This window comes from Mobula birostris, chromosome 7 (genome assembly GCF_030028105.1).
Source record: "Mobula birostris isolate sMobBir1 chromosome 7, sMobBir1.hap1, whole genome shotgun sequence".
Classification (NCBI taxonomy): Eukaryota; Metazoa; Chordata; class Chondrichthyes; order Myliobatiformes; family Myliobatidae; genus Mobula; species Mobula birostris.
In genome coordinates, this window is record NC_092376.1 from 93,553,912 (window position 1) to 93,842,269 (window position 288,358).

General features: G+C 42.9%; 1 protein-coding gene across 4 annotated transcripts; it reads left to right on the forward strand.

The window, feature by feature from the left end:
• Positions 1-49,339: 49,339 nt before the first annotated feature.
• nectin3b (nectin cell adhesion molecule 3b) lies at positions 49,340-233,576 on the forward strand. Of its 4 annotated transcripts, XR_011886601.1 has the most exons (8): positions 49,343-49,677; positions 133,595-133,936; positions 168,801-169,100; positions 184,853-184,970; positions 193,793-193,944; positions 214,183-214,762; positions 230,194-232,191; positions 233,063-233,145. XR_011886601.1 is itself a non-coding variant. In XM_072263517.1 (7 exons), exons 1-7 carry the CDS (start codon positions 49,620-49,622, stop codon positions 233,211-233,213), a joined length of 1,701 nt encoding a protein of 566 aa, XP_072119618.1. In that variant the 5' UTR covers positions 49,341-49,619; the 3' UTR covers positions 233,214-233,576. The 4 variants fall into 4 exon arrangements, 3 of the variants coding, with proteins under 3 accessions (XP_072119620.1, XP_072119618.1, XP_072119619.1); XM_072263517.1 differs by lacking the exon at positions 230,194-232,191 and having other exon boundaries at positions 49,341-49,677; positions 233,063-233,576; XM_072263518.1 differs by lacking the exons at positions 230,194-232,191; positions 233,063-233,145 and adding an exon at positions 216,133-216,431 and having other exon boundaries at positions 49,341-49,677.
• The last annotated feature ends 54,782 nt before the right edge of the window (positions 233,577-288,358 follow it).

The window sequence follows — 288,358 nt, forward strand, 5'->3', positions numbered from 1 at the left end:
TGCACATACCATCCACTCTGTAAAAATATTACCCTTTAGGTTTCTATTAGATCTTTCCCCCTCTCACTTTAAGCCGAGACCTTTTAGTTCTTGATTTGACTCTGAACTTGTATTGTGTATATGCCATCCTTATTAGAATTTCCAAAATTCATCACTTTGAACTTAATAGGATTAAGTTCCATCTGCCATTGTTTTGTCAAAGTTACAAGCTGATCAGTATTTTCAGTACCTTTACACTACCTTCAACATTAACTACTTTGATGCCATCTGCACATTTATTAATCATATCACCCACATTAACATCGAAGTTATTAATGTATACATAACAGAGTGAACATCATGTATTTCTGGTCACAGGTTTCCAATCACAAAAGCAATCCTCCACTGTTACCTTCAGTCTCCTTTCACCATTTTGGATTCAAATTGCAAATATGCCTTGGATCCTATGGACTCTCACCTTGTAGACCATGTAGTGTCTTGTCAAATATCTTACTGAAGTCCATGTAGAGTACATCAATCATACTGCCCTCATCTATATACTTCAGTACATCTTTGAAAAACAATGAAATTAATCAGACAGGTTCTCTCATCAGAAAGCCATGCTGACTATACTGTACTTGATCAACTTTACCTTTCTTCATAAGAATAATTTGTGTACTGAAGCAACAGATCTACAGCAGATGCTATCTCTGGCTCTTCATATAACCCTGGAGCATCTGGGTAGCAAAGATGTATACATCAGTGTGTTCTTTATCGATTACAGATAAGCATTTAATACCATCAACCCCTCAAAACTAATCACTAAACTCTAAGTACTGGGTCTCAATATCCCCTTGTGCAATTAGATCCTGGATTCTTCACTTGCAGATCCCAGTCAGTTCAGATTGGCAAAAACGTTTCCTCCACAATCTCCATCAGCACAGGAGCACTGCGGGGATGCATGCTTAGCCCCCTGCTCTACTCGCTTTATAGCTATGACTGTGTGGCTAAGTACAGTTCCAACACTATATTCAAGTTTGCTGATGACACCACAGTTGTGGGCCATATCAAAGATGGTAATGAATCAGCATACAGGAGGGAGATTGAAAATCTGGCTGAGTGGTGTCATAACAACAATCTCTCACTCAATGTCAGCAAGACTAAGGAACTGACTGTGGACATCCTGAGAGCGAAAACTGAGGTCCATGAGCCAGTAATCATCAGAAGATCAGGGGTGGAGAGGGTCACTATCTCAGAGGACCTGTTCTGGACCCATCATATAAATATAATTGTAAAGAAAACACAACAGCGCCTCAACTTCCTCAGGAGTCTGCAGAGATTCAACATATCATAGAACATAGAATATAGAATAGTACAGCACAGTACAGGCCCTTCGGCCCACAATGTTGTGCCGACCCACAAACCCTGCCTCCCATATAAGACCTCACCTTAAATTCCTCCATATACCTGTCTAGTAGTCTCTTAAACTTCACTAGTGTATCTGCCTCCACCACTGACTCAGGCAGTGCATTTCACGCACCAACCACTCTCTGAGTAAAAAACCTTCCTCTAATATCCTCCTTGAACTTCCCACCCCTTACCTTAAAGCCATGTCCTCTTGTATTGAGCAGTGGTGCCCTGGGGAAGAGGCGCTGGCTAGCCACTCTATCTATTCCTCTTATTATCTTGTACACCTCTATCATGTCTCCTCTCATCCTCCTTCTCTCCAAAGAGTAAAGCCCTAGCTCCCTTAAACTCTGATCATAATGCATACTTTCTAAACCAGACAGCATCCTGGTATATCTCCCCTGTACCCTTTCCAATGCTTCCACATCCTTCCTATAGTGAGGTGACCAGAAATGGACACAGTACTCCAAGTGTGGCCTAACCAGAGTTTTATAGAGCTGCATCATTACATCGCGACTCTTAAACGCTGTCCCTCGTCCCTCGACTTATGAAAGCTAACATCCCATAAGCTTTCTTAGCAGAATTGCATATGCTCACATGGAGTGCTGAATCCTGTTTTTGTTGATGGAAATATATGCTTAGAAGTTTTATCTGACTGTTGTGTAGATATTTAATATCTGTTATTCCTCTTCCTCCTTCCGTCCTCGGCAGTATGAATCTAAGCACATTTGAGTGTACATAATGTTTTCTGAAATTTGTCATTTCAGTTCTTATTTTTCTTAGTAAAATTTCCAGATTGGTTTTGAACCAAGATATTATGTCACAAGAATACGCTAATACGGATATAGCAAAAGTGTTTATGGCCTTTGTTATATTTTACTGTTGGGCTTTGTATGACAAATTTTCTTCAGCCTTGAAGTAAATTCTGTCAAAAGTTTTTCCTTTATCACACTATGATCTATTTTCTTTCCTTGTTGAAATCCCAGATACTTGTGTTTCATATTCATCTATCGGTCATATTGTATCATGATGCTATTTTGTATTCTATTAGCTCTATTGCAGCTTTCTTTCCCTTTAATGTCCTGCATTTATCCAGTTCAAAGTTCATGTTTATATCTTTCGAAAATAGTTCTACAATTCAAATTAATTGCTTTAGCTTAATTGATAAAGGAGCATGTATAGAAGGTCTACTAAAGTATAGCTCATTTCAGTGTTTCTGATTTGATACACAATTTTCATCTGATTCAGTAAATTAGAGAGTGGGTTTAAAGCTAGACAGAACTGTAGTGGACTTATTGAGTCACTTTGGAAAATGCCTTGGTTTATTTTGATAATGGTGATGTACTTCTCTGGTTGTTAATAGATAGGGCGATTATAGTACGCCAATGCTTCATCAGATGTTGCAGGAATTTCACAAGTATTGGGTGTAGTATATATATATATTAAGAACTTCCCTTACCCATGAGTGTGGGACAGAGTCAAATGCTGTTTGGTAATCAATAGAGCAACATGAAAGATTTGTTCTTTTCCGCGGGGCTTGATTTAGAATTACGGAATCTATTATCGGTTGTTGTTTACATCCTTCCATGCCCTTACGGCATCCTTTCAGTATATCGCTGTTACCTAACTGAGTGGTGATTAGATAAATCCAAGATACGTTACAATTTTATATATAACTGATAAACAAGTAACAGGACGTTACAAATCTCCTACAAAATCCTACTTTGGCACCTCACCGTGGCGTAGGAGTGACACTGGCCAAACATCAGCGAAGTACAGCGGAGATTCGTTCTCTGGCAGGTCTAACCGAGCCGTGAAGGTGATGTTTCATCGGTATACTACTAGACTAGATCTAGTAGTAGGATCGCGGCTAGCTAAGTCAAGGAGGTAAGCATGCCTTTGCTACTTTGTAGGTTATGCCTCTTCAGGCAAAGGCTGCACCCAACGAAGACGCTGGCAGCAGGGCGTCTGATGGTGACACTCACAACATGCTGGAGGAACTCAGCAGGTCGGGCAGCAACCGTGGAAACGTCGACTTATCATTTCCACAGATGCTGCCCGACCTGCTGAGTTCCTCCAGCATGTTGTGGGTGTTGCTTTGACCCCAGCATCTGCAGATTATTTTGTGTTTGCGTCTGATGGTGTCTGTGGCAGATGAATCCAAAAGGGTCATGGTACAACCACCTTGGTGGCATGTGGAGGAACCAGATTGCTGGTCAATGGACGACATCACTAGACTAGTTAGTTGTCACTGTGGGGCAGCTTTCTTATCCGCTAAGTCTGTTACTCTCCTGTGTACCACTTAGCATCAGATTTGGAAGCCCAGAGAGACTGTATGGTGGGGGCACGACACAGTCTGTCTTATTACTGTGCAAGGTGTGAGAAGAAGAACAGGATGATATTTTTGATGGATCTTTTGTGATTTCCCCTTTAGGTAAAAGATACGTTTTACTTTCTGTAAAAAATTTAGGCACTTTTTCTGGATTTTTAAGAAAATTGTTGATATGCATTAATAGGTACAGATGGAGGAGAGTAAATTTTTCATACCTATAAATGTAAATTTTATCACTGCCAGTACTTTTCCAGTTTTGGGTATTGTTATAACCTCTTTCAGAATATCCATTGTTGTAATATTCAGTCAGGTTCATTGGTCTGGCAGGTGATACAGAGAGCACTCTCTGCGAATAGGTATATTAATCATTTATTTACAAACAGTAAAATTTCAACCAAACATTCATGTTCCCCCAAGTTACGGACACCACAAAGCTAAATACTCATCAAATGTATATACATTCAACATAGATACTTAGTTAAAGGTGAGCACAGAGCATAACTTCCCAATGGTCATGTCTTAAACAAAGGAAGAAGACAGCAAGCCCCTTCCATGAGCTAGTTTATATACACAGGATATTAGAAACTGGACACCAGGCAGTTACCCTATGGGAAAAGCTTCTAAACTAACCAATCACAACGGAAGCAACTTTCGACAATCAGAATAAGGCACACCCCACAGGACAATTGTAACTTCAGGTATTTGCTTTTCCTCAGTTGTGTGTGTGCATTCTTTTTCCCCCCTGATCCAGCTTGCTTCTTGATTGTGCATCACCCTGCTTGACCAGATATTAGACCAGAAGTTCATTATCTCTGTGTTTGCTAGTAATTCTGTGCAAGGGCTGGTGACCTTTTGGTGCATCAAATTTAGTTTCAATATCCTGTATAAACATTTTTCATTAGTCCTAAACTTATAATTCCATTTCCTTTGCCTGGTGCATTTCATGTATCTACGTAGTCTGATTTTGTACACACCAAGCTGTTGTTTTAGTGTATCTATAATCTCTACGATGCTTTTGCTAGGTTGATTGTATCTTGTATGGCCTTATATTTCCTTGGCTTTTCTCTTAACTTTCTTGCTCAGGTTATCCATTTTATACTCCATTAGGTGGGCTATTTCTGCTCTTAACGTTTCAATGTTGTGTTTTAATTTCTTCTGTCATTTTGGTGTTCTGCTTTCGTGACTCATTTTGGAGTTTCTATTAATGAGTGCCTCTATTTTGGAGCCATCACACTGACTGCCATTAATGCTGCACAGTCTTGTTATTGTGTGTAGTTCTTCAAATGTTTCAAGATTTCCTAAATGATGCGGTAATTATAGAGTGTATTAATAATTTTTGAAAATTTTGATGATGTATTTTGTTCTGGTATGTTGGATTTTGGGGGGGGGGTCAATGCCCATATATTCTGTTGGTGTGGTGTTAAATATTTGGATAATTTTGTCTGCAAGCTCAGCTTCATCATCAGCATTCTGCAGAGGCTCTAGATCTATGTTGTTGCTGTTAACGTCTGATTGTGAAGCAGTTGAAATAATTGTATTTTCATCAGTGCTTCGGTGGGTGGCATCTTCATTATTTTCTTACTTAGTATCGTTGTGATCTTTAGGTTGGTTTCTTTCCAGCTCTTGTGCAACTTCATGTTTTATTTGGTTTAACGTGTCTATAGGGATTAAGATATTTTTTATTATCACCCTACATTGATCTATTCATTGTGCATTTACCTGCATGGAGGGATATTACGCTATAAACAGTTGATGAAGTTTGTCCCTGTATCCTGTCATATCAGCCTCAAGTTCCGTTACTGGATTATATACATGCATTATGAATGTGTTTACCCCTAATGACCATTTCATGCGTGTCTTTCTTCTCTAAACTGCTTGTGTGGTTTCAGTTGGAAATGGACCGCTCCCCTGAGAAACACGCTTCAGTCACAGCCTGTGGTGTCGGTGGGCTACTTTGAGCACTGGCGGTATCTTTTTGTGATTTCTCGGTACCCATCTGCCTATTCAGCAGTGCACCATCTGCGGTTAGCTTACTGTCACGTCCAGCGATAGCTTCAGGCATGAACTGGCAATTCCCAGACAGCGGCCGTATCACCCGATTCCATAGTCATCTCTCTGTTTCCCGCACCTTATGTCCCAGAATCGCAAACATTCATGCAGATCCTGAAAGCAAGCCCCGGCTCCTCACCTGTCCTCCAAGTGTATGCGGCTGAGCGGCACATCGTGCGACGAGTTCGCCAAACTCTGCCTCCTGTTGCCAGAGGCCGGTGCTGTCATCTCTTCCTGTCTGAGGTGCTGCTGCTAAATGGCCACCGCTGGTTCCGGTGGCTGCTCTTATTATTTTTTTCTCTCTCAGCTCCAGCTGGTAAAACATGAGCTACAGGCATAGCCAAGCACACTCATTCCTCAATTGCTAGGAACTTTCAGACTATTCTAGTGGTGTTTATTATTGTGGCTTTCTGAACATTTACATAAATATTGCTGTGTAATTTTTTAATGCTATTGTATCGTGACTTTGGGATGATATCCGTTGTCGATATTACTGTTGGGACAATGTATACCCTGTTCATGTTCCATAGTATTTCTATTTCCTCTCTAAATTCAGCATACTTCAAGTGTTTTTCACTTTCTCTGTATGTTATGTGTGTTCAGAATGGCTATATATATTAAATAAGTTGTTCTTGCTTATTTATTCTGTATTATTATATTGGGATGCTTATTATAGATTGCCCTATCTGTGATAACTGATCATTATATAATTTGTGGTATTCTGACTCAAAAACTTAACCAGGCTTGTATTTATAGAAAGGTATGATTGCTTTTTTGAGTTTCGATTTTAAAGCAAGATTTTGATAAATGATGTTTGCCACTTGACTGTGCCTGTGTAAGTAATCAGATTAGAAACATAGAAAAACCTACAGCACAGTACAGGCTCTTCGGCCCATAAAGTTGTGCCGAACATGTCCCTACCTTAGAAATTACTAGGCTTACCCATAGCCCTCCATTTTTCTAAGCTCCATGTACCTATCCAAAAGTCTTTTAAAAGACCTATCATATCCACCTCCACCACCGTCACCGGCAGCCCATTCCACGCACTCACCACTCTCTGCGTAAAAAAACTTACGCCTGACATCTCCTCTGTACCTACTTTCCAGCACCTTAAACCTGTGTCCTCTTGTGGCAACCATTTCAGCCCTGGGAAAAAGCTTCTGACTATCCACATAATCAATGTCTCTCATCATCTTATACACTTCTATCAGGTCACCTCTCATCCTCCATCGCTCCAAGGAGAAAAGGCCAAGTTCACTCAAACTGTCTTCATAAGGCACGTTCCCCAATCCAGGCAACACCCTTGTAAATCTCCTCTGCACCACATCCTTCCTGTAGTGAGGTGAACAGAACCGAGCACAGTACTCCAAGTGGGGTCTGACCAGGGCCCTATATAGCTGCAACATTATCTCTTGGCTTCTAAATTCAATTCCACTATTGACGAAGGCCAATACACCATATGCCTTCTTAACCACAGAGTCAACCTGCGCAGCTGCTTTGAACATCCTATGGACTCAGACCCCAAGATCCCTCTGATCCTCCACACTGCCAAGAGTCTTACCATAAGTACTATATTCTGAATCATACTTGACCTACCAAAATGAACCACTTCACACTTATATGGGTTGAACTCCATCTGCCACTTCTTATCCCAGTTTTGCATCCTATCAATGTCCCGCTAGAACCTCTGACAGCCCTCCACACTATCCACAAAACCCCCAACCTTTGTGTCATCAGCAAACTTACTAACCCATCCCTCCACTTCCTCAGCCAGGTCATTTATAAAAATTATGAGGAGTAAGGGTCCCAGAAAAGGCACACCACTGGTCACCGAACCTCCATGCAGAATATGACCCATCTAGAACCACTCTTTGCCTTCTGTGGGCAAGCCAGTTTTGGATCCACAAAGCAATGTCCCCTTGGATCCCGTGCCTCCTCACTTTCTCAATAAGCCTTGCATGGGGTACCTTATCAAATGCCTTGCTGAAATCCTTATACACTACATCTACTGCTCTTCCTTCATCAATGTGTTTAGTCACATCCTCAAAAAATTCAATCAGGCTCGTAAGGCACGAATTGCCCTTGACGAAGCCATACTGACTATTCCTAATCATATTATACCTCTCCAAATGTTCATAAATCCTGCCTCTCAGGATCTTCTCTATCAACTTACCAACCGCTGAAGAAATACTCACTGGTCTATAATTTCCTGGGCTATCTCTACTCCCTTTCTTGAATAAAGGAACTTCCACAACCCTCCAATCCTCCAGAACCTCCCCCATCCCCATTGATGATGTAAGGATCATTGCCAGAGGCCCAGCAATCTCCTCCCTTGCCTCCCACAGTAGCGTACATCTCATCCAGTCCCGGTGACTTATCCAACTTGATGCTTTCCAAAAGCTCCAGCACATCCTCTTTCTTAATATCTACATGCTCAAGCTTTTCAGTCTGCTGCAAGTGATCACTACACTCACTAAGATCCCTTTCAATAGTGAATACTGAAGTAAAGTATTCATTAAGTACCTCTGCTATTTCCTCTGGTCCCATACACACTTTCCCACTGCCACACTTGATGGGTCCTATTCTTTCACGTCTTATCCTCTTGCTTTTCATATACTTGTAGAATGCCTTGGGGTTTTCCTTAATCCTGCCCGCCAAGGCCTTCTCATGGCCTCTTCTGGCTCTCCTAACTTCCTTCTTAAGCTCCTTCCTGTTGGCCTTATAATCTTCTAGATCTCTAACATTACCTTGCTCTCTGAACCTTTTGTAAGCTTTTCTTTTCTTGACTAGATTTAATACAGCCTTTGTACACCCCAGTTCCTGTACCCTACCATAACTTCCCTGACTCATTGGAACGTACCTATGCAGAACTCCACACAGATATCCCCTGAACATTTGCCACATTTCTTCTGTACTTTTCCCTGAGAACATCTGTTCCCAATTTAAGCTTCCAATTTCCTGCCTGATAGCCTCATAATTCCCCTTACTCCAATTAAATGCTTTTCTCACTTGTCTGTTCCTATCTCTCTCCAATGCTATTGTAAAGGAGATAGAATTATGATCACTATCTCCAAAATGTTCTCCCACTGGGAGATCTTACACCTGACCAGGTTCATTTCCCAATACCAAATCAAGTACAGTCTCTTCTCTTGAAGGCTTATCTACATATTGTGTCAAAAAACCTTCCTGAATACACCTAACAAACTCCACCCCATCTAAACCCCTTGCTCTCAGGAGATGCCAATTGATATTTGGGAAATTAAAATCTCCCATCACAACAACTCTGTTGTTATTATTATGCCTTTCCAGGATCTGTTTCCCTGTCTGCTCCTCGATATCCCTGTTACTATTGGGCAGCCTATAAAAAACACCCAGTAAAGTTATTGACCCCTTCCTGTTCCTAACCTCCACCCACAGAGATTACGTAGACAATCCTTCCATGACGTCCACCTTTTCCGTAGCTGTAACACTATCTCTGATCAACAGTGCCAAGCCCCCACCTCTTTTGCCTTCCTCTCTGTCCTTTCTGAAACATCTAAAACCCAGCACTTAAAATAACCATTCCTGTCCCTGAGCCATCCAAGTCTCTGTAATGGCCACTACATCATAGCTCCAAGTACTGATCCATGCTCTAAGCTCATCTGTTTTGTTCATAATACTCCTTGCGTTAAAAACCATTGGTCTGAGCGTGTCCCTTCTCTATCTCCTGCCTATCCTCCCTCACACACTGTCTCCAAGCTTTCTCTATTTGTGAGCCAACCGCCTCTTCCCCAGTCTCTTCAGTTCAGTTCTCACTCCCCAGCAATTCTAGTTTAAACCCTCCCCAGTAACCTTTGCAAACCTCCCCGCCAGGATATTGGTCCCTCTGGGATTCAAATGCAACCCGTCCTTTTTGCACAGGTCACTCCTTCCCCAAAAGAGGTCCTAATGATCCAGAAATTTGAATCCCTGCCCCCTGCTCCAATCCCTCAGCCATGCATTTATCCTCCACCTCATTCTATTCCTATACTCACTGTCACATGGCACAGACAGTAATCCCGACATTACTACCTTTGTGGTCCTGCTTCTCAACTTCCTTCCTAACTCCCTGTAGTCTGTTTTAAAGACATCTTCCCTTTTCCTACCAATGTGATTGGTACCAATATGTACCATGATCTCTGGCTGTTCTCCCTCCCACTGCAGGATATCGTGGGCACGGTCTGAACTATCCCAGACCCTGGCACCTGAGAGGCAAACTACCATCCGAGTTTCTTTCCTGCATCCACAGAATCACCTGTCTGACCCCCTAACTATAGAGCCCCCTATCACTACTGCCTTCCTCTTCCTTTCCCTACCCTTCTGAGCCACAGGGCCAGACTCTGTGCCAGAGGCACGGTTACTGTTGCTTCCCCCAGGTAGGCTGTCCCCGCCAACAGTACTCAAACAGGAGTACCTATTGTCAAGGAGGACCGCCACAGGGGTACTTTCTAGTACCTGACTCTTCCCCTTCCCTCACCTGACTGTTACCCACTTGTGTGTCTCCTGTGGCCCTGGATGACCACCTGCCTGTAACTCCCTTCTATCATCTCCTCGCTCTCCCTGACCATATGAAGGTCATCGAGCTGCATCTCCAGTTCCCTAACGCGGCCCCTTAGGAGCTGCAGCTCGACACATCAGGTGCAGATATGGCTGTCCAAGAAGCTGGGAGTCTACAGGATCTCTCACATCTGACACCGAGCACAGAAAACCGGCCTCACACACATATTTCCATTCCGCAATTAACACAGGTTACTCGCCTCGCCTCGTTACTGCCTAGGCCCATGGAGCCAAAGCCATGACTACCATAACATTGCCCTTCTGACATGCCTGTTCTATTTCCTGTTGTAATCTGTGGTCCACATCCCAGCTGCTACTGGGAGGTCGTATACAATACCAACAGGGTCCTTTTACCCCTGCAGTTTCTTAACTCAACCCACGAGGATTCAACTCTTTCCACTGATTTGATGCTATTATTTTCCAGCAGAGCCACACCACCCCCTCTGCCTACCTTCCTATCCCTCTGATACAACGTGTAACCTGACAAATTGTAAAAGTGCAACAAGATCATCCATCGCATTTCCTATACTCTGTGCATTAAGGTATAACACTTTGAGTACTGTACTTGATACCCTTTTTGATTCTGCACCCCTAGTGCACTAATACTCACCCTGCTGGCTGCAATTTTGTCCTATCATCTACCTGCCCTTCCTGACAGTCTGACTACATGCTATCTTTGCTTTTATACAATCAGTCCTATCCTGAGTTCCTGCACTCCAGTTCCCACCCCCTGTTAAATTAGCTTAAACCCCAACAGCTCTAACAAACCTGCCCGTGAGAATATTGGCTCCCCTCGGGTTCAGGTGCAACCAGTCACTTTTGAACAGGTGATATCACCCCCAGAGTAGAACCTGAAGCCCTGCCCTCTGCACCAGCTTCTCAGCCACGCATTAATCCGCCAAATCATCCTTTTTCTACCCTCACTAGCACATGAAGTAGGCAGTGATCCAGAAATCGCCACTCGGGAAGTCCTGCTTCTCAGCTTTCTACCTAGCTCTCTATTTTCTCTTTCCAGGACCTCTTTGCTTTTCCTTCCTATGTCATTGGTATCAATATGTACCAAGTCATCTGGCTGCTCTCCCTCCCTCTCCAAAATGTGGACATGATCTGAGACATCCCTGACGCTGGCACCTGGGAGGCAACATACCATCTGGGTGTCCCGTTCATGTCCAGAGAAACTCCTGTCTGTTCCTTGATTATTAAGTTCCCTATCACTACTGCTCCCCTCATCTCCCTCTTGCCTTTCTGCACCACTAACCTATGCTCAGTGCCAATAACCTTTCTCTGTGACATTCCCCTGGGATGTCATCCCCTACAATAATTTCCAAAACTATATATTTATTATTGAGGGGAATGGCCACAAGGGTGCCCTGTGCTAACAGCCTATTCACATCTCTATTTCTCCTAACAGTCACCCAGCTACTTGCCTCTTGCAACTTTGTGGTGACTACTTCCCTGTAACTCTGATCTCTTTTCTCCTCGCTCTTCCGTACAAACCAAAGGTCATCCAGCTGCTGCTCCAGATCCCTAACACAGTCTTCAGTGAGTTGCAGCTGAGTGCACTTCATACTGATATAGTTCCCTCGAAGACTCTGGGTCTCCCAAGACTCTAATATCCGCCATGAAGAACACACAACAGCCATTTACTACTCTTGGTAGGGTAAGAGAAAACAAACAGAGGATTACCCAGAGCCAATGCCTCTTCCAGGCTAAATTCTCCTTGGAGCCAAAGCCTGACACTCTGACTCTTACCACCAGGCAACTCCCAACAATGACCATCCCGCATGTTGCTCCTTTACTTTGAAACAAGTGTCACCAATTTCCGATAAACCTCATCGCTGTGGCCTGCTTCTGCTGCTGACTGGGCTGTCAGATCCTGATCTTGATCATTTAGTGAAGTGGCCTGAGGATTGCCAAATGATTTCAACATAGATAAGTGTGAGGTGATGGATTTTGGAAAGTCAAACCAATGTAGGAATTTCACTCTAAGGTCGGGTACTCAGAAGTGTAATAGAACAGAGGGACTTGGGAGTTCAGTGCATGGTTCATTGAAAGGTTTGCTACAGACAGGGTAGCAAAATGTGTAGCATGTTGGCCTTCATCACTCAGGCCATTGAGTAGAGGAGTTGAGACATGATGTTGTACTTGTATTTGGTGAGTACTACATGCAGTTTTGGTCACCCTGTTACAGGTAAGATATGATTCAATTGGAAAAAACAGTGAGGACTTACAAGAATGTTGAGAACTAGAGGGCCTGAGTAATTGGCAGAGCTTGTCCAGCTTGGGTCTTTATTCATTGGAATGCAGAAGAATGTGGGCTGACCTCCTAGAGGTGTTTAAAATTATGACAGCATCAACACAGTGACAGTAGTAGTCTTTTCCCTGGGGTAATGAGTCCAAAACTAGGGGGCATAGGCTTAGAGAAGGAAAAGATTTAAAAAGGACTTGAGGGGTAACGTTTTCATGCAAAGGGCAGTGAGTGTATGAAATGAACTGCCAGAGGAAATGGTGGAGGCAGGCTTAATAATATCATTTAGGAGACAGGTTTAATAATATCATTTAGGAAACACTTGGACAGGTACATTGGACAGGTATATGCTTCGAGGGGCGTATACCTAGAAGTGGCTGGGTGAGCATTGGGGTCATCATGGACCGATTGTGCCAAAGGACCAATATCTATGTTGTATTGCTCTGATTCTTCTTCTATTACTCTTGGTGTGTCCTTCTCTATTTTGCAAGATTAAACGTAGACAAAAACAGCATCTTAAACAACTCTACACTGTCCACAATGTCCTTGCCTCCCAGTAGCATGCCATTTCAACTTCCCTTCCCATTCACACATTGACTTATCATTCTGTGGGCTCCACCACTCTAGAGTGTGACCAAACACAAACAAGAGTAGATCTCTATTCTGCCTAGGTAGTCTACAATGAGCTTCGAAAATTTCCAATTTCAAATAACTCACACTCCTAGCACTTATCTTTCCTTCTACCCCTCACTATCATGAACACTTATAACACGTTGCCAATCAGCACTCAGTCTTGTTCTCCTTCTCCACCTGGTTCCATTTGCCAATCACCCACACTAATCCTCCTACTTGTTCCCCTTTTGGTTCCAACTGACTTATCCCTCACTTATCTAGCTCCACTTGTCAACTTCCTTTCCCATCAGATTGTAGCCCCTGCAGTCTTTTGTGTTTCCACTTATCACTTTTGAGCTTCGGTCTCTCCTTCACCTCCCCCTCCTATTTAGATCTATTGCCCTCTTTTTTTTTATCTGCCTTTACTCATCACCCTCCAGCCATTGTCTCCCAACTCCATCGTTTTTTCCCCACCTGGCTCATCATTTCCTTCCTCACCTGGTTCGGCTAGTCATCTATCAAACCTTGTTCACCTCTCCCTCTCACCTCTTTGTACTGGCTAACTCCCTTCTACACTCAATCCTGATACAAGGTTTCAACTCAGAACATTGGTCATCCCTTTGATTCCACCGCTGCTGCTTGTCCCGTTGTGATAGCACTCACATCGACAGTGATGAACTGCTTTGAGAGGTTGGTCATGACTAGACTGAACTCCTGCCTCAGCAAGGACCTGGACCCATTGCAATTTGCCTATCGCCATAATATGTCAATGGCAGACGCCATCTCAATGGCTCTCCACACTGTTTTAGACCGCCTAGACAACACAAACATCAGGATGCTGTTCATCGACTATAGCTCAGCATTTAATACCATCATTCCCACAATCCTGATTGGGAAGTTGCAGAACCTGGGCCTCTGTACCTCCCTCTGCAATTGGATCCTCAACTTCCTAACCGGAAGACCACAATCTGGTGGATTGGTGATAACATCTCTTCCTCACTGACGATCAACACTGGTGCACCTCAGGGGTGTGTGCTTAGCCCACTGCTCTACTCTCTATGTACACATGACTGTGTGGCTCGGCATAGCTCAAATACCATCTATAAATTTGCTGGAAGGGTAAGACGAAGGAACACATACCAATCCTCATAGGGGGATCAGAAGTGGAGAGAGTGAGCAGCTTCAAGTTCCTGGGTGTCAAGATCTCTGAGGATCTAACCTGGTCCCAACATTTAGATGTAGTCATAATGAAGGCAAGACAGCAGCTATATTTTATTAGGTGTTTGAAAGGATTTGGCATGTCAACAAATACACTCAAAAACTTCTATAGTTGTACTGTGGAGAGCATTCTAACAGCTGCATCACTGTTTGGTATGGAGGGGCTACTGCACAGGACTGAAAGAAGCTGCAGAAGGTTGTAAATCTAGTCAGCTCCATCTTGGGCACTAGCCTACAAAGTACTCAGGGCATCTTCAGAGAGTGGTGTCTCAGAAGGGCAGCGGCCATTATTAAGGACGTCCAGCACCCAGGGCATGCCCTTTTCTCACTGTTACCATCAGGTAGGAGATACAGAAGCCTGAAGGCACACACTCAGCGATTCAGGAACAGCTTCTTCCCCTCTGCCCTCCGATTCCTAAATGGACATTGAAGCTTTGGACACTACCTCACTTTTTTTTAATATACAGTATTTCTATTTTTTGCATTTTTAAAAAATCTATTCAATACACATAATTGATTTACTTGTTAACAAATTTCATGTCATATGCCGGTGATAATAAATCTGATTCTGATTCTCCAGCTGTTTTGTTCCAGATTTCAGCACCTTTAGTTTCTAGTCTCTATTCTATTCTATTCTATTTTATTAATTCCTCCATGACTACAAATTGTTAACTATTACTGTTGTATTATACAATGAATATGTACATGCAATGAATAAATCAATTCAGAACTGTATTCACTTTTTAGATTTACGGCCCTTCTAGCCCAATGAGCCTGCGCTGCCCAATTACACCCATGTGACCGGTGGCAGGGTGGAGATACATCTCTACCAAATGAGGTGTAAGGTGCTCTTTCCCTCCACTAGCCTGCAGGTCACCCTTGGGCAAGGTGTACCACCTGCTTAGCTCCCCCACCCGCACCGATCAGGGTCATGTGAAACCATGGGACCAGGTGGTGGATGGTCGTACGAGCAGCTGGTGCATATCACGTCCAGGTTATGTGACCACTGATGCCAGGCAGACAATCTCTGGAGAGTATTAATAGTGGCTGGGGTCACCTGTCTTGTAAAGACACTGCCCAGAAGAAGGTAATGGCAAACCACTTATGGAGAAAAATTTGCCAAGAACAATCATGGTGATGGATAGAGAAAATAATAAGAACAATGGTGTGAAGGGTGTCTTCCCCAGTGGCAACAATCAGATTAAAGTGAGATAGAAGGCCACGATCATCTATGCCATACAACATGGCACATGATGATGATGATAACCAATTAACCTACCAACCCATCTGTACATCTTTGGAATGTGGGAGGAAACTGGAGCACCCAGAGGAAACCCACAAGGTCAAACTCCTTCCAGTCAGCAGTAGGAATTGAACCCTGGTCATGGCGCTGTGTAGAATAATCCACAGTCTAACTTTCAATATATTTATGACCTTGTACCTGAAACTACGCATTTGCTGATCATGCCTTCCTACAGATTCATGTGCCATTCAATTCTGTCACTAAAGTTACAAGCAAAGAACAATTTGTCTTCTTTTTGCACCATGGCCAACAAATTATTCAAAACATGCTTACTATAATAAATCAAAATCTAATTTTAAAAAATATGACTTTTGAAATTTGATTTTAAATTAGTAAATTCACAACCTTTGTGGAAATATAGATTTGTTTCTTTGTTCCTTTTGAATCATCATTGAAATGCTTCCATGTCCTACAACATTTATTTGAATGACAGGTGATCTGTTCTTAGGCTTCATCTATTAAATGTATTCCAATTAAATTAGAATCATAAAATGGTTACAAGTGAGTCATTGTGTGCATTGGCTCTCTATCAGGATAATTTAAAACTCCAACCCAAACCCATTTCTCTTCTCACACATTTTTCTCCATGTTCACTCTTTAAAGTCCACAATGGAACCTGCCTTCCCCATATTTACAAGAAATGCATTTCCAATTCCAACTGCACACTGTGTAGAAAAGTTTTTCCTTGTAGCATACCTAACTGTCTTTATTTTATACCAGTGACCTCTAATCCTCAACTCCTCCATCAGAGGGAACAGCATTTAATTATCCACGCTGCTCACTATCATTTAAGAGCATAAAACATAGGAGCAGAAATATGCCATTCAGCCCATCGAGTCTGTTCCACCATTCCAATTAAATGGCCAATCTATTATCCCTCTCAATCCCATTCTCCTACCTTCTCCCTGTAACTTTCAATGCCCTTACTAATCAAGGACCTTTCAAGCCCCACTTTAAACATATCCAATGACTTGGCTTTCACAGCTGTCTGTGGCAAAGAATTCCACAGATTCACCACTCTCTGGGTAAAGAAATTCCTCCTCATCTCTGTTCGAGATGGGTGTCCTTCAATCTTGATGCTACGCCCTCTGGTCCTACACCACCCATTCTTTCAAGTTCATTCTGTCTAGGCCTCTGAATATCTGATATGTTTCAACGACATCCCCCTCATTCTTTTAAACTCCAAGCACCGACCCAGAGCCATCAAACACACTTCATACGTTAACCAGGATGCTGCCTGGCCTGCTGCGTTCACCAGCAACTTTGATGTATGTTGCTTGAATTTCCAGCATCTGCAGAATTCCTGTTGTTTGTCATACGTTAACCCTTTCATTCTCAGAATCATTCTCATGAACCTTCTTGGGACCCTCTCCAATGCCAGCAGTTTTCTTAGATAAGGGGCCGCAACTGCTCTCAATACTGTGGTCTGACCAATGCATTATAGAGGCTCAGCATTACATCTTTGTTTTCATATCTTAGACCTCTCAAAATGAATACAATCATTGTAATTGCCTTCACTCTGTTACAGGAATCATACTGGACACACGAGAGGCTGTGGTAGAACAAAGGACCCAACAGAAAATCCTGGCAATTCTGGACAATGGTTCTCACCCTCTGCATGCCACTTGGCTGAACAGAGGAGTACTTTTAATAATAGGCTAAGACAACTGAACTGCGTTGCTCCAAAGAGCGCAATATGAAGTCATTCTTACCCTCGGCCATTAGGCTCTATAATGAGTCAACCTATAGCTAGGGAAGTGATGACCCCTCCTGTTAGACTGTTTGAGTTAACTTATTTTTTATTCTTTCTTATTTGTGTATCTGTTCACTTGTAATACTACTGTGACACTGTAATTTCCTTTGGGATCAATAAGTATCCCAAAGGAATAATGGCTAACACGAGAGGGCACAGTTTTAAGGTGCTTGGAAGCAGGTACAGAGGAGATGTCAGGGGTAAGTTTTTTATGCAGAGTGCGTGGAATGGGCTACCGGCGATGGTGGTGGAGGCGGATATGTTAGGGTATATTAAGAGACTCTTGGATAGCTACATGAAGCATAGAAAAATAGAGGACCATGGGTGTCCTTAGGTAATTTCTAAGTAAGTACATGTCTGGCACAGCATTGTGGGCCCAAGGGCCTGTATTGTGCTGTAGGTTTTCTATGTTTCTATGTTTCTAATTAAGTACCTATCTATCCTACCACCAACTCAGTCTCCAATTTCACATTTAGAGAAATCTGCACAAGGATTCTCAAGTCCATTTGCACCTCTGAATTCTGAATTTGCTCTCCACTTAGAAAATAGTCTTTCTACCAAAGTGCATGACCATAGACATCCCTATATAGTATTCCATCTTCCATTTTGCCCATTCTCCTAAACTATCTGTCCTTCTGGAGACTTTCTGCTTCCTCAACACTACCTATCCCTTTACCTGTCTTTGTATCATCTGCAGACTTGGCCACAAAGCTGTCAATTCAGTCATCCAAATCATTGACTTCGAACGTGAAAAGCAGCAGTCCCTACACTGACCCTTGCAGAAGTGCCTTTGTCACCAGAAGCAAACTGAAAGTTCCCCTTTATTTCCACTCTTTGTCTATTGTCAGACAGTGTATTCTATCCATGCTAGTATTTTGCCTCTAATACCATGGACTCACTGTTTGTTTAGCAGCACCTTGTCAAGGACCTTCTGAAAATCCAAATAAACAACATCTACTGACTCTCCTTGTCTATCCTGTCTGTTATTTCCACAAAGAACTGCATGCAAGATTTTGCGTGAAGGAAACCATGGTGAACTTGGCCTATTTTATCATATGCCTCCAAGTACCCCAAATCCTCATCCTCAATAATGGACTTCAACATCTTCCCAAACATTGAAGTCAGGCTAACTGGCCTAAAGTTTCCTGTCTTTTGCCGCCCTCCCTTCTTAGAAAGTAGAGTGACATTTGCAATTTTCTAGTCTTTCAGAACCATTCTAGAATCTAGTGACTCCTGGAAAGATTACTACTAAAGTCTCAAAAAACTTCTTCAACTGCCTCTTTCAGAACCCTGACATACTTCATCTGGGCCAGATGGCTTATCTACCTTCAGAGTTTTCAGCTTCCCAAGCATTGTCTCCTTAGTAAAACCACTCATTTCTGCCCCCCCCGACACCCTCAAATATCCTCAGTCACCTATTTAGCAATACAGCCACGCCTTTTGAGCCACACTGCCTCAGCAACCCCACAACCTCAATTAACACAAAGCTAATCATGGGACAATTTTCAATGACCAATTACTTGGCCAGTATGTCTTTGGACTGTGGGAGTACCAGAGAAAACTCATGCATTCCACGGGGAAGACATACAGAGACTCCTCACAGAACTGCGCTGCAATTGAACACTGTAATGCCTGAGCTGTAATAGTCACACTAACTACTGTGCTACCATGGTGCCCACCAAAGAAGTATTCTAGACTCTTTAATCTATTCCTGTAATAGTTTATTACACGTCTGTTCTCGTAAATCTTTTATGGGCATTTTCAAATAACCTTACCTGATTTCTAAAATGTGACCAAATCAGTGTTTAACAAAACTTCAACATACATCTCTACATTTACAAATACTCTAAATGTTTCTATCGATAGTGTTTTATCCCTTATTCCTCCTTTCATCACATCATATCCTTCTGCATTAAAATTCCATATATCCTAAACTTTCCATAAATAATATGGATCACAAAACTCATTAGACCAGTTGCCAACTGCTGGGAAATGCCACTTGCCACTCATCTGAAAAACAATCTTCACCACAACCCTGATTTTTGTTTAACTTCACCAACTTCATATTCATGCCATCAATTCCCATTCTATGGCACGTGCTTCAGGTTTTCTGAGTAGGACACTGAATTGCACCTGATCAAAACCCTTCTGGAAATCCATGCAAACCAAATTGATTGCATTCCCCTCTTTCACTCTTCCCTCAGCAATCAATCCAATCAGATAAATGACCTGAGTGGAGAAGGAGCTGGGCATGAGTGATGTATCAGTGCAGAAGCACCTTGGGACTAGTGATCATATTTTTATTAGTTTCAAGATAATCATGAAAAAGATAGTTTTGGTCCTCAAGTTAGTGCTGAATTGTAGGAAGGTAATTTCAATGACACCAGACAGGAACTATCAAAATTTGATTGAGAGAGGCTGTTTGTAGGTAAAGGGGTATCTGGCAATTGGGAAGCTTTTAAAAGTGAAATAGAAAGAGTCTGGAGCAATCAATTCTTCTTGGAGTGAGGGGGTGAGGGAATTTTGGTTAACAAAGGATATTGAGGTTTGTGTGAATAGCAGAGGCTTTCTTCCCAAGGCTGAAAAAGCTAACACAAGGGGGAATAGTTTTAAGTTGCTTGGAAGGGATGTCAGAGGTAGGTTTTTCACTCACACTGAGAGATGGGTGCATGGAATGCACAACCGGTGACAGTGGTGGAGGTGAATACAATAGAGTCTTTTAAGAGACTCTTAGATAGGTACATGGAACTTAGAAAAATAGAAGGCTAAGTGGTAGGGAAATTCAAGGCTTTTTCTAGAGTAGGTTACATAGTCGGTGTGATATTGTGGGCCAAAGGGCCTGTAATGTTCTGTAGATTTCTATGTTCTATGTTTCATGTCTGGTCAGGAAAGGAGAAGTTTAAATTGGGTATAAGGAGCAGGGATCAAATGAATCTCTTAAAGTATACAATGGATGTAGGGTACACTTAAGAAAGAAATTAGGAGGGTAAATAGGGGCCACATATATCTCAGGCAGATAAAGAAAAGTCCTAAACACAGATTGTTTTCTCTGGAGCATGAACCTGAGGGGGAGACATGACCTTAGTTTATAAAATGAGGGAGTCAGCCAGATTCATTTTCCAAGGGCTGAAATGTTGCATACTAGAATGCACAGGGGTCAGTGAATGGGGAAAGTTAAAGGGGTGTTACGTACTAGAATACATAGGGGTAAGTGAGTGGGGAAAGTTTAAAGGGGTGTTACATACTAGAATGCATAGGAGTAAGTGAGTGGGGAGAGTTTAAAGGGGTGTTACATACTGGAATGCATAGGGGTAAGTGAGTGGGGAGAGTTTAAAGGGGTGTTACATAGTAGAATGCACAGGGGTCAGTGAGTGGGGAAAGTTTAAAGGGGTGTTACATACTGGAATGCATAGGGGTAAGTGAGTGGGGAGAGTTTAAAGGGGTGTTACATACTAGAATGCATAAGGGTAAGTGAGTGGGGAGAGTTTAAAGGGGTGTTACATAGTAGAATGCACAGGGGTCAGTGAGTGGGGAAAGTTTAAAGGGGTGTTACATACTGGAATGCATAGGGGTAAGTGAGTGGGGAGAGTTTAAAGGGGTGTTACATACTAGAATGCACAGGGGTCAGTGAGTGGGGAAAGTTAAAGGGGTGTTACATACTGGAATACATAGAGGTAAGTGAGTGGGGAAAGTTTAAACAGGTGTTACATACTGGAATGCATAGGGGTAAGTGAGTGGGGAAAGTTTAAAGGGGTGTTACATACTGGAATGCATAGGGGTAAGTGAGTGGGGAGAGTTTAAAGGGGTGTGCTGGATTCGTTTGTTTTTACACTAAGGTTGGTGTCTGGAACATGCTGTCAGGTTTCTCGTGAAATGATACTGGTGTTCAAGAGGCTTTCACACAGACACATCAACATGCAGGCAACAGAGGTGTGTCAAATAGTAAACACAAGAAAGTGCAGATGCTGGAAATCCAAAGCAACAGACACAAAATCTTGGAGGAACTCAGCAGGTTAGGCAACGTCTGTGGAAACGAATAGATAGATGACATTTTGGGCTGGGACCCTTCTTCAGGATTCAGAAGGAAGAGAGAAGGTGCCTGTATAAAAAGGTCGGGGGAGGGGAAGTTGGCCAGCTGGCTGATAGGTGAAGCCAGTTGTGTGGGAAAAGTTAAAGGCTGGAGAAAAGTTAAGGGTAGGAAAGGAGAGTGGACCATAGGAGAAAAGGAAGGAGCGAAGCGATCCATGGGGAAATAATAGGCAGACGAGGAGGAGGAGGTGAGGGGGAAATCTGTTTACCAGAAAGAGAAATCAATATTCATGCCATCAGGTTGAAGGCTACCCAGACAGAATATAAAGTGTTGTTCCTCCACCCTGAGGGAGGCCTTATCTTGGCACAAGGGAATTGGAAATAAAATGTTTGGCCACCGTGAAGTCTTGCTTGTTGTGGATGGTGCGGAGTTGCTTGACACAGCGGTCTCCCAGTTTATTATGGGTCTCACCAATGTAGAGGAGGCCGCATCAGGAGCACTGGATTCTAGTGGAGGGCTACACCTCGTACATAGGTAGAGATAGATAGTTTAATTTGACAGCGTAGTTGACATAGGCATCATGGGCCAAAAGGTCGTTTCCTCAGCTGTACTGTTGTCTAAGAGGGTAGCCAGGGAGAAATTGGGTCTCCGTAAAGATCAATTTGTTTGTCCAAGTGGGACCATGAAAATGAGCAAGTTCATAAATGAATACTCTGACAGGATGTGGACAATAAAGTTCAAGAGAACAAGAGAGGCATGAGAGAGGGGCTTGCCACAGTTGACTGGAAGGGGCACTACCACAGATGATGGTAGAGTAGTAATGGCAGGTGTTTCTGTGAGTAACTTGCAAGGCACAGTATTGGTTCATCCCAAAAAAAGGAGCATTCCAAATGAGTATGTGGTAACCGTAGATGACAAAGGAAGTCATAAACAGGATAAAAGGAAAAGAGGGGTCATACAATGTAGCACAAGTTAGTGGAAAGCTAGAGGATTGAGAAGCATTTAAAAGAAGAAAAACAACAGAAGGCAACTAGAAAAAGCAATAAGGAGAGAAAAGATGAAATATGAAAGTAAGATAGGCAATAATGTAAGATGATATCAGAAGTTTTTGAAGAAATATAAAGAGAAAGAGAGAGGCAAGAATAGATATTGAATCATTGGAAAATGATGTTGGAGAGGTAGTATTGGGGAACAAAAAATGGCAGACAAACTGAAAATGTATTTTGCATCACATCAATGTAGAAACTATAAGTTTCAGAGTGTCGGAGCAGAAGAGTGTGCAGTTGCAGTTAATAAGGAGAAGGTTCTTGGGAAGCTGAAAGTAGACAAGCAACCAAGACCAGATAGACTACACCAAGAGGTAGCTGAAGAGATTGTGGATGCAGTAGTACAGATCATTCAAGTATCACTAGATCTTGGAATAGTTCTGGTGGAAAGGAAAATTTAAAAAAGACAGGAATTTATAGGCTAGAGAGGTTTGGGTAGCTGGAGCCACATGGTAAAATAGGCCAAAGTCAGCATGATTTTCTTAATAGGAAATCTTGCCAGCCAAATCTGTCGGAATTCTTTGAGGAAATAACAGGCCAGATAGACCAAGGAGAGTCAGGAAATGTAGTTTACTTGGATTTTCAGAAGTCCTGTGACAAGCTGCCACACATTAGGCTCCTAAACAAGATAAGAGCCTATGGTATTATAGGAAAGATACAAGCACAGACAGAAGATTGGGTGACTGCCAGGAGACAAAGAATGGAAATAAAAAGGGTCTTTTCTGGTTGGCTGCTAATGAATAATAGTGTTCCACAGGGGTTGATATTGGGTCGGCTATTTTTCGTGTTAGATGTTAATGATCTAGATAACAAGTTGATGGCCTTGTGGCAAAATTTGCGGATGATACTAAGATAGGTGGAAGGTCACATAGTTCTGAGGAAGTAGGGAGTCTTCAGAAGGGCGTCACGGATTAGGAGACAAGGAAAAGGAGTGGCAAATGTCACGCAGTCTGGGGAAGTGTGGTCATGCACTTCGGAAAGGAATACAGGCATAGTGTATTTTCTAAACAGGAAGCAAATCAGATATCAGACATTGGAGTCTTCCTGCAGGATTCCCTAAATGTTAACATGCAGGTTGAGTCAGTAGTGAGGAAGGCAAATGCAATGCTAGCATTCATTTTGAGAGGACTAAAATATGAAAGTAAGGATATCATGCTGAGGCTTTATAAAGCATTGATCAGACCATATTTAGAGTACCGTGAGCAGTTTTGGGCCCCTTATCTAAGAAAGGTTGTGCTGCCAATGGAAAGGTTCCAGAAGAAGCTTACCAGAATGATCCCAGGAATGAAAAGGTCATTATATAAGAAGCATTTGGGGCTGTACTCACTGGAGTTTAGAAGAATGACAGAGGATCTCATTGAAACCTGCTGAATAATAAAAGGGCTAGATAGAGTGGATGTGAAAAAGATATTTCCATTGTTAGCAGTCTAGTCTCAGAGTAGAGGAACATCTATTTAGAAAAGATGAGGAGGAATTTCTTTAGCCAGAAGGTGGCGAATCTGTGGAATTCATTGCTACAGATGGCTGTGGAGACCAAGTCATTGGCCAAGTCAGGCCAAGTCAGATGGCTGTGGAGGCCAAGTCATTTAAAGCAGAGGTTGATAGGTTCTTGATTAGTAAGGGTATTGAAGGCTACAGGAAGAAGGCAGGAGAATGGGGTTGAGAGGGATAATAATTTGGCCATGATGGAATGGTGGAACAAACTTGATGGGCTGAATGACATATTTCTGCAAGGGTTATGGGCAGTAGGCAGGAGAATGGGGTTGAGAGGAAAAATAATTATGCCATGATTGAATAGCAGAGAACACTCAATGGGCCTAATGACCGAATTCTACTCCTTTGTCTTGTGGTTTAATGGTCTTGCAGAATAAAAAGCGATATCTTGGTGCACATTAACCATCTGGAGATTTTGAAACATGTTAACTGTGGGTAAACACCCACATGACTAAGTGTAACCTGGATAGTTGTGGGAGGTGATTGCTAGTGCCCTGGGTAAGATTCTTGTAATCTTTTTAGCCACAGCCAAGTTAGTGAAAATTGGAGGATAGCTCATCTGCTTTTATAAGCCAACCAGTCATATACTGTAAAAGAAGATAACAAAAGTAATTTTTCAGATACATAAAGAGTAAAAGAGAGACAAAAGTGGATATTAGACCACTGCAAAGTGATGTTGAAGAAGTAGTAATGGGGCCAAAAATGCTGGACAAAATCGCTAAGTATTTTACGTCAGCCTTCACTATTGAAGACACTATCAGTATGCCAGAAATTCAAGAGTGCCAAGGGACAGAAGTGAATGTAGTTGCTATTACTAAGGAGTAGCTGAAAAGTTTGAAGTTGGATAAGTTACTTGGACCAGATGAACCACACCCCAGGGTTCTGAAAGAGGTAGCTGAAGAGATTATAGAGGCCTTAGGAATGAACTTCCAAGAATCACTAGATTCCGGAATGGCTCAGAGAGCTGGAAAATTGTAAGTGTCACTCCACTCTTTGAGAAAGGAGGAAGGGGAAAACTAATATGTAAACTACTGTATAGGCCAGTTTGGCATGATGTCAGTTGTTTGAAAGATATTAGATTCTATTACTAAGGATCAAGTTTTGGGGTACTTGGAGACGTATGATAATATAGGCCAAAATCATCATGGCTTCCATAGGAGTATAAGACATGGTAGCAGAATTAGGCCATTTGGCCCATTAAGTCTGCTCCACCATTCAGTTAAGTCTGATTTATTATCCCTCTCAATTCCATTCTCCTGCCTAACCCCCATAACCTTTGACATCCTGATTAATTAAGAACCTATCAAGCTCTGCTTTAACTATACTCAATGATTTGGCCTCCACAACTATTCGTGGTAATGAATTCCACAGATTCACTATCTCTGACTAATGAAATTCCGCCTCATCTATGTTCTAAATGGATGACCTTCAAATCTGAGACTGTATCCTCAGGTCCTAGACTCATTCCTCATTCTCCTAAACTCCATCGAGTACGGGCCCAAAGCCATCAAACGCTCCTTTCATTTGCATTAACCTTTAGGTTAACCTTTTCATTTGTGGAATCATTCTCATGATACTCACCCGGACCCTCTTCAATGCCAGCACATCACTTCTTAAATAAGGGGCCCAAAACTGCTCACAATACCCAAGTGCAGTCTGACCAAAACCTTCTAAAGCCTCAACATTGCATCCTAGGATTATTCTAGTTCTCTTAAAATGAATGATAAGGTTGAATTTGCCTTCGTTAGCACCAACTCAACATGTAATTTATCTTTTAAGGGCTACCAATTTTCTAAATTATTGCCCATTCAGGAAATAGTCTAAATCTTTATTCCTTCTAACAAAGTGCATGACAATACATTTCCTGCACTGAATTCCATGTGCCATTTTGCCCATTATCCTAATCTTTCTGCAGACTACCTGCTTCCTCAACACTACCTGCCCCTCCACCTACCTTCGTGTCATCCGCAAACAGCCACAAAACCATCAACTCCGTCAACCAAATCATTGACATATAATGTGAAAAGAAGCTGTTTCAACACCAACCCCTACAGAATACTGTTAGTCACTGGCAGCCAACTAGAAAAGCCCACCTTTATTCCCATTCTTTGCCTCCTACCAGTCATAGAGTTGTAGAGAAGCACAATTGAGCAGCATAGTGTCCCAAATAAACAATTGCTTTCTTGAATGGTTTTTCTTCCTTAAGAGTTGTCCAAATAAATGTACAGTCAAAAATAAGGAAGACACACAAAGTACTGGAGGAACTCAGCAGGCCAGGCAGCATCTATGGAAAAGATTAAACAGTTGATATTTCAGGCCGAGACCCTTCATAGGACTGGGAAAAAAAGATGAAAAGTTAGAGCAAGAAGGTGCAGGGGGCGGGAGTGGAAGAAGAAATACAAGGTGGTAAGTGATAGGTGAAACCAGGAAAGGAAGAGGGGTGAAGTAAAGAGCTGAGAAACTGATAGGTAAAAGAGATAAAGGGCTGGAGAAGGAATCTGATAGGAGAGAGTAGAAGATCATGGGAAGGGGGAGGAGCACCAGAGGGAGGTGATGGCCTGGTAGGGAGATAAGGTGAAAGAGGGAAATGAATAGTATAATTATAAATAAAATAAGGTGCTGAAGAAAACTAAAAGTGAGACTACATACTTAGAGTCAAAGAGAAGTACAGCACAGAAACAGACCCCTTGACCCATCTACTTCATACCAAAACCATTTAAACTGCCTCCTCCCATTGACATGAACTGGGACCATAGCACTCCATATGTCTACTATCCATGTACCTATCCAAACTTCTAAAAGTTGAAATCAAGCTCACGTGCACTACTTGTGCTGGCAGTTCATTCCACACTCTCACAACCCTCTGTGTGAAGAAGCTTCCCTCATGTTCTCCTTAAACTTCTCACCTTTCACCCTTAACCCATGAACTCTGGTTGTAGTCCCACCCAACCTCAGTAGAAATTTACTCAGTAGCATTTACCCTATCTATACCCCTCATAATTTTGTATACCTCTGTCAAATCTCTCCTTGATCTTCTATGTTCTAAAGAATACAGTCCTAACCTGTTAAATCTTTCCTTATAACTCAGGTCCTCAAATACAGCAATGTCATTTTAAATTTTCCCTGTGCTCTTTCAATCTTGACATCTTTCCTGTAGGTAGGTGACCAGTACTTCACATAATAATCCAGATTAGGCCTCACCAACATCTTATACAACTTCATAACAACATAACATCCCACTTTCTCTACTCAATAATTGCTTTTTGATATATTGGCCTCCATAAATCAATCTTCTATCCATGCTAGTATCTTTCTTGTAATATCACGGGCTCTTATCTTGTTAAGCAGCCTTATCAAAGGCCTTCAGAAAATCCAAGTAAAAAACATCCTTTGGCTCTCCTTTGTCTATGTTATCCATTATTTTCTCAAAGAATTCCAACAGATTTTTCAGACAAATTTTCTCTTAAGAAAACCCTGCTGACTATGGCTTATTTTATCATGTGCCTCCAAGTGCCCCATAACGTCATCTTTAATAATGAACCCCAACATCTGCTCAATCTCTGAAGTCATGCTAACAGGCCTATAATTTCCTTTCTTCTGCCTCCCTCCCTTCTTAAAGAGTGAAGTGACATTTGCAATTTTCCAGTCCTCTGGAACCATTCCAGAATCTAGTGTTACTTGAAAGATCTTTACTAGTGCCTCCACAATCTCCTCAGCTATGTACCTCTTTCAGAACCCTGGGGTGTAGTCCATCTAGTTCAGGTGACTTATCCACCTTTGGACCTTTCAGCTTCCCAATCACTTTCTCCTTAGTAATAGCAATTTCTGCCCCCTAACAAAGTCAAATTTTTTTACTACTAATGTCTTCCACAGTGAAGACAGAAAACACAAAATAATCTGCGGATGCTGGGGTCAAAGCAACACTCACAACATGCTGGAGGAACTCAGCAGGTCGGGCAGCATCAGTGGAAAAGATCGATCAACGTTTCAGGCCGGAACCTGCAGAAGGAGCCAGACAGATTGGGAGAATGAGAACAGTGAATGCACTTTGGTAGAAGGAATAAAGGCATAGAATATTTTCTCAATGGGGAAAAATTCAGAAATTAGAGATACAAATGGACTTGGGAATCCTCGTGTAAGATTTCAGAAGGTTAACTTGTAGGTTGAGTCGGTGGGAAGGAAGGCAAATGCAATGTTAGCATTCATTTCAAGAGGACTAAAATATAAAAGTAAGGATGGAATGCTGAAGCTTTATAAGACCATAAGACCATAAGACAAAGGAGCAGAAGTCGGCCACTCGGCCTATCGAGTCTGCTCCGCCATTTTATCATGAGCTGATCCATTCTCCCATTTAGTCCCACTCCCCCGCCTTCTCACCATAACCTTTGATGCCCTGGCTACTCAGATACCTATCAATCCCTGCCTTAAATACACCCAATGGCTTGGCCTCCACTGCTGCCCATGGCAACAAATTCCATAGATTCATCACCTTCTGACTAAAAAAGTTTCTTCGCATTTCTGTTCTGAATGGGCGCCCTTCAGTCCTTAAGTCATGCCCTCTCGTACTAGACTCCCCCATCATGGGAAACAACTTTGCCACATCCACTCTGTCCGTGCCTTTCAACATGCGAAATGTTTCTATGAGGTCTCCCCTCATTCTTCTGAACTCCAAGGAATACAGTCCAAGAGCGGACAAATGTTCCTTATATGTTAACCCTCTCATTCCCGGAATCATTCTAGTGAATCTTCTCTGTACCCTCTCCAACATCAGCACATCCTTTCTTAAATAAGGACACCAAAACTGCCCACAGTACTCCAAGTGAGGTCTCACCAGCGCCTTATAGAGCCTCAACATCACATCCTTGCTCCTATACTCTATTCCTCTAGAAATGAATGCCAACATTGCATTCGTCTTCTTCACTACCGACTCAACCTGGAGGTTAACCTTAAGGGTATCCTGTACGAGGACTTCCATATCCCGTTGCACCTCAGAACTTTGAATTCTTTCCCCATTTAAATAATAGTCTGCCCGTTTATTACTTCTGCCAAAGTGCATAACCATACACTTTCCAACATTGTACTTCATTTGCCACTTCTTTGCCCATTCTTCCAATCTATCCAAGTCTCTCTGCAGACTCTCCGTTTCCTCAGCACTACCGGCCCCTCCAACTATCTTCGTATCATCAGAAAACTTAGCCATTGGTCAGACTGCTCTGGGCCTGTACTGACTGAAATTTAAATGAATAAGGGGGGGATCTCATTGAAACATATTGAATATTGAAGGACCTAGATAGAGTGGATGTGGAGAGGATGTTTCCTATAGTGGGTGTGTCTAGGACCAGAGAGCACAGTCTCAGAATAGAGGGACATCAATTTAGAATAGAGATGAGAAGGAATAGCTTTAGCCAGAACATGGTGAGTCTGTGGAATTCATTGCCACAGGTTGCTATGGAGGCCAAGTCATTGGCTATATTTAAAGCAAAGGTTGATAGGTTCTTGATTAATAAGAAAGTCAAAAGTTATGGGGAGAAGGCAAGAGAATGGGGTAAAGAGGGAGAATAAATCAGCCGTGATGGAAAGGCAGAGCAGACTTGATGACTCGAATGGCCTAATTCTGTACCAATATTTGGTGATATTATGGTCTTGATGATTTTTTTTCAAAATTGAAATTATATGTATTGTCCTAATCAAGAGTATGTCTACTGCCTTGCAGTGCATTGCGTACAAAGCTAAGCAGAGGGTTAAACACTTCCTCAAAAATCACACAAGCTGGAAGTTTTCAGCAGGGTTTTTAATGAGAAAACTTTGTGAAACTGCAGAAAGTTATGTTAGATTCAATACAGAGTTGTCACACACCCGAATATGCAAATATTACCAATTATTCTCAGGATCAGTGTTAAACAAGATAATACACACGCAACATTCTGTAGCTATCCCATGGACTGAAGTGAACTTGTGGCACAACGATAGCTTAATAACAATGATTGATAAACATAATACTTCCTTCAAAGTACATCTACTGTATGTTTACCAATATTAACAAAGCTTAACAGTCACAGATATTGCGGTTTTAAAGGCAAAACAGTGGATGGAGTTGGATGTCCTGCTAGGATGTACTTCAAGGGTAGGAAATAATGTAAAAAGAGGCTTATGAACAGGAAGTGATGTTTATGAAAAATGAACAGCACTTCTTGATGTAGACACTCCCTTTCGATCGAGTTCACTTTGAAATTTGAGAAGAAGAAACTAAATTCCAATGTGTCGGTACTTCAGTGGAATAAAGGAAATTGCAATGGCATGAGAGAGGAACTGGCCAAGGTTGACTGGAAAGGGACACTAGCAGGAAGGACAGCAGAGTAGCAATGGCTGGAGCTTCTGCGAAAAATGAGGGAAGTGCAAGAGAGATATATTCCAAATAAGAAGAAATTTTCGAATGGAAGAAGGACACTACCGTGGCTGACACATGAAGTCAGAACCAAAGTAAAAGCAAAAGACAGGGCATACAAGGAAACCAAAGTTAAAGGGAAACATAGAAAACCTACAGCACAATACAGGCCCTTTGGCCCACAAAGCTGTGCTGAACTTGTCCTTACCTTAGAACTACATAAGGTTACCCATAGCCCTCTATTTTTCTAAGCTCCATGTACCTATCCAGGAATCTCTTAAAAGACCCTATCGTATCCACCTCCACCACTGTCGCCGGCAGCCCATTCCACGCACTCACCACTCTCTGCGTAAAAAAAAGTTACCCCTGACATCTCCTCTGTACCTACTTCCAAACACTTTAAGACTATGCCCTCTCGTAGTTGCCCTTTCAGCCCTGGGAAAAAGCCCCTGACTATCTGATGTTGTTGGGATAACAGAGACATGGCTGCAGGGGGATCAGACCTGGGAATTGAATGTACAAGGGTATACATGCTATCGAAGGGGCAGAAAGGTGGGCAGAGGGGTTGAGGTGGCCCTGTTGGTGAGGAATGAGATTCAATCCCTTGCAAGGGGGGACGTAGAATCAGGAGAAGTAGAGTCAGTGTGGATAGAACTAAGGAACAGTAAGGGCAAAAAGACCCTAATAGGTGTTATCTACAGGCCCCCAAACAGTAGCATGGATATTGGGTGCAAGTTGAATAGGGAGTTAACAATGGCATGTGGCAAAGGAAATGTCGCAGTAGTTATGGGGGATTTCAACATGCAGGTGAACTGGGAAAATCAGGTTGGTACTGGACCCCAGGATAGGGAGTTTGTAGAGTGCCTATAGGATGCATTTTTGGAGCAGCTTGTACGACAGCCGACCAGGGATAAGGCTATTCTGGATTTAGTGTTGTGCAATGAACAGGATTTGATAAGTGATCTTGAAGTAAAGGAGCCATTAGGAGGTAGTGACCATATTATGATAAGTTTTTATCTGCAAGTTGAGAGGGATAAGGGCAGATCAGAAGTGTCAGTATTGAAGTTGAACAAAGGAGACTATGGAGCCATGAGGGAGGAGCTGGCCAAAGTTGACTGGTCAGATATCCTAGCAGAAAAGCCAGTGGAACAGCAATGGCAGATATTCTTGGGAATAATGCACAAGGTGCAAAATCAGTTCATCCCCCGGAGAAGGAAGGACTCAAGGGGGGAAAGCGGCCACAGTGGTTGACAAAGGAAGTCAGAGATAGCATAGCATTAAAAAAGAAGTATAACAGAGCTAAGGTGAGTGGGAAGACGGATGATTGGGAAATTTTTAAGGAGCAACAGAACTTAACTAAAAAGGCAATACGGGGAGAAAAAAATGAGGTATGAACACAAGCTAGCTAGGAATATAAAGGAGGATAGCAAAAGTTTTTTTAGGTATGTGAAGAGAAGGAAAATAGTTAAGAACAATGTTGGGCCCTTGAAGAATGAATTGGGAGAAATTGTTATGGGAAACAGAGAAATGGCAGATGAATTTAATAAGTACTTTGGATTTGTCTTCACTAGGGAAGACACAAGCAATCTCCCAGATGTGCCAAGGACATAGGGTAACAGAGGAACTGAAACAGATTGACATTAGGAAGGAAACAGTGATGAGTAGACTGATGGGACTGAAGGCTAACAAATCCCCAGGTCCAGATGGTCTGCATCCCAGGGTACTAAAGGAGGTGGTTCTGGAAATTGCAGATGCATTGGTGATCATTTTCCGATGTTCCTTAGATTCAGAATCAGCTCCTGAGGATTGGAGAATGGCTAATGTTATCCCACTTTTTAAGAAAGGAGGGAGGGAGAAAACAGAGAACTATCGCCCTGTTAGCCTAACATCAGTAGTGGGGAAGATGCTAGAGTCCATTATTAAAGATGAAATAGCGGCATATCTTGATAGCAGTGATAAGATTGGGCCGAGCCAGCATAGATTTACCAAGGGCAAATCATGCTGTATTGGAGTTTTTCGGGATGTAACCAGGAAGATAGACACGGGATATCCAGTGGATGTGGTGTACCTTGACTTTCGGAAGGCACTTGATAAGGTACCACATAGGAGATTGGTGGGTAAAATCAGATCTCATGGCATTGTGGGGAGGATATTGACATGGATAGAAAACTGGTTGGCAGATAGAAAGCAAAGGGTAGCAGTGAATGGGTGTTTCTCGGAATGGCAGGTGGTGACTAGTGGGGTGCCACAGGGCTCGGTATTGGGACCACAACTGTTTACAATTTACGTCAATGATTTAGAGGAAGGCATTGTGAATAACATCAGCAAGTTTGCTGATGATACTAAGCTCGGTGGCAGTGTGACATGTGATGAGGATGTTAGGAGAATTCAAGGTGACTTGGATAGGCTGGGTGAGTGGGCAGAAACTTGGCAGATGGCGTTTAATGTGAATAAGTGTGAGCACTTTGGGAGCAAGAACAGGAAGGCAGATTATTATCTGAACGGTGTGGAGTTAGGTAAGGGAGAAATACAAAGAGATCTAGGAGTACTTGTTCATCAGAATCTGAAGGTGAATGAGCAAGTGCAGCAGGCAGTGAAGAAGGCTAATGGAATGTTGGCCTTTATTACAAAGGGAATTGAGTACAAGAGCGAGGAAATCCTTTTGCATTTGTACAGGGCCCTGGTGAGACCACACCTGAAGTATTGTGTGCAGTTTTGGTCTCCAAGGTTAAGGAAGGACATCCTGGCTGTGGAGGAGGTGCAGCGTTGGTTCACTAGGTTAATTCCTGGGATGTCCGGACTGTCTTACGCAGAGAGGTTAGAGAGACTGGGCTTGTACACACTGGAATTAAGGAGATTGATGGGGGATCTGATTGAGACATATAAGATTATTAAGGGATTGGACAAGATAGAGGCAGGAAATATGTTCCAGATGCTGGGGCAGTCCAGTACCAGAGGGCATGGTTTAAGAATAAGGGGTAGGTCATTTAGGACAGAGTTGAGGAGGAACTTCTTCTCCCAAGGAGTTGTGGAGTTGTGGAACGCACTGCCTCAGAAGGCAGTGGAGGCCATTTCTCTGGATGCTTTCAAGAAAGAGCTAGATAGGTATCTTATGGATAGGGGAATCAAGGGTTATGGGGACAAGGCAGGAACCAGGTATTGATAGTAGATGATCAGCCATGATCTCAGAATGGCGGTGCAGGCTCGAAGGGCCGAATGGTCTACTTCTGCACCTATTATCTATTGTCTATTGTCTATCCACACAATCAATGCCTCTCATTATCATGGACACCTCTATCAGGGCATCTCTCATCCTCCGTTGCTCCAAGGAGAAAAGGCTGAGTTCACTCAACCTATTCTCATAAGGTATGCTCCCCAATCCAGGCAACATTTTTGTAAATCTCCTCTGCACCCTTTCTATGCTTTCCACATCCTTCCTGTAGTGAGGCGACCAGAATTGAGCACAGTACTCCAAGTGGAGTCTGACCAGGGTCCTATATAGCTGCAACATTACCTCTCGGCTCTTAAACTCAATCCCATGGTTGATGAAGGCCAATGCACTGTATGCCTTCTTAACCACAGAGTCAACCTGTGTAGCAGCTTTGAGTGTCCTATGGACTCAGACCCCAAGATCCCTCTGATCCTCCACACTGCCAAGAGTTTTGCATTTAGTGCTATATTCTGCCATCATATTTGACCTACCAAAATGAACCACCTCACATTTACCTGGGTTGAACTCCATCTGCTGCTTCTCAGCCCAGTTTTGCATCCTATCAATGTCCCACTACAACTTCTGACAGCCCTCCACACTATCCACAACACCCCCAACCTTTGTGTCATCAGCAAATTTACTAACCCATCCCTCCACTTCCTCATCCAGGTCATTTATAAAAATCATGAAGAGTAAGGGTCCCAGAACAGATCCCTGAGGCACACCACTGGTCACCGACCTCCATGCAGAATATGACCCATCTACAACCACTCTTTGCCTTCTGTGGGCAAACCAGTTCTGGATATACAAAGCAAAGTTCCCTTGGATCCCATGCCTCCTTACTTTCTCAATAAGCCTTGCATGGGGTACCTTATCAAATGGAAGATAAAGGATTGGGAAGCTTTTAAAAACTCAGAAGGGAACTAAGAAGGAAAAGATGAATTATGAAAGGAAGCTGACGACGAATATCAAGAAGATACTAAAAGTTTTTTTAAATATATAAAGGGTAAAAGAGAGTGGAGGGTAGATATAGGACCAATAGAAAATGACACTGGAGATATTGTAATAAGACATGCAGAGATGGCAGAGGAACCGAATGTGTATTTTGCATCAGTCTTCACAGTGGAAGACATCTGCAGTATACCAGATATTCAAGAGTGTGAGGGAAGTGAAGTTTGTGCAGTGAAAATTACGACTGAGAAGATGCTCAGAAAGCTTACTAGACTGAGGGTGGATAAATCTCCTGGACCTGATGGAATGCAGTCTTGGGTTCTGAAGGAAGTAGCTGGCGAGACTGTGGAGGTACTAACAATGATCTTTCAAGAATCAATAGATTCAGGCATTGTACTGGATGACTGGAAAATTGCAAATGTTACTCCACTATTTAAGAAGGATGGGAGGCAGCAGAAAGGAAACTATAGACCTGTTAGCCTGACATCAGTGGTTGGGAAGTTGTTGGAATCGATTGTTAGGGATCAGATTACAGAGTACCTGGTTCACATGACAAGATAGTCCAAAGCCAGCATGGTTTCCTGAAAGGAAAATCCTGTCTGACTAACCTACCGCTATTTTTTGAAGAAATTACAAGCAGGGTAGACAAAGGAGATGCAGTAGATGTGGTGTACTTGGATTTTCAGAATGCATTTGACAAGGTGCCACACATGAGTTAATGAGTTAATAGTGTTAATTTACCAGCTTGTTTCCTGCGTGTTTGCTCGATTCGGCTATGCGAACTACACTTGCAGCAAACAGTCACTTTTGGACATTAACTAACGATACACCAACACATTCAACTTCGACCAACTACCTCCGGAGTTAGTAAGGACACCACGGACCTGCATTCAATTTGCTCTGACCGGAAGGGCCTGGCGCCGGCGCCTAGACCGTAAACAAAGACGGGAGAAGCGTGGAGGTTTGCGTGCTAGGTTAAGGCTAAATCCACACTGGCCAGCGCTACCTAGCATCTTCCTCGCCAATGTTCGGTCTCTGACGAACAAGCTGGACGAACTAAGGACTTGGGCCCTCACACAAAGAAGGCTTATGGATTGCAACGTCATGTTTTTCACGGAGATGTGGCTAAACAGTGATGTTCCAAACAACGTGGTGGGACTGGAAGGGCGCACGGTCTACAAGGCTGACAGAGCTGCAACAGTGACAGGTAAAAGTAGAGGAGGTGTTTATGCATCTACGTGAATCGATCATGGTGCACTAACTCTACCATTGCTAACACTTATTACTCTGCTGATCCGGAATACCTGATTACTAAGTGCAGACCCGTTTATCAACCACAAGAGTTTACATGCATCATTGCTGTTGCAGTTTATGTTCCACCCGATGCTGATGCTAAAGTAGCCATGAAAGACCTCAGTGCCACTATTAGCAAGCTGCAGACATTGCATCCAGACGGAGCCTTTATTGTCGCTGGGGACTTTAATCATTGTAACCTACATACTGTGCTTCCAAGATTTTACCAAAAATGCACCACAAGGGGTAATAAAACCTTAGATCATGTCTACACAAATGTGGCTGATGCTTACGAAGCCACTACCCTCCCCCACCTGGGACAGTCCGACCATCTTTCATTGTTTCTACTTCCCAAGTATAGCCCGGTCATTAAACATGTGAAACCCACAATGAAGACTATTAAGATCTGGCTGGAGGGTGTTGACTCTGCTCTTCAGCACCAATTCCAGCACACAGACTGGAGTGCGCTTGCTGCCCATGCCACCACAGACTCTCAGATTAACATTGATTTATATACCAACTCTGCCCTTGAGCACATCAACAAGTGTGTAGACAGAGTGACATCACAAAAACCATCCCAATCAGAAACCATGGATGAACAGAGAAGTTCGCCTCCTGCTCAAAGCCAGAGATTCAGCCTTCAGGTCTGGAGACCGGGAGGCTTACAGCTCAGCCAGGGCCAACCTGAGGAGGGGAATCTCTCAGGCTAAACACATATACAAACAGATAATTGAGGAGCATTTCAACTCCTCGGACTCCCGGCACATGTGGCATGGCATACAGGTCATTACAGACTTCAAACCACCTAGTACTGTACCCCATTCCAGCTCTGCTTCCCTCCCTGATGAGCTCAATTACTGCTACACTCGCTTTGACCGAGAGAACAAGGAGGTCACCCTCAAAGCGGATCTCCCACCTGGTGAACTGCCTCTCTCACTTTCCACCTCCGATGTTTACGCCACCCTGAGCAGGGTGAATGTACGGAAGGCAGCTGGTCCGGATGGAATACCTGGCCGTGTGCTCAGCGTCTGTGCAGGGCAGTTGGCCGGGGTCTTTACGGACATTTTTGATTTTTCCCTGGCCCAGGCAGTTGTCACCACAAGTTTCATGATTGCCATCATCGTGCCAGTACCGAAGCATTCCACTGCCACGGACCTGAATGACTTCCGTCCAGTTGCACTCACCCCCATCATTTCAAAGTGCTTTGAGAGACTGGTTCTATCACATCTGAAATCCTGTCTACCCACTACCCTGGACCCCCATCAATTTGCCTAACAGGTCAACAGAGGATGCCATCTCCACGGCACTTCACCTGCCCTGACCCACCTGGACAGCCCCAACTCTTACGTCAGAATGCTGTTCATTGATTTTAGTTCGGCATTCAATTCTGTGATCCCCCTCCAAGCTGATCACCAAACTTCGCCAGTTTGGTATCAGCATATCTCTCTGCAATTGGACCTTAGGCTTTCTGACTAACAGACCCCAATCAGTTAAGTTAGACAACCTCTCCTCCTCCACTCTCACCCTGAATACCGGCGTGCCTCAAGGCTGTGTGCTGAGCCTTCTTCTGTACTCCCTTTTCACCTATGACTGCGTTCCTGTACATGGTTCTAACTCCATAATCAAGTTCGCAGACGACACCATGGTGGTTGGCCTGATCAGCGGGGATGATGAGACGGCCTACAGGGACGAGGTCCAGCACCTGGCCGTGTGGTGTGCCGACAACAACCTGGCCCTTAACACCCAGAAGACCAAGGAGATCATTGTGGACTTCAGGCATGCTAGGAGCCACACTCACGTCCCCATCTACATCAACGGAGCTGTAGTAGAACATGTATCAAGCTTCAAATTCCTTGGTGTCTACATTTCCGAGGATCTCACCTGGTCCCTGAACTCCTCCATCCTGATCAAAAAGGTGCAACAGTGCCTTTATTTCTTGCGGAGCATCAAGAAAGCTCACCTCTGTCCCAGGATACTGACAGACTTTTACCCTGTACCATTGAGAGCATACTCACCAACTGCATCTCAGTGTGGTATGGCAATTGTTCCGTATCGGACCGCAAAGCACTCCAGCGTGTGGTGAAAACTGCCCAGCGGATTATCGGCACCCAATTGCCCACCATTGAGAACATCTACCATAAACACTGCCTGGGTAGGGCAAAAAGCATTATCAAGGATGCATCTCACCCTAACCATGGACTTTTTACTCTCCTCCCATCCGGTAGGTGCTACAGGAGCCTCCGCTCCCGCACCAGCAGGCACAGGAAGAGCTTCTTCCCTGAGGCTGTGACCCTGCTGAATCTCACATCACAGAGCTAAGCAGTATTGCACTCATATTGTACTGTCTCAGTACTTTTATATTTGTGTGCTGTAGCACTTACTTTTTATTCGCAGTTATTTTGTAAATAATACTATTCTTTGCATTTCTGGTTAGATGCTAACTGTATTTCATTGGCTTAGTATCTGTACTCGGCACAATGACAATAAAGTTGAATCTAATCTAAAGAGGTTGCTTCGCAAGATAAGAGCCCATGGAATTATAAGGGAGTTACCAGCATGGGTGGAGCATTGGCTGATTGGCAGAAAACAGAGAGTGAGAATAAAAGAATCCTCTTCTGGCTGGCTGCTGGTTACCAGTGGAGTTCCACAGGCGTCAGTGTTGAGACCGCTGCTTTTTACGGTGTATGTCAATATTTGGACTATGGGATTAATGGATTTGTGGCTGAATTTGCCAGTGATACAAAGATAGGTGGAGGAGCAGGTAGTGTTGAGGAAACAGAGAGCCTGCAGAGAGACTTAGATAGTTTAGGGGAATGGGCAAAGAAGTGGCAAATGAAATACAATGTTGGAAAGTGCATGGTCATGCATTTTGGTGGAAGAAATAAATGGGCAGACTATTATTTAGATGGGGAGAGAATTCAAAATGCAGAGATGCAAAGGGACTTGGGAATCCTTGTGCAGGATACCCTAAAGGTTAACCTCCAGGTGGAGTCGGTAGTCAAGAAGGTGAATGCAATGTTGGCATTCATATCTAGAAGTATAGAATATAAAAGTAAGGATGTGGTGTTGAGGCTCTATAAAGCACTCGTGAGACCCCACTTGGAGTATTGTGTGCAGTTCTGGGGTCTTTATTTTAGAAAGGATATACTGACATTGCAGAGGGGGGGTTCAGAGAAGATTCATGAGAATGATTCCAGGAATGAAAGGGTTACCATATGAGGAACGTCTGGCAGCTGTATTCCTTGGAGTACAGGAGAATGAGGGCGGGATCTCATAGAAACATTTTGAATGTTGAAATCCCTGAACAGATTAGATATGGCAAAGTTATTTCTCATGATAGGGGAGTCTAAGACAAGAGGGCACGACTTCAGGATTGAAGGACGTTCATTTAGAACAGAGAAATTACTTTAGTCAGACGGTGGTAAATCTGTGGAATTTGTTGCCACAAGCTGCTGTGGAGGCCAAGTCATTGTGTGTATTTAAGGCAGAGATAGATAGATTCGTGATTAGCCAGGGCTTCAAAGGGTATGGGGAGAAGACAGGGGATTGGGGATGACTGGAAGAATTGGATCAGCCCATGATTGAATGGTAGAGCAGACTCGATGGGCCAAATGGCCTACTTCTGCTCCTATATCTTAGGGTCTTACGGTCTTTCTGACAACCATGATGTCAATCTTAACTAACTGAAACTAAGAGATAAATGACCACTGCATTGCATCTTTGGCAAAAGAAAGGACAGTCTCAGAGATTAGTCTTGAAGCAGTTTTGCTATGCAGGCTTTAACTGTTCTTGCTTTGAAAATGTTAGTCTTGATGACATACTTGCTCGTGGGAATGCCTGATGAGTTGACCAGTGACACAGTGCTCACCTAGAATGACAATTGGGTGAGGTATCTGTGAAGTGAGTTGTGCTCTCTTAACATGTTCACTAACTTGCTGTAACCTCTTAAGAGTCAAAAAAGGGATAGAGATCATTGGAGAGTTTCCTGTTTCGTGATGCACTGCAAATCCTCTGCATGTTCCTGTGTTTGAACAAGAAAGATTCGAACCTTTGCCCGATTCTGTTGCTTTGCACTGAGAGGTTGCTCACAAATATGCCGGCCACTACGAAAGCTGACTTTGGCTACTCCCATAAAGGAATGAGTGATATGTGAAAGCCAGGCAATTGGTCTGGTAAGCAAATTCCAGCTTAAAGAACACTGCCAACTTGGAGTGGTGGTAAGTGAATGATGTTAGTCAAGACTTGAGGACATATATCTACATCTGCTTCTGGGCTAAGTTGAAAGTTTCTTGCTGAGTACATTCTTGTTGGGGATCAGCCAGGAATACAGGGCCAGTTAACCATGAGGAGAGGGTGACCTGATTAGCTTGGACCCCTCTTGTTATGATCGGCTGGGTGAGGACATAGTTCCACAGGCTCCTCTGGGTTGATCACCTGATGCTTTGGACTGTATTATGTATATAAACTTAGAATCTCCTTGTTTCTTTGAATATGTAACCGAGCACCACGTGGCTGTTGGTAAAAAAACTTTGTATCATCCTGCTGTTTGTACAGCTCTTCAGTTTCATCTCTGCCATCTCAATGGCTAAAGCAGCAGCACTGAGTCCTAGCCTTGCAATGGTGAGATCAGGTTTGGGAGTGAGCTTTGCCTTGTCCTGGATGCATCCAACTTTACTGTATCCAGTAGTGTCTGTGGCTTTCAGGTGCACGACAACAGCAATAGTTTAGTTGATCCATTACAGAAGATGCAGGCTTCTTTCTTTTGAGCTGTAGACAGTGGAATTGTGGAGTAGGTTCTTGGAATCTTTAAACCTTTCAGCTCCTGAAGGGACGAACACCACTGCTGCCGCTGCTCATGCTTCTCTTTAGGGAGTGGGGACATCCCATCCACAAGTGTCTGAGATCAACTCTCAAAATGAAGCATCCTGGATACGAACGAGAGCAGCAAATCCAAAAGAGCCAAATAGGCTGACAGTCAATAGCACATCATAAGACATAAAGGGTCTTTCAGTATCAGCTACCCAGGTGTCGGTAACGTGATCCCATCCAAGGCCCAGATTGTGCTGCATAGGAGGAAGGTCCTGTCCAAAATCAAGATTCTGCAGGCCTTTCGCCAGATATTCAGGTGGGAAACTTTGCATGATCTCAGTGCTGTTGGATATGATTTTATGCAGTCTGAAAATAGACTGTGCCAACATGTCTTGCGTTGCTTTCAACACACTGACTGCTTCTGCGCTAGAAAATGATTTGAGACCATCAGCAACATAGAAATGCCTTCCTACTTACCTCTGTGCTTCAGTTCCGAATTCCTTCTTAATACGCGTAGGAAATTATGTTAAAAAAAAACGGCTTATGAACAGGAAGTAATGTTTGTGAAAAGCAGGCTGCATTCAAAACAAACAGCGCCTCTGGAGGCAGAACAGTGTGACTTCTTAACAGTGAATTCTAACAGCTGGAATGTCATGCCAAGATTGCATCAATGTTTCAATATTTTTGACCATGATAGAATGGCAAAGCGGATTCAATGGCCTAAATCTGCTCCTATGTCTTATGATCTTCTAGTTTACTGTCTACAAGAGCTATCGTTACAGGAAAAAATATGGGATGCAGCCTTTTCAAAAGTCTTGTACTTAAGCTTATTATATTGGTCCAGCTTCCTGAGAGACACAAACGATGTCCCTCCTTTTGATAAAAGGAACTAGGTATGAATCAACACACACAACACATACAATAACTCTTCAAATGATTGAATTCTATGAGATTCCAGAGTCATAATTATGGCAAGGTTTCTGGATATAATTACCAGCAGATCTACATAAGAGTCACCTTGGCATCTTTCACACATTGGCTGTCATGTGGGATTAACTACAATTGCCAGAACTGAATGAGACATACAGAACTTTGTGAGTCAATGTGAGTTCAAAGCCAATCTGCTCTGTACCTTTGGACTTAAGACCATAAGATAGAGGAATAGAATTAGGCCATTTGGCCCATCGAGTCTGCGCTGCCATTTGACTATGGCTGATCCATTTCCCTCTCAGTCCCAAACTCCTGCCTCCTCCCCGTAATCCTTTATGCCCTGGCTAATCAAAAATCTATCAGCCTCTGCCTTAAATATACTCAATGCCTTGGCCTCCACAGCCACCTCTGGCAATGAATTCCACAGATTTACCAATCTCTGGCTAAAGAAATTCCTCATCAACTCTGTTCTTAATGGACATCCCTCTATTCTGAGGCTGTTCCCTCTGGTCTTAGACTCCCTCACCATAGGACACATCTCTCCACATCTAATCCATCAAGTCCTTTCAACATTTGATAGGTTTAAATGAGATTCCCCACCCCCCCCATTGATTCTTCTGAACACCAGTGAGTACAAGCTCAGAGCTATCAATTGGTCCTCACTTGGTAACCCTTTCATTCCCAGAATCATTCTCATGAACCTCTTTTGAACCTTCTCAAATGTCTGTATAGCCTTTCTTTGATAAGGGGTCAAAATTGCTCACAATCCACCAATAGAGGCCTTAGTCTTCTCAAAATGAATGCTAACATTGCATTTGCCTTCCCCACCACAGACTCAACCTGCAAATTAACCTTTAGTGAACCCTACATGAGGAATCCCAAGTCCCTTTGCACCTTGGATTTTTGAATTTTCTCTTCATTTAGCCAACAGTCTCTGCTATTATTTCTTCTACTGAAATATATGGCTAAATGTTTCCCAATTCATATTCACTGCTACTTCACCCATTCTCCTAATCTGCCAAGTCCTTCTGCAGCCTCCCTGCTTCCTCAATACTACCTGCCCCTCCACCTATCTTCGTATCGTCTGCTAACTTGGGCACAAAACCATCAATTCCGACATCAAATTATTGACATATAACATAAAATAAGAAGTTTCAACACCACTAGTCACTGGCAGAAAACCAGAAAAGGCTCCCTTTTTCCCATTTCGTATGGAAGTGGAATCATATGGATTACATATGATTATTATGGAAGGCATTTTGTGGTTATGACTGATATCCACTCAAAATCTCTGACAATTCCTCCTATACAAATGACCACTACTGATTGGAATGTGAATTCTCTGAAACACCCCTTTGCATATGATGTATCACCAAGAAAACTTGTGTTAGATAATCATTCCCAGATTGTTGTATACAAATTTGACCTCTTCCTTAAAATTGGGGGATAACTTTAACAAGCACCTCTGCTCCATCCACAAAAGCAGAATTTCCATTTTCATTTTAGTTCCTATCTCCTTTCCCATCAGGAATCCACCAGAAAGGCTCAAAGTTCTCTATTTCTTTCTGGACACCAAACACAACCAGTTCCCCTCCACCACCACTTTCCTCTGCCTAGTGGAACTTGTCCTCACTCTTAATTTCTCCTTTGGCTCCTCCCACTTCTTTCAAACAAACGGTGTAGCCATGGGCACGTGCATGGGTCCCAGCTATGCCTGCTTGTTTGTCAGCTATGTGGAACTGCCCATGTTCCAAGCCTATACTGGTGGCCGTACCGCACTTTTCCTATGCTACATTGATGACTGCAATGGTGCTGCTTCCTACACCCGTGCTGAACTTGTCAACTTCATCCACTTTGCCTCCATCTTCCACCCTGCCCTCAAATTTACCTGGTCCATTTCTGACACCTTCGTCCCCTTTCTCGATCTTTCTGTCTCTATCTTTGGAGACTGTTTATCTACTGATGTCTTATAAACCTATTGGCTCTCACATCTACCTGGACTATACCTCTTCTCACCTTGTTACTTGCAAAAATGCCATCCCCTTCTCTTAATTCCTCCATCTCCACTGCATCCGTTCTCAGGATGAGGCTTTTCATTCTAGAAAGAAGGAGATATCCTCCTTCTTCAAAGAAAGGGGCTTTCCTTCTTCCACCACCAATGCCATCCTCAATCGCATCTTTTCTATTTCATACATGTGCATGTCTGCTCTTACCCCATCCTCCTGCCACCCTATCAGGAATAGGATCCCTCTTGTCCTCACCCACCACCCACCAGTCTCCACATTCAGCACATAATTCTCCGCAACTTCTGCCATCTCCAATGGGATCCCACCACCAAGTATATCTTTCCCTCCTCCCCACTTTCTGCTTTCTACAGGGATCACTCCCTATGCGACTCCCTTATCTATTTGTCCCTCTCCAATGATCTCCCATCTGGCACTTATCCTCGCAAGTGGAACAAGTGCTACACCTGCCCCTACACCTCCTCCCTCACTACCATTCAGTCCTTCCAAGTGAGGTGACACTTCACCTGTGAGTCTGTTGGGGTCACGTACTGTGTCCAGTGGTCTCGGTGTGGCCTCCTGTATATCGGTGAAACCAGATATAGATTGGGAAAATACTTTGCTGAACACCTACACTCCGTCTACCGGAACAAGTAGGATCTCCCAGTGGCCGCCCATTTTAATTCCACTTCTCATTACTATTCCGATATGTCTATTCATGGCTTCCTCCACTGGAGGAACAAGACCTTGTATTCTGTCTGGGTAGCCTCTAAGCTGATGGCATGAACATCGATTTCTCAAACTTCTGGTAATGCACCCCGCCCCCGGCCCTTTCACCAGTCTCCATCCCCTTGTATATATTTTGCACATTTGTTTGTCCTTCTCTATTGCGCGAGGTTTTTCATTGATTCTATTGTGTTTGTTTCTATTTACTGTGAATGCCCGTCAGAAAATGAATCCCAGGGTAAGGTCAGGGTATATAGGCAAATACAAAAATAAAAATAATAACAAATAAACAATAAATATTGAAACCACGAGTTGTAAAGTCCTTAAAAGTGAGTCCATTGATTGTGGAATGAGTTCAGTGTTGGAGTGAGTGAAGTTTTCTCCTGAACCTGGTGGTGTGGGAATTGAGGGTCCTGTATCTCCCTCCTGATGGCAACAGTGATAAGCGAGCATGGCCTGGGTGGTGGAGGTCCTTGATGATGGATGCAGTTTTCCTGAGACAGCACTCCTTGTAAATGTGCTCAGTGGTGGGTGGGTTTTACCTGTGATGCAATGGGCTGTGTCCACTACTTCTAGAAAATTTTTCTCTTCTCAAGCACACTGGCATTCCCGTACCAGGCCACGAAGGAACCAGCCAGTATAGTCTCCCCTGTCAAAGTTATAGATGACATGTCGAATCTGCACAAATTTCTGAGAAAGTAGAGACGCTACTGTGCCTTCTTTGTAATGGTATTTACATGCTGGACACAGGACAGATCCTCTGAAATGATAATACCAAGTAATTTAAAGTTGCTGTCTCTCCCCATCTCCAAACCCGATGGGAAATGGCCCATTGACTTCCGGTTTCCTCCTCCTGTATTCAATAATCAAAAACCCAAGTTTACAGTGCAAGTCCTCTAATCCAGGCATCATGCCGGTTGAGATGAGCATTAATACCTTGATACCATTGTTAAGGGAAATTTAATCGAAGGAGGAGGAGAGTTGTATGTTGGGTTGTGTAATTCATTGTGTTCATAAGGAACAGGAAAACAAAGACACTCTCAGTATCAGTTACAACAATGGTTATTAAATACCAATTAAAATAACCACCCTCCACTCCCCACTCCCGCCCCCACAAACACATACATACAAGCACAAACACACACACACTTCCATAATCATTAAAGTTTCCTCACACTCAGAAACACCTCAATTTGCCAGTATCTTCATATTATTAACAAACAATGCTATTAACTGAGAAAATGTGACATTTCAATTGGGTGAATTCTAGTAAAATGCTTTGACAAAATTATTATTATGCTTTTCTTGCTCCAAACCATCGTGCTATGCTTTTCTAGGTTTTACTTCTATTCTCTGCTAATTATGAAGGCCCTAAGTTAAGTAAATAGAATAAAAAATGAAATAACCTGGTCTATAGGTTTGAAATACTTGATAGAAGTGGTAGAAAATAAATCACCTTAGGAGTATATAGTCCTGAGCATAAGAGCTAAGATCAGTGGTAAGCCACTCAATAATTCTGGCCTGCTCTGCCAATTGGTAAGATTGTGACTAATTGTTTCAATGACAGAGTCTTTTGAAAAATAGTGATCACAACTCCATAATTCTTAAGAGCGTTATGGGTAACAGTAACCATGGGCCTCAGGGGAAAGTACAGATGAAGTATGTCCACTCCTCTCCATCGATGCTGTCTGAACTGCTCTGTTCCTCCAGCATTTTGGGTGTCGCTCCTGACTCCAGCATTTGCAGTCTGTTATGTCTCCCTGATCAAAATGCAGGGCTGGCATCTTCCAGTAAGAAAAATAGACAAGGTTGGGAAGCTGAGACGCGGAAAGATGTTGTAAATTGAACGGGGAAGGAAGCATATGTAAGGTTTAGGAAGTTGAAATCAGACAAGACCCTTTGGGAATATGAAGAAAGCAGGAAAGAACTCAGAGTGAGGGCTTCCATTGGTCAGAGTTGACCATAGATATTGTGTCCTAGCTGTCTAGATATGCAAGCCTGGGCAGTATGATATGGAGGGCAAGCTGATGCCCATGTAGCGGCTCTCCATCTCCATGCAACTGATGAATCCAAAGGAACAGCAGAGACCGATACAGTTTGGTACCAGCAGCATTGAACTCAACGTAAGACTGCCTTAGGGACTCCAGCTCTGGATTTTTCCCTCGGGGTTTACTCCCGAAGCCTTCCCCATGAGTGGTGCTAGCCGCAAGGCAGCGGAGGTTTGAGATCAGAATTTTCCTTCTCCTAGATGAGGTGCCAACCATGGCTGACGAACCCCATCTGCCCAAAGTGACTGGTTTTAAGGCAGCAGTAACCCACCTTTGCCCCTTCTCCTGTCAGTAGAAACATTTCCACCGGGCTTAGTAGCTAAGCCACACATGAAGGCCAGGAGCTGGACTTGGTTGTCAGAGGCTACTTGAGGTGTATGCTATTGGGAGCATTTAATAGGTAGTGAAGCTTGTCCCCATATCCACCACCGACTGTAACAACCTAATAACAAACAGAGTAACAGGAGGATAAAAAACGGCCAAAAAATATCTTCAGCAAGTGAGATTAAGGAAAATCCCAAGGTATTTTATACATAATTTAAAAACAAGGCAGTAGCTAGGGAGAGGTTAGGACTGCTCAAAGGCAAAGGAAGACATTGATGCCTGGACACAGTGGAAGCTGCATGGAACTAAATGAGTACTTTGTACTGGTATTCACCAAGGAGAGGGTTTTGGAGATCAGTGTGGGCTATGCTAATATTTCTGTGCATCTTGATATTAAGAATGAGAAGGTACAAGAAATTCTACAAATGCTGGATACCTTGAGTAACAAGCACAAAATGCTGGAGGATCTCAGCAAGTCAGGCAGGATTTATGACAAAAACCCTTATCAGGAACTGAGATACAAGATTAGGGACCATTTGGAGTATTGAGGGTGGAAGCTGCCTGGAGTGTGCTACCAGTAGAATTGGTGGAAACAGCTATAATAGTGGCATTTAAGAGGTATAGGTAAGCACCTGAATAGGTAGGGAAGGGAGTGATATGGATCATTTGCAGGCAAACAAACAGATTTAGTTTAGTTTCTCGCTATCACAGCCATGTATCCTTTCTTTAGTTTAGTTTGGCTGGCCCAAGCATTTGAGGCCAAACAGCCTGTTCCTGCGTTTTTTTTTTGATGTTCTATGAATTGGTCTACCATAATTTTTCTTTCACAATGGCACACTGATCTTGCCCAACTGCCATGGATACTTCTAAATATTCTTCTATAACAGCTTTAAAAATATTTTTAGCATTTTTCCTGATTTATGTTAAGCCGGATAGTCTGTAGATTCTAGCTTTCTGTCTCTCTATTGGATTCTACGGTCAGGTCACTCGTCTGAGTGCTACTGGTACCATGTAACCCAGTACTACCTGTCACGTGGTCAGGTGGTCGGCAACTAAACCGGCTCCCCCACCAGGCTTGCCTGGTGAGGAGGGTGGCTAGACACCCTGCAGGACAAAAAACAAGACCTGTCAAAGGGCAGATGAACCCTCTTGTAGGGTCAACTGCCATCTAGCAAACATGTGCCGTGAAGCACGGAAAGGGCATCCCTTGCATCGAAGCTTGGTCTGGCCATTCACTGCAACAGAACTTCCCCCAGCCGTCTTAGACCCCACCATGCCACTTGATCCGGGAGGGGATGTCAAGAGGGTGGGTCTGGACCTGTGCAACCCCTTACTCACCTAAAATCCATTCAAGCACACGCTGTTCCTTTCTGAGGAGTGGGGTACCATCCCACTAACTGACTGAAAGGAACCATCATCATCCTATGGGATGGATAGCCAGAGAGAGATATTGGATCCTATTAAACAGTTATTCAAAAACCATGTTATTTTCCAATATTGTGGTTCTTTCCCTGAAACTTGGTGATTTTGCAAAATTAACACCTATATATCTACAATCTGGTAACCAATCTTAAGTACTCGCGGTGAAGTTCAGCAAAACTTGGATATTTGTCAGTCCATTGCTCCACAAATTCACTCAGTCCTATTTCCTTGGTTTTATTATTTTCCTGAATATTCCCTAATTCCCTAACTATAATTATTTCTGGAAAGTCATTTGTATCCTCTACAGTAAAGAAAGCTACCAAATAGTTGACCTCCTTTGTTTCACATTATCAATTTCCCTTGTTTACTTTTTATAGAACCAGCTTCCTTTTTAAATAAAAATCGGTTTTCATTTTTTCCAAAACAATGGGGTTAAGATTACCCCAAGCCCTTTCTTGGGAAGCGTCTGTGAGTGCTGGAAGTTTGGATTTCCATTAGGTAGCCCACTATCTGCAAGCATGGATTTCAGGGCTTCCTGCTGTGTCCAGTGTAACAACAGTGGATGGTCAGAATCTGCAGCAACTCAAATTGAATTGTAATTATGTTAAATATTTACAGTTTTAAAAATGTATTATATGCAGAAAATCTTTAAATCTTCTAATACTTAAAGTAGATTTGAAATGTGTAACCAACTTTCATAAATCACAATAACTTATGTAAATGGTGAATTTTTGAATAGCGGAATTGAGATAATGTTGATATAAACCATTTGCAATTATAAGAACTATTACAAGTCTTAATAACTTATCTCTAAGTTTTGACCATAATTACAGATTTGAACAATACACGATTTTGACGGACATTCTGCTTCCTGTTTGCAGTTGTTGATCGCGACACCTGTGCGACGTCCCTGTTAAGGTTGCTAATATTTTTCTAAATGAAGTAAAAGTAAACGGTATATAAGATATTCACAAGATGTTACTTTGACATACGCGATATGCATTGAAAAGCGTGAATGCGATTGCTGAAAAAATCACCAATCCTTTTAAAATGGTGTACTTTTAAGGTTGACTTTAATTTTCTCATTCCGAATAAGGGCATCTTTTGTTGATGACCTCGCAGAACTGTTCCTTTAATCAACGCGTACGGGGAGCGGATATGGGAGGAACAATTTGTATCTTTATCGCAACTTTACACACATCTACAAAAAGAACATCAGATGCACACGAATTAACAGCATGTACTGAAAATGACCTGGAGAGAATGAACCCGGCGTTCCTAAGACTGCGGCGTGGGTGGGTGTGTCCGTCTGTCCGTGTTGTTGCTAGCACCTCCCCTCGACGCCCTGTTGCCGCAAGCTCGGAGGCAGTGGCGCCGGATCCCGGTCTAGTGAAGTCCAGTCCGATTCCCGACTCCGGCTCCTGCTCTCGCGCTGCCTCGTTGCTCGGCGAGGCGAGCTCACTGGTCAAAGATGGCGGGGAGTGAGGCTCCGGCACCGTTATTGCTGTGGATGCTAGTCTTAGTGTCGGGTAAGGACACATTGGGGTTGTTATGCTTTAAAAATAATTATTTGTACGCTTCCTTGTTTCATTTATCGATTGCTTTGTTTGCTTGTATTCTCTGTCTGTCGAACTCGTAAGTAGAAGTTTGTCGGAGATTTCTCCCAAGCGTTGAAAGTCTGTGTTTCCAGAATCAAGTAAAATAAATCCTTCAACTTTTACCTCCGACGCAATTTGGTTCACAGTTAATTGAAAGCTGTTCACACAGGAATGCCGGTTGTAGTTGTTGAATTTCAAACAACTAACTTTTAAAGATGTGCGTGAAGAAAGACTTGAGGGGTTTTGAGACGTTGATGTTTTATCTATTTTAGGGGTTGTTGTGTCCGTGGGGGTTGGGGGAAACAGGTAACTGAACCCGGCCTGGCCCAGCCCAGTGTCATGTGACCACTTTTCCATGTTAAAGAAAGGTAACCGCTTGTCAATTACTAGGCAACTAATTCTGGAATGAAGCACGCCCCTGGAAACTCTTGCAAACAATCCCTTTATATATAATATACAATTTTAGCATAAATTAAATCTACCTAATCGCAGTAGAGATGAGTGTCTGACAACACTGACCATAAAAATGAGTAGGTATGTATGTATAGCTGAATATGTAACTATTTAGCAGAATATTCTTTTAGCACAAATATATAAATGTAACATCCGAAGTAATTTGAGTTTCTTTGCCATTAGCAAGAAAGTTTTTCATTACATTGTATGTGAAGTTTCAATTTTATGAGCTATGCAATGTGACAATGAACAGATTTGTACAAAGTTCAGGATGGAGACTTCCTTTTAATGAGCAAAAATAAAGATAAGATTCAGTATTAGGACAATGGGTATATGTTGAAATCAAATTTACTTGTTTACTCTGTATATAGTCCTGTTTGATCTTTTATATTTGATTAAAGTGCACAAGTGAGCAACTGCCTGTATTACAACATGAACTGGATTGGTGTAAGTTTATTTTTACTAGATCTTGTGGAATAGGCTTTACTATATTTTTCAGTTATCAGTTGCTGGACATTTGAAAAGGCACTTGTATTTCTCTATTTGTGTTTAATATGTAATTAGTGCATGAAAGTATTCATATCCTTTCTAAATCTGTTTGGAAATGTGGTGGCTGATTTTTAATAAAGAAACACCATATCTTGTATATGAGGATGAAAAGCACTGTTGGTGACTTTTATTCAGCTAACCATCCATGAACAGAGGGTTAAATAAAAACTAAGACATGATTTGTCATATTTTATACATTGGATTCCGGTTAATTGGGACACTTCAGGACCAGTACATTTTGGCCTAATTAAATGGCTGCCCCAATTATTCTGAAGTTTTATGGAAATAAGTTAAAAGTATAAAAGGAACAAACTACTGTTTAAATGAGTAACAAATTATGTATTTAATTAAAGATAGACTAAATTAAAATACTACCAACAGTACCATAAAACTGTATAAATTCCTAATGACAAAGGAATTCATTCAGTATGTGCTGCCGTGTGCTTTTAATTGACTGTAGATGAACAAAATCACTGCAGACACCTAGCGCAGCTGATGGACTGCTTTTCCCCATAACTTCTGCAGGCTCTAATGGGACTCCACCACCAATACAATGCTTTTCACATTTGCACCCACCACATCGTCATTGTAACATTGAAGACCATTGTTAGTACCTTCAAATTGTTTGTAGTTTTTAATTTGCTGCAAGGAGGAATGGATGAATCGTGCTCCTTCATGTTGTGCAAAGCTAATAGAGACTTATCCAAAAATACTGTAATAGCTGCAAGAAGCCATTCAACTAAGTACTGAGCAAAAAGGGATGAATACTTCTGAAATACTGACATTTCAGTTTTTGAATTTTTAGATTTTCATCCTTTACAATTTTCCTTTTTGAGGGCTCTGCTGTTGGGGGGGCGGAATGAGCATGTAATTCATAAATAGAAAGTCTTAGTTAAATTGATCAAAAATCACAGGTTGTAATACTCATTGATGTGAACAAAGGGCTGGGGGCTGAATAGTTTTTCACGGCACTGGATATAACGGTACATAATTTTTTTTGTATGGTGTGTAGTTGTGAATGTTGCTGTTCTGCCACGTTACTGTAGTCCATTTGACAGGTTGGTGGTGATTTTTTTCATACGCCTGTTGATTTTTGGATTGATTGTTACTGACAGATTGTTTGGACAGTTGTTCTGAATGAACAGCTGTAAGGATTGCTTGCATGCAGAAGACTTAAAATATTTGAGCTATGCATGCTATCCTATTGTGATGCGTCAACTGAGGATTTTATTGATCTAGTTATAATTCAAGTTCGCAGTTTAAATGTTTTTTCTCATGATCAAGGCAGTGCTGACAAGGTCAAAATTTAATTTCCTTATTTTCTTATGAGAAGCTTTAATTGCAGTTTTTATGCTGGCATTTTTTTAAAGTTCCATGGTCTTAACTGAGTAATTACAAAAGAACAACAAAGCAGTTCAAGTAGAGATGATGTATGTGCGATTGGAACTCAGTCAGTGCTGTTACCTTATGCTAGCTTTAAATAGTAGAGCTTGCTGGAGGGATAGCAAACAAATCTTGGTGAGTTGCTGAGAAGCATTTTATTGATGTGACCGGATGGATCATGTGGCAATAAAGTAGGTTGCTTTGTTTTATAGAGCTGCTTGATTTGAGTTTATTTGTCCAGTGGAGAACAATTTCTGCTATGGAGATAGTGGAAATACTTTGGAAGGCAGGAGCAAGATGCTTAGCTGTGATGGCTTATCCATAGAATATCGTCGTTAAGATAGAGCTGTGAACCATCAGAGTTTACATAGTTCTGGGAGTAAGGAGGGCTTTGAGGCCTTTCTGGTGGGGTATGGAAGTGTATAGAGTCTGGAAATCCATGGTGAAAATGAGATGACCAGGGCCAGGGAACTTGAAGTCATTGAAAAGATCAAAAGCATTTCACGGATGTAGGTAGGAAGGGGCAAAATCAGGGGAGATAAAACAAAGTAGAGGTATCCATATACAAGTTCGGTGGAGCAGAAACAATGGGTCTATGTGGACAGGTAGGTTTATAGATCTTGGGGGGGGGGGTAGAAACACACGGTGTGGGGTAAGGGAACTTTTAACCCTGAGGAGGTTGGTGGCAGATGGAAGATCCCCAGAGTTCATAAGATGCGGGTGACAATGGCTTGGTGCTCCTTAGCAGGGTCCTGTTCAAGAGGTAAGTAAAAGGAGGTGTCTTGAGAGTTGTCGCCTGGCCTTATCAAGCCTCAAGGGTAGCGATATTTGATTACTTCTGGTGTCATGTGCTCGTGACATCAGAAATTGAAAGATAGGCTAGATGAATATGTGGCTGAAGAGCTGGTTTAGGGTACAGGTATTTAGGTTCTGGATTATTGGGATCTCTGGGGGTAGAGGTGACCTGTACGAGGATGGCTTACACTTGAGCTGGAGAGGGACCAATTACCTTGTAGGAAAATTTGCTAATGCTCCATGGGGGATTTTAAACTACAATCAGAATCTGGTTTAATATCACCGGCACATGTAATGACATTTGTTAACTTTGCAGCAGCAGTACAATGCAATATGTGATCATTATATTAAAAAAAAATCTGAATTACAGCAAGTATATGTATGTTAAATAGTTAAGTTAAAATAGGTAGTGCAAAACCAGAAATAAATTTCAAAAAAGTAGTGAGGTAGTGTTCATGGGTTCAATGTCCATTTAGAAATCAGATGGCAGAGAGAAAGAAACTGTTCCTGAATTAATAAGCGTGTGCCTTCAGGATTCTGTATCTCCTTCCTGATGGTAACAATGAGAAGAGGATTACTAAATGACAATAAGAGAGGACTATGTGTCTTCATAGTCTAATCTAAGAGGGACTGTCCTGGGTGGTGAGAGCTCTTGATGGATGCTGCCTTCCCATGATAGAGCTGACTCATTTTACAACTTTCTGTAACTTACTTCGGTCTGCAGGGTTTGGGACTCTTAGCAGGAGTAAGTCATGGGATTAAAGAATTAGCCAGTGAGAGCAAGTTAGTAATCAGGATAGTTGGGAGGGAAAGGAATACTCAGTTGAACTGCGTTTATCTGAATGCACAATGTTCAACAGGTAAGGTAGACAAGTTCTGGACGTGGAGTGGCCCTGGGGATTCGGATTTGTATTTGTAACAGAAACATGGTTGTGAGAAAGGCAGGACTGGTAAGTCGGGTACAGATGCTATAGTGGTGCTAGAAGGTTTGTGAAACCCTGTAGAATTTTCTCTATTTCTGCGTAAATATGACCTAAATGTGATCAGATCTTCACCCAAGTCCTAAAACTAGATAAAGAGAATCCAATTAAATAAATAGCACAAAAATATTATTCTTCATTTATTTGTTGAGATAAATTGTCCAATATTACATGTATTTGTTGGAAAAAGTATGTGAATCTTTGTTTTCAGTAACTGGTGTGACCCCTTTGTATGGCAATAACTTCAACCAAACATTTCTGATAACTGTTGGTCAGTCCTGCACATCAGCTTGGAGGAACTTTAGGCCATTTCTCCTTACAAAACTGCTTCAACTCTGGGTTGTTGGTGGCTTCCTTGCATGAACTGCTTCCATAACATTTCTACAGGATTAAGGTCAGGACCTTGACTCAGCCATTCCAAAACACACATTTTCTTCTTTTTGAACCATTCTGTGTTGATTTACTCTTGTCTTTCAGATCATTGTCTTGTTGCATTATCCAATTTCTAATAAGCTTCAGGTGATAGACTGCTACCCTGACATTCTCCTGTAAAATGTCTTGATACAGTTTTGAATTCATTGTTCCCTCAATGATTGCAAGCTGCCCAGGCCCTGAGGCAGCAAAGCAGCCCCAAACCATGATGTGCTTTCCACTATGCTTCACAGTTGGGATGAGATTTTGGTGTTGGTGTGCAGTGCCCTTTTCCTTAAACGTAGTGTGAATTTCTGCCAAAAAGTTCAACTTTTGTCTCATCTGTCCACAGAACATGGTCTCAGAAGCGTTGTAGAACATCAAGGCAGTCTTATGCAAACTTGAGACATGCAGCAATGTTTTGTTTTTGAGAGCAGTGGTGTCCTTCCATGAATGCTATTCTTGTAAAGTGTTTTTCTGATAGTGGACACATGAAAAGAGACTTTGGCAAGTTCTAGAGATTTCTACATGTTGCTGTTACCCTTGAGTTCTTTTTCACCTCCTTCGGCCTTGCATTTTGTGCGCTTGGTGTGATCTTTGCAGGATGCCCACTCCTAGGGAGGGTACTAACAGTACTGAATTTCCTCCATTTGAAGGCAATTTCTGTTACTGTGGACTGATGAACTCAGGCCAAGCAATGCTCTTGTAGCCTTTTCCAGCTTCATGCAGTTCTACAGTTCTTCTAAGGTCCTCTGAAAGTTGTTTTGATTGAGGCATGGTGCACATAAATAGGTCTTTCTTGAGAATATCAGGCTCTGTCAGTAACCTGACTTTGTGCCTTTTTTTATAGATTAGGGCATCTCTGACCCACACCTCCAATCTCATCTCTTTGATTGGAACACCTGACTCCAAATAGCTTTTGTAGAAGCCATTACGCCAGAGGTTCACATACTTTTTCCAACAAATACGTGTAATATTGGACCATTTTCTCAATAAATAAATGAACTAGTATCATGTTTTTGTGTTACTTATTTAATTAGGTTCTCTTTATCCAGTTTTAGGACTTGGGTGGTCTGATCGCATTTAAGGCCATGTTTATGTCGAAATAGAGAAAATTCTACAGGGTTCACAAACTTTCTAGCATGTCTAGTATGTTATACTTAGTGACAACATTCTTTGAGGATTGTCCACTGAATTAGTAAGTTGTTTAATTATCGTCATGCACTGAGATATAGTGGTAGAAGGGAAAACGATAACAAAATGCAGAATGGAGTGTAACAGTTACCGAGAAAGAACAGTTCGGGCTGACAATAAGGTGCAAAGCCATTGAGGTCAGGAGTCCATCTTATGTTTAGGTACCATTTAGTAGTCACATATCAATGGGATAAGTGCGTGGTGGTAAGTGCGTTAAGGTATCTTTCTGCAGTATGTAATGAGCTAGAAGAGAAAATGTTGTGGGTGGGAGGTGTATTTGATTATTTTCTTTTACAGGGTCAGTGAGGTCATGTGTCAACTTAGAAACAGGATCATTCTAGTGGGGCTGTATTATACATCAGCTGTTAGTACTCAGTGTTGGGAGAATAATGTGTGTTTTAGTGGGAGATTTTAATTTCCCTAGTATTGCCTAAGCTACACAATGTCTTCAGGACTGGGCAGGGTGAAATGTATCCTGGTAAGTTTCCTGAATCATGAGTCCTATAATACTGGAAGTGCAATACTGAACTTCTTGGGGAATGAAGCAGGGCACGTGTCTGAAGTGGCAGTTAGAGAGTTCTTTGGCTCTAGGGATAGTTTTAAGACAGTGATGTAAATAGACAGGAGAGGCCAACAGATTAGGGACCTAAACTAGAAGCAGGGCTAATTTTGGGGGTGTTGGGTAAAATTTAGCAGAGCCTCTTTTAAAGGAAAGGTTTGAATGGGAAGTTGCAGGCTTTTAAGCGTGTAATACAGGTTTCCCCCGCTATCCGAAGGTAGAGCATTCCTATGAAACGGTTCGTAAGCTGGAATATCGTAAAGTGAATAAGCAATTACCATTTATTAATATGGGAAAAATTTTTGAGTGCTCCCAGACCCAAAAAATAACCTACAAAATCATGCCAAATAACACACAAAACCTAAAATAACAGTAACATATAGTAAAAGCAGTAATGATATGATAAATACACAGCCTATATAAAGTAGAAATACTTTTCTGCAGCACTGTCTACCGCAGCGAAAATCTCATGGAAGCACTCTCGGCAGAAACACTCTCTCCAATAACCTTCTCTCCCCTTTCTCGATCTCGGGGTCTCCATCTCTGGAGACACTGTCCACTGACATCTTCTACAAGCCCACTGACTCTCATAACTACCTGGACTATACCTCTTCCCACCCTGCCACATGCAAAAATGCTATTCCCAGTTCCTCCGTCTCCGCCGCACCTGCTCCCAGGATGAGGCTTTCCATTCCAGGTCATCTCAAATGTCCTCCTCCTTTAAGGATCGTGGTTTCCCTTCTGCCGTCATCAATGATGCCCTCACCCGCATCTCCTCCATCTCCTGCACTTTGGCCCTCACCCCATCCTCCCACCACCACAACAGGGACAGAGTTCCCTTTGTTCTCACCTACCACCCCACCAGCCTCCGGATCCAGCACATTACCCTCCGCAACTTCCGCCACCTGCAACAGGGCCCCATCACTAAGCACATCTTTCCCTCTCCACCCCTCTCCGCTTTCTGCAGGGATCGGTCCCTCCGCAACTCCTTGATCCACACGTCCCTCCCCACGGATCTCCCACCCAGCACTTATCCCTGTAAGCGCAAGTGCTACACCTCCTCTCTTACCACCATTCAGGGCCCCAAACAGTCCTTCCAGGTGAGGCAACACTTGTGAGTCTGTTGGGGTCATCTATTGCATCCGGTGCTCCCGGTGTGGCCTCCTCTACATTGGTGAAACCAGATGCAGATTGGGGGAACCGCTTCGTCGAGCACCTCTGTTCTGTCCGCCACAACAGGCAGGATTTCCCGGTGGCCACCCACTTCAACTCTGCTTTCCATTACCATTCGGATATGTCCATACATGGCTTCCTCTATTGCCGTGATGAGGCTAAACTCAGGTTGGAGGAGCAACACCTCATATACTGTCTGGGTAGTCTCCAGCCCCTTGATATGAACGTAGAATTCTCCAACTTCTGGTCATTCTCTCCCCCTCCCTTCCCCTATCCCTATTTCACTCTGCCCCCTCCCCCAGCTGCCTATCACCTCCCTCATGGTTCCGCCTCCTCCTACTACCCATTGTGTTTCCCCTATTCTTCCTTCACCATTCCTGCCTATCACCTCCTTGCTTCCCCTCCCCCACCCCTTTATCTTTCCCCTTACTGGTTTTTCACCTGGAACCTATCAGCCTTCTCCTTCCCACCCTCCCCCCACCTTCTTTATAGGGCCTCTGCCCCTTCCCTCTTCAGTCCTGATGAAGGGTTCTGGCCCGAAACATTGACTGATCTTTTCCACAGATGCTGCCTGACCTGCTGAGTTCCTCCAGTGTGTAGTGAGTGTAACCTTTAAGCTATGAAGCTGCCAAATCATACCAAATAACACATAAAAATACACAGCCTATATAAAGTAGAAATAATGTATGTACAGCGTAGTATCACTTACCGGAATCAGGAAGACTCCAGTAAATTGCAGTTTCGTCACAGTTAAACCCTTGCTTATAGGAATAACCACCTGACGCAATCGGCAATCGCCTCTGATCTGGGCCAACGTTTACGTGCTGGGTGGCACCTAATTAATTAGCTTGTTTATTTCGGCTCTTTTCTTAAAGATGTCCTGGATGCGTTCCGACTACTGCTGCACCCGCTGCTTTCTTTGCAGCAATGTATTGGTCCGCAGCCCGGAGGTTGGGGATCACTGCTTAAACTATGAAGCTGCCCTCGCCTCAGAAAGCGATCAAACCACCCATGACTACCTTTAAATTCCTCTTTTGCAACACTTTCATCACCATCGTCCAGTGCTTTCTGTTTCAGCTTATTAAAAAGACTGACTGATTTCTTCTTAAGTATAAGAAAACTTAATGGAACACCACGCTTTGTACACCCATCAGTCCACTCAAGCAATAGACTTTCCATTTTATCCATTATTGGATGCCGACTAAGAGAGACCCCTTTGCTACGAGCAGAACCAACAGTAACATGGGCAGCTTTCAAAGTTCTTTCTCTCTGCATATAAATAGTGCGAATGGTGGACGCAGGCAAGTTCAACACTCGGACCATGTCCTCACTTCGTTCACCACGATTGAAACACTTAATTATGTCTAGTTTTACGCTAACTGTAACACCCTTACAGCCTTTTAGGCTTTTCCGATACCTTAGAACTCACCTTGCTAACGGATGCACAAAATAAATCGAGATAAAGCACGTGTTTAAGCAATGCCGGCTAGAATGCAGTTCCTGGGGGGGGGGGATGGGGTGGAGTCATGGTTAATAAGAGATGAGGGAAACAAGTGGAGATGTTTTGGAGAGCATTCATACTACTGGGAAAGAGGTAATTGCAACTGTATATCACACATAATGAAATACTTTGAGAGGTTGGTTATGTTGTGAATCAACTCTTGCCTCCGAGATGATCAGGATACATTCCACTTTGACTACTGCCTCAACAGATGTGAGCCAAAGCTTCAGTTTCTCCAGTCTAATGGCCACTCAGCTTAAACGTCAGAGTACAAATGTGCCAGTCTGCATTGGGGGTGAACTGTGGAGAGAGTCAGCAAGTTTAAATTCCAGAGCCCAGCACTTAGTTGCAATCATAGGGAAAGTGTGCCAAAGTTTTTACTTGGGCAGCTTGGCTAGTCACTGAATATTCTAAGAAACTTCAACAGATGTACCTGATTTGTTGCATTATGATTTGGTATGGCAATTCAAATGCACAGGAACCTCTGAAGCTACAGAAAGTAGTGTACTTTGTCTAACACATCATGGGCTCATACTGTATCTTCCCACCAGCATTATAATCTACAGGGTGCTGCTGCAAGAAGGCACCATCCATTATCAAAGATCCCCAACATCCAGGCCATGCCATTCTTTAGAGTTACCAGTAGGTAGGCAGTACGGAAGTCTAAATACTCACACCACCAGGTTCAAGAACAGTTGCTTCCCTTTTACCATTTAATTGTAGAACCAGCAGGCAGTGGCCTAATCACTGCTGCTCAGCAACACTATGCACAAAAAAAACTTTTTTTTTTGTTCTAGTTGTATCATTTCTTGTGAAAGTTGGGAATAATTTATGATCAATTTGTTTTTCCTCGTGAATGCTTTGTCCCTGAAATTCTGTGATGTTTTTCTTGCACTTGTGTATACATCTATCTATACGTATGTCAGTAAACTTGACTTTGACATTTAGGTGGCTAAATCCGCAGACCTTGCCTTAGTGCATCTTTGAACTATTGTAGCCCCCTGGTAAGCCTCAGGCTCGCTCAGCTTGCTTCCGTCTAGGAGGAGCAGCCTTCGGCCCCGCCAAACTGGGTAATCAAGTTTGTGTAGATGCTTTGTGATGTACACCACCACACTAAATAACAGACAATACGCCATATGCGATTAAATGATTACACTTTATATATTTTACTGGAACTATGTAATTAATAGAGTTACAATATAAAAGGAAAGTAAAAGGTGCTAAACTTATCAAAATTCAACCACTTCGTGCGCAACTGTTGGAGCTCAATTAATGAAGTCGTCTTTCCACCACTTGATCCCCTCTGATCTCCTTGAACCGCCACCTGGGACCAACCACGCAAGTCTGTCCTCGTCTCCTTGCCTCGCCAAAGACCCTGGGCCTTGGACTCCCGCTCGTGATCCGTTCCGTCCCCCAGCTTACAGCATCGCGTCTCCTCTCTGTCCCCATCGCGCCTTCTCCCCCAAAGCCTGCGAAAACAATAGCTTACAGACCCACAAGAAAGAATGACATTTATCCCAGTTGGTTAGAAAATGAATACAATTCTCATTATCAGTAATATAACCCAAACAAGCTGCTGGAGAGAGCAACACACACACAAAAAAAATGCTGGTAGAACACAGCAGGCCAGGCAGCATCTATAGGAAGAGGTACAGTTGACGTTTCGGGCTGGGACCCTTCATCAGGATTAACTGAAAGAGGAGATAGTAAGAGATTTGAGAGGGGGAGTGGGAGATCTGAAATGATAAGAGAAGACAGGAGGGGAGGGGTGGATCTAAGAGCTAGAATTTGATTGGCAAAAGGGATACCAGGCTGAAGAAGGGAGAGGATCATGGGAGAGAGAAGGGGGGAGGGGAGCCCGGAGGGTGGAGAGCAGGCAAAGAGTTATAGTGAGAGGGTCAGAGGGAGAAAAAAGAGAGAGATTAGATTAGATTATGAGGACACGCAGTCCTCTTATATTGTCATTTAGTAATGCATGCATTAAGAAATGATACAATATTCCTCTGGTTTGATATCACAGAAACACACGACAGACCAAGATTGAAAAACTAACAAAACCACATAATTATAACATATAGTTACAACAGTGCATCAATACCATAACTTGATGAAGAACAGGCCATGGGCACAGTAAAAAAAAAAGTTCAAAGTCTCTCAAAAGTCCCACATCTCACGCAGACGGGAGAAGGAAGAAAACTCTCCTGCCATGCCCAACCACAGTCTGCTTTGAGTTGTCCGAAAACTTTGAGCCTCTGACCAGTCCTCCAACACTGAGTACCGAGCACCACCTCCGCCTCGGTCGCCAGCAGCAGGCAAAGCCAGGGATTTTGGGGCCTTCCCTCCGGAGATTCTCGATCGCACAGTAGCAGCGGCAGCGAACCGGGCATTTCAGAAGTTTCTCCAGATGTTCCTCTGTGCTTCTCACGTCTGTCTCCATCAAATCAGAATTGTGCACGGCATCCTACTTACAAATACGATATCATTTCACCAGAGAGCTGCGTGCGCTGCGTGAGGGGGAAAAAAGAGGAAAAATATATTAAATAAATAAGGGATGGGGTGTGAAGGGGAGGAGGGGCATTAGCGGAAGTTTGAGAAGTCAATGGACGATATGGCCTTCTATATATTGGCGAGACTGGACGCAGACTGGGAGATCATTTCGCTGAACACCTACACTCTGTCCGCCAGAGAAAGCAGGATCTCCCAGTGGCCACACATTTTAATTCCACGTCCCATTCCCATTCTGATATGTCTAACCATGGCCTCCTCTGCTGTAAAGATGAAGCCACACTCAGGTTGGAGGAACAACACCTTATATTCTGTCTGGGTAGCCTCCAACCTGATGGCATGAACATTGACTTCTCAAACTTCCGCTCATGCCCCACCTCCCCCTCGTACCCCATCCGCTATTTATTTATATACACATATTCTTTTTCTCTCTCTCCTTTTTCTCCCTCTGTCCCCCTCACTATACCCCTTGCCCATCCTCTGTTTTCCCCCCTTCACCCTTTCTTTCTCCCTAGGCCTCCTGTCCCATGATCCTGTCATATCCCTTTTGCCAATCAGCTGTCCAGCTCTTGGCTCCATCCCTCCCCCTCCTGTCTTCTCCTATAATTTCGGATCTCCCCTTCCCACTTTCAAATCTCTTACTAGCTCTTCTTTCAGTTAGTCCTGACGAAGGGTCTCGGCCTGAAACGTCGACTGTACCTCTTCCTAGAGATGCTGCCTGGCCTGCTGCGTTCACCAGCAACTTTTATCTGTGTTGTCCTTGCTGTGTCGGTTTTGCATTTGTTCTATTGTATCTTTGTATTTGTTTTGAATTCCTGAAAGAAAATGGACCTCTGGGTAATTTATAATGACATGTATGTACTTTGATAATAAACTTTGAATGTTGTATGGCAGAATGGATTAGTTCAGTTAGACATCATTAGCTTGATTAGTTTGGCACAGACCAAAGGGCCTGTACCTGTGGTGTGCTGTCCCTTGTTCTAGTTTCTCATTTGTAATATTTCTATAGTAGAAATTATTTTTATTCAAACAAGAGGAGTTTTGTGATATTAATATAGACCTAGAGTAAAGGAAAGGTCTCTGATCCACCATGTCCTTGGAGGTTTAAGTGCTTATTAAGATACTTAAAAGTTGTTACACACCTTCCCGAGTTCTTGAGCAATATGTTTCAGCTTGCATTTGTCTTTTGGTGATGGTGGGTATGGGTGAACCCTCTACATCTCTTATTACCTTTTCACTATAAAGAGCATGAATTTAAGGTAAAGTTTCTCAATGTGCACTTTTTAATGCTGCTCATAACTTTACAAGTCTCTATCATGCCCCACCCACACCTCAGACACTGCTGCGACAACCAAGGGAAGCAAACCCACCTACCCCATCTGTCCTTGTGACTGGAGCATTCTGTCCCAAGCAATAACATTGTAACTCTCATTGTCACCCTCTCCAGTGATATTACAACCTTCCTATAGCATAGTGACCAAAAATTCACACAGTGATCTAACCAAAATTTTATAAAGTTGTATTTGTTTTCTTTTCCCTGGCTGATGAAGGCCAGCATCTCGTTTGCTTTCTTCATCACCTTATTTATTACTGCTGTCTCTTTAGAGACCCATAGATTTATACACCATATTCCTACTGTTCGTCAATACTTCCTAAAGGCCTACCATGCATAATACATGTCAATTCTTAATAAACCTATGAAACTGCATTACCAGTGTAAACGTAAATATGCTGGATCAAATAACGACAGTACAAAAGGATCGTTACTTATCTTTCCACCCGTTTATTGCTTCAAGCTCAACTGGTGAGTGAATTTGGACCTGACATTAGGGAGAGAATCGTTCTCATCTCCCCGGTGATTCAGCAAGTTCACTGCCTGATGTCAGAATTGTCAGAAGTTATAAGGCCACCTTTACAAAGGAACAATCAGTTTGATAACCATTCCGGCCAAGTCAATGGACTATTGATACAAAAGTACAATCAATTTGTTAGACACTCCAGCCACCTTAATTAAAAAAAGGAATGTCTTACCTGGTTTGCTGGAGCCACAACTTAATTATAATGATAAGAACATACATCAAATATATGCTTTAATTAAGAAAGGAATGTTCTGCCTGATTTCCATCAGGTACTGCCTTTTGTCAAAATCAAAAGGTGTGAAAAGCCCAGAGACATCTTATGTGGATCAGGGCAAACTTTAACCCTTATCTTCCTCCAGAGTAAGCAGCTGTGAGACATTATTCAAACACACTGCAGTCACAGACATAGTACTTAATCCATTGTTTACAGGAATCTGAGAATCCCCCATTCCCTTCAACTTTATCACCAGTTATCTGGACTAAATTACACCTGATGTTGTAGCACTCGACTTAAAAGCTAGTTTGGACTGTAAGGGGTTTCTTTTTTATATGTCACTGCGTAGTCTAATTAAAATGGCTTCCTTGTTATGTTATAATTGAAGGGGCTTCTTTGATATGTTAACTGCTGAGAAAGTCCTTCCGGCTAGCAGTTTGTTTGAATCACGTTACTGATAAGAAGATGTTATGAACCAACTGCGATAGTTATGTTTTTGGTGTATCTGTAAGATATTGTACGCGCGGGGTTTTGGGGCAGAAGGCGGGGCAGGGAGAGAAAGAGACAAGAGGATGGACCAGGTGCTGTGAGTCCGCTAACGGGGTCGGACCCCGAGCGGGGTGTTTGGTGAGGAGACGGACTCGTGTGGAGCGACTGGTCGACCACTGTTGTTGGTCCCGGGCGGCCGGTCGAGGTGGTCTGAGTGGTCGCAGTGTGAAGAAGAAGGGTCCTGAGCTCCAACTGTTTGTGCACGAAGAGATTGAATTTTGATAAGTGTGGCGCCTTTTATTTTCCTTTTATATTTTCTGTTAATTATATAGTTCCAGTAATATCTATAAACTGTAACTCATTTAATCGTATCTGGTGTATTGTCTGTTATTTGGGCGGGGTGGGGTACATCACACAGCATCCACACAAACTTATTATCCAGTTTGGCAGGGCCGAAGGCTGTTTCCCTAGACGACAGTGAGCCGAGCGACCCTGAGGCTGGCCGGGGGGGGGGGGCTACAGGACCAACATGCAACCTAAGATTATCCTGCTCAATGTCAATACCATCACTTTCGTGTCATTTGCAAACAAATCTAACTTTTGTTTGTATAGTGAACGCAGCAGGCCAGGCAGCATCTCTAGGAAGAGGTACAGTTGACGTTTCGGGCCGAGACCCTTCGTCAGGACTAACTGAAGGAATAGCTAGTAAGAGATTTGAAAGTGGGAGGGGGAAGCTGTACATACAGTTTTAAAAACACTGAAGATGTTTTTTAACTGGTGATCACAAAAGCAGCTCTATACCATTATTTCTGTCTCCAATTAACATGCCAGCTTTAGATCCAACTTTGCTTGGTATGCCGTGCACTGTTCCTGCTAAACTGTATAGCCATGCAGTAACTGAAATGCTCTCACATAAAGCCATTGTTGCCACATAGCTGGAGTTTTCTTTTATATAATGCTAATATAATTTTGAAATCTGTGCTAATATAATTGTGAAATGCTCTGTAATTGTATAATGTAATCCATACATCTTCTAAATAATGTACCACAATCTTAACTTTGAAACATTTTAGAGCCTCATCATATTTACATTGTCAGTGTTTCAAGCTACAACACTTACAAATTGTAACAATAAACACAGAATGGACGTTAGTAACTCATTGTTAATAGACTGCCAGCCCACTAATTGTCAAAAATGTCTAGTCAAAATATTTACTTTTGCCTTTTTGCCTGTCAGTTGTTTTGACTGCTGGATATTGTTTACTTGTGTTGTGAGTTGTGATTTGTGTTTGGCGTGCTAATTACAAAAAAATACATTTAAGTGCTGTGAAGTGTTCAGTCCTATAAAAATTCCTGCTGAGAGCAATGGTTGGTCCATGCAGCTGTTTTTTTTAAAAAAAGAGATTGGAGAGAACGTTGAACCCATGAGTCTAAATGTTGGGCCAACCTTTCATGTTGATCCTTGTCAATTCCATGTGGAGTATATCAACTGCACAACCCTAATCATTACTTTTATTCAACCAAATTAGTTAGAAAATGATCTCCCACCAACAAAGGCATGCTGATTAACTTTAATCAGCCCTTTCCCTTTCAGGTACAGATTAATCCTATCCCTCAATTTTTTTCTCCAATAATTTCCCTATCACTGACATTAGGCCTTTTGGCCTGTGATTATCTCTGCTGCTATTTTTGAATGAAAACTGCATATTTGCTGTCCTCTAGTCACCCAGTAGTGAGGTTTAGAGGTTTAAAGATTTACAACTTTAAAGGGAGATTACAAACTCTTGCAAGAAACATAATGTTGCTATATTAAAGTGATTTTAACTTTCCACATATTGACTGGGACTCCAGTAAGATAAAAGGAATAGATGAGATGGTTTGTCAAATGTGTTCAGGAAAATTTACGTAATCAGTACATAAAAGTCCCAATGAGAGAGTGTGTGTGATACTTGATCTGTTATCAGGGAATGAGACAGGACAGGTGACAGAAGTTTCTGTAGAGGAACACTTTGTATCCAGTGATCATAATGCCATTAGTTCCAAGATAATTATGGAAAAAGATGGGTCTGGTTCACAGGTTGGGATTCTAAATTGGAGAAAGACCAATTTTGATGGCATTAGAAAGGATCTGGCAAGTAGATGCTCCCACTTACCAATTTCAAAAGTGAAATTTTAAAGTGCAAAGCTTGTTTGTGCCTCTCAGGATAAAAGGTACACCTTGGTTTTCGAGAGATATTGAGGCCCTGGTTTAAAAAAAAGGTGCATAGCAGGTATAGGCAGGTAGGAACAAATTAGGTACTTGTGGAGTTTAAGAAATGCAAGAGAACACCTAAGAAAGAAGTCAGGAGGGCTAAAAGAAGGCATACAGTTGCCCTAGCAGAGAAGGTGAATGAAAATCCTAAGGGTTTCTACAGATATGTTAAGGTATTACAAGAGATAAAAGTGGTCCTCTGGAAGATCAGAATGGTAATCTATGTGTGGAGCCAAAAGAGATGTGGAGAGATTTTAAATGGACTTTTTACCCCTGTATTTATGGGCAGAGTCTGTAGAGGTGAGGCAAAGCAACAGCGAGGTCAAGGACCCTATGCGGATTACAGAGGAGGAGGTGTTTACTGTCTTGATGTGAATTTGGGTGGATAAATCGCTAGGGCCTGACAAAGTGTTCTCTCCAATCCTTTGAAAGGCAAGTGCAAAAGTTGCAGAGGCCCTAGTAGAGATATTTAAATCATACTTTGTGACAGGTGAGGTACAGGAGGACTGGAGGGTAGCTAATGTTGTTCTGAAGTTATAGGCTGACATCAGTAGTAGGTGGTGAATCTATGGAATTTGTTGCCACGGGCAGCAGTGGAGGCCAAGTCATTGGGTGTATTTAAGGCAGAGATTGATAGGTATCTGAGTAGCCAGGGCATCAAAGGTTATGGTGAGAAGGCGGGGGAGTGGGACTAAATAGGAGAATGGATCAGCTCATGATAAAATGGCGGAGCAGACTCGATGGGCCGAAAGGCCTACTTCTGCTCCTTTGTCTTATGGTTTTATGGAAAGTGATTGGAAGGTATTCTAAGACACCAGATATGAGTATTTGGATGAGCATGGTCTAATTGAGAACAGTCAGCATGACTCTGTGTGTGGTAGGTTGTGTCTAACCAATCTTGTGCAGTTTTTCAAGGAAGTTACCTGGAAAGTTGATGTTGGCAAGGTAGTGGATATTGTTCATGTGGACTTCAGGACATTTGACAAGGTTCCACGTGGGAGGTTGGTCACAAGTGTTCAGTCACTTGGCATTCAAGATGAGGTAGTAAATTGGATTAGACATTAGCTTTGAGGGAGAAGCCAGAGAGTCGTAATAGATTGTTGCCTCTCTGACTGGAGGCATGTGAATAGTGGGGTGCTGCAGCGATTGGTGCTGTGTCCATTGTTTGTCAGCTGTATCAATGATCTGGATGGTAATGTGGTAACTGGATCAGCAAATGGGCTGAAAACTGGCAATGGAATTTAATGCAGATAAGTAGGGTAGGTCTCTCACAGTGATTGATAGGGCACTGAAATATAGTAGAACAAAGGGATCTGAAATACAGGTTCATAATTCATTGAAAGTGGTGTCACTGGCAGACAGGGTTGTAAAGAAAGCAGTTGGCACGTTGGCCTTCATAAATTAATGAATTGAGTGCAGGAGATGGGCTGTTATGTTGAAGTTGAGGCCTAATTTGGAGTATTGTGTGCAGTTTTGGTTACCTACCTACAGGAAAGATGTAAATAAGGTTGAAACAGTACAAAAGAAAAATTACAAGGATGTTGTCGGGACTGGAGGACTTGAATTATAAGGAAAGATTGAATAGATTAGGACTGTATTCTTTAAAACATTGAAGATTGAGGAAAGATTTGATAGAAATATACAAAACTATGAGGAGTATAGATAGGATAAATGCAAGCAGGCTTTTTCCATTGAGTTTGGGTGGGACTACAAGTAGAGCTCGGATGAAGGGTGAATGGTGAATTGTTTAAGGAGAACATGAGGGCACACTTCACTCGGGTCGTGAGAGTGTGGAACAAGCTGTCAGCGTAAGTCGTGCTTACAATTTTGATTTCAATGTTTAAGAGAAATCTGGATAGGTACTTGGATGGGAGAGCTATGGAAGGCTAAGGTCTGGGTGCAGGTCAATGGGACTAGACAGTTTAAATGTTTCAGCATGGCCTAGATGGGCCAAAAGGCCTGTTTTTGTGCTGTACTTTCTTTATGACTCCATCAGGATCTTGGCCCAAAACATCGACTGTTTACTCTTTTTTTTATAGATGCTCCCTGGCCTGCTGAGTTCCTCCAGCATTTGTGTATTAAGACCATAAGATATAGGAGCAGAAGTAGGCCATTCGGCCCATCGAGTCTGCTCCGCCATTCAATTATGGGCTGATCCAATTCTTCCAGTCATCCCCACTCCCCTGACTTCTCCCCATACCCTTTGATGCCCTGGCTAATCAAGAACCTGAGCAATCACTTGTATTGAGGAAAACAATTCTGAATTGTCTTACTGCTTATTTTCTGCCAACCATCAGTGATAACAATGACTGCATTTTGAAGCACTTGCAACTGATGCTATTTAAAAACTTCCCTCGAAGCACGGTGTGTCTGGCAACCACACAAGTTCACGTGTCTGATGCTATTTAGAAATCGTTTGGCAACAGCCTCCTGCCCCAATTCAGTGGCATTGTGTCCTAAATAAATGAAGGGAATCCTGGCTATTTTCTTCATTAATTTTTGTTCTTTAAGAGTTGTTCCAAATAGCTGGCTGCCCTGATTTATCAATGGCCCAATTAACTGAAATCCACTGTACTTGCCTCCCCAAATCCTGGTTGTGCGCATCTGGCCTGAGATTTAATTGAAAAGCCATGGTACCACATGGTACTCAGCAGCACTGAGGAGATGGAACATCATATATATACACACACACACACACACACACACACACAACCCCCGCCAGCCAGGCAGCATCTATAGGAAGAAGTACGGACGTTTCAGGCCAAGACCCTTAGTCAGGACTAACTGAAAGAAGAGATAGTAAGAGATTTGGGAGGGGGAGATCCAAAATGATAGGAGAAGATAGGAGGGGGAGGGAAGAAGTTGAGAGCTGGAAAATTGATTGGCAAAAGGGATACAGAGTTGGAGAAGGGGGAAAGATCATGGGATGGGAGGCCTAGGGAGAAAGAAAGGGGAAGGGGAGCCCAGAGGAAGATGGAGAGCAGGCAAGGAGTGATTGTGAGAGGGACAGAGAGAGAAGAAAAAAAAAGGGGGAATAAAAATAAATAAGGGATGGGGTAAGAAGTGGAGGTAGGGCATTTCTCTTCCATTAATGCCTCTCCTCCCTTTCTTACCCCATCCCTTATTTTTATATCCCCCCCCTCCTTTTTTCCTTCTATCTCTGTCCCTCTCACAATCACTCCTTGCCTGCTCTCCATCTTCCTCTGGCTCCCCTCCCCCTTTCTTTATACTCTGTTCATTAATCATAATTTTAAGTAATGACTAGGCAATGGGGTGACCCGTTGAGGCACCCTTTGAGAGAAGGGTAGTGCAGTCTGATGTGACCAGAATGAACATTAAATTTTCCTGAATGCTATTGGTATCGCTTTGCTTTGGAAACTGAAGTAGTAAACCTCAGTTTGTTAAAGAAGAACGATGCGTAGCAAAGCAAATATAGCTCCTCCTCGTTTAACGAAGGGCACTTTTGATGGCATCATTTCTGGCTTATCTGCCATCCAGGACATCTCAAATGTCTTCTTTCTTTAAGGATCATGGTTTCCCTTCTGCCGTCATCAATGATGCCCGCACATGCATCATCTCCATTTACCGCACTCCGGCCCTCACCCCATCCTCCTGTCACCACAACAGGGACAGGGTTCCTCTTGTCCTCACCTACCACCCCACCAGCCTCCGGATCCAACACGTTATCCTCCGCAACTTGCGCCACCTTCAAAAGGACCCCACCACTAAGCACATCTTTCCTTCTCCACCCCTCACCGCTTTCCGCAGGGATTGTTCCCTATGCGACTCCCTGGTCCACATCTCCCTCCCCACGGATCTCCCACCCGGCACTTATCCCTGTAAGCGTAAGTGCTACACCTGTCCCTACACCTCCTCTCTTGCCACCATTCAGGGCCCCAAACAGTCCTTCCAGGTGAGGCAACATTTCACTTGTGAGTCTGTTGGGGTCATCTATTGACAATAAGACAAAGGAGCAGAAGTTGGCCATTCGGCCCATCGAGTCTGCTTCGCCATTTTATCATGAGCTGATCCATTCTCCCATTTAGTCCCACTCCCCTGCCTTGTCACCATAACCTTTGCTGCCTTGGTACTCAGATACCTATCAGTCTCTGCCTTAAATACAACCAATGACTTGGCCTTCACTGCTGCCCATGGCAACAAATTCCATAGATTCACCACCCTCTGGCTAAAAAAATTTCTTCGCATTTCTGTTCTGAATGGGCGCCCTTCAGTCCTTAAGTCATGCCCTCTTGTACTAGACTCCACCATCATGGGAGACAACTTTGCCACATCCACTCTGTCCATGCCTTTCAACATTCGAAAGGTTTTTATGAGGTCTCCCCTCATTCTTCTAAACTCCAAGGAATACAGTCCAAGAGCGGACAAACATTCCTCATGTGTTAACCCTCTCATTCCCGGAATCATTCTAGTGAATCTTCTCTGTACTCTCTCCAATGTCAGCACATCCTTTCGTAAACAAGGAGACCAAAACTGCCCACAGTACTTCAAGTGGGGTCTCACCAGCACTTTAACATCACATCCCAGCTCCTATACTCTGTTCCTCCAGAAATGAATGCCAACATTGCACTCCCCTTCTTCACCACTGACTCAACCTGGAGGTTAACCTTAAGGGTATCCTGTACGAGGACCCCCAAGTTCTGTTGCATCTCAGAACTTTGAGTTCTCTCCCCATTTAATAGTCTGCCCGATTATTTCTTCTGCCAAAGTACATAACCATACACTTTCCAACATTGTATTTCATTTGCCACTTCTTTGCCCATTCTTCCAATCTATCCAAGTCTCTTTGCAGACTCTCTGTTTCCTCAGCACTACCAGCCCCTTGGTATCGTCAGCAAAGTCAGCCACAAAGACATCTATTCCATAATCCAAATCGTTGATGTACAATGTAAAAAGAAGCGGCCCCAACACGGACCCCTGTGGAACACCACTGGTAACCGGCAGCCAACCAGAATAGGATCCCTTTATTCCCACTCTCTGTTTCCTGCCAATCAGCCAACACTCTATCCACGTATGTAACCTTCCCGTAATTCCTTGTTAAGCAGCCTCATGTGTGGCACCTTGTCAAAGACCTTCTGAAAATCCAAATATATAACATCCACTGCATCTCCCTTGTCTAGCCTACTTGTAATTTCCTCAAAAAATTGTAATAGGTTTGTCAGGCAGGATTTTCGTTTAAGGAAACCATGCTGAGTTCTGCCTATCTTGTCATATGCCTCCAGGTACTCTGTAACCTCATCCTCGACAATCGACTCCAACAACTTCCCAACCACCGATGTCAAGCTAACAGGTCTATAATTTCCTTTTTGCTTCCTTGCCCCCTTCTTAAATAACGGAGTAACCTTTGCAATTTTTCAGTCCTCCGGAACCATGCCAGAATCTATTGACTTTTGAAGGATCATCGCTAATGCCTCCGCAGTCTCCACAGCTACTTCCTTCAGAACATGAGGGTGCATTCCATCTGGTCCGGGAGATTTATCTACCTTTAGACTATTCAGCTTCCTGAGTACTTTCTCTGTTGTAATTGTGACTGCACACACTTCTCTTCCCTGCCACCCTTGAGTGTCCGGTATACTGCTCATGTCTTCCTCAGTGAAGACTGATGCAAAATACTTGTTCAGTTCCTCTGCCATCTCCTTATCTTCCATTACAATTTCTCCAGCATCATTTTCTGTTGGTCCTATATCTACTCTCAGCTGTCTTTTACTCTTTAAAAAGCTTTTAGTATCCTCTTTGATATTATTTGCTAGCTTCCTTTCATAGTTCATCTTTTCCCTCTTAATGACTTTCTTAGTTTCCTTTTGTAAGCTTTTAAAAACTTCCCAATCCTCTGTCTTCCTACAAGTTTTTGCTTCCCAATCCTCTGTCTTCCTACTAGTTTTTGCTTTGGAATATACCTGTCTTGCACCTTCCTCACTTGTTGCATAAACTCCAGCCACTGCTGCTCTGAACCATAGAACCATAGAAACTACAGCAGAGAAACAGGCCTTTTGGCCCTTCTTGGCTGTGCCGAACCATTTTCTGCCTCGTCCCACTGACCTGCACACGGACCATATCCCTCCATACAACTCCCATCCATGTATCTGTCCAATTTATTCTTAAATGTTAAAAAAGAATCCGCATTTACCACCTCGTCTGGCAGCTCATTCTATACTCCCACCACTTTCTGTGTGAAGAAGCCCCCCCTAATGTTCCCTTTAAACTTTTCCCCCCTCACCCTTAACCCATGTCCTCTGGTTTTTTTTCTCCCCTTGCCTCAGTGGAAAAAGCCTGCTTGCATTCACTCTATCTATACCCATCATAATTTTATATACCTCTATCAAATCTCCCCTCATTCTTCTATGCTCCAGGGAATAAAGTCCTAACCTATTCAACCTTTCTCTGTAACTGAGTTTCTCAAGTCCCGGCAACATCCTTGTAAACCTTCTCTGCACTCTTTCAACCTTATTTATATCCTTCCTGTAATTTGGTGACCAAAACTGAACACAATACTCCAGATTCGGCCTCGCCAATGCCTTATACAACCTCCTCATAACATTCCAGCTCTTATACTCAATACTTCGATTAATAAAGGCCAATGTACCAAAAGCTCTCTCTATGACCCTATCTACCTGTGACGACACTTTTAGGGAATTTTGTATCTGTATTCCCAGATCCCTGTGTTCCACTGCACTCCTCAGTGCCTTACCATTAACCCTGTATGTTCTACATTGGTTTGTCCTTCCAACGTGCAATACCTCACACTTGTCAGTATTAAACTCCATCTGCCATTTTTCAGCCCATTTTTCCAGATGGTCCAAGACCCTCTGCAGGCTCTGAAAACCTTCCTCACTGTCTACTACACCTCCAGTCTTTGTATCATCAGCAAACTTGCTGATCCAATTTACCACATTATCATCCAGATCATTGATATAGATGACAAATAACAATGGACCCAGCACTGCTCCCTGTGGCACACCACTAGTCACAGGCCTCCACTCAGAGAAGTAATTCTCTACCACCACTCTCTGGCTTCTTCCATCGAGCCAATGTCTAATCCAATTTACCACCTCTCCATGTATACCTAGCGACTGAATTTTCCTAACTAACCTCCCATGCAGGACCTTGTCAAAGGCCTTACTGAAGTCCATGTAGACAATATCCACTGCCTTCCCTTCATCCACTTTCCTGGTAACCTCCTCGAAAAACTCCAACAGATTGGTCAAACATGACCTACCACGCACAAAGCCATGTTGACTCTCCCTAATAGGCCCCTGTCTATCCAAATGCTTGTAGATTCTGTCTCTTAGTACTCCCTCCAATAACTTAACTACTACTGACGTTAAACTCACCGGCCTATAATTTCCCGGATTACTTTTCGATCCTTTTTTAAACAACGGAACAACATGAGCCACTCTCCAATCCTTCGGCACTTCACCCGTAGACAGCGACATTTTAAATATTTCTGCCAGGGCCCCCGCAATTTCAACACTAGTCTCCTTCAAGGTCCGAGGGAACACTCTGTCAGGTCCCGGGGATTTATCCACTTTAATTTTCCTCAAGACAGCAAGCACCTCCTCCTTTTCAATCTGTACAGTTTCCATGGTCTCACTACTTGATTCCCTCAATTCCATAGATTTCATGCCAGCTTCCTTAGTAAATACAGACGCAAAAAACCTATTTAAGATCTCCCCCATTTCCTTTGGTTCCGCACAAAGCCTACCACCCTGATCATCAAGAGGACCAATTTTATCCCTTACAATCCTTTTGCTGTTAATATACTTGTAAAAGCTCTTTGGATTATCCTTCACTTTGACTGCCAAGGCAACCTCATGTCTTCTTTTAGCCTTCCTGATTTCTTTCTTAAGTATTTTCTTGCACTTCTTATACTCCTCAAGCACCTGATTTACCCCCTGTTTCCTATACATTTCATACAACTCCCTCTTCTTCTTTATCAGAGTTGCAATATCCCTTGAGAACCAAGGTTCCTTATTCCTATTCAATTTGCCTTTAATCCTGACAGGAACATACAAACTCTGCACTCTCAAAATTTCCTTTTGAAGGCTTCCCACCTACCAATCACATCTCTGCCGTCCTTCCCGCCAGTGTCCCTTTCCAGTCAACTTTGGCCAGTTCCTCTTTCATGCCACTTTAATTTCCTTTACTCCACTGAAATACCGACACATCAGATTTCGGCTTCTCTTTTTCAAATTTCACAGTGAACTCAATCATGTTATGATCATTGCCTCCTAAGGGTTCCTTCACCTCAATCTCTAATCACCTCCGGTTCATCAAACAATACCCAGTCCAGTACAGCTGATCCCCTAGAGTGGGCTCAACTACAAGCTGTTCTAAAAAGCCATCTCGCAGACATTCTACAAATTCTGTCTCTTGAGATCCAGTGCCGACCTGACTTTCCCAATCCGCTCGCAAGTTAAAATCCCCCACAATTATCATAACACTGCCCTTCTGACCAGCCTTTTCTATTTCCTGTTGTAATTTGTAGTCCACATCACGGCAGCTGTTTGGAGGCCTATAACTAACTGCCATCAGGGTCCTTTTACCCCTGCGATTTCTTAGCTCAACCCTTAAAGACTCTGCACCTTCCGATCCTATATCACCTCTTTCTAATGATTTAGTATCATTTCTTACTAATAAAGCCACGCCTCCCCCCTGCCTTCCTTCGTATCCTTCTGATACACAGTATCCTTGGACGTTCAGCTCCCAGAGACGTGCATCCTTTAGCCATGTCTTAGTGATGGCCACAATATCATACCTGCCAATCTGTTGCTGTACGACAAGATCATCCACCTTATTCCTTATGCTGCGTGCATTTAAGTATTACACCTTAAGACCAGTATTTGGTACTTTTCGCTTTGATTTCACTGCAACTTTATTGTATTGCAACATCCCAATGGCTACAAATTTGCCCTATCTCCTGCCTGTCTTTCCTGACATCTTTACTGCTCACTATCTTAGATTTATTACTGTTTTCCCCTTCCTCCGCTCTATCATTCCGGTTCCCATCCCCCTGCCAAATTAGTTTAAACCCTCCCTAACAGCTCTATTAAACCTTCCTGCCAGGATATTGGTCCCCTTCGGGTTCAGGTGTAACCTGTCCATTTTGAACAGGTCATACTTCCCCCAGAAAAGATCCCAATGATCCAAGAACCTGAAGCCCTGCCCCCTGCACGAGTCTCTCAGCCACACATTCATCTGCCTGATCCTACTATTCTTGCCCTCGCTAGCACCGAGAGGAGTTCCCGGTGCGGCCTTCTCTACATCGGTGAAACCCGATGCAGGTTGGGGGACTGCTTTGTCGAGCACCTCCGCTCTGTCTGCCACAACAGACAGGATTTCCCGGTTGCCACCCTCTTCAACTCCGCTTCCCATTCCCATTCAGATACGTCCATACATGGCCTCCTCTACTGCCATGATGAGGCTAAACTCAGGTTGGAAGAGCAACATCTCGTATATCGTTTGGGTAGTCTCCAGCCCCTGGGCATGAACATGAAATTCTCCAACTTCCGGTAATTCCCTTCCCCTATCCCTATGTCACTCTGCCCCCTCCCCCAGCTGCCTATCACCTCCCTCATGGTTCCACCTCCTTCTACTACCCATTGTGGTTTCCTCTATTCCCCCTTCACCTTTCCTGCCTATCACCTCCCTGCTTCCGCTTCCCCACCCCTTTGTCTTTCCCCTTACTGGTTTTTCACCTGGCACCTTCACAACCTCCTCCACCTTCTTTATAGGGCCTCTGCCTCCTCCCTCTTCAGTCCTGATGAAGGGTTCCAGCCCGAAACGTTGACTGATCATTTCCACGGATGCTGCCCGACCTACTGAGTTCCTCTAGAGTGTTGTGAGTGTTGCTCTGCCACCCCTGTGCCTCTCGTTGTCATTCTGGAGACATTCAGCCCTTTCATCTCCCGCCCCTTAATCTCTTCTGCTGTTTGTTGTTTGTCACTGATCCTGGAGACGTGCATGCCCCTCCTCTTCTGTCTCTTCTTCTCTCATCTTTTCTTTATCCTGACTCTTTGATCATGGAGTCTTGTGGCCCTGGCCTCATCTGATTCTTGTTCTTGTTCTCTCCCTCTCCTGGCCACTTCCCGACGACATTTGGCGTCATCTGTTGACTATAATATCCCCTTTCCCTTTCCATGCGGCATAATCAGGCTGACCATTTTTTTTACCCTAATCCTGGATAGAAGATAGGAAGCAGTAGCACCAAAGGATGCTGATTATTCGTGATGATGTGGTTGGTGCTCTCCTAAACGGACGTGATAGTCCTGCCCTTTTGCTGTGGTTGGTGTGGCTGCTGTGAGCATCATGAGGCGCTGCTGAGGCTGGCTGTGCGCATGTGTTGGGCTGTGGCATCGCGGTCTCCATGGAAGGTGGAAGCGGCTCTGTGAGCATCTTGAGGTGCCACTGAGGCTGGCTGTGCGCATGCGTCGGGCTGTGGCGTCCCAATTTCCATGATGGCCGATCAGGTCTTGGGTGAAAGGCAGCCTGTTGATTTTTGGCGAATGAGCAATTGTATACAAATATATAACCCTGAACTTTGGCTGCATTCTGTAAGTTAGCGCATTTTAATTCGATTTAGGCAAAAAAAGTGCCGCTGTAATGCAGCATTTGCGTTAATTGGAGGTGACAGACAGACAGAGCATGAGAGTTTCAGTAGTATATAGATTGAGTTCAAAATGCTAGTGCTTGTGAATTCAAGGTGTTATTTTAATCTTGTGCTGCTATTGAGCATTCAAGGGAGTTGTTTTTGGAGTGTATCTTGGTTGCATAAGTACCTCTTGTCTCATTACCAAATATGCAGATAAACCACCTCGACCACAAGATACATATGTAATCTTATGGAGTACTGACTTTTGTTAGCATTTTATTTCAATGATGGTAGACTGCTGCAATATATATATTTCCATAACACTGGAAAAAAGATAGTTATGGGTATAAGATTAAGTGAAGTTTGTAGAATCGGTTCTGCTGGGCTTAGTTAACTAAGCCACACACGAAGACCAACAGTTGGACTTGGTTGTCAGAGGCTATTCGAGACTCTCACCATTGGGAGCATTTAATAGGTAGTAGGAGCTTATCCCTACTCCTCCCCTCCACCCCCCCCCCCAATGGTTATGACAACCTTAGGAACCAAACCAGGAGAAGGGTAAAGGCGGTTTACTGGAACCTCAAAACTAGTAGCTTCGGGCAGATGGGGCTCTTCAGCTGTCATTGGCAGCTCATTTCGGAGAAGAAGAACTCATGTCAAACCTCCTCTGCCTTGTGCTTATACCCACTCACAGGGAAGGCTTCGGGAGTAAACCCTGAGGAAAATCTGGATCTGGAGCTCCTAAGGCAGTCCCACTTTTGAGTTCAACCCTGACTGGCAACTTCTGCAATGCCACTGGTGCCAAAAACTGTATACGTCTCTGCAGTTCCTTTAGATTCATCAGCTGCATGGAGATGGGAGCCTGCTGCATTGGCAATTGCTCGCACTCCATATTGTATTAACCTGTCTTGCATACTGGCTTGTATATCACGTGGGCAGAACGATGGAGGGCCTCGTATTAGGATAAGTAAAAACCTTGTGGGTAGTGCAAATTACAACAGTATTAGGCAGGAACTAGGGAGTTAATTAAGAACAGCTGTTTTTGGACAAGTCCCCATCTGACCTGTGGAGGCTATTTAAAGACCAACTGCACAGAGTATAGGACCATGTGGGTTTCCTGCAACTGTTCTGGTTTCCTTCCACAGTCTAAAGATGTACTGGTTGGTCATTGTAAATTGTCATTAGGCTGGGATTAAATTTGGAGATGGCTGGGCTGCAGGGCTGGAAGGGTCAGAGGGACCTATTCCATGCTATTGATTGAAAGACAGAAATATAAGATCAGATTAGTTCGGCACAACATGTGGGTCAAGCACCCTGTTACTATGCTGTACTGTTCCATGTTCTACAAATTTTAATTTTGGTCTTGACTGTTTGGATTGTCCATAAATCATGTGGAGTAATAAATTGCTCAAAGAGAGATCCAACTATTCCAATTATTTTAGATAATGGTAAAACATAGTATTTAGGTCATTTAAGTAATTTATGTCATTTTTTCCCTTTCTTCCCAAAACCTAAAGCCTTAAATTTTGTGATTTATTTTTGTGTATGGAATAGAGGTCCTCCAGAGGTTGCAAAATACTCGACATTAAACTCATTCATGCAAAGGAGGGTTTGGGAGACAGTGGGATGAATTAGTTGACTGCTGTGGTGTTGCAGGCAGTTTCTGTTAAGTTAGAATAGAGCCTGATGGTTGAGGGGTAATAACTGTTCCTGAACCTGTTGGGGTGAGTTCTCAAGCTCCTCTTGATGGCAGGGGTGAGAAGAGACCATGGCCTGGGTGGTGGGGGTCCCTGATGATAATGCTGCTTTCCTGCGACAGTGTTTCATGCCTTCAGTGGTGGGGAGGGTTTTATCCATGATGGACTGGGCTGTATCAGCTATTTCTGTAGGATTTTTCATTCAAGGACACTGGTGTTTTCATACTAGGCTTTGCTGCAGCCAGTCAATATACTCTCTGCTACACATCCACAGAAGTTTGTTAAAGTTTTAGATGTCATACTGAATCTCCACAAACTCCTAAGGACGTAGAGTTGCTGCCAAGCTTTCTTTGTAATTGTACTTGCATGCTGGGCCCAGGAAAAGTCCTTTGAAATAATAATGCCTAGGAATTTAACCCTCTTCACTTCTGATCCTCTGAGGACTGGCTCATGGACCACTGGTTTCCTTTTCTTAATCCGCTCCTTTGTTGTTATGACACCACTCAGCCAGATTTTCGGTCTCCATCCTATATGCTGATTCATCACCCTCTGGCCGTCAGCAAACTTGAATATGGCATTGGAACTGTGCTTAGCCACACAGTCATAAGTATAAAGTGAGTAAAACAAGGGACTAATGATACAGCTTTGTGGTGCAGCTGTGCTGATGGAGTTTGTGGAGCAGAAGTTGTTGCAAATCCGGATTGACTGCTGTCAATAAGTGAGGAAATCCAGGATCCAATTGCATGAAGTGTTATCTCTCCCATCTCTTTCAGCTCCACGCATTGATTACCTCTCTGATCTCCAGAGAACCAATTTGGCTGTCAATATATCTGTAGAAGCCTTTAAGATTCTCCTTCACCTTGTCAGCTAGAGCAACCTCATGCCTCTTTTAGCGCTCATGATTTCCTCAAGTGTTCTCTTGCATTTCTTGTACAACTCAAGTACCTGATTTGTTTCTGTCTGTACCTCCTTTTTCATAACCAGGGCCTCAATATCTCTAAACTTGTAATCCTTGCTTTTATTCTGACAGGAACATACAAACTCTCTACACTCAAACTTTCACTTTTGAAGGTCTCCCACTCACCAAGTACACCTGTGTCTAAAAACAGCCTGGCCTAATCCATACTTGACAGATTCTTTCTGGTACCATCTAAATTGGCCTTTCTCCAATTTAGAATCTCAACCTTAAGACCAGTCCTATCCTTTTCCATGATTATCTTGAAACTAGTGGCATTTTGATGATTAGATGCAAAGTGTTCCCTGTCACAAAGTTTTTGTCACCTGCCCTATCTTATTCCTGAATAGGAGATCTAGTGTCACACTGTCTCTAGCTGGGACCTGTATGTACTGATTATGGAAACTTTTTGAACACATTTGACAAATTCTTTCTCATCCAGCCCTTTTACATTATGGGAGTCCTAGTCAATATATTGAAAGTTAGAATCACCTACTATAACAACCTTACGTTTCTTGCAACAGTCTGTGATCTCTCAACAATTTTGCTTCCCTAAATCCTGCAGAATGTTGGGTGATTGATAAGGTTGTCATATCTTTCTTATTCCTCATTTCTACCCATAAAGCCTCACTAGGTGCCTCACTCCAGTCTATCCTGACTGAACACTACTGTGACATTACCTTGCCCCTACCCTTTTTTATGCCACACCTACCCCTTCCATTCCTCCTGCTCTGTCACGTCTAAAACAATGGAATCCCGGAACACTGAGCTGCCAATTCTGCCTCTCCTGCAACCAAGTCTCACTAATGGCTCGACCTTTTGATTCCTGACTTTGTATGTAGGCAGAACCACATCTTTCTCCACAACCACTCCACTATCTGTTCTTATGCTTTGGTTCCCATCGCCCTGCAATTCCATCACTGGCCCACTCTCACAGTGTCTGTTCTGCTTCAACCTAGCTTATTTTTATTGGTCCTTGCCAAGTGCCTAATTATGCACAATCCAATGTGAATTTTAGTAGAAGATTTGATCTGTTGTGATTAGAATGGAGTTTCTGACTACCCTTGCAATATTTATTTTAGTACAGCACAGTTAGATTATTTTTCGTGTGTAGTTGAGTGTATAATCTTGCTATATGTGAAATGGTTGCCATTTCCCCAGCACTGCTAAAGAATGCACAAATTAAGTGTTTGTTGTAATGCATTTGCGGGAAAATTAATTCTTTGTCAGTTTCTCTGAAACAATTGCAAGATTTTGTCCTACGAAGCAGCTATTACAGATGTTTAGTGCATCAGTATATTTTCTTAGCACCATTGGAAAAATGCAGACAATGGTAGCCAACTATAAAAGACCACAAAGCTAGGTGTTTGATTTGCTACACCTGGGCACTGCCCCAATTCACACATGGTCTATTGGACTTCAAGTATTGTTAATGAAAAGAAACCTCTAATTTCAGACAAAAACAGCAGGGTGGGAATAATTAGCAGCAGTGAAGTGATCCAGAAATGTTCTGCTTTTTTCCTGATTGCTAGAAGGTAACTTTGCATGGTTCACTAATGAATTTCAAGAACTTTAACGAGCATATTTGGTAAGTTACTTTTCTTTTCCCATGTTCTTATCTGTTTTAATAATCTTTTGTGTAAAGAAATTTAAAAAAGCACTCGGGTCAGGCCACATTGGTGGAAAGTGAATCATGTAACATTTTGTACCTTGGACCCCTCATCTCAGTCTCAGGGGATAGAGACTAGTACAGGCAGAGGAGAGTGGGTGAACCAAAAGGCAGCAACTCTGGGATAATGTCAAATGATGTGATATGGCAGTTAAGAAGCCTTTAAGATTAGATTAAGCTACCATTTCTATGTTTTACAAATGGAAGGATTGTAGAATGTGCTCAGCCAACCAGCCTACGCATAGAACAGTACAGCACAGAAACTTTCCTTTTGGCCCACAGTGTTATTCCTAACATGTCATTTTAAACCAACCCTATCAGCCTGCATGTGGTTTATATTCATCCATTCCCTTCCTGTTCAATTGTCTGCCTAAAAGCCTCTCAAAAGTTGCTTTTTGTAAGTGCTTCCACCATTTTGACTAATAACATATTCAGGGCACCTTTCACTCTTGGTTTAAAACATTTCTTTGTAAATCTTGTACCTTCAAAGTTTGGGAAGTTAAATTAGGACAGGATTCGCACAGTAAATGGCAGGGCCCTGGAGAGTGTTGTAGAACAGTGACCTTAATTCCTTAAAAGTGGCATCACTGGTAGATGGAGTCATAAGGAAGGCTTTTTGTACATTGGCTTTCATAAACGTATTTTTTGAGTACAAGAATTGGGATGGTATGTTGAAATTGTATAAGATGTTTGTGAGGCCTACTTAAAGATTCAAAGCACAATTATTATCAAAGAATGTATGAATTATACATCTTGAAATTTGTCTGCTTATAGGCAGCCACAAAGCAAGAAACCTGAATAACCCAATTTTTAAAAAGACTAAAAAACACTGCACAGCGAAAGAAGGAGGAGATAAAAACACACATCATGCAAGCCAACAGCATCCCAAACCAGAATGAGTCCCATATCTGCTGCCAGAGCAGACGGAGTAGAGCCAAGCCTCACACCAGTGGGGCAGAAACACACAGCAGCTAGATCAGTTCACAGCTTCAGTCCTGCGGAGAAAGGAATAAACATTCATGGGAACGTGAGCGAACTCAACCCGACCCTTGCCACTGTACCCGACAGTTGGGGTTCCAGTCTATCTGGGGCGATGTTTAAATTGTCCAAGCACCGCATGGTGCCATATTCGAGGACCTTAATCCTGGCACCCCAATATACTTGGGCCACCAGCCCAAAGCCATTCTCAATCTCAGCAAATGGGCTCTGTGCTTGGAACAACCCAACTCTTCCACATCGACTTATCTCCAAATTGCTCACGCCATCTCCAGCAGTGATACAGACTCCATTTGCTACCTCGGCTTGAACATGTTGCCCTCTCAATGTCTCAGCACGACTCACTCCCTGAACCAGTCTCTCCTCCTCACTGTCTGCGGTGATAGTTCACCACAATTTGCTTCAGAGAGGTGTTATAAGTAATGCATTTTTTCAAATCTCTTGCCTCTGGTTTACCAGTAGGCTGTCACACATCTTCAGTAGTGCTATTTAAACCGCCATTTAAATCTTAAAATGGGAATATTGTGACGTTTTGGTCACCTACCTACAGGAAAGATGTATGAAAGATTGAAAGTGCGCAGAGAAAACTTACAAGGGTATTGCTGGGACTTGAGAGTCTACGTTACTGGGAAGGGTTGAATAGGTTAGAATATAGAATATTGAGAAGTTTGATAGAGGTAAACGGTATTACGAGGGGTCTCATCATCGTCATCATCAGGTGCCATGCCCAGTTTGAGCTTTGACTGCCATGGCCCACACACTCCTGTTTCGGGTCAAGTGGATCAATTCATTGGTATTCAGTTCCATTTCTCTGGCTGTTGACTCCATCATCATTTGTCTTTGTCTTCCTCTTGCTTTCTTCCCTTCAATCCTTCCCATAATTACCATAAATCCTAACTCTTCTTTCCTAATCATATGTCCAATGAAGTTATGTTGCCTTTTCATGATCTCCTATATTTCTCCTTTTGTGTTTGCTCTGTTCATGATATCCTCATTAGATATTTGTTTTGTTCGTGATATTCTTTGCATCCTCCTCAAAAACCACATCTCTGCTGCTACAATTCGTTTCCTCACATTACTAGATACTGTCCAACATTCTGAGCCATATAACATAACTGGATAAACGTAACATTTCAGTACTCTGAGGCGCGTTGTCATGCCTAGTTTAGTATTGGTCAGTATACTCTTCATTCTTGTAAAGGTGTTCATGTCGCACCTGCCATCTGATGTCACCCAGCTTCCTAAGTAGGAAAAGTTCTGTACTTGTTTTATGTCTTCCCTGTTTATTCTTAGCCTGCAGATAGGATTCTCTTTCTTTTTGGATATCACTCTTTCTTTTTGGATATCACCATACATTCTGTCTTTTTTGCAATTGATTGATAGACCCATTTTTGCACTTTCTTCAACAATTATATCAATTAAGTTTTGTAGTTCTTCCTCCGTACTTGCAATTAACACTGTCATCTGCAGATCTGAAATTATTGATATTTTCACTGCCAACTTTGATTCCCAAGATGACTGTTATTTTTTGTAATATTATTTCACTGTACACATTAAATAGATCAGGGGAGAAAACACACCCTTGTTTAATGCCTCTTCTGTATTTTCGTAAACTGACTCACTTCTCCATCTATTCTTACAGCGGCAGTTTGTTCCCAGTACAGATTTCTGATTCGGTGGAGGTCTTTCGAATCTAGATCTAGAGTTTTCTGTAATATTTCAAATAACTTATTGTGCTTCACTTTATCAAATGCTAATGAGGGGTATAGATAGGGTAAATGCAAGCAGGCTTTTTCCACGGAGGTTGGATGAGATTAGAACTAGAGGCCATGGTTTAAGGGTGAAAGATTAAACGTTTAAGGCGAACATAAGGGGGAACTTCACTCAGAAGGACCTGAGAGTGTGGAACAAGTTGCTAGTGCAATGGTTGATGTGAGGTCAATTTCAACATCGAAGATAAATTTGGATAGTTATGTGGATAGGAGGGGTGTGGAGGGATCTGGTCCTTGTTGGTGGTACAAGGCAGGTTTGGTGTGGCCTAGATGGCTGAGTGGTCTGATTCTGTACTGTAATTTTCTATAACTCTATAACATAAGAATATTAACTGGCACATAGTTCTCTGAAACTGGCCAGGGTAATGAAGACTTATTTGCCATGTTTGCCGCCTTTCTTCAGGGCATTGAGTACAAGGTGGAGGTGCAGGAGACAGCATGTGTTGGATTCTAGAGCAATAAAACTTCTGTAGGCAGATTAGGCAGCAACTGTAGAGGGAAGTGAACTGCCAGTCTTTTGGGTTAAGAACCTTTATCTTGTCCAGATGAAGGGTTTTGACCAGAAATGTCGACTGTCCACTTTCTTGCATAGATACTGCTTTACCTGCTGGGTTCCACCAGTGCTTTGTGTTGTATTGTGTAGAGTTTGGATGTCACATTTTTTTTTACAGCTGTACAATACCTTGGTGAGAACACACTTGGAGTATTGTGTGTTGTTCTCATTGCCTAGCAATAGGAAAGATGTACAAGCAGTGTAGACAAAGGAGGTGCAGTGGATATGGTGTACTTGGATTCTGAGAACACCTTTGACAAGGTGCCACACATGAGGCAAGATAAGAGTCCATGGAATTACAGGGAAGTTACTAGCATGGGTAGAGCATTGGTTGATTGGCAGGAAACAGAGTGGGAATAAAGGGATCCTATTCTGGCTGGCTGCCAGTTACCAGTGGAGTTCCATAGGTGTCAGGGTTGGGACCGCTGCTTTTTACGAAATATGTCAATGATTTGGACTATGGGATTAATGGATTTGTGGCTAAATTTGCCGATGATATAAAGGTAAGTGGAGGAGAGGGTAGTGTTGAGGAGCGGGTAGTGTTGAGGAAACAGAGCCTGCAGAGAGGTTTAGATAGTTTAGGGGAATGGGCAAAGAAGAGGCAAATGAAATACAATGTTGGAGAGTGTATGGTCATGTACTTTGGTGGAAGAAATAAACAGGCAGAGTATTATTTAGATGGGGAGAGAATTCAAAATGCAGAGATGCAAAGAGACTTGGGAGTCCTTGTGCAGGATACCCTAAAGGTTAACTCCCAGGTTCAGTTGGTGGTGAAGAAGGCGAATGCAATGTTGGCATTCATTTCCAGAGGTAGAATATAGAGCAGGGATGTGATGTTGAGGCTGTATAAGGCACTTGTGAGACCACATTTGGAGTATTGTGTGCAGTTTTGGGCTCCTTATTTTAGAAAGGATATACTGACATTGGAGAGGGTTCAGCGATGCAGAGAAATTACTTTAGTCAGAGGATGGTATCTGTGGAATTTGTTGCCATGAGGGGCTGCGGAGGCCAAGTCATGGGGTGTATTTAAGGCAGAGATAGATGGGTTCTTCTTTAGCCAGGGCATCAAAGGGTATGGGGGGAAAGCAGGGGAGTGGGGATGACTGGAAGAATTGGATCAGCCCATGATTGAATAGCAGAGCAGACTTGATTGGCCGAGTGGTCTACTTCTGCTCCTATATCTTATGATCTTATGTCCTGACGTTGGAAAGAGTGCAGAAAAGATGTTACTGAATGGGAGGGCTTGCTGGGAAGAGGTGGAAGCCGAGGTAAGATCCTTTCTTTCAACACACACAAAATGCTGGTAGAATACAGCATCCATAGGAAGAAGCACAGTTGACGTTTCGGGCCAAGACCGTTTAACTGAAAGAAGAAATAGTAAGAGATTTGAAAGGGGAAGGGGGAGATCCGAAATGATAGGAGAAGACAGGAGTGGGAGGGATAGAGTTAAGAGCTGGAAAGTTGATTGGCAAAAGGGATAGGAGGCTGGAGAAGGGAGAGGATCATGGGATGGGAGGCCTAGGGAGAAAGAAAGGGGGAGGGGAGCCCAGAGGAAGATGGAGAGCAGACAAGGAGTTATTGTGAGAGGGACAGAGAGAGGGGGGAAAAAAAAGGAAAAAATAAAAAATAACAAATAAATAAATAAGGGATGGGGTAAGAAGGGGAGGGGGGGGCATTAACAGAAGTTAGAGAAGTCAATGTTCATGCCATCAGGTTGGAGGCTACCCAGGCGGAGTATAAGGTGTTGTTCCTCCAATCTGAGCGTGGCTTCATCTTGACAGTAGAGGAGGCTGTGGATAGACATATCAGAATGGGAATGGGATGTGGAATTAAAATGTGTGGCCACTGGGAGATCCTGCTTTCTCTGGCGGACAGAGCGTAGATGTTATTCATTATTTTATTTTTTCCTGTTTTTTCTCTCTTTCTCCCTCTGTCCCTCTCACAATAACTCCTTGCCTGCTCTCTGTCTTCCGCTGGCACTCCCCTCCCCCTTTCTTTCTCCCTAGGCCTCCCGTCCCATGATCCTCTCCCTTCTCCAGCCTTGTATCCCTCTTGCCAATCAACTTTCCAGCTCTTAACTCTATCCCTCCCCCTCCTGTCTTCTCCTATCATTTCGGATCTCCCCCTCCCACTTTCAAATTTCTTACTATCTCTTCTTTCAGTTAGTCCTAACGAAGGGTCTCAGCCCAAAATGTCGACTGTGCTTCTTCCTATGGATGCTGTCTGGCCTGCTGCATTCCACCAGCATTTTGTGTGTTGCTTGAATTTCCAGCATCTGCAGATTTCCTCGTGTTTGCGTTTTTAAAGACCCTTTCTTTCTTTGTTTAGTGGAAATGGATACTGGGTCAGTGGTGTGTTCGTCATGTCAGATGTGGGAGTTGTGGGAGAACTCTGGTCTCCTTGATAACTACAGTGTCAATAAACAGTATTCACCCCCCCCCCCCGGAAGTTTTCATGTTTTATTGTTTTACAACATTGAATCACAGTGGATTTAATTTGGCATTTTTTGACATTGATCAACAGAAAAATACACTTTGGTGTCAAAGTGAAAACAGATCTCTACAAAGAGATCTAAATTAATATAAATATATTAAAAAATTGATTCCATAAATATTCACCCCCCCCCCTTAATAGAACACACCAAATTATCACTGGTGCAGTCAGCTGGTTTTAGAAATCTCATAATTAGTTAAATGGAGATCTGTTTTTGTCGATCTGTGTGCAGTCAAAGTGTTTCAATTGATTGTAGTGAAAATACACCCATATCTGGAAGGTCCTGGTGAGTCAGTGTGCTGGCAAAAACTACACCATGAAGACAAAAGAACACTCCAAGCAACTCCACGAAAAGGTTATTGAAAAGCACAAGTCTGGAGGTAGTTACAAGAAAATTTCCAAGTCACTGAATATCCCTTGGAGTAGAGTTAAATCAATCATCAAGAAATGGAAAGAATATGGCGTAGTTGTAAATCTGCCTAGAACAGGCCATCCTCAAAAACTGATTTACCGTGCAAGTGAGAGAGGCCATCAAGAGACCTATGACACCTCTTGGAGTTACAAGCTTCAGTGGCTGAGATGGGAGATGTTACGCATACAACTGTTGCCTGAGTGCTTCACCAGTCGCAGCTTTATGGGAGAGTGGCAGAGAAAATACTCAACTGAAATCTCTGCTACAGTTTGTTAGATGGCATGTGAGAGACTCTGAAGTCAGGTGGAAGAAGGTTCTATGATCTGATGAAATCAAAATTGAGCTTTTTGGCCATCAGACTAAACATTATGTTTGGCATAAACCCAACACTGTATGTCATGAAAAACACACCACCCCTTCTGTGAAGCATGGTGATGGCTGCATCATGCTGTGGGGATGCTTCACTGCGGCAGGCCATGGAAGGCTTGTGAAGGTAGATGGTAAAACGAATACAGCAAAATATAGGGAAATCCTGAAGAAAAACCTGATGCAGTTGGCAAGAGAACTGCAACTTGGGAGAAGATTTGTTTTCCGGCAAGGCATGCAGCCAAGCCTGCACAGGAATGGCTTAAAAGCAACAAAGTTAGTGTCCTGGAGTAGCCAAGTCAGAGTCCAGACCCCATCCAATTGAGAGTTTGTGGCTGAACTTGAAAAGGGTTGTTCACTCACGATCCCCATGCAATCTGGCAGTTTTGTATGAAGAATGAGGGAAAAATTGCAGTGACCAAATGTGCAAAGTTGATAGAGACTAATCCACGCAGACTCAAGGCTGTAATTGCTGCCAAAGGTACACCCACTAAATACTGACTTGAAGGGGGTGAATACTTATGCAATCAATTATTTTATGTTTTATATTTCTATTTAATTTAGATCACTTTGTGGAGATCTGTTTTCACTTTGACAGGAAAGTTTTTTTTCTGCTGATCAGTGTCATAAAAGCCAAATTAAATCCACTGTAATACAGTGAAAACTTATTGGGGGGGGGGCGTGGTGAATACTTTTTATAGTCATTGTACATCTGATAACTGCAGTTCCTTACAGACCATGTTAGGGAACTGGAGCTGCAGCTGCATAACCCGAGGAGGTGATAAATAGAAGCTACAGGGAGGTAGTCACCCTAAGTTTCAGGAGACAGGTAGCCAGGTGACTGACAGGAGAGGAAAGGACAAAAGGCAGATACCCCTGTGGCTGTTCAATAATAAGTATACTGCTTTGGAGGTTAATAGTTTTTTGATTAGTAAGGATATCAAAAGTTACAAGGAGAAGGAAGGAAATGGTGTGAGAAGGGTAGTAAATCTGACATGATGGCCTAACTTTGCTCCCATGTCTTGTTGTCTTTTGGATACTGTAGGGGGGGGGTGGATGATGAGCTAGCAGGGAAAAGGCACAGTGACTGGTCTCTGACATTGTCTGACTCTGTGCCTTAGAAGTTAAAGGGCTGAAGAGTAGTGCAATGTTGATGGGGCATTTGACAAGGTTCCACACGGTAGGCTTATTCAGAAAGTCAGAAGCTATGGGATCCAGGGAAGTTTGACCAGGTGGATTCAGAATTGCCTTGCCTGCAGAAGGCAGATGGTCGTGGTGGAGGGAGATTCAGATTGGAGGATTGTGACTAGTGGTGTCCCACAAGGATCTGTTCTGGGACCTCTACTTTTCGTGATTTTTATTAACGACCTGGATGTGGGGGTAGAGGGGTGGGTGGATTGGCAAGTTTGCAGACGACACAAAGGCTGAGAAGTGGCAGATGGAGTTCAACCTGGAGAAGTGTGAGGTGGTACACTTTGGAAAGACAAACTTCAAGGCAGAGTACAAAGTAAATGGCAAGATACTTGGTAGTGTGGAGGAGCAGAGGGATCTGGGGGTACATGTCCACAGACCCCTGGAAGTTGCCTCACAGGTGGATAGGGTAGTTAAGAAAGCTTATGGGGTGTCGGCTTTCATAAGTCGAGGGATAGAGTTTAAGAGTTCCGATGTAATGATGCAGCTCTATAAAACTCTGGTTAGGCCACACTTGGAGTACTGTGTCCAGTTCTGGTCGCCTCACTATAGGAAGGATGTGAAAGCGTTGGAAAGGGTACAGAGGAGATTTACCAGGATGCTGCCTGGTTTACAGAGTATGCATTATGATCAGGGGTTAAAGGAGCTAGGGCTTTACTCTTTAGAGAGAAGGAGGATGAGAGGAGACATGATAGAGGTGTACAAGATAATAAGAGGAATAGATAGAATGGACAGCCAGTGCCTCTTCCCCAGGGCACCACTGTTCAATACAAGAGGACATGGCTTTAAGGTCAGGGGTGGGAAGTTCAAGGGGGATATTAGAGCAAGGTTTACTGCCTGAGTCAGTGGTGGAGGCAGATACACTAGTGAAGTTTAAGAGACTACTAGACAGGTATATGGAGGAATTTAAGGTGGGGGTTATATGGGAGGCAGGGTTTGAGGGTCAGCACAACATTGTGGGCCAAAGAGCCTGTACTGTGCTGTACTATTCTATGTTCTATTCACTAGTTAGTGAAGCTGATAGGAGATTCTGTGGATGTGAAAGAGGCTCTCAGATGATATGATGTGTCTCTCGGGTGCCACAGTCACGGATGTCTCAAATCAGGCCCACAGCTACCTAACAGGGGAAGATGAGAAGCCAAAAGTCATGGTACATGTTAGTATCAAAGAAATGGGTAAGAAAACAAATACCGACCTGAAGAGAGAATATCAGGAGCTAGATGGGAAGCTGTAAATCAGGACTTCAAGGGAAGTAATCTCTGGATTGCTGTCTGTCATGCACCAGTGAGGGTAACACTAGGAAGATTGGCAGGGGGCAGAGTTTCAGATTTATGGTACATTGGGATCTCTTCTGGTGAAGGTATGACCTGTTTAATTAAAAAAAAAGATGGGTTACAGGTGACAGTTGGTAAACAGGTAGATGTAGTACGTAGGAAGACTGTGATGGTGAATAGGCAATCAGTGCAAGATTGTAGTCGGTGGGGTCCATTGAGTTGAAGTTTGTATATTTTAATGCAAGAAATGTCAGGAACAAGGATGATGAATTTAGAACATGGATTAGTACATGGAAGAGTGATGTTGTGGCCATTATAGAGACTTGGCTGTCACAAGGGCTGCTAAATCTCTGGGGTTTAGATGTTTCAAAAATGACAGGGAGGGAGGTAAGAGAGGTGGGAGAGTGGCATTGCTACTCGGGGATAGCATAGCTATCCATCCCACAGAAGGATGTCCTGAGGGACTGTTAACTGAGCCGGTATGGGTGGAAGTCAGAAACAAGAAGGGAGCAATATTGTGATTATTCTATAGACACCCCCATTAACAAGAGAGACACTGAGGAATAGATGGGTGAGATAGATTTTGGAGAGATGCTATCATAGCAGGGTTTTTATCATAGGTGACTTCAACTAATATAGATTGGAACTTGGTGCAAATGATTTACATGGGGCAGAATTTGTTAAGTATGGCAGGATGGATTCCTGATGCAATATGTAGACAGGTCAACTGGATGAGACTATACTGGATTTGGTACTAGGCATTGAACCTGGTCAGGTGTCAGATCTCTTGATGGGTACACGAGATGTGGAATATCTTGTCGAGGAAGAAAGAAGCTTGCTTAATGTTTAGGAACTAAGGATCAGATAGCATTCTAGAGAGTTACAAGGTATCCAAATAGGAGCTTAATGGATTTAAGAGAGAAAAAGGGGCATGAAAACACCTTGGTGATTAGGATTAAGGAAAACCCCCAAAACGTTCTGAGTATGAGAAGACCAGGAGGATAACTAGAGCAAAGGTCAGACTGATCAAGTATAGAAGAGGAAATGTGCTTGAAGTTGGAGGAGATAGAGGGGATCCTTAATGAATACTTTGCTTTGGAATTCATTAGTGAAAGGGACCTTGACATCTGTGAAACAGCATAAAACACACAATTTCTGTAACATGTCGATGTTAAAGGGGATGAGCTAGAATTATTGGGGGGGCAAAAAATAGGATAGATATCTCCTGGGGTCGGATGGGATATACCCCAGATTACTACGGGAAGTGAGGTAAGAGATTGTTGGGCTGGTGAAGTCAAATGCATTTGGGACATTTAAGAAACTCTTAGGTAGGCACATGGGTGATAGAAAAATGGAAGGCACGGTTAGATATATCTTAAAAACATCAAAAGCCTACAGCATAATACAGGCCCTTCGGCCCACAATGCTGTGCTGATCATGTACTTACTTAGAAATTACCTAGGGTTACCCATAGCCCTCTATTTTTCTAAGCTCCATGTACCTATCCAGGAGTCTCTTAAAAGACCCTACCATATCCGCCTCCACCACTGTCGCCGGAAGCCCATTCCATGCACTCACCACTCTCTGCGTAAAAAAAAAACTTACCACTCACAGCTCCTCTTGGAGTATGTTTAAAAAGTTTGCACAGTGTTGAGAGCTGAATAGTCTGTACTGCGCTGTAGTGTTCTACTTTTTAAATCAGCGATTCCCAAAGTGGGAATATCACCCAATTGGGAGTTTCTAAGGGGGTGATAAAGATAAGGAGGGTGCTGGGGGATTACAGGCTTAATTTAAGAAATTAATTATTTATTTTAAACATTTAATCCTTAGTGCCTCATTGATTACAATGATCATGCAATCAACTCATCTTTTATTATGCTACCCTTCTCTTAGACGTTGCTTGAAGCTCATTATAGTTGTTGAAAAGCAGTATGATGTTTTTGTATTTGACATATAAGGAGAAATCTGGACTGAAAAAATTGTTATTTCCAGGCTCAGCTCACGCATAATTGCTGCTCACTACTGTAGTACAGTGTTAGCTAGTACGATTTCCATACGCTAATTATGCAGTGACGTAGTTACTGTGAATTAGGGTATGGCATTCAACAGGATAAAGTTCAGAATCTACCCTTTCTTGTATGAATTTCTGAAGCCCACAGCCCACCTGAGATTCCTTTGACTACCTTCAGGTGGAGAGTCAGGTTTTGCCTGAGCTATTATGATGTAACTTTCCCCTTTATTGAGGTTAGACTTAAACAACAGGTGATTGACCAGAGTTGTTAATCCATAATGAAAATGCCAGAAGCAGACTAAATGAGAAAGAAGTGTAGGCAGTATGTGAAATGTGAAAAAGCTTAATGTGAAAAAGATTAAGGAGCTAGCGGTAGACCTGAGGAGAGCTAAGGTACCTTAGCTGCCTGTTTCCATCCAGGGGGTCAGGGTGGACATGGTGGAGGATTACAAATACCTGGGGATACGAATTGACAATAAACTGGACTGGTCAAAGAACACTGAGGCTGTCTACAAGAAGGGTCAGAGCCGTCTCTATTTCCTGAGGAGACTGAGGTCCTTTAACATCTGCCGGACGATGCTGAGGATGTTCTATGAGTCTGTGATGGCCAGTGCTATCATGTTTGCTGTTGTGTGCTGGGGCAGCAGGCTGAGGGTAGCAGACACCAACAGAATCAACAAACTCATTCGTAAGGCCAGTGATGTTGTGGGGATGGAACTGGACTCTCTGACTGTGGGGTCTGAAAAGAGGATGCTGTCCAAGTTGCATGCCATATTGGACAATGTCTCCCATCCACTACGTAATGTACTGAGTGGGCACAGGAGTACATTCAGCCAGAGACTCATTCCACCGAGATGCAATACAGACTGTCATAGGAAGTCATTCCTGCCTGTGGCCATCAAACTTTACAACTCCTCCCTTGGAGGGTCAGATACCCTGAGCCAATAGGCTTATTTCCTGGCATAATTTACATATTACTATTTAACTATTTATGGTTTTATTACTATTTATTATTTATGGAGCAACTGTAAGGAAAATCCAATTTCCCCCGGGATCAATAAAGTATGACTATGACTATAGTGTGGTGTATCTGCAATATGGATTCATACCAGCATGAAGCAACCAACAGCAGCCAACGTATCTGTTGTGTGAAAACATTTTCTCAAAATAACACCATCAAGGCTCCTTGAACATTTGAAGAGAATGCACTCTGATAAAGCAAACAAGAAGTTGGCTTATTTTCTGTCATTTCATTGAAACTTTCAGAAACAAAGCACTTCAAAACACATTTGCTAGCATTTCACAACAAAACCTCAATGGTTTGCGTGCTCCATACATTTCAGTGCTCATTGCTAATTCTGGAAAAAACATACATAGAACATAGAATAGTACAGTGCAGTACAGGCCCTTCGGCCCACAATGTTGTGCCGACCCTCAAACCCTGCCTCCCATATAAGCCCCCACCTTAGATTCCTCCATATACCTGTCTAGTAGTCTCTTAAACTTCACTAGTGTATCTGCCTCCACCACTGACTCAGGCAGTGCATTCCACGCACCAACTACTCTCTGAGTAAAAAACCTTCCTCTAATATCCCCCTTGAACTTCCCACCCCTTATCTTAAAGCCATGTCCTCTTGTATTGAGCAGTGGTGCCCTGGGGAAGAGGTGCTGGCTATCCACTCTATCTATTCCTCTTATTATCTTGTACACCTCTATCATGTCTCCTCTCATCCTCCTTCTCTCCAAAGAGTAAAGCCCTAGCTCATACAATTGTAGAACGGCTGATTCTACCAGCAGTAGGGAGGGTTCTGAGTATGATTTTTGTATTAGTCACCAGACCAAATAATTAAAGTGATTCCACTCAGTGACAACTCTTTTCAAAGATGAATAGATGACGTCTGAGAATGTGGAAGACACATTGTACAATATACTTAAGACAACAGAATTTGCTCTACAGTTGGATTAGTAACTTTGCCTGGCAACACGTCTTTGCTTCGTGGTTATGTTTGGTTCATAAAACATGATGGGATGGTTCAAGGGTAATAGAAACACCTATGAAGAGGGAGTCAGTATTTTGGGTTGTTAAGCAGTTTTTCAAAAAGAGGTGCGTACATTCCATTCACCAGCATCTTGTTACAAGACCCCTAAGTAATCGGCTGCACAAATCATTAAATACTGATACCACAGTGGTAAATAAAATCAAGTCCTGTGCTGTCAATTCTCAACCATTTTGATAGCTTTGTATTGAGAATGATAAACCGTTTGAATGCTTGCAGTTGCACACAGAAGTCAGGTGGTTCTCAAAATTAAACTGAGATACTTTTATTCGCTGTGTGAAACTGAGAAAATTTTTTGAAGAAGTAGATTCATCAATTAAGAATATTAGGCGTTGTTTATTTGTCAGAATTATTCATAAGGTTTAACGACATCTATCTTCAATTGTAAGGAATAGTCAAATCAGTTGTCTCCATACTTCTGTCCAAGTTGACCCTATTTAAGTGCAGCATTGGTCGTTGTGACCTTTTCCAATTTCCAAACCTCTCTGAGTTGGAAGACAAAGAATGAATACCAGATATTGATCTTCAAGTATACCATGCCCGCTTCGGTAAGTTGCATAAAGACACGTCAGAGAGATTTCAGGAACTTCTCTCAATCTAAATTTCACATAGGGTAATAAATCCATTCCTGAACACTTGTAATGAAGAATTAACAGGAAGGATGGAGGAAGACCTGCTCTAGTTACAAAATTACTTGAGCTGTAGCAAGGTTCAAAAAGTTTTATCAGTGCTTTTGGTTGCATAAACAAATCTCTGAATGTCATATTTAGTGGAGCGTAGTTTTAGTGCACTCACCCAAATACTTTCAAAGCATTGAAACAGACTGCAAATCACTGAATGTGGGGATTTGAGACTCCTGAGGAACATTCAGCCTAATGTTGAGAAGCTGATACCACTGCAGTAAACCCATCCATCTCATTGAAAGGTGAAAAAGCAATGAAGTAGTGAATAAATGGACTATTGTATGCTCTAAAATTGTTGATGAAAAAAATTGTTTTTGTCGTAGTTAAAGAAATTATTTTACTTGTAACTTCCAATAGATTTTAAGTAGTAGATAAACTCTTCTCGGGCTTCCAGCCGGGTGCAAATATTGATTATAATCAGCGTTTCAATAACAATTTCTGCCATCTTCATCGGGGATGATGCCTGGGTATGTCTAGTCCGGTGGTATTTATACCCCCCCCTCCCCCCCATAGTCTGTCCCTCCTGATTGGTTTTCGTTTTCCCACCTTGTTTACAATCGAATTACAGGTCTTAGAGGGAGACCTTTGTCTTTTCCTCTAGTTTTATTTCAATGGCTTCCTTTACCAGGAAATCCCAAAAGCCATTGGTGTGGTACAGTAGTTTCGTACAGTCGAAGTCAATCCATTGCCAATACAATATTCTGCTATTGCTAGTTTCTCCAGGTAACCCAAACAGATACACCTCCTGTGCTCTTTGATGCAGGTTTCCACCAAGTGTCTGATATACACTGGCCGATATACGCTGCTCTGCATTTTCAGGGAATCCTGTAAATGCCAGCCGTCCTAAGCTGAGGTCACCTTTGACCCACATAAGCACTTTCCTTCTAGGTTTGTGGATGGTATTAATCGGGTATTTCTTCAGGATCCTGGCAATCCTTCTAGAAACTCTGGAAATATAGGAAAGGCAGGCTTCCTGGTATTTCTGTCAGCGCTCTTGAGGATTGATTTCCTTCACCTTGTAACCAATCTGTAGAAATGTCTTATTTTCTCAGGAGACTTTCTGGATCAGAAATAGTTTTCTCACAGTTAATCCAAGTTGAAAGAACAGCTCTGTGTTGGGAGGCGTGATGATGACTATTACTGTTGAGGTCTAAGTCCGTGTGAGTGGGTTTCTGAAAGAAGCCATGCCCAAGGCTGCCGTTCAGTTTCCGTCATATTAGAATGTTCAGGAACCGGAGCATTCTCCTCCATCTCCATCGTAAAGTGAATGTTTGGATGTACACTGTTCAGATGGTCGTGGAATTGTTGGAGTGCATAGCATCCACTAGGCCACCCTACGAAAGTGAAATCTGGCATATTTGAAGAAGCATTTGGGGCGCAAGGGCGATGAACTCGGAGCCCTACCACGAAGTCCTCTGTGTAGAAACTAGCAATAGCTAATGACGAGGCGATCACATGGCCACTCCATCTATTTGTTCAGAGTAGTCATTTTAATTAAGTTGGTCAAATTTGTCCCCAGCAACGTGGTCATTAAATGCTAAGCAAGGTAGTAAGTCGGAGAATCTACCCCACTGACAATAGGCCTTGGGGGATCCCTCCTTCTGTATCTTTGGGAGCCTATTAAGTCTTGGTGGTATTGGTGCCTGAGGCAGAAGTATCTTGCATATGCCTGCTGGCAGTCTGGATTTCCTCAGTAATCGGCTACCTTGATTAACCGTGCAAAAACTATTTTGCACCTGGAGAGTCTCCCCAAGAAATTATGACGACTATGCATGACGTTCCTACAGAATGGCTACAAGGTGAAGGAAATTAATCGGGCCCTATAAAGGGGTAAAGAAAAACCAGGAAACCCAACAACGAGGAACCCATCGCTACTACCTGTCTTCCCTATACTTCTATGGTTTTTGATAGGATCACCAGGATCCTGAAGAAGTACCAGATTAATACCATCTATAAACCCCTAAGGAAGCTCAAGTCACAGTTTATGCAGGTCAAAGATGACCTGGGACTCAGGCCAGCTGGCATTTACAAGATTACATGTCCCAATGGCTTTTGGGACCGCCTGGTAAAAGAAGCCATTGAAATGAAACGAGAGGAAAGGAATTTTAACAAAGATGAAGGACTTGCTCTAAGTAAGAACTGCAATTTGATTGTAAACAAGGTGGGAAAGTGGAAACCTGATTGGATGTGGACTAACCAATCAGGAGGGACGGACTATGGGGGTAAAAATACCACCAGACTAGACATATCCAGGTATCCTCCTTGATAATGATGGTAGAGTCTGTAATCAAAATGTCAGTTATACTCGATACCTGTGGAAGCCTGAAGAGTTTAATCATCCAGGAAAGTACTGGATCCTTCTTCAGATTGGAATATTTTTTGTAATTATATATCACTTTGAATTTGCAGCACCACTTTTCTTTCACTATACATCATAATCAAAATTCTTTATAGTTTTTAATGTAATGGCCGAAAAGGGAGAGGAGGTATTGGGAGCCACTGGAGCAGTAACCCAAAAAAGATTGAGAACCACTATTCTAAGTGGTAGATATGGATACAATGGCTATGTTTCAAAAAAAAATATTTTGATAGGTACAGAACATGGATGAGAAGATTTAGAGGGATATTGGTCAAGTGGAACTAGCTAAAACTCTCACTCTGTGACTTTGCTCCTCCAGTATTTGATATTCCATTCTGGAGAAGTGAAAGACCATATCTTTCTACCCTATTTAGATAATAATTTTATGATTTTATGTATTTGTATTTCTGTCAGGTTTCCTCTTGCTCTCTGACATTCCAGAAAAAAAATAATCAAAGTTTGTCCAACTGTCTATTGTTAATATTCTGTATTCCCATGCAACATCCTTCCTGTAATGTGGCATGACTGGAGTTTTATACAAATGTACATTACTTTCTGGTTTACTCAGTGCTCCAACTGATGAAGCCATGTGTGCTGTATGCACCTGTACCATCCTATCTGTGTTCCAACTTTCAAGAAAGCTATGGATTTGCACCCTAAAATGCCAACTGTAATTCAATGCTCCTAACAATCCTGCTATATATGTTTTAATATATGTGACAAGTAAAGCTAATGCTAATTTCTTGTTTGTATTTCTCTTACATTTAGTCTCCAAATGTGCAAAATCTCACACTTGTCCAGATTAACCTCTATTTGCCACTTCTCTGCCCATTTACAACTAAGCTATATCCTGCTGAATTCTTTGGCAATCTTCCTCACTATCAATATCTCTACTAATTATTATGTTGTCTGCAACCTTAATTGGCCCACTTACATTTTTTTGCCAAAATCATATGTATACATACAACAGAGGTGCTCGTATGGATCCTTGCACAATGCCACTTTTACAGATCTGCAGACACAATTAACGTGCTTCTACCACTGCCCTTTGTCTTCTATAGCCCAGGTGATTTTTTTTTTAAATCCAATTGACCAATTCTTCATAGATCCCATGGACCTCCAAACTTCTGAATCAGCCTACAATGAGGGACGAATTGATGGCTTTACCAAAGCTCATGTGTACTATATCCACTGCCCTACCATCATCAGTCACTTTCAGTATCTCCTCAGAACTTGTAGGTTTGTAAGAGGATCTGCTCTGCTTAGTCATGCTGACTGATCTTAGTAAATTTCCCAGATTGTCAATTGTATCCAAGAATCTTTTCCAATAATTACCTGAACATTGTTTTACGGCTCACTGGCCTGTGATTTCCTAGTACAGTATTGGCTACTTTCCAGACCAGGCCCTAAGGACTTGCCCACTTTTGTGTTCTTTAAGAGCTCCAACAATATTTTGTAGCCTGGGGAAAAGTACACATTCAGGACAACAAATACTTTTTCAGATTTTAATTCCTTTATCTGTTTTAGATGTTTTAGTGCCGGAAGAGGGTCTCAAAGCAAAACGAACGAATTTACAACCAGTTCCTGCCGTTACAATCTCAGTTTAACTTTCGATCCACACCTTTGTGTATCGACGAATTGCATATGCAGTATAAAAATATTTAAAGCAAACAGCACAAAACGAATACAGAAATAATACAAAACTAATGCAGAACTAATACAGTAGTGGCAAATCTGAAGGAACACAATACAAACAACACTGGAATCCCACCAACCTTGTACCTTATAGCAATGAAAATGTAAGCGAATACATCTCATCTAAGATGTCTACTACTTTTTAGGACACACGTGCTTAACTTCCAAACAGAGACTGAACATTCATGGTACGCTGTTACATGCTCAATCAGTCATGATACAATAAAGTTAGACAAAAGGTACACTTTGGCACAACTTTTACAAGATATTGCCTGGAAATTACAGGAAGACTGACCTACTTGGCTGGTAAGGAACTTTGCACATGCCATGCTGACCAGTGCTGATGCCTTCACTCATGAAAATCTAAAGCATTCACATGTAAAACATGTCAAATTACTAATATTCTGGATTCGCCAACAAGCATAAACGAATTCACATGGACAACCAACAGGAATTCTGCAGATGCTGGAAATTCAAGCAACACACATCAAAGTTGCTGGTGAACGCAGCAGGCCAGGCAGCATTTCTAGGAAGAGGTGCAGTCGACGTTTCAAGCCGAGACCCTTCGTCAGGACTAACTGAAGGAAGAGTGAGTAAGAGATTTGAAAGTTGGAGGAGGAGGGGGAGATCCAAAATGATAGGAGAAGACAGGAGGGGGAGGGATGGAGCCAAGAGCTGGACAGGTGATAGGCAAAAGGGATACGAGAGGATCATGGGACAGGAGGTCCGGGAAGAAAGACAAGGAACGGGGGGGGGAGGGGGGAGGATGGGCAAGGGGTATATTCGGAGGGACAGAGGGAGAAAAAGGAGAGTGAGAGAAAGAATGTGTGTATAAAAGTAAGTAACAGATGGGTACGAAGGGGAGGTGGGGCATTAGCGGAAGTTAGAGAAGTCAATGTTCATGCCATCAGGTTGGAGGCTACCCAGACGGAATATAAGGTGTTGTTATATTCCGCCTGGGTAGCCTCCAACCTGATGGCATGAACATCGACTTCTCTAACTTCCGCTAATGCCCCACCTCCCCCTCGTACCCCATCTGTTACTTACTTTTATACACACATTCTTTCTCTCACTCTCCTTTTTCTCCCTCTGTCCCTCCGAATATACCCCTTGCCCATCCTCTGAATTCACATGGATATCGTCAATTAATGCTCACCTTTCCTCACCATGCCCAGTATCTCTGGGAGGAACTTAATCCCAAAGCCCCACCGGCTTCGTCTGCAGAAAACAAAAATGGTCTCCCCACAATCCTGCAGGTGTGTAATGACATCACCATCTCCACTTAAAGGCACAGGTAACTATTCTAGCATTACCCGGATGGATGCCTAAATACACTTTTAATGATAATGAATAAGATTCGACAGTCACCTGGTTACAAATAATGCAAAAATGATAAAAACAGAGCTATAATGAGGGGAGGCAGGAAATAAGACCATAAGTCAGAAGAGCAGATTTAGGTAATTCCATCATTCCATTATTGCTGATTTATTACCCCTCTCTACCCTGTTTTCCTGCCTTTGACACCCTGATTGATCAAGTACCTATCAACCTCCACTTTTAATATACCCCATGACTTGGGCTCCGCCTCTATCTATTGCAACGGATTCCACAGATTCCCTGTTGTCTTCATCTATGTTCCAGATTGACGTCCTTCTATTCTGAGGCTGTTCCCTCTGGTCATAGATTCCCCACTATAGGAAACATGCTTTTGACATCCTTGGCCTCTCAGTATTTGAAAGGTTTCAATAATATCACCCGCATTCTTCTAAACTCCAGTGAGTACAGGCCCAGAGCTATCAAATGCTACTCATATGTAAACCCTTTCATTCTCAGAATAATTCCTATGAACTCTTCTGGACCCTCTCCACTGGTAGCACATCTTTTCTGAAATAAGGAGCCCAGATCTCCTCACAACTTAAAAATGCCTTGTAAAGCCTTAAGCGTTGCAATCTTGCTTTTATATTCCAGTCCTCTTGAAATGAATGCAAACATTGCATTTGCCTTCCATAGCACTGACTTAACTTGTAAAATAACCTTTAGGGAATCCATCATTAGGACTTTGTACCTTTGATTTTCTTTTTGCCAATTAACCTTTGGTCTGGGCAACCTGAGTCAGGTTAGTTAAGTTTTTCAATGTGAGAACAAGTTCTGCATGTAAATAAGTTTATAGGAGATGGGGAACTTGTCAGCCCTGTGTTCGAAGAAGAAATAGAGGTCCTTCAAACCACCTTAATGTGAGATGGAGGTACAGAGAGGAGCAGGAAATGAGAAACTCTCAGATGCAAGTTGAAAGGGAATGGCCACATAGAGAAAGGATGGAATCTAACAAGTTCAGTGTGGCAGGACCAGGATGAAATGGTGGATCTGCCAAATATTCCTGCTCATGTATCTAGGGCAGAAATTAGCAGCAGGTAGTCTGAGACACACTAAGATTGAAAACATTACGAGGAAGAGAGAGTGGGAGAATAGCCTGATGCTTATGGCCCAGAGGGAGGAATAAGGATAGAAACATAGAAAAACCTACAGCACAATACAGGCCCTTCGGCCCACAAAGTTGTGCCGAACATGTGCCTACCTTAGAAATCACTAGGGTTACCCATAGCCCTCTATTTTTCTAAGCTCCATGTACCTATCCAAAATTCTCTTAAAAGACCCTATCACATCCGCCTCCACTACCGTTGCCAGCAGCCCATTCCATGCACCCACCACTCTCTGCATTTAAAAAAAAACTTATCCCTGACATCTCCTCTGTACCTACTCCCAAGCACCTTAAACCTGGCCCTCTTGTGGAAGCCATTTCATCCCTGGGAAAAAGCCTCTGACTATCCACACAATCAATGCCTCTCATCATCTTATACACCTCTATCATGTCACCTCTCATCCTCCGTCACTCCAGAAGAAAAGGTCAAGTTCACTCAACCTGTTTTCAGAAGGCATGCTCCCCAATCCAAGCAACATCCTTGTAAATCTCCTCTGCACCCTTTCTATGCTTTCCACATCCTTCCTGTAGTGAGGCGACTAGAACTGAGCACAGTACTTCAAGTGGAGTCTGATCAGGGTCCTAAATAACTGCAGTAATACCTCTCTGCTCCTAAATTTAATTCCACGATTGATGAAGGCCAATACACCGTATGCCGCCTTAACCACAGGGTCAACCTACGCAGCTGCTTTCCATGTCCTATGGACTCAGATCCCAAGATCCCTCTGATCCTCCACACTGCCAAGAGTCTTACCATTAATACTATATTCTGCCATCATATTTGACCTATCAAAATGCACCACTTCACACTTATCTGGGTTGAACTCTATCTGCCACTTCTCAGCACAGTTTTACAACCTATCAATGTCCCGCTGTAACCTCTGACAGCCCTCCACACTATCCATAACACCCCCAAACTTTGTGTCATCAGCAAACTTACTAACCCATCCCTCCACTTCCTCATCCAGGTCATTTATAAAAATCACAAAGAGTAAGGTCCCAGAACAGATCCCTGAGGCACACCACTGGTGACCGACCTCCATGCAGAATATGACCGGTATACAACCACTCTTTGCCTTCTGTGGGCAAGCCAGTTCTGGATCCACAAAACAATGTCCCCTTGGATCCTATGCCTCCTTACTTTCTCAATAAGCCTGGCATGGGGTACCTTATCAAATGCCTTACTGAAATCCATATACACTACATCTACTGCTCTTCCTTCATCAATGTGTTTAGTCACATCCTCAGAAAAATTCAATCAGGCTCGTAAGGCACGACCTGCCCTTAACAAAGCCATGCTGACTATTCCTAATCATATTATACCTCTCCAAATGTTCATAAATCCTGCCTCTCAGGATTTTCTCCATCAACTTACCAACCACTGAAGTAAGACTTACTGGTCTATAATTTCCTGGGCAGTCTCTACTCCCTTTCTTGAATAAGGGAACAACATCTGCAACCCTCCAATCCTCTGGAACCTCTCCTGTCTCCATTGATGATGCAAAGATCATCGCCAGAGGCTCAGCAATTTCATCCCTTGCCTCCCACAGTAGCCTGGGGTACATCTCATCCAGTTCGGGCGACTTATCCAAATTGATGCTTTCCAAAAGCTCCAGCACATCCTCTTTCTTAATATCTGCATGCTCAAGCTTTTCAGTCTGCTGAAAGTAGAACATAGAACAGTACAGCACAGTACAGGCCCTTCGGCCCACAATGTTGTGCCGACCGTTAAACCCTGCCTCCCATATAACCCCCCCCCACCTTAAATTCCTCCATATGCCTGTCTAGTAGTCTATAAAATTTCACTAGCGTATCTGCCTCCACACTGACTCAGGCAGTGCATTCCACGCACCAACCACTCTCTGAGTAAAACCTTCCTCTAATATCCCCCTTGAACTTCCCACCCCGTACCTTAAAGCCATGTCCTCTTGTATTGAGCAGTGGTGTCCTGGGGAAGAGGTGCTGGCTATCCACTCTATCTATTCCTCTTAATATCTTGTATACCTCTACCATGTCTCCTCTCATCCTCCTCCTCTCCAGAGAGTAAAGCCCTAGCTTCCTTAATCTCTGATCATAATGCATACTCTCTAAACTAGGCAGCATCCTGGTAAATCTCCTCTGTACCCTTTCCAGTGCTTCCACATCCTTCCTTTAGTGAGGTGACCAGAACTGGACACAGTACTCCAAGTGTGGCCTAACCAGAGTTTTATACAGCTGCATCATGGTTGAACTCCATCTGCCATTTCTCAGCCCACTTCTGCATCCTATCAATGTCTCTCTGTAATCTTCGACAATCCTCTACACTATCCACAACACCACCAACCTTTGTGTCATCCGCAAACTTGCCAACTCACCCTTCTACCCCCACATCCAGGTCATTAATAAAAATCACGAAAAGTAGAGGTCCCAGAACCGATCCTTGTGGGACACCACTAGTCACAACCTTCCAATCCACCACAACCCTCTGCTTTCTGCAGGCAGGCCAATTCTGAATCCACCTGGCCAAACTCCCCTGGATCCTGTGCCTTCTTTCTGAATAAGCCTACCATGTGGAACCTTGTCAAATGCCTTACTAAAATCCATGTAGATCACATCCACTGCACTACCCTCATCTATATGCCTGTTCACCTCCTCAAAGAGCTCTATCAGGCTTGTTAAACACGATCTGTCCTTCACAAAGCCATGCTGACTGTCCATGATCAGACCATGATTTCTAAATGCCCATAGATCCTGTCTCTAAGAATCTTTTCCAACAGCTTTCCCACCATGGACGTAAGGCTCACTGGTCTATAATTACCTGGTCTATCCCTACTACCTTTTTTAAACAAGGAGACAACACTCGCTTCCCTCCAATTCTCTGGTACCATTCCAGTGGACACGAGGACATAAAGATCCTAGCCAGAGGCTCAGCAATCTCTTCCCTCGCCTCGTGGAGCAGCCTGGGGAATATTCCATCAGGCCCCGGGGACTTATGCGTCCTAATGTATTTTAACAACTCCAACACCTCCTCTCCCTTAATATCAACATGCTCTAGAACATCAACCTCACTCATATTGTCCTCACCATCATCAAGTTCCCTCTCATTGGTGAATACCGAAGAGAAGTATTTATTGAGGATCTCGCTCACTTCCACAGCCTCCAGGCACATCTTCCCACCTTTATCTCTAATCTGTCCTACCTTCACTCCTGTCATCCTTTTTTTCCTCCACATAATTGAAGAATGCCTTGGGGTTTTCCTTTACCCTACTCGCCAAGGCCTTCTCATGCCCCCTTCTTGCTCTCCTCAACCCATTCTTAAGCTCCTTTCTTGCTTCCCTATATTCCTCAATAGACATATCTGATCCTTGCTTCCTGAACCTCATGTATGCTGCCTTCTTCCACCTGACTAGATTTTCCACCTCACTTGTCACCCATGGTTCCTTCACCCTACCATTCTTTGTCTTCTTCACCGGGACAAATTTATCCCTAACATCCTGCAAGAGATCCCTAAACATCGACCACATGTCCATAGTACATTTTTCCCTGCAAAACATCATCCCAATTCACGCCTGCAAGTTCTAGCTTTATAGCCTCATAATTTGCCCTTCCCCAATTAAAAATTTTCCTGTCCTCTCTGATTCTATCCTTTTCCATGATAATGCTGAAGGCCAGGTAACAGGTAACAGACACCAACAGAATCAACAAACTCATCCGTAAGGCCAGTGATGTTGTGGGGATGAAACTGGACTCTCTCACGGTGGTGTCTGAAAAGAGGATGCTGTCTAAGTTGCATGCCATCTTGGTCAATGTTTCCCATCCACTACATAATGTACTGGGTGGGCATAGGAGTGCATTCAGCCAGAGACTCATTCCACCGAGATGCAGCACAGAGCGTCATAGGAAGTCATTCCTGCCTGTGGCCATCAAACTTTACAACTTCTCCCTTGGAGGGTCAGACACCCTGAGCCAATAGGCTGGTCCTGGACTTATTTCATAATTTACTGGCATAATTTACATATTACTATTTAACTATTATAGTTCTATTACTATTTATTATTTATGGTGCAACTGTAACGAAAACCAATTTCCCCTGGGATCAATAAAGTATGACTATGACTATGAATCCATCCTGGACACACCTAACAAACTCTGCCCCGTCTAAACCATTGGAACTAATCAGGTGCCAATCAATATTAGGGAAGTTAAAGACACCTATGATAACCCTGTTATTTTTGCACCTTTCCAAAATTTGCCTCCCAATCTGCTCCTCGGTTTCTCTGCTGCTACCAGGAGGCCTATAGAATACTCCCGATAGAGTAACTGGTCCCTTCCTGTTCCTGACTTCTGCCCATACTGACTCAAAAGAGGATCCTGCTATATTACCCACCTTTTCTCTAGCTGTAATAATATCCCTGACTAGTAATGCCACCCCTCCTCCCCTTTTCCCCCCTCTCTATCCCTTTTAAAGCACTGAAATCCAGGAATATGGAGAATCCATTCCTGCCCTGGTGCCAGCCAAGTCTCTGTAATGGCCACTACATCATAATTCCACGTATGTATCCAAGCTCTCAGTTCATCACCTTTGTTCCTGATGCTTCTTGCATTGAAGTACATGCACTTTAGCCCTTCTACCTTACTACCTTTACACCCTTTATTCTGCCTCCAGAATCTCATCAGCTACTTCTTTCAGAACCCCAGGGTGTAGGCCATCTGGTCGAAGTGTCTTATCCACCTTCAGACCTTTCAAGTTCCCAAACATCTTCTCCCTAAGTAATAGCAGCTGCACTCACTTCTGCCCCGATGCTCTCGAATTTCTGGTGTAAAGCTAATGTCTTCCACAGTGAAGACTGATGCAAAATAGTTATTGAGTTCATCCACCAGTTCCTTGTCCCTCATTCCTATCTCTCCAGCGTCATTTTCTGGTGAACAGATATCTACACTTGCCTCTCTTTTACTCTTCATGTATCTGAAAAAGCTTTTGGTATTCTGTTTGATTTTATTAGCTAGCTTACTTAATATTTCATTGTTTACCCTCATGGCTCTTTTAGTTGCCTTCTGTTGGTTTCCCCATCCTCGAACTTCCCACTAATTTTTGGTCTATTATACGCTATATCTTTGGCTTTTACGTTTTCTTTGACTTTCCTTGTCAGCCTCTGTTGTCTCATCCTAGCTTTAGAATAGTTCTTCTTTAGAATGTCTCTATCCTACGCCTTCCAAATTGCTCCCAGAAAGTAGAACTATTGCTGTTAGTGTTCCTTTTGAATCAACTTTGGCCAGCTCCTTTCTCATGCCTCTGTATCTATCAGTATCTCTTGATCAAAAGCTGTAATGAAAAGCTGTTCGATCTATTAATGCTCCAGGTTCAAGTCTGGTAGGTTATTTCACTAAGTTATCCCATATTACATACATTTATGACACATTTCTGAAAACTCTGGTCATAAATATAGTCAGCTTTTATTATTCAACTAGCTTAAAAAATATTTTAAAAAGGCAGAAGTATAATTTGTTCCACTAAATTAGTATCTACCCTTTCCAGGCATAGCAAGACAAAAACAAGATAGCACTTGCAATTTGATCAATTTATTTTCAATTCAGTTGTTTAGCCAACTTTCGTCAATTGCAAATTTTAGGGAAAATTCAAGTTTTGGCTTGCAACATGAATAGGATACTTTCCAAACCATTTACTTAAAATAAGAAATCAGATATTATACATATTGTCTATGAAACTATTGGAAAATTAGCTGGCAGTGAAGTTAATCAAGGTAATGTTCAGCTGAGGACGTCTCTATCTCAGAAATTTTGTTTGATATTCTCTAACAAAGTGTTGGTGCGTGGCCAAGTGGTTAGGGCGTTCATCTAGTGATCTGAAGGTCGCTAGTTCGAGCCTTGGCTGAGGCAGCGTGTTGTGTCCTTGAGCAAGGCACTTAACCACACGTTGCTCTGCGACGACACTGGTGCCAAGCTGTATGGGTCCTAATGCCCTTCCCTTGGACAACATCGGTGGCATGGAGAGGGGAGACTTGCAGCGTGGGTAACTGCTGGTCTTCCATACAACCTTGCCCAGTCCTGCGCCCGGTCTCACGAGAATAGCGGATGCCTATATATATTTTTTTTTGATTGGTCAGGGCATCAAAGGATATGGAAAGAAGGCAGGTGTATGGGGCTGAGTGGGATTCGTGATCAGCCATGATGGAACGGCAGAGCAGACCCGATGGGCTAAATGACACAAAGCTGCTCCCATGTCCCATGGTCTTAAATGATTATTATGTGTAATTCTGGTTAATTGGGACACATTGTACATTTTGGCCCAAATATATAGCTGCCTCAATAAGCCGAAGTTTCATGGAAATAGTTAAAACTGCATACAAAATGCAAACTACCATTCAATTGAGTAACTAACAAATTAAATACAGAATAAAATATAACAGTACCATTACTATAACAGTACTATGAAACTATTAGTTCCTAATAGTTATTGATGAAGGAGTTCACCCAGTGTACTCTGCTTTGTTCTTTTGATTGACTGTAAATGAACAAAATCAGTGCAGACACCAGCACAGCAGATAATGGACTGCCTTCATACAATGCTTTTGATGATTGCATCCGCCAAATCTTCATTTTCATTGTAGCTGTCAACGTGATTGTCGATATCTTAATTCTTTGTATTGTGTGGGCAATCCACTTTAGGGGTGCATAAAGAGAGCTATTTGTTTAATCAGGGTGGCAATCAAGATTTTAAAGGCAGAGCAGTTTCTCTGAATTGAGTGACCAATATGCAAGAGGGATTCATTAGAAAGGGCCAATAAGAATAATTCAAGGATTCCAGTGTTTGGAGTGGCTTTGGCACATCAGGCTTGGATGGGGTAAATTGTCTTGCAGATTAGTCTCTCTCTGTTTTTATTTGTTCATTCCTCATCTGTTAGGGTATAGTAATTTAGTGTGAATGGCTCCAGGGAATGTGTTTTGTACTCTGTGTGGGATGTGGGAAGTTTGGGAGACCTCTAATCTCCCAGATAAACACATCTGCACTGAGTTGCAGCTCTTGAGAGAACAAATTAAGAAACTGGAGCTGCAACTAAATGACCTTCGAGTCATACGGGAGAATGAGGAAGTGATAGATAGGAGCGACAGGAGGTAGTTACCACAAGATTGCAGGAGGCAAGTAGCTGGGTGACTGTCAGAAGAAGCAGGAAGTACATCTGTGGCCATTCCCCTCAATAAGTATACATTTTAGATACTATTGAGGGGGTGATCTACTGGGAGGAGCCACAGTCCCTGGCACTGAGTCTGGTGCTGTAGCTCGGAAGAGCAGAGAGGTGAAGAGGACTGCAGTGTTGATAGAAGCTTCCATAGTCAGGGGAACAGAGATGAGGTTCTGTGGGCATGATATAGAGACCAAGATGGTATATTACCTCCCTGGTGCTGGGATCAGGAATGTCTTGGATCGGGTCCATGGCATTATTAAGGGTGAAGGTGAGCAGCCAGAAGTCTTGGTACATATTGGCACCAATGCCATATGTAACGCTCAGCTATATTGGCTCGTATTTATCTCGGGGAAACCCCGTCCGCCGCCCACCTGGTCTCCCGGTTACGTCAGTTGCTGTACAAATGCCACCTGATTCGGCTTCAAACATCAATCATCAGCCAGCACATAATGTACGTTTTACCAATTACACTTTATAGATATTACTAAGTCTATGAGATTAATAGAAATACAATACAAAAAGGAATGGAAAAGGCACCAGACTTATCAAAGTTCAATTTCTTCGTGCACACATTGGAGCTGGGGACCTCCTTCCTTCCCTCTGCGATCCACTCGGACCCCTTCGACTCGCAGCTCAGGACCACCCGGAGTGATCAACCAGAGCACTCCCTGTACGTACGTCGTCCTCACGGTCTCTCCTCCAACTCCCCACCAAAACCCCCTCGTTCCCAGCCATATGAGACAGCATATCACCCCAAGAAAGAATAACGTGGACACCCATTGGTTCATAGTACTCTGTTATCTATGTTATAACCCAAGCAAAGTGCTAGCTCGAGACTTTATCAGCGTTTAACATAGCAAGGAAGCCATTTAATTAACATACGCAGTAACATAAAAGATTAACATAACATAGAAGCCATTTTGATTAACATACACAGTAACATAAAAGAAGAAACCCCTTACACGTAGGTAGACAGGAGTCCTGAAGAGAGATTTTAGGGAGCTAGGTAGAAAGCTGAGAAAGTAGGACTTCCAGGGTAGTTATCTATGGATTGTGTCTGCCACATGCCATTGAGGGTAGGAATAGAATCATTGGGATCGCTTCTGTTGAAGGTATGACCTGCACAAAAGGGTCAGGTTACACCTGGACCTGAGGGGGTCAAATGTCCTTGCGGGCATGTTGGCTGGAGTTGTTCAGGTGAGTTTAAACTAATTTGGCAGAGGGATGGGAACCGGAGTAATAGTGCTGAAGATTAGGTAGTTGGTTTACAAACAGAGGCAATGTTAGTAGGGAAGTGGTGTTAGGTAAATTGAAGGGATTAAAGGCAGATAAATCCCCAGGGCCAGATGGTCTGCATCCCAGAGTGCTTAAGGAAGTAGCCCAAGAAACAGTGAATGCATTAGTATAATTTTTCAAGACTCGTTAGATTCTGGACTGGTTCCTGAGGATTGGAGGGTGGCTAATGTAACCCCACTTTTTAAAAAAGGAGGGAGGGAGAAACCAGGGAATTATAGACCGGTTAGACTAACGTCGGTGGTGGGGAAACTGCTGGAGTCGGTTATCAAAGATGTGATAACAGCACATTTGGAAAGCGGTGAAATCATCGGACAAAGTCAGCATGGATTTGTGAAAGGAAAATCATGTCTGATGAATCTCATAGAAATTTTTGAGGATGTAACTAATAGAGTGGATAGGGGAGAACCAGTGGATGTGGTATATTTGGATTTTCAAAAGGCTTTTGACAAGGTCCCACACAGGAGATTAGTGTGCAAACTTAAAGCACACGGTATTGGGGGTAAGGTATTGATGTAGATAGAGAATTGGTTAGCAGACAGGAAGCAAAGAGTGGGAATAAACAGGACATTTTCAGAATGGCAGGCAGTGACTAGTGCGGTACCGCAAGGCTCAGTGCTGGGACCCCAGTTGTTTACAATATATATTAGTGACTTGGATGAGGGAATTAAATGCAGCCTTTCCAAGTTTGCGGATGACACGAAGCTGGGCGGCAGTGTTAGCTGTGAGGAGGATGCTAAGAGGATGCAGGGTGACTTGGATAGGTTGGGTGAGTGGGCAAATTCATGGCAGATGCAATTTAATGTGGATAAATGTGAAGTTATCCACTTTGGTGGCAAAAATAGGAAAACAGATTATTATCTGAATGGTGGCCGATTAGGAAAAGGGGAGGTGCAAGGAGACCTGGGTGTCATTATACACCAGTCATTGAAAGTGGGCATGCAGGTACAGCAGGCGGTGAAAAAGGCAAATGGTATGCTGGCATTTATAGCGAGAGAATTTGAGTACAGGAGCAGGGAGGTACTACTGCAGTTGTACAAGGCCTTGGTGAGACCACACCTGGAGTATTGTGTGCAGTTTTGGTCCTCTAATCTGAGGAAAGACATCCTTGCCATCGAGGGAGTACAAAGAAGGTTCACCAGATTGATTCCTGGGATGGCAGGACTTTCATATGAAGAAAGACTGGATGAACTGGGCTTGTACTCGTTGGAATTTAGAAGATTGAAGGGGATCTGATTGAAACGTATAAAATCCTAAAGGGATTGGACAGGCTAGATGCAGGAAGATTGTTCCTGATGTTGGGAAAGTCCAGAACGAGGGGTCACAGTTTGAGGATAAAGGGGAAGCCTTTTAGGATTGAGATTGGGAAAAACTTCTTCACACAGAGAGTGGTGAATCTGTGGAATTCTCTGCCACAGGAAACAGTTGAGGCCAGTTCATTGGCTATATTTAAGAGGGAGTTATATATGGCCCTTGTGGCTAGGGGGATCAGGGGGTATGGAGGGAAGGCTGGTGCAGGGTTCTGAGTTGGATGATCAGCCATGATCATAATAAATGGCGGTGCAGGCTCGAAGGGCCAAATGGCCTACTCCTGCACCTATTTTCTATGTTTCTAATGTGCAGTGACATTCCTAGCAAGGAGAGGCTGATGATGAGGCAAAATTGCAGTCAACAGGATGAGTTGCACTGTAAAAGACAGACAAAATCGAAAAGAGTGAATGCAAGACTGAAGGTGTTATATTTGAACACGCTGTACATGGAATAAAGTCGATGAACTTCTAGCACAATTACAGATTAGGAAGTATGATTATGTAGGCATCACTACTGAATCATGGCAGAAAGAAGATTACAGCTGGGAGCTTAATGTACAAGGATACACATTGTATTGAAAAGACAGGCAAGAAAACAGAGGGGGTGGTGTGGTTCTGTTGGTTTAAAAAAAAAGAAATTAAGTCATGAGAAGGAGGTGACATAGGGTTGGAAGGTGTTGAATCATTGTCTTGTGGATCTGTTGAATTTCAATACTTCATGTCTCCACATTCTAAGTAACATAGGCTCATGCATTTTACAACTTCCTGCTGCTCGGTTGTCATTTGTTAAGACAGATTTTGGTGAGTAACAACCAGGTGTTTATTTTGTGTTTATTTTGAAAAAAGATCCTGATGGGAGTTATATACAGACCCCCAATGGTAGTAAGGATGTGGTCTACAAGTTACAACAGGAGATAGAAAATGCATGCCAAAGGGAATGTTACAATAGTCATGGGTGATTTCAGTCAGCAGGTAAATTGGGAAAATCATAAACACAAAATAATCTGCAGATGCTGGGGTCAAAGCAACACTTTGAGGAAGTCAGCAGGTCGGGCAGCATCTATGGAAATGATCAGTCAATGAAAAAGATCGGTCGACGTTTCGGGCCGGAACCCTTCATCAGGACTGTAGGGGGAAGGGGCAGAGGCCCTATAAAGAAGGTGGGGGGAGGGTGGGAAGGAGAAGGCTGGTAGGCTCCAGGTGAAAAACCAGTAAGGGGAAAGATAAAGGGGTGGGGGAGGGGAAGGGGAAGCAGGGAGGTGATAGGCAGGAATGGTGAAGAAGGAATAGGGGAAAACACAATGGGTAGTAGAAGGAGGTGGAACTATGAGGGAGGTGATAGGCAGCTGGGGGAGGGGGCAGAGTGACATAGGGATAGGGGAAGGGAGGGGGAGGGAATTACCAGAAGTTGGAGAATTCTATGTTCATACCAAGGGGCTCGAGACTACCTAGATGGTATGAGGTGTTGCTCCTCCAAACTGAGTTTAGCCTCATCATTGCAGTAGAGGAGGCCATGTATGGACATATCTGAATGGGAATGGGAAGCAGAGTTGAAGTGGGTGGCTACCGGGAGATCCTGTCTGTTGTGGCGGATGGAGTGAAGGTGCTCGACGAAGCGGTCCCCCAATCTGTGTCGGGTTTCACTGATGTAGAGGAGACTGCACCGGATGCAATAGATGACCCCAACAGACTCACAAGTGAAGTGTTGCCTTACCTGGAAGGACTGTTTGGGGCCCTGAATGGTGGCAAGAGGGGAGGTGTAGGGGACAGGTGTAGCACTTGCACTTACAGGGATAAGTGCTGGGTGGGAGATCCGTGGAGAGGGACTGTGGATCAGGCAGTCGGGGAGGGACCGATCCCTGCGGAAAGCGGAGAGGGGTGGAGAGGGAAAATCAGGTTGGTGCTGGATTGTAGGAGGAGAAGTTCCAGAACGCCTACAAGATGGCTTTTTAGAGTAGCTTGTGGTTGAGCCCACAACGGGATCAGCTACTCTGAATTGGATGTTGTGGAATGAACCAGAATTGATTAGAGACCTTAAGGTTAAAAAAACCCTTCAGGGCAAGTGATCATAATATGATTGAATTCACCCTGAAATTTGAGAAGGAGAAGCTGAAGTCAGATGTATCAGCATTACAGTGGAGTAAAAGGAATTACAAAGTCATGAGAGAAAAGTTGGACAGAATTGATTGGAAAAGAACACCGGCAGGGATGATTACAGAGCAGCAATGGCTGGAATTTCTAGAAGCAACTTGGAAGGCACAGGATATACAGTGTCATGCAAACGTTTGGGCACCCTGGTCAAAATTTCTGTTACTGTGAATAGCTAAGCTGGTAAAAGTTGACCTGATTTCCAAAAGGCATAAAGTTAAAGATGACACATTTCTTTAATATTTTAAGCAAGATTACTTTTTTATTTCCATCTGGGCACCCTGCATGGTCAGTACTTAGTAACATCCCCTTTGGCAGGTATCACAGCTTGTAAGCACTTTCTGTAGCCAGCTAAGAGTCTTTCAATTCTTGTCTGGGGGATTTTTGCCCGTTCTTCCTTGCAAAAGGCTTCTAGTTCTGTGAGATTCTTGGGCCGTCTTGCATGCACTGCTCTTTTGAGGTCTATCCACAGATTTTCGATGATGTTTAGGTCAGGGGACTATCAGGACCATGGCAAAATCTTCAGCTTGCGCCTCTTGAGGTAGTCCATTGTAGATTTTGAGGTGTGTTTAGGATCATTATCCTGTTGTAGAAGTCATCCCCTTTTCATCTTCAGCTTTTTTACAGACAGTGTGATGCTTGCTTCCAGAATTTGCTGGTATTTAATTGAATTCATTCTTCCCTCTACCATAGAACATTATAGCACAGAAAACAGGCCTTTTGGCCCTTGGCTGTGCCAAACCATTTTTCTGCCTAGTCCCACTGTCCTGCACCTGGACCATATCCCTCCATACACCTCATTAACATGTCCAAGTTTTTCTTAAATGTTAACAGTGAGTTCGCATTTACCACTTTATTTGGTAGCTCATTCCACACTCCCACCACTGTCTGTGTGAAGGAGCCCCCCCTCCAGTGTTCCCTTGAAACTTTTCCCCCTTCACCCTTAACCCATGTTCTCTGGTTTTTTTTCTCCCCTAGCCTCAGTGGAAAAAGCCTGCTTGCGTTTGCTCTATGCATACCCATCATAATTTTATATACCTGGCCAAGTGGTTAAGGCATTCATCTAGTTACCTCAAGGTCGCTAGTTCGAGCCTCAGCTTTGGCAGCATATTTGTGCCCTTGAGCAAGGCACTTAATCACACATTGCTCTCGTCTGTGCGAGAAGTGGCGCCCCACACAGACTTCCAATCTGCGCCTTATAAGGCATGAAAATGCCCGACGCAGGCCGTTCATGGTCTGAGTCGACGTTCCCCCCCCCGGGGAATAAAGTCCTAACCTATTCAACCTTTCTGTGTAACTGAGTTTCTCAAGTCCTGGCAACATCCTTGTAAACCTTCTCTGCACTCTTTCAACCTTATTAATATCCTTCCTGTAATTTGGTGACCAAAACTGTACACTGTACTCTAAATTCGGCCTCACCAATGTCTTATACAACCTCACCATAACATTCCAACTCTTGTACTCAATACTTTGATTTATAAAGGCCAATGTACCAGAAGCTCTCTTTACGACCCTATCTACCTGTGACGCCACTTTTAGGGAATTCTGTATCTGTATTCCCAGATCCCTCTGTTATACTGCACTCCTCAGTGCCTGACCATTTACCTTGTATGTTCTACCTTGGATTATCCTTCCAAAGTGCAATACTTCACACTTGTCTGTATTAAACTCCATCTGCCATTTTTCAGCCCATTTTTCCAGCTGGTCCAAATCCCTCTGCAAGTTTTGAAAACCTTCCTCACTGTCCACTACACCTCCAATCTTTGTATCATCAGCAAATTTGTTGATCCAATTTACTACATTATCATGCAGATCATTGATATAAATGACAAACAACAATGGACCCATCACTGATCCCTGTGGCACACCACCAGTCACAGGCCCCCACTCAGAGAAGGAATCCTCCACTACCACTCTCCGGCTTCTTCCATTGAGCCAATGTCTAATCCAATTTACTACCTCTCCATGTATACCTAGCAACTGATTCTTCCTAACTAACTTCCCAAGCGGGACCTTGTCAAAGGCCTTACTGAAGTCCATGTAGACAACATACACTGCCTTCCCTTCATCCACTTTGCTGGTAACCTCCTTGAAAAACTGTAATAGATTGGTTAAACATGGACCTACCACACACAAAGCCATGTTGACTCTCCCTAATAAGTCCCTGTCTATCCAAATACTTGTAGGTCCTATCTCTTAGTACTCCTTCCAATAATTTACCTACTACTGACATCAAACTTACCGGCCTATAGTTTCCTGGATTACTTTTAGAGCCTTTTTTAAACAACGGAACAACATGAGCTATCCTCCAATCTTCCAGCACCTCACCTGTAGATACCGACATTTTAAATATGTCTGCCAGGGCCCCTGCAATTTCAATACCAGTCTCCTTCACGGTCCGAGGGATTACCCTGTCAGGTCCTGGGGATTTATCTACTCTGGTTTGCCTCAAGATAACAAGCACCACCAATCTGTATAGGTTCCATGACCTCAATACTTCTTTGCCTTATTTCCATTGACTCCATGCTATTTTCCTTAGTAAATACAGATGCAAAAAACCCATTTAAGATCTTCCCCATTTCTTTTGGTTCCACACATAGCCAACCACTCTGATCTTCAAGAGGACCAACTTTATCTCTTACGCACCTTTTGCTCTTAATATAGCTGTAGAAGCTCTTTGGATTATCCTTCACCTTGACTGCCAAAGCAACCTCATGTCTTCTTTTAGCCCTCCTGATTTCTTTCTTAAGTTTTTATTTGCACTTTTTATACTCCTCAAGCACCTTATTTGCTCCGTTTCCTATACATGTCATACATCTCTCTCTTCTTCTTTATCAGAGTTCCAATATCCCTTGAGAACCAAGGTTCCTTATTCTTATTCACTTTGCCTTTAATTCTGACAGGAACATACAAACTGCACTCACAAAATTTCTCCTTTGATGGCCTCCCAGTTACCAATCACATCCTTGCCAGAGAACAACCTGTCCCAATCCACGCTTTTTAGATCCTTTCTCCTTTCTTCAAATTTGGCCTTTTTCTAGTTTAGAACCTCAACCCGAGGACCAGATCTGTCTATCCACGATCAAATTGAAACTAATGCTGTTATGATCACTGGAACCAAAGTATTCCCCTGACACACACTTCCGTCACCTGTCCTAACTCGTTTCCTAATAGGGAATCTAATATTGCATCCTCTCTAGTTGGTACCTATATATATTGATTTAGAAAACTTTGCTGAACACATTTTACAAACTCTAACCCGTCTAGACCTTTAACAGTATGGGAGTCCCAGTCAATATGTGGAAAATTAACATCCCCTGGTATCACAACTTTATGTTTCCTGCAGTTGTCTGCTATCTCTGCAGATTTGCTCTTCCTATTCTCGCTGCCTATTGGGTGGTCTGGAATACAACCCCATTAATGTGGTCATACCTTTCCTGTTTCTCAGCTCCACCCATATGACCTCGGTAGACAAGCCCTCTAATCTGTCCTGCCTGAGACTGCTGTAACATTTTCCCTGACTAGCAATGCCACCCCCCCTCCCCACCTTTCATTCTTCTGCCTCTATCACGTCTGAAACATGAGAACCCTGGAACATTAAGCTGCCAGTCCTGCCCTTGTAGCCAAGTTTCACTAATGGCTATAATGTCGTAATTCCATGTGTCAGTCCACACTCTCAGCTCATCTGCCTTCCCCACAATACACCTTGCATTGAAATAGAGACACCTCAGAAGATTATTACCACCACACACAACCCTGCTACTTGTGACTGTACATGAACTTTTAACACCATTTATTTTCTTCCCTGCTCCACTATCTGCTCTGGCACTCTGGTTCTCATCCAAGAGAACTACCTCAACTATACCTCTTCCCACCCCACCACATGCAAAAATGCCATTCCCTATTCCCAGTTCTTCCGTCTCTGCCGCATCTGCTCCGAGGATGAGGTTTTCCGTTTCAGGACATCTCAAATGTCCTCTTTCTTTAAGGATCGTGGGTTCCCTTCTGCTGTCATCAACGATGCCCTCACCCGCATCTCCTCCATTTCCCGCACTTTGGCTCTCACCCCATCCTCCGGCCACCACAACAGGGACAGAGTTCCCCTTGTCTTCACCTACCACCGCACTAGCCTCCGGATCCAACCCATTATCCTCCGCAACTTCTGCCACCTTCAGCAGGACCCCACAAGTAAGCACATCTTTCCCTCTCCGCCCCTCTCTGCCTTTCGCAGGGATCGGTCCCTCCGCGACTCCGTGGTCCACATGTCCCTCCCCACAGATCTCCCACCTGCACTTATCCCTGTAAGTGCAAGTGCTACACCTGTCCCTACACCTCCTCTCTTGCCACCATTCAGGGCCCCAAACAGTACTTCCAAGTGAGGCAACACTTCACTTGTGAGTCTGTTGGGGTCATCTATTGCATCCAATGCTTCTCCTCTACATCAGTGAAACCCGACACAGATTGGGGGACCGCTTCGTCGAGCACCTTCACTCCATCCGCCACAACAGACAGGATCTCCCGGTAGCCACCCACTTCAACTCTGCTTCCCATTCCCATTCAGATATGTCCATACATGGCCTCCTCTACTGCAATGATGAGGCTAAACTCAGGTTGGAGGAGCAACACACCTCATACCATCTAGGTAGTCTCGAGCCCCTTGGTATGAACATAGAATTCTCCAACTTCTGGTAATTCCCTGTCCCTCCCTTCCCCTATCCCTATGTCACTCTGCCCCCTCCCCCAGCTGCCTATCACCTCCCTCATAGTTCCACCTCCTTCTACTACCCATTGTGTTTTCCCCTATTCCTTCTTCACCATTCCTGCCTATCACCTCCCTGCTTCCCCTTCCCCTCCCCCACCCCTTTATCTTTCCCCTTACTGGTTTTTCACCTGGAGCCTACCAGCCTTCTCCTTCCCACCCTCCCCCCACCTTCTTTATAGGGCCTCTGCCCCTTCCCCCTACAGTCCTGATGAAGGGTTCCGGCCCGAAACGTCGACCGATCTTTTTCATGGATGCTGCCTGACCTGCTGAGTTCCTCCAGCATGTTGTGAGTCCTGGTTCCCATCCCCCTGCAAATCTAGTTTAAACCTTCCCCAATAGCACTAACAAACCTCCCTGCAAGGATATTGGTCCCCTTGTAGTTCAGGTGTAACCTGTCTCTCTTGTACAGGTCCCACCTGCCCCAGAAGAGGTCCCAATGAACCTGAAATCTGAAACCCTGCCCCCTACACCCTCTCTGGCACATGGCACAGGTAGCAATCCTGAGATTACCACCCTCGAGGTCCCGCTTTCTAACTTCCTACCAAGCTCTCTATACTCACTCTTTAGGACTTTCTCACTCCTTCTTCCTATGTCATTGGTACCGATGTGTACCATGACATCTGGCTGATCACCATCCCACTTCAGAATGCTGTGCACGCGATCAGAGTCATCCCTGACTCTGGCACCCAGGAAGCAATAAACCATCCAGGAGTCTCTGTCACGACCACAGAACCTCCTTTCTGTACCTCTAACTAGCGAGCCCATTATCACTACAGCTGTCCTCGTCTTCCACCCGCCCTTCTGCACTGCAGAACCAGACTCGGTGCCGGAGATCTGGCTGCCGCAGCTTGTCCCGGACAAGTCATCCCCCCCAACAGTATCCAAATCGGTGTACTTGTTGAAGGGAATGGCCACAGGGCAACCCTGCTCTGCCTGCCCTTTTCCCTCGCCTGAAGGTAACCCAATTACCTGTGCACTGCTCCTTTGGCATAACTACCTCCCTGAAGCTACTATCTATAAACTCCTCATTCTCCCAAATGATCTGGAGGTCATCCAGCTCCTGCTCCAGTTCCCTAACGCCGTTTGTTAAACTATAAGACAAAGACATAAGACAAAGGAACAGAAGTTGGCTATTCGGCCCATCGAGTCCGCTCCACCATTTTATCATGAGCTGATCCCACTCCCCCGCCTTCTCACCATAACCTTTGATGCCCTGGCTACTGAGATACCTATCAATCTCTGCCTTAAATACACCCAATGACTTGGTCTCCACTGCCACCCGTGGCAACAAATTCCATAGATTCACCACCCTCTGGCTAAAAAAAATTTCTTCGCATCTCTGATCTGGGTGCCCTTCAATCCTTAAGTCATGCCCTCTTGTACTAGACTGCCCCACCATGGGAAACAACTTTGCCACATCCATGCCTTTCAACATCGAAATGTTTCTATGAGGTCCCCCCTCATTCTTCTATGCTCCAAGGAATACAGTCCAAGAGCAGACAAACGTTCCTCATATGTTAACCCTCTCATTCCCGGAATCATTCTAGTAAATCTTCTCTGTACCCTCTCCAATGTCAGCACATCCCTTCTTAAATAAGGAGACCAAAACTGCCCACAGTACTCCAAGTGAGGTCTTACCAGCGCCTTATAGAGCCTCAACATCACATCCCTGCTCCTATACTCTATTCCTCTAGAAATGAATGCCACTGTATATATATCCCAAAAAGGCAGAAGTATTCTGAAAGCCAGATGGCACAACTATGGATAACGAGAAGTCAAAATAAAAGCCAAAGAGAGGGTATATAATAGAACAAAAATTAGTGGAAATCTAGACGATTGGGAAGCTTTTAAATACCAACAGAAGGCAACTAAAAAGTATTAAGAAGGTAGTAGTGGTGGTAGTAGTAGTAGGTAAAGGTGGAATATATGAAGGTAAGCTGGCCAATAATATTAAAAAGGATACCAAACGTTTCTTCAGATATATAAAGTGTAAAACATGAGAGATGAGTATCGGACCACTGGAAAATGATGCTGGATGAGAGGTAAAGAAATGATGGATGAACTGAGTAAGTATTTTGCATCAGTCTTCACTGTGAAAGACACTAACAATATGGTGGTGTCAGGGGTCATGAAGGGATGCCTTTAAAGTTGTGAATCATGGGTTCCGTTGACGTCATCGTTCAGAATGGCAACTTAAATCAACAGCTCCTCTGGAAAACGCATATTTTGCCCCATTAATCCATCAAATATAAGATGTTTCAAAACTATCTGAATTGAGAAGGGGGGCAAGAATGGGGAAAAAGAATGGAGATAAAGAAAGCATCACTGCGGAGCCTATGGAAGAGAGAGGTATGGCGCACGGCTCTCCTACATGTGCGCGTGGTGGCGAGGCTGACGCGGGGCCTCGTTCAGGGAAAGCAGCTAACATGATAAGGATTTTGGAAGAGATGAGGGAAGCCCAAAAAGATATAAAATAGCAACTCAATGATATAAAGTCAGAGCTCACCAATGTCAATCAGAAAGTAGTGGTGGCAGAGATTCGAATTGAGAAGATCATGTGCAAAACATGGAACAGATACTAAGTAAGACGATAAAAATATTAAATCAACAGGAATGTAAATTGCTTGACCAGGAGGGAAGATCACGATGGAAAAATATCAGGATTTATAACGTTCCCGAAAGAATGGAGGGATTATCGATGATGGACATTGTAGAAAAGCTGCTGGGGGAAGCGCTGGAGATTTCCCCAGTCTATGGAGATTGAAATTGAGAGGGCGTATCGTTCGCTCGTTGTATGGTCTCCCGGAGACAGAAAAAGTAAACCGCGCTCAATAGTACTTAAATTCCTTCGATTCAAGAGCAAGGCGGAGATTCTACCAAGGGCCTGGGGTAAGAAGAGGGTGTTTTGAAACGGGATGTTAATATACTTTGATCATGATTACCCCCTGGTGGTCCTACAGAAACAGAAGCAATATTCCGAAGCAAAATGAATATTAAAGCAAGAAAAGATTAAATTCCAAACTCCGTACCCTGCTAAACTGAGGGATAGCAACACACATCAAAGTTGCTGGTGAACGCAGCAGGCCAGGCAGCATCTCTAGAAAGAGGTGCAGTCGACGTTTCAGGCCGAGACCCTTCGTCAGGACTGCAGCATCTCTAGGAAGAGGTGCAGTCGACGTTTCAGGCCGAGGCCCTTCGTCAGGACTGAGGATAGTCCGGGTAATTATAGACCAGTGATCCTTACGTCTCTGGTGGGAAAACTGTTGGAAAAGATTCTTAGAGATAGGATCTATGGGCATTTAGAGAATCATGGTCTGATCAGGGACAGTCAGTATGGCTTTGTGAAGCGCAGATCATGTCTAACAAGCCTGATAGAGTTCTTTGAGGAGGTGAACAGGCATATAGATGAGGGTAGTGCAGTGGATGTGATCTATATGGATTTTAGTAAGGCATTTGACAAGGTTCCACACGGTAGGCTTATTCAGAAAGTCAGAAGGCATGGGATCCAGGGAAGTTTGGCCAGGTGGATTCAGAATTGGCGTGCCTGCAGAAGGCAGAGGGTCATGGTGGAGGGAATACATTCAGACTGGAGGATTGTGACTAGTGGTGTCCCACAAGGATCTGTTCTGGGGCCTCTACTTTTCATGATTTTTATTAACAACCTGGATGTGGGGGTAGAGGGGTGGGTTGACAAGTTTGCAGATGACACAAAGGTTGGTGGTGTTGTAGATGGTGTAGAGGATTGTCGAAGATTGCAGAGAGACATTGATAGGATGCAGAAATGGGCTGAGAAGTGGCAGATGGAGTTCAACCCGGAGAGTGTGAGATGGTACAGTTTGGAAGGACAAACTCCAAGGCAGAGTACAAAGTAAATGGCAAGATACTTGGTAGTGTGGAGGAGCAGAGGGATCATAGAAACATAGAAAATAGGTGCAGGAGTAGGCCATTCGGCCCTTCGAGCCTGCACCGCCATTCAGTATGATCATGGATGATCATCCAACTCAGAACCCTGTACCTGCCTTCCCTCCATACCCCCTGATCCCTTGAGCCACAAGGGCCATATCTAACTCCCTCTTAAATATAGCCAATGAACTGGCCTCAACTGTTTCCTGTGGCAGAGAATTCCACAGATTCACCACTCTCTGTGTGAAGAAGTTTTTCCTAATCTCGGTCCTCAAAGGCTTCCCCCTTATCCTTAAACTGTGACCCCTCGTTCTGGACTTCCCCAACATTGGGAACAACCTTCCTGCATCTAGCCTGTCCAATCCCTTTAGGATTTTATACGTTTCAATAAGATTCCCCCTCAATCTTCTAAATTCCAATGAGTATAAGCCTAGTCGATCCAGTCTTTCATCATATGAAAGTCCTGCCATCCCAGGAACCAATCTGGTGAACCTTCTTTGTACTCCCTCTATGGCATGAATGTCTTTCCTCAGATTAGGGGACCAAAACTGCACACAATTCTCCAGGTGTGGTCTCACCAAGGCCTTGTACAACTGCAGTGGTACCTCCCTGCTCCTGTACTTGAATCCTCTTGCTATGAATGCCAGCATACTATTTGCCTTTTTCATCGCCTGCTGTACCTGCATGCCCACTTTCAATGACTGGCGTATGATGACACCCAGGTCTTGTTGCACCTCTCCTTTTCCTAATCGGCCACCATTCAGATAATAATCTGTTTTCCTGTTTTTGCCACCAAATTGGATAACCTCACATTTATCTACATTAAATTGCATCTGCCATGAATTTGCCCTCTCACCTAACCTATCCAAGTCACCCTGCATCCTCTTAGCATCGTCCTCACAGCTAACACTGCCACCCAGCTTTGTGTCATCCGCAAACTTGGAGATGCTGCATTTAATTCCCTCATCTAAGTCATTAATATATATTGTAAACAACTGGGGTCCCAGCACTGAGCCTTGCGGTACCCCACTAGTCACTACCTACCATTCTGAAAAGGTCTCATTTATTCCCACTCTTTGCTTCCTGTCTGCCAACCAATTCTCTATCCACATCAATACCATACCCCCAATACCGTGTGCTTTAAGTTTGCATGCTAATCTCCTGTGTGTGACTTTGTCAAAAGCCTTCTGAAAATCCAAATATACCACATCCACTGGTTCTCCCCTATCCACTCTACTGGTTACATCCTCAAAAAAATTCTGAGATTCATCAGACATGATTTTCCTTTCACAAATCCATGCTGACTTTGTCCGATGATTTCACCGCTTTCCCAATGTGCTGTTATCACATCTTTGATAACTGACTCTAGCGTTTTTCCCACCACCGATGTCAGGCTAACCGGTCTATGATTCCCTGGTTTCTCCCTCCCTCCTTTTTTAAAAAGCGGGGTTACATTAACCACTCTCCAATCCTCAGGAACTAGGCCAGAATCTAAAGAGTTTTGAAAAATTATCACTAAAGATCCCTGAAAGTTGCCTACCAGGTAGATAGGGTAGTTACGAAAGCTTATGGGGTGTTAGCTTTCATAAGTCGAGGGATAGAGTTTAAGAGTCGCGATATAACGATGCAGATCTATAAAACTCTGGTTATGCCACACTTGGAGTACTATGTCCATTTCTGGTCACCTCACTATAGGAAGGATGTGGAAGCATTGGATAGGATACAAAGGAGATTTACCAGGATGCTGCCTGGTTTAGAGAGTATGCATTATGATCAGAGATTAAAGGAGCTAGGGCTTTACTGTTTGGAGAGAAGGAGGATGAGAGGAGACATGATAGAGGTGTACAAGATAATAAGAGGAATAGATAGAGTGGATAGCCAGCACCTCTTCCCCAGGGCACCACTGCTCAATACAAGAGGACATGGCTTTAAGGTAAGGGGTGGGAAGTTCAAGGGGGATATTAGAGGAAAGGTTTTTACTCAAGAGAGTGGTTGGTGCGTGGAATGCACTGTCTGAGTCAGTGGAGGAGGCAGATACACTAGTGAAGTTTAAGAGACTACTAGACAGGTATATGGAGGAATTTAAGGTGGGTTATATGGGAGGCAGGGTTTGAGGGTCGGCACAACATTGTGGGCCGAAGGGCCTGTAATGTACTGTAGTATTCTATGTTTCTATGTTATATTTTTACCAAGAGGGGATACAGCTATACCAGACGGTGGAAGAGGCAACTACAGACATGACAACAGAGGACTGCCCATTAGTGTGGTCAAACCAAGGGGAAGTCTGGCTGAGCAGTTATCCTGGTCTGCTTGGGAAATAGTAAGAGAACCGAGAAAGTAGGGGATGGGAGCAGGACAAGAGAGGATATTAGGAAGAGGCTGTCAGTTCTCCGAGGACAGCCCTCACCTCCTCCAGAAGAGCCATGAGGTTTGGCTAACCTTAAAAGTGCTGATAAACTAAACGGAAGCAAAATTAGATGGTGATATGTCTGTCTCGATAAATACGTATTATAATGTGGATTTTATATTACTCAATTTTTAAAAATTCATTCATTCATTCCTTTTTCCCCATCTAAATGAGAATATATACATGGGAGGAATACACAGGGAAATCATTTCTGTGTAATGGATATGGATTTTTTTACTTGCTTTTATAGGACTGCAGCGGGGGCCCTCATCTCACAGGTAGGAGGGGCTATCCCCCACGGCTAGACGTTTCTTCCAGCTCAACCCAGGACCATCTAGAGACCCCAGCCTTGGAATCACACCTTCGTTACCTTTTTTTAAATTATTCACGTTTCTTGGCTCTTACTTGTTCAGGGAGTGGATCAATTAAGTTATATTCTGCAAATTTGAGTGATACACTAACAGATAAATACACAGCATAGCTAAGGACAAAGTAAAATTCATTTCTTTTAATGTTAATGGGCTGTTGAATCCAGTCAAGCACAGTAAAATTCTATCAAAAATGAGAAAAGAACAAGCCCATGTAGTATATTTACAGGAAACTCACAAGTGATAATGAGCATGGAAAATTAAAGAGAATGGGCTTCACTAGTTTATTTTTCTCCTCCTACAAATGAGGACATAGAAGAGGGGTTGCTATTCTCATCTCAAGCAAGCTAAATTTTGAAAATGTATTCGAAATGGGAGATAAGGAGGGCAGATGTATTCTGATGTAGGGGGAATATAGATGGAAATCCAGTTACTTTATTGAATATATACGCACCCCCAGGAAGTGATATTAATTTCTTCCAGAAAATTACTAATGTTATGGTAATGGAAACAGAAGGTCTCTTGATATGTGGTGGGGACTTAAATTTACAATTACAACCTAAGTTAGACTCTTCCAATAGAAAAACTTATGAAACAAAGTCCTTACATAAGAAAGTTAACACTTTTTTTGAGGATGTTGGTCCAATTGATATATGGAGGGATCTTTTCCCCGACAGAAGGGATTACACTCATTATTCTGTCCCCCATTCCGTATGTACAAGAGTAGACTATTTCATAACATTTGAAAAAGATAGAGACAAAATAATCACCTGTGGAGTTGGGACAGTAGATGTAAGTGACCATGCACCTATATATTTATCTGTTGAATTTTGACCTACAACCAAAGAACACTATTTGGAAACTAAATTCAAATGTACTCAATAAGCCCTATTTTAAGGAACAAATTAAAAAAAGAAATTGGTCTTTACTTAGAATTCAGTGATAAAGGAGAGGTTTCACCTCCCATTCTATAGGATACTCTGAAGGCTGTCTTATGAGGGAAAATTATAGCAATATCTTCATATAAGAAAAAAACAAGGAATAAAACATTAGAGGCATTACAAAATAAGCTGAAGGAACTAGAAAAAAACACATTGAGTTTTGCACAGGATACACTAGAGGAAATTTAAAAAATTAGGAATGAAATTAATAGTTTGGCTACACAAGAAATTTAAAAAAAAATTTACTGTTTCTGAAACAGAGACACTATGAAAGTGGACCTATATCTATGAAAATACTGGCATGGAAACTGAAAAAAGATACCAGAAAATGCAATTCATAGAATTAGGGATCCAAGAACAAAAGTGATTAGAAAAAATAAGCTAAATGAAATTCAAGAAGCTTTTGAAATGTTTTACAAAACTCTGTATTCCAAAGTTCCAGGGGGAAGCATAACTCAAACTGACACCTTCCTAATTAGTAGGCTTAAATTAAGCAAGTCACCAGGATCAGATGGATATACGGCAGAGTGGGATAAAGAGTTTTACTCCCGACACTGAACTGGGCCCTTAGAAAGGCACAAGTGCCACCCAGCTGGAAGGAGGCGATAATCTCAGCTGTACCGAAAGAAGGCAAGGATAAAATGGAATGTGGGTCATTTGGACCAATATCTGTTCATAATATGGATTATAGAATATTTACCTCCATCATAGCCAAACAATTAGAAGATTTTCTACCCACACTGATACATAATGATCAGACAGGTTTTATACAACAAACACAAGACAATATACAAAGGACACTTCGCATTATGAATCATATATTTAAAAAAATGAAATTGAAGCAATAGTCATAAGTGTGGACACTGAAAAGGCATTTGATTCGGTTAATTGGAATTTTCTTTACAGAGTTTTACATAGATTTGGTCTATGTGACACAATTATTAAAACTATACAGGCACTATACGACAATCCTGCTGCCAGGATTAAAATTAATGGATATTTATCTAATAGTTTTACTAGAAAGGGCCACGAGACAGGGTTGTGCATGGTCACCGCTACTCTTCGCATTATATCTGGAACCATTAGCTCAATACATCAGGCAAAATGAAGATATCAGGAGAATTACTATTAAAGGGACAGAGTATAAATTGGCCTGTTACGTGGCTGACATTTTGATCTATCTAGGGCAACCAACATACCGTTTACCTAAATTGATGCAATCCTTTGAACAATATGGCCAATTATCAGGATACAAGATCAACATAGATAAAACTCAACGACTTTCATATAACTATAGCCCACCAAGAGAAATTGAAAGTAGATATCCTTGGGCATGGCAAACAGAGTCTGTCAAATATTTGGGCATCACTATGTCAAAAGATTTGGCAAAATTATCAGAATGCCTACATATAAGAAAATTAAGGAAGATATAACAAGATGGAACCTAATTCCTTTTCTTGGTCTCAGTTCAAGGATTGAATCTATTAAAATGAATATACTGCCCAGACTACTATATCTCTTTCAGACCCGACCAAAATCAGTTCAATGAATGGAACAAGGTTAGGTGAGTGGGCAAATTCATGGCAGATGCAGTTTAATGTGGATAAATGTGAAGTTATCCACTTTGGTGGCAAAAACAGGAAAACAGATTATTATCTGAATGGTGGCCGATTAGGAAAAGGGGAGGTGCAACGAGACCTGGATGTCATTATACACCAGTCTATGAAAGTGGGCATGCAGGTACAGCAGGCTGTGAAAAAGGCGAATGGTATGCTGGCATTTATAGCAAGAGGATTCGAGTACAAGAGCAGGGAGGTACTACTGCAGTTGTACAAGGCCTTGGTGAGACCACACCTGGAGTATTGTGTGCAGTTTTGGTCCCCTAATCTGAGGAAAGACATCCTTGCCATAGAGGGAGTACAAAGAAGGTTCACCAGATTGATTCCTGGGATGGCAGGACTTTCATATGATGAAAGACTGGATGAACTAGGCTTATACTCGTTGAAATTTAGAAGATTGAGGGGGGATCTGATTGAAACGTATAAAATCCTAAAGGGATTGGACAAGCTAGATGCAGGAAGATTGTTCCCGATGTTGGGGAAGTCCAGAACGAGGGGTCACAGTTTGAGGATAAAGGGGAAGCCTTTTACGATCGAGATTAGGAAAAACTTCTTCACACAGAGAGTGGTGAATCTGTGGAATTCTCTGCCACAGGAAACAGTTGAGGCCAGTTCATTGGCTATATTTAAGAGGGAGTTAGATATGGCCCTTGTGGCTAAAGGGATCAGGGAGTATGGAGGGAAGGCTGGTGCAGGGTTCTGAGTTGGATGATCAGCCATGATCATAATAAATGGCAGTGCAGGCTGGAAGGGCCAAATGGCCTACTCCTGCACCTATTTTCTATGCTTTCTATGTTTCTATTAACTTTGCCTCCGACTTTCACCCTGCCCTCAAATTTACCTGGTCCATTTCCGACACCTCTCTCCCCTTTCTAGATCTTTCTGTCTCTATCTCTGGAGACAGCTTATCTACTGATGTCTACTATAAGCCTACTGACTCTCACAGCTATCTGGACTATTCCTCTTCTCACCCTGTCTCTTGCAAAAATGCCATCTCCTCCTAGCAATTCCCCCATCTCCGCCGCAACTGCTCTCAGGATGAGGCTTTTTGTTCCAGGACGAGGGAGATGTCCTTTTTTAAAGAAAGGGGCTTCCCTTCCTCCACCATCAACTCTGCTCTCAAATGCATCTCCCCCATTTCATGCACATCTGCTCTCACTCCATCCTCCTGCCACCCCACTGGGAATAGAGTTCCCCTGGTCCTCACCAACCACCCCACCAGCCTCCAGATCCAACATATTATTCTCCATAACTTCTGCCACCTCCAATGGGATCCCACCACTAAGTACATCTTTCCCTCCCCCCCTGCCCCGCCTTACGCAGGGATTGCTCCCTACGCGACTCCCATGTCCATTCGTACCCCCCCAGCCCTCCCCACCGATCTCCCTCCTGGCACTTATCCTTGTAAGTGGAACAAGTGCTACACATGCCCTTACACTTCCTCCAGTGCTCCCGATGTGGCCTTCTATATATTGGCGAGACCCGACGCAGACTGGGAGATCGTTTTGCTGAGCACCTACGCTCTGTCCGCCAGAGAAAGCAGGATCTCTCAGTGGCCACACATTTTAATTCCACACCCCATTTCCATTCTGACATGTCTATCCACAGCCTCCTCTACTGTAAAGATGAAGCCACACTCAGGTTGGAGGAACAACACCTTATATTCCGTCTGGGTAGCCTCCAACCTGATGGCATGAACATTGACTTCTCTAACTTCTGCTAATGCCCCACCTCCCCCTCGTACCCCATCCGTTATTTATATACACACATTCTTTCTCTCACTCTCCTTTTTCTCCTGCTGGCCCTTGACTATACCCCTTGCTCATCCTCTGGGTTTTTCCCCCCCTCCCTCTTTTCCTTCTCCCTGGGCCTCCTGTCCCATGATCCTCTTATCTCCCTTTTGCTAATCACCTGTCAAGCTCTTGGCTCCATCACTCCCCCTCCTGTCTTCCCCTGTCATTTTGGATCTCCCCCTCCCCCTCCCACTTTTAAATCTCTTACTAGCTCTTTCTTCAGTTAGTCCTGACGAAGGGTCTCGGCCTGAAACGTCGACTGTACCTCTTCCTAGAGATGCTGCCTGGCCTGCTGCGTTCACCAGCAACTTTTATCTGTGTTGCTTGAATTTCCAGCATCTGCAGAATTCCTTGTGTTTGCAAAATTAAGCTGTCATTTGTGTTTCTGTAATAAGTACACTCATTATTTAAGTTCTACAGTGCTTAAAATGCTTGTGTTAAGCAATTGAATTTCTAGGGCCTGGAATTAGACAGGAACTCGCCATCATTTTCAGCAACCATGCAGGCAGCATGTAATAGTATCATTATCAGCAAGCAACAGATTCATTCACAATCATGTTTCAGTGAATTCCAGCTTTGCCTCTATAAAAAGAGATCAAATGCCAAGGTTTATTTTCTATATATATATATATACACACACACACAAAAATAAGTAATAGATGAGGTTAACTTCCGCTAATTGCCCACCTCCCCCTCGTACCCCATCTGTTACTTATTTTTATGCACACATTCTTTCTCTCACTCTCCTTTTTCTCCCTCTGACCCTCTGAATATACCCCTTGCCCATCCTCTGGGATCCGGCCCCCCCTCCCCCGTCTTTCTTCCCGCACCTCCTGTCCCATGATCCTCTCGTATCCCTTTTGCCTATCACCTGTCCAGCTCTTGGCTCCATCCCTCCCCCTCCTGTCTTCTCCTATCATTTTGGATCTCCCCCTCCCCCTCCCACTTTCAAATCTCTTACTCACTCTTCCTTCAGTTAGTCCTGACAAAGGGTCTCGGCCTGAAACGTCGACTGCACCTCTTCCTAGAGATGCTGCCTGGCCTGCTGCGTTCACCAGCAACTTTTATGTGTGGTCCTTACTTCATTCACCACGATCGAAACGCTTAATTATGTCTAGTTTTATGCTAAGTGTAACACCTTTACGAGCTCTTTTAGGCTTTTCCAATACCTTAGAACTCATCTTGCTAATGGCTGCTCACAGGCACGTGTTTAAGCAATGCCAGCGAGAATGCCGTTTCGAATCCGGGGAAAGCGGCTGCTCAGGGCACGCGCTGATTTATTTTCCACGCGCGCCGTCTTTTTTTGTAACAGTGAAAACACCTTCTGTTAGCGAAAACAGGTAACTAATGTAGGTCTTTCGTAACAGTGAGGTTTCGTAAAGCGAATGTTCGAAAAGCGGGGGACACCTGTATAGGAGTTAGGATTTGTGTTGTAAATGTTGGTGAGGCCAAATTTGGAGCATTATATGCAATTTTGATCAGCTACCTATAGGAACAATATCAAAAGCTTGAAGAAGTGTAGAGAAGATTTACAAGGATGGCGCAGGGACTTGTGGATCTGAGTTAAAAGAACCATTGCAATAGGTTGGGACGTTATTCCCTGGAGCGTAGGAGAACTTGAGGGGAGTTCTTAGGGGTTTACAAAATTGAGGGTATTGATAGGGTAACTACAAGCAGGCTATTTCCCCGTAGACTGTATGAGACAACAGGTCATAGATTATAGGCAAATGATTAAATATTTAAGGGGAACCTGAGGGAAAACTGTTTTACTCAGTGGGTGATGCAAATAGAAGTGGTAATGAATTTTCAATTGCAAAATTTTAAGAGAAATTTGGATCGGTGCATGGATCAGGGATATTGTCTGAGTGCAAGTGGATGGATCAAGGTGGGTGATCAGGTTAATATGGACTAGGTAGGCCAAGAGCTTGTTTCTCTGCTGCAGTACTCTGACTCAGTGCTCTACATTCCAGAATTTTAAAGAACATTGTCACAAAATAATCTGCAGATGCTGGGGTCAAAGCAACATCACAACACGCTGGAGGACCTGATGAAGGGTTCCGGCCCGAAATGTCGACTCATAGTTTCCACGGTTCCTGAGTTCCTGAGGACCTGAGTTCCTGCAGCATGTTGTGAGTGTTGCTTTAAAGAGCGTTGTTTTTGGAGATGACAGATACTGTATCACCATCTTGTTATCTTCCACAATTCTGCAGATTATGGAATTATTCATGTCGGTTGAAAGGTAGCAGACCTAATCCATTATGAAAAGCTGAAGGGGATGGTGCAGGAAGGAAGAGAATTACCAAGTTGTATGGAAGTGAAAATGTGAAATTCATAAAGAAATATGGAATAATGGATCATCTTTTGGGGGATATAGCATTGAGGACTGTCAATGTAGATTTATGGAAAGTAAATAACTTTCGAACTCTTGGAGTTCTTTAAGAATTTAATTAATAGACTATATAAAGGTGATCCAGCAAAGCTGGTCTATATGGGTTTTAATAAGGATTTTGATAAATTTAGTTAGGTTGGAAAAAATGAATTCAAGAATATTTTGATAGGGATTGGGAATTAGATAATGGTAAAAAAGGAAAGACTGGAAAGAAACACTTTTTCAGATTGTTCACCTATGATTAGTGGAGTGCAAAAGGGATCTATGCTTGGGTCCTTGTTCATTGCAATCTGTGTATGGGACCAAATATCATTTACCAAATTTCATGATGCTAAACCTGGTGGGATTGTGAATACAGAGGAGAACGGCAACTTGCTTCTGGGTTCTGGACAAAGTTGGGTGAGTGAGTGGGAACACGGTGACGAAAAACCAGGTTATCAGAAGATTGATGCTGATGAGAGAGGTAAGAGAGACAAATGGAGAAATGTTCAAAATGTTAATGAGAGAGGAGAGAGATAACGAAAAGAGACACAGTTCCGAGTATTGACAGACCGGTTGCTTTGAACCTGAACTGTTTGAAGTTTGATGGACAGGCGATACCCCAGCAGGGGGATAAAAAGAACAGGTTTGCTAAGGCACGACACACCACGTGATCACGAGATAACGAGACCCTGGAAGAGCGGTGTGCCCCCACAAGTTGGTAGGAGTTTGGAGGTCTGGTCGTGGGAACCGACCATAGACGCACAGAGTGAAGAGGTACGATCGGCGGGAACCTGGTGTGTGTGTTCGCCCTTGCCTGGGTGCCGGGTTCACCGCGGAAGAACGGTCATATCCGGAACGGAGGGGTCACAGTCGGTGACCACAGAAGACATAAAAGGGTTCGCCCGAAAGCTAACTGCGAAGAACAAAGGTCTGTCTGAATCAGATTTGCATATTATCTCTCTCTCTCTCTCTCCAACGGCACAACAGCGATTACTGCGAACTGTACTAAGCTGAACTGAACTCTGCGTCACTTGAGACTGATCATTTTACCCCTAGACTGCGATAGAGCTTGGTTGATCCTATTACCCTAGTTCTGTGTACGTGTGTGTTTTATCATTGCCAATCTGTTGCATTCATATCCTTATGATTAGAGTACTGTGTTACTTATTTCTTTAATAAAACTTTCTTAGTTCCAGTAATTCAGACTCCAACTAAGTGGTCCATTTCTGCTGGTTTGGCAACCCAGTTACGGGGTACGTAACAGATGAAATATAATATGGGAAAATGTGTGGCTATCTACTTTGAATGTTGTGATTGAATAGACTGAGCCATACATAAGATGTAACTGGAAGATGTAGAAGTTTTATTCAAAACAGCAGATCTTTTGCAGAGAATTGAGTTCTCTCCTCAGGGTGTTATACTTTTTAAACACAAAGACAAAATGATTACTGTTTCAGTGGTTATAATCATCAACTTTGCCTGTCTATATTCAAAATATTAACTTTGCAGAATTACATATTTACAATGGTAAACTCGAATGATGTTTCCTGTAGATTTTACTGTCTTTTGTCAAAACTTTTTTTTCCAAAGCTTAGTGCGCCACCTTATGTTTTATGCTTTATTGCAAAAGTATTGCAGGCTATGTTCCTTTTGTTACTCTTATTACTTTCACAGTATGAGATAGTTGAAAGCAAATCCATGTTTTGTGTGATTTGAAATCATGTATGGCTGGAGTTAATTTGCATATGTACATTTTCAATGTATTTAGTTCTTGCCTCAGGAAGGAGGATCTGCTTGATTTTCTTTCTTTCACACCATCATTTAGCTTTTAGTAATACAATCCTCATCACTGTCCTGGTGGAGATCACATTCCTGAGTAAAGATCAGAACTTGAATTTCAACTTTGAAGCATAATAACAAACAACGAAGAGAAAATCTGCAGATGCTGGAAATCTGAGCAACACACACAAGATGCTGGAGGAACTCTGCAGGCCAGGCAGTATCTATGGAAAAAAGTAACCAGTCGACGTTTCGGACTGAGATTTTTCATCAGGACCACAATACACTTCTACTATGTGCTGAAAGGAGAGCTTACAGTATTTTTCTTTATAGTGTGTGGAAAAGTGAACTTTTGCTATTGAATTATTATTTTTATATCTTAACAGGGGCTTTGGCTAGTCCTGTTGCAGTCGATCAGAAAATATCTGCAATCTTGGGGAAAAATGTCACCTTAAAGTGTTTTGTAACTGTGAAGGAAAATGTAACTCAGATCTCCTGGGAGAAGCAAGAACGTGGAACTACAGACACTGTTGCAGTGTTTCATCCTAAATATGGAATTTCAATCCAAGGAGATTATTCAGGAAGAGCTGAGTTCACAAATCCATCTTCAAAAGATGCAACCATTGTTATTACCAAAGTCAGATTTTCAGACTCTGGAAACTACATCTGCAAAGTGGTTACTTTTCCATTGGGAAATTATCAAGAAACAAGCACGGTGACTGTGATTGGTATGTATATTTAACATTTTGCTATACTGTGCAAGGAGAATTAAGGATTAATTTGGTTAAATTGGGCAAATTTCCTGCAGATCAATTTGCCACTAAAGGAATTCAAAGAAACAGACATCTGATCTGTTATTTGGGGTGTGGTGTTGGGAAAGCGGTAACCTGCATTTCTAATTCGTGGTACAAATAGAGTAGTCAATGATATTTAAATAACTAATTTCTGAAAATGGAGAAGTTGTCAATACGAAATTTGGCCTTTATTTCTTTGGATTTACCTTAAACCATTCATCGGAGCTATTCCATGTATAATGTTGAGCAAAATTCTCGGATATCTTATCTTTACACAAAATAAACTCATGTAGCTGCGGCCTGCTGAGTTTCTCCAGCATTTTGTGTGCATTACCTTGATTTCCAGCATCTGCAGATTTTCTCCTGTTTGTGATTCTCCTTACAGCTAAACTACCATTAAACACCTTCCACTATGTTCTCCTCTGCAGCCCATTCAAGACCATGATTTTCTTTTTCCAATGTTTTGCTTTATAAAGTTTAGCACAATTTCTTTTGCAGTATGGCTATAATTACAAAGCTTAGAGCCAGCATATCTTTTAGCATTCTTGATTATTTGCAACATCTTTCCCCACCCCACCATCATTTTTCTATCGCCTAAGGGAAATGTGCCCTTTATTTTTATATCGCATTTGCTTCTATAATTTTGTACATCTCAACACAAACTTCCCGAGAAAGTGCCCTGCAGATAGACATATCTTCCAAGATTACATTCCTCTAGCTTTGTCAACCTACTCTTAAACCAAAAGTTTAAAAACAAACTAGATGCTGGAAATTTTGTTTTAATTATTGCAAACGATGGAGAGAACAAAGGGATTAAGGGAGTATGTGTGATAGCAAGAGAGCCAAGAGGGGAGATGGAACGAGTTGAGAGAGAGTGGTGAGAGCTTGCTAATCACAAATATTCTTGAAGGAGCTTTGGGGAGAAGTAGATGAAGGGAATGGAACTTATCTAAAAAAAATATTGAAATGGAATGATGTATATTGAAGAGGCAAACACTGAAATTGTACAATACATTGAAGAGAAGCAAATCATTAACAATACTGGAAATCTGAAATGAAGATCTTGCTAGGAATATTCAGTAGGCCAGGTAACATCCCCAGATGTCCTTTCTTTAACTGGACAGTTCTGATTGTATTGGAAGGCTAATGATCTGAAATGGTTTACATCATCGAAGTTCTGAGGGCGATAAGATGAATACTCTTCTTTTGAGCTTGCATTAGTATTCATTGAACAATGTCAAAGGCCCAGAGCAAAGTTGTCTGACTGGGAATAAGACTATAAGAATTAGACCATTTAGCCCATCAAGTCTGCTCTACCTTTCAATCATGATTGATTTATTTTCCTTCTCAACCCAATCCTTCTGCCTTTTTCCCCATTATTTTTAATGCTGTTACTATTCAAGAACCTGTCAATCTCCGCTTTGGATATAGCCATAGACTTAGCTTCCACAGCTGTCTATGGCAATGAATTCTATTTGCCCACATTAGACCCATTATCACTCCACAACTATCCAAGTACCTATCCAAACTCCTTTTAAGCATTGTATTTTTATCTGCTCCTATCACTTCCTATGGCAGCCACTGGAGATGATCATCGTCCTCATGATGATTATCCCTCAGAAATTTACCCCTCAGATCTTGAAATCTGTCTCAAAGTGCAATACATAGAGTTTAGGACCGTACATTACAGGACAACATTGCTGGTACTTCAGCCCATGATGTTGTGCTGAACTTATTAAGCTAATGATTCAAACATATCTCTCCCTGTTCTGCGTATTAATGTGCCTATCTAAGAGTCACTTAAAGCTCCTCTGCTAATTGCTTCTACCGCCACTCATGATTGTGCATTCCAGGTCCCCACACTCTGCTTTAAAAATAACTTGCCTTGCATACCTCCTTTGTACTTCCCCCTTTTGTATAAAGTGCATATACAGGTTTCCCCCGCCAACCGAAGGTAGAGCGTTCCTGTGAAATGGTTCGTAAGCCGGAATGTCGTAAAGCGAAGAAGCAATTACCATTTATTTAAATAGGAAAAATTTGTGAGCATTCACAGACCCAAAAATAACCTACCAAATCATGCCAAATAACACATAAAACCTAAAATAACAGTAACATATAGTAAAAGCAGGAATGGTATGATAAATACACAGCCTATATAAAGTAGAAATACTTTTCCACAATCATTGCTGCACTGTTCACCGTAGCAAAAATCTCACACAAGCGCTCTCGGCAGAAACACTCTCTCCGGTAACCTTTAAGCTATGAAGCTGCCAAATCATACCAAATAACGCATAAAAACACAGCCTGTATAAAGTAGAAATAATGTATGTACAGTGTAGTATCACTTACCGGAATTGGGAAGACAGCGCCGAGCACACTGATGATGGTATGTTAGGCTGAGTCGTCGGAGGTTGGGGTGGTATAGTGGTCCCAACCTCCAGGCTGCCGACTGATACCAATCCGCGAATCATGCATGAGTACAGTGGTAGCTGGGACGCACCCAGCATATCATTTAGAAAAAAGCCGAGATAAACAAGCTAATTAATTAGGTGTCGCCCGGCACGTAAATTGCCGATTGCGTCGCCTCTGATCTGGGCCGACATTTACGTGATGGGCGGCACCTAATTAATTAGCTTGTTTATTTCGGCTTTTTTTCTTAAAGATGTGTTGGGTGCATCCCCGCTATCGCTGCATTTTCCGCGGCAATGTATCAGTCTGCGGCCCAGGGGTTGGGGTGATGGGACACTGGGGTGTCATCTCATCATTGTCTGTTTCCATCAGGGCAGGCAGGTCATCTTCTTCTATGTCTGCCTGTCTCGATGTCGAAGGTCGAGGTTCGTCGTCTGCTGTGGCTGATGTGGAAGGCTTGAAAAACGACAGTATGCTTGACTGATTAGCCTCGCAGGTTTTTCTGTCATACAGTTCTTTGTGAGCACTCAAACCATCTTGCAAATACACCCTAAACCTACGTACCCTTTCAAAATTAAAGTCGTACTTTTCTGCAATCAATTGTCAATTGCAGCAAAAATCTCACGCAGTTGCTTCACGTTCAGATCCTGGACGACTTCGCTTTCAGTCCGTTCGCTACTGCATTCGGTTTCGATTGTTATCCTTTCCTCTTCCAATTGCATCAGCTCTTCATCTATCCCTTCTTGGTCATGGGATGCCAAAACCTCTTCAACATCATCTTCGTCAGCTTCCACAAGCCAAATTCACCTTGTCCTTGCTTCGTTCACCATGATTGAAACGCTTAATTATGTCTAGTTTTATGCTAAGTGTAATACCCTTACGAGCTCTTTTAGGCTTTTCTGATACCTTAGAACTCATCTTGCAAACGGATGCTCACAGGCACATGTTTAAGCAGTGCCGGCTGGAATACAGTTCTGGGGGAGGAGCTTAGCTGTTCAGGGCACACGCTGCCTTTTCTCGTGCGCTGCTTATTTCACGCGCTTTTTTTTGTAACAGTGAAAACACCTATTAGCGAAAACAGGTAACTAATGTAGGTCTTTTCGTAACAGCGAGGTTTCGTAAAGCGAATGTTCAAAAAGCTGGGGACACCTGTATTCTAATACTAGACATCTCAGCCCTGGTAAAAAGATTACTTGCTGTCTATTCCATCTATATTCACATTATTTTGTAAATTTCTATCGTCTTCCTTTGCCCTTCATTATTCTAAAGAAGCCTCCCCAGCTTTTCTAACCTTTCCTCAAGCATATTCTCCGAAAGAGGCAGCATCCTGGTAAACCACCTTTCTCACAGCCTCCATATCATTCTTGTAATAACATATCAAGAATTGATTGCATTTCTCTAAATGTGATCCAACCAGAGTTTTATTAGGCTGTAACATAACTTAGACCATTAGGAATAGGAACAAAATTAGGCCATTCAGCCTGAGTCTGCTCTGCCATTTCATCATGGATCCCAGTCAACCCATTACACCTGCCTTCTCGCTATAACCTTTGATGCCCTGACCATTTGGTAAACTATTAAATTTTGCTTTAAATATACCCATGGTCCTGGCCTCCATAGCTGTCTGTGGCAGAGCATTCCACAGATTCACTACTCTCTGGCTTTTAAAAAATATTCCTCTTTATCTGTTTTAAAAGGTCACCCCTCTAGTTCTGGACACCCCCACCATAGGAAACATCCTCTCCAAATCCAACTTGTCTAGTCCTTTCAACATACGGTAGGTTTCAAATAGATCCCCCAGCATTCTTCTAAATTCCAGTGAGTACAGGCTCAAAGCTGCTAAACGTTCCTCGTATGTTAACCCCTTCGTTCCTGGAACCATCCCTGTGAACCTTCTCTGGATGCTCTCCAATGACAACACATCCTTTCTGAGATATGGGGCCCAAGACTGTTGACAGTACTCCAAGTGTGACCTGACTACAGCCTTATAAAGCCTCAGAAATAAATGGCAACATTACCTCCTTTATCACAGACTCAACCTGTAAATTAACCTCTGGGAGTCTTGCAGGAGGTTTCCTAAGTCCCTTTGCACTTCTGCTGTTTTGAATTTTCGCTCCATTTAGATAATAGTCTGCACTATTGTTCCTTTTACCAAAATGCATTATCATACATTTACCAACACTGTATTCCATCTGGCACTTTTTTGCCCATTCTTCCAATATATCTTAAGTCCTTCTGCAATCGTATTGCTTCCTCAGCACTAGCTTACCCCTCTCATATCTTCGTATCATCTGCAGACTTTGCCACAAAGCCATCAGTTCCATTATCTAAATCATTGACAAACAATGTGAAAAGTAGCAGTCCCAATACTGACCCTGAGGAACAGCACTAGTCAGTGGCAGCCAAGGCTGCCTCCTGCTTATCAGCCATTCCTTTATCCATCCCAGTATCTTTCCTGTAATGCCATGGGATTTTATCTTGTTAAGTCGCCTCATGTACATCACTTTATCAAGTGCCTTCTGAAAATCCAAGTAAATGATATCCACTGCCTCTCCTTTGTCCACCCTGCTTGTTACTTCCTCGAAGAACTCAACAGGTTTGTCAGGCAAGATTTCCCTTTTCGGAAACCATGCTGACTTCGATTATTTTATCATTAGTCTCCAAGTACCTCGAAACCTCATCTTTAATAATGGACTCCAACACTTTCTAACACTGAGGTTGGGCTAGCTAACCTATAATTTCCTTTCTTTTGCCCTCCTCCCTTTTTAAAGAGTGGAGTGACATTTACAATCTTCCACTCCTCCAGAATCAAGTGATTTTTTTTTGAATGATCATGTCCAATGCATCCATTATCTCTTCAGCAACCTCTCTCAGGACTCTGGGATGTAGTCCATCTAGTCCAGGTGACCTTTGAGTTTGCATTTTTCCTTTGAAATAGCAATGGCACTCCTGTTCCCTGACGCTGTCAGACCTCTGGCACACGGTATCTTCCACAGTGAAGAGTGATGCAAAGTACTCATTAAGTTCATCTGCCATTTCTCTGTCCCCCATTACTACCTCACCAGCATCATTTTCCAGTGGTCCAATATCAACTCTCACCTCCCTTTTACTCTTTATAAAATTGAAAAAAACTTACTATTCTGCTTTATATTATTTGTTAGTTTGCCCTCATATTTCATCTTTTGCCTTACAATTTTTTAGTTGTCTTTTGTTGGATTTTAAAAACTTCCCAATCATCCAACTTCCCAATCAGTTTTGCTATCTTATATGCCCTTTTCCTTGTCTTTTGTGCAGTCCTTAACTGCCCTTGTCAGTCATATTTGCCTACCCCTGCCATTTGGGAACTACTGTGGGGCATATCTATGCTGTCCTTGTGAACTATTCCCAGAGACTTCAACCACCTCTGCTCTGCCGTCAGCCCTGCCAGTATCCCACTCCAATCCACTTGGGCCAGCTCCTTTCTCCTGCCTCTGTAATTCCCTGTATTCCATTGCAATACTTGTGCTTCTCCCTCTTAAATTGCTGACTATTGAACTGAGTGCCTTAACCAATGCAACGCTGTTATATTGGCTCGTATATGTCTAGGGGAAATCCCACTCAGCACCTGCTTCAACGCTTCCCATGGAGTCGGTTGCCGTCCGAATCAATCCCAAACATTAATCATCAGCCAGCACACCCAGTACGTTTTACCAAGTACACTTTATAGATATTACTAATTCTATGACATTAATATAAATTCAATACAGAAAAGGAAGTAATGAAAAAAAAAGGCGCCAAGACTTATCAAAGTCCAAGTTCTTCGCGCGCAACCGTTGGAGCTCAATCGATTCCTGACGACCACCCGAATCCTGTCGACTCACGGCTCAGGACCACCCGAAGTGATCGACCGGAACCTTTCCGCACGTCCGCCATCTTCCCCATCTCTCCTCTGACTTCCCGCCAAAACCCCGTCCCCAGTCATATGATATAGCATTATCATCCGAAAACAAAACGATACGTGACCACCCATTGGCTAATAGCACCCTGCTATCTGTATTAACCCAAGCAACTGTCTAGCTGGAGACTTTCTCAGCATTTAACATAACAAAGAAGCATTCCCCAGTATAACATAACAAAGAAGCCATTTTAAATTTAACATAAAAAAAAGAAAGACGAAGTATGTGATCCAAGGGGACATTGCTTTGTGGATCCAGAAATGGCTTGCCCACAGAAGGCAAAGAGTGGTTGTAGACGGGTCATATTCTGCATGGAGGTCGGTGACCAGTGGTGTAGCTAAGGGATCTGTTCTGGAACTCCCTCTCTTTGTGATTTTTTTTATAAATGACCTCGATGAGGAAGTGGAAGGAAAGGTTAGTAAATTTACTGATGACACAAAGGTTAGGGGTGTTGTAGATAGTATAGAGAGCTGTCAGAGGTTGCAGCATGACATAAATAGGATGCAAAACTGGGCTGAAAAGTGGCAGATGGAGTTCAACCCAGATAAGTGTGAGGTGGTTCATTTTGGTAGGTGAAATATGATGGCAGAATATAGTATTAATGGCAAGGCACTTGGCAGTGTGAAGGATCAGAGGGACCTTGGGGTCCAAGTCCGTAGGACACTCAAAGCATCTGTGCAGGTTGACACTGTAGTTAAGAAGGCATACGGTGCATTGTCCTTCATCAGCCGTTGGATTGAGTTTAAGAGCTCAGAGATAATGTTACAGCTATATAGGACCCTAGTCAGGTCCCACATGGAGTACTGTGCTCAGTTCTGGTCACCTCACTACAGGAAGGATGTGGAAACTATAGAAGGGGTGCAGAGGAGATTTACAAGAATGTTGCCTAGATTGAAGAGCATGCCTTATGAGAATAGGTTGAGTAAACTCAGCCTTTTCTCCTTGGAGTGGCAGAGGATGAGAGGTGACCTGATAGAGGTGTATAAAATGATGAGAGTCATTGATCATGTGGATAGTCAGAGGCTTTTTCCCAGGGCTAAAATGGCTAGCACGAATGGCTCTGTTTTAAGGTGCTTAGAAGTAGGTACAGAGGAGATGTTGGGGTAGTTTTTTTACGCAGACAGGTGTGAGTGTATGGAATGGGCTGCTGGTGACAGTGGCGGAGGCAGATACAATAGGGTCTTTTTAGAGACTCCTGGATAGGTACATGGAGCTTAGAAAAATAGAGGGCTATGGGTAAATTCTAAGTAAGTACACGTTCGGCTCAGCTTTGTCGGCCGTAGGGCCTGTATTGTGCTCCAGGTTTTCTGTTTCTAATCTGCCTCCACTGCATAATCTCGCACCACCCTCTGAGTGCAGAAGTTTCTCCTCAGGTTCCTCAAGTATTTCACCTTTCACCTTTAACCAATTACCTCTATTTCTAGTCTTACCAACTTCAGTGAAGACAAATCTGCTTGCTGTAACTCCATTCATACCACTCATAATTTTATATACAGGTTTCCCCTGCCATCCGAAGGTAGAGCGTTCCTATGAAATGGTTCGTAAGCCGGAATGTCGTAGAGTGAAGAAGCAATTGCCATTTATTTATATGGGAAAAATTTGTGAGCATTCGCAGACCCAAAAAATAACCTACCAAATCATGCCAAATAACACATAAAACCTAAAATAACAGTAACATATGGTAAAAGCAGGAATGATATGATAAATACACAGCCTATATAAGGTAGAAATACTTTTCTACAATCATTGCTGCACTGTTCTCCGTAGCGAAAATCTCACGCAAGCGCTTTTGACAGAAATACTCTCTCCAGTAACCTTTAAGCTATGAAGCTGCCAAATCATACCAAATAACACAAAAATACACAGCCTATATAAAGTAGAAATAATGTATGTACAGTGTAGTATCACTTACCGGAATCAAGAAGACAGTACCGAGCACACTGATCATGGTGTGTTAGGCTGAGTTGTCGGAGGTTAGGGTGGTGCAGTGGTCCCCAACCCCCGGGCAGCGAACCAATACCGATCTGCAGTGGTGCAGCAGTAGCCGGGACGCACCTAGCACATCTTTAAGAAAAAAGCTGAAATAAACAAGCTAATTAATTAGGTACCGCCCGGCACGTAAATGTTGGCCCAGATCCGAGGCGACGCAATTAGCAATCGCTGCACCACTGCATTCTTCGCGGCATGTACTGGTCCACGGCCCGGGGGTTGGGGTGGTGGGATACTGGGGTGTCATCTCATCGTCGTCTGTTTCCATCAGGGCAGGCAGGTCATCTTCTTCTATGTCTGCCTGCCTCGATGTCGAAGATCGAGGTTCGTCGTCTGCTGTGGCTGATGTGGAATGCTTAAAAAACGACAGTATGCTTGACTGCTTAGCCTCGCGCATTTTTCTATCATACAGTTCTTTGTAAGCACTCAAACCATCCTGCAAATATGCCCTTAAACCTATGTACCCTTTCAAAATTAAAGTTGTACTTTTCTGCAATCATTGCAGCGAAAATCTCATGCAGTTCACCACGATCGAAACGCACAATTATGTCTAGTTTTACGCTAGGTGTAACACCCTTACGAGCTCTTTTAGGCTCTTCCAATACCTTAGAACTCATCTTGCTAACGGCTGCTCACAAGCACGTGTTTAAGCAATACTGGCTAGAATGCAGTTCCGGCAGAGGAACTTGGCTGCCTTTTTTCGTAATAGTGAAAACACCTTCTGTTAGCGAAAACAGGTAACTAATGTAGGTCTTTCATAACAGTGAGGTTTCATAAAGCGAACGTTCGAAAAGCGAGGGACACCTGTACTTCTCCTAAGATCTCACCTCATTCTCCTGTGCTCCAGGGAATAAAGTCCTAATCTAATCAACCTTTCCTTAAACTGAGGTTCTCAGGTCCTGGCAATATCTATGTAATTATTCCCATTAATATTGTAAATATCTTTAAATTTAAGTTACATTCTTCTAAATTTTGATACCTTTCCTCTCGGTAGGCAACCAGAACTATACACAATAGTCCAACATCTTCTTCAACTTCAGCATAACATTCCAATTTGTGAACTCAAAAGTCTGATTTATGAAGGCCATGTGCCTAAAGCACTCTTTACTAGATCTGCTTCTGAGACCGCTATCAAGGAATTGTGGATCTGTATTCCTTCTGTTCTATCACACTTCACAGTGCCCTACCTTTCACTGCGTAGGTTTGACTCTGGTTGGTCCAACCTCCACTTGACTGCATTAAATTGCATCTGCCATTATTCAGCCCATTTTTGCCAACTGCAAGCTTCGATAGGCTTCCTCTCTGTCCACTATGCCCTTAATCTTGGTGTCATCTGCAAAACTGCTGATCCAGTTTACCACATTATTATTCAGATTTTTGACATGGAACACACACATCCCTGTGGCACACCACTAGTCACTGGCCTCCATAGGAATCATCTACAACCATACTCTTGCTTCTACCACAAAGCCAATGTTGAATCCAATTTACTGGTTCATCCACTCTATCTAGGCCTTTCAATATTCAAAAAGTTTCAATGAAATTCTGCCCCCCCCCCCCAATTTTTAAAAGTCCATTAAGTACGTGCTGAGAAGCTTCCCATTTGGTAACCCTTTCATTCCTAGAATCATTTTTGTGAACCTCCTCTGGACCCTCTGATGCCAGCACTTCTTTCTTAGATAAGGGGATGAAAAACGGTGGTATAGTGGCATTCGCATCGGACTTCGAGTCGAGTGGTTCCGGGTTTGAATCTGGTTGGCTCCTTGGCAAGCTTTCTATCTATGCTCAGTTAAGTGTCAACTAGCAATTCTGCCTCGTAACACAAGATTGCCACCCAATGCGTCACAAGGTGCGGAGAAAAACAACAATTACCACCAACTCAACCTGCAAGGTAACCTTTAGGGAATCCTGCACAAGGACTTGCAGTTCCCTTTCTACCTTTCTTTTTGAATTTTCACTCCATTTTGAAAATAGTCTATGCCTTTGTTCCTTCTACCAAAGTGCATGACTATATACTTCCCTATACTATATTCCATCTGCCGTTTGTTTGCCCATTCTCTCAATCTATCAGGGTCCTTTTGCAGACTGTCAGCTTCCTCGACATTGCCTGCCCCCCTACCTCTCTTTGTATCATCTGCAGACTTGGCCACAAAGCCATCATAGAAAAATAGAAAATAGGAGCAGGAGTAGGCCATTCGCCCCTATGAGCCTGCACCGCCATTCAGTATGATCATGGCTGATCATCCAACTCAGAACCCTGTACCAGCCTTCCCCCCATACCTCTGATCCCTTTAGCCACAAGGGCCATATCTAACTCCCTCTTAAATATAGCCAATGAACTGGCCTCAACTGATTCCTGTGGCAGAGAATTCCACAGATTCACCACTCTCTGTGTGGAGAAGGTTTTCCTAATCTTGGTCCTAAAAGGCTTCCCCTTTATCCTCAAACTGTGACCCCTCATTCTGGACTTCCCCAACATTGGGAACAATCTTCCTGCATCTAGCCTGTCCAATCCCTTTAGGATTTTATATGTTTCAATAAGATCCCCCCTCAATCTTCTAAATTCCAACGAGTATAAGCCTAGTTGATCCAGTCTTTCATCATATGAAAGTCCTGCCATCCCAGGAATCAATCTGGTGAACCTTCTTTGTACTCCCTCTATGGCAAGGATGTCTTTCCTCAGATTAGGGGACCAAAACTGCACACAATACTCCAGGTGTGGTCTCACCAAGGCCTTGTACAATTGCAGTAGTACCTCCCTGCTCCTGTACTCAATTGCTGATTGCGTCGCTTCTGATCTGGCCTGACATTTACGTGCCGGGTGGCACCTAATTAATTAGCTTGTTTATTTCAGCTTTTTTCTTAAAGATGTGCTGGGTGCGTCCTGGCCACCGCTGTACCCCTGCATGCTTCGTGGATCGGTATCGGTTGGTGGCCAGGAGATTGTTTTTACCGAGAGCGCTTGCATCGTGATTCTGTCGAGAGCACTTGCGTGAGATTTTCGCTACGGAGAACAGTGCAGGCAATGATTGTAGAGAAGTATTTCTACTTTATATAGGCTGTGTATTTATCATGTCATTCCTGCTTTTACTATATGTTACTGTTATTTTAGGTTTTATGTGTTATTTGGCATGATTTGGTAGGTTATATTTTTAGGTCTGCGAACGCTCACAAATTTTTCCCATATAAATGTAATTGCTTCTTCGCTTTAAGACATTCCGGCTTATGAACCATTTCATAGGAACGCTCTACCTTCGGATGGCGGGGAAACCTGTATCGAACCTGCCTCAACCACTTCTGCTGGAAGCTCGTTCCACACAGCTACCACTCTCTGAGTAAAGAAGTTCCCCCTCATGTTACCTCTAAACTTTTGCCCCCTAACTCTCTCCTCATGCCCTCTTGTTTGAATCTCCCCCACTCTCAATGGAAAAAGCCTATCCACGTCAACTCTATCTATCCCCCTCATCATTTTAAATACCTCTATTAAGTCCCCCCTCAACCTTCTATGCTCCAAAGAATGAAGATGTAACTTGTTCAACCTTTCTCTGAAACTTAAGTGCTGAAACCCAGGTAACATTCTAGTAAATCTCCTCTGTACTCTCTCTATTTTGTTAACATCTTTTCTATAATTCGGTGACAGAACTGTACACAATACTCCAAATTTGGCCTTACCAGTGCATTGTACAATTTTAACATTACATCCCAACTCCTATACTCAATGCTCTGATTTATAAAGGCCAGCATACCAAAAGCTTTCTTCACCACCCTATCCACATGAGATTCCACCTTCAGGGAACTATGCACCATTATTCCTAGATCCCTCTGTTCTACTGCATTCTTCAATGCCCTACCATTTACCATGTATGTTGATTAGTCCTACCAAAATGTAGCACCTCACATTTATCAGCATTAAACTCCATCTGCCATCTTTCAGCCCAGTCTTCTAACTGGCCTAAATCTCTCTGCAAGCTTTGAAAACTTATTTCATTATCCACAACGCCACCTATCTTGGTATCACCTGCATACTTACTAATCCAATTTACCACCCCATCATCCAGATCATTAATGTACATGACAAACAACATCGGACCCAGTATTGTATTCTACATCCTTTTAAAGAAAGGGAAAATGGGAATAAATAACTCTGGACCAGTCAGTTTCACACCAGATTTTGCAAAATTGACTGGCTACTAAAAAATAGTGCAGGGGGGAAAGGAATTCAGATTTTTAGATCATTGGGCTCTCTTCCAGGAAAGGTGGGACCTGTACAGATGGGCCGCTTTGTACCTGAACTGGAGAGGGACTAATATCCTTGCAGGAAGGTTTGATAGTGCTGCTTCTGGTGATTTATCCCCCAAACTAGAGTTGTAGGGGGATAAGAACCAGATGCCAGGGCATATAGAGGAGTGGTTGTGGGAATCTCATAGAAATATTCCGAATGTTAAAAAGCCGGAACAGATTAGATTTGGCAAAGTTATTTCCCATGGTAGGGGAGTCTAGGACAAGAGGGCACGAGTTCAAGATTGAAGGACATCCAGTTAGAATAGAAATGCAGAGAAATTACTTAGTCAGAGGGTGGTATAAATCTGTGGAATTTGTTGCAACAGTGTCTGTGGAGGCCAAGTCATTGGATGTATTTAAGGCAGAGATAGATAGGTTCTTGATTAGCCAGGGCATCAAAAGGTATGGAGAGAAGGCAGAGGAGTGGGGATGACTGGAAGAATGGGATCAACCCATGATTGAATGACGGAGCAGACTCGATAGGCTGAATGGCCTACTTCTGCTCCTATATCTTACGGTCATATGGTCATACAAAAACAGGAATCGAAATTGAAAGGCTGTGCATGGTGGGAATAATGTTCTGAGTTGTCTGTTTCATTGCAAGGAGTCTTGTAGGTAAGTTGAATGAGCTTAGCGCATGGATCAGCACGTGAAATTAATGTAGCCGTTAGTGAGACTTGGTTGCACGAGGGGCAGGACTGACAGCTCGATGTTCTTGGTTTTTGTTGTTTTAAACATGATAGAGTGGGAACGTTAAAGGGAGAGGACTGTGCTTTTTTTCCGTAGATGCTGCCTTGCCTGCTGAGTTCCTCCAGCATTTTGTGTGTGTTAAAGGGAGAGGGTTGGCTTTACTAGTCAGGGAATATGTCAGGGCAGTGCTCAGACTGGAGCTGATTGGGGGTGATGGGGGGGAAACTGAGGAATAACAAAGGGATAACCATGAGGTGCTCCAGGGTTGTTTTGAGGTGACAGACTGGCAGGCACTCTGAGCCACATGGAGAGGATATTGATGGGCTCACAGAGTGCATCACTGATTACATCAACTTCTGTGTGGACTGCAGTGTTCCGACAAGAACTGTCCTTTGTTATTCAAATAACAAGCCATGGATGACAAAGGACATTAAGGACATCCTGAATGCTAAAAAGAGGGTGTTTAGAGATGGAAATAGGGAGGAGCTGAGGGCAATACAGAGTGACTTGAAAACCAGGATCAGGGAGGCTAAAGACAGGTACAGGAGGAAGCTTGAGTGGAAACTCCAGCAGAACAACATGAGAGAGGTCTGGAGGGGGATGAGGACCATCACTGGGTTCCGGCAAACTAGCAACAGAGGAGCGGAAGGCAGTGTGGCCGGGGCCAATGAACTTAACCTGTTCTTTAACAGATTTGACAGTGTGGCCCCTGCCCATCCCACACATGAGCCATCTGTTGTCAGCGCCCAACCAACACATATTCCACTCTCCCTTCCTACCCCTCCTCACAGTCCCCCACTCTGCTCTCATGACTATACCCCTTCCCCACACGAAACCACCACGGTGGGCTTCACAGCTCTACAGGTGAGAAGACAGCTGAAACGTCTCAACTCAAGCACGGCTGCAGGACCGGATGGTGTCAGTACCAGGGTGCTCAAAGCCTGTGCCCCTCAGCTATGTGGAGTACTTTGCCATGTATTCAGCCTGAGCCTGAGGCTCCAGAGGGATCCTGTATTGTGGAAGACATCCTGCCCCGTCCCTGTGCTGAAGACGCCGCACCCCAGCAGCCTCAATGACTACAGGCCGGTGGCATTGACCTCCCACATCATGAAGACCCTGGAGAGACTTGTTCTGGAGCTGCTCCGGCCTATGGTCAGGCCACACTTGGATTCCCTCCAGTTCGCCTACCAGCCCCGACTAGGAGTTGAGGATGCCTGCTGAACCATGTCTACGCCCACCTGGACAAGCCAGCGAGCACTGTGAGGGTCATGTTTTTTGACTTCTCCAGTGCATTCAACACCATCTGCCCTGCTCTGCTGGGGGAGGAGCTGACAGCGATGCAGGTGGATGCTTCCCTCGTATCATGGATTCTTGATTACCTGACTGGCAGACCACAGTACGTGTGCTTGCAACACTATGTGTCTGACAGAGTGATCAGCAGCACTGGGGCTCCGCAGGGGACTGTCTTGTCTCCCTTTCTCTTCACCATTTACACCTCCGACTTCAACTACCGCACAGAGTCTTGTCATCTTCAGAAGTTTTTGGATGACTCTGCCATAGTTGGATGCATCAGCAAGGGAGATGAGACTGAGTACAGGGCTACAGTAGGAAACTTTGTCACATGGTGTGAGCAGAATTATCTGCAGCTTAATGTGAAAAAGACTAAGGAGCTGGTGGTAGACCTGAGGAGAGCTAAGGTACTGGTGACCCCTGTTTCCATCCAGGGGGTCAGTGTGGACATGGTGGAGGATTACAAATACCTGGGGATAGGAATTGACTGGTCAAAGAACACTGAGACTGTCTACAAGAAGGGTCAGAGCCGTCTCTATTTCCTGAGAAGACTGAGGTCCTTTAACATCTGCCGGACGACGCTGAGGATGTTCTACGAGTCCGTGGTGGCCAGTGCTATCATGTTTGCTGTTGTGTGCTGGGGCAGAGGCTGAGGGTGGCAGACACCAACAGAATCAACAAACTCATTCGTTAAGGCCAGTGATGTTGTGGGGATGGAACTGGACTCTCTTACGGTGGTGTCTGAAAAGAGGATGCTGTCTAAGTTGCATGCCATCTTGGTCAATGTCTCCCATTCACTACATAATGTACTGGGTGGGCACAGGAATACATTCAGCCAGAGACTCATTCCACCGAGATGCAGCACTGAGCGTCATAGGAAGTCATTCCTGCCTGTGGCCATCAAACTTTACAACTCCTCCCTTGGAGGGTCAGACACCTGAGCCAATAGGCTGGTCCTGGACTTATTTCCTGGCATAATTTACATATTACTATTTAACTATTTATGGTTCTATTACTATTTATTATTTATGGAGCAACTGTAACGAAAACCAATTTCCCCCGGGATTAATAAAGTATGACTGACTATGAATATGTAATGGGATTGTGTTATAGTCCACCCAATGACCAGTGGTGTTTAGGGGAGCAATTTGCAGGGAGATAACAGACAGTTGCAAGGAACATAAGGTGATAGTAGATGATTTATTTATTTATTTTTTAAACTATCCATATATTGACTGGTACTCCTATACCATGTTCCTATTAGAATAAAAGGCAGGGCTACTAGGTTTGATGTTTGAAGCCAGTCAATTTTGCAAAATCTGGTGTGAAATTGACTGATCCAGAGTTATTTATTCCCATTTTCCCTTTCTTCAATAATGATACTGCATCAGATACTCCTCCTGTTGTGGCATGCCTGTGACCAAAGAGAATTCTTAAAAAAAACAGCTTATTTGCTGTTTCCTCCATTGCTTTTAATTGAAGTGCCAGATGACTAGATGGCAACAAATGGTGTACCTTTATTCCAGAGGGGAGACAGTAGGGATCAGTCATTTAGTCTACTTCCCTTGGCTATTTGTTCTATATTTTGTCCCTCAGATCAGATCCCTTTTAAGCTTTTTCCCTCTCTCAGCCTTAAAACTCTGTCCTCTGGACAGCATCCCTATGAATCTTTTCTGTATTCTTTAACTTAATCACATCTGCCTTTAGTGTGGTGACCAAAACTGCACACAATATTCTAAATATGTCCTAAACAACACACTGTATAACTGTAGCATGTCATTTCAATTCTTACACTCAGTACCACAAATGCTGAAGGTAAATGTGCCTATCACTGCTGTCACTGCCCTGTCTACCTGTGTCATCAGTTTTAGCAAATCGTGTGCTTGTACCCATAAATCTCTCTGTTCAACAACACTCCCCAAGGCCTTGCCATTCACAGTGAACTTCCTGGCTTGGTTTAAATGTTTGAGTTAAATTTCATCTGTTTTTTCTCCACCCACTTTCCCCTTTGATTAGTGCTCTGTCTTGATCAGTATTTTGTTGTAACCTTAGATTTTAGATCCTGTTGTTACCTTCAGTAATGCAAATTGATTACGCTACCTACATTGTTCTGCAAATCATCAGTATATATGGTGAACAATTAGGATCCCTGTGGAACATCTATGGTCACAGGCCTCCAACTGAAAAACCAACATTTCACCACCACCTCTACCTCTTACCAAGTCAATTTTGTATCCATTTGGTTCATTCACCCTTAATCCCACATTTTCCAGCCTCCTCAGTCAGTCTATTGGATAATAAGATCATAAGAAATAGGAGCAGATTATGGCCTATCATTTTGCTCCTCCATTTCATCATGGCTGATCAACTTTCCTCTCAGCCCCAATCTCCTGTTCCCCCCACCCCACCCTGTATACCTTCATGCCTTGTCCAATCAAGAATCTATCAAACTGCCTTAAATATACATAAAGACTTGGCCTTCACAGCTGCTTGTGGCATTAAATTCCATAGATTCACAACTCTCTGACTCCTCATCTCTGTTCTAAAAGGATGCCCCTCTATTCTGAGGTTGTCTGCTCTGGATTGAGACTCTCCCACCATAGGAAACATCCTCTCCATATCCACTCTGTCGAAGCCTTTCACCATTTGATAGGTTTCAATTAGATTACCCGTTCAATCCTGGAATCATTTTCGTAAACCTTCTTTGAACCTTTTCCAGTTTCAGCACATCCTTTCTAAGATAAGGAGCCAAAAACAGCTCTCAGTATTCCAAGCGAGGCCTCGCCAGTGCTTTATAAAGCCGCAACATTACATCCTTGCTTCTATATTCCAGCGCTCTTGAAATAAATACTAACATTGCATTTGCCTTCCTCACCACAAACTCAACCTGCAAAGTAACCTTAGGGAATCTTGCACAAGGACTCCCAACTCCCTTTGTGCCTCACTTTTGTGTTTTCTCTCCATTTAAAAAATAGTCAACCCTTTCGTTTCTTCTACCAAAGTGCATAACCATACACTTTCCGACACCTCCCATCTGCCACTTCTTTGCCCATTCTCCTAATTTATCTAACTCATTCTGTAGCCTCTACTTCCTCAAAGCTGCCTGTCCTTCCATCTTCGTATTGTCTGCAAACTTTGCAACAAAGCCATCAATTCTATCATCCAAATCATTGACATATAACGTAAAAAGAATTGGTCACAATACAGACCCTTGTGAAACACCACTAGTCACTGGCAGCGAACTAGAAAAGGCTCCCTTTATTCCCACTCTTTGCCTCCTGATAATCAGCCACTGCTTTATCCGTTGTAGAATCTTTCCTCTAATACTTTGGGCTTGTAGCTTGGGACCATAAGACATAGGAGCAGTATTAGGCTGTTTGGCCCATCAGGTCTGCTCTGCCATTCAATCATGGCTGATCCTTTTTTCCTCTCCTCAACCCCATTCCACGTTCTTCTCCTCATACCCTTTGATGCCATGTTTAATCGGGAACCGATCAATCTCTGCCTTAAATACACCCAACGACTTGGCCTCCACAGCTGCACGTGGTAACAAATTCCACAAATTCACCACCCTCTGGCTAAAGGAATTTCTTTGCATCTCTGTTTTAAATGGGTGCTCCTCTATCCTGAGATTGTGCCCTCTTGTCCTTGGGAACGATCCTTTCCACATCTGTCCAGGCCTTCCAACATTTGAAAGGTTTCAATGAGATTTCCCCCTCATCCTTCTGAATTCCAGCGAGTACAGACCCAGAGCCATCAAACGTTCCTCGTATGATAACCCTTTCATTTCTGTAATCATCCTTGTGAACTGCCTCTGGACCCTCTCCAATGCTAGCACGTCTTTTCATAGATGAGGAGCCCAAAACTGTTCACAATACTCAAGGTGCGGCCTCACCAATGCCTTATAAAGCCTCAGCATCACATCCCTGCTCTTGTAATCAAAACCTCTTGAGATGGATGCGAACATTGCATTTGCCGTCACCACCGACTCAACCTGCAAGTTCCCCTTTAGGGTGTTCTGCACAAGGACCCTCAAGTTCCTTTGCACCTCAAGAATTTTGGATTTTCTCCCCTTTTAGAAAATAGTCTGCAAAGTTGGCAACAACACTACCTATTCCGTCATCTAAATAATTAATATACAGTATAAAAAGAAGTGGTCTCAACACTGACCAATGCGGAACACTGCTAGTCACTACCGGTCAACCAGACCAGGATCCTTTTATTCCCACTTGCTGCCTCCGACCAATCAGCCAATGCCCAAACCATGTTAGTAACTTTCCTGTAATACCATGGACTCCTACTTGTTATTTCTTCAAAGAATTCCAACAGGTTTGGCAGGCAAGATTTTCCCTTAAGGAAACCATGCTGACTTTGCCCTATCTTACCCTGTGGCACCAAGTATGCCATAACCTCATCCTTAACAATTGACTCCAACATCTTCCCACTGAGGTCAGGTTAACTGGTCTATAATTTCATTTCTGTTGCCTTCCTTCTTTCTTAAAGAGTGGAGTGACATTTGTAATTTTCCCGTCTTCTGGCAGCATGCCAGTCCATTGTGTTCTGAACGATGCCTCCACAGTCTCTATTGCTACCTCTTTCAAAACTCTAAGGTAGAGTTCATCTGGTCCAGGTGACTTATGCACCCTTAGTTCTTTCAGCTTTTTGACCACCTTCTCCCTTGTCATAGTCACTGCAGTCACTTCTCTTCCCTCACTCCCTTCAACAACTGGCATACTGCTAGTGTCTTCCACAGTGAAAGCTGATGCAAAATACTCATTTAGCCCATCTGCCATCTCCTTGTCCCCCGTTATTATTTCTCCAGCCTCATTTTCTAGCGGTCCTACATCCACTCTCATCTTTCTTATTTTTTACATAGAAAACCATAGAAAAACTACAGCACAGAAACAGGCCTTTTGGCCCTTCTTGGCTGTGCGGAACCATTTTCTGCCTAGTCCCAGTGAACTGCACACGGACCATATCCCTCCATACACCTCCCAGCCATGTATCTGTCCAATTTATTCTTAAATGTTAAAAAAGAACCCGCATTTACCACCTCGTCTGGGAGCTCATTCCATACTCCCACCACTCTCTGTATGAAGAAGCCCCCCCAATGTTCCCTTTAAACTTTCCCCCCCTCACCCTTAACCCATGTCCTCTGTTTTTTTTCTTCCCTTGCCTCAGTGGAAAAAGCCTGCTTGCATTCACTCTATCTATACCCATCATAATTTTATATACCTCAATCAAATATCCCCTCATTCTTCTACGCTCCAGGGAATAAACCTAACCTATTCAACCTTTCTCTGTAACTGAGTTTCTCAAGTCCCGGCAACATCCTTGTAAACCTTCTCTGCACTCTTTCAACCTTATTTATATCCTTCCTGTAATTTGGTGACCAAAACTGAACACAATACTCCATTCGGCCTCACTAATGCCTTATACAACCTCATCATAACATTCCAGCTCTTGTACTCAATACTTTGATTAATAAAGGCCAATGTACCAAAAGCTCTCTTTACGACCCTATCTATCTGTGACTCCACTTTTAGGGAATTTTGTATCTGTATTCCCAGATCCCTCTGTTCTACTGCACTCCTCAGTGCCTTACCGTTAACCCTGTATGTTCTACCTTGGTTTGTCCTTCCAACGTGCAATACCTCACACTTGTCTGTATTAAACATACTTGAAAAAGCTTTTACTATCCACTTCGATATTGCTTGCTAGCTTGCTTTCATATTTCATCTTTTCCCTTCTGATGATTATTTTAGTTGCTCTATGTAGGTTTTTAAGAGCTTCCCAATACTCTATCTTCCCACTAATTTTTGCTTTACTGCAGCCCTCTCTTTTGTTTTTAACGTTAGCTTTGGCTTTCCTTGTCAGCCATAGTTATACTATTTTGCCAGTTGAGTATTTCTTTGTTTTTGGAATATCTCTGTCCTGCATCTTTCTCATTTTTCCCAGAAACACATAACATTGCTACTCTGCTGTCATCCCTGCCAGCAACTCCTTCCAATTTACTTCAGCCAACTGCTCTCTCATACCACTGTAATTTCCTTTACTCCACTGAAATAATTCTATCTCATAGGCATTCAATGACCTCACTCTCTTGAGATCCATTACCAACCTGATTTTCCCAATTGACCTGCTTGTTAAAATCTCCCATGACTATCATAACGTTACCCTTTTGACCCACCTTTTCTATTTCCTGTTGTAATCTATGGTCCACATCCCAGCTACTGTTGGGAGGCCTCTATATAATGGCCATCACGGTCCTTTTACCCTTGCAAGTTCTTAACTGAACCCACAAGGATTCAACGTCTTCTGATCCTATGTCACATCTTTGTACTGATTTGATGCCATTCTTTACCAGCACAGCCACACCACCCCCTTTGCCTGCCTTCCTATCCCTTTGATACAACATGTTAAACAGCCTGGGCATGTGGCACCTTGTTAAAGGCCTTCTGAAAATCCAAGTACACAATATCAATGGATTCTCGTTTGTCTATCGTACTTGTTATTTGTTCAAAGAATTCCAACAGGTTTGTCAGGCAAATTTTCCCTTGAGGAAACCATGCTTATTATGGCCTATTTCATCATGTGCCTCCAAGTACCCCTAAAACACATTCTTAACAATTAACTCCAACATCTTCCACAGTGCTCCTCTCCCTTTTTCTTTCTTCAGTGATCTTCTGTCCTCTCCTCCCTGAAGCCCCCTTCTCCAGTCATGTATCTCTTTCACCAGTGAACTTTCCAGCCCTTTACTCCACCCCTCTTCCCTTCTCGGTTTCACATATCACCTTGTGTTTCTTCCTCCCCTTCCCCCACCCTTTTACTCTAACTCTTCATCATTTTTTTCTCCAGTCCTGATGAAGGATCTTGGGCCCAAAACATCAACTATTTTCTTTTCCATATCTGCTACCTGGCTACTGAGTTCCTCCAGCATTTTGTGTGTGTTGCTTGGATTTGTTGGTTGAAGATCTGTCTAATGAATGTTATGCTTTATGAAGAGTCAGTTGATTATATTGATGAGGGCAGAGAAGTTTACATGGGTTTCAGTGAGACCTTTGATAGGGTCCCACATGGAAGTCCGTTCCAAAACCCTATATAATATTTGCTATAGCAAATATTGAAAATTGGATCCAAAACTGTTGACAGGGTGTGACAGTGAGGGTTGCATTTGTAACTGGTAGACTGCTCTGGGATGTCCCACAAAGTTTAGTACTTATCTTGTATGCATTAGCGATTTGGATGTGAATGTAGGCATGTGAATTTGCGAATTGTATGATTGGTAGGCATACAAATAAAACAAAAATTAGTACGTGGATAGTGAATGTAGTCTTGTATTATAGAACAATATTGATTCGCAGTTAAGTTGAGCAGAACAATGGCAGATGAAATTTAATCCTCATAAGTGTAATTCATTTAAGGTGTGAGGGCTTCTAATAATTCCAACATATACCAGCAGACCTGTGAGAAATAAGCAGTAACTAGGCCCGTTGGGGCACCCTTTGAGAGAAGGGTAGTGCAGTCTGATGTGACCAGAATGAACATTAAATTTTCCTGAATGCTATTGGTATCGTTTTGCTTTGGAAATTGAAGAAGAAAACCTCAGTTTTTGAAGAAGAACGACGAGTAGCAAGGCAAATATAGCTCCTTAACGAAGGACACTTTTGATGGCATCATTTCCGGTTGATCTGCCGCCCTTGTGCCTGTCATTGTCATTCTGGAGATGTGCAGTCCTTTCATCCGCCATCTCTTCATCTCTTCTGCTGTTTGTTCTTTGTCTCTGGTCCTGGAGACGTGCATTTCTCAGCTCCTTTGTCTCTTCCTCTCTCCTCCTTATATGCCAGATGATGTCATTTTTGAGACATGCCTGCCTCTTCTCCTCTGTCTCTTCTTCTCTTACCTTTTTTGTCCTGACTCTTTGATCATAGGGTCTTGCGGCCCTGGCCTCATCCAACTCTTGTTTTCTTCCTCTCCTTGCCGCTTCCTGACGATGCTTGGCGTCATAATATCCCCCTTCTCTTTCCACATGGCATAATTAGGCTGACCATATTTTCTTTACCCTAATGCTGGGATAGTAAAATCGCAGCCTCCAGGATGCTGATTATTCCTGATGATGTGGTTGGCGCTCTCCTAAATGGACGTGATATAGTCACCGCTGTCCTTTGACTGCAGCAAAGGATTTGATAGGTGTCTTGAAGTACGTCATTACAATAAGAGTTAATTATCTCTTACTGATGGGTCTCAGTTTGATCTGTCCCAATCCTGCACATGCTGATGGTGATTAGCAGAAAGTGACCGCTTGAAAGAGAGCTGCCCTGCCCTTTTGCTCCGGTTGGTGTCACTGCTGTGAGCACCGTGAGTCACTTCTGAGGCTGGCCGTGCGCATGCGTCATGTGGTGTCACGATTTCCATCATGGCTGACATTGGCTCTCGGGTGAAAGCAGGGCTGTTGATTTTCGCAAGTGAGCAATTTTAATCGAATATATAACCCAGAATTTTGCCTGCATTCTGTAAGTTAGTGCATTTTAAGTCGATTTAGCCAAAAATAGTGCCGCTGTAATGCACTGTTTGTGCTAATTGGAGGTCACAAACAGACAAACAGAGCATGAGAGTTTTAGTAGTATATAGATAACAGGGCCAGTCAATTTAGTGAAGACCACATGTAGGATATTTCTCTTGGCTGAGCCTAGAGTAGAACATTATAAAATTTTAGTTCAGCAACAATTGGAATATTGTCTTGCAATTCTAGTTGCCAAACCATAACAAGGACTCGCACTAACAACCAACAAATCCACGCAACACACACAAAACGCTGGAGGAACTAGTAGTCAGGCAGCATATATGGAAAAGAGGGAACTTACAGTAAGTTGCCTGGGATGGAATGTTTCTGTGATGAGAGAATGATATGGCTAGGTTTGCATTCCTTGAAGCAGAGAATTGAGGGAAGATAGAGAGATACACAATTATAAAAGACATTTGTTGGGTAATTGGTAAAAATAAATTTCTCCATAGTAGTGTTTAAGACCAGAGGGCAAAGATCAAAGGTGAGAAGGAAGTGGCTTCGAGGAGATCTGAAGAATTTTCTCCCAGCTGGTTGTTATACTTTCGGAAGTATTAACTGAGAGGACAGTAGAACACTCTTGCAATATTTAAGGAGCATTGGATAAGCATTTGAATCACCAAGGCAGAGTTGGCTATGTGCTATCTGCTGGTAAATTGTATCAGTATCAAAAGGTATTTGATGGTTGGCAGACGATGAATTGGTGACCTGTTTCTGCTTTGAATGACTCTATAAACATAGAAACTTGGGAGCAGGATTAGGCCCTATTCTTACCCTCAAATCCACATGGCACATTCTGCTCTGTCTTATAGTCTATGGGCTTATGGTCTTCAGCCCTTCCTTCCTTGAACCCATCCTTCAAAACAATCATGGATTCTTGTCTACTTCTGTGCACTTTGCCAGCCTTTCCAGATTTGTTGTTTTTTTTAAACTGATCCCTCTCTTGTTAGCATTTGCGACATACTGTTTAAAATTCTCTCAATGTGTTTTGAAAACGCCATAAAGCATAACATTGGCTTGTGTGCACTTCTGAAGTACATCTCTTGATTAACAGGTCAAAATCTTCTTTTTCAGCTTGACCACGAAAAGTGTTGAACACCAAGGTGGCTCTTCTCTAAGATGCTTTATTTGGGTCTGTAGTAACAAAGCTACATAGTAATGACATGTAGATAAAAGCAAGATATTCTGCAGATGCTGAGCAGCACACACAAAATGCTGGAGGAAATCCAGGAAGTCAGGGAGAATCTATAGAGCAGAATGGCTGTTTCCTAGTGGCTACCTACTTCAATTAAATTTCCCATTCCCATTCTAACATATCTGGTGGCCATAGCCTTCTCTACTGTTGCAGATGCAGCACCTCATTTCACCTGGGTAGCCTCCAACCTGATGGCATGAACATTGATTTATCAATGGTCATTTCTTCACGCTCCCTCCTTCTCTTTTTCCATTCTGCAGAATGGTTACCCAGTCCTGATGAAGGGTTTCTGCCTGAAACATTGATTATTTATTTCCCGTCCATGGAACGTGCAGTAGATAAGTTGGTCTTAAGTTTAGTGCTGGGGAGTGCTGATTCCTTGCCCTAATTAATAAATTATTTGATAGGTTTCAATGAGTTCCCCTGTCATTCTTCTAAAATCCAGTGACTACAGACCCAAGAGCTATTAAGTGCTCCTCATATGTTAACCCCTTCATTTCAGGGTTCATTCTCATGAACCTCCTTTGGACCCTCACCAATATCAGCACGTCTTTTCTTAGATAAGGCACTCAGATCTGCTCTGACCAATGCCTTATAAAGCCTCAGCATTACATACTTACTTTTGTATTATATAACCATATAACAATTACAGCACAGAAACAGGCCATCTCGGCCCTTCTAGTCCATGCCGAACTCTTACTCTCACCTAGTCCCACCGACCTGCACTCAGCCCATAACCTTCCATTCCTTTCCTGTCCATATATCTATCCAATTTAACTTTAAAGGACAACATCGAACCTGCCTCAGCCACTTCTGCTGCAAGCTCGTTCCACATAGCTACCACTCTCTGAGTAAAGAAGTTCCGCCTCATGTTACCCCTAAACTTTTGCCCTTTAACTTTCAACTCATGTCCTCTTGTTTGAATCTCCCCCACTCTCAATGGAAAAAGCCTATCCATGTAAACTCTATCTATCCCCCTCATAATTTTAAATACCTCTATCAAGTCCCCCCTCAACCTTCTACACTCCAAAGAATAAAGACCCAACTTGTTCAACCTTTTTCTGTAACTTCGGAGATGAAACCCAGACAACATTCTAGTAAATCTCTTCTGTTCTCTCTCTATTTTGTTAACATCTTTCTTATAATTCGGTGACCAGAACTGTACACAATACTCCAAATTTGCCCTTACCAATGCCTTGTACAATTTTAACATTACATCCCAACTCCTATGCTCACTGCTCTAATTAATAAAGGCAGCATACCAAAAGCTTTCTTCACCACCCTATTCACATGAGATTTCACCTTCAGGGAACTATGCACCATTATTCCGAGATCCCTCTGTTCTACTGCATTCTTCAATGTCCTACCATTTACCATGTATGTCCTATTTTGATTAGTCCTACCAAAATGTAGCACCTCACATTTTTCAGCATTAAATTCCATCTGCCATCTTTCAGCCCACTCTTCTAAGTGGTCTAAATCTCTCTGCAAGCTTTGAAAACCTACTTTATTATCCACAACTCCACCTATCTTAGTATCATCTGCATACTTACTAATCCAATTTACCACTCCATCATCCAGATCATTAATATATGTGACAAGCAACATTGGACCCAGTACAGATCCCTGAGGCACACCACTAGACACCGTCCTACAATCTGACACACAGTTATCCACCACTACTCTCTGGAGTCTCCCATCCAGCCACTGCTGAATCCATTTCACTACTTAGATATTAATACCTAATGATTGAACCTTCCTAACCAACCTTCCGTGTAGAATCTTGTCAAAGGCCTTACTGAAGTCCGTATGGATAACATCCACCACTTTACCCTCATCAACTTTCCTAGTAACCTCATCAAAAAATTAAATAAGATTTGTCAAACATGACCTTCCACGCACAAATCCATGTTGACTGTTCCTAATCAGACCCTGTCTATCCAGATAGTTATATATGCCATCTCTAAGAATACCTTCCATCAATTTACCCACCACTGACGTCAAACTCACAGGCCGGTAATTGCTAGGTTTACTCTTAAGAACCCTTTTTAAACAGTGGATCAACATGAGCAATATGCTAATCCTCTGGCACCATCCCCGTTTCTAATAACATTTGAAATATTTCTGCCAGAGCCCCTACTATTTCCACACTAACTTCCCTCAATGTCCTAGGGGATATCCTGTCCGGATCCGGAGACTTATCCACTTTTATATTCCTTAAAAGTGCCAGTACTTCCTCTTCTTTAATCATCATACTTTCTATAACTACCCTTCTTGTTTCCCTTACCTTACACAATTCAATATCCTTCTCCTTAGTGAATACCGAAGAAAAGAAATTGTTCAAAATCTCCCCCATCTCTTTTGGCTCCGCACATAGCCATCCACTCTGATTCTCTAAGGGACCAATTTTATCCCTCACTATCCTTTTGCTATTAATATAACTGTAGAAACCCTTTGGATTTATTTTCACCTTACTTGTCAAAGCAGCCTCATATCTTAGCTTTTCTAATTTGTTTCTTAAGATTCTTTTTACATTCTTTATTTTCCTCGAGCACCTCATTTACTCCAAGCTGCCTCTATTTATTGTAGACCCCTCTCTTTTTCCAAACCAAGTTTCCAATATCCCTTGAAAACCATGGCTCGCTCAATCTTTTAACCTTTCCTTTCAACCTAACAGGAACATAAAGATCCTGTACCCTCAAAATTTCACCTTTAAATGACCTCCATTTCTCTACTACATCCTTCCCATAAAACACATTGTCCCAATCCACTCCTCCTAAATCCTTTCGCATCTCCTCAAAGTTAACCTTTCTCCAATCAAAAATCTAAACTCCGGGTCCAGTCCTATCCTTCTCCATAATTATATTGAAACTAATGGTATTGTGATCACTGGACCTGGAGTGCTCCCCAACACATACCTCCGTCACCTGCCCTATCGCATTCCCTAACAGCAGATCCAACACTGCCCCTTCTCTAGTTGGTACCTCTATGTACTGCTGCAGAAAACTATCTTACACATATTTGACAAACTCCAAACCATCCAGCCCTTTTACAGAATGGGCTTCCCAATCTATGTGTGGAAAACTAAAATCTCCCACAATCACAACCTTGTGCTTACTACAAATATCTGCTATCTCCTTACAAATTTGCTCCTCCAATTCTCACTCCCCATTAGGTGGTCTATAATACACCCCTGTAAGCGTCACTACACCTTTTCCATTCCTCAATTCCACCCAAATAGCCTCCCTAGACGAGTCCTCTAATCTATCCTGCCAAAGCACTGCTGTTATATTTTCTCTGACAAGCAATGCAACAGCTCCCCCTCTTGCCCCTCCGATTCTATCACACCTGAAGCAACAAAATCCAGGAATATTTAGTCGTCCAGTTTAGTTTTAATTCTAATCCTCTTGAAATGAATGCTAACATTGTATTTGCCTTCCTTACCACTGACTCAACCTACAAGTTAACATTTAGAGAATCCTGCACGTGGACTCTCAAATTCCTTTGCACTCCGATTTTTGAATTTTCTCCCCATTTAGAAAATAGTCCACATCTTTATTCTTTCTTCCAAAGTGCATGATCTTGTACTTAACTACACCATATTATATCTGCCACCTCTTTCCTCATTCCCCATTCCCCCAATCCATGTCCTGCAGGCACTTTGCTTCTTTAACACTACCTGCCCCTCCACCTAACTTTGTATCGTCTACAAACTTTGCCATAAAGTCATCACCATGGCACACCACTGGTCATCAGCAGCTGATCAGTAAAGGCCCCTTGATACCTACTCTTTGCCTCCTGCCAGTCAGCCGATCTTCTATCCATGCCATTGTACCTTTCCTGTAATAAAATGGGATGTTATCTGGTTAAGCAGCCTCATGTGCAGCACCTTGTCAAAGGCATTCTGAAAATCCAAATAAGGTACATCCACTGACTCCACTTTGTCTATCTTACTTGTTATTTCCTTAAAAGAATTCCAACAGATCTGGCAGACAAAATTTCTCCTTCAGAAAACCATGCTGACTTTGGCCTATTTTATCATGCTTCTCCAAGTAGTTTGAAACTTCATCTTTAATAATAGAATCCAACATCTTTCCAGCCACTGAAGCCAGGCTGACTGGCCTATTATTTCCTTTCTTCTGCCTTGTTTGCTTTTTAAAGAATGGAGTGCTATTTGCAATATTCCAGTCCTCAGGAACCATTCCAGAATCTTAGTAATTCTTTTAAGATCATTGCTTATACCACTGCAGTCTCTTCAGCTACTCTTTCAGAACTCTACGGGGTTTAGTCCATCTGGTCCAGGTGATTTGCCTGCCTTTAGACTTTTCAGGTTCCCAAGCACCTTCTCCTTAGTAATAGCAACAGCACTTACTTCTGCCACCTGACATCCTCGAATTTCTGGTATTGTGTTCGTGTCTTCCACAGTGAAGACTGAAGCAAAATGCTTGTTCAGCTCATTTACCATTTCTTTGTCCTCTATTGCTACCTATCCAGCATCATTTTGCCAGCAGTCTGATATCCACACTCATCTCTCTTTTCCTCTTTATACAGTATAGAAACCATAGAAAAAACTACAGCACAGAAACAGGCCTTTTGGCCCTTCTTGGCTATGCCAAACTATTTTCTGCCTGGTTCCACTGACCTGCACACGGACCATATCCCTCCATACAATTCCCATTCATGTATCTGTCTAATTTATTCTTAAATGTTGAAAAAGAACCCACATTTACCACCTCGTCTGGCAGCTCATTCCATACTCCCACCACTCTCTGTGGGAAGAAGCCCCCCCCCCCAATGTTCCCTTTAAACTTTTCCCCCCTCACCCTTAACCCATGTCCTCTGGTTTTTTTCTTCCCTTGCCTCAGTGGAAAAAGCCTGCTTGCATTCACTCTATCTATACCCATCATAATTTTATATACCTCTACCAAATCTCCCCTCATCCTTCTACGCTCCAGGCAATAAAGTCCTAACCTATTCAAACTTTCTCTGTAACTGAGTTTCTCAAGTCCCGGCAACATCCTTGTAAACCTTCTCTGCACTCTTTCAACCTTATTAATATCCTTCCTGTAATTTGGTGACCAAAACTGAACACAATACTCCAGATTCGGCCTCACCAATGCCTTATACAACCTCATCATAACATTCCAGCTCTTATACTCAATACTTTGATTAATGAAGGCCAAAATACCAAAAGCTCTCTTTACAACCCTATCTACCTGTGACGCCACTTTTAGGGAATTTTATATCTGTATTCCCAGATCCCTCTGTTCTACTGCATTCCTCAGTGCCTTACCATTTACCCTGTATGTTCTACCTTGGTTTGTCCTTCCAAAGTGCAATACCTCACATTTGTCTGTATTAAACTTCACCTGCCATTTTTCAGCCCATTTTTCCAGCTGGTCCAAGTCCCTCTGCAGGCTCTGAAAACCTTCCTCACTGTCCACTACACCTCCAATCTTTGTATCATCAGCAAATTTGTTGATCCAATTTACCACATTATCATCCAGATCATTGATATCTCCATGTATACCTAGCGACTGAATTTTCCTAACTAACCTCCCATGCGGGACCTTGCCTTACTGAAGTCCATGTAGACAACATCTACTGCCTTCCCTTCATCCACTTTCCTGGTAACCTCCTCGAAAAACTCCAATAGATTGGTCAAACATGACCTACCACACACAAAGCCATGTTGACTCTCCCTAATAAGTCCCTGTCTATCCAAATGCTTGTAGATTCTGTCTCTTAGTACTCCCTCCAATAAGTTACCCACTGCTGACGTCAAATTTACCGGCCTATAATTTCCCGGATTACTTTTCGATCCTTTTTTTAAACAATGGAACAACATGAGCCACTCTCCAATCCTCCGGCACCTCACCCGTAGACACCAACATTTTAAATATATCTGCCAGGGCCCCTGCAATTTCAACACTAGTCTCCTTCAAAGTCTGAGGGAATACCCTGTCAGGTCCTGGGGATTTATCCATTTTAATTTGCCTCAAGATAGCAAGCACCTCCTCCTTTTCAGTCTGTACAGTTTCCATGATCTCGCTACTTGTTTCCCTTAATTCCATAGACTTCATGCCAGTTTCCTTAGTAAATACAGATGCAAAAAACCTATTTAAGATCTCCCCCCGTTTCTTTTGGTTCTGCACGGAGCCAACCACTCTGATTTTCAAAAGGACCAATTTTATCCCCTACAATCCTTTAACTCTTAATATATCTGTAAAAGCTCTTTGGATTATCCTTCACTTTGACTGCCAAGGCAACCTCATATCTTCTTTTAGCCCGCCTGATTTCTTTCTTAAGTATTTTCTTGCACTCTTTATACTCCTCAAGCACCTTATTTGCTCCGTTTTCTATACATGTCATACTACTCTCTCTTCTTCTTTATCAGAGTTGCAATATCCCTTGAGAACCAAGCTTCCTTATTCCTAATCACTTTGCCTTTAATCCTGACAGGAACATACAAGCTCTGCACTCTCAAAATTTCTCCTTTGAAGGCTTCCCACTTACTGATCACATCCTTGCCAGAGAACAACCTATCCCAATCCACGCTTTTTAGATCCTTTCTCATTTCTTCAAATTCGGCCTTCTTCCAGTTCAGAACCTCAACCCTAGGACCAGATCTATCCTTGTCCATGATCAAGTTGAAGAAACTAATGGTGTTATGATCACTGGAACCAAAGTGCTCCCCTACACAGACTTCCGTCACTTGTCCTAACTTGTTTCCTAACAGGAGATCCAATATTGCATCCCCTCTAGTTGGTCCCTCTATATACTGATTTAGAAAACTTTCCTGAACACATTTTACAAACTCTAAACCATCTAGACCCCTAACAGTATGGGAGTCCCAATCAATGTATGGAAAATTAAAATCCCCTACCACCACAACTTTATGTTTCCTGCAGTTGTCTGCTGTCTCTCTGCAGATTTGCTCTTCCAAGTCTCGTTGACTATTGGGTGGTCTGTAATACAATCCCACTAATGTGGCCATACTTTTCCTGTTTCTCAGCTCCACCCATAAGGACTCAGTAGACAAGCCCTCTAATCTGTCCTGCCTGAGCACTGCTGTAATATTTTCCCTAACAAGCAATGCTACTCCCCCACCTTTCATTCCTCTGCCTCGATCACATCTGAAACATCAGAACCCTGGAATATTAAGCTGCCAGTCCTGCCCCTCCTGTAGCCAAGTTTCACTAATTGCTATAACGTCATAATTCCACGTGTCAATCCACGCCCTCAACTCGGCCGCCTTCCCCACAATACTCCTGCATTGAAATATATACACCTCAGAAGATTTTTACCACCACCCACAACCTTTGTATTTGTGGCTTTGCTTGAACTTTTGACATCATTTATTTTCACCCCAGCCACACTGTCAGCTCTGGCACTCTGGTTCCCATCCCCCTGTAAATCTAGTTTAAAGCCTCCCCAGTATGTCTGAAAATTCTTTTTGTATCTTTTATATTTTTGGCTAGCATACCTTTTATATTTCATTTTTTATCTTTATGGCCCCAGAGAGGACTGTGTTGGTTCCCTTCTCGTTTACCCTGTGTACCTCGGACTTTAGATACAACACTGAGTCGTTTCATCTGCGGAAATTCTCTGATGACTCAGCGATAGTTGGGTGCATGAAGGGAGGGCAGGAGGATGAATACAGGGACCTGGTGGAAGACTTTGTCAAATGGTTCAAGCTGTGTCAATTTGCAGCTGAACATCAGTAAGACAAAGGAGATGGTGATAGATTTTAGGAAGACTGAACCTGCATTGCTCCCTGCTTCTATTGATGGTGAGGACGTGGATGTGGTGATGACCTGCAAGTACTTGTGGGTGCACCTGGATGACAGATTTGAGTGGAGAACCAATACAGAGGCTGTGTACAAGAAGGGCTAGAGTCACATCTACTTCTTGGGGAGACTGAGATCCTTTGGCATATGCAGGCCTCATCTTCACATGTTCTACCAGTCTGTTGTCACCGTTACAGTCTTCTATGCGGTGGTGTGCTGATGTAATGGCATTAACAGGGGTGATGCCAACAGGCTCAATAAACTGATTAGAAAGGCTGGCTCTGTTATAGGAGTCAAACTGGACACACTGGAGGCTGTGGTAGAACAAAGGACCCTACGGAAAATCCTGACAATTCTAGACAATGTTTCTCACGCTCTGCATGAACAGAGGAGCACTTTTAGAAATAACCTAAGACAACTGCGCTGCTGTAAAAAGTGCTATATGAGGTCATTCTTGAAGGCAGCCTTTAGGCTCTATAATGAGTCAACCTATAACCAGGGAAGTGATGACTTCCCTCCTGTTCGACTGTTTGTGGTAACTTATTTTTTATTCTCTCTACTTCTTTTCTAACGTGTATGTCTGTGCACTTGTAACGCTACTGTGACACTGTAATTTCCTTTGGGATCAATGAAGTATCTATATTTTTAGTGGCCTTCTGTTATTTTTAAAAGCTTCCCAATCCTCTACCTTCCCACTAATTTTTGTGAATTTGTATCTCCTCTTTTTAGCTTTTATGCTGTCTTTGACTTCCCTTGTCAGCCAAGGTTGCCTCATGCTCCCTTTAGGATACTACTTCATCTTTTGGGATGTATCTTTCCTGCACCTCCAGAACTTCCCCAGAAATTCCAGCTATTGCTGTTTTGCCATCGAGTCCCCTTCCAATCAACTTAAGCCAGCTCCTCACTCATGCCTCTGTAATTCTCTTTACTCCACTGTTAACGCTGATACATTGGATTATTAGCTTCTCCTTCTTAAACTGTGGGGTAAATTAGGATCACCTCTTCCCAAGGGTTCCTTTACCTTTAGCTCCCTAATCAAATCTGGATCATTACATAACACCAATTTAGAATTGCCATTCCCCTAGTGGGCGCAAGTACAAACTACTCTAAAAAGCCGTCTCATGGGCATTCTACAGTTTCCCTTTCTTGTGGTCCAGCATCAACCTGATTTTCCTAATTTATCTGCATACTGGAATCTCCATGATTATCACAACATTTCCCTTTTTACAGGCCTTTTCTATTTCCATTGTAATTTGCAGTCCACATCCTGACTAATGTTTGGAGGCCTGCATATAACTCTCATCAAGGTCTTTTTACCGTTGCAGTTTCTTAACTCTACCCACAAGGATTCTACATCTTCGGATCTTAAGTCACCTCTTTCTAAAAATTTGATTGCATTTTTTACCAACAGAGCCACCCACTCTCTCTGCCTACCTGCCTGTCCATCCGATATCCTTGGATGTTAAGTTCTCAACTATGAACTTCTTTCAGCCACAACTTAGAGATGCCCACAACAACATACCTGCCAATTTCTAACTGCGCTATAAGGTCATCTCCCCTATTCTGTTTACTGCATGCATTCAAATTTAACACCTTCAGTCCTGTATCCATTACCCTTTTTGAAGTTGCCCTCCTGTGACACTTTTATCTCATCCCATTGACTGCAATTTTGCCCCATCATCTGCCTGTTGTTCCTCACAGTCTCACTGCATACTGTATTATAGTTGTACACCAACTGCCCCATCCTCAGTCCTTTCAATCTTGTTCCTATGCTCCTGTCAAATTAGTTTGGATCCTCCCCAACAGCTCTAGCAAATCTGCCCACAAGAAGATTGGCCCCTTTCTGATTCAGAGGTAATATGTCCTTTTTGTACAGGTTATAACTTCCCCAGAAGAAATCCCAATGATCCAGAAATCTGAAATGCTGCCCCCTGCATCAATTCCTCAGTCACACATTCATCTGCCAAATCATCCTACTCTTACCCTCATTGCCACATGACACAGACATTGCTACCCTGGAGGTCCTGCTTTTGAACTTTCTGCCTAATTCCTTATACTCTTTCTTCAGGACCTCCTCCCTTTTCCTAGCTTTGCTATTAGTACCAATATGTTCCTCGACTTCCAGCTGTTAACCCTCCCAATGCAGTGGACCCAATCTGAGACATCCCTGATCCTGGCACGTGGGAAGCAATATACCATCCGGGTGTCTCTTTTACAACTACAGAATCTGCTTTCTGCGCCTCTGTTTTTGGAATCCTCTATCACTTCGGCACTCCTTTTCTCCCCCCTTTTCTCCCCCCTTTTCTTCTGAGCCACAGAGACAGACTGGATGCCAGAGATCTGCTTTCAGTTGCTTTCCGCTGATACGTTATTTCTCTCCCCCCACCCAGCCCATCCCAACAGTCTCAAAAATGGTATATTTATTATTGAGGGGAATGGCCCTAATCAGACTATGCTCTCCAAATGCTCGTAAATCCTTTCACTAAGATCTTCAAAAATTTGTCTACCACTGAAGTAAGACTCGATGGTTAAAATGTCTACTCAATAGGTATAACTGCTATCAATTTGCGTAATTGTGCAATGTATCTGTAAATGTAGGTAGAACAATGTTGTAACAAATTGCCCTATTCTACAGACTGATTTATTAATTTTGTAGTGGAACCCACAATAACTGTGGGGGCTGGCCCTGAACCACTTGTAGATGGCGCCAATGCGACAGTTGCAGCAGTATGCACAGCAGCTAATGGAAAACCTGAAGCAATTGTTTCCTGGGAAAGTGATCTTATTGGAGAACAGGAGCTGACAAAAATTTCTGCTCCAAATGAAACTGTCACTGTTATCAATCAGTTCAAGATCATTCCATCCCGATTTGTGAGGAAGAGACCAATTACCTGCATAGTGAGCCATCCGCCATTGAATACCACTGTTCGGGTGCCATATGCCTTGGATGTACAGTGTAAGTACTTGGATTTCTAAATTGTATATTTAAAGCTCTATGAATCTAAACTGTAAATTTGATTTAAGAAATAATATTACTGTTTACACATGATTGCTGTAAGTAGCACACATAAAAGTTGCTGGTGAACTCAGCAGGCCAGGCAGCATCTCTAGGAAGAGGTACAGTCGACGTTTCGGGCCGAGACCCTTTGTCAGGACTAACTGAAAGAAGAGCTAGTAAGATCTCTTACTAGCTCTTCTTTCAGTTAGTCCTGACGAAATGTCGACAGTACCTCTTCCTAGAGATGCTGCCTGGCCTGCTGCGTTCACCAGCAACTTTTATGTGCGTTGCTCGAAATTCCGGCATCTGCAGATTTCCTCGTGATTGCTGTAAGTAGGTTTATTTTAAATGTATGGGAAAATGTATTAAACTTAAATAGTAGAATTTTATATTGGTTTTTGAGGGACTGATATTTTCCAGCTTGCTTTTTTCAGCAGCAAAGAAAAATGAGGGGTAGGGCTAACAATAAGCAGAAAAGAAATAGCAAATAAAGTTGAAGAGGAGCATGGTTAGAGAATAATCTTGTTACCAAGCTGAATCATCTGGCAGTAGAATCCTCGAAGGCAATGGCACAGTGGAGGCAAGATCAATTACAATTTTTAGATATGGACCATGTTGCAAGGCAAGTAAGTGTACACACACACATATATCATAGAATGTTATAGAACAAAAAGGCTGTCTGCTGTACTCTTCCCAGTGCATTTGAATGAGGTCATCTTGGTAACATGGCAGGATTATGAATTATAGACCAAAAATTTTGAATTAATTGAGCCTCAAACATACTCTTTTATTCCAGTTTCCACAAATGCTATGTTCTGCATCTCTCCCTTTGTCTTCCTTTATTTACATCTCTTTCAACAAGTCAACTGCATTTAACAACCTTCACCACTGTCACAGCCAGTGCCAGCACCTTCTGTGGCATTCTGTTTCTCTTGGTTTTCTACCCTCCCATAGGCTTTCCCTTTTGCTTTCTACATTACTTTCTTTTGTACAACCTAAAGCATCCATGTTCTCTAACTTTCAAAGGTCATCTGCCTGAAATATTAACTGTTTCCCTGTCTGCCTTGACATGTTGAGTATGTCCAGTTTTGTTATTGCCTTGATGTAATTATCTGGTCCATATGCAAATGGTGGATCATGGAAAGGACAGTTTTGAATGTCATAGTCATAGTCATACTTTATTGATCCCGGAGGAAATTGATTTTCGTTACAGTTGCACCATAAATAATAAATAGTAATATTACTATTAGTAAATAGTAAATAGTAATTGTCATTCAAATAATAAATAGTAATAGAATAGTAATAGAAAATAGTAATAAATAGTTAAATAGTAATATGTAAATTATGAAATAAGTCCAGGACCAGCCTATCGGCTCAGGGTGAGGTCTGTAGAACAATCTTTCCGTCAACATGAAAGTCAGATAAATTTGTAAGCTGCTTTAGTACAACACAGCTAGTCAGAGTAAAGTTTACACTGCTCAGCAATGTGTATTTACATACAGTTGCAAGAAAAAGTTTGTGAACCGTTTGCAATTACCTGGTTTTCTGCGATAGTTATTCATAAATGGGTGATCATGATTGTGCAGCCAAGTTTCCATCAAACTCAATATATAAGTTTGCTGATAACACAACAATTGTAGGCCGTATCTCGGGTAATGATGAGTTTGAGTACAGAGAGGAAATTAAGAACCTGGTGGCATGGTGCGAAGACAATAACCTATCCCTCAACATCAGCAAGACGAAGGAATTGGTTGTTGTCTTCAGCAGGGGTAGCGGACCGCAGGACCCAATTTACATCGGTGGTGCGCAAGTGGAACAGGTCAAAAGCTGTAAGTTCCTCGGGGTCAATATCACAAATGACCTGACCTGGTCCAACCAAGCAGAGTCCACTGCCAAGAAGGCCCACCAGCGCCTTTTCTTCGTGAGAAAACTAAAGAAATTTGGCCTGTCCCCTAAAACCCTCACTAATTTTTATAGATGCACCGTAGAAAGCATTCTTCTAGGGTGCATCACAACCTGGTATGGAAGTTGTCCTGTCCAAGACCGAAAGAAGCTGCAGAAGATCGTGAACACAGCGCAGCACGTCACACAAACCAGTCTCCCGTCCATGGACTCACTTTACACCATACGCTGTTGGAACAGCGCTGCCAGGATAATCAAGGACACAACCCACCCAGCCAACAGACTTTTCATCCCTCTTCCCTCCGGGAGAAGGTTCAGGAGCTTGAAGACTTGTACGGCCAGATTTGGGAAGAGCTTCTTTCCAACTGTGATAAGACTGGTGAACGGATCCTGACCCGGATCTGGGCCGTACCCTCCAAATATCCAGACCTGCCTCTCGGTTTTTTTGCACTACCTTACTTCCCATTTTTCTATTTTCTATTTATGATGTATAATTTAAATTTTTTAATATTTACTCATTTTAACTATTTTTAATATTTAATATTTGTAATCCAGGGAGTGTGAAGTGCAGAATCAAATATTGCTGTGATGATTGTACATTCTAGTACCAATTGTTTGGTGACAATAAAGTATAAAGTATCTTCATCAAAGTCGCAATAATTGACAAACGCAGTTGGTCTGAACTAATAACACACATAACAATTGTACTTTTTATGTCTTTATTGAACACATTGTTTAATCATTCACAGTCCAGGCGAGGAAAAAGTATGTGACTCCTTGTATTTAATAACTGGTAGAACCCCTTTTAGCAGCAATAATCTCCACCAGATGTTTCCTGTAGCTGCTGATCTGACTTGCACAATGGTGAGGAGGAATTTTAGACCCCTCCTCCATACAAAATTGTTTCAGTTCATCAATATTTCTAGGATACCTTGTATGAACAGCCCTTTTCAGGTCATGCCACAGCACCTCAATTGGGTTAAGCTCTGGACTATTACTTGGCCATTCCAAAACGCAAATTTTCTTTTTTTATGAACCATTCTGTTGTTGATTTTCTCTTGTGTTTCGGATCATTATCTTGTTGCATCATCCAACTTCTAATAAGCTTCAGGTGAGGGACTGCTGCCTTGACGTTCTCCTGTAAAATGTCTTGAATTCATTGTTCCCTCATCCATTGCAAGCTGTCCAGGCACTGAGGCAGCAAAGCTGCCCCAAAGCATGATGTTCCTTCCACCATGCTTCACAGTTGGGATGAGTTTTGGTGTTGATGTGCAGTGTCCTTTTTTCTCCAAACACAGTAATATAGATTTCTGCCAAAATGTTCAACATTTATCTCATCTGTCCACAGAACATTGTCCCAGAAGCATTGTGGAACATCCACATGGTCTTTTGCAAACTTGAGACATGCAGCAAAGTTGTCTTTTTCTTGGAGAGCAGTGGTTTCCTCCATGGTGCCCTACCATGAACACCATTCTTCGGTATTTTTCTGATAGTGGACACATGAAAAGAGACTTTAGCAAGTTCCAGAGGTTTCTATGTGTTTGTTGCTGTTACCCTTGGTTTCTTTTTCACTTCCTTCAGCCTTGCACGTTATGCTCTTGGTGTGACCTTTGCAGGATGTCCATTCATAGGGAGAGTAGCAACAGTACTGAGTTTCCTCCATTTGTAGACAATTTCTCTCACTGTAGACTGATGAACACTCAGGTCTTTAGTTACTTGTTACATACACCTGTTAGGGTGCTTTCTCCAGTTACCTTATAGGGTAACCATAGCCTTCAGCCAGGAGCAGATGTCATCAGGTGGTTCCCAACCTTCACAGAGTGTTCGACCCTTAACCATGACACTCTCCAGTTGGTGGGCTGGCAGTGGTGGCCAAATCACTGCCCATCTGCTCCTGGCTTCCAGCTCTCCTCCTCTCGCCTACTCCAAATCCAACAAGAGGCTTGTTCTGCCTCTTCCCTCATCCTACGAGCTGCTTGTTGTTTAGCTTCTTTCGTCCAGGCCCAGATCTGACAACAACCGCCATGCTAATTTGGCTGGGAAACCTCTGCAGCCAGTCTCCACAGGGAACAACCATGCCTGCCTTCCCTTGTCTTTACACTCCTGCACTAAGGGCTGGTACTTCAAGGCCTTTCTCTCGTGGGCCTCTTCCCATCCCTCTTCCCACCCCTCTTCCCACTGCACAGTCAGCTCAACTAGAATTATTTTCTTGTCTTCGGTTGACCACAGTACAATGTTTGGGCGCAGGGTTGTGTGCACCACATCCGGGAACTGCAACCTCCTTCCCACATCGACCCTCATCTCCCAGGACCTGGCAGTTAGCAGCAGATTGGGCTTTGGTTGTTTGCAACTCTCTACAATTCTTCTAAGGTACTCTGAAAGTTGTTTTGATCTAGGCATGGTGCACATGAACAGACTTTTTTTGAGAAGAGCAGGCTCTGTCAGTAAGACTTTGTGCGTCCTTTTTATAGGGCAGGACACCTCTACAACCCACACCTCCAATCTCATCTCATTGATTGAGACACCTGACTCCAAATGGCTTTTCTAGAAGGCTTTACGCCAGAGATTCACATATTTTTTTGAACCTAGACTGTGATTGTTTAAATGGTGTACTCAATATTGACGAGAAGTAGTACAGTTGTTTGGGTGTTTTTAGGCAGATTGAGTTTGTCACAGTTAGCACAGAACACCCCTGTGGCCATTCCCCTCAAAAATAGTTATACTGCTGTGGGGGATGACCTCCCAGGGGAATGCCATGGAGACCAGGTTACTGACATTGAACATAGGTCCATGGTGCAGAAGGGAAAGAGGGAGAAGAGGGGAACGATAGTGATAAGGGACTCAACAGACAGGAGATTCTGTGGACATGAGTGGGACACCCGGATGTTATGTTTCCTCCCAGGTGCAAGGGTCAGGGACACCTTGGATCATGTCCACAACATTTTGGAAAGAGAGAGAGAGCAGCCAGGTATCTTGGTACATATTGATACAATGACATAGGAAGGAAAAGCAAAGAGGACCTGAAAAGAGAATTCAGAGAGCTAGGTAGAAAGCTGAGAAGCAGAACCTCCTGGGTAGTAATTTCTGGATTGCTGACTATGCCACGTGCAAGTGAGGGTAGAAACAGGATGATTTGACAAATTAATACGTGGCTGAGAAACTGGTGCAGGGGGCAGGGTTTCAGGTTCTTGGATCATTAAGATCTCTCCTGGGGGAGGTATGACCTGCTGAAAAGTGACGGGTTGCACCTGAACCCGAAGGGAACCCATATTCTCATGAGCAGGTTTGTTAGAGCTGTTGGGGTGGGTTTGAACTAATTTGACAAAGATGGGAACCAGAGTGAAGGGCCTCATGATAGGACGGATGGAAAAAAGCAAAGATACCATGCAGTCAGACTGTCAGGAAAGGCAGGCAGATGATAGGACTTAATTGCAGCCAACAGGGTGAATATCAATGCATTAGGGGATGTAGAATTAGAAAGGGTAGCAAGTAGGGACTCAAAAGTGCTATATCTAAATGCATGGAGTACAAGAAACAAAGTGGATGATCTTGTTGCTCTATTACAGATTGTTTGGTATGATGTTGTGGCTATCACTGGATCATATCTGAAGATTGGTTGTAGTTGGGAGCCAAATATCCAAGGTTACACGTTATATTGGAAGGTAGCGGGCGGGTGGGGTGAGATGGCTCTGCTGGTAAAGAATGGCATCAAGTCATTAGAAAGATGTGACATAGGATCGGAAGATTTTGAATGGAGGAAATAGACATGAATTGGAAACAAAACCTAATTTGCATTTTTTTTTTTTTTTTACCTGATTTTAGTCCAGTTAAATGCTAACTATCTATTTCTCTCCATAGATGCTGTCCAGCTTACTGAGTTCCTCCAGCTTTGTATATGTTGCTTGCAAGCTGGTCAGTTAGTAAAATATTGTCAGCATTAATATGAAAGTGGACTTCATTCTATTAATGTGATGCATTTCCTTAATCTCCCATTTTCTTGCCCATTTTTGTTAATTTGTTTCAACAAATGCCTTTATCTTTGTAAAGAGCATATCATGTGTAATATATTCAATGTGTCTATAGTTTAGACTTGTGATTGTTCTTAATATATTCTTAATATATACCTTATGGATTCCGAAAGGCATGATTATGAGATTTTATAATTCATAATGAAACACCCTCGTTTCCTTGGTTGCGTAAGTCTATGGAAGACACTCTCGCGTCCCGCCAAACTCATGAGATTGAGACTGCTCATCCCACCCCAAATCCCGGTTTGTGTGGATGGTGTGTAAGTTACAAATCAGTGCCACAAAATAACAGACAGTACACTGCATACGATTAAAGGAATTATATTTATAAATCTTAACTAAAGGGTTAGTAAAGGATACAAAAAGAAATAGGCCCATTCTAATTAAACAGTCAAATGTGCACAAGTTGGAGCTCATCTTGAACTTCTCTGTCACTCACCTGCTGGGCCCTCAGTCAGCGTGAACGCCCACACCACCTTCCAAACATTGCTCTCAATCCATCTCAAACAAAAGGGTCTCCCACCGGATTGTATGCTACAACCGGTTCTCCCCAGCATCTTCTCTCTCCATCTCCTGCCAAACAAAAGCCCAAGACCAACCTTATTGTCCCTCACCAAGAAAACCTCCCGCTAATTGAATGGCACACATTCCACATCACCCTTTATCTTCAACGATAACCCAAACAGGCTGAAAGCAGAACAGAGCTGCTAAATGAAATACCTACAGCCATCAGTATGATCATGTCTGATCTGATCATAGACTTGTCCTGGCTTTTCCGCATAATCCTTAATCCTCTACTATTCAAATATCTATTCAACCTTGTCCTAAATATATTTACTAAGATCGCTTTCACTGCTTCATTGGGCAGAGAATTCCACAGATTCACCACTCTTTGGGAAAATCAGTTGCTCCTCATCTGTCTTAAATTTACTCCCCTGAATCTTGACGTATGTCCCCTAGTTCTAGTCTCACCTAGTTCTTACCAGTGGAAACAACTTTCCTGCCTTTATCTTATGTGTAATTTTCTTAAATATTCATAATTTCCTTTCATAATTTTATATGTTTCTATAAGATCTCTTTTCATTCCTCTGAAGTCCCAGGCAACTCAATTTTTCCTCATAGCCTAACCCCCCTCATCTCTGGAATCAACCTGGTGAATCTCCCCTGTGCCACCTTCAAAGCTAGTTTATCCTTCCTCAAGTAAGATCAGAACTGCACACAGTACTCTAGATGCAGCCTTTGCAAACTTCCAGCATCTGCAAAATGTCTTATGTTTCGAAATTTGCTGGGCTCTTTTCGAATTATAAATATATGCTTTCTTGGTACAAAATAAACTGTATTTTGTAATGATGAGAGATTGAAAAGAGATGATGTACCCTTCTGGCATTTCAGGCCAAATTCACCTTTCATATTTTCTTCATTATATTCTACCTGTCTTGTTTTTGTCCATATCTTGGGTGCTTCTGCATCCTCCCCCAACTCTCTTCCACTTGTTTTTAAACTTAGATATATTACACCTCATCATCTCATCCAAATCATTCATATTGGTTGTTAACAGATGGCTGTGTTCCTTGGGGTATCTCAAGTCACAGCCTTCACAATTTTAGTTTTCCAATAAGCAGTCTACTCCTAATTATCTTCAAACCCATATGTTGTGTGACTTACTATGTGACGTCTTATTGAAGGGCCGTACTGAAGGTCCAACTATACTGAATCCATTGTTTGGCCCTCACTAATTTTTCTAGTTACAGTCTCAAAATAACATTTAACAGATCTATCAAACATTATTTTACTTTCATAGAACCATGTTAAATCTGCCTAATCCTGCTATTGTTATCTAAATACCCTTCTAAGTACCTCTTAATACATTGCACCATTTTTTTTTATCTGCTATTAAATTTGGGCTAACTATGATAGAGTTACCATATTTCATTCTCCTTTGTTTTGCCATATTGGACTTCTACTTGCTGTCTTCCAATTTACAGGAATGCCTTATAAAACAATGATATGCTGTGTTTGGCATCATCTTAAATGAAATGGCACCCATTTAAAATGTTGAAATACATTTCACATGCAGGGCTTGCAATGGTTGTCCTTTCACCTGTTCACTTCCCATTATCTGGAGACCCAAACATTCCTTCTAGGTGAAGTAACAATTCATTTACACTTCTAACCTAGCATGATGCTATAAATGTGGTCCTCAAAATATGTACTCTTCTACATTGGACGCATTGGGCAACTGTTTTATGGAAGACATCAGTTAATTGTTTTCTGTTCCCAATCTGAGCTATTTTTTTTGTGGTCTTCTACACTCTTAATATGGGAAATAACACCTCCTCTGCCTCTTGGGTATATTTGCAGCATTCTGGAATAGATAACAAATTTAACAGTTCAGGATCAGAATCAAGTTTGTTATCACCGGCATGTGTCATGAAATTTGTTAACTTAGCAGTAGCAGAAAGTTGCAATACATAATATAGAAGAAAAAATATAATAAATAAATCAATTACAGTATACATATATTGAATAGATTAAAAATCATGCAAAAAACAAATAAATTATATTTTAAAAATTGAGGTAGAGTCCGAGGGTTCAATATCCATTTAGGAATCAGATGGCAGAGGGGAAGAAGCTGTTCCTTAATCACTGAGTGTGTGGCTTCAGGCTTCTATACCACCTACCTGATGGTAACAGTGAGAAAAGGGTTGGAGGTCCTTTAATAATGGACAGTTTCAGGTGAACCTCCTTCTCTGAACCAGAGCAAAGCAGTTTTACTGCAAGTCATCCATCTATAATATTGATCATTTTTCTCTCTTCACTAGCATGGCTATTTCCTGCACTTCTGCATTTTATACCACCTTTTAATTTTCTTAAACAAGGTGGCATCATTGATAATTTATCAACTCAGCCCATCAGAGATCCCTGTTTCCTGTCCATCACGTTCTCATCCTCTGCACAATGTAAAACGTTTCTCAGTTCTGATGAAGGGTCTCAAACATGAAATATTAACTTGGTTTCTCTGGGGTTAGTGTAGATTTTTGGCCCCATTAACGTCTCTACTTTTATACCAATGCTAATTTCTTTAAGCTTTTCAGCCAATCGAAGCCTTTTGTTCTACATTGTTTCATAGTCTCTAGTTTTCTTCTAAATTGCGGGAAGACCACAGACATAAACTCTTCAGCTCAACTCATCCATGCCTATCTAAACTAAAGGATGCTTGACATTTGTGGTAGGGCTTGAATACTACCACCTCTTATCAAGTTAAACCAAGCAACATGGGAGGGAGCAGGGCTTGGCTTCCAGATAAGCTGGAAGCATACCTTCTATGCTCACTTTGACCTTCAAAACATGGAGGAATCATCACAACTTCCACAGACCTGATGACTCTATGATTTCAGTCTCTGCTGGTGATGTGCGAACCTTCATGAGGGTGAACCCATGGAAAGCATCCAGCCCAGGTGGGGTACCTAGCCAATAATGTTCCCTCTAATTTGTAATGACCAGTGTATGCAAAATTCTTGTGCTGTGTGTTTTTTTTGCCCGGTGACAACGTGTGCATACTGAATTTTATATATAGTGTTATTAATTTGAACAGCTAGCAAAACACTGTCAATAAGAACTTTAATCTCCTCTGGGTTTGATCGTTTCGCTGTCATTCATCTGCACTCTCACAAAACATGTACGTAGCAGGTCTGTAGCATGTAATGAAGGATTTTCTCATTGCAGCTTTTGCACACCGTCTATATGTGATTTGCTTGCTAAATGACACTTTAAAAAGTCAAGTTTCCAAGTATCACTTCACTTCTTCCTACTTGCAAATTCTCCAGCAACTTTTGCATCGCGACAATACACATAGTAACACAATTTTCTGTATTGTACATTAACATTTCTTACCTTGTGAGCTTTTGGTGTAGCTGTTTCTACGTTTCATTTAGCCATCCGGTTTAAATGAACTAACAGTTCTTTTGCGCTTCATGCTATTTGCTGCTTTGGAATTTGAGATGGTATAAATAAGCCAGTTTTAAAATCTGCAGACAAATCATCACAAATTCCGCGTTGTCGGCACCGTTGACATCAGAAACCGGAAAAGGAAATGTGATTGTGTACAATCATGAAATATACTTGACATGCCAATGAGTGTGACAACCTTTTGTGTGCAGTTTAAATTCCTTTGTGCACTAGTAGCAAAAGATGTTGTGCGTGCACACCTAGAAGGAACTTTGGCCAAGTACCTAAGACTTGTGCTGATCCGTTCAGATTGGCAGCATCTCCTCCATGATCTCCATCAGCACAGGTGAACCACAAGGTTAATCCCCTGCTCTACTGGCTTTACACTTATCACTGTGTGACCATCCATAGCTCCAATGCCATATTCAAGTTTGCTGATGACACTACTGTGATACACCAAATCAAAAGGTGGTGATAAATTAGCATTTAGGAGGGAGATTAACAGCCTGTCTGAATGGTGTCATAACAACACCCAGGTTGCTTCTCAGGGAGGAGTTTATATGTTTCATTACCAACTTCTCAAAGCACTTGAGGCAGACCACCACGTTCTTCATGGGCACTGGTATAAGTGAAGCCTACTTGAAGTAGGTGGGTACCACACATGCTGAAGCGAGAGGTTAAAGATCTCAGTGAACACACTAGCTTGTTGATCAGCACAGGTCTTTAGTATTTGGCTGGGTACCTTGTCCAGGCCAGATGTTTTTCGTGGGTTCACCCTCCTAAAGATAGCTTGTACTTCAGCTTCAGAGACTGAAATCATAGGTTCTTCGAGGATGTGGGACTCTGTGATAGTTCCTCCATGTTTTGACGGTCAAAGTGTACATAGAAGGCTCATCTGGAAGCAAAGTCCTTAAGACCATAAGACATATTCAGCCCATTGAGTCTGCTCCACCATTCCATCATGACTGATCCCAGATCCCACTCAACCCCATCCATCTGCCTTGTCACCATATCCCTTGAATCCCTGACCGATCAGGAAGCTATCAACTTCTGCCTTAAGTACACCCACGGACTTTGCCTCCACTGCATTCTGTGGCAGAGTATTCCACAGATCCACCCTCTGAATTCCTCCTTACCTCTGTTCTAAAAGGTTGTCCCACAAATTTGAGGCTATGCCCTCTAATTCTGGATACCCCCACCATAGGAGACATCCACTTTATCTAATCCTTTCAACATTCAGTAGGTTTCAATGATATCTCTCCACATTCTTCTAATTTCAGAGAGTACTGGCCCAAAGCTGCGAAACGCTTCTCATATGTTAACTCCTTCAGTCCCCGAATCATCCTTGTGAATCTCCTCTGGACTCTCTCCAATGACAACACATCCTTCCTGAGATATGGGGCCGAAAACTGTTGACAATACTCCAAGTGTGGCCTGACAAGTGTCTTATTATTAGTGTCTCAGCATTATCTCCTTGCTTTTATATTCTATTCCCCTTGAAATAAATGCCAACATTGCAACAAGTCCTGCTGTCTCACATATTGTTTGATTTAACTTTATAAGAAGTGTTGGTATCAAGCACTGGCACATTTGTTGAGCATTAGTGTTACCTGGAACTGGACCTCTTGTAATTTCTAAATTTTGTGGAAAATTCTACAAAAGTGGATACGGCCCAGTCCATCATGGGTAAATCCTCCCAACCATTGAGCACATCTACATGAAAACTGTATTTATGTTATTGTACTATTATATTTGTTATTTATAGAACATAGAAATCTACAGGCCCTTTGGCCCAAAATGTTGTGCTGATCATGTAGCCTATTCTAGAGACTGCCTAGAATTTCCCCAGCACATAGCCCTCCATCATCCCGCAGAGACTAGTGGTGAAACTGTTGCTGCTTGGCCTTAGCACTGCCATGTGTTGGTGGATTCTGGATTTCTTGACAGAGAGACCACAGTCAGTCCGTGTTGGCAGGAACATCTCTGACCCATCACACTGAGCACTGGATCCCCACAAGGCTGTGTGCTTAGCCCATTGCTGTTTATATTGCTAACACATGACTGTGCAGCTATATTCAAGGAGAACCTGATCATTAAATTTGCAGATGATACCACAGTGGTGGGGCTCATCAGCAAAAATGATGAAACTATGTACAGGGAGGAGGTCAAACACCTAGAGAGCTGGTGCAGGGATAACAACTTGATGCTTAATGTCACCAAAACCAAGTTGATGATCGTCGATTTCAGACGGTCTCAGCCTGAGCACACACCCCTCAGCATCAGCGGCTCCACAGTGGAGAGAGTGGAAAACATCAAGTTCCTTGGGGTGCAGATCTCGGACAATCTCACCCGGTCCAGGAACACCACCGGGATTGTGAAACGGGCCCAGCAGAGATTGCACTTTCTGAGGAAGCTTAAACAAGCATCCCACCCCACTAACATCTTAACTACATTCTACAGAGGCGTGGTTGAGAGTGTGTTGACCTTTTGCATCACAACCTGGTACTCCAGCTGCAGTGCTGTCAACAAAAAAAGCCTTTCAGAGGGTGGTTAGGAGAGCAGAGAAGGTTATTGGGGTCTCCCTGCCTTCTGTCCAAAACCTCTTTCAGAGTCAATGCCTCCAGAAGACACGGTACATCATTAAAGACCCCTCACACCCTCTCCATGAACTGTTTGTTCTTCTGCCATCAGGCAAATGTTACAAGAGCATCAAAACTGAAACCACAAGGCTACTAAACAACTTCCTCCCACAGGCAGTCAGACTGCTAACTAGCTGCTCCACCTGACTCTGCTTTGGACACTTTTAACTTGCACTGGACACTTATAACTGATTTTAACTGACATGTGGCTGTTGTGTTTTACTACTTATTGTTATGTTTATTATTTAGTGTTGTGTTTGTTATGTTATGATTGCACTGCCCCTGAGAAACGCTGTTTCATTCTGTCCTGCAGAGCTGATGTATGTTTAGATTGACAATAAAGTTTTTTGAATCTTGAATTTGAATCTTGAATTTTTCTAATCTCCAGGTACCTACCTAAGAGGCTCTTAAAAGACCCTGTTGTATCCACTTCCACCACCGCTGCCGGCAGTGCATTCCACACACCCACCACTCTGTGTGGAAAAACTTACCTCTGACATCCTCTCTGTACCTATTTCCAAGCACCTTAAAACTAAGTCCCCTTATGTTAGCCATTTCAGCCCTGGGAAAAAGCCTCTGGCTATCCACACAATCAGTGCCCCTCATCATCTTGTACAAATATAAATCATTTTTTATTTTTTTTTTGCATTTGCAAGTCCTGTTGTCGTCTGGTTGAATGCCCTAGTTGGACAGTCTTCCATTAATTCTGATATTGTTATTATTCTATAGGTTTATTGAGTATGCCTACAAGAAAATGAATCTCAGGGTTGTATATGGTGATGTTTATGTACTTTGATAATAAAATTTACTTTAAACCCGTTTGACTGCAGTTGCCCATATCTTTTTTTGTCCATGTACCTGTCCTAATGTTTGAGTTAAATTCCATCTGCCATTCCTTTACACACTTTCCCAATGGTTAAATATTATGTTATAAGCTTAACCAATCTTCTTCTTTGTCCATGTCAAAGTTATCATCTGCAAAGTTGATAATTACACTGCCTATATTCTGATATAAAGCATACATATGTGACAAACAACAGGACACCAATCCCTAAAGCATACTCTTGGTCATAGACCTCCAAAATGAAAAGCAACCATGCACTATTGTTCTTTGCTTCTAACCCTAAGTCAATTTTGTAGCCAGTTACCAAGTTCACACTGGATTCCATGTGTTCTCACCTTCTGGATCAGCATGTCCTGTGGATTTTGTCAAAGGTCCTGCTAAAGTTTATGTGACAATGTCTACTACCCTGCCCTTGTCGGTCACTTCTTGAAAAATACTAAATCAAATTTGTGAGTCATGATTTTCCATGACTATCCCTGTGACTATTCCATGAAATCCTCTCTCTCAGAATCCGCTTCAGTGACTTGTCAAACTATAGATGTTAATGGCTTGTTCTTAGAGCCCTTCTTAAATATGGTCATGGAGTTGTACAATGTGGAAACGGGCCCTTCCCTGCCAGGCAAGGTGCCTTCCTGTGATATTTCAATTTGCCTGCATTTGCACCACATGACTGTAAATTCTTGTAATCAATGAACTTGAAATATTGTAACTATATCCATCTTCTGGCAGCTTGTTCCATATTACCCTTTGCCCTCTGTGCGGAAAAACTTGCCTCCAATGGTCTGTTTAAAACTGCCTCATCCCATCTTAAATTATGCCCATCAAAGTTGCTGGTGAACGCAGCAGGCCAGGCAGCATCTCTAGGAAGAGGTACAGTCGATGTGTCGGGCTAAGACCCTTCGATTAACTTATGCCCTCTAGTTTTAGAGTTCTCTATGCTGAGAAAAGAATATGACCACCTATCTTAGCTATGCCTTCCATAATTTAAAAAAAAATTCTGTAAGGTTATCCATCAAGGAAAACAGTCTTAACCTATTTAGTCTCTCCTTATAACTCAAGCTCCTAGGTTTTGGCAGCATCCTCATGTAACTAAGGCACGATAAGTAAAATAAAGAGACAGCATACGCTATCCTCCAGAATTTGGGTTTCTTGCTTTTGGAATATGTATTAACAATGACAATAAAGGAATTTGCAGATATGACAATATGGTTGACTGAGGAATAAAACTTTAGATAGCAAAATGATATTGATCTCGTAGTTTGGACAGCAAAGTAGCAATATAATTAAATTGAGAAGTTGAGGTATTGGTTTGAGGGAGGTGTAACAAAGCAAAGGAATTGCACAGCAATGAGAGGATATCAGCTGGTGTGTGGCAGAAGGACCTTGGAATATGTGTTTAAAGATCCTTTAGTATTGTGGGACAGGTTAATCTAATGTTCTTTATTTACTGCGGCTTAGAATATGAGAGGTGTGAGAAGGTTAAGTTAAAAGTATAAATAATTACACAAGGATCACTGTTGAGTGCTGAATACAATTCTGGGCATTACCCTTGAAGATAGATGTAAAGATTCAGAGATTTATGAGGACTTCATCAGTTTTGGTAAATATTAGCAGGAAAGGTGATATAAACTGGAGTTTTCTTTACAATAGAGTAGACTGACAAGAAATTTATTTAAGGTGTGTAGAATTATTTGGGGTCCAGATAGAGTAAATGTCTGTTTTTTTTACAGATGTTTTAAAAATCTGCAGAAATTGATTTGAAGTAATTGGTGGAAAACAAATTGAAGTGAATATTTGATAAAATAAGTATTTTATTGTATATAGAGTGATTACATTGAGGGTAGCTATTGAAAAACAGATGTTTTTGACTTGCAGGGCAATTGGCTAGTGAACTGTTCTCAGGAGTGGAACCACTGTGTAAACTGGGACTGCCTGTACATTTAAGCAACACACATCAAAGTTGCTGGTGAATGCAGCAGGCCAGGCAGCATCTCTAGGAAGAGGTACAGTCGACGTTTCGGGCCAAGACCCTTCGTCAGGAGGGTCCTGAGTCCTGACGAAGGGTCTCGGCCCAAAACATTGACTGTCCCTCTTCCTAGAGATGCTGCCTGGCCTGCTGCGTTCACCAGCAACTTTGTGTGTTGCTTGAATTTCCAGCATCTGCAGAATTCCTTGTGTCTGCCTGTACATTTAATGGCAATGTTCTCTGAAACACTGAAATGCCAACTCCTGCTATAATTTGAGTGAAATTGTAATTATGAATCCAGATAAGGCCCATTAATTTTAACTGTTGAGTAAATAATGCAGGCGTGTTAATTGCAACAGTCAACATACTATGATTTGTTCCAGATGCTCCTGAAATAACTATGATGGGGTACGATGGAAACTGGTTTGTTGGAAGGAAAAATGTGCAACTTAAATGTAAAGCTGATGCAAACCCATCACCTTCTGCATACATATGGAGCAGGTATATGTGACTAATTTTCAAATGATAATATGAAACATTGGGTACAAATGTAACTGAATAGTAACTAGAGATTTATGTCTAATAGATGCCTGTAACTTATGGGTGACCTTGATCAGTGAGTTAGAATTCATGCCTTAGCATTTTTAATGTTTTCCTCATTGTGATGAAAGAGCATGCTTTCTTTCTGTCACCATGTTAACATCCTGATAGCTTGTAGCTTCATAACGGCAACAAATTGGATTTATGAATTAGAAACAAAAACACACATTTCTATAGTTAGGATATGAAGTTTACTGATAAATTAAAAAAGGCCAGATCTGAATAAATATGTAGTAATAATCAAAGATGATGTGTGCAGAACTTTAAAGCTAATGAAGTACAGTTACTGATGGTATAGGAAAACTGCCAGCCAAGATGCCTTTGCTGTGACAACATTAGACACTTCTGTACTAACAATTTTTTTTTAAATTGCATAAATTTGGGAATGAGTACTTTGGATTCTACTGAAATCATAAACTAACACAGCCTCTGAATCTTCCAGACAGTTAATGAATCAGTTCACATGTAACTTCTCTGGTTTAAAATATTATTATAATGGCAATTTGTTGCTGAAGTGGGATGATAGCAAGTTCTTCCAGGTACCTTTCCTGTTCCTTGCAATTTGCTTCATCAATACTGGCTCTTGGAGTAGTTCAACTGGGTACGATACCAATTAGTTTACTCTGCCATCCTAATTCTAACATTCGTCTACACTGTAGATAAGTTACAATAGCCTGTTAACCTAGAAACCAGCATGTGTTAGCAAACTAGAAGGAAACTGAAGTACTAGGGCAAATCCACAGAATCACAGGGAGCATACAAACTAACTTCATACAGAGGACCAGTGTCCAGAATTGAACCTGGTTTTAACATTTAAGAAAAACTTGGACAGGTACATGGATGAGAGGTGTATGGAGGGATATGGTCCAGGTGCAGGTTAGTGGGACTAGGCAGAAAACTGGTACGGCTCTGCCAAAAAGAGCCGAAAAGCCTGTTTCTGTGCTGTAATGTTCTATGGTTGCTGGAGACTTGGGGCAAGTAGGCACTATGAGTTTATGCCACTGTGCTGAATTTATGAATCTTTCTTTCTTCATTAAGTATGGATAGGGAGGATATTGGAAGTATGTTTCTTTCCTATCATCCTCAAGTATATGACAAAATATAATTGGCTTTCTTCTTTCTCATTGTCTGTCTATAATAATTTAGTTTCGAATTTTTATATGAAATTCTAGAAATATAAAATTCTTCAAATTTGCCATAAAAAGCTTCAAACCAGATGATGCTGTACCTGGCCCTAGGGTACTGATCACTGCAATATAGCACTTGGTACAGACTTCCTGTCTGAAAATCTTTCATCGACTGCTGCCCACTGTCTCCCATCTCCAAGACCGTAAGACATAGGACCAGAATTAGGCCATTTTGCACATCAGGTCTGCTTTGCTATTCTATCTGCCTGAAATATTATCCCTTTCAACCCCATTCTCCTGCCTTCTTCCTTTAAGCTTTGACCACCTGATTAATCAAGATCCTATCAATCTCCGCTTCAATATACCCAAAGACCTGGCCTCGACAGCTGTCTTTGGCAATGAATTCCACAGATTTACCACCCTTCTGGCTAAAGAAATTCCTCGTCATTTGTTTCCAAAGGGACATCTTTCTATTCTGAAGCTGCACCCTTTGGTCCTAGACTCCCCTAGTATAGGAAACGTCATCTCCACATCCACTCTCTCTAGGCCTTTCAATATTTGATATCTTTCAGTGAAATCCTGTCCTCATTCTTCTAAACCCAGAGACATCAAACATTCATAGAAACATAGAAAATAGGTGCAGGAGTAGGCCATTTGGCCCTTCGAGCCTGCACCGCCATTCAGTATGATCATAGCTGATCATCCAACTCAGAACCCTGTACCAGCCTTCCTTCCATACTCCCTGATCCCTTTAGCCACAAGGGCCATATCTAACTCCCTGTATGTTAATCCTTTCATTCCTGGGATAATTCTTGTGAAAGTCCTTTGGACTCTGTCCAAGTCAGCTATGGACCCAGAAACTCTCAAATTAGATTATCCCCAGATGACTGACTCCTAATCTTTCTCTACCTTTCCAAGCAAACATAAATCCTGCCCATCTTCTCCCACTAATGTAGAGGCTCACTGGCCTGTATTTCCAGTCTTATTTATACTACTGTTTTGAAATAGAGGACAGCCTCTTATTTCCTTCTCCGTCGTGAATGCGGTTATGTATTTATTTAGTATCCCACTTATTTCCTCAGCCTCCATGCAAAGATCACCCATTTTCCTTAGTAACTCATATAGATAGGATCTTCCTTGATCCTACTTGGGTTTTGTCCAATATCCTCTATAAACCTCAAAGGGTCTAAACTTCCTCATGCAATAAAAATACTGTTGTTATATCTATCCAGCAACTCCCCTTGATAAACTGCATGTTTTCAGTTGTTGCTTTTGATACTACTCAACTGTGATGTAAGTAATGTAATAAAGTAAGTGCATTTAACAACATATATACATTTTAGGTACATCAAGATATCATACATAGCAAGTCTCAGAGGGGCTTGAAGTTAACTCCACTATTTATTTAATTGTGTGCTTTCACAAATCTGAAGGATTTGGCATATTCACAAGAACATTTCTCTTTTGCTTTGCCACGTTAGAAGAGGATGTTACATTACCACATTGTTAAAGCTCTGAAAACCAATATGTTTATATCAGCTTTTTCAAAGTTATTTTACATGAATGTGTTAAGCCACCCCAGATTGTGCACAGTTGTTACAGGAGGAGGTGAGGATATTTTTCCACCTGCTGTGAAAAATTTTAAATATTGTATTTACGCAACAGTAAAAATTAATATTCCAGTGCAAGATTCTGCTTTCAGCAAAGTTTTATTGGTTGATGGGAAAACAAGTAACTATCATTCCATATGGTCAATCCTTGCTTTTTGATGGCTTCATTGGTGATAGAGGTAATAAGACAGAGACTAAGGGATGGAACATTTGAGCTTTGGACCCCACGGCTGATGACTTCACTCCAGTGATAGTGCAATTAAAATCCAGGCGCATTCGAGTAGTTCAAGAATTTCAAAATACATTCTGGTGAAGGTTTACATAAATTTAAGAAAAAAATCTAAAATGTGCATTTGTGCAGCAAAGGCTTTTATAAATCAGCATGATGATCAGCACAGTCATTATGGACCGAAAGGCCTGTTCCTGTATGGGACTGTTTTATGGTCTTAAATTACCAGACTCAGAAATAGTGGATGGAATTAGCTTTTGTGCAAATTAGTATGTGAACAACAGAATTTTGTTGAGTTCAAGTTTGTGTAAAGAAGAAAATGAGAGGCTAAATGGGAGACCATTGGGATAACAAAGAAACAGGATAAAGGATTTAGCAGCAGATGTGCTTCGGCAGTGTAAAGCAGTGCAACTAGTTAATCTCGGTGATGAGTGGTTTTGTAGTTTGGGGCACATCTGTCATATAGGAAACTAGAACTGTGAATGTTCTTCCTATTACCTAGGTGGAGGAATTTCCACTGACCTAGTATTAAATATCAGACGAGTAATGTGACAAATCAGGTTGAAGGAAATTGCCCCTGATATAGTAGGGTGTTACAATACAGAGGGTTTGATGACAATGTGGGGCGAATAGATTTCAGGGAGAGTCAGCGGGGAAAAGATTGCTCTGTGAACTAGTACTTGATAAGCTGACACAAGGAAATCTGCAGATGCTGGAAATCTGGAACAACACATTATATTCCGTCTGGGTAGCCTCCAACTTGATGGCATGAACATTGACTTCTCTAACTTCCGTTAATGCCCCACCTCCCCTTCGTACCTTATCCCTTATTTATTTATTTCTTTCCTTTTCCCTTTTTTCCTTCTCTTTTTTCTCCCTCTGTCCCTCTCACTATAACGCTTTGCCCAACCTCTGGGCTTTCTCTCCCCGCAACCTTCTTTCTCCCTAGGCCTCCCGTCCCATGATCTGCTCCCTTCTCCAGCCTCGTATCCCTTTTGCCAATCAACTTTCCAGCTCTTAGCTCCATCCCTCCCCCTCCTGTCTTCTCCTATCATTTCAGATCTCCCCCTCCCCCTCCCACTTTCAAATATCTTACTATCTCTTCTTTCAGTTAGTGCTGATGTAGGGTCTCTGCCCGAAACGTCAACTGTACCTCTTCCTATAGACGCTGCCTGGCCTGCTGCGTTCACCGGCATTTTTTGCGTGTGTTGCTTGATAAGCTGAATGCTCTTTAATGTTTTGGGAAATACATAGAAGAATCAAACCAACCAAGGCTTGTCCTGTCCAGTTGAAACAAGAAACATAGAAAACCTACAGCACAATACGGGCCCTTCGACCCACAAAGCTGTGCTGAACGTGTCCTTACCTTAGAAATTACCTAGGGTTACCCATATTTTTCTAAGCTCCAAGTACCTGGATATGTGCGTGGATAGGGCGTTGGCTGATTGGCAGGAAACAGAGAGTGGGAATAAAGGGATCCTATTCTGGTTGGCTGCCGGTTACCAGTGGTGTTCCGCAAGGGTTCCGTGTTGGGGCCGCTTCTGTTTGCATTGTACATCAACGATTTGGATTATGGAATAGATGGCTTTGTGGCTAAGTTTGCTGATGATACGAAGATAGGTGGAGGGGCCGGTAGTGCTGAAAAACCGAAGAGTCTGCAGAGAGACTTGGAAGAATGGGCGAAGAAGTAGCAAATGAAATACAATGTTGGAAAGTGTATGGTTATGCACTTTGGCAGAAGAAATAAACGGGCAGACTATTATTTAAATGGGGAAAAAATTCAAAGTTCTGGGATGCAACGGGACTTGGGAGTCCTCGTACAGGATACCTTTAAGGTTAACCTCCAGGTTGAGTCGGTGGTGAAGAAGGGGAATGCAATGTTGGCATTCACTTCTAGAGGAATAGAGTATAAGAGCAGGGATGTGATATTGAGGCTCTATAAGGCACTGGCGAGACCTCACTTGGAGTACTGTGGGCAGTTTTGGTCTCCTTATTTAAGGAAGGATGTGCTGACATTGGAGAGGGTACAGAGAAGATTCACTAGAATGATTCCAGGAATGAGAGGGTTAACATATGAAGAACGTTTGTCCGCTCTTGGACTGTATTCCTTGGAGTTTAGAAGAATGAGGGGAGACCTCACAGAGACATTTTGAATGTTGAAAGGCATGGACAGAGTGGATGTGGCAAAGTTGTTTCCCATGATGGGGGAGTCTAGTACGAGAGGGCATGACTTAAGGATTGAAGGGCGCCCATTCAGAACAGAAATGGGAAGAAACTTTTTTAGTCAGAGGGTGGTGAGTCTATGGAATTTGTTGCCATGGGCAGCAGTGGAGGCCAAGGCATTGGGCGTATTTAAGGCAGAGATTGATAGGTATCTGAGTAGCCAGGGCATCAAAGGTTATGGTGAGAAGGCAGGGGAGTGGGACTAAATAGGAGAATGGATCAGCTCATGATAAAATGTCGGAGCAGACTAGATGGGCAGAATGACCGACTTCTGCTCCTTTGTCTTATGGTCTTATAGTCTTACCTATCCAGGAGATTTTAAAAGACCCTATAATATCCACCTCCACCACCGTCGCCAGCAGCCCATTCCACGCACTCACCACTCTCTGTGTATATATAAAAAAACAATTTACCCCTGACATCTCCTCTGTACCTACTTCGAAGCACCTTAAAACTGTGCCCTCTCGTGCTAGCCATTTCAGCCCTGGGAAAAGCCTCTGACTATCCACACGAAGGATAGGAAATATTTTGGTGGAAGGTGGATCTATTGGATGTGGTAGATTAGATTAGGAGGGGGTAGTTCACCAAGGTCACAGCCGCTTGTAAATTGCAGCTCTGATAAAGATTCTTAACAAATGGCAACACCTGTTGTAAGCAATCATGCAGGGAATTACAGGAGAGAAAGTGGTATAGTTGCACAGCTAATAATTCCACCACTGCCTCACAGTGCTAAAGACCATGGTTCATTCTTTGAAGTCTGAATGGAGTTTGCTGGTGCTTCCTGTGACCACAGGAATTTCTTTGAGATATTTCAAACATTTTTCCTCCTCTTCCCTCCTCCCAACCCATATTTTAAAGATGTGCAGATTGCTGCGTCAATTGACCACTATAAATTGCCCCAAGTCTCCAGGTGAGTGATAGAATCTGGAGAGAGCTGATGAGAATGATAGGAAGATTGAAAAAGAATGTGATTAACATAGCGTTACTGTTAAATGGATAGTGCAGATTCTGGACTGAATGCGATATCTCCCTGATTCTATGACTAGTATCTGGATCTGGAAGATAGCAGTATGTACAAGGACTTTGGAAAGGAAAGGTTAAAGACAGGGCAGTCATTTGTAAGACGGGATCATGGGTTTTCGTTCAGCTCTCACTCTTAATTTCTCCTTTGGCCCACACTTCTAATAATTTCTCCTTCGACTCCTCCCACTTCCTTCAAACCAAAGGTGTACCCATGGGCAATCGCATCGGTCCCAGCTCGGCCTCCCTTTTTGTCAACTATGTGAAACAGTCTGTGTTCCAAGCCTACACTGTTATTACTTCCCAACTTTCCCTACGCTACATCGACGACTGCATTGTTGCTGCTTCCTGTTCCTATGCTGAGCTGGTCGAATTCATCAACTTTGCCTCCGACTTCCACCCTGCCCTCAAATTTACTTAGTCTATTTCCGATACCTTCCTCTGAAGACAGTTTATCCACTGATATATAAGCACACTGACTCTCATAACTACCTAGACTATACCTCTTCCCACCCTGTCACTTGTAAAAATGCCATCCTCTTCTCTCAGTTCCTCCGTCTTTGCTGCATCTGCTCTCTGTAATCTCCTGTGATGATGGAGATTGTGCAGAAAATGCTTCTGCCAATCCGAACTGACAAGTGAGGAATTCCAAGATCCAGTTGCACAAGGGGGTATTGAGGCCCAGGTCTTGAGTTTACTGATTAGTTTTGAGGGGATGATGGTATTAAATGCTGAGCTGTAATCTATAAAGAGCCTCCTGATGGATGCACCTTTGCTGTCCAAAATGTTCCAGGTTTGTGTGAAAAGCCAGTGAGATGGCATCTACTGTAGACCTGTTGCTTTGGTAGGTGAATTGGAGCAGATCCAAGTTGCCACTCAGACAGCAGCTGATATGCTTCAACACCAGCCTCTCAAAACTCTTCATCATTATGGTGCCACTGAGCGATAATCATTGAAATAGGTTACCATGCTCTTCTTAATCACCATTCTAAACAGGTCTTCAGTACTCAGCCAGGTGTTCCATCAGACCAGATGCACTCTCTTGGATTCACTGTCTTGAAGGCAGCCCACAATCATCTTCGGATTCCTGGACCAAAGGATTATTGGGAGACTTGAAGGTGTACGATGGTTCTTCTCTGTTCTGATTGTCAAAGTGAGCATAGAAGGCATTGAGTTCATCTGGAAGCGAAGCTCTGCTGTTCCCTCTGTTTAAGATTTAACTTTGTAGGAGGTTACAGCTTTCAGACCCTGCCACAGCTGTTGAGCATCTCTCGTAGATTCCAGTTTAGTCCGGAATCTCCACTTCACCTGTGAGATGGCTTTTCAGAAATCATACCTACATCTCTTGTAGCATTCTTGATCTCCAGACTTAAATGCTACTGATCTGGCTCTCAGCAAAGCCTGGATTTCATTGTTCATCCAGAGCTTCTGATTGGGGTAAACCCTGAATGATTTTGTGGGGATACACTCATCCACAATTGTTCTAATGAAGTCTGTTATGACTCTCTCCTTTAATATTCCCCCTTCTCTAACCTTTTATTTATTTCACCAATCAACCTCCCAACTCAATACTTCACCCCTCCTCCTCTCCTGGTTTCAATTATCACTTGCCACCTTGTACTACTTCCTCTCCTCTCCCCAACTTCTTTTTCTGACCTCATTTTTTCCAGTCCTGATTAAAGGGTCACAGCCTGAAACATTGACTGTTTACACTTTTCCATAGATACTGCCCGGCCTGCTGAGTTCCTCCAGCATTTTGTGTGTGTTGCTCAGATTTCCAGAATCTGGAGATGTTGTTTCTATTTTCTGCAGATGCTGAGGAACACACACATAAAACACTGGAGGAACTCAGTGTCTTGGCTTGTAATGTTAACAATTTATTCCTCTCCATGGATGCTGTTTGACTTGCCAAGGTTCACCAATTTGCTTGGAACAGAATCAAGTAACATCATGCCCCAAGGTCATTATATAGACAAGATAAGAAAGAATTAAAGAAAGGTGGGAATGGCTAATACATAGGGCAAATTTTTCAGGTCATTAGATGAAAGTATGGAGGGAGGATGTCAGAGGCAAGTTTTATTTTACAGAGAGCGGTGAGTGTGTGGAACACACTGCCAGGGTTGGTGGTCGAGGCAGATACAATAGAGGATTTTAAGAAACTCTTAGATAGGCACAAAGATGATAGGAAAATGGAGGGCTTTGTTGGAGGAAAAGGTTAGATTGGTTTACAGTAGGTTGAAAGATTAGTAAAACATTATGGACTGTATTCTGCTGCAGTGTTCTATGTTCTAAAGCAGATAATTCAGGTTTAATCTGGGGAAATTGAAGGGATATTTAACATACTGTGTAAGGGAGGGGATCGAAGCTGCTGTTTAATGTATTTTTCCATCCTTTTGTTGGTAATGGTAATCAATACAATATTGCCTTTTTCTGAAGCATGTTGATGCAAGATCTGCAATTTTAATGGTTATAAAGATTATTGCAATTCTAATTAATGTTCTGTGAATTGTCTAGATTCGAAGAACAGCTACCGGAGGATTTGCAAATTGAAAATGATACTCTAACTTTCAATAGACCACTTAACCACAACGATTCTGGTATTTACATTTGTGAGGTTGTGAACATTCATGGACATAGAAAAAATCAAAAAGTTGTCCAGATAAAAGGTATGTTTTATTTTTTTTTATATATATATACATCTTGACCCATTTGTTAGTTGTACATCACAATAGACATTTATTTTTAAAAGTTCCACTTGATATGTACAGTACATGAAAGTACAGTCATCATTTCACAGGATCAAATCAATATGCAAAGACTGGAGTGATTAATAAGGCAGGCTCTACTTTCTGAACTATGGCATTGAAATTACTCAGCCTATAATTTAGCTAAATTTGGTCTTTTGTTTTATTTTAAAGCCAGTATTTGTTGTCCTGTATTTTGCTGCATTTATTTGACCCTCTACTTTCCCAAGCCTTCCAGAACCTGCTGTAGTGAAGGATCCCCACAGCATGATGCAGCCACTACCATGCTTCACAGTAGAGATGGTGTGTTCTTGATGATGTGTAGTGTTTAGCTCACGCCAAAAGTAGCGTTGAGTCTGATGGCCAAAAAGCTCAATTTGGGTTTCATCAGAGCATAGCACCTTCTTCCAGCTGTCTTCAGAGTCTCCCACATGCCTTCTAGCAACCTCTGAGATTTCATGTGAGTTGCTTCCAACAGTGGCTTTTTCTCTGCCACTCTCCCATAAAGCTGCCAACTGGTAAAGCACCTGGGCAACAATTGTATGTGCATTCTCTCCCATCTTAGCCACTAAAGTGTGTAACTCCTCCAGAACTGTTTCTAGGTCTCTTGGTGACCTATCTTACTAGTCCCCAGACATCCCACCTTTCCCGGAAGTTCCGGGAGTCTCCCGCATATTAATAGTGGCTCCCTGATGCCCGCAAATTATATACAATATCACGGAAATCAATTTTTTTGAGACCAAGTGAGAGAAAGCAAGAGCAAGCAAGCAAAAGCGCGCAAGTGAGAGAGCGAGAAACCAAGCTAGAGTGCGAGAGTGAGAGAGAGAGAGAGAGAGAGAGAACACGAACGAGAGAACGAGAACGTATGCACGCACGCCATGGCAGTGTTCCAAAAAAAGAAAATATAAAACGTATGTCACCCCAGACTACCCTAAAGTGTACCCCTGCCTAATAGGGGTCAAAAATAATGACAGTGTTGCTCGCTGCGCTGTTGCAACAGTGACTTTTCTATTGCCCATGGTGAGTTAAGACTAGAAAAGACATGTTGAGGTGAGTTTAACAGGTGTCATTCATTCATTAACATAGCTAACGTTATTTAACGTTATAAGGTAGTGCACCCATGGCTGACAAGGGAAATTAAGGATAGTATCAATTCCAAAGAAGAAGCATACAAATTAGCCAGAAAAAGTGGCTCACCTGAGGACTGGGAGAAATTCAGAGTTCAGCAGAGGAGGACAAAGGGCTTAATTAGGAAGGGGAAAAAAAGATTATGAGAGAAAACTGGCAGGGAACATAAAAACTGACTATAAAAGCTTTTATAGATATGTGAAAAGAAAAAGATTGGTTAAGACAAATGTAGGTCCCCTACAGACAGAAACAGGTGAATTGATTATGGGGAGCAAGGACATGGCAGACCAATTGAATAATTACTTTGGTTCTGTCTTCACTAAGGAGGACATAAATAATCTTCCGGAAATAGTAGGGGACAGAGGGTCCAGTGAGATGGAGGAACTGAGGGAAATACATGTTAGTAGGGAAGTGGTGTTAGGTAAATTGAAGGGATTAAAGGCGGATAAATCCCCAGGGCCAGATGGTCTGCATCCCAGAGTGCTTAAGGAAGTAGCCCAAGAAATAGTGGATGCATTAGTGATAATTTTTCAAAACTCGTTAGATTCTGGACTAGTTCCTGAGGATTGGAGGGTGGCTAATATAACCCCACTTTTTAAAAAAGGAGGGAGAGAGAAACTAGGGAATTATAGACCGGTTAGCCTAACATCGGTGGTGGGGAAACTGCTACAGTCAGTTATCAAAGATGTGATAACAGTACATTTGGAAAGCGGTGAAATCATGGGACAAAGTCAGCATGGATTTGTGAAAGGAAAATCATGTCTGACGAATCTCATAGAATTTTTTGAGAATGTAACTAGTAGAGTGGATAGGGGAGAACCAGTGGATGTGGTATATTTGGATTTTCAAAAGGCTTTTGACAAGGTCCCACACAGGAGATTAGTGTGCAAACTTAAAGCACACGGTCTTGGGGGTAAGGTATTAATGTGGATAGAGAATTGGTTAGCAGACAGGAAGCAAAGAGTGGGAATAAACGGGACCTTTTCAGAATGGCAGGCAGTGACTAGTGGGGTACCGCAAGGCTCAGTGCTGGGACCCCAGTTGTTTACAATATATATTAATGACTTGGATGAGGGAATTAAATGCAGCATCTCCAAGTTTGCGGATGACACGAAGCTGGGTGGCAGTGTTAGCTGTGAGGAGGATGCTAAGAGGATGCAGGGTGACTTGGATAGGTTAGGTGAGTGGGCAAATTCATGGCAGATGCAATTTAATGTGGATTAATGTGAAGTTATCCACTTTGGTGGCAAAAACAGGAAAACAGATTATTATCTGAATGGTGGCCGATTAGGAAAAGGGGAGGTGCAACGAGACCTGGGTGTCATTATACACCAGTCATTGAAAGTGGGCATGCAGGTACAGCAGGCGGTGAAAAAGGCGAATGGTATGCTGGCATTTATAGCAAGAGGATTCGAGTACAGGAGCAGGGAGGTACTACTGCAATTGTACAAGGCCTTGGTGAGACCACACCTGGAGTATTGTGTGCAGTTTTGGTCCCCTAATCTGAGGAAAGACATCCTTGCCATCGAGGGAGTACAAAGAAGGTTCACCAGATTGATTCCTGGGATGGCAGGACTTTCATATGATGAAAGACTGGATGAACTAGACTTATACTTGTTGGAATTTAGAAGATTGAGGGGGGATCTGATTGAAACGTATAAAATCCTAAAGGGATTGGACAGGCTAGATGCAGGAAGATTGTTCCCGATGTTGGGGAAGTCCAGAACAAGGGGTCATAGTTTGAGGATAAAGGGGAAGCCTTTTAGGACCGAGATTAGGAAAAACTTCTTCACACAGAGAGTGGTGAATTTGTGGAATTCTCTGCCACAGGAAACAGTTGAGGCCAGTTCATTGGCTATATTTAAGAGGAAGTTAAATATGGCCCTTGTGGCTAAAGGGATCAGAGGGTATGGAGGGAAGGCTGGTACAGGGTTCTGAGTTGGATGATCAACCATGATCATACTGAATGGCGGTGCAGGCTCGAAGGGCCGAATGGCCTACTGCACCTATTTTCTATGTTTCTATTTAAACTAGCTGGCTAGCTGCTAAGGAGCTACTCTATTGCAAACATCCCACCTCTCCCAGAAGTTCCAGGAGTCTCCCGCAAATGATTTTTTGCAGGGTGGGATGTCTGAGTTCCCTTCTTGCATGGTTAATCAGTTTCTGAGGATGGCCTGCTCTAGGCAGATTTATAGCTGTGCCATTTCTTGATGATTGACTTAACTTTACCCCAAGGGATATTCGGTGACTTGGAAATTTTCTTGTAACCATCTCCTGACTTGCTTTTCAATAACCTTTTCATAGGGTTGCTTGGAGTGTTCTTTTGTCTTTATGGTGTAGTTTTTGCCAGGATACTGACTGACTCATCAGCAATTGGACCTTCCAGGTGCAGGTGTATTTTTACTACAATCAGTTGAAACACCTGGACTGCACACAGGTCTCCAAAACAGATCTCCATTTAATTAATTATGTGACTTCTAAAACCCGTTGGCTGCACCAGTGATGATACGTTGTGTCATATTAAAAGGAGGGAGGGGGTAAATTCTTATGCAATCAATTATTTAGTGTTTTATACTTATAACTAATTTAGATCACTTTGTAGAGATCTGTTTTCACATTGACACGCAAGAGTCTTTTTCTGTTGATTAGTGTCAAAAAAGAGAAGTAAAATCCACTGTGATTCAATGTTGTAAAACAATAAAACATGAAAACTTCTGGGGGGCGAGGTTAATACTTTTTATAGACACTGTAAGGGTCAATAAGGGATAGGACATTTAAGATTGCAATAAGGAGAATTTTTTTCACTGTGGAAGCTCTTGTCACTGTGTTCATTCAAAACACTGATAAATTTCTAGCATGAAGAAAATCAAACATTGAGGATAATGCAGGAATATGGAGTTACAGTTGCAGAGTCATACAGTGTGAAAACATGCCTTACAATCTACAACCTCCGTGTCACGATTGTGAACTTGCTGTATTAATCCCACCTTCCAGCACTTGCCCCATAACTTAGTATGCTTAGGCGATTTAAGTGCATGTTGAAGTGTATCGAAGTTCAAAGTACATTTATATATGTACTTTGTATATTATGTAAGTACGTACAAAGACAGGAATTGAAACTTAGAGCATAGTGAGATAATATTTTGATGCAATGCAAGGTCGCATCACAGAGAAGAATTACAGGGATGTTGCCTGGATTGGGGAGCATGCCTTATGAGAATAGGTTGAGTGAACTCGGCCTTTTCTCCTTGGAGCGACGGAGGATGAGAGGTGACCTGATAGAGGTGTTTAAAATGGTGAGAGGCATTGATGGTGTGGATAATCAGAGGCTTTTTCCCAGGGCTGAAATGGTTGCCACAAGAGGACACAGGTTTAAGGTGCTGGGGAGTAGGTACAGAGGAGATGTCAGGGGTAAGTTTTTTACTCAGAGTGGTGAGTGCGTGGAATGGGCTGCCAGCAATGGTGGTGGAGGTGGATATGATAGGGTCTTTTAAGAGACTTTTGGATAGGTACATGGAACTTAGAAAATAGAGGGCTATAGGTAAGCCTAGTAATTTCTAAGATAGGGACATGTTCGGCACAACTTTGTGGGCCAAAGGGCCTGTATTGTGCTGTAAGTTTTCTATTTTTCTATGTTCCTATGTCGGTGAGCTTAGATCATGGATCGGCACATGGAATAATTGTGGCCATCAGTGAGACTTGGTTACAGGAGACTTGGCCAGGACTGACGGCTCAATTTCAGTAATTCTATTGTCTTAGACGCGATAGGGCAGGAGGAATTAATGGGTGATTGCTGGCATGCCTACTCGGTGAAAATATCACTGCAGTGCTCAGACGGGAAAGTTCTTCTACTGAGGCTATATGGCTGGAACTGAGGAATAAGCAAGGGATGACCATGTTAATGGGATTATATTATAAGCTCCTTATAGGCCAGCACCCAATAGCAGAATTTATATTCTAGTCCTTTCGAAATGAATGCTAACATTGCACTTGCCTTCCTTTCCACCGACTCAACCTGCAAGTTAACCTGCATGAGAGCTTCCAAGTCTCTTTGCAACTCTGATTTCTGAATTTGTACCCCATTTAGAAAATAACCTACATCTTTATTCCTTCTACCAATATGCATGACCAAACACTTCCCTACACTGTATTGACTTCAAGGTTCCAATGTTAGGCTAGAAGAATCACTCTCATTGAATCCATAGAGAGCTAGATGGGTGGATTTAGAATTGTCCCAGGGTAGGAAACAGAGGCTGGATGGTGGTTGAAGATTATATCTTAGAATGGAGACCAATAACTAGTGATGTGCTGTAAGTAAACACAAAATATTCTGCAGATGCTGGGGTCAAAGCAACACTCACTACAAGCTGGAGGAATTCAGCAAGTCGTGCAGCATCCGTGGAAACGAATGCTGATGAAGGGTTCTGGCCCAAAACGTTGACTGATCGTTTCCATGGATGTGGCCCGACCTGCTGAGTTCCTTCAGCTTGTAGTGAGTGTTGATGTGCTATAAAGGTAGGTGTTGGGAACCTTGTTATTCATTATTTATGTTAATAGTTTGGATGTGATGTGCTATGCCTGATCGGGAAGGTTGCAGATTACAGGAAATTATGAGGTGGTTTTGATTATGATTATCGTATACAGGTGTCCCCCGCTTTTCGAACGTTCGCTTTACAAAACCTCACTGTTACGAAAGACCTACATTAGTACCCTGTTTTCGCTAACAGAAGGTGTTTTCACTGTTACGAAAAAAAGCAGCGCACGATAAAAGGCAGCGCGCGCCCCAAGCAGCCGCTCTCCCCCGGATATGGAACTGCATTCTATGCACCATTGCTTTTAAACACGTGCCTGTGAGCAGCCGTTTGCAAGATGAGTTCTATGGTATCGGAAGAACCCGAAAGAGCTCGTAAGGGTGTGACACTTAGTGTAAAACTAGACATAATTAAGCGTTTTGATCATGGTGAATGAAGTAAGGACAAAGTGAGTTTGGCTTGTGGAAGTTGACGAAGATGATGTTGAAGAAGTTTTGGCATCCCATGACCAAGAACTGATAGATGAAGAGCTGATGCAATTGGAAGAGGAAAGAATAACAATCAAAACCGAATGAGTAATGATAAAGTACGACTTTAATTTTGAAAAGGTACGTCGGTTTAGGGGATATTTACAGGATGGTTTGAGTGCTTACAAAGAACTGTGTGATAGAAAAATGTGTGAGGCTCAGCAGTCAAGCAAGCCTTCCACATCAGCCACAGCAGACGACAAATCTCGACCTTCGACATCAAGGCGGGCAACCATAGGAGAAGATGAGCTGCCTGCTCTAATGGAAATAGACGACGAGATGACACCCCAGTGTTCCACCACCCCAACACCCAGGCCGCGGACAGATACCAATTCGCGGAGAATGCAGCAGTAGCCGTGAGACACACAACACATCTTTAAGAAAAAAGCCGAAGTAAGCATGCTAATTAATTAGGTGCCGCCCGACAATTACGTGCTGGGCGGCACCTAATTAATTAGCATGTTTATTTTGGCTTTTTTCTTAAAGATGTGCTGTGTGCCTCCCGGCTACCACTGCATGCTTCGCGGATCGGTATTGTTTTGCTGCCTGGAGGGTGGGGGCTACTGCACCACCCAAACTCCGACGACTCAGTCTAACACACCACCATCAGTGTGCTCCGCGCTTTCCCAATTCCGGTAAGTGATACTACACTGTACATCGGCTGTGTATTTTTACGTGTTATTTGGTATGATTTGGCAGCTTCATAGCTTAAAGGTTACTGGAGAGCGCTTGCGCCGTGCTTTTGCCAACGGCATTTGTGTGAGATTTTCACTACGGAGAACAGTTCAGGCAATGATTGTGGAAAAGTATTTCTACTTTATATAAGCTGTGTATTTATCATATCATTCGTGCTTTTACTATATGTTACTGTTATTTTAGGTTTTATGTGTTACTTGGCATGATTTGGTAGGTTATTTTTGGGTCTGCGAACACTCACAAAATTTTCCCATATAAATTAATGGTAATTGCTTCTTCGCTTTACGACATTCCGGCTTACGAACCGTTTCATAGGAACGCTGTACCTTCGGATGGCGGGGGAAACCTGTATTACTGGTACCTTGAACAGTTAGGGAAGTGGGCCATTGAGTGGAAAGTGGAGTTTAAAACATATAAATGTAAGATGATCTACAAACCCCATTTCCAGAAAAGTTGGGATATTTTCCAAAATGCAATAAAAACAAAAATCTGTGATATGTTAATTCACGTGAACCCTTATTTAACTGACAAAAGTACAAAGAAAAGATTTTCAATAGTTTTACTGACCAACTTAATTGTATTTTGTAAACATACACAAATCTAGAATTTGATGGCTGCAACACACTCAACAAAAGTTGCGACAGAGGCATGTCTACCATTGTGATACATCACTTTTCCTTTTAATAACACTTTTTAATTGTTTTGGAACTGAGGATACTAATTGTAGTAGATTTGCAATTGGAAATTTTGTCCATTCTTGCTTGGTATAACACTTCAGCTGCTCAACAGTCTGTGGTCTTCGTTGTCTGATTCTCCTCTTCATGATGCGCCATACATTTTCAATAGGAGATAGATCTGGACTGGCAGCAGGCCCGTCAAGCACACGTACTGTGTGCCTACAAAGCCACGCTGTTGTAGCCCGTGCAGAATGTCGTCTAACATTGTCCTGCTGAAATAAGCATGGACGTCCCGGGAAGAGACGTTGCCTTGATGGCAACATATGTCTCTCTAAAATCCTAATATACACCTAAAATCCTAATATACACCTCAGAGTCAATGGTACCTTCACATACATGCAACTCACCCATGCCGTGGGCACTGATGCACCCCCATACCATCACAGATGCTGGCTTTTGCACCTTTCGCTGATAACAATCTGGATGGTCGTTTTCATCTTTGGCACGGAGAACTCGAGGCCTGTTTTTTCTGAAAACTAGCTTAAATGTGGACTCATCTGACCACAGCACATGGTTCCACAGTCTTTTGGTCCATCTGAGATGAGCTCGGACCCAGAGAACTTGCCGGCATTTCTGCATAGAGTTGATGTATAGCTTACTCCTTGCATAATACAGTTTCAAGTTGCATTTCTGGATGCAGCGACGGACTGTGTTGAGTAACAATGGTTTTCCGAAGTACTCCAGAGCCCATGTGGCTATAATTGTCAGAGTAGCATGACGGTTTCTTAGGCAGTGCTACCTGAGAGCTCGAAGATCACGCGCATTCAACAGTGGTTTCCGACCTTGCCCTTTACGCACTGAGATGTCCCTGAATCCTCTGAATCTTTTCACAATATTTTGTACTATAGATGTTGAAAGACCTAAATTCACTGCAATCTTGCGTTGAGAAATGTTCCTTTTGAACTGACTAACAATTCTCTCATGAATTTTGGCACAAAAGGGTGAGCCACAACCCATCCTTGCTTGCAAAGACTGAACCTTTGATGGACGCTACTTTTGTACCTAGTCATGATACCTCACCTGCTACCAATTAGCCTGCTTAATGTGGAGTCTTCCAAACCGGTGTTACTTGAATATTCTGTGCACTTTTCAATCTTATTTTAACTGTGTCCCAACTTTTGTTGAGTGTGTTGCAGCCATCAAATTCTAAATTTGTGTATATTTACAAAATACAATTAAGTTGGTCAGTAAAACTATTGAAAATCTTTTCTTTGTACTTTTGTCAGTTAAGTAAAGGTTCACATGAATTAACACAGCGGTCCCCAACCACTGGGCCACGGACCGGTACTGGGCCGCAAAGCATGCGAGGAAACGATATGATTTGGCGATAGGAGTCAGCTGCACCTATCAACTTCCTCATTCCTTGTCGTGCCCACTGTTGAGCCATTACGCATGCGAGGTCATTACCCGCGCGTCATCCATGTCAGCGCCGGAAGAAGATCAACTCCTCGAGCTTGCAAATGACGGCGGGCTAAAAAGTATGTTTGACATAACATCTCTGCCGGCATTCTGGATCAAAGTCAAGGCTAAATATCCTGAGATATCCACGAAAGCACTGAAAACGTTGCTTCCATTTCCAACATATCTCTGCAGTGAATGCAACGAAAACCGAATTGCGTAATGGACTGGACATAAGGAAACCCGTGGGAGTATCACTGTCTCCCATCACCCCTCGATAGGACCATCTGGTTGCAGGGAAACAAGCATTCAGCCCAGGGCTCCCACTGATTCAGCGATATTGGTGCGTTGCAATGATTTTATATGTTCATACGGGGAAAATATGTGCTGCGTGTTTAATATCCAAAGGTTACTTAAAATGTTATGATGCTATTGACTTACTTATATAACCATATAACAATTACAGCGCAGAAACAGGCCATCTCTGCCCTCCTAGTCTGTGCCGAACTCTACTCTCACCTAGTCCCACCGACCTACACTCAGCCCATAACCCTCCATTCCTTTCCTGTCCATATACCTATCCAATTTTCTTTAAATGATAATATCAAACCTGCCTCTACCACTTCTACTGGAAGTTCGTTCAACACTTACTTCAAGCTCCCCTGTCCTTCCCTGATAATTGACTTATCGCTATATTCATGCAAGGAAAATATGCGATGTGTGCTTAATATTAAATTTGTTAGATAAACCCTTTTAGAAACGAAATTGAGAATATCACCTATATTCCAGTCGTGATTAACACCCCCCCCCCCACAGAATCGCCAAAAACGATTTGTAGAAAAAGTCGGCACGTACACACATGCGTAAAGCACGCATGCGCACTGGTGCCCGCACAAGGCTTCATGGTCATTGTAGTCTCTCTGTGTAAACAACGTATTTGGCTCTACTCTTGTCCGTTGGCAACCCTACCCACCCCCCCCCCCTCGGGTCGGCCGGTCCGCAAGAATATTGTCAATATGAAACTGGTCTGCAGTGCAAAAAAGGTTGGGGACCCCTGAATTAACATATCACAGGTTTTTGTTTTTGTTGTATTTTGGAAAATATCCCAACTTTTCTGGAAATGGAGTTTGTATTTTGGAAAGACATAAGACATAGGAGCAGAATTAGACTATTCAGCCTGTTCGGTCTGGTAGAACACTAGGAAGTGTAATAGAATAGAATGATCTAGAGTCAGGGCATTGGTATGAGAGTTGGTGAAACCACCCTGGGAATACTATGCGCAGTTTTGGTCACCCTGCTATAGGAAAGATGCAATTAAAGTGGAATGCATGCAGAGGATATTGCCAGGTCTAGGAGGCTTAAGTTATAGGGAGAGGTTGGTGAGGCTAGGTCATTATTTCTTGGGATATAGAATGAGTGGTAATATAGAAGTTTTTAAAATAACAGGAGGCATAATTAAGATGGAAATTTTCCCAGGACAAGGGAGTCCAGAATGAGGTGACACAGACTTAGGGAGGGAAGGTAAATAAAAGGGACCTAAAGGGTAAAATTTTTCACACAGTGGGAGGTGAATATATGAGTGAGCTGCTTGCATTTGAGACGGGTGCAATATTATAGAGTCCTAAAAAGGACAACACAGAAAAAGGCCAACCTAATCTGTGGCAAACCAATAAAACTGCCTCATCCCATTGAGCTGCAGCCAAACCATAGCCCTCCATGCCCCTAGCATCCATGTACCTATTCATACTTACCTTAAACGTTGAATTTGAGCTCACATGCACCACAAGGGAACAATATTTACTATCCTCCAATCCTTCGGTACCTCACAATCTCAGATGAAGTTGAGATGCAGTTAAGTTGCATTTTTTATATAAGCTTTGTTTCTGATTATAATTTTGATTGGTCAGCAAGTAAAAACTTTATCTGCACCAATGGTAGGTTGGAGTGAACAATTCAACTTCAGTTCAGAGATAAGGGTTGCGCTGTTTAAGATATAATTGAAGAGGGATTTCTCCTCAGATGTTCATGATTTTCTGGAAATCAGAGAGCCTGGAGTTGTCATGCAAGATCGTCAATCTCTAACAATAATTCAGTTTTCTCCTCTACTGATGAACACCTCTGATCATAGCAGGGGTTCCCAACATTTTGTACGCCTTAGCCCCCTGCCATGAACCGAGGGGTTGGGAGCCAATGGTTCAGAGAAAGAACCAGCAAGGTTGTACCTATGAAATTTAAAATCTGAAAAAACAGAATGCCTTCTGAGTATTTCTGGCTTTCTGTTTTGTTTCAGATTTCTTATCACACTTTGCTCCTCTTTTTCACTCACTCACACATTAGCCTGACTTCAGTGATTGGAAAGCTGTTGGAATCCATTAATTAAGGATGAGGTTTTGAGTGCTTGGAGACACATGATAAAATAAGCCAAATTTAGCATCATTTCCTTAAGGAGAAATCTTGCCTGACAAATCTGTTGGAACTACTTAAGAAGTAATGAGCAAGATAGACAAGGGAGAGTTGGTGGACGTTTATATGACTTTCAGAAGGCCATTGACAAGATGCTACATGTAAGGCTCCTTAACAAGACAGGAGCCCATGGTATTACAGGAAAGATTCTAGAATGGATAGAAAATTGGCTGACTGGCAGGAGGCAAATGGTGAGAATAAAGGGGGCCTTTTGTGGTTGGCTATTGATAACTTGTGGTGTTTCACAGGGGATGGCTTTGGCACAGCTTCTTTTCACGTTATACGTGAATGATTTGGATGGCAGGATTGATGGATTTGTGGCTAAATTGGCTTGGACAAATTGGGAGAATGGACAAAGAAGGGCAGATGGGATATAGTGTAAGGAAGTGAATGGTCATGCACTTTGGTAGAAGGAATAAAGACATAGATGATTTTCTAAATGGTGAAAATTCAAAAATGAGAGGTGCAAAGGGACTTGGGAGTCCGTGTTCAGGATTCCCTTCAGGTAAACTTGCAAGTCAAGTCGGTGGTAAGGAAGGCAAATGCAATGTTAGCATTCATTTGGAAAGGAGTAGAATATATAGCAAGGATGTAATGCTGAAGCTTTATAAGGCAGTGGTCAGACTGCTCTTTGAGTATTGTGAGCAGACTTGGATGCCTTATCTAAGAAAAGATGTGCATTGGAGAGGGTCCAGAGGAGTTTCACTAGAATGATTCTGGAAATGAAAGGTTAATGCTTGAGGATGATCTGGGCCTGTACTCGCTGGAGTTTAGAATGAGGAGGGAACACATTGACACCTATGCAATAGTGAAAGGCTGAGACACAGTAGATGTGGAGAGAATGTTTCCTATAGTGAGTGAGTCTAGGACCAGATGGCACAGCCTCGGAACAAAGGGCACATCCATTTAGAATAGGTTTGAAGAGAAATTTCCTTAGCCATAGGGTAGTGAATCAGTGGAATTTTTTGCCACCAGCGGCTGTGAAGTCCAAGTCATTAAGTATTTTAAACAGTCCTTCCAGGTGAGGCAACACTTCACCTGTGAGTCGACTGGGGTGATATACTGCGTCTGGTGCTCCCGATGTGGCCTTTTATATATTGGCGAGACCCGACGCAGACTGGGAGACCGCTTTGCTGAACATCTACGCTCTGTCTGCCAGAGAAAGCAGGATCTCCCAGTGGCCACACATTTTAATTCCACGTCCCATTCCCATCCTGACATGTCTATCCACGGCCTCCTCTACTGTAAAGGTGAAGCCACACTCAGGTTGGAGGAACAACACCTTATATTCCATCTGGGTAGCCTCCAACCTGATGGCATGAAGATCGACTTCTCTAACTTCCGCTAAGGCCCCACCTCCCCCTCGTACCCCATCTGTTACTTATTTTTATGCACACATTCTTTCTCTCACTCTCTTTTTTCTCCTTCTGTCCCTCTGAATATACCTCTTGCCCATCCTCTGGGCCCCCCCCCCTTGTCTTTCTTCCCAGACCTCCTGTCCCATGATCCTCTCGTATCCCCTTTTGCCTATCACCTATCCAGCTCTTGGCTCTATCCCTCCCCCTCCTGTCTTCTCCTATCATTTTGGATCTCCCCCTCCCCCTCCAACTTTCAAATCCCTTACTCATTCTTCCTTCAGTTAGTCCTGACGAAGGGTCTCGGCCTGAAACGTCGACTGTACCTCTTCCTACAGATGCTGCCTGGCCTGCTGCGTTCACCGCAACTTTGATGTGTGTTGCTGCTTTTTTTTTTTTTTTTTAAGTATTTTAAAACTGAGGTTGATAGGTTGTGGGCATGTGGCCAAGTGGTTAAGGCGTTCGTCTAGTGATCTCAAGGTCACTAGTTCGAGCCTCAGCTGTGGCAGCGTGTTTGTGTCCTTGAGCAAGGCACTCAACCACACATTGTTCTAGTGTCTGTGGGAGGAGTGGCGCCCCACACAGGCTTCCAATCTGCACCTTGTAAGGCATGAAAATGCCCGACGCAGGCCTCAAGGTCTGAGTCGATGTTCCCCCGTTAATAGGTTCATGATTACACAGGGTGTCAAAGGTTATGGGAAGAAGGCAGGAGAGTGGGGTTGACAACTTTTCTGAGTTCTGATGAAAGGTTGTCCACTGTAAATGTTAACTCTGTTTCTGCCTCCTAATTTTTTTTCTCAAATCTTTTTTTATTAAGTTTCGAATTGATAAACATAACAATAATAATGATACAAAGAGATCAAGATTACATTAATAACGGTTAACATATACAGACACAGACTTGGAGTAACGTATGTAATTTAAGCCTCCCAATTAATAACTGAACATGAAAAAGGTTCAAAAAAATATTATACATAGAAAAAGTCCCCCTACACTTAAAAAAAAACAAAACAAAACAAAGGCTGGGCTGGCATGTTTCATCGGTTAAAATCATTATTTGTCATTAACTCCACTCCTCGATACACAAACAAAAAGTTATTGAAAAGGATTTTGAAAAGGTCAACTGACATCATATGAAAATGTTGAATAAATAGTCTCCAAGTTCCTTCAAATTTAACTGAAGGATCGATAGTACCACTCCTAATTCTTTCCAAGTTTATACATGTTGTAGTTTGGGGAAACTATTGAAATGTAGTAGGGGTTTAGAATCTTTCCATTCAAATAAAATGGATCTTCTGGCTATTAATGTAACAAATGCAATCAAACAGCAAGCTGAAGGGGATAAATAATTAGAGTCCATCACTGGTAATCCAAAACTTGCAGTAATAGGATGAGGTTGTAAATCAATATGCAAAACTACTGAAATAATATCAAAAATGTCTTTCCAATATTTTTCCAAAAGAGGGCAGGACCAGAACATATGTGTCAAGGAGGCTACCTCAGAATTACATCTGTCACAGACAGGATTTATATGGCAATGAAAACGAGCTAACTTATCCTTGGACATATGGGCCCTATGAGCCACCTTAAATTGTATCAAAGCGTGTCTAGCACACATTGAAGAAGTGTTAACTAGTTGGAGAATTTTCTCCCATTTCTCTATAGGTAAAGATACCTGAAGTTCTCTTTCCCATTCATTCTTAATTTTATCAGATGTACCTAGACGTATTTTCGTAATTAAATCATAAATAATTGCTATTAAACTCTTCTGATAGAGATTTAAACCTATAATTTTTTCTGTTACTTCAGTTTGATGTGGTATTGGAAAAGTAGGTAAAATAACATTCAAAAAGTTTCTGATCTGTAAGTATCTGAAAAAATGTGATCTAGGCAAATTATATTTGTTAGACAACTGTTCAAAAGACATGAGACAATTAGCCATGAATAAATCACAAAAGCATGTTATTCCCTTCATTTTCCATAAAAGAAAAGCTTGATCAGTTCTGGATGGTTGGAAGAAAAAGTTGGATATAATAGGACTTGGTAGGATAAATTTATTCAATCCAAAAAATTTACGAAATTGAAACCATATTTGTATTGTATGTTTAGTTATTGGATTAATCATTTGTTTATTCAGTTTAGTAAGTGCAGAGTGAAGTGAAGCCCCTAAAATAGAAGCCAATGAGAACCCTTGTACAAACTCGCAGTCGAGGTTCACCCATCGTGGACATTGAATTTCATCCAAATCTTGTGTCCAGAATGTTAGATATCGAATATTAATTGCCCAATAATAGAATCTAAGTTCGGCAATGCCAAACCTCTATCCTTTTTTTGATTTCTGTAAATTTTTCTTTATTTAACCTAGGATTTTTATTCTGCCATATATATGAAGAAATTTTAGAATCATTAATATCAAAAAAGGATTTAGAGATGAAGATTGATACCGCCTGAAATAGATACAGAAATTTAGGTAAAATAATCATCTTAGTAGCATTAATTCAGCCAATCAATGATAAGGACAGTGGGGACCATTTAGTAAGCAGTCGTTTAACATGATCAATTAAGGGTAAAAAGTTAACTTTAAATAGATCCTTATGCTTCTTAGTAATTTTAACACCCAAATAAGTGAAATAGTCATAGTCATACTTTATTGATCCCGGAGGAAATTGGTTTTCATTACAGTTGCACCAGAAGTAATTAAGTAGTAATAAAACCATAAATAGTTAAATAGTAATATGTAAATTATGCCAGGAAATAAGTCCAGGACCAGCCTATTGGCTCAGGGTGTCTGAACCTCCAAGGGAGGAGTTGTAAAGTTTGATGGCCACAGGCAGGAATGACTTCCTATGACGCTCTGTGTTGCATTTCGGTGGAATGAGTCTCTGGCTGAATGTACTCCTGTGCCCAACCAGTACATTATGTATTGGATGGGAGACATTGTCCAAGATGGCATGCAACTTGGACAGTAACCGGTCTAAATGATGGTTGTCTATAGATTGGAACTTGCATATTTAATGGGAAAAGCTCACTCTTTCCAATCTAATTGCTAATATTTTGGAAAAGATTTTGGAGTCCACATTCAACAATGATATAGGTCTATATGATGTACATTCAGTGGGGTCTTTATCTTTTTTAGGAATTAAAGAAATGGATGCTTCATAAAAAAATTGTGGTAATTTACCTACAAATAAGGCATCCTTAAAGATTCTACATAACTAAGGAGAAAGTAGACTTGAAAAAGAATTTTAAAATTCTACTGTATACCCATCCAGACGGGGTGCTTGACCAGAATTCATTGAAGAAATTGCTTTCTTTATTTCTCCTTCCATAATGGGTACATCTAGTGCTAAACGTTCATTAAGTGGTAATTTCAGAATATTCAATTTCCTTAAAAATTCATGCATTATGGTAGAATCGTCAGGAAATTCTGATTGGTATAAAGAGGTATAGAATTCTTGAAAAGATTTATTAATTTCGTCATGGTCAGCTGTCAAAATACCATCCCGTATAGGAACTTTAATAATCTGACATTTAGCCGAAGCAGCTTTCAATTGGTTGGGCAATAATTTACCCGATTTATCACCATGTATATAAAATTGACTTTTAGTTTTAAGTGATTGAATTTCAGTCAGGGATGTTAATAACAAACTGTGTTGCATCTGAAGTTCAACTCTCTTTTTATAAAGCTCCAGATTAAGAGCAGCAGAATATTTTTATCAATTTCTTTAATCTTATCAACCAATGTACCTATTTCATTATTAATTCATTTTTTCAATCCAGCAGAATATGAAATAATTTGCCCACGGATATATACTTTAAAAGTATCCCATAAAATCCCACTGGAAATTTCTTCTGTAAAGTTAGTTGAAAAGAAAAAGGCAATCTGTTCTTTAATAAAGTTAACAAAGTTCACGTCCCGAAACAGAGTAGAATTGAACCGCCATTGTCTAGCGCTGAAAGTTACATCAGTTAATTTGATTGGTAGTTTCAAGGGTGCATGGTCAGAGATGGCGATTGCAACGTACTCACAGGCAGTAACAGATGAAACTAATCAATAGTTAATAAAAAAGTGATCAATTCTACAGTAATTATGATATACATGAGAAAAGAATGAGAATTCTTTATCGTTAGGATGTAAAAACGTCCAAACTTCTAAAATTCCAGAGTCAACTAAAAAGGAATTAATAAAAATAGCAGATTTGTTTGGAAGTACCTGATTGGGCACAGACCTGACCATCGAGGGATTCAGGCAACAGTTAAAATTTTCGCCCATTATCAAAGTATATTCATTTAAATTAGGAAGTGATGCAAATAAATGCTTAAAGAATTCACGATAGTTGGTATTTGGTGCATAGATATTAACCATAATGACTTTTTGGTTATAAAGTAAACCAGTAATTAACAGAAATCTACCATACGGGTCTGAGATTGTTTCATAGTGAACAAATGAAATCAAGGAGTCTATAAAAATAGAGAGTCCTTTCACCTTAGCCTGTAAGTTGGAGTGAAATTGTTGATCTTTCCAAAACCTAAAATAAAACACTGATTATCCTCCTTCCTCACATGAGTTTCCTGGGCAAAGATAATCTGAGCATTCAATCTATGAAAAACTTTAAAAATCTTCTTCCATTTAATGGGATGATTCAAACTCTTCGTATTCCATGAAACAAAGTTAATAATATTATCCATTTTACTTGAATAAGCCATATGGAATGTAAAGGGTTAACTTTACTGCATAGGATACTCATGAATCAGGAAGGGGGAAAAAGGTTTAAAGGGGAACCGGAAGTTACAACAATTCAGACATATTTGTAGTTTCTGATCAGCCAGATGAAAGAAAACTAAACTAAAAATTTTAGCCCCACCACCCACAAAAGCCCAAAAACTGGCCAATGGACAGCCTATCTAGAAACTCTCCTAACGCCATCTTTCTTGAAGGCAAATCTCCAAAATTGAAAAGAATGCAAAATACAACCCACAGTCAAAAGATTGAGAAAAGAATGCCATAAAAAACACCAAACAAATGTTAAAAAAAACAGCCATTTGCAAAACATTTTGAAAGGTGAGATCTTGGAAAGTGAAAGAATACAATTTTATTGATATTTCAGAAAAAAAAACAATCGATCACCAAATCAGATTCTTAATTATTTTCAAAAACGAACAATTGAAAATAATAAAATAATAAAGGGGGAAAAAAAGAAACTTTAACATAAAAGCATAGTAAACATCCATACTCCAAAACAAAGTACGAGTATAATCAAACCAAGGGCAAAATTCTTCAAACTTAAAAAGTCCAGATCTATGAACTGGTTATTCACAGCCTCTGAAGAAAGGGCACATCCATTTAGAATAGATTTGAAGAGAATTTTTTGCCTCCAGCAGCTGTGAAGTCCAAGTCATTAAGTATTTTAAAACTGAGGTTAAGGGGTTCATGATTACACAGGGTGTCAAAGGTTACGGGAAGAAGGCAGGAGAGTGGGGTTGAGAACTTTTCTGAGTTCTGATGAAAGGTTGTCCACTGTAAATGTTAACTCTGCTTCTGCCTCCTTATTGTTGACTTACTTTCTTGGGTGTATTTTGTTTCAAATTTCAGCATCTATTGATTTGTTTCTTAAATCTAGGAAAAACGGACACTGCCTTTTCAATATTTTGGTTTTCATATTCGCTATAGCAATTGGTTGAAATGTTCTTAGTTTGCTTCATCACTTTGCTACTTTGGTGGTCTTGATGGATTTGTGCATGGAACCTTTCATTAAAATTCAACTATTCGATTTGCCACAATTGGCACTAAATTATATCAGTAGTCTTTTTTACACATCTTATTATTCTCAGCACTGAGCATCTACAGAGGCATGCAAAAGTTTGGGCACCCCAGTCAAAATTTTTGTTATCTTGAATAGCTAAGCGAATAAAAGATGAACTGATTTCCAAAAGGCATAAAGTTAAAGATGACACATTTCTTTAATATTTTAAGCAAGAAAACTTTTTTTATTTCCATCTTTTACAGTTTCAAAATAATAAAAAAGGAAAAGGGCCCGAAGCAGAAGTTCGGGCACCCTGCATGGCTGTACTTAGTAACACCCCCCTTGGCAAGTATCACAGCTTGTAAGTGCTTTTGTAGCCAGCTAAGAGTCTTTTAATTCTTGTTTGGGGGATTTTCGCCCATTCTTCCTTGCAAAAGGCTTCTAGTTTTTTGAGATTCTTGGGCCATCTTGCATGCAGTGCTCTTTTGGGGTCTATCCACAGATTCTCGATGCTGTTTAGGTCGGGGGGCTGTGAGGGCCATGGCAAAACCTTCACCTTGTCCCTCTTGAGGTAGTCCATCGTTGATTTTGAGGTGTGCTTAGAATTATTATCCTGTTGTAGAAGCCATCCTCTTTTCATCTTCGGCTTTTTTACAGACGGTGTGATGTTTGCTTCTGAATTTGCTGGTATTTAATTGAATTCATTCTTCCCTCTACCAGTAAGTGTTCCCTGTGCCACTGGCTGCAACACAAGCCCAAAGCATGATCAATCCACCCCCGTGCTTAATAGTTGGAGAGGCGTTCTTTTCATGAAATTCTGCACCCTTTTTTCTCCAAACATACCTTTGCTCATTGCGGCCAAAAGGTTCTATTCAAAAAGTTCTAAACAAGCCTGATGCATTTTGGAAACAAGTCCTGTGGACTGATGAAGTTAAAATAGATCTGCCATGCAGGGTGCCCAAACTTTTGCTTCGGGCCCTTTTCTTTTTTTGTTATTTTGAAACTGTAAAAGATGGAAATAAAAAAGTTTTCTTGCCTAAAATATTAAAGAAATGTGTCATCTTTAACTTTATGCCTTTTTGAAATCAGTTCATCTTTACTCGTTTAGCTATTCACAGTAACAGAAATTTTGACCAGGGGTGCCCAAACTTTTGCTTGCTACTGTATGTTGTGTCCAATATTTTGAGAATTAATTGGAAAAATATTGAAAGGTGTTTTGGGAACAAACCATACATTCACTCAATTCTCCAGTGTCTTTATGAAGTTTGCAATGAATAATGTTCTTTGCCTTTTCAAGAATTGTTACTGATGAAATACGAACAGTCCACTGCAGCTGCTCTTTAACTTACCAATATGAAAGAGGTATTCCTGCAATTCATTACATTAAGTGCTGTTCCTGAAAAGTGTATATGTAATTTAAAATGTTAAGTAAACAGAATTAATTTTACGAAGTGTTTTGTAGCTTTCAACTGTACTAATGTAAGCGTTTACTTGATTGAAGATGAGAAACTATAACATGTTGCTCTACATGTTTTTATTGCTTTTCCATCTCCACCTATCCCTTTCCTATTTATAATTAGATCCACCTACTACTACTCCATTGTGTACAACTGCACCACTTATTTATTCATTGGCAAGCGTAACGGCTTTGGATGGTTTTACACCTAAGATTCAGATTCCGCCATCAACCCTGGCATCTCTGAAGATCGATAACTTAGGAACAACGATTGGAGGTGTGGTTGGTGGTACACTTCTTCTCATGTTGGTTGTCATTATCATTGTAATGATCTGCTTGAGACGCCGGCGTACATTTCGAGGGGACTATTACACAAAGCAGTATGCTGGAACTGCAGATGTTCAGAAGGATTCACAGATGAGTGTCTTACCATCATGTCAAATTGAGCCATACACGGATTATGATAAAATTGAACGGAATCTCAAACCAAACAATGTGTTCCAGAATTATCCCGTTGCAATACAGAAAAGTGAATGGCAAAATGAGGATAGTATAAAAAGCAGGTATTCTGAAGGTGTGGAAATACCCATTGACTACTACGAAGACCAAAAAATTTGCAATGCATCTCAGTGTGATTACTATGATGAAAATGAAGATGACCTTGTCTCACATTTGGATGGTTCGATAATTTCTCGCCGGGAATGGTATGTCTAGTAGTGATGGATATTGGAGTAGAAGAGTGTCTTCAATTCAGTTAGGTATTCTAGATTGTCATTTCTTGTGTGTGTATTTTTCCACAATATTTTGATAGGATTCCTGTTTTCCTAAAGGAAAAACAAAATGAGATTTTTGTCATGAAAATGAAATATGATTTTGAACTAAATTTGCACCCAGAGTAAGGTAAAATCTTTTAACTGCACAGTTCCGTGGTGTGGCTTGGGTTGGAAATATGAACAGAAAATATTTAAACGTTTTGAGCACTTAGTACTGTGCTGTTAAGATATTGTAACTGTTTACAGTTCATTTAATTTGAGTTGAGGCTTTCGAAGTGACGAAGCAGTTACTGCCTTCCTGTTGACTACTGATTTCACTACTCCATCCAAATGAGATACTGGTAATCCCAAATAAGACTGGTGTTGATTAGTTTGTATATATAAAAAAACATAATAAATTTTACCTAAATGAAATTGGTTGAAAAAGAAGCTGCTTCAATGATGTAAAGGTGACTGTAGAAGTATCACTTTTGATCAGATTTTTCACTTTAAGTCTTAAATGTTTACAGTGTCCCATCCTCTTTTTTTTAACCACGTTACATTTTTTCCAGGAAGTGCTTTTTGTTTTCTTGACTGTACATTGGAGACTACTGATTTTATATAATCTGTTCAAATGTTCATAGGTTCCCCAATCTCCAACATTGTGCTTTAGTTGTCTTTACAGGTTTTTCAGATCTTGAAATAATTTTGTTTCTTCTAACAATATATATATTAAAGTTTGAGTAATGACACTGTAGTTCACTTAAGCCACAATAGCCAAAAATAAATTTTAAGTAAACTATATCTCTTGAAAATTAAAGGTGAATTTTGTGATTGAAAAAGCTTCAATGTACAGTCTTGAACTTTTCCCTTTTCTCTGGAACATACTTGGGTTCTGAATTGCTGATCATCACTTGTTTAAAGATGCAGGCATGTTTGTGGAGTTACTTTTTTCATCTGCATGTGAACAGAAACAAACCAGTTTGTGAAATGGGCTGTGTCTATGGTGTACAGCTTCAACTGGGCAAAAATGTTCTGATCATTATGTTGATGTATATAAATACTAAAGAGATTTACTGTACAGTACTTTTTGTACCTTATCTGTTTTATAAAGTTAATACAATGTTGACTTGATGTGCTGTTTGTTAAATATACATTTTGTTGGAAGAAACAGATTGGCTCATTTTAACTTCAGTTACCAGTTGCAATACTGCAAAATTTTAAAAATGCTGTTCTAAAGGTGGGGTTTTCTTACTGTATGAAGCCACAGATTTCTGTAATGTGCTATTTATTTTATCCATTTTTATTTTTAAATTCAACAGGGTAAAGAAATGCTCGGCCCAAAATGTCGACTGTACTCTTTCCCGTAGATGCTGCCTGGCCTGATGAGTTCCTCACATTTTGTGTGTTTTGCTTTGATTTCCAGCATCTGCAGATTTTCTCTTGTGATTTGATTACTACACTGTGAAATCTCTTCCAGGGATGCCTACCCTGAAGAAGTTTAAATCTTCCCTTCAACAGGAGTTCAGTGAAACCCTCTCATTGCTCTCCCTCTGTGATCTTTGAGCCCTCTGACTCTTTAACCCTCGGCCCAAACTGTAGATTAAAAAGGAAGGTGGAGGGGAGAGAGAAACACCAGGTGATTGGTGAAACCTGTAAGGGGAGGGATGAAGTAAAGAGCTGGGAACTTGATTGATGAAAAAGACAGAAGGCCAGAGTAGGGAAAAAAAGGGGGGAGAGGATCACCAGAGGGAGGTGATGGGCAGGCAAGGAGATAACATGAGAGAGGGGAAAGGGGATGAGAAATGGTGAAGAGTGGGGTCATTACCGGAAGTTTGAGAAATCAATGTTCATGCCATCAGGTTGGAGGCTACCCAAACAGAATATAACGTGTTGTTCCTCCAACCTGAGTGTGGCCTCATTACAACAGTGGAGGAGTCCATGGATGGACCTATCGGAATGGGTAGCCACCAGGAGATCCCACTTGTCCTGACAGACGGAGAGTAGATACTCAGTGAAGTGGCCTCCCAATCTACATTGGATCTCACCGATATACAGGAGGCCACATTGGAAGCACCAAACACAGTAAATGACCCAACAGACTACAGGTGAAGTGTCACCTCACCTGGAACGACTCTTTAGGGCCCTGACTGGTAGTGAGGGAGGAGGTGTAGGGGCAGGTGAAGCACTTGTTCAGCTTCCAAGTGTAAGTGCCAGGAGGAATGTCATTGGGGAGGGACAAATGGACAAGGGAGTCATGTAAGGAGCTTGTTGCTGGGATCCAGTTGGAGGTGCTGGACATTTCGGAGAATTAAGTGCTGGACATGGAGGCTGGTGGGGTGGTTGGTGAAGACAAGAGGAACCCTATCCCTGATAGGGTGGCAGGAAGGTGGGTTAAAAGCAGATATATGTGAAATGTAAGAGATGCAGTTGATGGTGGAAGAAGGGAAGCCCCTTGCTTTGAAGAAGGAGTACACCTCCTTCGTTCTAGAATGAAAAGCTTCATCCTGAGAGTAGATGTGGTGGAGACGGAGGAATTGAGAAAAGGGGATAAGTAGAAGAGTGGGACGAGATATAGCTCAGGTAGCTGTGAGACTCAGTGTGCTTATGTAGATAAGAGTAGATAAACTGTCTCCAGAGATAGAGACAGATCGAGAAAAGGGAGGGTGGTGTTGGAAATGGACCAGGTGAACTTGAGGGCAGAGTGGAAATTGGAGGCAAAGTGGATGAAGTCGATGCATTCAGCATGGGTGCAGGAAGCAGCACCAAAGCAGTCATCGATGTAGCATAAGAAAAGTGTGGTGCGGTCACCAGTGTAGGCTTTGAACATAGACTGTTCCAAGTAACTGACAAACAGGCAGGCATACCTGGGACCCATGTGAGTGCCCATGGCTACCCCTTCTGTTTGAAGGAAGTGGGAGGAGCCAAAGGATAAATTATTTAGAGTGAGGACAAGTTCCACTAGACAGAGGAGAGTGATGATGGAGGGAACTGGTTAGGTGTGGTGTCCAGAAAAAATGGAGAGCTTTGAGGGGGATGGAGGTGTATAAGGACTGGACATCTATAGTGAAAATAAGATAATGGGGGCCAGGGAACTTGAAATCCTTGAAAAGATCAAGAGTGTGTGAGGTGTCATGGATGTAGATAGGAAGGGACTGAGCTAGTGGGGATAAAACGGAGTTGAGGTATGCAAATATCCTTGCAAACCAGGACAAGTGCTACATTTGCCCCTACACGTCCTCCCTCACTATTATTCAAGGCCCTGAACAGTCTTTCCAGGTGAGGTGACACTTCTCCTATGAGTCTCACACATCAAAGTTGCTGGTAGGGTACCCATCCAGTATTTATTTATATACACACATTCTTTTTCTCCCTCTGTCCCTCTCACGATACCCCTTGCCCATCCTCTGGGTTCCCCCCCCCCCTTTTCTTTCTCCCTGGGCCTCCCGTCCCATGATCCTCTCATATCCCTTTTGCCAATCAACTGTCCAGCTCTTGGCTCCATCCCTCCCCCTCCTGTCTTCTCCTGTCATTTTGGATCTTCCCCTCCCCCTCCCACTTTCAAATCTCTTACTAGCTCTTCTTTCAGTTAGTCCTGACAAAGGGTCTCGGCCCGAAATGTTGACTGTACCTCTTCCTAGAAATGCTGCCTGGCCTGCTGCGTTCACCAGAAACTTTAATGTGTGTTGCTTGAATTTCCAGCATCTGCAGATTTCCTCATGTTTATGCTCCTATGAGTCTGTTGGGGTCAGTTGTGTTTGTGGCTCCCGGTGTGGCCTCCTGTATACTGGTGAGACCCGACATAGATTGGAAGACCACTTCGCCGAGCATCTACACCCTGTCTGCCAGAACAAGTGGGAATTCTCAGTGGCCACCCATATTAATTCCACTTCCCATTGACATTTGGATACATCCATCCATGGCCTCCTCCACTGTCATGATGAGGCCACAGTTAGGTTGGAGGAACAACACCTTATATTCCATTTGGGTAGCCTCTAACCTGATGGTATGAACATAGATTTCTTAAACTTCTGGTAATAACCCCCAACCCCCATCATTTCCCATCCGTTTGTCCCTTTCTCATGTTATCTCCTTGCCTGCCCTTCACCTCCCTCTGTTGCTCCTCCCCCTTTTTCTTTCTTACATGGCCTTCTGTCTCTTTAACCAATCAACTTCCCAGCTCCTTACTTAATTCCTCCCCCTCCAAGTTTCACCTATCACCTGGTGTTTCTATCTCCCCCCCCATCTTTTAAATCTACTTCTCAACTTTTTTCTCCAGTCCTGCCGAAGGGTTTCGCTCTAAAACGTCGACTGTACTTTTTTCCATAGATGCTGCATGGCCTGCTGAGTGTTTTGTGTGTGTTGCTCGGATTTCCAGCATCTGCAGGTTTTCTCTTGTTTCTAAAAGAAAAATTCAAGCCCTTTTTTGTCACGTAAGCTATGCAGACTGAAGTGATGTGGAGATATAATAAAATATTCATTCACTTTTTGTTTGCTGCAGAATAATTTCCCAGCTGGATTTTTTTAATTCATTGATTTGTTTATCAGCAATATTTGAGAACAAATATTAAGTGCTAAAATTACTCATGGTATTTAGCAACTCTGGCTATGTGGTGTATTTTGCAGCAATGTTAAAGGATATAAGGAAATTTGCTTTTATTGAATTGTTTACATCACATATCAGTAACATTTTTAATTTACAGTTCTATTTAGTGTGTTTTCCTATCCCTGGAAGACTCAAGAACAAAATAGTAAATAGCATTCACAACATACATACAATATAGCAAGAATAAATTGCCTTTGTAATTAGGATAGAGAAGGACGCAGGATTAAGCGAGGCTAATGCACTTTAGATATAAGACCATAAGACATAAGAGCAGAATTAAGCCATTTGGCCCGTCAAGTCTACTTCGCCATTCAATCATGTCTGATCCTTTTCTCCCCTCCTCAGCCCCACTCCCTGGCCTTCTACCCCATAACCATACCATGTCCAATCAAGAACCTCTCAATCTCTGTCTTAAATACACCCAACGACCTGGCCTCCACAGCTGCCTGTAGTAACAAATTCCACAAAATTTGCCACTCTCTGTCTAAAGAAATTTCTCAGCTTCTCTGTTTTCAATGGGTACCCCTTTATCCTGAGCCTGTGCCCTCTTGTCCTAGACTCCCTCCCCCCCCATGGGAGACACCCTTTCCACATCCATTCTGTCTTGGCCTTTCAACATTGGAAAGGCATCAATGAGATTCCCCCCCCCCCCACTATTCTTCTAAATCCCAGTGAGTACAGACCCAGAGCCATCAAATGTTCCTCATATGATAATCCTGTCATTCCCAGAATCATTCTTGTGAACCTCCCCTGAATCCTTCCCATGTTGCTACATCTTTTCTCACATGAGGAGCCCAAAACTGTTCACAATTACTCAAGGTGAGGCCTCACCAGTGCCTCATAAAGCCTGAGCATCACATCCCTGTTCTTGTATTCTAGACTTCCTGAAATGAATGCTAACATTGCATTTGCCGTCCTCACCACTGACTCAACCTGCAAGTTAATCTTTAGTGTGTTTGGTACAAAGACTCACAAGTCCCTTTGCATCTCAGATTTTTGGGTTTTCTCCCTGTTTAGAAAATAGTCTTCACATTTATTTCTCTGCCAAGGTGCATGACCATGCATTTTCGAACATTGTGTTTCATTTGCCATTCTCTTGCCCATTCTCCTAATCTAAGTCCTTCTGCATCTCCTACCTGTTCCCTCAACACTACCTGCCCCTCACCAATCTTCGTATCATCTGCAAAGTTGGCAGCAAAGCCATCCATTCCATCATCTACATCATTGATATACAACATAAAAAGAAACGGCCCAACACCAACCCCTGCAGAGCACCACTAGTCACTGGCAGACAAGGATAATTTTATTCCCACTCACTGTCTTCTACCAATCAGCTAATCCTCTAAACATGCCAGTAGCTTTCCTGTAATACTACGGACTCTTAACTTGTTAAGAAGCCTCGTGTGTGGAACACTGTCAAAGGCCTTCTGAAAGTCTAAATAAACACATCTACTGCATCCCCTTTATCTATTGTACTTGTATCTCCTCAAAGAATTGCAACAGGTTTGTCAGGCGAGATTTTCACTTGGGGAAACCATGCTGACTTTTTCCTATCTTGTCCTGTGTCACCAGCTACTTCATAACCTCATCCTTAACCGTTGACTCCAACATCTTCCTAACCATTGAGGTCAGACTAATTCATTTATAATTTCCTTTCTGCTGCCTTCCTTCGTTCTTAAAGAATGGAGTGACATCTGCAATTTTCACAGTCTAATGATTTTTGAAAGATCACTACTAATGCCTCCATAATCTCTACCGCTACCTCTTTCAGAACACCAGGGTGCAGTTCATCTGGTCCACGTTACTTTATGTACCCTTGGGTCTTTCAGCTTTTTGAGCACCACCTTCCTTGTAACAGTAACTGCACTCACTTCTCTTCCCTCACACTCTTCAAAACATGGCGCACTGCTAGTGTCTTCCACAGTGAAGACTGATGCAAAATATTAATTTAGTTCATCTGCCATCTCTCCTTGTCCTCCATTATTAATTATCCAGCCTCATTTTCTAGCGGTCCTATATTCACTCTCCACTTTGATCTTTTTTGCTAGGTTGCTTTCATACTTTGTCTCTTCCCTCCTAATGATTCTATTAGTTACTCTCTGTAGGTTTTTAAAAGCTTCCCAATCCTCAAATTCCCACTAATTTTTGCTGTATTGTATGCCCTCCCTTTTGCTTTGACTTTTCTTGTCAGCCATGGTTGTACTATTTTGCCATTTGAGTGTTTCTTCATTTTTGGAATACATCTATCTTGCAGCTTCCTTATTTTCCCAGAAACTCATGCCATTGGTGCTCTGCTGTCATCCTTGCCAGCATTTCCTTCCATTTTACTTTAGCCAACCTCTCTCTCATACCACTGTAATTTCCTTTACTCCACTGAAATACTGCTATTTTAGACTATTGTTACGTACCCCGTAACTGGGTTGCCAAACCAGCAGAAATGGACCACTTAGTTGGAGTCTGGATTACTGGAACTAAGAAAGTTTTATTAAAGAAATAAGTAACACGGTACTCTAATCATAAGGTTATAAATGCAACAGGTTAGCATTGATAAAACACACATGTACACAGAACTAGGATAATAGGAATCAATCAAGCTCTATCGCAGTCTAGGGGTAAAATGATCAGTCTCAAGTGACGCAGAGTTCAGTTCAGCTGAGTACAGTTCGCAGTAATCGCTGTTGTGCCGTCGGAGAGAGAGGGTGAATGCAAATTTCGATTCACAGACCTTTGATGTTCCTCGCAGTTAGCTTTCGGCGTGAGCCCTTTTAATGTCTTCTGAGGTCACCGACTGTGACCCCTCCGTTCCGGATACGATCGTTCTTCCACGGTGAACCCGGCACCCAGGCAAGGGCGGACACACACACCAGGTTCCTGCCGATCGTACCTTTTCACCCTGTGCGTCTATGGTCAGTCCCGTGACCAGACCTCCAAAACTCCCACCAACTTGTGGGGGCACACCACACTTCCAGGGTCTCGTTATCTCGTGATCTCGTGGTGTCTGTCTTGCCTTAGCGAACCTGTTCCTTTTATCCCCCTGCTGGGGTATCGCCTGTCCATCAAACTTCAAACAATTCAGGTTCAAAGCAACCGGTCTGTCAATACTTGGAACTGTGTCGCTTTTCGTTAATCTCTCTGCTCTCTCATTAACATTTTGAATGTTTTTTTCCCTTTTGTCTCTCTTATCTCTCTCATCAGCTTCAATCTTCTGATAACTTGGTCTTTCGTCACACTATGTCTTTCTATCTAATTTCAAGTTGAACTCAATCATATGGTGATGACTGGCTCCTAAGAGTTCCTTTACACCTCCATTCCATTACATAACATCCAGTCCAGTATAGCGGATCCCCTAGTAGACGCAACAAAAATACTGCTTTAAGAAGCCACCTCATAGGCATTCAACGAACTCAGTTTCTTAAGATTCGTTACCAGCCTGATTTTCCCAATCAAACTGCATGTTGAAATCTCCCATGACTATCATCACATTGCCCTTCTGGCACACCTTTTCTATTTCCTTTTGTAGTCTGTCGTCCAATCCCAGCTACTGTTGAGAGTCCTACATATAATTGCCATCGGTGTCCTTTTATCCTTGCAGTTTTTTAACTCAACCCACAAGGATTCAACATTTTCCAAAACTATGTCATATCTTCCTACCCCCTGCCGTGCCATCCCCTCTGCCTACCTTCCTATCCCTCCGATACAACATGTAACCTTGGATATTCTGCTCCCAACTACAACTATCCTTCAGCCATGGTTCAGTGATGGCCACTACATCATATCGGGCAATCTGTAATATTGCAGCAAGATCATCCACCTTATTTCTTACACTCCATGCATTGAGATATGACATTTTCAGTACTGTATTTGCTACCCCTTTGATTCTGCATCTGTAATGTACTGATGCTTGCACTGTTGGCTGCAATTATGTCCTATCATCTGCCTGCCTTTCCTGACTGTCTGACTGCACACTGTCTTTGCCTTTTCACCATCTGTCCTGTGCTGAGTCCCTTCACTCCAGTTTACTCCAACAATTTTGTTGGGCATTGAAAAGGGTAACATCAGTTATATTTTAAATGGATAATTAACAATAGTGATACATTTTGTTGTTGACCAGAGGCACAATATTTGAGCACAAGGCACAAGGTAGATATGTTCCACAGAATAAATTGTTCTCATATGGCAGGGGAAATTAAGGACTGCATAAAAACCAAGGAAAGTTTTCCCCTTCCTCCGCTCTGTCATTCCGGTTCCCATCCCCCTGCCAAATTAGCTTAAACCCTCTCTAACAGCTCTATTAAACTTTCCCGCCAGGATATTGGTCCCCTTTGGGTTCAGGTGTAACCTGTCCTTTTTGAACAGGTCATACTTACCCCAGAAGAGATCCCAATTAGTCAAGAATCTGAAGCCCTGTCCCCTGCACCAGTCTCTCAGCCACGCATTCATCTGCCTGATCCTACTATTCTTGCCCTCGCTAGCACGTGGCACAGGTAGCAATCCCAAGATTACTACCCTGGAGGTCCTGCTTCTCAGCTTCCTTCCTAACTCCCAGAAATCTCTCCTCCTTTGTCCTATCTACGTCATTGGTACCAACATGTACCAAGACAACTGGCTGCTCACCCTCCCCCTTCAGAATATTCAGGACCCAATCCGAGACATCCCGTACCCTGGCACCTGGGAGGCAACACACCATGCTGGTATCACTATCAGGCTCACAGAATCTCCTGTCCGTTCCCCTGACTATGGAATCCCTTATGACTACCGCATTCCTCTTCTCCCTCTTTCTCTCCTGCACAACAGCGCCAGGCTCAGTACCAGAGACCCGGTCACCGTGGGCATCCCCTGTCAGGTCATCCCCCTCAACAGCATCCAAAACAAGATATTTGTTGCTGAGGGGGACAGCCACAGGTGTGCTCTCCACTATCCGGGCATTTCCCTTCCCTCTCTTGACAGTGACCCAGTTTTCTGACCCCTGTAACCTAGGGATGACTACCTCCCTGTAGCTCCTGTCCATCACCTCTTCACTTTCCCTGATAAGCAGTAGGTCATCAAGCTGCAGCTCCAGATCCCTAACACTGTCTCTGAGGAGCTGCATCTTGGTGCACCTGGCGCAGATGTGAAGTTCTACTTCCATGTAGAACTCTTAACAGATTCGTCAGGCAAGACTTCCCTTCACAGAAACCGTGCTGACTTTGACTTATTTTGTCATTAGTATCCAAGTACCTCGACACCTCATCCTTAATAATAGACTCCAACACTTCCCCAGCCACTGAGGTTAGGCCAAGTAGCCTATAATTTCCTTTCTTCTGCCTTCCTCCCTTCTTAAAGAGTGGAGTGACACCTGCAATTTTTCTGTCCTCTGGGGCCATGCTAGAATCAAGTGATTCTTGAAAGATCATGACCATTGCATTTGTTATCTCTTCAACAACCTCTCTCAGGACTCTGGGATGTAGTCCATCTGGACCTTGTGATTTATCCACCTTAAGCCCTTTGAGTTTTTCCTTTGTAATAGCAATGACACTCACTCCTGGGCCTCTGGCACACTGCTAGTGTCTTCCACAGTGAAGACTGATGCAAAGTACTCATTAAGCTCATCTGCCATTTCTTTGTCCCCATCATTTTCCAGTGGTCCAATATTAACTCTCGCCTCCCTTTTATTCTTTATATAACTGAAAAAAACTTGCAGTATCCTGCTTTATATTAATCAGCAAGTTTGCCCTCATATGTCAGCTTTTCCCTTTTTCTAGCTTTTTTAGTTGCCTTTTTTTGGATTTTAAAAGCTTCCCAATCATCCAACTTCTCACTCACTTTTGCCAACTTATGTGCCCTTTCCTTGGCTCATGGATCCTACACCTGCTATGTGAGAACAACTTCTTCTATGGAACTATCTGTCCTGTGCCTTGTGAACTGTTCCCAGAAACTTAAGCCACCTCTACTCTGCCGTCATCTTCACCAGTATACTGCTTCAATCCACCTGGGCAAACTCTTCTCTCATGCTTCTGTAATGCCCATTATTCCATTGTGATACTGATACATGTGCCTTATGCTTCTCCTTCTCAAATTGCAGTATGAATTCAGTCATATTATCATCACTCCCTCCTAAGGGTTCCTTTATGTTAAGCTCCCCAATAAGAACTGGGATATTACACAACACCCAATCTACAATAGCCTTTCTCCTAGTAGGCTCAAGCACAAGATAATCTAAAAAGCTATCTGTTAGGCTCATAAAATTCTCTCTCTTGCGATCTGATATCCACCTGATTTCCCCAATTCCCTTACACATTGAAGACCCCCATTACAATTGTGACATTACCCTTATTTTATGCATTTTTTCAGCTCCCATTGCAATTTAAACCTCACATCTTGGCTACTATTTGGAGGCCTCTGTATGATTCCTGTGATGGTTTTTTAACCTTGCACTTTCTTAACTCCACCCACAAAGAGTCAACATTCTCTGAACCTATGTCACCTCTTTATAAAGATGTAATTCCATCTTTTACCATCAGGGCTACACCACTGCCTATGCCTTCCTACCTGTCCTTTTGATACAAAGTATATGCTTTGGTGTTATGCTTCCAACTATGGCCTCCTTTCAGCCAGCACTCAGAGGTGCCCACGTAATACTGACCAATCTCTAATTGCACCATGAATTAGTCAACATTTAAATACAGCACCTTCAATCCTGTATTATATGTTATTTTGAATTTTGCCTCTGTGGTACAATTTAACTCTTTGCTCTGTCTGCTTTTGTACCCAATCATTGGCTTATCCTTCCTTACATTCATGTTACACCCATCATCTACTTGTAAACCTGCTGGCTCATCCTCAGCTCTGTCATACTGGTTCCCATCCCCCTGCCTTTTTAGTTTAAACCACTCCCCACAGCTCTAGCAAACCTGCCTGCAAGGATATTGGTCCCCCCTCAGATTCAAGTGCAACCCATCCCTTTTTGTACAGGTCACACCTGCCAAGAAGAGGTTCCAATTATCCAGAAATCCGAATCCCTGGACCCCGCTCCAATTTTTCAGCCGCACATTTATCTGCCACCTCATTCTATTCCTATCCTCACTATCGCATGGCACAAGCAGTAATCCCGAGATTACTACCCTTGAGGTCCTGCTTCTTAGCTTCCTATCCAACTCCCTGTATTCTGTTTCAGGACCTCCTCACTTTTCTTTCTATGTTGTTGGTGCCACTATGTACCACAACTTCTGGCTCTCACCCTTCCTTTTCAGGATATTGTGGATGTGTTCAGAAACAACTCGGACCCTGGCACCTGGGAGGCAAACTACCATCAGTGTTTTTTTTGCAACCACAGATCGCCTATCTGTCACTCTAACTATTAAGTTCTCTGTTGCTGCTCTCGAGTTCCCTCCCCTTCTGAGCCATAGGATTTTTGGATCATTGGAATCTCTTCTGGGGAAGGTGGGACCTGTACAGATTAGATGGGTTGCACCTGAACTCAAGGGGGAGCAAAATCCTTGCAGGTAGGTTTGCTAGCATGGTTGCAGAGGGTTTAAACTCATTTTCAAGGGGGATGGGATCCAGAGCAATAGAGCAGTGAAAAAAGTGCATGGAGTAAAGCCAGATCTAACATACAGAGAGGCTTTGAGGAAAGAGAAGCATACAAGATATTAAGAGGAATAGATGGAGTGGACAGCCAGCGCCTCTTCCCCAGGGCACCACTGCTCAATACAAGGGGATATGGCTTTAAGGTAAAGAGAGGGGAGTTCAAGGGGGATATTAGAGGAAGTTATTTTACTCAGAGAGTGGTTGGTGCATGGAATCCACTGCCTGAGTCAGTGGTGGAGGCAGGTACACTAGTGAAATTTAAGAGACGACTAGACAGGTATATGGAGGAACTTAAGCTGGGGGTTACGTGGGAGGCAGGGTTTGAGGGTTGGCACAACAATGTGGGCCGAAGAGCCTGTACTGTGCTGTACTATTCTGTGTTTTATGTTCAGACACAGTGCTAGAAGCACGGCCGCTGTTGCTTTCCCCCAAGTATGTCATTTTTCTACGCTCCTCCGCCCCACCCCAAAAGTACTTAAAATGGAGTATTTATTGTTGAGGGGGATGACAGCTTGGGGTGACTACCTCCCTGTAGCTCCAATGTACCACCTCTTCACCTTCCCTAACAAGCTGAAGGTAATCGAGCTGCAGCTTCATTTTCTTAACACTGTCTCTAAGGAGCTGCATCTTGATGTGGCCATCAGGTAATCTCCTGGAAATCCCACATCTGACACCCAGAACATCACTAAAAATACCTTTTCTGAGGTAAACTGTGTTAAATTATCACTGCAAACAGTGGAGGAGTGAGCAATGGGGAGGCAAGTTGCAGGGATGAGTTGAGATGATGTGTTGCAGAATCATTGCAGATGGAATTTCAGTGTCCATACAGCAGGCCTGGGAGCGAGGTTGGATTGCTCTGGGCCCTGAAAGGAGAAGTTAGGGCCTGAGCGGAGGAGATTTGGTGCCCATACAACTGGCCTGATTGCGAAGATGGATCGATCTAAAATCCTATGGCATTACAGGAAAGATACTGTCACAGACAGTGGAATGGCTGACAGGCAGAGGCAGCGAGTGGGAATAAAGGGGCCTTTTTGTGGTTGGATGTCAGTAACTAGTGGTGTTCTTCCTGGGTCAGTATTGGGACTGCTTTTCACATTTTTTCTCAATGATTTGGAAAATGGAATTGATGGCTTTGTGGCAAAGTTTGCGGATGATACGAGGATAGGTGGAGGGGTAGGTAGTACTGAGGAAGCAATGCAATTGCAGCAAGACTTTGACAATTTGGAAGAATGGACAAAAAAGTGGCAGGTGGAACACAGTGTTGGGAAATGTAGGGTAATGCATTTTCGTAAAAGAAACAATAGATGGGGAGAAACATAATTGGGGAGAATGTTCAAACATCAGAGGTAAGAGGGACTTGGGAGTTCTCGTGCTGCAAGACTCCCGGAATTTGCAGGTCGAGTCTGAGGTGAAGATGGCAAATGCAAATTGGCATTTATTTCAAGGGGAATATAATATAAAAGCAAGGAGATAATACTAAGGCTGTGTAAGGCACTAGTCAGGCTGCACTTGAGTATCGTCAACAGTTTTGGGCCCCATATCTCAGAAAGGATGTGTTGTCATTGGAGAGAGTCCAGAGGAGGTTGACAAGTATGATTCCTGGAGTGAAGGGGTTAACATATGAGGAGCATTTAGCAGCTTTGGGCCAGTACTCACTAGAATTTAGAAGAATACGGGGAGGGATCACATTGAAACCTACCAACTGTTGAAAGGACTAGATAAGATGTAAGTGGTGAGTATGTTTCCCATGGTGGGGGTATCCAGAACTAGAGGGCATAACCTCAGATTTGAGGGGCAACCTTTTAGAATAGAGGTAAGGAGCAATTATTTTTGCAAGAGAGTACTGAATTTGTGGAATGCTCTGCCACAGACTGCAGTGGAGGCCAGGTCTGTGGGTATATTTAAAGCGGAAGTTGATAGTTTCCTGATTGGTCAGGGCATCAAAGGATATGGCAAGAAGGCAGTATTGGGTTGAGTAGGAACTGGGATCAGCCATGATGGAATGGCAGAGCAGACTAGGAGGGCTGAATGGCCTAATTTTGCTCCCATGTCTTATTTTCTTATGGTCTTATCTGATTTTGGAAACATCTGTGCAGTCAAGGTGTTTCAATTGATACCTCTGTACCTGGAAGGTTCAACTGCTAGTGAATCAGTATCCTGGCAAATACCTTGGAGTACAGTTAAGTCAATCATCAAAAAATGGAAAGAATATGGCACAGCTGTAAATCTGCCTAAAGCAGGCCATTGTGCGAGAAGGGAATTAGTAAAAGGGGCCACCAAGAGATCCATGACAACTGTGGAGGAGTTACAGGCTTCAGTGGCTGAGATTGAAGAGACTGCACATACAACTGTAGACTTCACCAGTTGCAGCTTTATGAGAGAGTGGCAAAGAGAAAGCCACTGTTGAAAACAGCTCACATGAGATCTCAACTAAAGTTTACCATGTGAGAGACTCTGTAGTCAGCTGGAAGAAGGTTCTATAGTCTGATGAAACCAAAATTGAGCTTTTTGGCCATTAGACTAAACGCTATGTTGGAGTAAGCCAAACACCACACATCGTCAAAAACACACCATGGTGTGTGGTGGCTGCATCATGCTGTGGGAATGTTTCACTGCAGCAGACCCTGGAGGCTTGTGAAGGGAGAGGGTAAAATGAATTCAGCAAAGTACAAGGAAATCCTGGAGGAAAACCTGATGCAATTTGCAAAAGAACTGCGACTTGGGAGACCTACGCTCTGTCCGCCAGAGGAAGCAGGATCTCCCAGTGGCCACACATTTTAATTCCACATCCCATTCCCATTCTGACATGTCTATCCACGGCCTCCTCTGCTGTAAAGATGAAGCCACACACAGGTTGGAGGAACAACACCTTATATTCCGTCTGGGTAGCCTCCAACCTGATGGCATGAACATCGACTTCTCTAACTTCCGCTAATGCCCCACCTCCCCCTTGTACCCCATCCGTTATTTATTTTTATACACACATTCTTTCTCTCCCTCTGTCCCTCTGACTATACCCCTTGCCCATCCTCTGGGTTCCCCCCCCCTTGTCTTTCTCCCCGGACCTCCTGTCCCATGATCCTCTCATATCCCTTTTGCCAATCACCTGTCCAGCTCTTGGCTCCATCCCTCCCCCTCCTGTCTTCTCCTATCATTTTGGATCTCCCCCTCCCCCTCCCACTTTCAAATCTCTTACTAACTCTTCCTTCAGTTAGTCCTGACGAAGGATCTCGGCCTGAAACGTCGACTGTACCTCTTCCTAGAGATGCTGCCTGGCCTGCTGCGTTCACCAGCAACTTTGATGTGTGTGACTTGGGAGAAGGTTTCTTTTCCAGCAAGACAATGACTCCAAGGAATGGCTTAAAAACAACAAGGTTAATGTTCTGGAATGGCCAAGTCAGAATCCAGACCTCAATCCAATTCAGAATTTGTGGCTTGAATAGGGCTGCTCCCACACGATCCTTGTGCAATTTGACAGAGCTTGAGTATTTTTTTGTAAAGAAGAATGTGGAAAAACTGCTATGTCCAGATGTGCAAAGCTGATAGAGACCTAGCCACACAGACTCAAGGTAATTGCTGCCATGGGTGCATCTACTAAATGCTGAATTGAAAGGGGGTGAATACTTATTCAATCAATCATTTTGTGTTTTATATTTGTGATTGGATCACTTTGTAGAGACCTGTTTTCCTGTCAAAGTGAAGGAGTCTCTTTCTGTTGATCAGTGTCAAAAAATGCCAAATTAAACCCACTGTGATTTTATGTTGCAAAACAATAAGACATGAAAACTTCCAAGGGAACTAAATACTTTTTATAGGCACAGTATCCAAACTTCTCTTAAAAGTTTAAATTGAAGTCGCACCCACCACTTATGCTGACAGATCAATCCACGTTCTCACTACCCTCTGAGTGAAGAAGTTTCCCCTCAAGGTCCCCTTAGACCAGCGGTCCTCAACCATAGATGCACAGGGTGAGAAACTGGGCTGCAAAGCATGTACTACCGGGCTGCGAGGAAACAATATGAGAGTCAGCTGCAGTTTTCCTCATTCCCTGTGTTACGTACCCCGTAACTGGGTTGCCAAACCAGCAGAAATGGACCACTTAGTTGGAGTCTGGATTACTGGAACTAAGAAAGTTTTATTAAAGAAATAAGCAACACAGTACTCTAATCATAAGGGTATAAATGCAACAGGATAGCAATGGTAAAACACACATGTACACAGAACTAGGATAATAGGATCAATCAAGCTCTATCGCAGTCTAAGGGTAAAATGATCAGTCTCAGAGTTCAGTTTAGTTCAGTTCGCAGTAATCGCTGTTGTACCGTTGGGGAGAGAGAATGAATATGCAAATCAGATTCAGACCGACCTTTGTTCTTCACAGTTAGCTTTCGGCGTGAGCCCTTTTTAAATGTCTTATGAGGTTACCGACTGTGACCCCTCCGTTCTGGATACAATCGTTCTTCGGTGAACCCAGCACCCAGGCAAGGGTGGACACACACACCAGGTTCCCGCTGATCGTACCTTCTCACCCTGTGCGTCTATGGTTGGTCCCGCGACCCTCCAAAACTCCCACCAACTTGTGGGGGCACACCGCTTTTCCAGGGTTTCGTTATCTCGTGGTGTCTGTTGCCTTAGCGAACCTGTTCCTTTTATCCCCCTGCTGGGGTATCGCCTGTCCATCAAACTTCAAACAGTTCGAGTTCAAAGCAACCCATCTGACAATACTCGGAACTGTGTCTCCTTTCGTTAATCTCTCTCGTCTCCCATTAACATTTCTGAATGTTCCCCCATTGTCTTGCTTATCGGCCTCAATCTTCTGATAACTTGGTATTTTGTCACACCTGTCACACCCTCTGTTGAGCTTGAACACACACGAGGTCATGAGCCACGCATCATCCATGTCAGCGCGGGAAGGAGATCAACTCCTGGAGCTTGCAGATGACGGCGGGCTGAAAAGTATGTCTGACATAACATCTCTGCCAGCATTTTGGATAAAAGTCAAGGCTAAATATCCTGAGATAGCCACGAAAGCACTGAAAATGTTACTTCCATTTCCAACATATCTCTGCAATGAATGCAATGAAAACTAAACTGTGGAGTAGACTGGACATAAGGAACCTCCGAGTATCGCTGTCTCCCAATGCCCCTCGATAGGACCGTCTTGTTGCAGGAAAACAAGCCCAGGGCTCCCACTGATTCAGCGATATTGGTGCGTTGCAATGATTTTATATGTTCATACGGGGAAAATATGTGCTATGTGTTTAATATCCAAACATTACTTAAAATGTTATGATGCTGTTGACTTACTTATATAACCATATAACAATTACAACAGGGAAACAGGCCATCTCTGCCCTTCTAGTCCGTGCCGAACGCTACTCTCACCTAGTCCCACCGACTTGCACTCAGCCCATAACCCTGCATTCCTTTCCTGTCCATATACCTATCCAATTTTTCTTTAAATGATAATATCGAACCTGCCTATACCACTTCTACTGGAAGTTTGTTCAACACTTACTTCAAGCTCCCCTGATAATTGACTTATCACTATATTCATGCGAGGAAAATATGCGCTGTGTGTTTAATATTAAATTCGTTAGATAAATCCTTTTAGAAACAAAATTGAGTGTATTAGCTAATTATCAAATAATTCCGGTCGTAATTAACACCCCCCCCCCCCCCGGAACAGAATCGCCAAAAACGATTTGTAGAAAGAAGTATCGGCACGTACACTCATGTGCACTGGTGCCCACACAAGGCTTCATGGTCATTGTAGTCTTTCTCGGCGTAAACACAACATATTTGACTGCTACTCTTGTCCGTTGGCAACCCTACCCCCCCCCCCCACCCCCCGGGTCAGCTGGTCCACAAGAATATTGTCAATATTAAACCGGTCCGCAGTGCAAGAAAGGTTGGGAACCCCTGCCTTAGACTTCTCTCCTTTCACCCTTAACCCAGGACCTCTAGTTGTATTCTCACCCAACCTCAGTGGAAAAAGCCTTCTTGCATTTTCCCTAACTATACCCCTGAAAATTTTCCATACCTCTGTCAAATCCCTCCTCAATCTTCTATGTTTCAAGGAATGAAGTCCTTGACGGAGACAGACGTGAAAGCACAGAGGAACATTTGGAGAAATTTCTGAAACGCCGGTTCGCTGCCGCTGTTACTGGGCGATTGAGAATCTTCTGGAGGGAAGGCCCCAAAATCTTTGGCTTTGCCTGCTGCTGGTGACCGAGGCTGAGGTCGAATTGTTCAGATAGAGATGGTGCTCGGTACTCGGTGTCGGAGGACTGATCAGAGCTCGAAGTTTTCGGATGGCTCAGAGTTGGGCTGTGGCTGGGCATGGCAGGGAGAGTTTTCTTCCTTCTCCCGTCTGCGTGAGATTTGGGATATTCAAGAGACTTTGAACTCTTTTACTGTGCCATGGCCTGTGCTTCATCAAGTTATGGTATTGTTGCACTGTTGTAACTATATGTTATAATTATGTGGTTTTTGTTCATTTTTCAGTCTTGGTCTGTCCTGTGTTTTTGTGATATCACACCGGAAGAATATTGTATCATTTCTTAATGCATGCATTACTAAATGACAATAAAAGAGGACTGTGTGTCCTCATAATCTAATCTAATCTAATAATCTAACCTATTCAATCTTTCCTTATAACTCAGGTCCTCCAGTCCCAGCAACATCCTTGTAAATTTTCTCTGTATTCTTTCCAACTTATTTAAATTTTTCCTGTAGGTAGGTGACCAAAACTGCACACAAAACTCCAAATTAGGCCTCAGCAACATCTTGTACATCTTCAACATAACAACCCAACTCCTGTACTTAATACATTGATTTATGGAGCCTAATGTGCCATTAAAACAAAATTAAGGAAACTGAAACGTGGAAAAAAGAGAAAGAAGTTTATGTTGGGAGAACTTAAAAAAGATAGCATACTTAAGCAACAATTCAAGACAGCTGTAGAAGAACACCTCAACAAAAACATAACACCTATTTGGGACAGATTTAAATATGCTATACAGCAATCAGCAGAGAAGATAATCCCAGTATAAGAAATCCCAGTATAAGAAATCCAACAAGGGGTGGGTAACCCAAGAAATTCTAGATCTGATGGAACAAAGAAGGTTACTGAAGAATAATGAATTGCAATACAGAGAGCTAGACTTTGCAAAAAAATATTGCAAAGGAAGAATGGCTGAATCAAAAATGCAATGAAGTAGAAGGCCATATTAACAACAGCAAAGAAATGCACAAGAAAATTAAGGAAATTACTGGAATTAAGAAAACCTCCTTGACAGGATGCATAAGATCAGCAGACAGATCCATACTAACAGATCCAGATAAAGTATGCGAGAGGTAGATTCAGTATATAGAGCAGCTGTTTGAGGATAATAAAGGAGAACCCCCAGATATTAAACACCTTAATTCTGGCCCACCTATTACCAAGGAAGAAATAACTAAAGCAATGAAAAGCATAAAACATGGTAAAGCCACTGGACCTGATGAAATTTCAGTGGAAATGATCCAAGCCCTAGAAGATCTGGGCATAGATGTTCTTTTTTGAACTGTTTAATGGCATATATGAGTCTGGTGTATTGCCTGATGATCTCTTGAAATCAGTATTTATAACTCTCCAAAAATTTCTGGAACTATTGACTGCAAAAATTATAGAACAATCAGTCTTATGAGTCACATAATAAAGATTTTGGTGAGTATTGTTCTGAGTCAAATTAAAAACAAATTTTAAGGCCAGAAACTTCTAAACTGCAATATGGGTTTATTGAGGATAGGGGAACTAGGAACGCAGTTTTCATACTACGAATGCTTTCAGAAAGGGCAATTGAATATCAAAATGATGTCTTTTTTTGTTTTATTGATTTCACTAAAGCATTCGACTAAGTGCAACATGAAAAATTATTTCAAATTCTCACTAAACTAAACATTGACAGAAGGGACCAACAACTGCTTCAAAATTTATAATGGAATCAAATGGCAGCGGTAAAAATTGAATATAATATAAGCAGTTGGACTAAAAACTCCCAAAGGGGAGTTGGACAAGGATGCATTGCCTCACTGGAATTGTTTAATATCTATAGTGAAATGATTCTCAGAGAAATAGAAGACCTAGATGGGATAAAAATTGGAGGTGTTAACAACAAGAATATAAGATATGCAGACGATACCACCCTAATAGCAAGTGCTGCAGAAGACCTACAAATCCTCCTAGACAAAGTAGTACAAACAAGCAAACATGAGGAAATCTGCAGATGCTGGAATTTCAAGCAAAATACATAAAAATTGCTGGTGAACGCAGCAGGCCAGGCAGCATCTATAGGAAACGGTACAGTCAACATTCCCAGGGTCTCAGCCCGAAACGTCGACTGTACCTTTTCCTATAGATGCTGCCTGGCCTGCTGCGTTCACCAGCAACTTTTATGTGTGCTGCTGGTACAAACAAGTGCAGATTTTGGTCTAATCATCAACTGTAAAAAAACATGTATAGTAATATCAAAACAGCAGGATACTCCCAACTGCCAATTGTACATCAGTAACCAAGAGATTGAACAAAAGACCAGCTTTAATTACCTTGGTAGCTTTATATCACAAGATGCTAGAAGTAAAGTAGAAATGAAAAGAATTGCCATTGCCAAAACCAACTTCCAAAAAATGAAAACAACAGGAATTCTGCAGATGCTGGAAATTCAAGCAACACACATCAAAGTTGCTGGTGAACGCAGCAGGCCAAGCAGCATCTGTAGGAAGTGCAGTCGACGTTTCAGGCCGCCTGACGAAGGGTCTCGGCCTGAAACGTCGACTGCACCTCTTCCTACAGATGCTGCTTGGCCTGCTGCGTTCACCAGCAACTTTGATGTGTGTTGTTCCAAAAAAATGAAACCCATTTTTACCAACAGACACATTTCTATGACAACAGGGCTTAGGCTACTAAAATGTTATATCTGGTCAATCTTGCTGTATGCTTCCGACTATAACACCAGAACTCCAAAGAAACTTAGAAGCAACAGAAATGTGGTTTCTTAGAAGAATGCTGAAAATATCATATAGAGACAGGGTAACTAATGAGACAGTACTCCAATGTACCCATACAAAAAGATCTTTAATGAGAACATTAAATGAGAGAAAACTTAAATTTCTGAGCCATGTCATCAGAAAGGGAGAAATAGAGTGCCTTACATTACAAGGCTGTATGCCTGGGAAACATGGAAGAGGAAGGCAAAGAAGAAAATATATTGACACTGTGAAAGAACTAAGAGATCTAAGTGTGTGAGATATCATTGACACTGTGAAAGAACTAACAGATTTAAGTGTGCGAGATATCATTGACGCTGCATGGATCGTTTGATGTGGAAAGCCATGATCGCCCAAGCATGTAATGCACAAGGCACATGAAGAATGTGCCAAAAGCTTTCTTTACAACCTTATCTACCTGGGATGCCACTTTCAATGAATTATGGACCTGTATTCCCAGATCTCTTTGTTCTACAGCACTGCTCAGTGCTCTACTCTTCACTGAGTAAGACCTACTCTGGTTGGTCCTCCCAAAATACAGCACCACACACTTGTCTGTATTAAATTCCATCTGTCACTTTTTAGTCCATTTTTCCAGCTGGTCCAGAATTCATTGCTAGTTTTGATGGTCTTTCTTGCTGTTCACTACTCCCCCAATCCTGGTGTCATCCACAAATTTGCTGATCCAGTTAACCACATTATCAATGTACATGACAAACAACTGAAACCCCCGGTTTACTTGGCTGTAAGTCTAGGGAAGACAACCCCTGGCCCACTAAACTCGTGAGTTTGAGGCACTCTCCCACCCCAAACCCCGGGTTGTGTGGATGTTGTGTAATTTGCTACCCTGTTACAAATTAGTGCCGCGGAATAACCCTGGGTTGTGTGGATGTTGTGTAACTTGCTACCCTGTTACAAATTAGTGCCACGGAATAATAGACAGTACACCGCATACGATAGGGTCGTAAAGAGAGCTTTTGGTACATTGGCCTTTATTAATCAAAGTATTGAGTATAAGAGCTGGAATGTTATGATGAGGTTGTATAAGGCATTGGTGAGGCCGAATCTGGAGTATTGTGTTCAGTTTTGGTCACCAAATTACAGGAAGGATATAAATAAGGTTGTAAGAGTGCAGAGAAGGTTTACAAGGATGTTGCCGGGACTTGAGAAACTCAGTTACAGAGAAAGGTTGAATAGGTTAGGACTTTATTCCCTGGAGCGTAGAAGAATGAGGGGAGATTTGATAGAGGTATATAAAATTATGATGGGTATAGATAGAGTGAATGCAAGCAGGCTTTTTCCACTGAGGCAAGGAGAGAAAAAAACCAGAGGACATGGGTTAAGGGTGAGGGGGGAAAAGTTTAAAGGGAACATTAGGGGGGGCTTCTTCACACAGAGAGTGGTGGGAGTATGGATTGAGCTGCCAGACGAGGTGGTAAATGCGGGTTCTTTTTTAACATTTAAGAATAAATTGGACGGATACATGGATGGGAGGTGTATGGAGGGATATGGTCCGTGTGCAGGTCAGTGGGACTAGGCAGAAAATGGTTCGGCACAGCCAAGAAGGGCCAAAGGGCCTGTTTCTGTGCTGTAGTTTCTATGGTTCTATGGTTCTATGGACAAAAAGATTATCTTTATGGTTCTTAATTTGACTAAAGGGTTAGTTAAGAAAAGAACAAAAAAAGGACCCATTTTAACAAAACAGTCAAATGTGCACAAGTTGGAGCTCAAAGTTTCTCCATAGTCACCGATCCTCAATCGATCTCGCCCCTGGCTTCGTCGAATCACGGTCCCACTCCAGATTGAATCCTATAACTTCTTCTCTCCTGCATCTTCCCTCTTCATCTCTTTTTGAACAAAAGCTCCAAGTCCAACCTTGGTGTCCCTCACCAAAGAAACCTCCCCTTAATTCGACCATCCTAATTTCTCCTCATCTCTTATCTTCAACAATAACCCAAGCAGGCTGAAAACAGAACAGACTGCTTTTACAGAACTGCTGAATAAAATACATACAGCATAGCAGTAAAAATATGAGCCAGGGCATTACACAACAATGAACCCAGCACCAGTCACCGTGGCACTCCACTAGTCAGAGACCTCAATTCAGAGAGGCAACCATCTACAACCACATTCTGGCTTCTCCTGAAAAGCCAATGTCTAATCTAATTTTCGACCCATCTGAATGCCAGCCTTCTTGACCAACTTGCCACAAAGGACCTTGTCAAAGGCCTTGCTTTGCCTTCGTCAACTTTCCTGGTAACTTGCTCGATAAACCATGACCTAATACGCACAAAGCCATGCTGTCTATCCCTAATTGGTCCCTGTGTATGTAATACACATATATTGTGGCGACCCACTTTCTACGCAGGTGAACCGACTCACAAAATGGCGCGCGCGTCGACAGAGAGGCCTGCCCCAAAATGGCACTGGGCCGCCGCCTTCATCAGCAAGGGGAGAAAGCCCGCGCGTGGGAAGAGACTTTTGTAATGCACCTCTGACGTCAATTCCGCCCAGAGATGGCGGGAACGGAACTGCGTAAAAGTCAGTGCCGCAAAGTTTGAATAAACTAGTCTCGAGTGCAGCTTACAGACTGCGTGTCATTATTTCTAGCTCTGTGTGTAGCACATTGCTACAATACCTTAATTAATACCTTTCAATAACTTTCCCACTACTGATAGCAGGCTCACCAGCCTGTAATTTCATGGTTTATTCTTAAAGCCTTTTAAACAGTGGAATAACATTAGCTATCTTTTGGTACCTAAGCTGTCGCTAAGAATACTCGGCCCCCAGCAGTTTCTGCACTTGCCTCCTACAGGGTCCAAGGGAATACCCTGTCAGGCCTTGGGGATTTATCCACCCTAATTTGCCTCTAGACACCAAATACCACCTCCTCTGTAATCTGTATAGGATCCATGACCTCGCCACTGCTTTGCCTCACATCTATAGACTCTCTGTCAGTCTCCTGAGTAAATACTGATACCAAAAATCTATTTAAGATCTCCCCAGTCAATTTTGGCTCCAGGCATTGCTTACCATTCTAACTTTCCAGAGGACCAATTTTGTCCCTTGTAATCCTTTTGCTCTCAAAATATCTGTCGAATCCCTTGGGAATCTCTTTCTCCTTATCTGCTAACCTCATTCCTTCTTTTAGCCCTCCTGATTTCTTTCTTTAGTGTTCTCTTGCATATCTTATACTCTCAAAGTAATCTATTTGTTCCTGTCTGCCTATGCGTGTTATGCACCTCCTTCTCTTTCTTAACCAGGGCCTCAATACCTCTTGAAAACCAAGGTTCCCTAAAACTGTTATTCTTGCCTTTTATTCAGACAGGAATATACAAACACTGTAATCTCAAATTCTGAAAATATTTCATTTACCAAGTACACATTTGCCAGGGAACAACCTGTCCCAATCTACGCTTGCTAGATCCTTTCTGATACCATCAAAATTGTCCTTTCTCCAAATTAGAATCTGAACGCAAGGACCAGACCTAACCTTTTACTTAATTACCTTGAAACTAATGGCATTATGATCACTAGATGCAAAGTGTTTCCCTACGCAAACTTCTGTCACCTGCTCTGTCTCATTCCCTAATAGGAGATCAAGTATTGTATGCTCTCTCGCTGGGATTTTATGTACTGATTAAGGAAACTTTTGTGAACACATTTGACAACCTTTCTCCCTCTCTCCCATCAAGAGGGGTGTATAGGGTGTCCAAAAAGTCGTAACACCTCTGGTGAAGGGAATTGTCATGCCACTCTGGGACAGCTCACACACCTTTGGTTCCCACTGAACACTCAGCACGCACCTGTGGCTCCAAGTAACTGTTTGCACGTGACAGCAGCCACACCCTGGGACATTGTGTCGACAGGCGGGATAATCCAGTCAAGGGTAGCCGGCGGCCTCATATCCTGGTGAATTAGGGACATGACCTGCCCAGCATGCGAAGCCAGCTCCCAGCAGACTGGGTGGATCAGATGCAATGGCCAGGAAGGTGGTACTGCAATGCTCCATGGAGAGTGAAGGGAATGAAAAGACACAGAAAACACCATGGTCATACACAGCAACCAAAGAAGATTCCAGTCTGCGACGCTTGTTCGTTCCATTGGACCTGGACTTTGAGGTCAAGAGAGTGGAACTGCCCCAATGCAATGACTTTAAAAACTCCTGCACAGGTTTCCCATCATCATCGGACACGACAGACTGCCAGCATCCCATCCAGTCCTTTTACAGTGTGGGAATCCCAGTCATTATGTGGAAAGTTAAAATCACCTACTATCACCACCTTGTGTTTCTTGCAACAGTATCTCCACAAATTTTCTTTAAATCCTGTGGACTATTGGGTGGTCTATAATATAACCCCATTATTTTAAAAGACTCAATGGTGTTATGAAAAAAACTTGGTCCCTCTATATTACGAACTGGTAGTAGTTTTCTCTGACAAAACCAGTATCTGAAACAAGGACAGTCATGATATCGCAGGCTTACAAAGTAACAACAGAAGTAGAGAGCTACAGGAAACCTACTGCATTTACAGCCAGTGATTATACAAACATAAGTGTAAGGGGTTTCTTCTTTTATGTTACTGTTGAGGCTAATCAAAATGGCTTCTGTTATGTTAGAATAAAATGGCTTCTTTGTTATGTTAACTGCTGAGAAACTTCTCCCCCTAGCAGCTTGTTTGGGTTATACAGAGAATTGTATTCATTTGCTAACCAATTGGGATAGATGTTATTCTTTCTTATGTGTCTGTAAGCTATTGTTCACGGACTTTGGGGGAGAAGGCGCGATGGGGACAGAGAGAGGAGACGCGATGCTGTGACCGTGGGTGGCGGGGCTGACCCCGAGCAGGAGTCCGAGGCCCAGGGTCTTTGGTGAAGAGAGGAGACGAAGGAGGACTGCCCCGTCTGCAAATGGAGTAGCAGTATTTTTGCGCTGCTCTTAGTTTTCTTTCTCTCCCCCTAATTTAAACTTTGAATTTAAAATTTTTACTTGTTGATTCTTGAGGGGGAACTATATGTCTATGTCTACGAGAAATGGGAAGAATTTACCTGAACCCAGTGATAAAGTTAATGGGAAATGAAAGGTGCAAAAGGAAAGATCTAATAAAATGCCATCGTGGGCTGAAGATATTGTTCGGACACTGAATTCAATTAAGGATCAGAATGGATCAATTAAAGACCAACTGGAAAAGAATAGTAATGAAATGAAGTCATTTCTGGGAAAACTTAAAGACCTGGAAACTCAAGTTATTACACATGAAGAGGAATTGAAGATAACTAAGCAAAAGTTGTCTGAAGCTACAACTCGTTTGGAAGGATAACAAAATAAGATTATAGACCTGGAAACTAGGTCTCGACGAAAGAATATACGGATTGTTGGGCTGCAAGAAGGAGCTGAAGATGGAGATTTAACTGCTTTGGTAAGCTTTTCCACACTTTATTTCCTACCATTCTATCAAAGCCACCTGCTATAGAAAGGGCACACAGGGCGTTTATTTCGAAATTGAAGGATTCTAGTAAACCAAGATCTGTTCTGGTTTGCTTTCATCACTTTAAAATTAAAGATCAAATCATGCGACAGGCAAGAAAACAGAGAGTTTTTAGATTTATGGAATCTGAGCTCCGCTTTTACGAAGATTATCCAAGAGAGATAATGGAACAAAGATCAAAATTTGCCCTGGTAATGAAACAAGCATGTGATAAAAAAAACTCTTTCCCTCTTTGAGGTATCCGACAAGAATTGAAGTTTTTCCTGCTAATTCTCCTCCTCGTACTTTTTTTGATCCAAAAGTTGCACTGGACTTTGTTCCGGCTATACCTGTTGCTGTTAGTGATGTCACTGCTGAATGAACTATCTGAAAGACTGTTTGGCTATCTGTACATTATTCGCATTTTGGAAAGAAGATTTATGAAGGTCATTTGTATATTTCATGGAGAGACTGATTAAAGAAGACAAGGAGAGTTGTTCATTATTGCATATTGTTGGTTTTCCTTTGGAAAGATTTATGGCTCAAATATGACTGTCTCAATGATCATCTGAACATTCGACTGAGAGAAGAAGATAAGGGGATTTGTTCCTTTAATTTAAAACTTGGTTTGTTTCTTTTTTTTAATCAGCTAATTGGTAGTTTTTTCCTACTAATAGGGCTTTTTATATATTTTTTCTGTTTTATTATAACATTTTATAATTGAATTTAAAGCTTTTTTAGGGAATTAATATTAAACTTAAAGATGGCGCTGGTTTTTCTCTCTAAGAGATAACATTATTTTGGTTCTTTCTTGTTTATTAGTTGATGGAATGTAAATACCTTTTTTTGCTGAGACGTTCTTGTTTTTACAAGGTCACTCTACTTTTTTACTAACTGGGGGGAGGGAAAGAAAACACAGACAGGGCAGTCAGTAGCTTTGAACTCTATCGTAGATTGCTTGCCTTTTTCGGGCTTCTGGGTGTGGGTGGGTGGGTTTGGAGTTAGGAATTTTTCCCATTGGATGGTTCCAGAGCATGCATGTCTTTTATGTGGTTGTATTCTTCATCACCGCCATTTTTGATCATCCCGTATTGGTATGTGCTCTGCGCATGTATAAAGTAGAATAAAATTATAGTATGGTATTTAAATGGATTAATATAATAAGCTGGAATGTACGTGGTTGGAATCATCCTATTAAACGAAAAAAGACTTTTAAAATTATTAACCGATTCCAACTTGATATAATTTTTGCTCAAGAGACACATATCAGGGCGGGAGATCAAAATAGATTTTTTGGATGGCGGAATGGTTTGCAATTCCACTCTACTTCTCAGAGTAAAACAAAAAGCGTGTCTATTTTTATTAAACCTGATGTATTTATTCAAGAGGATATTGAATCAGATTCTAATGGTAGATTTTTAATTGTTAAAGGAACGATCTGTAAAAGAAAAGTTGTTTTGGTTAATTTGTATGGTCCTAACTTAGATGATCCTTCTTTTTTTAAAAAGGTATTTGCTTTACTGCCTGATTTAAATGAATATATGCTGATAATGGGCAGGGATTTTAACTGCTGCTTAAATCCTATGATTGATAAGAGCTCAACCAATCAGCGACTTCCAAATCAATCCGTGCCATTTATTAATTCCTTTTTGATTGATTTTGGGTTGATTGATTTGTGGAGGTATCTCCATCCCTATATTAGAGAATATTCTTGCTTCTCACGTTTATAAAAAATACTCGAGGATCGATTATATTATATTGCCATATCTGATCATGCGCCTCTGAGTTTGTCCTTTGAATTTGATGATGTCATTTTTGTCCGCCCACCTTGGCACATGTCTCAGACATTATTGCAAAACTCTGACTTTGTCAGTTTCATTGAAACCCAGATAAAAGAATTTTTTCTTTTTAATGGTATAGGGGGTATGTCGAAATTAATTATATGGGATACATTTAAAGCACTTTTACTTGGTCAGATTACTTCTTATTCAGCTAAACTTAAAAAACAGACTAAAGCAGAATTAGATAGAATTTCAAAACAAATTAAAGATTTAGATAATGTCTATGCAATTTCCCCCAATACTGATTTACTTAAACAAAGGGTGGAACTTCAATCAGAATATTACCTGTTATTAACTCATCCCATTGAAGGATATTTTCTTAAGTTATGTTTGGAGATAAAAATAATAAACTGCTCACATCTCGATTAAAAATGGCTGCAGATCATGAAAATTTGTAGGAAAGGTGGTACCTTGGCTCAGGAGTATGAAGAAATTAATAAGATTTTTCAAGATTTTTATGCTGAACTTTATAAATCTCAACGTCCGTTAGATTCGTATGAAATGAATGCTTTTTTTACAAAAGATTGTTTTTCCTGAAATCTCAGTTGAGGATCAAAAAACTCTTGATGCTCAAATCACTGAAGCCGAAATTCAAAAAGCTATTTTTTCAATGCAATCTGCTAAGTCCCTGGGCTATCCTGTAGAGTTTTATAAAAAATTTAGAAAGTTGCTTTCTCTGTATATGTTGGAAATGTTTAAGGATTCTTTTGTGAAAGGTGACTTACCCTCTACTTTTTATGAGGCTTCTATTTCTTTAATTCTTAGAAAAGATAAAGATCCCACTGACTGTGCTTCATATAAACCTATTTCATTACTGAATGTCGACGCTAAGATTTTGTCAAAGATAATGGCTAATCGGTTGGAGAATATTTTGGGTAAAATTATTTTTAAAGATCAAACAGGCCTTATAAAGAGTCGCTGTTCTTTTTCAAATGTTCGGAGACTATTTAACATTATATATTCGTCCTTTTTTAAAACTCCACAATGTATTGTATCTTTGGATGCTGAAAAAGCGTTCGATTGAGTCCAATGGAAATACTTATTTAATGTTTTAGAGAAATTTGCCTTTGGCGCTAATTTTAATAATTGGATTAAAATGAAATATAAAGCCCCTGTTGCTACTGTTGTCACTAACAATTGTAGGTCTCCTTTTTTTCAGCTTTCACGGGGGACAAGGCAAGGCTGTCCATTAAGTCCTTTGTTGTTTAATTTAATATTAGAACCACTTGCTATTGTTCTTCGTGAGGCTAAAAATATCCATGGGATTTTTGTGAATGAGACCATGCATAAGATCCCTCTTTACGCTGATGATTTATTGGTTTATATATCTAACCCTGACGAATCCATTCCTGCCTTGCTAAAATTATTTAATGAATTTGGAGGTTTTTCAGGATATAAAATAAATTTTAGTAAAAGTGAATTGTTTCCTTTCAATGATTCTGTCTCTGTATATGATAATACTTTTAAAGTCACAGACTCTTTTAGATATTTAGGTATTATAATTACTAAAAAATATAAGGATCTTTATAAAGCCAATTTTGTTCCTTTAGTAGACTCTATGAAGTATTTATTTAGTAGATGGAGTCCACTTACATTTTCACTTGTTGGTAGTATTCATATAGTTAAAATGATGATTTTACCAAAATTTTTATACTTATTTCAGAATATTCTTTTTTTTTTGACTAGGAAGTTTTTTGATCGGATTGATTCTATTATTTTATCTTTTATTTGGAATGATAAAAGACCAAGAATTAGTAAATGTCACTTACAAAAATTGAAAAAGGTTGGAGGTCTTGCTTTGCCTAATCTAAGAATGTATTATTTGGGCTGTTAATGTGCGATACATGTCTTTTTGGTTATACTGGGTTGATAAGAGTGATCGGCCAATTTGGGTAGACCTGGAACTGAAAGTTGTAAAACAGTTTTATTTAACCTCGTTATTGGGAGCTGCTTTACCTATGCAATTAGTTAAAGTTGTTAATTTAAACCTATATCCTGTGATTAAGTATTCTTTACAAATTTGGCTCCAGTTCTGCAATTTTTTTAATCTTAAAAAATTTAAACTTTGTAGTTTAATTTATCGAAATTAATTTTTTAAGCCTTCTTTGAGTGATCCAATTTTTTTACTTTGGAAAATAAAGGTATTAATTCTTTTTTGGATTTATTTAAAGAAGATAGATTGATGTCTTTTGAACAATTAATTGATAAATATTCTCTTTCATACACTTTCTGCAATACCTACAAGTTAGACATTTTTTACAAAAATATTTAAGTAATTTTCCTTACATATTGGAGGCTGACCCCTGTTGGATATTATTATGAGTAAGAATCCTTCGATCAAGGGTTCTATTGGAAGGATTTATGATTTATTTTTACAATGGGATAAGTGTCCTTTATCTAAGATTAAACAGGATTGGGAAAAGGAAATAAATTTGGCTTTTATGACGAAGGATTGGATGCGGATTTTGAAGTTGGTTAATTTTTCTTCAATTTATACTAGCCATTCATTGACTCAATTTAAAATTGTACATCATTATCATTTGACGAAGGAGAGACTTTCCAATGTTGATAGTCATTGTGATAGATGTAAACACTGACACGTATGTTTTGGTCTTGTTCTATATTGGAACAATTCTGGAAGTCGGTTTTTTCAACAATTCCTAAAGCACTTAAAATTAATCTAAAACCTAATAAATTAACTGTGCTTTTTGGAATAATTCCTCAAAACATTCATGGTATTTCTGTGTCTGACCAACATGTTATTGGATTTTGTTACATTGATAGCTAGGAGGGCCATTTTGTTAAGTGGAAGGATACATCAGCTCCCACTTTGTCACAATGCTTCTCTCAAGTGATGCTATGTCTTAGTTTGGAGAAAATTAGAAGTCCAATCTTTGAACCTTTATTTGATTTTGAGAAAAGATGGGGCTCATTTGCTTGTTATTATCATTTGAGCTCATTGATACAATTTTTCCACGATCTAATTGTAAATTTTTTAGTATATTTTATTTTCTTGCTAGTGATTTGATGTTTATTTTTAGAAGCTTTTTGTATGACACATGACTCCGGGGTTGTACACCGAATGGGTTCTTTTTTTTTCTCACTTTTCTGCTTAGTAGGTTTTTTTTGTTATCACAAGATTTTTTTCAATCTTTAAGATAATGTCTTTTTTGAGACATTGTAAGTGTTGTTACTTCAATGTACTCATGTTATTTTTTCTGTATAGTATAACAATAAAAAGATTTGAAAAGAAAGAGAGGAGACGAAGACAGACTCGCATGGAACGTCTGGTCGACCTCCGTGGTTGGTCCCAGGCGGTGGGTCGGGGGGTCGGAGGGGATTAAATGGTGGAAAGAGGACTCCGTTAATTGAGCTCCAACTAGTGTGCATGGAGTGGTTGAACTTTGATAAGTTTGGCGCCTTTTATTTTCCTTTTATATTTTATCTCTATTAATTACATAGTTTCAGTAAGATCTATAAAGTGTAATCATTTAATTGCATATGGTTTGTTATTTGGTGGGTTGGGATACATCACACAGCATCCACACAAACTTGATTACCCAGTTTGGCGGGGCCGAAGGCTGCTCCCCCTAGATGAAAGCAAGTTGAGCGAGTCTGAGGCGTACCAGGGGGCTACATAAGCAAGCATATACAAAGTAAACTGGAAGGGTGCAGAGAAGATTTACCAGGACAAACAACAGAACATCTGCAGATGCTGGAAATCCAAGCAATACACACAAAGTGCTGGAGGAACTCAGCAGGCCAGGCAGCATGTATGGAAAAGAGTACACTCAATGTTTTGGGCCAAGACCCTTCAGTAGGACTGAAGAAATAAAGAGGAGTAGGTTTAAAAGATAGGTGGGGTGGAAGTGGAGGGAGAAACACAAGGTTATAGGTGAAACCAGGAGGGAGAGGGGTGAAGTAAAGAGCTGGAAAGTTAAAGAGACATAGGGCTAGAGAAGGGGAAATTGTATAGGAGAGGACCGAAGGCCATGAAAGAAAGAAAAGGGGAGAGGAGCATCAGAGGGAGGCAATGGGAAAGCAAGGAGATAAAGAGAGAGAAAAGGGGATGGGGAAGAGTGAAGGGGTGATTTACGAGGATGCTGCCAGAAATCGAAAGCCTCAGTTACAGAAGGAGGTTGTCAGGATAGGACTAGATTCCTTGGAAAGTAGGAGATTAAGAGTTGACCTTACAGAGGTATATGAAATTGTGAGAGATACAGATAGGGTGAAAGTGCATGGTCTTATTTTCAGGGAAACAAAAGTAAAACCTTGGGGGTATAGGTTAAAGGTGAGAGGAGAAAGATTTAAGAGAACCTGACGGTCCACTTAATGCAAAGGGTGGTGCACATATGGAATGGGCTACCAGAGGAAGTGATTGGAGCAAGTACAGTAGCAACTTTTAAAGACATTTGGATAAGTACATTGATAAGAGGTGTTTATGTGCCTGTGATGTTGCTGCAAACAAAGTTTGCATTGCACCTGCACATAAAGGAGAGAGATTGAAAATCTTGCTGAGTGGTTCCATAACAACAACCTCTTACTCAATGTCAGCAAGACCAAGGAGCTGATTATGGACTTCTGGAGAAGAAAACCAAAGGTCCATGAGTCAGTTTTCATTGGAAGATCGGACACAGAAGGTTCGCAATTTTAAATTTTTAGGTGCTATTATTTCAGAGGATCAACCCTGGGCCCAGCACGCAAGTGTAATTATGAAGAAAGCACAGCAGCACCTCTACATCCTTAGGAGTTTGTGGAGATTCTGCAGGATATCTAAAACGTGACAAACTTTTATAGATGTGTAGTGGAGAGTATACTGATAGGCTGCATCACAGCCTGATACGGAAACACCAATGCTCTTGAATGGAAGATCCTCTCAAAAAGTAGTGGATATTGCCGGGTCCATCACAAGTGAAGCCCTGACCACCATTGAGCTTATCTACATGAAATGCTGTCACAGGAAAGCAGCAGCATCATCAGAGACCCCCACCACCTGGTACATGCTCTCTTCTTGCTGCCGCCATCAGGAAGAAGGACCAAGAACCTCAGCATGCACACCACCATGTTTAGGAACAGTTACCACCCCTCAACTAATAGGCTCTTGAACCAGAGGCGATAACCTCAATCAACTTCACTTGCCCAGTCATTGAAATGTTCCCACAACCAATGGACTCACTTTCAAAGACCCTTCATCTCATGTTCTCAACATTTATTGCTTATTTATTTATTATTATTGTTTCTTCTTTTTGTATTTGCACAGCTTGTTGTCTTCTGCACTCTGGTTGAACACCCTAGTTGGGTGGTCTTTCATTGATTTGAGCCGGCTGGTGGTGTAGTGGCATCAGCACTGGACTTCAAGGCAGGTGGTCCTGAGTTCAAACCCGGCCGGGTCCCAACCTGGGCAGCAGTATCTTGCCACAATGCCTGGCAATGTCCCCTATGGTCAATGAGGTCATGAAGAGTCGGACTTGACTTAATGACTGAACAACAACAACTATAGATTTTATTCTATAGCTTTGTTGAGTATGCCCAAAAGAAAATGACTCTCAGGGTTGTATATGGAGGCATATATGTACTTTGATAATAAATTTATTTTGAACTTTGAACATACCTGTACTTGTGCATGTGGCAATAAATTGTTTTTTTTATAGTGTCAGATGGGCATTTTGTTATGCATGGCTGGGCTGAAGTGCCTGTTTCTTTGCTGTACTACTGATTATATAGTATGTAAGGATGGGGCAGTTGGTTTACAAACAGAGGCAGTGTGTAGTGGGACTGTTAGCATGGGCAGGCTGATGATAGGGCAAAATTGCAGTCAGTGGCATGAGTTGTAATGTAAAAGGGGGACAAAATAAAAAAATGCTGATGAATACATGACTGAAGTTCTAATTTTTCAATTCACACAGTATATGGAATGAGGCAAATGAACGTGTAGCACAGTTACAGATTGGCATGTATAATGTGGGCATCACTGAATGTGGCTGAAAGAGAAAGCTGGAAGCTTAACATCCAAGGATACACATTGTATCAAAAGAACAGGCAAGTATGGATCTGTTGGTAAAAAATGAAATCAAATGCTTAGAAAGAGGTGAAAGGGTTGGAAGGTATTGAATTGTTGTGGATGGATGTAAGGAACTGCAAGGGTGAAAAGTCTGTGATGGGAGTTGTATACAGATCCCCAAACTGTAGTAAGAATGTGGTCTACAAATTGCAAAAGGAGATAGAAAATGCATGTCAAAAGGGCAATCCTATGACAGTCATGGGAGATTTCAATATGCGGGTAGATTAGGAAAATCAGGTTGGTACTTGATCCCAAGAGAGGGCATTTGTGGAATACCTACAAGATGGCTTTTTCAAGCAGCTCATGGTTGAGCCTACTGGGGAATCAACTGTTCTGGACTGGATGTTGTGCAATGAACTGGAATTGATCAGAGGGCTTAAGGTAGAGGAACCCGTAGGGAACAGTGATCATAGTATGATAGAAGTCAACCTGCAATTTGAGTGGGAGAAACAAAAGTCAGATGTATCATTGTTACAGTGAAGTAAAGGCCTGAGAGAAGAGCTGGCCAAAGTTGATTGGAAGGGGACACTAGCAGAGATGATGGCAGAGCAGCAATGGCTGTAGATTCTGGAAGCAATTTAGAAGGCACAAGAAAGATACATTCCAAAGAAGAAAAAGTTCTCTAAAGGTAGGATGATGCAACTGTGGCTGACAAGGGAAATCAAGGCCAATAGAAAAGCTAAAGAGATAGCCTATTAGTGGGAAGTTAGAGGATTGGGAAGCTTTTTTAAAAACCAACAGAAGACAACAAATAAGAAAGTAAAGATGAATACAAAAGTCAGCTAGCCAATAATTACTTCAGATACATGAAGTGTAAAGAGAGGCAAGAGTGGATATTGGACTGCTGGAAAATGATGAAAATGTAGTAGTGGGGGACAAGGAAATGGCGGGTGAACTGAGTAAGTATTTTGCATTGGTCTTCACTGTGGAAGACACTAGCAGTAGGCTGGAAGTTTGAGGGTGTCAGGGGGCAGATGGTGCTTGAGAAACTGAAAGCTCTGAAGATAAATCACCTGGACCAGATGGTCTATGCACCAGGGTTCTAAAAGAGGTGGCTGAAGAGATTGTGGAGACAGTTGTAATGATCTTTCTAAAATCCCTAGATTCTGGCATAGCTCTGGAGGACTGAAAAATTGCAAATATCACTCCACTCTTCAAGAAAGGAGGGAGGTGGGAGAAGGGAAATTATAGGCCAGTTAATTTGACCTCAGTGGTTGTGAAGGTGTTGGAGTTGATTGCTAAGGATGTGGTTTCTGGGTACTTCGAGGTACATGCCAAAATGGGCTGAAGTCCTATTCCTTAAGGAAAAACCTTGCCTGACAGATCTGTTAGATCTCTTTGAAGAAATATGAAACAGGATAGACAAAGAAGAATTGATGGATATTGTGTACTTGGATCTTCAGAAGCCGTTGAAAAGGTGCCGCACATAAGGCTGCTGAGCAAGTTAAGAACCCATGACATTACAGAAAAGATATTAACATGGACAGAGCATTGGCTGAATGGCAGGAGGCAAAGAGTGGGAATAAAATGAGCCTTTTCTGGTTGACAACCGGTGACTAGTGATGTTCCAGAGGGGTCTGTGTTGGGACCACTTTTATTTACATTATATGTTAATAACTTGGATGACAAAATGAATGGCTTTTTGGCCAAGTTTGTGGACAATATGAAGATGGGTGGAAGGACAGGTGGTGTTGAGGAGGCAGAGAGGCTGCAGAAAGACCTAGACAGATTAGGAGAATGGGTATGGTCATGCACTTTTGTAAAAGAAATATAAGTGTAGACTATTTTCTAAATGGAGAAAAAAATAAAGTCAGAGGTGCAAAGGGACTTGGGAGCCATCATGCAGGATTCCTGAAGAATGTGGAAGGCAAATGCAATGTTAGCCTTCGGGACATCTTATCTGATCTGCAGAGCAATTTGCAGTGGGAGGAGAAAGATCCAGTTGTCATGGTCCATGTGGGTACCAACGAACAGCTAGGGACTAAATTAAAAAGCAGAACCTAAAAGGTGGTAATCTCTGGATTATTACTTGAGCCGCATGCAAATTTGCACAGGATTAAGAAGATTAGAGAGTTAAATGCATGGCTCAAGGATTGGTGTTGGAGAAGTGGGTTTGCATTCATGGGAGCAACACACACAAAATGCTGGAGGAACTCAGCAGGCCAGGCAGAAGCTATGGGAAAAAAAGTACAGTCGACGTTTTGGGCCGAAACCCTTCAGCAGGACTGAGAATAAAAAGCTGAGGAGTAGATTTATAAAGTGGCAACAGGGGAGAGAGAAACACCAGGTGATAGGTGAAACCTGGAGAGGGGAGGGAAGGAATGAGATAAAGAGCTGGGAAGTTGATTGGTAAAAGAGACAGTAGGCCATGGAAGAAAGAAAAGGGGGGAGGAGCACCAGAGGGTGGTGATGGGTAGGCAAGGAGATAAGGTGAGAGAGGGAAAAGGAGATGGGAAATTGTGGGGGGGTGGTGAAGGGGTATGGGGGGCATTACCGGAAGTTTGAGAAATCAATGTTCATACCATCAGGTTGGAGGCTACCCAAACAGAATATAAGGTGTTGTTCCTCCAACCTAAGTGTGGCCTTATCCTGACAGTGGAGGAGGCCATGGATGGACATATTGGAATGTGAAGTGGAATTAAAATGGAGGGCCACTGGAAGATCCCGCTTGTTCTGGTGGACGGATTGTAGATGCTCCGGAAAGCAGTCTCCCAATTTAATTTGGGTCTCACCAATATATAGGAGGCCACACTGGGAGCACCAAAAACAGTATACGACCCCATCTGACTCACAGGTGAAGTGTTGCCTGACTGTTTGTAGCCCTGAATGGTAGTGAGAGAGGAGGTGTAGGGGCAGGTATAGCAAGGATAAGTACCAGGAAGGAGATCAATGGGGAGGGACGAATGGACAAGGGAGTCGCGTGGGGAGCGATCTCTGCAGAAAGGGTGTGCAGTGTGGAAGGGAAGCCCCCTTCTTTGAAAAAGAAGGACATCTGCTTCATTCTAGAATGAAAAGCCTCTTCCTAAGAGCAGATGCTGCAGAGGTGGAAGGATTGAGAGAAGGGGATGGCATTTTTACAAGTAGTAGGGTGGGACGAGGTGTAGTCCAGGTAGCTGTGAGAGTCCATGGGTTTGTAATAGACATTGGTGGATAACATTCACCACTTCCCATCGCCTTTTCCCTCTCTTACATTATCTCCTTGTCTGCCCATCGCCTCCCTCTGGTGCTCCTCCCCCACCTTTCTCTTTCTTCCATGGCCTGTCTCTTTCACCAATCAACTTCCCAGCTCTTTACTTCATCCCTCCCCATCCAGGTTTTATCTATCGGCTAGTGTTTCTCTCTCCCCTCCCTCCACCTTTTAAATCTACTCCTCAGCTTTTTTTTGCCAGTCCTGCCAAAGGGTATCAGTCTGAAATGTGGACTGCACTTTTTTCCATAGATGCTGCATGGCCAGCTGAGTTCTTCCAGCATTTTGTGTGTGTTGCTCAGATTTCCAGCATCTGCAGATTTCTCTTGTTTGTGATTTGAATTCATGAGAAACTGGGACCAGTACTGGGGAAGGAGGGCGCCGGTCCCTCGGGACGGGCCCCACCTGAACCATGATGGGACCCAGATCCTGGTGAATCACATACATAGGGTTGTGGATAGGGATTTAAACTAAATAGCAGGGGGTTGGGTTCAACAGATTGGAGAAGTGTGGATAAAGTTAAAGAGAAAAGTGTGGATAAAGATAAAGTAAAAGCAAAAGTTAAAAAAGAGAAAAGGGTGGAGTACAGAAAAATCATGTGCATAACAGACAAAGATTACTAGATTTTAAAGGCACAATGAATGTAAGGGCACTTTATTTGAACAAGATAAAGTGTCCATACACTCGTAACAAGATCAGTGAACTTGTGGCACAAATCACTACAAAGGATTATGATTTAGTGGCCATTACAGAAAGATGGCTGCAGGGTAGAGAGGATTGGGAATTAAATATCCATGGATATCAGGTAATACGAAGGACAGGCAGGAAGATAAGGGAGGTGGGGTAGCACTCTTAGTTAAAGATGAGACCAGGGCAATAGGATCTAAGGAGCAGAATGTTGAATCCATCTGGGTAGAGATTAGAAAGAGTAAAGGGGAAAAAAAATCACTGGTGGGAGTTGTCTTTCGGCCATCGAATAATAACATTGCAGTGGCACAGGCAATAAGCAGAGAAATATCTGAGGGATGTAAGAATGGAACAGCGGTTATCACAGGGAACTTTAACTTACACATAGATTGAGTGAATCAAGTTGGTCGAGGCACTCTTGAGGAGGACTTCATTTAATGCATACCTGATAGCTTTCTTGAACAGCATGTTATTGAACCTACAAGAGAACGTGCTATTTTGGATCTGGTCCTGTGCAGGTAAAATTAGCAATCTTGTTGTTCTATATCCCACTGTATCCTTTGGCAATCTTCTATCAATCCACAATGTCACCAATCTTTGTACTGTATGTTCTGTGAACCTAATAACACACATTGCATTTTCATATGTATCACAAACAGCAAAGTTATCAGTATGGATCCTTGCAGAACACCACAAACCACAGATCCCTAGCTAGAATGTCCTATTGATCACTCCCCGCTGTTTTCTATGGACACATATTCTGAATCCAAATAGCCAAGACACTGTGGATCCCATGCATCTTAATCCTCCGATGAGCCTACAGTGAAGGATCATGTCAAATGTCTTACCAAAATCCATGTTCGCAACATTGATAGATGTATCTTCATCAATCACCTTCACTTTCTGTTTCAAAAACTCAATCATGGTAAAACATGACTTGCCCTGCACAAAGTCATGCTGACTGGTTTTGAAAATGCACATAAATCCTAACCGTAAGAATCTTTTCCAATAGCTTCTGGCTTGTAAATTTCAGGATTAACCCACTTTCCCTTTTTGAGTAATGGAATAGTATTAGCTACCAACCAGTATTCTCGGACAGTACCTGTGGTTTCAGAGGGCACAAAAATCTTGGTCACGGTCCCAGTTATCTCACAAACAAGAAAATCTGCAGATGCTGCAAATCAAAGCAATACACACAAAATGTTGGAGGAATTCTGCAGGTCAGACAATATCTTTGAGAAAGAGTAAACAGTTGACATTTCAGGCAGAGACCCTTCATCAGGATTAGAAAGGAAGGGGATCCCTGATAAAGGGATCAACCAAGTACAGCGTCCACACCAAGGTGAAGCTGTATGAGAGCGATGTGCTGTACACACATTTGTACAGGTCAAAATGCCACTGTGTGGCAGTAAGAGACCACGCCAAGCTGTTGTCAGGCCACACCATGAGTCTCCAGATGATCCTCTGTATTTTCTGGCCAAGAAAAATTGCAATCCATGCCATACTCCTTCAGTGTCACCAAGAGGACATGGCCACAATCATCATGAGGAAACACTGGAGATGGATTGGGTACGTGATGAGAAGAAAGGACAACTCCATCATCAACTCCCCCGCCCCCCCCCCCCCCCCGATCCCAGCTCTCATCCGTGCTGGGTCTTTACCATCCCCTCCGACCTTCAACTGTCGGAGGCAGAGCGCTCCGTCCTCAGTAAGGGCCTCAACTTTGTTCCCCTTCGCCCACACCTCAGCGAGTTCCGTGTTCGCCATGATGTGGAACTTTTCTTCTGCCGTCTCAGTCTCTGAGCCTACTTCTTCGGCAAGGACTCTTCCACCCCCACCGATGACCCCTTCTCCCGTCTTCAACGCTCCTCTTCTTCATGGACACCCCGCTCTGGTCTTCTGCCTGCTCTGGATCTCTTTATCGCTAACTGCCGACGGGACATCAATCGTCTCGACTTCACCGCACCTTGTCCCCATTCCAACCTCACTCCTTCGGAACGCTCTGCTCTCCACTCCCTCCGCACTAATCCTAACCTTATTATTAAACCCGCCGATAAGGGAGGTGCTGTTGTAGTCTGGCGTACTGACCTCTACCTTGCCGAGGCACAGCGACAACTCGCGGATACCTCCTCTTATTTACCCCTCGATCGTGACCCCACTAAGGAGCACCAGGCCATTGTCTCCCACACCATCAGCGACTTTATCCACTCAGGGGATCTCCCATCCACTGCTACCAACCTTATAGTTCCCACACCTCGCACTTCCCGTTTCTACCTCTTACCCAAGATCCACAAACCTGCCTGTTCTGGCCGACCTATTGTCTCAGCTTGCTCCTGCCCCACCGAACTCGTTTCTGCATACCTTGACACGGTTTTATCCCCCCTTGTTCAATTCCTTCCTACCTATGTTCGTGACACTTCTCATGCTCTTAAACTTACCGATGATTTTAAGTTCCCTGGCCCCCACCGCTTTATTTTCACCATGGATGTCCAGTCCCTATATACTTCCATCCCCCATCAGGAAGGTCTCAAAGCTCCACGCTTCTTTTTGGATTCCAGACCTAATCAGTTCCCCTCTACCACCACTCTGCTCCGTCTAGCGGAATTAGTCCTTATTCTTAATAATTTCTCCTTTGGCTCCTCCCATTTCCTCCAAACTAAAGGTGTAGCTATGGGCACCCATATGGGTCCTAGCTATGCCTGCCTTTTTGTTGGCTTTGTGGAACAATCTATGTTCCGTGCCTATTCTGGTATCTGTCCCCCACTTTTCCTTCGCTACATCGACGACTGCATTCACGCTGCTTCCTGCACGCATGCAGAGCTTGTTGACTTTATTAACTTTGCCTCCAACTTTCACCCTGCCCTCAAGTTTACCTGGTCCATTTCCAACACCTCCCTCCCCTTTCTAGATCTTTCTGTCTCTGTCTCTGGAGACAGCTTATCCACTGATGTCTACTATAAGCCTACTGACTCTCACAGCTATCTGGACTATTCCTCTTCTCACCCTGTCTCTTGCAAAAACGCCATCTCCTTCTCGCAATTCCTCCGTCTCCGCCGCATCTGCTCTCAGGATGAGGCTTTTCATTCTAGGACGAGGGAGATGTCTTCCTTTTTTAAAGAAAGGGGCTTCCCTTCTTCCACTATCAACTCTGCTCTTAAACGCATCTCCCCCATTTCACGTACATCTGCTCTCACTCCATCCTCCCACCACCCCACTAGGAATAGGGTTCCCCTGGTCCTCACCTACCACCCCACCAGCCTCCGGGTCCAACATATTATTCTCCATAACTTCCGCCACCTCCAACGGGATCCCACCACTAAGCACATCTTTCCCTCCCCGCCTCTCTCTGCATTCCGCAGGGATCGCTCCCTACGCGACTCCCTTGTCCATTCGTCCCCCCCAGCCCTCCCCACTGATCTCCCTCCTGGCTCTTATCTGTGTAAGTGGAACAAATGCTACACATGCCCTTACACTTCCTCCCTTACCACCATTCAGGGCCCCAAACAGTCCTTCCAGGTGAGGCAAAAACTTCACCTGTGAGTCAGCTGAGGTGATATACTGAGTCCGGTGCTCCCGATGTGGCCCTTTATATATTGGCGAGACCTGACACAGATTGGGAGACCGCTTTGCTGAACACCTACGCTCTGTCCGCCAGAGAAAGCAGGATCTCCCAGTGGCCACACATTTTAATTCCACATCCCATTCCCATTCTGACATGTCTATCCACGGCCTCCTCTACTGTAAAGATGAAGCCACACTCAGGTTGGAGGAACAACACCTTATATTTCATCTGGGTAGTCTCCAACCTGATGGCATGAACATCGACTTCTCTAACTTCCGCTAATGCCCCACCTCCCCCTCGTACCCCATGTGTTACTTATTTTTATACACACATTCTTTCTCTCACTCTCCTTTTTCTCCCTCTGTCCCTTTGAATATACCCCTTTCCCATCCTCTGGATCCCCCCCCCCACTGTCTTTCTTCCCGGACCTCCTGTCCCATGATCCTCTCGTATCCCTTTTGCCTATCACCTGTCCAGCTCTTGGCTCCATCCGTCCCCCTCCTGTCTTCTCCTATCATTTTGGATCTCCCCCTCCCCCTCCAACTTTCAAATCCCTTACTCACTCTTCCTTCAGTTAGTCCTGACGAAGGGTCTCGGCCTGAAACGTCGACTGCACCTCTTCCTAGAGATGCTGCCTGGCCTGCTGTGTTCACCAGCAACCTTTATGTGTGTTGCTTGAATTTCCAGCATCTGCAGAATTCCTGTTGTTTCCATCATCAAGACAGCACTTCATCGGACCCTTGATGGACGGACGAAATGCAGGCAACTAGGACATTAAGAAACCCAGCACTACTTCTTTCTCCAAACCCCCTTGGAGATTCATTGATCTCATTTAAACATGGCTTTGGGAGCAAGAATCAGACAGGGCTCTAGAGAATTAAGGCAGCCAGGAAGGGACATGAGAGCTAGAGGGGGACATCAATGAGCAATATAACTTGGCACCGTACCACAGAGGCAGAAATGAAGACCCTGAACCACACCTGGGACACAATAGGGAAGATGGCCAAAGACAGGGAGAGATGGATGACCTTCATTGCTGCCCTAAACAAAGCACTGTAATGGGCAGGAAGTAAGGGAGGGGGGCATTAAAATGCCTTGATGGTTAGAAATAAGGAAAACTTCAATGTGTTCAATGTAGATGAACAGCAGGAGGATGACAACAGTGAGGGTAGGACCAATTAGGAATGTACCGGGAGTCAGAGGAGTTAGATGAAGTCTTTAATAAGAACTTTGTTTCTGTATTCACCAGAAAGAGAGACCTTGACGACTATGAGGACAGCATAGAATAAGCTAATATGCTGCAGCATGTTGTGTGAAGGAGGAGAATGTGGTGGAACTTTCAAAATGCATTAAGATAGACAAGTCCCTGGGGCCGGTAGGGAGGCAGGAAGTGGGGGAAGAGATTGCTGTGCCTTTGGTGATTATCTTTGCTTTCTCACTGTCCAAAAGAGTATTACTAGAAGATTGGGGGGGGGTGGAAATGTTATTCTTTTGTTCAAGAAAGATAACATGGGTAATCCAGGGAATTATAGACCTGCGATTCTTATGTTAGTGGTGGGCAAACTATTGGAGAAGATTCTTGAAAAAAGGATTTACAAGCATTTGGAGAAGCATAGTCTGATTGTGGTAAGTCAATCTGGCTTTGTCAGGGGCCTCATGACCCTAATTGAATTCTTGGCAGAAGCGAGAAAACAAATTGATGAAGGTAGAGCATTAGACATGGTGTATTAGACTTTATTTGGGAACTTGACAAGGTTTCTCATGCTCATACAGAAAGTTAAGAGGCATGGACTCCAGAGAAACCCTCAAAGTTGCAGTGCACGCCGATAGAGTGGTGTAGAAAGTGTATAGAGCATAGAACATAGAACGTAGAACAGTACAGCACAGTACAGGCCCTTCAGCCCACAATGTTGTGCCGACCCTCAAACCCTGCCTCCCATGTAACACCCCACCTTAAATTCCTCCATATACCTGTCTAGTAGTCTCTTAAATTTCACTAGTCTATCTACCTCCACCACTGACTCAGGCAGTGTATTCCACGCACCAACCACTCTCTGAGTAAAAAACCTTCCTCTAATATCCCCCTTGAACTTCCTACTCCTTACCATAAAGCCATGTCCTCTTATATTGAGCAGTGGTGCCCTGGGGAAGAGGCACTGGCTGTCTACTCTATCTATTCCTCTTATTATCTTGTACACCTCTATCATGTCTCCTCTCATCCTCCTTCTCTCCAAAGAGTAAAGCCCTAGCTCCCTTAATCTCTGATCATAATGCATACTTTCTAAACCAGGCAGCATCCTGGTAAACCTCCTCTGTACCCTTTCCAATGCTTCCACATCCTTCCTATCGTGAGGCAACCAGAACTGGACACAGTACTCCAAGTGTGGCCTAACCAGAGTTTTATAGAGCTGCATCATTACATCGCGACTCTTAAACTCTATCCCTCGACTTATGAAAGCTAACACCCCATAAGCTTTCTTACCTACCCTATCTACCTATGAGGCAACTTGCAGGGAACTGTGGACATGTACCCCCAGATCCCTCTGCTCCTCCACACTACCAAGTATCCTGCCATTTACTTTGTACTCTGCCTTGGAGTTTGTCCTTCCAAAGTGTACCACCTCACACTTCTCTGGGTTGAACTCCATCTGCCACTTCTCAGCCCACTTCTGCATTCTATCAATGTCTCTCTGCAATCTTTGACAATCCTCTACACTATCTACAACACCACCAACCTTTGTGTCATCTGCAAACTTGCCAACCCACCCTTCGACCCCCACATCCAGGTCGTTAATAAAAATCACGAAAAGTGGAGGTCCCAGAACCAATCCTTGTGGGACACCACTAGTCACAACCTTTCAATCCGAATGTACTGCCTCCACCACTGCCTTCTGCAGTGTGTTGACTTCATTAGTCGTATTGAGTTTGAGAGCCACAAGGTAATATTATAGCTCTATAAAACTCTGGTTAGATCACACTTCGAGTATTGCTTTCAGTTCTGAATGCCTCATTATGGGAAGGATGTGAAGCCTTTAGAGAGGGTGCAGAGGAGATTTACCAAGATGCTGCCTGAACTAGAGGGCATGTTTTATGAGGAGGGATTTGAAGAATGCTTGTAGCTTCAGTTGAAAGACCAGTAATTTGAAGACAAAGGGGTGGGGGATGGGAAGCATTGACCTCATAGCCCTGAAAACAATGGGTAGTAGAAGAAGGAGGCAGAACCATGAGGGAGCTGGGGGAGGGGGTAGAGTGAAATAGGGATAGAGGAAGGGAGGGGGAGGGAATTACCGGAAGTTGGAGAATTCTGTGTTCATACCAAGGGGCTGGAGACTACCTAGACGGTATATGAGGTGTTGCTCCTCCAACCTGAGTTTAGCCTCATCATGGCAGTAGAGGAGGCCACCTATGGACATATCTGAATGGGAATGGGAAGCAGAGTTGAAGTGGGTGGCTACCGGGAGATCCTGTCTGTTGCGGCGGACGGAGTGGAGATGCTTGCCAAAGCAGTCCCCCAACCTGCGTCGGGCTTCACCGATGTAGAGAAGGCCGCACCAGGAGCACCAGATGCAATAGATGACCCCAACAGACTCACAAGTGAAGTTTTGTCTCACCTGGAAGTACTGTTTGGGGCCCTGAATGGTTGCAAGAGATGAGGTGTAGGGACAGGTGTAGCACTTACGCTTACAGGGATAAGTGCCGGGTGGGAGATCAGTGGGGATGGACGTGCTGATAAGGGAGTCGTGGAGGGACCGATCCCTGCGGAAAGCGGAGAGGGGTGGAGAGGGAAAGATGTGCTTAGTGGTGGGGTCCTGTTGAAGGTGGCGGAAGTTGTGGAGGATAATGTGCTGGATCTGGAGGCTGGTGGGGTGGTAGGTGAGGACAAAGGGAACTCTATCCCTGTTGTGGTGGTGGGAGGATGGGGTGAGGGCCGAAGTGTGGGAAATGGAGGAGATGCGGGTGAGGGCATCATGGATGACGGTAGAAGGGAAACCACGACCCTTAAAGAAAGAGGACATTTGGTTGTCCTGGAACGGAAAGCCTTATCCTCGGAGCAGATGCGGCGGAGACGGAGGAACTAGGAATAGGGAATGGCATTTTTGCATGTGGTGGGGTGGGAAAAGGTATAGTCGAGGTAGTTATGAGAGTCAGTGGGCTTGTAGAAGATGCCAGTGGGCAGTCTGTCTCCAGAGATTGAGATAGTCTGTACACTGACTTTCTCGATGTCTCGGTCTCCATCTCTGGAGACAGACTCTCCACTGACGTCTTCTACAAGCCCACTGACTCTGGCTAGCCTACTTTGAATCATACCTGGAGGAGATTGAAATGACTGAGTCCTCCGCGAAACACTAAGTTCTCCTCTCCAGGGTCAGTACGGGTCTACTCAATGATTAGAGACCAGCCGAGCTACAACGGAGCGATGAGCACCCTCAGAAGACAATACCTGCGGCCGGTAAACACCGTCTATGTGCAATATCGCTTAGCGACGGGGCAGCAGCGGCCCAGAGAGTCGAGCGCTGAGTTCGTCTGGGCCCTACAGACACTCATGCAGGCCTGTGATTGCCGGGGGCTGATGGCCGAACAGCATGCGGAGCTCCTAGTTAGAGACGCCTTTGTCACGGGGACCAGGTCAGTGTATGTGCGCCAGCGGCTGTTGAAACACGCCGATCTTACCTTATGTTTGACGACTGAGCTGGCCGACACACTGGAGGCTGCTCTGCACTACTCGGACACTCTCCAGGTACGGGATCTCCTGACGACCTCGTGGACGCCGCAGACCCTGCAACCCACCGGCGAATCGACCACGGCTGCTGCCAGTCGCGAGTCCATGAAGTTTTTCTGCGGATTTGAGAAGCACCCCCGGAAACACTGCCCGGCCCGAGAAGCTACCTGCTCCAGCTGTGGAAAGAAGGGCCACTTCGCCAAGGCCTGTAAGTCCAAACCGCGAGCGGGATCGAACAGCACCGCGTGCGAGACATGGGGGTCCCCATCTCGCCTGTACGCCGCCACCATGTGCGAGACATGGGGGCGGCCATCTTGGTCGGCGGCACCAAGATGTGTGGAGCCGGTGATTGTGCAGGCCGGAGCCAGCACAACCACCGTCGCTGGTGCAATCACCGCTGGTGCAATCACCACTGGTGCTACGTAGATCACAGCGACGGACTCAACCGCCTGATAGACTTGACCTGTAAATATACTTGTTTTTTGAATATTGGCAGTCACTTCACCCTGCGGGACTCTCTTTTTTTTAAAAAAAGGAGGGGTGAATGTGGTAAACCATGTATATAGGTTGTAACTGGGTTACCTGTCTGGACATGACTGGACACGCCCCTTTGCTGACTGCTCCTGTGGCTCCTCCCACAGACCCCTGAATAAAGGCGATTGTGCCACTGCTCCTCCCTCAGTCCAGGACAGACATACAGTGTGGACATGGATCCATTTTACTGTTAATAAAAGCCTTTCAGTATTTACTCTACTTCCAGTCTTTTGGAGTAATTGATAGTGCATCACACACTCTCTCAGATACACACACACTCTCTCTCTCTCTTTGAGAGACACTATCTCGCTCTCAGAGACACACACATAAAACCATATATATATATATATATATAACCATACATTACAGCACGGAAACAGGCCATCTCGGCCCTTCTAGTCCATGCCAAACTCTTACTCTCACCTAGTCCCACCAACCTGCACTCAGCCCATAACCCTCCATTCTTTTCCTGTCCATATATCTATCCAATTTAACTTCAAATGACAACATCGAACATGCCTCAATCACTTCTGCTGGAAGCTCGTTCCACACAGCTACCACTCTCTGAGTAAAGAAATATCTCTATCACACTATGCCTCTCTCTCTGAAACACTCTCTTTTCTCTCTCTCTCTCTGAGACAGACACTCTCTCTCTCAGATACACACTCTCTCTGTTGCTCTCAGAGACACACACTCTCTCTCTCTCTCTTGCAGAAACACACACTGTCTCTCTCTCTCTGAGACACACAGTCACTCTCTCAGAGACACACTGTCTCTCTCTCTCTCAGATACACTCTCTGTCTTGCAGAAACACACACACTTTCACTCTCTCAGATACATACTCTCTGTCGCTCTCAAAGACACACACTCTCTCTATGTCTGTCTCAGAGATACGCACTCTCACTCTCTCTCTGAGACAAACACTCTCTCAGAGACACACTGTCTCTCTCTGAAAAACACTCTCTCTCTTTCGCTCTCTCTCTCTCAGAGACACACACTCTCTCTGCCTCTCTTTCTCTGAGACACACATTCTGTCTCTGACACAATCTGTCTCTCTCTCTCTCTGAGACACACAATCTCTCTCAGAGACACACACTCTCTGCCTCTCTTTCTCTGAGACACACATTCTCTCTCTCTCTGACACAATCTGTCTCTCTGAGACAGACAATCTTTCTCTCTCTCAGAGACACAAACTTCTCTTTCTCAGAGAGAGAGAGTGTGTGTTTCTGAGAGAGAGAATGAGTGTGTGTCTCTGAGAGAGAGAAGGAGAGAGCAACACACACAAAAAGTGCTGGTGAACGCAGCAGGCCAGGCAGCATCTATAGGAAGAGGTACAGTTGACGTTTCGGGCCAGGACCCTTCGTCAGGACTAACTGAAAGAATAGATAGTAAGAGATTTGAAAGTGGGAGGGGGAGATCAGAAATGATAGGAGAAGACAGGAGGGGAGGGGTGGATCTAAGAGCTGGAAAGTTGATTGGCAAAAGGGATACCAGGCTGGAGAAGGGAGAGGATCATGGGACGGGGAGCCTGGGGAGAAAGAGAAGGGTGGAGGGGAGCCCGGAGGGTGGAGAGCAGGCAAGAAGTTATAGTGAGAGGGACAGAGGGAGAAAAAAGAGAGAGAAAAAACAGGGGAAAAATAAAAAAATATGAAAAAATATTAAATAAATAAATAAGAGATGGGGTGTGAAGGGGAGGAGGGGCATTAACGGAAGTTAGAGAAGTCAATATTCATGCCACCAGACAGAATATAAGGTGTTGTTCCTCCATCCTGAGTGTGGTTTCATCTTTACAGTAGAGGAGGCCATGGATAGACATATCAGAATGGGAATGGGACGTGGAATTAAAATGTGTGGCTACTGGGAGATCCTGCTTTCTCTGGCGGACAGAGCATAGGTGTTCAGCGAAACAGTCTCCCAGTCTGTGTCGAGTCTCACCAATATATAGAAGGCCGCACTGGGAGCACCGAACGCAGTATATCACCCCAGCTGACTCACAAATGAAGTGTCGCCTCACCTGGAAGGACTGTCTGGGGCCCTGAATGGTAGTGAGGGAGGAAGTGTAAGGGCATGTGTAGCACTTGTTCCGCTTACAAGGATGAGGGCCGGGAGGGAAATTGGTGGGAAGGGATGGGGTCGACGAATGGACAAGGGAGTCGTGTAGGGCAAGGATCCCCAACCTTTTTCGCACTGCGGTCTGGTTTAATATTAACAATATTCTTGTGGAGCGGCCGATGGGGGGGTGGGAGGGAGTTGTTCAAGTAGGGTGAAAATCACTTCAACATGTCTTTAACAGTTAAGGTTGCCAACTTTCTCACTCCCAAATAAGGGACAAAAGTAGCAGTCAAATCCCGGGACACGTGTGTTTACCGCAAGTGAGACTACCATAACCGTGAAGCCTTGCGCAGGCACCTGTGTGCGCATGTGCGTACGTGCCAATTTATTTCCACAAATCGGTTTTGGCTTAATCTTCCTGACTATACTGTATATACATTATTTTTACTTTATATAGGCTGTGTATTTATCATATCATTCTTGCTTTTACTATAAGTTAGTGTTATTTTCAGTTTTATGTGTTATTTGGTATGACTTGGTCGGTTATTTTTTGGGTCTGGGAACGGTCAAAAATTTTTCCCATCTAAATTAATGGTAATTGCTTCTTCACTTCACGCAATTTCGGCACGAAAGGTTTCATAGGAACGCTCTTCCTTAGCGGGGGAAATACGGGACAAGGGCGGTCCCGTATGGGACACACCAATTTATCCCGATATACGGGATGTCCCAGCTAATACGGAACAGTTGGCAACTCTATCTTCAAATGCAACAGTGCATGGCAGGGAATGAGGAAAGGTGCAGCTGACTCATATCGTTTCCTCGCGGACCGGTGGCATATGCTTTGTGGCCTGGTGGTTGGGGACCGCTGGTGTAGGGAGCGATCCCTGCGGAAAACAGAGAGAGGGGGGAGGGAAAGATGTGCTTGGTGGTGGGATCCCGTTGGAGGTGGCGGAAGTTACGGAGAATTATATGTTGGTCCCGGAGGCTGGTAGGGTGGTAGGTAAGGAAAAGGGAAATCCTATTCCTAGTGGTGTGGCGGGAGGATGGGGTGAGAGCAGATGTGCGTGAAATGGGAGAGATGCATTTGAGAGCAAAGTTGATGGTGGAGGAAGGGAAGCCCCTTTCTTTAAAAAAGGAGGACATCTCCTTCGTCCTGGAATGAAAATCTTCATCCTGAGAGCAGACGTGGCGGAGACGGAGGAATTGCGAGAAGGGGGTGACATTTTTGCAAGAGACAGGGTGGGAAGAGGAATAGCTCAGGTAATTGTGAGAGTCCGTAGGCTTATAGTAGACATCAATAGATAAGCTGTCTCCAGAGATAGAGACAGAAAGATTAAGAAAGGGGAGGGAGGTGAGAGAGAGAGAGAGAGAGAGAGAGAGAGACAGAGACAGAGACAGAGAGAGAGCGCGTGTGTGTCTATGAGAGAGAGAATGTGTGTCTATGAGAGCGAGAGAGTCGAGTCAAGTCAAGTCACTTTTTATTGTCATTTTGACCATAACTGCTGGTACAGTACTGTACACAGTAAAAACGAGACAACGTTTTTCAGGACCATGGTGCTACATGAAACAATACAAAAACTACACTGAACTACGTAAAACAACACACAACTGCACTAGACTATAGACTCACCCCGGACTGCATAAAGTGCACAAAACTGTGCAGGCATTACAATAAATAATAAACAAGACAATAGGTAATAAACAGGACAATATGTGTGTCTATGAGAGAGAGAGTTTGTCTATGAGAGGGGGAGTGTGTCTATGAGAGAGAGAGAGTATGTGTCTATGAGAGAGAGAGAGTCTATGAGAGTGAGTGTGTGTCAATGAGAGAGAGATTGAATGTGTGTCTATGAGTGAGAGTGTGTGCCTCTGTGTGTGTGTGAGAGAGAGAGAGTGTGTGTCTCTGAGAGAGCAAGTGAGTGTCTCAGAGAGAGACAGAGAGTGTATGTGTCTCTGAGAGAGACCCTTGGCTGCCTCAGAGAGAGAGACTGTTTCTGAGAGAGAGAGAGAGAGAGAGAGACTGATTGTCTCAGAGAAAGAGAGGCAGAGAGTGTGTGTCTCAGAAAGACAGAATGTGTGTCTCTGAGAGCGACAGCGAGAGTGTGTGCCTCTGAGAGCGACAGAGACACACACACACTCTCTCTCTCTCTCTCTCAGAGACACAGTCTCTCTCTCTGAGACAGACACTCCCTTTCTCTCAGAGACACACACTGTCTCTCTCTCAGAGACGCTCTCTCTCAGACACATTCTCTCTCTCTAAGACAGACACTCTTTCTCACAGAAACACACACACTCTCTCTCTCTTGGAGACTCTCTCTCTCTGTCTCTCAGAGACACACACTCTCTCTGTCTCAGAGATACTCTCCCTCTCTCAGAGATACACACTCTCTCTGTCTCTCTCAGAGATACACACTCTCTCTGTCTCTCTCAGAGATATACTCTAACTCTCTCAAAGAGACGCACACAATCTCTCTCTCTCTTTCAGAGACACTCTCTCTCATATAGTCTCTCTTTCTTTCTCTCTCTCATTAACACACATTCACTCTCCCCTTCTCTTATAGACTCTCCCTCTCTCACTCTCTCCCATACTCTCCCTCTCTCATAGACACATACATTCATTGACTCTCTCCTGGACACACACACACTCTATCATAGACACACACACACAAACACACACACACACACACACACACACACACACACACACACACTCTCTCTCTCTCTCACACAGACACACATTCTCTCCACCTCTCAGAGACACACACTCCCTCTCTTTTTCTCTCTCTCTCTCATTAACACACACTCTCCCTCTCTCTCTCCCATAGACTCTCTCTGTCTCATAGACTGTCTCTCTCAAAGACACACACTCACTCTATCTCTCTCATAGACACACACTCTTTCTCTTACTCATAGACTCACACACTCTCTCTCTCATGGACACACTCTTTCACTCTCTCACAGACACACACTCACTCTCTCTTACAGACACACACTCTCTCTCACAGACACGCACTCTATCTCATGGACACATCTCTCTCACAGACTCTCTCTCTCTCTCTCTCTCTCAAACAGACACACACTTTCTCTCTCACAGACACGCACTCTCTCCGCCTATCACAGACACACACTCTCTCTTATAGACAGACACACTCTCTATTTCTCTCATTGACACATATTTCTCTCATAGACACACACACTCACTCATAGATGCACACTCTCTCATGGACACACACTCTTTCACTCTCTCATAGACACACACTCACTCTCTCTTACAGACACACTCTCTCACAGACACGCACTCTATCTCATAGATACACACTGTCTCTCTCTCACAGACACACAATCTCTTTCATAGGCACACATTCTCTTTCATAGACACTCTCTCTCACAGACACTCTCTCACAGACACACACTATCTCTCTCTTTCATATACACAATCTCTCTCTCTAACACACACACTCTCTCAGCCTGTCACAGACACACTCACTCTCTCTCTCTCTCAGACACACAATCTCTCTCTCTCACAGACACATACTTTATCTCTCTCATAGACAAACTCTGTCTCACTCATAGACTCACACTCACTCTCCCATAGACACACCCTCTCACTCTCATAGACACACAGTCTCTCCCTCTCATATGTAACCGGGTGACCGTTGGATCTTACTCAGTATCGTTAAAAGTGTACTTCGGCATCCATTCCGGGTAATGCTAGAATAGTTGCCTGTGCCTTTAAGGGAGACGGTGTTGTCATTACACACGCGCGGGATAGTGGGGAGACCATTTTGTTTTCTGCTGAAGACACGGTAAGATGTTGGGATTTGGTTCCTCTCGAGGCCGGGCATGGTGAGGAAAGGTGAGCATTAGTTGACAATATCCATGTGAATTCGTTTATGCTTGTTGGTAGATCGAGAATATTCGTAATTGGGCATGTTTTACATGTGGATGCTTTAGATTTTCTCGAGTAAGTGACTCAACGCTGGATCGCGTGGTTTATGCAAAGTTCCTCACCATCCAAGTAGGTCAGTCTTCCTGTTATTTAACTACCAGGCAATACCTTGGAAAAGTTGTGCCAAAGTGTACCTTCTGTCTAATTTTATTATATCATGACTGATTGTGCATGTAACAGTGTAACGTGAATGTTTAGTCTCTGTTCGGAAGTTCAGCACGTGTGTACGTCTTAGATGAGATGCATTCGCTTACATTTTGCGCTGTTATGTATAAGATGTAGGGTGGGTGGGATTCTAATTTTGTTTGTATTGTGTTCCTTCAGGATTGCCACTACCGTATTAGTACTGTATTAGTTCTGGTATTTTTTATACTGCATACGCAATTCTGTCCATACGCGAGGGCATGGATCGAAAGTTCAACTGAGATTGTAACGGCAAGAACTGGTCGTAAATTCGTTCGTTTTGTTTCGCGACCCTCTTCTGGCACTTAAACATCTAAAACAGATAAAGGAATTAAAACCCGAAAAAGTCTTTGTTGAGTGTGTACTTTTCCCCAGGTTCCACATAGACATAAACTCTCTCTGTCACATAGACACACGCACTCTGTGCTAACAGAGTGATCAGCAGCACTGGGGCTCCACAGGGGACTGTCTTGTCTCTGTTTCTCTTCACCATTTACACCTTCGACTTCAACTACTGCACAGAGTCTTGTCATCTTCAGAAGTTTTCGCATGACTCTGCCATAGTTGGATGCATCAGCAAGGGAGATGAGACTGAGTACAGGGCTACTGTAGGAAACTTTGTCACATGGTGTGAGCAGAATTATCTGCAGCTTAATGTGCAAAAGACAAAGGAGCTGGTGGTAGACCTGAGGAGAGCTAAGGTATGGTGACCCCTGTTTCCATCCAGGGGGTCAGTGTGGACATGGTGGAGGATTACAAATACCTGGGGATACGAATTGACTGGTCAAAGAACACTGAGGCTGTCTACAAGAAGGGTCAGAGCCGTCTCTATTTCCTGAGGAGACTGAGGTCCTTTAACATCTGCCGGACAATGCTGAGGATGTTCTACGAGTCTGTGGTGGCCAGTGCTATCATGTTTGCTGTTGTGTGCTGGGGCAGCAGGCTGAGGGTAGCAGACACCAACAGAATCAACAAACTTATTCGTAAAGCCAGTGATGTTGTGGGGATGGAACTGGACTCTCTCACGGTGGTGTCTGAAAAGAGGATGCTGTCTAAGTTGCATGGCATCTTGGTCAATGTCTCCCATCCACTACATAATGTACTGGGTGGGCACAGGAGTACATTCAGCCAGAGACTCATTCCTCCAAGATGCAGCACAGAGCGTCATAAGAAGTCATTCCTGCCTGTGGCCATCAAACTTTACAACTCCTCCCTTGGAGGGTCAGACACCCTGAGCCAATAGGCTGGTCCTGGATTTATTTCATAATTTACTGGCATAATTTACACATTACTGTTTAACTATTTATGGTTCTATTACTATTTATTATTTATGGTGCAACTGTAACAAAAACCAATTTCCCCCAGGATCAATAAAGTATGACTATGTCTCTCTCTTATGGACACTCTCTCTCTGACTCTTTCTCCCTCTCACAGACTCTCTCTCACACACACACACACACACACACACTCTCTCATAGACACTATTTTTCTCTCTCATTAACACACACTCACTTTCCCTTTCTCTGTCATATACTCTCTCTTATATACTCTCCCCCCATCTCTCTCATAGACTCTCCCTGTCTCTCTGATATATACTCTCCCTCTCTCTCATAGACTCTCTCTCTTTCTCTCAGACTCTGCCTCTCACTCTCTCCTGTACTCCTTCTCAGACACACACTCACTCTATCTCTCTCATAGACAAACATCCTCACTCAGACTCACACTCACTCACTCATAGATGCACACACTATTTTGCTCTCTCACAGACACACACTGCTGTCTATATCCAAGACTCTTTTTCTCTGTCATTAACACACGCTCACTCTCTTTCTCTCTCTCTCTCATAGACTCTCACTCTCTCCCATAGACCCTCTCTGTCATAGACACACACTCACTCTCTCTGTCATAGACACTCTCACTCTTAGTCAGTCACGCACTGTCTCAGACAGACACACTCTCATTGACACACACTCTCACATAGACGCACACACATTCTCATAGACACACTCACTCATAGACACACAGTCTCTCTCAGACTGTCTCGCTGTCATAGAAACACACTCTCAGACACACACTCTCCGCTTCTCTCTCTCTCTCTCACTCAACTCTCACACACACACACACACACATTGACACTCTGCCTCATAGACACCCTCTCCCATAGACACTCACTCTCTTAGGCCATCACTCTCACTCTCGCATGGACTCACGGTCCCTCTCATATACACACAGTCTCTCTCTCTCTCCCACAGACACACACTCCGCTTCTCACAGACACACTTTCTCCATCTCTCACAGAGACACACTCTCCCTTTCTCACAGACACACACATTCTCTCATAGACACTTTTTCTCTCTCTCATTAACACACTCACTCTCCCTCGCTCTCATAGACTCTTCCTCTCTCAGACTCTCCCTCTCACTCTCTTTCATAGACACACACTCACACTATCTCTGTCACAGACACACACACTCAATCAGAGACTCTCACAGACAGACGCCAATTGACACGCAATCTCATAGACACGCACTCCCTCTCTCATAGACACACACTCCCGCTGCCTCTCACAAACACACACTCTATCCGCCTATCATAGAGACACAGAATGTAGAATTGTAGAATGTCTGCGAGACGGCTTTTTAGAACAGATTGTTGTTGAGCCCACTAGGGGATCGGCTGCACTGGATTGGGTATTGTGTAATGAACTGGAGGTGATTAGCGAGATTGAGGTGAAGGAACCCTTAGGAGGCGGTGATCATAATATGATTGAGTTCACTGTGAAATTTGAAAAAGAGAAGCCGAAATCTGATGTGTTAGTATTTCAGTGGAGTAAAGGAAATTACTGTGGCATGAGAGAGGAGCTGGCCAAAGTTGACTGGAAAGGGACACTGGCAGGAAAGACGGCAGAGCAGCAGTGGTTGGAGTATATGCGAGTAATGAGGAATGTGCAAGACAGGTATATTCCAAAAAAGAAGAAATTTTCGAATGGAAACAGGATGCAACCGTGGTTGACAAGAGAAGTCAAAGCTAAAGTTAAAGCAAAGGAGAGGGCATACAAGGAAGCAAAAATTAGTGGGAAGAGAGAGGATTGGGAAGTTTTTAAAAGCTTACAAAAGGAAACTAAGGAGGTCATTAAGAGGGAAAAGATGAACTTTGAAAGGAAGGTAGCAAATAATATCAAAGAGGATACTAAAAGCTTTTTCAAGTATATAAAGAATAAAAGACAGGTGAGAGTAGATATAGGACTGATGGAAAATGATGCTGGAGAAATTGTAATGGGAGATAAGGAGATGGCAGAGGAACTGAACGAGTACTTTACATCAGTCTTCACTGAGGAAGACATGAGCAGTATACCGGACACTCAAGGGTGGCAGGGAAGAGAAGTGTGTGCAGTCACAATTACGACAGCGAAAGTACTCAGGAAGCTTAATAGTCTAAAGGTAGATAAATCTCCCAGACCAGATAGAATGCACCCTCGTGTTCTGAAGGAAGTAGCTATGGAGATTGCGGAGGCATTAGCGATGATCTTTCAAAAGTCGATAGATTCTGGCATGGTTCCGGAGGACTGGAAGATTGCAAATGTCACTCCGCTATTTAAGAAGGGGGCAAGGAAGCAAAAAGAAAATTATAGACCTGTTAGCTTGACATTGGTGGTTGGGAAGTTGTTGAAGTCGATTGTCAAGGATGAGGTTACAGAGTACCTGGAGGCATATGACAAGATAGGCAAAAACTCAGCATGGATTCCTTAAAGGAAAATTCTGCCTGACAAACCTATTACAATTTTTTGAAGAAATTACCAGTAGGCTAGACAAGGGAGATGCAGTGGATGTTGTATATTTGGATTTTCAGAAGGCCTTGGTCGAAGTGCCACACATGAGGCTACTTAACAAGATTAAGAGCCCATGGAATTATGGGAAAGTTACATACGTGGATAGAGCATTGGCTGATTGGCAGGAAACTGAGAGTGGGCATAAAGGGATCCTATTCTGGTTGGCTGCCAATTACCAGTGGTGTTCCACAGGGGTCCGTGTTGGGGCCGCTTCTTTTTACATTGTACATCAACGATTTGGATTATGGAATAAGATGGCCTTGTGGCTAAGTTTGCTGACGATACGAAGATAGGTGGAGGGGCTGGTAGTGCTGAGGAAACGGAGAGTCTGCAGAGAGACTTGGATAGATTTGAAGAACGGGCAAAGAAGTGGCAAATGAAATACAATGTTGGAAAGTGTATGGTTATGCACTTTCGCAGAAGAAATAAACGGGCAGACTATTATTTAAATCTGGAAAGAATTCAAAGTTCTGGGATGCAACGGGACTTGGGAGTCCTCGTAAAGGACACCCTTAAGGTTAACCTCCAGATTGAGTCAGTAGTGAAGGAGGCGAATGCAATGTTAGCATTCATTCCTAGAGGAGTAGAGTATAGGAGCAGGGATGTGAGGTTGAGGCTCTATAAGGCGCTGGTGAGACCTCACTTGGAGTACTGTGGGCAGTTTTGGTCTCCTTATTTAAGAAAGGATGTGCTGACGTTGGAGAGGGTACAGAGAAGATTCACTAGAATGATTCCGGGAATGAGAGGGTTAACACGTGAGGAACGTTTGTCCGCTCTTGGACTGTATTTCTTGGAGTTTAGAAGAATGAGGGGAAACCTCATAGAAACATTTCAAATGTTGAAAGTCATGGACAGAGTGGATGTGGCAAAGTTGTTTCCCATGATGGGGGAGTCCAGTATGAGAGGGCATGACTTAAGGATTGAAGAGCGCCCATTCAGAACAGAAATGCTAAGAAATTTTTTTAGTCAGAGGGTGGTGAATCTATGGAATTTGTTGCCACGGGTGGCAGTGGAGGCCAAGTCATTGCGTGTGTTTAAGGCAGAGATTGATAGGTATCTGAGTAGCCAGGGCATCAAAGGTTATGGTGAGAAGGCACGGGAGTGGGACTAAATGGGAGAATGGCTCAGCTCATGATAAAATGGCAGAGCAGACTCGATGGACTGAATGGCCGACTTCTTTGTCTTATGGTCTTATGGGCTCTCTCTCTCTCTCTCTCAGACACATACACTCTCCCTCTGTCACAGACACCCACTCTCTCCCTCTCACAGACTCCCTCTCCCTCCCTCTCTCACAGAAACACTCTTTCATAGACACACACTCATAGAAACAATTGCTCTCTCACAGACACACATTCAATCTCTCATAGACACACTCCCTCTCTCAGACATGCACTCCCTCTCTCAGACACACCCTCTCTCATAGACACACTCTCTCTCACTAATAGACACTCAATCTCTATCATAGACACACACTCACTCATAGAGACACACTCGCTCTCAAACACACTCACTCACAGGCACACTCACAGACACACACACACACTCACAGACACATACACTCTACCTTTGTCACAGACACTCTCTCTCTTAAAGACACACGCACCCTCCCTTATAGACACACACTCTCCCTCTGAGACACTCACTCTCTCCCTCTCATAGACAAATTCTTCTCATAGACACGCACTGGCTCTCTCTCATAGACTGTCTATCTGATAATGCACTCACTCTCTTACACCATCACTCCCTCCCTCTCATGGACACTCACTCTCCCTCTCATGGACACAGAGTCTCTCTCTCACAGACAAACACACACTCTCTCTCATAGACACACACTCGCTGTCTCTATCATAAACACTCTCTTTTTCTCTCTGTCATTAACACATGCTCACTCTCCCTCTCTCTCTCTCTCATAGACTCTCCCTCTCTCAGACTCTGCCTCTCACTGTCTCCCATAGACCCTCTCTCTCATAGACACACACTATCTCTCTCATAGACACACACACTCTCTTACTCATAGACTCACACTCACTCTCATTCTCTCTCTCTCTCTCTCTCTCTCTCCAGGACACACACGCTCCCTCTCACAGACACTCTGTCAGTGACACACACACTCGCTCACGCACACGCACTCTCAGACACAAACTCCCTCCCTCTCACAGACGCGCATTCAATCTCCATCCCTAATAGACACACACACTCTCACTTGCAGATACACATTCTCTCCGCCTCTCACAGACACACACTCTGCCTATCACAGAGACACACTGTGTGTCTCTCTCTCTCTCTCTCTCAGACACACACACTCTCTCTCTCTCCCTCAGACACACCCGCTGTCTCCCTCTCTCACAGAAACCCGCTCTCTCCCTCTCTCAGAGACACCCACTCTCTCCCTCTCACAGACTCCCGCTCCCTCCCTCTCTCACCTAGACACACACACTTTCATAGACTCATAGAGACACTTGCTCTCTCACAGACACACATTCAGTCTCTGATAGACACACTCCCTCTCTCAGACACACCCTCTCTCATAGACACACTCTCTCATTAATAGACACTCAATCTCTATCATAGAAACACACTCGCTCTCAACCACACTCACTCTCACAGGCACACACTCTCACAGACACATACACACTCTCTCTTAAAGACACACACACTCTCCCTCATAGACACTCACTCTCTCCCTCTCATAGACAAATTCTTCTCCTAGACACGCACTCACTGTCTCTCATAGACACTCTCTCTCTATCTGATATACACTCACTCTCTTACACCACCACTCCCTCTCTCTCATGGACATACTCTCTCCCTCTCATGGACACAGAGTCTCTCTCTCACAGACACACACACTCTCTAACATAGACACACACTTGCTGTCTCTATCATAGACACTCTCTTTTTCTCTCTGTCATTAACACACACTCACTCTCCCTCTTTTATAGACTCTCCCTCTCCCACAGACTCTGCCTCTCACTGTCTCCCATAAACCCTCTCTCTCATAGACACACACTCACTCTCTCTCTCTCTCTCTAACACACACACTCATCGACACACACTTTTTTGCTCTGTCATAGACATACACTCTCTCTCAGACACACACTCTCGCTCTCACAGACACTCAGTGACACACACACACTCACGCACACGCAGTCTCAGACACAAACTCCTTCCCTCTCACAGATACGCACTCACTCTCTCTCTAACAGACACAACTCTCACTTGCAGACACACATTCTCTCCGCCTCTCACAGACACACACACTCTGCCTATCACAGAGACACTCTCTCTCTCAGACCCACACACTCTCCCTCTCTCACAGATTCCCGCTCTCCCTCCCTCTCAGACACCCGCTCTCTCCCTCTCTGACACACACTCAAAGATTCATAGAAACACTTGCTCTCTCACAGACACACACTCACTCACGCTGTAACAGACACACAGTCTCTCACAGCCACAGACACATTCTCAATCTCATAGACACACATTCAATCTCTCATAGACACACAATATCTCTCAGACCCGCACACCCTCTCATAGACACACACCTGCTCTTTCAAATGCTCACTCTCACAGGCACACATTCTGTCACACACACACACTCACAGACATATACACTCCACCTTTGTCACAGACATACACTCTCTCTCTCAAAGACACACACACCCTCTCTCTCATAGACAAATTCTTCTCATAGACACGCACTCACTCTCTCTCATAGACACTCTCTCTATCTGATAGACACTCACTCTCTTAGACCATCACTCCCTCCCTCTCATGGACACAGCGTCTCTCTCACAGACACACACTTGCTGTCTCTATTTTTCTCTCTGTCATTAACACACACTCACTCTCCCTCTCTCTGTCTCATAGACTCTCCCTCTCTCACAGACTCTGCCTCTCACTGTCTCCCATAGACCCTCTCTCTCATAGACACACACACACACTGTCTCTCTCATAGACAGACACTCTCTCTTAATCATAGACTCACACCCACTCTCTCATAGATGTACAATCTTTTGCTCTCTCACAGACATGCACTCTCTCACAGACACACGCACTCTCTCTCAGACACATTCTATCTCTCACAGACACATACACTGTTGCCGCGTCTCAGAGACACACATTCTCTCCGCCTCTCGCAGACACACATTCAATCTCACAGAGACACACTCACTATCATAAACTCTCTAACAGAAACTGCTCTCTCATAAACACACATGTCTTTCTCTCTCTCTCTCACATAGACACACACTCTACTGCTCACAGACAGTCACTCTCTCTCATTGACACACACACTCACATAGACACACATACTTCCATAGACACTCTCAGAGACTATCTCGCTCTCATAGAAACACTCTCAGACACACACATTCTCTCACAGACTCGTTCTTTCTCTCTCTCTCTCTGTCTCTCTCTCTCTCACATTGACACTCTCCCTCAAAGACTGACCCTCTCCCATAGACACTCACTCTCTCAGACCATCACTCTCACTCTCTCATGGACACACACGGTCCATCTCATATACACACAGTGTCTGTCTGTCTGTCTCTCTCTCTCTTCCCCCCCCACACACACACAGACACACACTCCGCTTCTCACAGACACACTCTCTCCACCTCTCACAGACACACACACTCTCTCATAGACACTTTTTCTCTCTCTCATTAACACATTCACTCTCCCTCGCTCTCTCATAGACTCTTCCTCTCTCTCAGACACTCCCTCTCACTCTCTTTCATAGACACACACTCACACTATCTCTGTCATAGACACACACACACTCTCAATCAGAGACTCACACAGACAGACACTCTCTCATTGACACACACACTCTATCTCTGTCGTAGACACACACTCAATCAGAGACTCACACACAGACACTCATTGACACACACTCCCTCTCATAGACACACTCTCACTGACACAGACTCTCATAGACACACACTCCCTCTCATAGACGCACTCTCTCACAGGCACACACACTCAGACATGCACTCTCTCTCATAGACCCAGTCTCTCTCTCTCTCTCTCTCACAGACACACACACTCTCTCCACCTCTCACAGACACACACTCTCTCGGACTATCACAGAGACACACTCTCTCCCTCTCTCTCACAGACACACTCTCTCATAGACACGCACTCCATCTCTTATAGACACTCTCTCTCTCAGACACACACTCCACCTCTCACAGACACACACTCACTCTGTCATAGATGCAAACTCTCTCAATCATAGTCTCACTCTCTCTCTCACAGACACGCACACTCTCACAGACACTCTCTCCACCTCTCACAAACACACCCTCCCTCTCACAGACACACACTCACTCTCTCCCTAACAGACAGACAGACACTCTCTCACACAGATACACACTCTCTCATAGACACACACTCATAGAAACACTTGCTCTCTCACAGACACACATTCAGTCTCTCATAGACACACACTCTCTCTCCAACACACTCACTCTCACAGACACATTCTCTCATAGACACTCTGTCACTAATAGACACTCAATCTCTATCATAGACACACACTCACTCTCATAGAAACACTCGCTCTCTCAAACACACACTCAGTGTATCTCTCTACCTTTCTCACAGACACTCTCTTAAAGACACACACACTCTTCCTCATAGACAAACTCTTATAGACACACACTCACTCTCATAGACACTCTGTATCTGATATACACTCATTCTCTTAGACCATCACTCCCTCCCTTTCATGGACACTCACTCTGCCTCTCATGGACACAGAGTCTCTCTCACAGACACACACTTGCTATCTCTATCATAGACACTTTTTTTCTGTCATTAACACACGCTCACTCTCCCTCTCTCTCATAGACTCTCCCTCTCTCACAGACTTTGCCTCTCCCTGTCTCCCATAGACGCTCTCTCTCATAGACACACACTCACTCTATCTCTCTCGTAGACACACACTCCTTACTCATAGATTCACACACTCTCTCTCTCTCTCTCCAGGACACACACACACTCTCTTATAGACACACAATCTTTTGCTCTCTCATGGACATACAATCACTCACTCACTCTCTCACACAGACACTCTCTCAGACACACTCTTTATCTCTAACAGACACACACGCTCTCCGCCTCTCACAGACACACACTCTGTCTCACAGACACTCTCTCAGACACACACTCTATCTCTCACAGACACACACACTCTCCGCCTCTCACAGACACACAATCTCTCGCTCTCATAGACACACATTCAATCTCATAGAGACACGCTCACTATCATAGACTCTCTCTAATAGAAACCGCTCTCTCATAAACACACTCTCTGTCTCTCTCTCTCATAGACTCATAGAAACACAGCTCTCTCACAGACAAACACTTGCTGTCTCTATCATAGACACTTTTTTTCTCTCTGTCATTAACACACGCTCACTCTCTCTCTCATAGACTCTCCCTCTCTCACAGACTCTGCCTCTCACTGTCTCCCATAGACAGTCAGTCAGTCTCTCTCTCTCTCTCTGAGACACTCTCTCCCACAGACACACACTCTCCACTTCTCACAGACACACTCTCTCCACCTCTCACAGTGACACACTCTCCCTTCTCACAGACACACACACTCTCTCATAGACACTTTTTCTCTCTCTCATTAACACATTCACTCTCCCTCGCTCTCTCATAGACTCTTCCTCTCTCTCAGACACTCCCTCTCACTCTCTTTCATAGACACACACTCACACTATCTCTGTCATAAACACACACACACTCTCAATCAGAGACTCAGACAGACACTCATTGACACACTCTCACAGACACACACTCATTGACACTCTCACAGACACACACTCTCATGGACACGCACTCTCAAAGACACACACTCACTCTATCTGTCATAGATGCACACTCTCTCAATTGTAGAATCACACTCTGTCTGTCTTTCTCTCTCTCTCCTGGACACACACACTCATCGACACACACTTTTTTGCTCTGTCATAGACATACACTCACTCTCTCTCACAGACACGCACTCTCAGACACACACTCTCTCTCTCTGTCACAGACACTCTCTCAGAGACACACAGACTCGCTCACGCACACACACACTCAGACACGAACTCCATCCCTCTCATAGACATGCACTCACTGTCTCCCTAACAGACACAACTCTCTCACTTGCAGACCGACACACACTCTTGTCTCACAGACACACACTCTCTGCCTATCACAGAGACACACTCTCTCTCTCTCTCTCTCTCTCTCTCAAACACACACTCTCCCTCTCACACACTCCTGCTCCCTTCCTCTCACAGACACACACTCTCTCATAGACACACATTTATAGACTCAGAAACACTTGCTCTCTCACAGGCACACACTCAGTCTCATGGTCTCACAGACACACACAGTCTCTCACAGCCACAGACACTCTCTCATAGACACACGTTCAATCTCTCATGGACACATACTGTCTCTCAGACATTCATTCCCTCTCAGACACACTCACTCTCATACACACACTCACTCTCTCATAGACACTCAAACTAATAGACACACTCGCTCTCACTAATAGACACACTCAATCCCTATCATTGGCACACACTCACTCTTCCTCATAGACTCACACTCTCTCTCTCTCCCCCTCACACACTCTCTCCCTCTCAGACACACACTCTCTCATAGACACACACTCATAGACCCATAGAAACACTTGCTCTCTCACAGACACACACTCACTCTCATGCTCTCACAGACACACACAGTCTCTCACAGCCACAGACACACTATCTCACTCTCATAGACACACATTCAATCTCTCATAGACGCATACTGTCTCTCAGACATGCACTCCCTCTCTCAGACACACATTCACTCTCACACACATACTCCCTCATAGACACATTTTCTCTCGCATAGACACACTCAATCTCTATCATAGACACACACTCACTCTTACTCATAGACTCACCCCCATGCGTGTGTGTGCTCTCTCTCTCTCTATATCTCTCTCTACCTCTCTATCTCTCTATCTCTCTCTCTATCTCTATCTCTCTCTCTATCTCTCTCTCTCTCTATCTCTCTATCTCTCTCTCTCTCTATCTCTCTCTATCTCTCTTTTTCCCCCTCCAGGACACACATACTCTCTCAGATGCACAATCTTTCGCTCTCTCATAGACATACACTCACTCACTCACTCTCTCACAGACACACACACTCTCTCAGACACACTGTGCCTCTCACAGACCCACTCTCTCTCTGCCTCTCACAGACACACAATCTCTCGCTCTCATAGACACACATTCAATCTCATATAGACACACTCACTATCATAGACTCTCTAATAGAAACTGCTCTCTCATAAACACACTCTCTGTCTCTCTCGTAGACACACACTCACTCTCTCTTTCCTGGAGGAACACACTCTCTCATAGACACTTTTTTGCTCTGTCATACACATACACACACTCTCTCTCACAGACACTCTCTGACACACACACTTGCTCATGCACACACACTCTCAGACGCAAACTCCCTCTCACAACATGCACTCACTCTCTGCCTAATAGACAGACACACTCTCTCATTTAAAGACACACACTCTCTCCCTCTCACACAGACACACACTCATAGACTCATAGAAACACTTGCTCTCTCACAGACACACATTCAGTCTCTCATAGACACACACTCTCTCTCAGACACACACTCACTCTCACAGACACACTCTCATAGTCACACTGTCTCACTAATAGACACTCAATCTCTATCATAGACACACTCACTCTCATAGAAACACACTTGCTCTCTCAAACACACTCACCTCACAGGCACACTCTCTCTCTCAGACACACACACACTCTCTACCTTTGTCACAGACACACTCTCTCTCGAGGACACACACACTCTCCCTCATAGACAAACTCTTCTTATAGACATGGACTCACTCTCTCTCTATCTGATATACACTCACTCTCTTAGACCATCACTCCCTCCCTCTCATGGACACAGAGTCTCTCTCTCTCTCACAGACACACACTTGCTGTCTCTATCATAGACACTTTTTTTCTCTATCATTAACCCACACTCACTCTCCCTCTCTCACAGACTCTGCCTCTCACTGTCTCCCATAGACCCTCTCTCTCATAGACACACTCTCTCTTACTCATAGACATACACTCACTCACTCTCTCTCTCTCTCACACAGACACACATTCTCTCACAGACACACACTCTCAGAGACACTCTCAGACACACTATCTCTAATGGACACGCACACTCTCTGCCTCTCACAGATACACACTCGCTCTCATAGATGCACATTCAATCTCTTAGAGGCACACTCACTATCATAGACTCTCTCTAATAGAAACCGCTCTAAAAAACACATTCTCTCTCTTTCTCTCTCTCTCTCTCTCTCTCTCTCTCTCACAGACACACTGTCTCTCTCATAGACATGCACTCCCTCTCTCATAGACACACACACACTCTCTCTCACGGGATGCAGTCTCAGACACACTCACTCTCTCTCATTGACAGACACTCTCACATAGACTCTCACATTCTCTCATAGACACACTCTCACTCATAGACACACTCAGTCTCTCTCAGACACTGTCTGGCTCTCATAGAAACACTCAGACACACACAGTCTCTCACACACACACACTCACAGAAACAGACACTACCTTTGTCACAGACACTCTCTGTCTCTTAAAGACACACACTTCCTCATAGACACACACTCGCTCTCATAGACGAACTCTTCTCATAGACACACTCCCTCTATCTGATAGACACTCACTCTCTTAGACCATTACTCCCTCCCTCTCATGGACACAGAGTCTCTCTCACAGACACACACTTGCTGTCTCTATCATAGATACCTTCTTTTTCTCTCTGTCATTAACACACGCTCACTCTCCCTCTCTCTCTCTCTCATAGACTCTCCCTCTCTCACAGACTCTGCCTCTCACTGTCTGCCATAGACCCTCTCTCTCATAGACACACACTCACTTTATCTCTCTCATAGACACACACACTATCTCTGTCAGACACACACTCTCCCTTACTCATAGACTCACACCCTCGCGCCCTCCCCTCCCCCTCTCCCTCTCCCTCTAGGACACACATACTCTCTCTAATAGACGAACAATCTTTCGCTCTCTCATAGACATGGACTCACTCTCTCTCTATCTGATATACACTCACTCTCTTAGACCATCACTCCCTCCCTCTCATGGACACTCACTCTCCCTCTCATGGACACTCACTCTCCCTCTCATGGACGCAGTCTCTCTCTCTCTCTCTCTCTCACAGACACACACACTCTCCCTCATAGACAAACTCTTCTCATAGACAAACTCTTCTCATAGACATGGACTCACTCTCATAGACACTCTCTCTTTCTGTCTGATATACACTCACTCTCTTAGACCATCACTCCCTCCCTCTCATGGACACAGAGTCTCTCTCTCACAGACACACACTTGCTGTCTCTATCATAGACACTTTTTTTCTCTATCATTAACCCACACTCACTCCCTCTCTCACAGACTCTGCCTCTCACTGTCTCCCATAGACCCTCTCTCTCATAGACACACTCTCTCTTACTCATAGACGTACACTCACTCACTCTCTCTCTCACACAGACACACATTCTCTCACAGACACACTCTCAGAGACACTCTCTCAGACACACTCTATCTCTAACGGACACGCACACTCTCTGCCTCTCACAGACACACACTGGCTCTCATAGACGCACATTCAATCTCTTAGAGGCACACTCACTATCATAGACTCTCTCTAATAGAAACCGCTCTAATAAACACATTCTCTCTCTCTCTCTCTCTCTCTCTCTCTCTCTCACAGACACACTGTCTCTCTCATAGACACGCACTCCCTCTCTCATAGACGCACGCACACTCTCTCTCACGGGATGCAGTCTCAGACACACTCTCTCTCTCATTGACAGACACTCTCACATAGACTCACACATTCTCTCATAGACACACTCTCTCACTCATAGACACACTCAGTCTCTCTCAGACACTGTCTGGCTCTCATAGAAACACTCAGACACACACAGTCTCTCACACACACACACTCACAGAAACAGACACTCTACCTTTGTCACAGACACTCTCTGTCTCTTAAAGACACACACTTCCTCATAGACACACACTCGCTCTCATAGACGAACTCTTCTCATAGACACACTCCCTCTATCTGATAGACACTCACTATCGCACAATCTTTCACTCTCAAATAGACATACACTCACTCTATCTCTCACAGCTCAATCTCTTTGCTTCTCACAGACTCTCTCTCTCTCTCTCTCTCTCTCTCTCTCTCTCTCTCTCTCTCTCTGGGACACACATGCTCTCTCTTATAGATGCACAATCTTTCGCTCTCTCATAGACCTACACTCACAGACACTCTCTCAGACACACTCTCTGCCTCTCACAGACCCACTCTCTCTCCGCCTCTCACAGACACACAATCTCTCGCTCTCATAGACAGACATTCAATCTCATTGAGACACACTCACTATCATAGACTCTCTAATAGAAACTGCTCTCTCATAAACACACTCTCTGTCTCTCCCTCTCATAGATACACACTCCACCTCTCACAGACACACTGTCTCTCTCATAGACACACACTCACTCTATCTGTCATAGACTCTCTCTCTCTCATAGACATACTCACTCTCTCCCTCAGACACACACACTCTCTCTCAGACACTTTTTCTCTCTCTCATTAATACACTCACTCTCCCTTGCTCTCTCATAGACTCTTCCTCTCTCTCAGACTCTCCCTCTCACTCTCTCTCCTAGACAAACACTCACACTATCTCTGTCATAGACACACACACTAGCTCAATCAGAGACTCACACAGACAGACACTCTCTCATTGTCACACACCCTCTGTCTCTGTCATAGACACACATTCTCAATCAGAGACTCTCACAGACAGACGCTCATTGACACACTCTCACAGACACACACTGTCATAGTCATGCACTTGCTCTCTCATAGACACACTCACAGACGGACACACTCGGTCTATCACAGAGACACACTCTCTCATAGACATGCACTCCCTCTCTCATAGACTCTGCCTCTCACTGTCTCCCATAGACCCTCTCTCTCATAGACACACTCTCTCTTACTCATAGACATACACTCACTCACTCACTCTCTCTCACACAGACACACATTCTCTCACAGACACACACTCTCAGAGACACTCTCTCAGACACACTATCTCTAACGGACGCGCACACTCTCTGCCTCTCACAGACACACACTCGCTCTCATTGACGCACATTCAATCTCGCAGAGGCACACTCACTATCATAGACTCTCTCTAATAGAAACCGCTCTAATAAACACATTCTCTCTCTTTCTCTCTCTCTCTCTCTCTCTCTCTCTCACAGACACACTGTCTCTCTCATAGACATGCACTGTCTCTCTCATAGACACGCACTCCCTCTCTCATAGACACACACACACTCTCTCTCACGGGATGCAGTCTCAGACACACTCACTCTCTCTCATTGACAGACACTCTCACATAGACTCACACATTCTCTCATAGACACACTCTCTCACTCATAGACACACTCAGTCTCTCTCAGACACTGTCTGGCTCTCATAGAAACACTCAGACGCACACAGTCTCTCACACACACACACTCACAGAAACAGACACTCTACCTTTGTCACAGACACTCTCTGTCTCTTAAAGACACACACTTCCTCATAGACACACTCGCTCTCATAGACGAACTCTTCTCATAGACACACTCCCTCTATCTGATAGACACTCACTCTCTTAGACCATTACTCCCTCCCTCTCATGGACACAGAGTCTCTCTCACAGACACACACTTGCTGTCTCTATCATAGATACCTTCTTTTTCTCTCTGTCATTAACACACGCTCACTCTCCCTCTCTCTCTCTCTCATAGACTCTCCCTCTCTCACAGACTCTGCCTCTCACTGTCTGCCATAGACCCTCTCTCTCATAGACACACACTCACTCTATCTCTCTCATAGACACACACATTATCTCTGTCAGACACACACTCTCCCTTACTCATAGACTCACACCCTCGCGCCCTCCCCTCCCCCTCTCCCTCTCCCTCTAGGACACACATACTCTCTCTAATAGACGAACAATCTTTCGCTCTCTCATAGACATACACTCACTCACTCTCTCTCACAGACACACGCACTCTGTCTTACAGACACTCTCTCAGACACACTCTGTATCTCTCACAAACACACTCTCTCCGCCTCTCACAGACCCATTCTCTCTCCGCCTCTCACAGACACACAATCTCTCGCTCTCATAGACACACATTCAATCTCATAGAGACACACTCACTATCATAGACTCTCTCTAATAGAAACCGCTCTCTCATAAACACACTCTCTGTCTCTCTCTCTCATAGACACACACTCATAGACTCATAGAAACACAGCTCTCTCACAGATACACACTTGCTGTCTCTATCATAGACACTCTCTTTTTCTCTGTCATTAACACACACTCACTCTCCTCTCTCTCTCTCTCATACTCTCCCTCTCTCACAGACTCTGCCTCTCACTGTCTCCCATAGACCATCTCTCTCATTGACAGAGATAGAGTGAGTGTGTGTCTTACTCTCTCTTACTCATAGACTCACACCCACGTGCCCTCTCCCTCTCCCTCTCCCTCCCTCCCCCTCCCCCTCTCCCTCTAGGACACACATACTGTCTCTAATAGACGCACAATCTTTCACTCTCAAATAGACATACACTCACTCTATCTCTCACAGCTCAATCTCTTTGCTTCTCATAGACACTCTCTCTCTCTCTCTCTCTCTGGGACACACATGCTCTCTCTTATAGATGCACAATCTTTTGCTCTCTCATAGACCTACACTCACAGACACTCTCTCAGACACACTCTCTGCCTCTCACAGACCCACTCTCTCTCCGCCTCTCACAGACACACAATCTCTCGCTCTCATAGACAGACATTCAATCTCATTGAGACACACTCACTATCATAGACTCTCTAATAGAAACTGCTCTCTCATAAACACACTCTCTGTCTCTCCCTCTCATAGATACACACTCCACCTCTCACAGACACACTGTCTCTCTCATAGACACACACTCACTCTATCTGTCATAGACTCTCTCTCTCTCATAGACATACTCATTCTCTCCCTCAGACACACACACTCTCTCTCAGACACTTTTTCTCTCTCTCATTAATACACTCACTCTCCCTTGCTCTCTCATAGACTCTTCCTCTCTCTCAGACTCTCCCTCTCACTCTCTCTCCTAGACAAACACTCACACTATCTCTGTCATAGACACACACACTCGCTCAATCAGAGACTCACACAGACAGACACTCTCTCATTGTCACACACCCTCTGTCTCTGTCATAGACACACATTCTCAATCAGAGACTCTCACAGACAGACGCTCATTGACACACTCTCACAGACACACACTGTCATAGTCATGCACTTGCTCTCTCATAGACACACTCACAGACGGACACACTCGGTCTATCACAGAGACACACTCTCTCACAGACATGCACTCCCTCTCTCATAGACTCTCTCTCTCAGACACACAGTCCACTTCTCACAGACACACACACTCCCTCTCTCAAAGACGCACACTCATTCTATCTGTCATAGACTCACTCTCTCTCTACCTTTCTCTCTCTCTCTCTCCTGGACACACACTCTCTCATCGACACACACTCTTTTGCTCTGTCATAGACACACACTCACTCTCTCTCACGGACACGCTCTCTCAGACACACACACTCTCTCTCTCTCTCACACACTCTGTCCACCTCTCACAGACCCACTCTCGCTCCACCTCTCACAGACACACAATCTCTCGCTCTCATAGACACATATTCAATCTCATAGAGACACACTCACTATCATAGACTCTCTCTAATAGAAACCGCTCTCTCATAAACACACTCTCTGTCTGTCTCTCTCTCTCTCTCTCATAGACACACTCTCTCTCACTAATAGACACTCAATTTCTATCATAGACACACACTCACTTTATCTGTCATAGACTCACATTCTCTCTCTGTCTCTCTCTCTTTCCTGGACACACACTCTCTCTCATAGACACTTTTTTGCTCTGCCATTGACATACACTCTCTCTCACAGACACTCTCTGACACACACACTTGCTGACACACACGCACTCTCAGACACAAACTCCCTCCCTCTCAGACACGCACTCACTCTCTGCCTAACAGACACACTTTCTCACTTACAGGCACGCAGTCTCTCATAGACTCATGGAAATACTTGCTCTCTCACAGACACACATTCAGTCTCTCATAGACACACTCTCTCTCAGACACACACTCACTCTCACAGACACACTCTCATAGACACACTCTCTCAGACACACTCTGTCTCACTAATAGACATTCAATCTCTATCATAGACACACACACACTCTTATAGAAACACACGCGCTCTCTCAAACACACTCACACTCAGGCACACACTCAGACATACTTTGCACCTTTGGAACAGACAGACTCTCTCTCTCTCTTAAAGACACACACACTCTTCCTCATAGACACACACTCTCCCTCATAGACAAACTCTTCTCATAGACACGCACTCACTCTCTCTCATAGACACTCTCTCTCTATCTGATAGACACTCACTCTCTTAGACCATCACTCCCTCCCTCTCATGCACAGTCTCTCTCACAGACACACACTTGCTGTCTCTATCATAGACACTCTCTTTTTCTCTCTGTCATTAACACATGCTCACTCTCCCTCTCTCACTCATAGACTCTCCCTCTCTCACAGACTCTGCCTCTCACTGTCTCCCATATACCCTCTCTCTCATAGACACACACTCTCTCTTACTCATAGACTCTCTCTCTCTCTCTCTCTCTCTCTCTGTCAGACACACCCTCTCTCTCATCGACACTTTTTTGCTCTGTCATACATGTACACTCACTCTCTCTCTCACAGACACACGCTGTCTCTCACAGACACTCTGACACACACACTTGCTGACGCACATGCACTCTCAGACACAAACTCCCTCCCTCTCACAGACATGCACTCACTGTCTCCCTAACAGACACACTTTCTCACTTACAGACACACACTGTCTCCTAGATACACACTCATAGACTCATGGAAACACTTGTTGTCTCAGAGAGACACATTCAAGCTCTCATAGACACAAACTCTCTCTCAAGCAGACTCTCA

Bases quoted from the DNA above. Each gene is read 5' to 3' on its own strand.
- nectin3b (XM_072263517.1), top strand. From the start codon at position 49,620: ATGGCGGGGAGTGAGGCTCCGGCACCGTTATTGCTGTGGATGCTAGTC. The intron at 49,678-133,594 runs GTAAGGACACAT...ATATCTTAACAG, and splicing joins GATGCTAGTCTTAGTGTCGG to GGGCTTTGGCTAGTCCTGTT. The intron at 214,763-233,062 runs GTATGTCTAGTA...CTATGTTTCAAG, and splicing joins ATAATTTCTCGCCGGGAATG to GAATGAAGTCCTTGACGGAG.